This window comes from Plectrocnemia conspersa, unplaced genomic scaffold (assembly GCF_051122295.1).
Source record: "Plectrocnemia conspersa isolate PC_06_02 unplaced genomic scaffold, ASM5112229v1 ptg000002l, whole genome shotgun sequence".
NCBI lineage: Eukaryota > Metazoa > Arthropoda > Insecta > Trichoptera > Polycentropodidae > Plectrocnemia > Plectrocnemia conspersa.
The window spans coordinates 22,669,055-22,957,412 of record NW_028277166.1 but is presented as its reverse complement, the minus strand read 5'-3'; the positions used below and the strand labels follow the sequence as shown (position 1 = coordinate 22,957,412).

At 28.2% G+C, this 288,358-nt stretch overlaps 1 protein-coding gene across 2 annotated transcripts; it reads right to left on the bottom strand.

The window, feature by feature from the left end:
• Positions 1–97,958: 97,958 nt before the first annotated feature.
• Positions 97,959–213,801, bottom strand: LOC148238093 (connectin-like). 2 transcript variants are annotated; one of them, XM_088205095.1, is made up of 3 exons: positions 213,504–213,801; positions 112,910–114,024; positions 97,959–99,792 (listed from the first exon to the last, which is right to left on the bottom strand). In XM_088205095.1, exons 2-3 carry the CDS (start codon positions 113,985–113,987, stop codon positions 99,248–99,250), a joined length of 1,623 nt encoding a protein of 540 aa, XP_088061221.1. In that variant the 5' UTR covers positions 113,988–114,024; positions 213,504–213,801; the 3' UTR covers positions 97,959–99,247. The 2 variants fall into 2 exon arrangements, with proteins under 2 accessions (XP_088061221.1, XP_088061222.1); XM_088205096.1 differs by lacking the exon at positions 213,504–213,801 and adding an exon at positions 150,623–150,709.
• Between the last annotated feature and the right edge of the window lie 74,557 nt (positions 213,802–288,358).

The window sequence follows — 288,358 nt, the reverse complement described above, 5'->3', positions numbered from 1 at the left end:
ATAATATAATTTTATAGATATGTTACAAAGAGATGAAAAATAAGCGGTCTTACAGTAATTAAAGGTTAATACTGCGCAATATTCAATTATTTTCTTTGTCGGTTTTCTTTTAAGTATTCAAAAGCACCATAGAAAAAACCCCAAGTGGAGCTGACGAGGCCGATTTGGGGCAATTTTTTTTATTTTAAATTAACACAGAGCTTTTGACGGCGGCCTTTGAGAGCATGTTTCGCTGAATCGAACGTGAGAGCCTTTTCCGTCGATTTATGTTGAATTATAATGAACTTGCGGGAAACGGTAGATTTCCAGATCAATTTGCAATGAAAGAGCTTTGATTGCTTAAATGCTGATATTATTCTAGGAATTTAGGTATGGGATGTTTATATATTATCGAAATAAAAATAAATCTTATTTTAATAGCAAATTTGATTTTAAAAAAATTAGTATATACTGTATAAATAGATTTATGTTAAAATTGCTTAATTGTCTGCATTGAGTTGGCTACAACAGTTCGTTAGCATAAAAATACACAGGATTTACGTTACGGTTTTAATGTTAAAATTAAAAACGCCGTGTTCGTTTATGATTCGTTCAAAATTTTTCAGGGATAATATTTAAAATATGTAGGCTTATTTTTTTAGGATTAACCCAAACATGTATACTAATACAATACAAACAAGCTGCTGTTATAAGAAAAATAAAAGTGGTGTGATGAGTTTATTTTTAATTACGAAAAAATAAACGTGCTTCTTGAATAAATATTTTATAAGATAAACAATAAATCATATGTTATGTAACAAATATTTTTTTAATCAAATCAAAAATATATTTTAATATATTCAGTTCTTTATGACTATTAAGAGCAGTACGCAACACCATAGCATATATATGATTCACCAGCTGATAAGAATTGTAACAAACAACCTGTTTGTTACAATTCTGTGGGTTTGCCACTCCTAATTTAAAGATTTTTTTAAATAAGATTTAGTGAAAATAATAAATCATATCAACAAAATAAATTTTATAAAATATATATATTTGTATTAAATATTGACTTATATGTGTATATACAATATATACATACCATGCACGGATAATGTTAAGTGACGAAAGTGAGTCAGAGATAAGGGCATGCGGTCCGCATGCCCTTATCTCTCACTCACTTTCGTCACATAGCACGCGAGCGAGCGTGAGGGAAAGTATTTTACCGCCCGCGCCTGATACATACGTACAGTACGCTCTGGATAAGGATGCTGGTTTGTATTGTGTGGGTGTACATGTATATAAGAGGGAGAAGCGATGTAGCGTGTACTTCGTTGTCTCGCTTTCTCTTTAAAGGACAGTCGCTGATTCCTCAACGCCGGTATTCGTCATTAAAGTGCAGTGTGGCACAGAAGTTCGATATTCTCTAGTTATTTATTTTAAATAATTTTGTGTTGATATTGCTTTAACCTAGATATGCCCACTGTCCTATGGGTAGGTCACTAAACTCGTGCCACTGTTTTTTATTTATAAGTGAAATTTTAAGAAAACAAAATTTCTGGGCATATCTGGCTTAATTGATATCAAGGCTTCAAATATACACTGTAAGTTATTCGTTCTCTTACCCGTGGATTAAAATATTTTAATTATTTTTCCATTAATCCGTACGTTGTTGGTTTTTTTACACTATTCTCTGTAAGGCTTAAAAAAGTTATTATTCTTATCGTTGCGCCAATGAAAATTTTTGAATTTATTCAATGGATTTTAATGATTTAATAGAGTCGTCGAGCCATTAAACAATCTGCGAATAATTTTTTTTCCATTTTATATCTTTTTGCTTTTGAAGAATAGCTAAAGACTTCATTATTTTTTTGACTAGTGAAAGATTTAGAATTTTGCAAATATTTAATTAATGACATCAATGTCCAGTTTTTTTGATTATAGAATATATTTTTAATTGTCCGTTGAAATTTCCAACTTAACTCAGATGTATGTATGTTAAATAAACATATATTTTGTTTTAAATTAAAAAACTAAATATTCTGAGCGAAATTGTTTTGAGCCACACAGTTCACGCACACAATAACAAACCGGAATCCTTATCCCGAGCGTACTCTACGTTGTTGATAATAGTTACATAGAAATAGATATTTGATGAGGTAATTAATATTAATACCTTTCTTCCAATTGCAAACAATTTTTCATCAAAAATTTGAAGTTCTATGAAAAATAAAATATTAGTTTCAGAAAAAAATGATAGCAATAATAAATTACTTTTTTAATAAATTTGACTGTGGAATTTAAAAAAAATGTAATGCAATGTATATAAAGCAAAGTACGTAGAAAAATATAAATGTAAAATTTTTTTGCATTAAATATTGTGTGTTTATGAATATTGCGATTAAATTAAATATTACCAAATAAATTTTTAAGTTTTAATTTTCTAATCAAACATTTTTTTTACTTTTTAAATAAATACTATTTAAGCAAAATACGTATATAAAATTTATTAAAACATACGTATATAATATGAATTATACCTCTGTTTCAATATATAATAGTGGAAAAAAATTACCTGGAACCCAACCAGGTACTCGATTAAGTATTGGAAAAATATCCGAGAACCGAGTCATTAATTTGGTCGGGTATTTAGATGCCCTAGGTACAATTACAATAACATGTATGTATATCAGTTTTACTCAAAATCGATATTCAACCTAATAGGAAATAGATTAGTTTATGTAGTACATGTCTCAATTAAGAACGTAAAGAGTTAAAATTACAAACAAATATTGATTTACATATTTATGTATATTAGTTAGGAGTTGAATTAAAATATAAATCATACTAAAGTACTCGAGCTCGAACTCAGGTTTTTCAGAGGCATTTTTGAATACATAAAAAATGAACGGACAGAGCTAATAATGAAGTGTCTCGAATTAAACAAGAGTTAGCCGGCACAATAATTGAAGCCTGCTAAGTGTGTATTGTGTCATTAATCAAGCGGCGAAACAATGACGAAACTGCTATCATTAGCGCGAATGTGGATTTGATTGATGTTAGTCTAATTCACGACATTAGCGTGCGTCTCAAAATGGGTAGAATAGGTACACAAGGATATGGGGGGTATATTACAAAGAGCCAATGCCGAACCGTACCGAACCGGAACTGGAGAACGAATTAGCGATCCGGCGACGGAAAGCGCTCAGGTCGATCGCTCTACGGTCGGAAAACACTTTGAACGCTTCGCATAATTGCCGCGAAGAAATGTACAGCAGATGCGATGAGGTATATTGGATTCAATTCAATTTGATATGAACTAGTCATACTAATTTAATCATTTACTTGTAGAAATAATCAAATAGCATATATCAGTGTTATAATAGAATTATAGAAAAAGCTTTCTTAGATGTTTGTTGAGCTTTCATGACCTCCTTAGATTCTCTTACTTACTTCATTTAGACTAATTTATTCTGGTTCTCCGAATTGTGTCTTAGATGCATCGCTGTTCGTGGGTAACCAAAATGCTTTGCTAGTATACCGCAAACAAACTGACCACTCTTGATCTAAGACATTCCGGCGTATTAAAATGTATGCTTTCACTTTAACCAACGCCCAAAGCATTTGCTTAAGCTTCTCTCACCTTGTATGCCTGTCCCTATTCTCCTTTCGCACGTAATAAAATCTTTCTTTTCGGTGGCAAACAAACATCAAATTATCGCCCGGGGCCACGGCTACGCGCCGCATAAATATTTAACGGCGTTCATTTGGCCGGGCCAGAAATAATATTTCTTGGCCGTAAATTGAATAACGCGGCGAGAACGGACCGAAAATGTCCCTGCGGGCCCGGGCACTTTTACGGCCCCCGGGCCGCAATATTTTACTCGGGGTCCCTGTTTGTCGGCCGCATATTCGTATAAATAAACGCACGCGGGCCAATCGCTTAACCTAATTGGACCCCGTTCGCATATTATTCGCTCAGAGTGATCCTTGATCGGTGCTTTCATGTACACACAAGCATTAGGTATTATTAGATACGATATAGGTACAACAAATGTTTACTCTCGACGAAAGCTCTTCTTTATTCTAGGAATTTATAATGGAACATGTTTTCTATCTCGTTGGATATTGTGTATCCTTGAGGTTGTAATACAAACACGAGATATTTATAAACAAGTTGAAACGTATATGACATAATATGAAAATTGTTGATATATTACAGTACAAAATTATATCTAGTGAAATGTTTAATGATGTGTGTTAAAATAAATCTAGAAACGTCTTGAACGAATCTTATAGTATTTTTGAAGATTAGCCTCGTAAACTTTAAGAAGTAACTTTAAGACCAAATCCCTGATAGGGTTTAGCAGTACTGTCCTAATTATAAAGATCGAGAAGAATTTGAAACAGATATTTACAGACGGAGTTATATATTGAAGCAGTATTATTGTGAAACTGTAGTACGAAAGGCAAGAGCATTAGAACCATCATAAAGAATAAACCTAAAGCCATTGCCCTAAGTTTCTGGCGTCCCTTAAATAAAAGCGATGCGAAGATTTTCCATACTTAAAATGGTTAATATTTAACGAATAGTTATCGGAAATTTTTGAACCATGTTTCAAGCAATAAATGAAGCGACGGCCGAAACAACGATGTAGACGCCGTTTTCATAATTTTATAGGAAGCGAAAAAAACATATTTTAATAGGATTTTAGGCGTTAAGCAAATAATTAAACATTTGATTAGGTTGTTTTTTGTGATATTGTTTAATTTACCAAGATTTTTTTTAGTTTTTGTGTTTATTTAACCCGATAAAATAGCAAATATACTCTCTTCCGTGGAACAACGTTGTACGTCCTACACATACAACGTTGTTGCTTTCATTTGTATGAGGAGTGAGCGCAATACATGACAATAAATAAAAGACAGTATAGACCTTAAAAATGCTATATTTAGTTGTTTATAAAATTCTATATTTAGTTGTATATATACAAGTTGTAATAATAAAATTAAACTAACAAAATCAAAATCAGTAAAAAGACAAAATACCAGACACAAAAATTAAAAAATATAAAACACCAAAAACATAGTTATTAAAATATTATCCATTTCACTCATAATAAATTCATATAAAACGTCCTATCTTCTTTGGGTAAAAACTGACACATATCTAATAAATATTTTTTTTAAGAGGGTTTATTGGCAACGGAGTTGAGTATATTGGTTTTAAACAAATAATATTTTGAATTAATGGTGTTGTATTATAGCATCCTCGTCCTTTATTCTTCTTGGTAAAAGACGTGTTTATCCATGGCTGCATTACATTATGAAATTTTCGTTCTCTTAGTTCTGTGGGATTATCTGCAGTGAGTTAAAACCATAAATAATCTGTAATCTTTAAACAAGTTTTGTTATTTTTACTTTCAGGCAATGAGAAGTCCTTGAAATCTTTTGACTTTCTTGTGTAGGAAATGATTCTATGTGCTTTATTACATCATTTTTAATATGGTCTTGAATACTGTGAGGACGATTTTCATGACGCCCACGCAAATCTTTTGTGTCGACTCCTCTTTGAATTCTGCGACTGGTAACTTTCAAAGTATCACATAAAGTTTTTTGGCATATTTTTACTTTATCTACACCTATTTGTATACTATAAGCTATGCCGACGAGATTCAGAAACCTTTATTCTGCACCGAATAGTTTCTCTTATTTCCATACAATTATTAAGGAATTGAGATTGTTCATCGTAAGTCATTTTTCGAAATTTGTTGAAAAGATCAACCTTGTTGCCGATTAAATTCTCAGCAAAGCATCCATATTGGCATTTACAAATTTTATCCTAAAACAAAAAATACTAGTCACGGGATGTCTTATAGTAATTTCGTTACATACAACGTTGTTCCACCCACCTCATTTGGCGGCAACAATGCCAGTTTTTCTATATTTTTGGAACTTGAATAACTCTCTCCTTTATCACGTTTGACTTTTCAAACAACACATTTTTATTTTTCAATGTTAATTTTGCGTTTTCCCCCACGATTTAGCCTTTTTGATAATAATTGTCTAGAAACACAATCGTCGCGATCGGACATCGTATCGACACTTACAACGTTGTTCCACGGGGAGAAAGAATATACTTGCAAAACATGACAATGGAAATTTTAAACATACCCAAAATATTATTGAAACGATATATTATGTTACAAGGAACATTATTCCATGAAAATATCGCTTTTGAAAAAATTGTCGCTTACAACCTTGTTCCGGCTGTCGCTTCAAATATAAAAAAAATATATTCATATTCATACATATTTTTTTTAAATATCACAAATATATGTGATTTAATATGTATTACAAGATCCTACCATACAACATTTACATGTGAGGTGGGCTCTTTAACCTTTCTAATGCCACAAGCCAGTTACGAAGCTCAGCCGCTTCGCAACCGTATTGTCAAAAGATAAACAACCGATAAACAGTCCATTAACTCAATTTTCTCTACGACTTAAGTCTACGTGATAAATTTCTGCGGTGAAAAAAGGACACGTATATACATTCAATATTGCACAGATTATGAATATTTATTTGTATACAAATTAACGCTTACATTACGTCTTACATTTAAAATTTTAATTGGCTTTTCTCAAACATCTAAACCTAAAATTTAAATTGAAATATCAATTTACTGATTTTCTGTAACTTACCTTGTTAAGTAAGCACAATGCCTTTGATTAGCGTCAATTTCTAAATTTTAATTTTGTTATAAAATAATATTTCATATTTTTTTTTCTGTATGTACAAAATTTATATTCATTAATCAAAATGTTTTTTTGTAATTACGTATAAATTCAAGTAGAGATCCTTCCGTAATCAATAATTTCAAAGAAACATTTCATACATTTTTAATGTATTATTTGCCTCATTAAAGGTGATACGAAAACCTCTCCCGTGAAATCCTGCTTTACTACCTATTCCTAGACAGGATATGGGCGCCGAGTAGAAAGAATTTATTCGAAATGGTGTACTTTTGCCCATTGTTCTAACGCCTCCAATGTACACATCCGGGTGAAGTTTTATTACAAGCCGAGTAATATGACTGTCTGATCACTTGGAATACGTGTGGAATACGTGCAAAACCTATTTACGGGACTTTTCAGACCTACAGTAGGCTTTGCCACAAAGGCTCACGAGCATTGTATGCCTGTATATGTACTCTTTATATCCGTACTACATATACATGCCTAAATTCGGTTTGACACATTTGTATTTCACCCGGATGTTATGTGCCTTCCTTATCTGCACGATGATTTCAGAATGTTATGGGGGCTTTTCTTGTGTGGACAAATTTAAGCGTTCGGAACTTGCGGGTCTTAAGCTCCCGGCGCGTTTCCTGGATCAAATCTCAATTTGCTATTGTCAATATAAATATCTCAAAGGATAATCCGGAGAGGATAGAATGTACACCTAAAGCACGTTAATTAAGCATGATTGATGCTCTTGAGTATTTTAGTTAAATTATTTGTATATTTACTATCAAAATGTTTATTGGTGTCGTATGTCATATGCTATTTAGCAAGTACTAAGTTGGGTAAGACTACCATTAAATATATTTTAAGTTGTATTACAATTTTATTTATATTTAGAAATGCGATTTATATATACAAATTATTTTTAATGAGCTAATAAAATACACATCAAAAATTAAATAAGTGTAGCTCTGAAATATCGTTATATGAGTTTAAATAATTTAAGAGACTTATCCAGAATAAAAAAATCTTTATTTAAAAACTAGTCGATGGCTAAAAATATATTAAAAATATTACGTGAGTTGATATGATAGCCCTAATTTAAGCAATTCAAGTAAGGGTCAACGTAGTGGCATACAAAGGGCATATAACCCCCTAAGGAGTTTAAGGTCACACCGTAGCCTACGCGTAGGCCTGCAAGATCATGCCACAATCTTCTAGGATAATGAGGGTATCCTAATTAAGGATTATAAAGAAAAGGGTGTCGACATAACATGAGAGTATTATGATTATATTTGTAAATTCAATTATGCTTGCATACAATCAGGAAAAGGGGTTTCAGTTAAATTCACAGGAGTAGTTGCTGTTTTTACAATAATTTTAACACTCACAATTATTTTTATAGTTATTATTTTTATTATTTTTTATTTTTGTATCGATTATTTTTATATCGATATAATATATATTATTATTTGTTATTTTTATAGTTAAAACTCGAACATTTCTTGTTGATTGTTTTATATAATCTATAATTTAACTGCTACCAAAATTCATTGCTAACTTAGCTATGAAAATGAGAAATGTTTCGTCAATTCAATATAAAAATATGAGTTTTACTGTCGTCAATTTGCATTTAAAAGTTCTAGAAGTATTTTTTTATTAAAAGATGTCTAGGAATAAAAAAAGTATGTATTTAGTCCAAAAATTCAATCATTATGAAACATTTTTTTGCCTTTAAAAAAAATAGTTAAAATTTATGAATATTTTTCGTTTTATAACAATTTTATTTTTTTAATATCATGTACTATACATATTTATCATTTGTCAAAGTACGTTAATATAAAGACACTCATATAAGTTGCATACAAAAAAAAACAATGTAGAAACTATTTTATTCGTATATAAAAAACACTATTTACATATTCGATTCACGTCATCTAGTTTGCTAACAGCACTTGATTTATATGCCGTTATACAGTTTGAGGTACAGCGTGGAATTCGGATAATTGTTTCTCAGATTTGCGAAATATTTCGGTCTGATCTATTGTTTACCGGTGTATGATTGATGGTCAGACACTACACGTCAGGTAAAACACCTTGCCGAGTGCGCTGACAAATAGAACTTCCTCTATTCGCACCAAAGTGCTTGATGTGTGCCAGAGACAGTAACATACAACCCTGCAAATGGGGTATGGCGACCTCGAATTTCATCATACCTGACAATGGGTTTGTGGCAGAGAAATATACCAAAAAAGAGCATGTACCTAAAACCGAAAGCGAGATATAAATTTAAATGTGCTGTCTTGCCGGTGTTTATGCGAAAAGGAAATGCGGACTTCTTTCTGTGCCTTTTCCTTTTAGGAGTTCCGACGTTTCCTCTAAGACCCTTAATTCTCGTATTTTAACGAAAATAAAAATGCGTTTGAAAATGAAAAACGGTGGCGCAATAATGAGGCAGATCCGCTAATTTGTCTGGTAGTATATTATTTATTGTATCCGAGAGCAATAACTTATTGAGCGGACTGAATAAAATATGCATAATTTATGAGTTAATATATTATTAAGGGAAATACCGCAACAGTTGGAATCGATTTACACATTGTCGTCCAATTCAAAATATACATTGAATGATAATATAAAACCGATTTTTAACACGTATCAGTAACTCCAAATATTTATTTTGCTTAAATAATGTAAAAATATTTTTAATAACGTACTTATTTTAAATTAAAAACTTTTTAAATACATATTATTTAGGTAAAAACAGTAATTTTACTAAGGTGCTATATATATCATAAAGTCGTATCAAATGTTTAGTTTAACACCCAGATTCAGGATGTTTGCTTAGCTGGACCAGATTGAACAATCAAAGTAAAAGCGGCTGCTTCTGATTATCTCGAACGATTTGATCTGGCTCAATTTGAATTTAGACTGAACTCTTGTTATAATTTATAGATGAGGTAAAGAAAGTAGTAAAAGTGATAAAATGATTTGGCAAAAAAACTATGCGATCAGAATAAATTAAATGTATCATTTTCTCTTCATAAAAAAATAAACCATACCGTGTAAAGTCAATGGATGTATCACTTTGATAAATACAGCTTATAAAGTGCTATATAATAATATAAATAGGCGCCTACCACCCAATGAATAAAATATTATTGATAAATTTCAAAGCAGACTTGGAGCCTAAAAGTGAAAAACTGATAAAATATTCTTAAGACGACAAATTCCTGAAAAGACCAAAGAACATAACATCGACATGCATTACCTCTTCATAAATTTAAAGGCTAAAATAAATGCTAAAGAAGCTAATTTCTATAATGGTACTACAATCAGAAATTTCAAATGTCAGCTATGTTCTACAATATATTTAATATTGTATTGTTTTATACTTAAAATAACGAATGTCAGGTTGTTAGGTATGTTTTATATATAATCAAAATGTTCAATATTTTTTATTGCCTTTAATAAAGTCATAAAAGATGCTAAATAAAATATTATTTTGTCAATGCTGATGACATTGACATAGTTGCAAAATCAAATTAGACATTAATGTCATATAATCATTAGCTATAAAAATGTAACTTAAGATTAACAATGGTTAAACCAAATATATGCGGGTTTTTATTTAAGGGTTCTACAATAAAGGCTCCACGGACTTTTCGTTACGACAAAATGTCTACCCGAGAAAAGCTCCACGCGACATTAATGCCCACAAACCATATATTCAGATTTTTTTTTTTTTAAAAATCGATGAATCAAAGGGCAAAAAAATTTCTATATTACTTTTACCCAGATTACTCAATATAAGTAAGCCAATCAAATTAAATCAAACCGCGTGATACAAAGTTTATCGAGTGTCGAATTCCTTAAATTAAAAAATAATGTTAATAATAATAAAAAAAACATATACGCTGCCAAAACATAATACATCTTTATATTATACTTCTTACCATTCAATCATTTAAAAATAATATTGAAATTGATTATTGCTATTATTTTTTTATAAGTGCTTTAGAAAAATAATATAGTTATATTTATATGCGCACCTAATGTTATATATTCATCATCAACAGATTATTTCTTTGCTAATAGTAAAATATGATAACGAGGTTTATGAAATGTTTATTTAACGTTTCTGTCATGTCCAAGGTGTTTTATTTCTTATTATAAATACACAAAAAAAAAAGATTTTTTTGGACTAAATATGAAAATATTTTTGCACTGTGATAATTAATTTTGCAAAATTTGCAATAATTTTAAATTGAATTTTAGAATTTTAAAGCGAGAAAATTAATAAAATGGAAATAAGAACATATAAAAGGTTTTCTGATAATCAGAATTATTTTTAACAATTATTCTTAGAATAAACCGTAATTTATTATTATTGTTTATTAACACTAAAAGTGTTATTAAATTTTTACAAATATCAAACCTTGCGCTATTAATTTATATTATGTTGATAAATTACAGAAAAAATATCAGCTAATCACTAGTACTTTTTATAGTTTAAAATCATTAAGTTTATTTAAATGAATATTTATCTTTACAATATAATAGCATTTCAATATAAAAACTAGCTATTAGAAATATTAGTAATAATAAGTCTTACCTATTAGTAATAATAAATCGTATATTGATTTAATAATTAAGAAATATCAGCATATATAAAAAATATAAAGAAATTCTTCTTAATATTTTTAAATATTGCAGACGATTTTATTGGCACTATTTATTTACTAATACGATATTTTATATAGTCAATATAAACAATAATAATGATATAAAAATATTTTCTGTCTAAATAAGCTATATCGCTTATTGAATAAATTTATATTTGGTTACTAAGCTTGAGAATATTGATTTCAACGTCATAAATATCTCGTGCGCTAGGCGTATTATAAAAGTATTATTTAAACGAATATTTCTATTCTTTAAAAGTATCTTAGACATATATTATGAACTTTCTTAAATATGTAACATAAATTGAGAAAAAAAAAATCGCAAAATTTTGAAAGCATTACTGACGTTTATAAATATGTGTCTGTCACTCATAAAAAACAAAGTAATGGTGTTCAAAATAAAATCCATAATGTATGCCCTATATCGACTGACGTTATATATTTACACTATTACACTTATTTAAAACTTTTTTATTTACAATTTTAATTTTACCAATATAAAAAATACCGCGAAACGTAAAAAAGTTAATTGAGATTCGCGGCACCTCGTTGCGTCTGGTAATATGTAAAGTTAAAGCGTATTTCAAAACAGATGGCACTGTACATCCAGAATTATAATTCCGCGGGCGCCGTGGCCTTAAGGGAGGAAGAAGGGCCAGGGCCGCAGAAACAAATTGGCTCCTTCAAAACTCGAAGAAAGTAAACACAATTGTCATATTTTATGAACTGAGCCACTTTCTCTTTCTCACTCGACAAATAACCGCGAAGCCCTCGAACTACGGCCGACTTATTTATTATTTGAGAATAGCACCAAACAACATTTTTTACCACCAAAGCTAAACTTTTCACGCGACAATACGTTGTTCGTGTGCCCTTTGGGTTGAGAGAACGGGAGCTGAAAAAATACGTTATAAATTTTACTCTTTGCGAGATCCAGACTTGAGATTTCGTTGTAAAGTTTGGCGAGAGTTCGAGTAACTTGAGATTAAGGATTAAATTAGGTAAATTATGTTTGAAATTGACGTTTTATTAAAATCCATAGATTCTTAAAAAATAAACTAAAATAATATTTCTGAAATGCTTTAAACATAATTTTTTTAAGAAAAAAGGTATATTAACGTTTCTAATAAACACATTTTTGCTAAGATACCTGTCTTTCCAAATTATTTCAAGACAAGACATTGCTGTTTTCTTTCCGATTTCAAATTCGCAACTTTCAACTTTACTTGTTAAAAATCTATGATACACACGTTTTTTCATTATACTTTCCACTGCTTGTGATTGCCTTATTTTTTGCGTAGGACATCACTTGAGTCGATAATCATGACTTTGGTCTTAGATCTGTTAATTTTAATGCCTAGGAGGTTGTACTCTTATTCGACTCGCTTTCATAACATTTTCGTTAATATATGGTGTCATCTGCATATTTTCAAGTTCAACCGTTTTTCTCCTTCGACTAATATATTGTCATTAGATCCATCTAGTGCCATTCTTATTATTTATTCTGCGTATATATTGAATATGTCAGGTGATAAAATGCATCCTTGTCTTTCTCCTTTTACAATTTTAAACTATTTAATTTCGAGGAAAATAATCGAAGAAAATGATATAAGCTTTGAAGTATATAAACAATGTGTACTGCGACTCACATATATGACAATACATTACGAAGCATTCTCACTTTACACAATCAAATCTTTTTGTACAGTCTCTAGATTCTTGACATTTTTCAATAATTTTGCAAATATTTACTATTTACTCTAAAGGTATTTTTCTTCCATATGCAATCGTTTTTTTAATGAACATATACATACATAATAATATTTTACTAATGAGGGATATAAGCAAAATTGTTTTGTAAGGGTTTTTTTTTCTTAATAATTTAGTATAAAATTAAAAAAAAAAAATTTGCCTATAATAAAAATACTCATTGCTTTCAATCTAAATAAAGTTTATGTTATTAATACATAAATAGGTCTTTAAACCCACATAGACCTACGGTATCTAGTGTTGAGCTGTATCAAACCGTTAAATCGAGGGATTATACAAAGGTTACAGAATAATAAACTTAGGTTTGCTTCATGATATGTACACAACGATGATCTCCATCGAAACATTGGTAAGAAGACAATACAAGAATTCATCTAGAAATTTCATATATCACATCAACAAAGACTCAAGGATAAAGTCAATGCTGATACAGTTTATCTCTTCACGTAAAAGATCTAATCAGAAGACTGAAAAGTCAAATAGCAAAGAAAACAAGTAATGTAATGCACATATACCTAAGCAATTAACTATAAATAATTAAAATAAACTAATAAAAAAATATATATTTTCTATTATGTGAATTACAATAAAATGTAATTTTTCATTGATTTGGGTGATTTATAGTTATGAAAAACACGTATAGTAAATAATATAAAAATTGCAACTACGTAAAAATGTAATTATTTAATATAAAAAACTTTTTACAACAAATAAAGAATAAAATAAATGACGAATTTCACTAAAATTAATTAGTTTTCTAGCAACAAACTGCTAAATTACGCATTTTATATATTTTTTAAAACACATTTGTAAATATTTAATATTTTTCAATCATCACTATACTATTTTGTATTGTAAATGAGTTAAATAATATATCGATGTTCGTAATAATTTTGAAAATAAAATTGATATCTTAAAAACTAATCCCAATAGACAACCAATGATACTGCATAAAATAAAATTTAATGGTCTGTATAAATCGAGTTATCTTATATTCCTAATAAAAATCTTACAGTACAATTTAATTTTTATTGTTAAAGTGTTTTTACTTAGCATTATCTTTATGCTAAAAGCTAAGATAAGCCATTCTCTCACGAATACTATTATCGTTATTTTAAACTCGCATTAGCGCCGCGAAAAGAATAATAACTTTCATGTTTATTATTATTCAAGATTGGGGTCGAAACAAACAGAGACATTAATGAAGTTTTAACGTTACCTTATAAACCTAAAACTACTTAAAAGAAAAGACGTTCATTGTTAAAGTTTTATAACTCGAGCGGCTAGACAGTCTCTAAAACTGTTTTCGAATAAGCACCTCATACATAGATAATGGCTATATTTATACATGAAATCTAAATAAATACCAAATTTAGGTGTTGTTTCCGTGTTGGGTCGTGCTCTAGCTGTGTTTGCGGAATATTGCGAAATATGGGCGACCGCAAAAGCTTAGATAAAAGCTTCGCATCAACAAAGCTCGCGTTATAATCTCGCATCGCTAGGAAGTGCGAAAAAATAGGGCGTTTTGCCAGCTTTTGTAGATTAAGTCTTCGCCTATTGTTGCTGTTCGAAATTCTACAAAATGAAAATAAATGTTTACACACACTTTTGCGAACCTTGAATAAACAATAAAAATCTTAGAAAAGACTTGGTACATTAAAAACATCGACAATAAGACCTTAAATAAATTAATAAATAATTAATGCATACATGCTTTCATCTTATCATGCATTATTAAGTTACTAAGTGAAGTAAGAACGTTTTCTTATTTAAATCTCACATCGTTCCTTTGATATTTTTCGAAAAACTTACTTATGAATTTGTATAGCGAATTTTGAACTGAAATTTTAATTTTTTAACTAGGGTTATAAGAGTATAAATATACATTTAAAGTTTGTCTTATAAGCAAAATAAAATAAGATGAATCAATAAAACAATAATATATCGATTAAGTGTGTAATTAAATTAACATTTAGTATTTTTTAGTATTTAATCCTAGATTAGTAGATGACTATCAAATAATTGTTAACAAACAATATATTCTGTAAATAGTATTGATGGATGGCCACTGATGCTTGTTTGTGAGTTTGTTTTCGTTGTTTTGATAATTACTTAAAATCACTCGAAACTTTTTGACAGTAGTAATACAATCCAGGTGACAATTTACAAAGCACGTTCGTTTGTGCAATACAACTTTTCCCACAACATAAAACCAACTACGAAACATTCTACAAATACCTAGTTATAAAATCACATAAAACAAAAAACAAACTGTTGTTAATTAAGTTTTTATAATATAAATGTAAAATTATTGAATAATTTTATTAATTAACCGATTTTATTAAAAAATATTGCACTTTTTTATTGAAGCCTATATGGTAGTTTTCTTTACTCGTTTCTCTCAGTTTTATTATCAATTGATATTAAAAACATGCACTATATGACATAGGTAATCACAACCTTAAAATATTTTATTGAAAAAAGAGATATGTAATATTGTATTATATTTCAATATTTACGTATTTATATATATGTACATGGTACATATTAAGCCCTAATATTTTTTTTACCGTTATTTTTCATATGTTAATTACGGTTGTGTAATGTATACTTTACGCAATGATAGTACAGTTTTCATTACACCGTTCTCCTGTCTACTTTAATTAGGGGATGCACCGTCGCAAGCGAAAATTCATTATATCTCCGTCTACCATCGCAAATAGCTCGCCGGCTAAAAAAGATAACCGTATGTAAACTTTAAAAAGTTTTCGCCTGTTCTGAAATTGTTTCCATGAGGCTTTGTGAGCTTTCATGATCCGCGCGCAACGAAAGCGTGTAATTTCCATATAAGATAGACGCGGTGTATGACACTAAGCCTAGGGTAATACCTACCGTGGGCAAAGCGAGCGCCTTTGACAACGTGTTTTAGCTTTGTTCATTTTTATATTACATACATATATGATGACGGATGAGTGACATTTTCCTGATAGGTTTATTCATAATAGGTCCGTATTGACTGTAAACATGGCTGTTTAATTCGCTTTAATGTTTTTTATTTATATTTTTCGTGTAAGGTGAAGTGAATCTATTGAACTTTCGAGCCGTATATACATTTTTATTTATTAGGCTTTATGTTGAGTAACTGGTTTTCATTTTGACAACTGTTTTAAATTAATACAATATGCTTAACGAAAAAAGAACACGTAATGGGTTCAAATTTATCAGAATAACTAAAAACCATTTACAATTTAAATGTGAAAAAATAATAAATTAAACAATGGATTATATGCTTACTTAGGTAAATTTGATTTAAGACTTAGAGCTATTAAAATGTGTTTATCTGCTTCTAAAGCAATATGATTTAGTATTTTGTGATTATATATATATTCGCAAGCACTGCGATCGCGCAAACCAAAACGGAAATACTTTGCTAGATATTTTAGGAAAACGCGATATACATGTAGAATTTCCAAACTCGCACACCTTTTATCGCAATGGTAGGCCGTCAACGCTTGACATAGCGATTTGCAAAAACTTCCCAGGCATGGTGCTTGAAACCTTGCAACAATTATCGTCAGATCACTTACCGGTTAAATTTACAATTGGTATCAATGCTGAGAAAATAGATAGAAGTTATTATGTTTTTTCAGAAGCCGACTGGCCCGGTTTTAAAGAGCATGTAAATAACAGCTTACACGTCAACGCGTCCTTGTTCTTTCGTAACAAAATCCAAATAGATGCCGGGATAAAACAATTTACCGAATCGATATGTGACGCTGTAGCTGCTCATACTCCGCGTCGGCCCTTAGACACGTTTAAATTAAAATTAACGTCAGAAATTAAGGAATTAATCGCGACAAAAAATCGTCTTCGAAAGCGCTGGCAAAAGAGCAGAGACAAGGAGTTGAAATCCCAGGTAAATTCTCTCACAGCAGCGATCGCGCGTCAAATCTCAAGTTTAAAAAATCATTCGTGGTCGCGTAAACTCGAAACCGCAAATACGCAGGATAATAGCATTTGGCGTTTATCAAAAGCCGTCCGTCGGAAAAATTGCAACATTCCACCGCTAGTTACCGCTAATGGCGATAAAGCTACGACCGACGTAGAAAAAGCCGAAATCCTCGCGAACAATTTCGAAAAATCACACGGTTTGACTAAAAACATGAAACATGCAGAAACGGATCGCTACGTCATGCAGTCCGTAGAAAATTTTCGCGAACTTGAAATTTTAGAAGAAATTCCTCTTAAGGATCTACTGATTAAACCTTATGAAATCTGCCAAGCAGCTCATAGGTGTAAGATTAGGAAAGCCCCGGGAGCTGATAAAATAGAAAATATCGTATTAAGGTACTTGCCTCAGAAGGCGCAGATTTATCTTTGCAAAATTTTAAACGGCTGTCTTAAAATTGGTTACTTTCCCGTGGCTTGGAAATCTGCCACCATTTTTCCAATTTCAAAAGCCGGGAAGGACCCCACGCAAGCTTCTAGCTACAGACCAATTAGTCTGTTATCAACTCTCAGTAAAATCTTCGAGCGTCTCATTTTAAAAAGGATTTTACCTACGATAAATAAAACAATACCAAATTTCCAATTCGGTTTTAGATCCGGCCATTCGACCGCACACCAACTCACTCGAGTTGTCGAATTTATTTCGAAAAAATTTAATATCCGTAAGGATACAGGCATGGCTCTTTTGGACATCGAGAAGGCTTTTGACACAGTTTGGCACGATGGATTAATATATAAACTTCTTAAAGCTGAAACACCACTTCCACTCGTCCGTATAATCGATGACTATCTACGTGATAGAACATTTACGGTCACCATAAAAGGTGAAAATTCAAACCCAAGAAAAGTCCCGATGGGAGTTCCGCAAGGCAGTATTCTCGGACCTCATCTATTCTCCGTATATATTCATGACGTTCCCGTGCCACAAAATTGTCAACTTGCGCTATATGCGGATGACCTAGCGATCTATACCTGCTCATCAAGCAGAAAAATAATTGCCAGAAGACTGGAATTTGGCTTGCAAAAACTGCGAAATTTTTACAGTAAGTGGAAAATTAAAATAAATGATTCAAAAACAGAAACCATCATGTTCTCTCGCAGATCAAAAGCGGCCATGCCATCACGTATTGTAATGAATGGTGAGGCGATTCCTTGGGCAAGATCAGTAAAATACCTAGGTCTCCACTTAGATTCCCGTCTTAACTGGAAAAGACAATTAGAGAACATCAGACAAAAAGGTCTTTCAGCAATTTCAGCTCTAGCTCCCATATTTAGAAGAAGAAGTGGTCTCAGTAGTAAAAACAAACTCTTGTTGTATAAAACTATGATACGACCACTACTTACTTATGGCGCTCCCGTGTGGTCCAGTTTATCTAATAGCTCCTACAGAAAAATAGGCGTAATTCAAAATAAGTGTTTGAGAATTTCAGTAAATGCCCACCCCAGGATTAGCCTCAACCAACTTCACTTCAGAAGTGAACGTATGGAGAACATAAAGGACTTTTGCCATAGACAGACATTTAACTTCTATAGGAATTTAAAAAACAATAAGAGCACCAACACCTGTCTCACTGATATTGGCAAATACAACCTTAATGACCTACCGTTTAGGTATAAACATAAACTACCTAAACATATCTTAAGAGATGAACCGTCCGAGAAGTTCAACCATCTGCGTCCAGGTGATTACTGCTGTGATACCTGTAAGTCCCCGGAGAGTGTAGGGGCGCCAACTGTTCGATTTCGAATTCGTGCCGGAGGCGCTCGCCGCTAACTTCGGCACTCACGATTAAACCTTTATTATATGTAAACCTCTTAAGGCGAGTACATCAATTTTCCATTATTGAATATATTTTTGTTATTGTTAATTAGTTGTAAGCTGTTAATTTGTTAGATTGCTCGTCTAAGATTGGTGTGAAAGTTAGTTTTAAATTTTTTAATTTATAATATAAAAATAAAATTCGCAAAGAGGTTTTTGTCAACTTTTCCTCTATAAATAAATGTAATAACATTGTAAAGTTAAACATAGATTATCTTGATTTTGTAGACTTGATTTCGTAATTAAGGAAATAACTAAGGTTAGGTATTTAATATTGTGTAATTGGATTATTTGTTTTTGAAAACATGTATACGAATTTGAAAATAAAGACCTTGTAAAATTTAAAAAAAAATTTTTTTTTTTATATATTCGCAATGGTTTTTATCGTATATTCGATACGTCAAATCAATGTGTAGTGTGATTACCAGAAATATTTCTTAAGTATTTTCTGGTATGAAAATGACAATGTTCTTTAATTGTTGGTATTTGTGTGCTGTTCTAAAAGTTGTAAAAATATGTTATAAATATTATTTATATAGCTTTATTTTTATTTACTTAAAAAGAGTATATTCCAATATTATATCTTTAGTATTTGTAGATAAAATAAATGGGTTAATGTTGTAACGTTAAATATCATTATAGTAATTTTTGCTGTGTAAATGACAATGCACATTAAGAGTTTATTAGTATTATAAAATGTATAATATTATTATTTATTTTTGATGACTTGCAATTTATAAAAAAAAAGTTATTACTAGTGTTACTCCACACCAGAAAATCATATTTATAATTTTTTTATTTTTTTTTATAAAAGTTATTGTGTTGGCAAAAATTTTTTTGATAAAACATACAGTTTAATAATAATTTTACTCCCCAGATATTCTTCTAAAAGCAATGATAATAAAATTTATAATATTAATATATGTTTAGCTTTTGATTAAAATTATTTAATGTTTGAGACGTAGCCAGTAAGACGCAGGTTTACTAGATTAAATTACAGTTGCGTCAGACGATGAATGGTGAGATATTTTCTCAGAGTGATGGTGAATAAACTGGCGCAGAGATAATGTCCGTAAGAGGTCCTCAAAGGTCTTGTAGAAGCCTTTAGCGAGAGTGTCTTGAGGCAGTTTCTCTTTCTGCGATTATCGTGTTCGGGAGTCTTAGGTCGTATCTTTGCATCTATCGGTGAAGGCGTGTCTGCCAGGCGGGGTGAATCTACTAGTCTCTTCGAATGTCTGCCTTCTCCTCATCGAATTCCAGACTTCAGTATCCAGGGCTGCAAAGCTTGACGACCAATTGCAATTATCGTCGTTTAATTAATTACAGGCGTTTCTTAGAACGGCAAAATAGATATATGCCTTTAAAAAGCGACGTTCGCTTGATGGACATTGTCCAAGGCCATATTACATTATAACAGGAAGCTTGCGGATCCAGTGATTTTTTATATTTGCGACTGTTTTGCAACAAATAAATATTTTTTCATTAATGGAGAAAATTTGCAGTAAGAACAAAACTCTACTTTATTTATTAAATTTTTTTTGGTCGTAACGAGGGCTGTGTGGTTTAAAATATTTTATTTTAAATGCTATTGTCTTGTTTCTATGGTAATAAATGATAAATGAACCCAAGTTTTGAGTATAAGACCCTTTTAAACGTGGAATCTGTGTGTGTTAGCCACAATTTAATATATGTATATTAAAATAATAGTAAATGCATTTAAATATAATTTGTGCGCGTAACATTTTTAGGTCTTTTTTTTCGACATGCAATAAGAAAGGCATGTATAAAATACATTTTTTGCCTAAGAGTTACTTAAACACAAACACAATAGTTTTATAAACTGTGGGAGCTCGACAATGTAGGCCAAATGAATCTTAGGGGATTAAGGCACAAAACTACAAGAAATAAATCTGGAGGCCGTACGGTTATTTACTTTTTGGTGTCTTTGAAAAGTAGAATAAGCTAAATATTATTATTATTAACATACAAAACGTTTTCCAGTATCAAAAGGTATTTAAATTTATAGCGTATACTACCTCATTTTGCATAAATAAATTGCTTACTATTTTTTTAAATTTTCTACAACAATTAAAAAGAAGGTGCAGTATCTAAACTTTTAATAAGCAAAAATATATTGTACTGAAATTTCTTAAAATAATTTAGGATACATTTTTACTGGTAGATGTATATTTCTACTAGTGAAAATAAAACGTAAACAAATTAACTTAACCCAAATTGACATTATTAAAGTTCTAAAATTAAATATAGTTGGCTTTTGTTTATGTTAGGTTTGGGTTTGGTTGGTCTATCAGTAAAATAAGGTTTTCACTGATAATGATATATGTATCTACCAATAAAAATATGATCGAATATATTACGGAAACAGTTAGTAAAAGTAACTGTAACACACATATATATTGAAAATATCATAATCGAAGATTTCGTTACAGCGAGCTTGACATAATCTGATGTATATATGTATACATATGTAGATCACAACTAACCGTCTAGAGATTTTAAAAGACGACTTAAGAAAAAGAAAAACAAAGAGTTGTACGATATAGAATTGCTACAACCTAGCGAATCGTAACAACGCTACTGACAAGAAAAGATTCCGCAAGCAAAAAATGACATCTTATATCAAGTAACATAAAGAGAAGTACATTCGTAAACAAATAAAATATATATATATATATATATATATATATATATATATATATATATATACAATGTACTATTTTCAATGATACAAAGTATTTGCAAACATAACACGATAAATTCAAGATACACATAACACTAAAAATGAACACATTTTAAAAGATAAAACATTAAGAATTGTTATCAACAAAAATTATAATAAGTTTTGTTGAATTCAGTCAGAAAATCTGAATTTAAAATTTAGGGCAGGAAATGTAACCTAATTTTATAAGAGTGAGAATCGAGACTAAATAAAATATTATTATAATTCATATTCTTACTAAATGATGATGTAATATATGTACACTGGAGACAGTTTCAATATAATTGTTGAAGTAGATATTTATTTCATTGCCAGAAAAACCCAACGCAGAGAAATAGAATAATGATTACCTTATTAGTATAATTCGCTATGTTCTACAGCTACTATTAAACATAATTGTACATCAAAGTATATATACCAAATGTGAAGCAATTATCAGTCAACAATTTGGGTTTACTTGCGGTCTACGAATAAGAGTAATCAGATGCGAGTTATATTACAGATAGTTTATTTATATGTGTAATTTTAAAATTATATTATAATATATACGCAAAAAAGTGGTTTATAATATGTAAGTAAATTAATTTAATAAAAAGATTTATAAATTAAAAATATTAAATAGAATATATTCGATTAAAAAAATTAATATAAATCGATGTCTGATTAAAAAGTTGTAAATTATTAAAAATATTTAGTGACACATAAGATGTTTTATTCAGGAATTTTATTGAAAACTTTTATTAAGAGCGTGCTCTATAACAAAAATTACTTGAAAGAAGTTTCGAAACATTAACAACCGAATTTTATCTACTATGATCCTGATAAAAGCTGATCTTTAATAAAGTTGTGACTGCTTTTTAAAAATCTTGCTCGAACCCACGGCCTCTGGGTTTCCAGTCTAGACCTTACTAACTACGCCCTTCGATATCAAGATTTTATTTTCATGTTAAAAATTCAAGATTTTAATTCCATGCAATTTATTCATTACAGTAAAGAAACTGTAGCATTTGAAATAAAATAATAGATGTTAAATATTCAACAGATTTTTATTTAAAAACTTAAATATTAATATGAATCAAACTTGAGAAAATTAAGCTAAAAGTTGTACAAGTATAAGGAAACAATCAAGTTTAAACATACATATTTTATTAGACTTGCTTGGTTTGTCTTAAGACTTGTTACAATAATATTACGACATTTTAAATATGGCTTTTATCTAAAATTTGTTAATTTTAATATGGATTATATTTTTATTTTAATACTTTTGTAAGCATTTTGGAAGAGAACAATTAGTTTGTGCATTAAAAAACGTGTTTTGATTTATTTTAAAAATAACTAATCTAAATTTTTATTCATAATATTAATTTAAGGGTCATATTAATGTATTTTAGGTACGAGCCATATATTTTTTTAATTTACTCTTTCGTATAAATATTTTGTGAAATCTCGCTTCATATTTTTAAACAGTGATTTATGTATTGAATGCATTTTGATGACTACACGCTAAAATTATTTATGCCACAAAAAGCTTCCAAATTTATTTGAAATTTTACAATACCAGCGAAATCACATTATTGAAATGAACCACTTTATAAATTGTAATAAAGCAAAGTTAATACAATCACCAGCGATACGCGTTCATTAATAACGTTATGTTGTATGATTGATAACAGTTTTAATTGGGACAGTAACAATGCGGCACAATTAACAAATTCGCTTTGAAATAAATTTCCGTTATAATTTAATACTATCACAACACAATAGTGAACCTATGATGGATTATATAATAAAGATGAGCAATCGAACCTCTGTCAAGTTAAGTTTTCATATTTTGCTAATATATAATCAATAATTCAACTCTAACTTTCAAGTTTAGCACATAACATTTTTTCTATACTAAACTTTTCGGTAATGGTGCGTTTTATTTTCTACCTGGGAAAAATGTAAAATATTTGCAAGTGGATCCGACGCTGAAAAAAAAATGTATACATAAATATAAAATTATATAAGGGGCCGATATTACGTTGGCACCTTTCCCTTGAGGGGGATGATTGCTTTTGATACTTCTCCCTTGTGTCGATACCGCAAAATTCCAACAAATTCTTTTCAGCTTCCGATATATACTGAAGAGTGTACACACACATACACATACACACAAACACACGGTCGATCCAAAATGAAAATGCTAGATAAACAATGAAACTGTTATCTTATATATTAAATACACACAGCGTGTGTGGATCGTATGAAATAATATTTATAAATATATATTTGGGTAGCTCTGATCGAAAGAGGATAAAGTGAAAATTTCAGGTGAGTTTATGTGAGTGTATATTTTCAAAACAGTTGGAAGGATGGTTTTATTTATATTTATGAATGTATATATGCGCTTAAAGAAAAATATTTTATCCATACGCTATAATAGATTTACTTGAACGGGTTTTTGATATTAAAAACGTTTTCAAAAGCGATAAATACTATTAAATAGAACTTTGCACATAAATGTGTATTAAAATGCATTTCAAACGTTCAGCCTACTCCGTTCATTTAGTTGGATTAAATCCAAAACATCTATCTGTAGATTTTTATTACCCCCATAAATATTTCTCCAAAGTAGAACATAAGTAAAATTGATATCAAGCTTTATATAAATTATAAAGTAATATTGTTTTTTTATAATTTATCTTTTCTTGTCAAGGGTAATTTATTACCTTTGCTTGTTTAATAATAATGTATAAACTAAATTGTATTAATATTAACAGATGTGTACTCTTACAAATAAAGTAATTTGAAACAATAAAATATTATTAAAAATATGTTTTAAATAACAGATACAAAATTAAATTTCTTTAATAAAAATATACAATGAATTAGAACAGAAAACAAATATGATTTTTCATTTAATTATTATAAACTTTCCAGTTAAAACCTGCATGACGTGACACAGTTTACCAATACTCAGTCGTAGTTAAATTATGCTTGCAGTGTGTTTTAAAAATACCGTGTAAATATTCGTAAAGATACAGATATCGTTCTGTTAGACATAGAGAAGGCTTCTGACACCATCTAGCGTTATGGTTTATTATTTAACTTTCAAAAGTACTACTTTTATTAATTCGGATTATTCACAACCATCTGAATTACAGAAATTTACATAAAAAAAATAGGTGTAATCCAAAATAAGTGCTTAAGAATTGTCAATTATCGCTCACATCAATAACGCTTATTTAACTGACACACAAGTGTTCACATGATCTTAAATCAAGAGAACACACAAGATCAAAAAATCGGCCGCTTCCCTTTTCACGTCAAATATAAACAAATATAAATAAATGTACAAAAAAAAAATAAAAACATATATAGAATCAATGACACAACATAAATTTAAATAATAAATTTATTTATGATTAATTACTATTCTTTTTTAAATAGAGTCAATATAAATATAATTATTATCTATTATTATTATTTATTATTATTTTAAATACTTTGGAGTGCTTAAACTTGTACCATTACATATGTAGAGTGTTACTTATATAAAATAATCATTAGAATAGTCCGCGGGATACAAAATTTTAAGCTATAAAAAATAGCTACTTCAACTCATTTTCTTTGAAAATCCAAAACCATTTGTATAAAAACCACTGAAATCGTACAAATAATTGTTTATTAAGTTTAATATTTAAAAGTAAATTATAATAGTATTTTTATAAAATAATAATAATACTTATGAGTAATAAATTAATAACAAAACTGGAAACAACAGCATAGATTAAATACACAGATTATCTGAGAAAGTGTACAAAGAAAATTTCTAATTTATTTAATATATTCCGAATGAAAGGAAGCGTTCCAAGTAAATTAATAGTATCAACAATAGAACATATACCAAAGGTAAAGGGCATAATAAAGTCCAGTGAGATGAGACTTATTATTATGTTGCTTTTGATAAAAAATTAATTGTTTGCATGTAATTGAGAGGTTTCTGAATAAAGATGACATTTTAATCTAAAAAATCAGTGTTTTACAAAATACAATATACAAAAACAGGTCTGTATTTAATTACAACTAATCAGAAGTTTTTGAAATCAAAAATATATTATTTAAAAATATTATAATAATTAATTTTTCTCTGTATATAAAAAAAAAAATATACATTTTTCTCTATTGATCCAAAAATATAAAAATGCTTTATACATAAAAAAATACTAAATAAACATCCCATTTTAAACTAATAAAAGTGTATGTAGACAGAATAAAAATAGTACAATAGAGCAATTAAAAACATTTTTTTAAGAATGCTGTAAAAAATAGTGTTACTTAAATAAACAAAACAACAAAATAAAAAGCTTGACAAACTGAAAGGTTCAAAAGATAAAGTTATTTTTTACCGAGATATTCTGTGTATTAAATCTAATTACCCAAGTGACAAAATATATACAAACATTATTTTTAGCAATTCAACACATTATGTATGTATATGAGAATATATATGATTTTTTTATATTTAATATAACTTAGCTTGTAGCTTAACCATGTTACATTGATAAGCAAACTGCACTAAAATTTATATGTACATGTAATACATAAAAAATGTTTAAATTAACTTTTTCCCCATTCAAAAATTCTCGGAAATCTTATTTGCTCATCCATTCATATAATTCGTTTTTTCACTGTATCAAAGTTAATTTTGAAGCTCAAAAGATATAAAAAAAACAGTGCAGCCGTACCGTCAGCATCTAATCTGAATAATCAGAGTCCGAGCGCATTTTAATAAATACTCGCATTTCTTCACGTACTTTGGAAAATCTCGCAGACTCATAACTGCGCGGTATTTCCATTCATTAATCTTTCTTTATTTTTCCAGCTTGGCACACCGTCTTTTAACTCTTCTCTCTGTCTTCTTAATAAAGGGTTGGCGTGATATTCTAGACTGAATATTAACCCTGCACCGTATATGCAGGCACGTTCTTGTTACCACCCCTACACGGTCGTGTGGAAGTCTTCATTTACCGCCTTCATGATTTATAAGTGTCGCTCCAGCACGTGAGACTAAAATTATAATTTTTCTCACGAGGAAAATTTAACCCCGATTCATAATACGTGGGACAAATTAGAAGTCATAATTCAAACCACAGTAATTGAATTTTTTATTACTAATGTAAATAAATCCATATTATAGGTTCTTGAATATATATTATAAAATTATTTATATACAGCTAGTAAATATCATTCAATTAAAAAAAAGTATTTTTATACACAACATAGGGGGAAATTTAGGTTATTAAAATAAAATTATAATATAAACTTGTAGGGCTTAGAATTTTCAAATCGGTATTTCATGGGCACATCAACCCAACAAATATAATAAAGTGTAAAAGAAGTATATTATTTTTAATTTAAATTTTATATAAAAGGCGAGGCTGAGCTTTATTCGCAGTACGGTGATTTTTTTACTTTAAAGCAAAAATAAAATTCTACATTTTTTTTACCCGAACGATTCATTTAAATATTCTAGGGTACGAAATAATTGAATTTGCCTGATTGTTTGTATTGTGATCGACCCTATTGCCGATTCTAGCGCCGACCCTGCCAACGAACATTATCGATCCCATCAGTCCATTGTGGGAATTATTCATTACTGTTTCATTATTTGGTGTGGGGGAGAGAGAGCGAAAAAAATGGGTCGAATCCGGGAATGTTTGATCGAATTCAATCGGCCCCCGAACGTGTTCGAACAAGAAAATCTTATTATATAAGGGGAACTTATTAATTTTCAATTTGATGAACGCCGCTCGCGCCTAATGGAGCGAAGCAAAATTCGCCAAAATCGGACAGAATGGCAGAACTTAACCTTGGCTTATGGGGAGAAAATAGGTAATTGATTTACTTCAATACTAAAATAATTTACATCAGTAATCAAATAATAATTTATTTTATTTTTTATATTTTATATAATATAACATAAGAGACGTAATAAATCTACAGCTGTAACATAACAAGTGTTAGTCCGAGGAAGTAACGGCAATAAAATACAATCGTTTTTTTAACTTAATTTTAATTTAATTTATTTGACATGTATGGTATATAATGGTATGCTTATAAAATTATGAATATGTAAATAAGCGATTAAAAAAAATTATATTGCAACTAAGATTTAATCGTTGGAATAAAAGCACAATAAAGAGCCAAGACCATAAAGTACGTCAAGTTCGATTATATATTATTATTTTTTAAAAGTTTTTCTTTAATTAAAAAGGTAAAGTTAACAATCCAATCGCAAGTTGCTTGTAGTTTTATATAGTTTGTCTCAGACAATAAGAGAAAACACTCAAAATTATATTAAAACAACTTTTGTATTTTTTAGCCTCAAAAAATATATGACTACCTGTAAACTTTTCATTTTCCCACAGATAATTTAATATTAAATGGACAACTTTACACTATCATAAAATAAATAAAGGCAAAATCGATGTAAGCGAAATACTTTAACATATAGTTTTTATCACAAATATTATTATAATAAATGTTGACATAAAAAAATGAAAATATTTAGGAAAAATATTTTTTTTTTTTTATATATTTTTTAAAATTTTTATTAGCATATTAAGTTTCGATACTAAAATTTTTAAGCTTTTATTATATTTACATAAAAGCATTGATATATAAATATAATTAATCATAATTATAAAAATATAAATGTATAACAAAAAATGTACAGTAATAAGAAAAAAAACATTAAAAAAAACAAAACCTATCTTACCTTCATTATCAGCGTTTGTTAGAAATTCTGAGGTTTCATTAGTCGCAATCAATAGTTCTGCGAAAAATATATATTAACGGCTTCACGCCCACAAAAATATATTTTGTCTCTCTTTGATTTCCGAAGATATTATTACTAAATAATTTTCGTTTCGCATCTTGATGTCTTTAATGTTTTGTTAAATTAATTTTTTGTTGCTTGATAGATATATGTTTGTATTGAAAGTTCTATTTAAAGCATTGTTTTACTATATCTTTAAAAAACGCGTCAAAAAATCTTTAAAAAACTAGTTAAAAAATTATTATGGAAGATTAGAAAAAAAATATTGAAAATAAAACAATATACAAGTCTACTTTAGGTAGACATAGTCTGCACGACAGATGTAACAATAACATAACAAGGGCTATAGATTTTTGAGCAGTAAATAATTTTATTAAGTAGCTCACAATTAATCATTTTATACCTAATTGAAGACTAAAATCTAACTTTGTTGATGTTAAAACGTACAGAGAAGCAAGAAAAAGAGATGGTTTCTCGAGTCACCGTAGCAAGCCAACATAATAGCGGTCCTCCAGCGTCAGGGCTTTGCCCTTGGCTAGTCAGACTTACACAGAAAATTTTTCATGTTCATCAAACTGCAGCCTATACAGCTTTTAAAAATCATAATTGTTTGGATTGATTTAGTCAGACTTAAGCGCCTAATTATTATTTGCGATTAAATAGAGCATTCAATAAATATACCTGTCAAATAACATTTATAGTTAAAAAAAAATAAAAATGATATAAGTCGAAATCAAACGTAGTCTTATTTCATAAGCTCACCTTTTCCGTTCAAGTAAGGTCCTAGATTTTTACGAATTAGGGACGATTAACTGAACTTAGACTAATTCAAAATGGTATTTAATTTATGATTTATGAAATATTAAATTATTCAAATATGCCCTACAGGCGGAATTAAATGTATTATATGAATATATATAATATAACAAATAAAACTATTTTAGTAATATTAGCTTTATATCTAATATAAGATTAGGAGTTTTCATTTAAAAAAAACTTCTAGATTAAGTATTTAATATTAATAAATGTGGTACATTTATAAAGTATTAATACAAAAATATGCTTATATTTAGAAAAAAATATGTATTTATATCGTGTAAATATTAATTAATTTTATATGCAAGATAATTTATGCCAGCCTAAAATCAACTCCAATTTCGTTAGGCTTTGACCCTTTGTACGTTCTTTGTATCTCAACTAAGATACAACACATTTATTAGGGTGCCTTGGTATCTTAACCAAGGTTGTATTTATGTATTAAATTAAATAGTTTAAGTAGACATTTATGACCTGTTTAAAAAAAACTATGTATACACACTCTAAATTTATTATTGAGTTGACTCAAGACTTTAAAACTTTAAGATACAAATTAAAAAACAAGAAGGCGTTAGAATATTTTTCTAATCATAAAACAATTTTATAATACAGATTCGTATTTTAAAATAATTTTTAATTGTGTATTAAAGCTATATATAAATATTTTCGAGACTTTTAAGTTTTTAAACCATTTAAACATAACATTGACACTCAAATAAACATTGGATTTATTGTAATATGACATAGTGCAAAAATACGACATAAAAAAATATTTTTTATTACAATTAGGTTCAATTATAAATTTTCATTAAGTAAGATATAAAATGAGACGTATTTTATCAAATCGTTATTATCGTTTTACAATAAAAGTTGTAAATTAACGAGTTATAAGCAATTTAAAATATTTTATACAATAGAAAAGGGAGAAAACAAGATTTATTGCTTTTGTGAATAATATTGCACAATAATTATACACTTTTATTGTAGCAACAATAAAATTTGTTTTATATTGAATAGCCACTATTGTTCAATTTTTACTATTAAATCTATTGCTTTATACACGTATAGATTATATTACATTTTCAGAAAATTTAGTGAAATTCGCCGCTTTTCACGCGTTTCCTTTTACATGTTATTTGCAACTAGTAATCAAATATATCAATTGTGCTGTTTTAATGCAAAAATATAATATTTTGCTTATTGATTAAAATTTTCAAATATAATCTAGATTTTAATAATGGATTTTCAAAATTCAATAATTTACATATTCCGTAGAAATAAATGCCATTTTTTGTATTAAATTATAGTTTATGATATCTATGTATGTCAAGTATTAAATATACATATAATCTTTGGCTGTGATTAGTATCTTATTCGCGAATAAAAGTTCTTTGTCTTAGTAGAATTTATTATTCATTACATTAGTATGTGCATTATTTTTCAGGGATCACACATCATAATTTTTTTATAATAAAATCAAACTTATGTGTTAAATAAATTTGATGTATGATTTTTTCTAGCACGTGTTGTTATTTTTAAACAATGATACTATAAAAGAGCATAATTACGTATTATATACAATACAATAATAGTGCTACAAAAACTTAATTTTAACATTAAAAGTAATATGTAGTATAAAAATAACAGTCCCTAGAACTTTACTACACTTTTATAGCACTAACTCTAATTTTAAAATAATTATTCACATATTTTTTATTTAGCCGAATTATAGATGGTCAAAAATAATAAATGCTTATAATAAACAATAATAAACAATACATCACTACATTACTAAATAAGATCATTGTGTAATAGATACAAGATATTGAGAAGAAATAATTCTCATATATCCTAAAGTAATGTAAAAAAAGTTCTGTTGCAGGTCATTCGCTTTTAATATACAAATAGGTCAGCATAAATATAAAGGATAAAAATATATTTGCCATAAATTGCCTAATGAAGTCTCTAAAATATAATACAAGAAGAGATTTAATAATGGCTGCTATATGGTAACAAATATTAAAAGTTAAAAAAAAATATTACAAAATACTGTAAGTAAATTTTATCATAATATTTGATAAAGAATACTATTAGGTCTGTTACTGAGAATAATAATTATTATTCACAATTTTTTAAGTTGAATTATTATTAAAAAAAACAATTACTAGGTTTTATAGACCATTAACCCTTTGAGCGGTATCGCCGTACATGTACGGCGGTCGATCTTTCCCCGTTAATAGGCATCCGAGATAGTTAAATATTTACATCATTAATAAAATAAATAATAAATAAAGAGCATTAAATGCATATACAATATTATGTTTTAATTTGATTTAATGTAAATAATTTCCATAAAAAATAATATCGATAAATTAAAGAGTACAGAATAAGTAAACTTTACAAAAAATATTGAGAGCTTCTGAAATGATATCAAAAAATCTACAAAAGCCGAATAATATATATAAAATAAATTAACTAAATTTAACTATATAAAAGTGTCACTAAAACATACTGACACAAAAATGTAGTAAAATAAATCAAAGCAATAAAACGATCAAAATCGATAATTTACTATAATTGCAATATAAAAAAATAATAAATAAATAACAACAAAAATATATATGTAAAAATACGTAAAATTAAATCACTCCCTGATATATTCTAACAAATGTATATAAATTAACTTAGTACTCAAAAGGTTAAGACAATATTGGGGCCATTTTTAAAAGAATGGATAAAGAAAATTTGTCATACAATAGAAGAGACCGAAGGGCAGATAAAAAAATACCGCAGGATCAAAAGAGCTGGAGATCTAAATGTAGTACATCAAAAGTTAGTTTTTAATCATTTTTTAATGCACCAAGAGGCACAGTTTATGAATTAATCATTAAAATGTGAATTATTTATTAGTGCAGAAATACTCTATTTAAAAATCAAGTTAATATTTAGAAGGAAATAAAATCTACATGATTCATTAAGGGTTCTGTAAATTTGAACACCCACAGTACCAGCTTAACCTCACTTCAATTTATTTTGAAGCTTTCGCCAAACACTCGATGAGCAGTTCGGACTCTTTTTTTTCATCCGCACCGTAATTACGGATCGAGGTGTATTTTTTTTGGCACCCGAATTAAATATTTACGATATTATTATAAAACGTCCGGAAGACGGAACGCGTAAATAAGGGGGTGTCAAATATTAAAGAGCACCAAATTTTCCATAGAAGAAATGCACAAGGCGTGCCGAATAAAGTTGGGTCTAAGAAGTTAGCTCAACCCGTCAAGGTGTTTGAGCGACGTCTAACAACTTGTACCTGTCACTCAATTCAACTAGCAGTGCACGCAATTATTCACGTCTTTTGTTAAAGTTTTTACATGTCTTTGATACTTTAACTTAATATTTAAATTAATAAATAAATCTGCGAAATTTTAGTTATGTGTTTAAGTGATTTTGTTAGGATTTTTTAATTAACTTCATTGCAGCATTTTTAAAACTTTTCTTAAACCATTCAACATAAAACGGTATATTATTAAAGTTAAATATAAGCAGTGCTAGGTATAAAATTATAAGGCTAATATAGATGAATAAATATATTTCAATTAATATATATTTTATTTTATTTTAGGATATAAAACTAACTTAACACGCATTTTTTAAAGGCCTAACGTTTGAAATAGTTAGCTACTGATTAACGTGCTAACTAACGCCAGACAAACGTCGAGACCTGAGGGCATCATTAGAGGAGAGGTCCGAAATAAGCCGCGATGCTTTTTGCATCGTTTTTAGACCTCAGACGAACCGGACTTACCGTAAGCCTCTTCCGCGAGCTTAAAGCTCGCTCCGCCAACGTGAATATTTCATGAGGCGCCGAACGTACTTTTCTAGATAGACATGACGATAATACAGAGCGAAATTGAAAAGTACCCCTAGCGTCTCTTTAATGCTATTTCGCTAATTTGTTCATGGATATCTCCTGGTTCTACTTTTTGTGTGTTGAAATTAAAATATGAAAATATGTAATACGAAACCGCTTCATTCAGTCGCGCTTATCGTGGCGTGACTCTGTGGTCTTTGTTTGGCTTTGTATAGGGGGAAATGAGGGATAACCGACCTAATATGTTCATTTATCAATTTTATAAAAAGATAAAATAGCAATTTATTTTTGGATTGTCCCAATGAATAGTCCACAGCTTTTGAAACACAGTATGTTCAAAGTACTATTTAATAACTGTTAAAGTAATTTTTAACAAAGAGAAAAAAGTTGGTTTTGGTAAATTAAATAAATGCTCACATTAAAGTCGTTTTTTATAAGAAGCAATTTCTTAACTATCTTTTTGTTACATGATCTTTCTTTTTTCAAATATGCATGTAAAATGTTAAATTTTCATGTGGATTCTTTTATTAAAATTAAAAGTTATTTATAGATATTTTGCCACAATTTTAATTTTTTTCGATCTTATCTGCATTTGAAATGAATGTTACATATTCGGTTTAATCGGATAAGACTGAGCCATTAGTAAGATAATGCTAAGAAGCTCATACCCTTATTCATAGTATTCGGTAAAACTTCAGCACAATATTAAATAAGTAACCAATTAGCATATCCACCATATAACTAAGCGGGTACAACAGACATAAGGTGCCCTAATATGAAACAATTATAAAATTGTCATGCACTATATTTTTTATTTCTGTCTTAAATATATGTATGTATACTACGTATTGAACACGCAATGTTATTTAACATATAAATTTAATTTCCTAAGTAAAATATTAATATTTAACCTAGCATTTATATCGTTTTTTAATTTATTGTGCTTGTCAATTTAAATCATATTTATGGCTCTTTCAGAATTTACTGATATATAAAAAATCATTAAAAAGTGTAGGAAAGATAGCTAAGTATTACGGCACAGTTTTTTTATACTTTACATTACTACAATAGCTCATTACTAGCTACGTTTTTAATTACCAAATATTTACGTCCTTACTTGATTTAAATTAATTATCACGATATTCTGCTGTGAGATTAGATAAATATAGGAAAACATAATCTGTAATGATCGATCGGAATTATAATTTTCAAATAATCCCTTAATTAAATTTTCCAGACACGATAGAAATAAAGAAACACAAAGGTTTATATGAGATTCAAATATAGGTTTTCTATTATTTTGATTGGTATCTAATTAAAAAAATATTGTTTTGTATAATTGCTATTTAATTACAAAAATTTAAAGAATTATTAAATCATATAAAATAAAAAAAATAAAACCTATTGCATTTAAATCTCGTAAAAAAATCTAGCATGTTAAGATTATTCGTTAAATAAAGACTTTAAACTTAAATTTACCTTAGTGACTGTTGCCATTGCTACCTTTAAACCAGTTTGTTGTTAATGTGCATATTTAATTTTTTTTACAAAATATAAACAGTTAAACTAAGCAAAATATAACATATAGTTGTAACATCTGTAATATGTTATATTAATATAAACTCTAAATTGAAATAGAACGTTAAAAATATTAATATATTACACAATTTCTAATATACCTTAATTTTTTTTAATAATTTAGAAACATGAATTATAGCAAAAAATACTACAACATGTTTTAATTAAAATATTGACATTTAATCCCTAACAAATATTGGCTTGGAAAGATTAATTTAAGTTTAAGTAGGTCCAGGCTTCCAGTTCAGTAAGTTTATGTCTCAAACTCCATAACTAATGGTTTATCTAATTATTATTTTATTTAATATTATTATCTTAAATTTATGAACAAATAATTTTTTTAATAATATTTTATTTAAAATGAAAACGTTCTAAAATATAGCAACAAAAAATACGTACGAGCTCAAATGTGAAACTCCAAAGCTTAAGTTTGAAGCCTCGACACTAATACAAAATACTGAAACAGCAACTTCGCTTGATACTCTACAAGCTCTTTATGACTTAAAATTAATTATTATAGTAATAATACTCTCCAAATAATTTGTACATTCTCTGCTTTTACAGCTTGTTTTATTTTTAAGTTAAAAGCAAAAATATACTAACGGGCAAGATTATTAAAATATAATATTGTCAAAGATAAAAAATGTGATTAATTGATTGATGAATTTTCTCTTTAAAAACTCAAAAAAAATACAAAGATTTGTTATATGTTCTGTGCAAACAAACATTAAATTTTTTTTATAAAAAAATAAATAAATCAATGAATAATTTTATATTTATTTATTATTCATATTTAAATTTAAAAAATATCAACAACTATTTTAATACTTATTTTATAGCATACTTACAATCCACCTAATTTATTGTGTTGCGTTGAAATATTATAGTATTTTCATAAAGCTAGAAAGACAAAATGTTATTTTCATAAATAAATATTTAGATTATTAATCTATTTATTTTCATCAGTAAATAAAAAAAATATTTTTCCCAATATTTATCCAATTATAAAAATATTTATTATTTTTACCAGTGACAAACTACATACATCAAACGTTTATTTAAGAGTTTCTAATATGATATTTTTATTGAAAAGTAATCTCAAAAAAATATTATTCTCGTGGGTATCCATTCTCCTAAGGTCTACCCCATAATATACAAATAAAGAATCTTCCCTCTTGTTATCCGGGGTCAGAGTTTGTGTTTACTTTTGGTCCCGATATTTAAATTGCTGATGAGTTCACATTCGTAATCCTTTTTAGACGATTCTTTCTATGTAACGAAAGCTCGCGGACCATATTTTTTGCGGTCTCAATGCTGTAAATATTTGTTAACCGTGTTTTTATTTTTCGCCTGGTTATAAATCATACAGGCGCATACAAAATGTTAACACAATGAAAACAATTGTATGTTTTTAATGAAGAAGAGGATTTTTGCAAGATTAAAAACGAGTTTGTATTTCATTTAAAGCTATACATAAAATATGGAATAAAATTATTAAAATTCGACGGTGGTTTTTACGTAACTGTAATTAATTCGTAAATCATTTATTCAACTAGATGTTCATTGTTTTAATGAAATATATTATTAATCATCTAATATTTTATCTGACAGTATTTTGGCCCTAGAAATATTTGATTTAAACAAACTTCGTTTCTCATTATGTCAAAAAATATCGTGACATGCGTATTTATGTGAACATACAATATTATAAAATAAATTAAAATTTAAGACATTTAAATTAAAAGTTTTGTAACTTTTAAATCAGAGCAAAAACATAAGTTAGGACAATACTTTATATAATACTTAGTTCATTGTCAAAATATTTTATCACATTAAGCTTTTAATATAAATTTAAATATTTAACAATATTTTTTATTGTCAATTTTTAAGCTCAGATTTGATATTATTGATACATATTTCAATAAACCAAACATGAATTTGTAAGCATCAAGTAAATACTGCATATTGTTAAGTGCCTTGAATTTTATATCATAAATCCTTGAATTGTGTTTGCCTTATTATAAATATTGTAAATGTAAGAGTTGTAACGAAAATTCGCATTTTACAAATGCTATAATCTTTTATAGAATATATGCTTTCAAGTAAAAATATAAGATCGTAGGGAAATCTTGCTATATTTTATTTTATTATATCAAATAATACAACAGAATATTTATCAATATCAAATAATAACTAATTCACAAAAAAATAAATCAATAAAAATTAATTTAAAAAAATTGTCGTTGCATTACAATAAATTTATTGAAATTTTATAATATGCGACTTTAAATAATGAATAATATGTAACGATAAATTAACCTTTGTTGTTCATATGTATGTGCATTAAACTACATCTGGACATACAACCACTTCTAGAAAATATTTTTAGAAACATGGGATTATTAATATGATAATATTTCGGTGTACTTGCGGCTTTTACAACAGACATTTTTGTTGGTCTGACACGTGTTTATATAATTGTGAAAAAGTAATGCGCACTTTTGAGAAAAAAAATTGATTTAAAAATAGTCAGAAACTCTAGCTAAATATACTAATACAAAGTTGCACGTTTTTTGCAAATATTCATGCATAAAATAAATTAAATTTTATAAAAGAAAACTATGAGTAGGAGTAACTCATAATTAGAGAATTTTAAATACCTTATTAGTATGGCCTAGCTTTATATTAATTAATTATTACGGTATTCATCCGTGAGACAAAGAAAATATAAGTCAACCGTATCGGTGATGATCGATCAAAATTAAAATTAAATATTAATTAATAATTTCTATCTCCTAGATACAATATAAATTTATATGTGAATTGAGCTTAGGTCTTTCAGGTACTTAAAGTTTTTAATTAAAATCAAAATTAAACATTTAGAGACGACTTTACTACTGTCTGTATAAACCCAACTGCACTTACACCACACGGTAAAATTTGCATACGACCATTTTCTCAAAAGTGCCGTCAAACTTTCCGATACGCTAAAAGCGCCAAAGTGTCGCACAATCAAAAATCACTTAACAGGCCAAGAGCGCATCTTAGCATCCGAGACCAAGAAGTCCAAGTTACGACGACATATTTTACGAGGGCACCGGGCCCGGAAAAGTTTGCAAAACTGCGGCGATGATATACTATGTAATATTTTACTCTCATTTTCCCTCGAAGGCTCCTTCTACGTCGACGTCCAAAGCCGCGTGTCACGGCATTAGATGTCTTGCCACAGGATGAATATTAAATACGGCAAAGAATAGCGAATCGATGGTACCTCCGTCACACACCTGGAAGGTTCGTCGTGCTCTCGCGTGACTGGACACCCTTCATGGAAGAGATGAATTCATAATACGGCGGGGATTCCGCCGTTCAACCAGTCGAACGGAAAGTGATAAATGGTTGAAACGTTGGGTTTGACCGCCTTTTCAAACCCAAAATGGGCTACTGAAAGAGTGAGCTAATAAAATCATATTTGAAAATCTTATCGTTTGAAATAGTTTATCATAATTTTCCATACAAGCATTTTTCATATATAAATGATTTTTACATTTAAACTTCACAATTATTTTTAAGCCATCCACAAGTAATTTAGTTAACCATAATATAAAAATATTAATAAATAAATAAATCTACCGTTGTTAAATTTATTAAACTGCATTTAATAGATACGATTATGTCTTTAATGCCATATGTACGATTGTGTTTTGGAACTCTGGTTATTTGGCGCCCTTCCTCCAAAGAGGCGCTATATTTAGCGGAAATCAGGAAACGGTTAGGCGGATGCTCAAGAAATAATACGACAGTAGTTCCAGCGATTCTCTAATTGAGCACTGTCTCTCGACTCTGTTCATATACGTAATTACTCTATATTTATAGTAAATATTTAATTTGATACTCGTGTGAATAATGATATTAATATATTAATGCGCAACACGTGTTAATAATTATTTATATCGAATTTAATTTATTTGTAACATGTGTTCCTAATAATTGATTCGTTATTATGAATTGATTTTTAATAAATTAATATTATAATATTGAACACGACTATTAACGTGATTTAATATGTTGGTTCAAACAGTTAATTAATTCTTTTAAGTTAGATTTAAGTAAGGTACATATGATAAAACAAGTAATAATCTTAAAACTTTTATTAGTTATTTCTGGTTAGATTTGGGTTTAGCTTAATTAATTTTAAATATTAAAATATTGTGTTACACTTAGCAATATTTTGTGAATCTCTGATCATTTATATAAATAACAATTTAAATAAACAATATATAAAATAAAAAAAGCGCATTTATTAAATCACTATTAAAATATCAAATGCGTACATACAATTATTTATTTCAACCCAGAAAAAAATATTATGTCACCTAAAACGAATATTATGTGCATTAAAAAAAAGCTATGCATAAACGATAGTGTGGATTTTAGAAAATGAAAGTTTTGCCAGTGAAGTAATATTTTCAATGGTAGAAATTTTTTTTTTTTGTTAAACGAAGATATATTTATTTAATATATAATATAAAAATCATTAGTTTTAGTGCACCCTATTATTTAAATGTTACTCAATCTCATATATTTTTTATTAAACATAAATATATTTATTTAACACATATTTTGTATTATTGTAATGCATAAACAATTCGTTTTATGAAACAAAGTATTTATTTTAATGTACATATTTCTTAAAATAATTTCTTGCTAAATAGAATCTATTTTTTAAAATTAATTTAACAGGTTCTTTATTGATTGATTAGTTGACATGCTTTTTGGGTGTTTAACATTTTTATAATAATAAGTACCGAACCTTAATTTACAAAATTTTCCGATTCTTATTATTTTTATTAAAGTCTAGATTATCAGTTTAATTATTTATAGTAATAAAGTTGACATAAACCTCTTTGCGTATCTGTTAATTTAAATTTTAAGATTTTTTAAAGTAAACAATTTTCACACGAATTTCGGCGAGTCATCGAGAAAGATTTTAACTTACAACTAATCAACTGTTTTTACAATTATACTGATGGATGTAACCGCACAGAAAAATTTACATACTATTTTTGGTTCAATGTGAGCGTCTGAGCTAGCAGCGGACGACTCTTATGCGGATTTCTTAGGAAGCTTGCAGGTATCACAGCAGTAAACACCTGAATGCAAATCATTACACTTCTCGGATGGAGCGTTTCTTGATATATGCTTAGGTTGCTTATGCTTGTACAATAACAATAAGTTAATAAGGTTTTGTTTGCTAAGATCAGTGAGATCATTGATATTTTTTTTACAATTTAAACTTTTGTTGAAGTTTAAAATGTAAAAAAAGTGTCTGTTTATGTTGAAACCCTTTTTGACTTTAAACTAATATTTGGCAAGTGAATTTCTTTGACGTTAATTTTAGGGTGCGCATTTAAAGTGTCTTAAGCACTTGTTTTGCGAAATACATATTTTGTGTATGTGATATGCTGGGCAATACAGGAGCTCTATCTGTCCTCAGCATAAATTTATGCTCGTTTTAAGGTTGTCTGTGTCACATCCGGCTATAAAAATTAATTTTTCAATCCATTTCACACAGAATAAATATATATATGTATATAATATATGATATATAACAGTAACTGTTTGTCTACTCCTAGCGTATGATTGTGTTAGTTCTAGCGTCTGTGTGCATTAGATAAAAAGTGGAAGTTGTGACGTTCACTGTACGTCTTAAATTACGCCAATATCTTTTTTTTTAGCATATTAAAAAATATTATAAATTTGTATTTATGCCTTATGTGAATATTTTTGTATTATATTTTCATATATATTTTTCATGTTAATATAAAATTTGTGTGTACATTCATATGTATAAAATAAAATTTTGTGTTTTAATAAAGTAAATATTCAATTATACATTTTTAATATATTTATTTTTATTTTCATTTTCTGCTTTACCTTTCATCATGTTTTTGCAAAAGCATTTATTACTACATAAATATCGAAATTTATGCTTTAGTATGTACTTGATCTTAGAATCACAATAAACGGGTTTAGAATTACATTCTGGTAAAAAACAGGTATAAATTCTATATATTACATAAAAAATCCAAAATTATAATACTGATTGTAGCATTAAATATTAATTTAAAATATTAACAATAGTAATAAAATATATTTAATAGCAAAAAATGATATTTCAGAGTACTGCATGCGATATAGTAAATATAATATTATTCCTTCATATAAGTATAATTTATATTACAAAACAATATTTTTGGCGTAATTAAATTCAAAAGTGTGAATAGTAAGACTCGTCTTTCTCAAAAACAAAATTGAATCTCCTAAAACGCGTTTCTCATGTTTATTATTTCTTTCGTCATCCTATAAGAAAGTGTCGCGTGTAGCTAAGGGTCTAAACGTATTTTTGCACGTACGGGAAAACTCGGCAGAGTGAAATTCCACCATTGTTATTACGTGAACTGAACACGAACGCGTTCCAGACATGGTTTATTGTTTTCTTTACACACAACATCATGCGCGATCGCAAACACCGAAAAAAATGAGTTAATATTAAAAATGCCAATGAGTTCCTGTCTTCCTCAAATGTTTATTCTTATACAAAGCTTATACAGAGTGGTGAAAAATAAAATTAATAATACAGGTTTTATTTTATTATTAACTTGCACCTGGCGGTTTTATAATATCACATTTATGCCGAAGCTTTCAGTCGTCATTATTTTTATTCAAATTTGTGTAAAAATATACGTGTATCTTCTGGTGAATATTTGGCAAGAGCTCAACCACTTTAAGCACTCATTCAATATGCAAATCGCGTACAAATGGCAAAAGTACACGGCAAGAAAGGCTTTAAGGAAACACGTGCGAGTAAATGAGAAGATTTTTTACTATATGTTTATTTTTTTCATATTTTAATAAATAAATCTTATAAGCAACACAAAATTTTATATTTATATTAAATTTTAAAAAGTATTTTTTTTCTTTTAACACCTGAAATTACAAGTTTATTTCTAATCTTTTTTATTGGCCATTTTAAATTTAATTTAAATAAAACCCTAATTTCGAGGTTAAATATCAATATCAGGTACATAAGAAATTACGAAACAAACCAGATAATGGAGTCAAAATACAAATTCTTTATAAAAATATTTTCTTACAATCAAGCCAACATCAACGGAAAGCGAGTATTCTCAACGGCAGGAATATTTACTTCTGAAAATATCAATACAAATTCACAATAATTTTTACGATGCATCACATTTTAATTAGGAATTTATAATTGATTTACTTGTAAATATTATATAATATTATAATATATACATTTTAATGTTTAATGAATAATGGGGCGTCCTAATTAATACGTTTACTGCTGTTAATTTAAATTACCCGTTGCGAATAAAATGATTTGACCTTTACTTTGCATTTCTGAAATGTTTATACATATTTAAAAAAAATACATAATATAACAGCGAATTTAAACACAAAACACGCAACCGAATAAGACGTTCGCCTTCTCCAGACCAAACAATAGACTGCTATCCTTTTGTTACTTAATCAATTGTTGGCAAAAAACAACGAATTCCTTTTTAATAAATTCTAATTAAAACTACCTACTTACTTACATTAATAATAGTTTAATCAGAATAAACTTTTGTGAGCAAGAATAAAATTTTAGGGCTAAGATGATTAAGCTTCAAATAACATTATTCAGATTATATTTTTTAATAAATAATACAACCTACTTTTTTTGCGTGATGGAGCTCATAACAAATTACTGGTATGTCAAATCAATTTTGTTCATTGTAATGAATTGAAATGTCATTAATACATTTCAATGGGAAAAATTGAAATGGATTTCTGGTAAGTGAAATTGTATATACATACTACCGTAATAAATGATAATGTTTATTTTGAGGTTACCCATACTTTTTTTGCTCTTATGACAAGTTAATAAGAAAAAAATTGCTTGCACCTTGTGAGTCAAGTCATTCGTAAGTTAAGGTTCAACTGTAGTGCTAAACTATTATAAATATTAGTAATATATTTTATTTTTTTTTTTCTTATTTTTGTAAGATGCAAACTCAGTAAGTAATAACGTGCTTTTTTGAATGAGATTATTGAAACTTACTGCTAGTTGAAAGCACTATCCAGGTATCGATGTATACAAGAGCTAAAAATCTGTTTGATGGTGATGGTGCCATTATCAAAAAGCGCTCTGTTGTGCGAAATTAATTTATTTTATAAATTTATCGAGTTAATATAGAATATTTTTACACTACCTAAATTTTAATTAAACATACATTTAGTACACAATATAAATATAAACAGAAAATAAATCACAATTGATATTTTAATTAAATTCTTAATTCACGAAGGTATTTCTTTCTTTCATTTAAGAAACCCGCTACAGTTTTATTTTTGCGGATTGCCCAAGGAAGATTATTAATATACAAATTTCCCTGGCCGTACTCATTTTCTTATGCCTATCTATCCTTAAATTGTCTGTATTTTAAGTATTATATCTATGTATATCTTTATTTCTTAGTAAATACTTAATTAAATACTCTGGTAACGTATTATTTTCTAACTTAAATACATTTATTTTTATTATTACTTAAACGTTTAAACATTTAATCTATCAATCATACTTGTATACACCTAGAAAATATATTTTTATTTTAAACTACTTTCATTGGTCTATTTTGTAACTTTTGCAACATTAATTTAACTAATTTATTAAACATTGTTTCACAGTAGAGAAGTTTAACAATAAAATGTAACTCGTGTATGATTGACTAAAAAATTTAATAAATTTTTTTTATCAAAGACAATCACCAAATCAAAGATTTTATGGAACTGACAGGTGTCTATGCTCACTCAATCATAGCTACCAGGGTTTTTCACACATATTAACGCCCGTCTTGACACAGTGAATAAGGTCAAAGATACGCTAGCGAAATAATATATAAAGAACCTTAAACTCAGCGTTATAGGACAGAGTACTGAGACGAAATTCAGCCATTTTAAAAATAAAAAAAATCATAACTTTAATTAAATGATGTGGATTGTAATAAAAAAATAGCATATGTTGCAGATATTTTTGCGTATTTTACTGAATTTATCACTTTCCTGTAAGCGACAAATATCAATATTTTCAAAGTATATAATAGAATAGATTTTACTATTTTTAAATAAAGTTTTATACAGATTGTATTTTAAAAGGTAATAGAGAAATCTTTATTTACACAATATTTTGACAATAAAAATATCAAATATAATTTGTTGCAGCATCTTTCAGATTTACAATAAATATTTTCATGCCTAATTTAAAAAATCATATTTGAATAATAATCGTTAAAAATGAAAGCAAAATATAAACAAATAACTGTCTAAATGAATAGACACTACTTTAAAATAAATATATGAAGCAGACGCCTTTCATGACACACACATCTGAACCAAACAAAGAAAACTAGGCTTAAAACTTATATTGGCTCCATGGCTAAGGATCCAAACTATCACTAAATAATAAACTTCTGATCTATAAAACAATACTTAAACTGACCTGGACCAATGGGATTAAACTTTAGGGCACAGCTAAATATTCAACTTAGAGATAATTCAACGATTTTATAAAATATGCTTATATGCTAATAAAATATTTTTAAATATACATATAAAAAAATTAGTAAACACGGAAATAAATTTTTTATATATTTTATGAGTATTACCTCACTACTTATTGGTCAAGGAAGGTAGTTAAACTAAAGAAGTAGTTGATAATATTTCCAATAAGTTGCAATTACTAAAAAACTAGAGCAAAATCTATGAAAAATATAAATAATATTATAATTGAAAAAATATATATATATATAATTAAAATTAATTAAAAAATAAATTATAGTATATTTTACTATTATACTTTTGTATTTTCTATGTCCTCGTCGTATAATTGTAAATTTCCCATTTCCTTTCGGCTTTCATTTTGTTGGGATCAATCGCATAATCCGAGGGTTACGGCAATAGTGAACATCAAATAGATTTAAAGATCCCGAAAACGGTCGTAAAAACTACCAAAATGGCGTCGCATCACACAAACGACCCGGATATTGCTTACTGATGTGTACCTACTGTGCGGCCGTAAAAAGTATTATTTGCTCCGTGGTGAGTATGTAAAACAAAGTAACCAAAGTATTTTGTTTCGAAAGCTTTATACTGTTTGAGTACTTACTATTTAGTTAGTCTGAAGGGTTAGGCTTGATCATAATATGTATATGGATTATAAATTTAAATTAAATTAATCTTTACATATCTTATTTTAATCAGCGATATTTAATAAACAATTTAATTCTAGATTTAGTTTTATTTATATAATATAACCATTAAACATCTAGTGCATAGTTAAGATTTAATAGCTAATGAACTTATTTTAATTAAATGTTTGTTTTACTTATGTGTAACTATTATTTGTTTGACAATGGGACAGAAGTATAAAATATAATGTTTTAATCCTACTTATTTTAACAAATATTTGCGCTTAAACAGCCGGGCTACACACCTAGTCTTATATAAATTTATTTATTTAACCCAATTTAAAGAATTGGCAGTTCTCCATACATGCATGGCGCTGCTTGTTTTATATGGAAAGCTTAATACCTTCCTGCCTTCACATTCGAAATTATCTCTTTCATCTCTGACCGGAAATCGATAGAAACGGAGCTTTCAGCATTCGATCAGATAATACGAGTGAAAGAATCTTGGCAATGGACATGAAGCTTTTTCTGATATGCGTTTCTATATTGGATTTTAATTTTGTCAGGAAACTGAAATGTGTATCAGAGATTTTGAGGTGTTTGACCATGCTTAGTATACTAAAGTATATATAGCACTGATTAACGTACATATACGTGATATTCTGTTTATAGCACTGAAACGTATATGCCAATTTCCATTAGTATAAATTGTAATAAGATACTGTATTATCAATAGCTTAATTTTAGCCCTTTGTCAACGTTTACAAAACTTTTCTATTATTATCTTTTGTCAGTGATTTTACTTAGTCAGAATTCACTAAAAGCATTACAGGTAGCGTAATAGCAATATATAGTTTTAATTAAACTAAGCCTGTTAATTAAATATAATAATCTTGGTATAATAATATGTTGTAGTATTAAAATATCTTGCAATTGAAATTAAAGCATATTTTTTTGACAATAACAAAGTAAATTTATTATTTTTTAAGCATTTAACATTAAATAATCTTTTTTAAAACACAATCTTAGCACAAAAATTTATTTTTTGTTTTTAAATGAATCTCAAATCTATTTAAATTAAATCGGTTTGGCTAAAAAGACTTTCACTAAAGAACTCAGAATTATTTTGAGGTGAAAGTAGAGATTCTCTCTACATGTAAACGATGTGCGCAAAAAATCTTTCAAGTCTTTGAGGCTCCATCAGTTATTCGTGTGTTCTATGACACTTTAGTTCGCAGCATTCTTAAATCATCGGTTAACCAAATGCTCAAATGCTCCTTCTTACACTTAAAGGTTCAGACAAGCTTGTTGAGATACCTTTAAAAGAGGATATTTGGTTATTATCCGTTCTTGTATCCCACCGCCTTTCTTCTAGGAGTGTTAGGCTACGATTTACTGAGTTATTGCAGAAAGTTATATGTCGATAAGCATTTCTTTAAGCTGCTTAAGGATGCTGGATATAGCTTTGCGTGCGTCACTGCCGTTACCAGTACTTGAACCCTACGAATCCACCCCTATGGGCGGGCACCCAGCTTTTGACGGCCGGAGGAGCGGGACCCACCCCCCGTAGTACTACATATTTTATAGAGTTTCATTAATATTTCTCCCGAGATGCTATCGACAATCAAACTATTCTCGAACAATTCTAGTTTAGGGTGCAAAAACGCTTTCGAAAATTACAATCGCATCCTCTTCTGGTGCCCGTTAAGCCAGGACGTCCTTCGGCCGACTCACCTATGGCTTTCGCCACCCGGCTTCTTAATGTGCTGGCATTGCATATTGAGTAATTTTATGTTAGTTATGAGGAGCTGGTGCAGTATATGTCATTTATTTTTAATATTTTATAAAAAAAATATAATTTTTATTATGCATTACTTTTTTTATATTGTTTTTATATTTTTTTGTATTGTAATGTATTTGTATTTTTTTACCATTGTAAATAAAAAAAATATATTATAATTAAATTAGCTAAACTATTAAACAATCAGTCGAACTGTATTTATTAAAAATAATATAGATCTGCTCCTTTACTGACATTCAAGCATAATAATTACTAAAAATCAACTTAAATGCCTTAATGCATTTTCAATGAATTATGAGCAGTTTGCTTTAGTTCAAACTGACTTTGTCATAATATTTTAGAGATGAAATGGTTCAATGAGAATTGTAGTAAGTTCTGTACTTAATAAAAAATAAGTAGATTGATGAATTATCTTTTTAATAAGTCAATTGAATTATTCTACTACGGAACCCTTGAAGTGATATCACTCCCACTTAAGGGTTAAAACAGTAGTCGCGTTTAGTTTTTGAAGCCGCTCAAGCAGTAGGGTTATCGCTCGCCCTACTTGGCTAAAAGTTGACCGTTAACAAAATTAACCGAAACGTATCCCAGTGACCCAAAACAGCTTACAAGCCAAAGCATAAAAATTAATATCGGCCATCCGGAGGCGCTGTTATAGACACACTTTTACAATTAGGGCCAGTCCCCTGAGGGCGCTCGTTATCATTGCGCGGGCGACGCCTTTAACAATCTACTTAATGGCTAGTAATAACGAGAATGAAGTTTCGCTCCTTACATTCCTGCGAGACGTTAGATAGCCGCAAAATTGCCTGGACGAAAACCAGGTCCGAATATTCTATCGGATCCCGCAGGACCGACGTTCGAAATGATATTTTCGAGTGTCGAGACCCAGAAATTGTGCTTTTCTTTTGAACGTTAAACGCAGCAGTCTCTTATGCTCCCCGTTGACCTACATTTGAAGAGAATATACAACATATTGTCAGCACTAGAAAATTTTGGCACCTTTTCAATATCATCAACAACTATTTATTAGATACCTATCTTTTACTAGTATTTAAACATTTTAGTAACAATTATTATATTGAGCTGTATTAAATTATTTATAATCTAAAAAAATCAACTTATTTTAATACACTTCTTAGACCTTAATATACCCCGTAATAATAGTCAAAGTTTTGTCATTAAAGTAAACAAAAACAGCAGCCTCATTATTACTTCTAAATTTAATCTAACGATCAGCGTTTAAATATAATAACAGGAAGTATTTCTTAGGTGCTATGCTAGAACCAATTTCCTTAATCATCAAAGAAATATTTATTTTTTTAATTATTTTTATTCAGTAATAAGATTGTGTATTCTGTATTTTATATAATTTAGGATCTTTTTTAATATTTAAGCTTTTAATTACATACATATATTCGATAACGCTTTACCAATAATAAAGGAAAAACTGATTTATTGAAAATAAAAATATTTTTTCTACGTTTTAAAATAATTGTACAACAATGGAAAGATGTGAGTCATATGGATGTAAACAACTATGCTTAGACATAAATGTTAAATAATTTTATAAGTTCAAATAAATTTATTTTGCTTTACTGTAATATAAAATAATTTAATAAGATTTACTTTGGCGATAAAATATTAACGACAAACGTCTACATATATTTAATAAAACTTTTTAATGAGAATTGGTGGTTATTAAGTTAATATTACAGTATGACCCTGTGATTTTAATAGGTTTTTTTTACCATAGAATATGGAAATCTTGATGTTATTTGTTGTGCATAATAACTACATTTGATTATACAAATTATATGCATGCGTCTGATCTCTTGGATTTTTTTATTTTGTTTGATGCCTTGAATGTGAATCGGTTATACGACTTGAAGATAATGTCGGATAGGAATTTCACCACCCTGTCAATCCTGCAAAGAGCCTGACAGCCAATGAATGAAATGTTTCTCTGGATTCATTGCATCGTAAAACTGATTCAACCTTTCCGGGACATACATACATATGTCATCTGAAAACTATCTACAATTGTTCACACGGCATCTGCTCGACGAAATAAGGATCTTAGGATTTTTTTGATGTGCAAATTATATAGCTGTGACTTATTTATAAATGTTTATAAAATTACTTTTTTTCAACTTTCATTAGAATTTGGATAAAGCAAAAATTGTAAAAAAAATGTAATAGATATTTTTATTGTGAATACGCATTAGAAGAAAAAACATAATAATTAAATAAACATAATACTATTTTTTTAGTATATTATAATAAATTAATTAAGCTTAAAACCTGTGGATAAGATTATAAATCAGTTTAATGATTATTCAATTTAGTGAACATGAAACTGGTATATTAAACGGATTTATTATTTTATACAAATAAATAATATTAGACATGTGCAATAAATAAATAAGCCTTATTTTCTATGCCAATTTAAGAATTCTTGTTTACTTGTAAAAACACATACAACAATTTTTCTTAAGGAAATATTTTAGTATTTGATTTGTAAACCTAAGAATTGAATAAACATGGTATGCAAATAGCTGCTTTTTAAGCCCTTTTTAGTAATTTACAATCTTAAGGCCATAAAATCTTTGTAATGTGCTTGCTACTTTTGAGATATTTCGTGATAAAAAAACACATTTCAAGCCCCTTACGTGTCCCTAAAGTGCATTTTCACCCCTATCAACGTCTATTATACATCTCTTAAAAGTCGTCATTCATCATTTCGGTTAGAGTAGGGGTTGGCAAACTTTTTCAAAGCCTAATTTATTATCTTGGAAAGCTTAGGCCGCAAATAAAAACAAGAACAATGAACAAGTCTTTTCAATAACAATAATTTGATAAGATGAATTATTTTTTTCGCTAACGAAATCTATTGTGTATCTGGTGAAAAATATGTACTTCTAATTACAAAATATATGAGATTGTTCAAGGATTGCGGCCTAAGGGATGTGACTGTGAATTATGTATGAATAAACTACAACAGAGAAAGAGTGTCGATTTATATTCCGTAGACTGAGACTGGTGGAGAAGCTGGGATTATTATTAAAACTTTATAAATCGTTAACGCGATGACAATAACGGTTTTTACGCATGTTAGACGCATTGTATATCACGCATTTTATGCACAAAAAAGTAAATTTACAAGTAGTTAACGAGACATATGTGCTAGCAGGTAGGTGGTTTTTGAAATCTCCAAATATTACGCAATTGTAGAATTGAGTATTTTTTTCTATTGTTAGGTCTTTTCTCTGGCGAATTGGTTATTTCCTTTTCATAATATTTTATTTGGTCGTTTGATATACCGCAACTGGTTATACCTTCATATAAATCCATACACAGACTTATATATATATATATATGTACTTTAAAAATTTCTTACATATAATGAAACACTTTTCATGTATCAACACATTTGCTTTGGAAAATATACCTCAATTATAGTAATTATCTTTGTATGACTCTAATACATATTTGTTTTGAATATATTTTAATTTAAATTGCAGGCTTTACATTATCTGTTTAATTTACAAGCAAAAGCACAATAAAAACAGCAAAATTGATTCATGCTTAAATTTTCTAGTTCTTGTAAAATTTCTGAACATTTTCACTTATCGTATTACTATTATTTAAAACCGATGACAGAAATGATTACTTATCTTTTATTCTAATAATTCATATAAAAATGTAAAACACTTGTAAATCTTGGTTTATTTATACAAATATAAGAATTGAGAAATTAATTTTCTTTTTTGTCATCCGTGTATGTTTGCCCATTTCCACTTCAACAACTTTAATAGTTTAACCACAATAATTTTTCGACTCGTTGATTTTTCATCATCCTAAAACAGTAACCCCAAATAATATTCATTGAATATTTTCATAATATCTGATATTGTTTAGATGGAAATCTAATTTTCCGTGTCATATAATTATCATGAATGGTTGCATAAACATTTTTTCAGGTTTAATATTATTTTATCAAATAAGAAATATTCATGGCAATAAGCTAATTTTTTTTATAAAAAATCACACAAACACAAAAATTCTTATATTAATAATGTCATAAATTTTTATGAATATATTAATATTTAAGTGTTCATGGTTAGAAGTATTTAAGTAAAATTTACAATACAGTTTTGTGCCAACAAAATAATTATTGTAAGCACAAATCTATACACATGGAACACATACAAAAATCTCGCTATTAAATATAGCAGAAAAACTATGAAATTACTAGATTTTAGACAATACATTATTACAAAACAAAAAATCTATAAAGGTTCAATGTTGCATTTTAAAGTTTTATTTTATTTTTACTGTTTGATAAGAAAAATATTTAAAAGAACGAAAAAAAAATTAAATTGATGATTGGACAAAAATATTTATTTATTATTTTTTATTATTATTTATCATAATGTTTTTAAAGACACAAAAAAATCAAAATAAAAATTAAAAAAAAATATTTGTGTGCATAAAACTTTTGTTATAAGCTATGAAATTGTTTATTCAGTTTGTAATAATACATAAATTGTAAAAATTATACAAATTAAAGACTTCTTATTCCTTTTCGCGATGGCTTTGTTCAGATTCTTAAGATATTTTGAAAAAAATTTAAAACGGGAATTTTTTAGCTAAATCCAAGTTGCCGTAGAAGTAGACTGACAGTACTGTGACGTCCTCCTCTGACATAAAACAATGTAACATTAATCCCAAGGCCAGGATCGTCCATTGGCGTCGAGGTATCAACTCAAAGGCTGACTCTCGAGGTCCGTCAACGAGAAGGTTATTCTCCCGTCGACCAGACAGTCGTGGCTCTTCATACATATCTTTATTAAGTAATAGATAAATATTTCGTAGCCTGTAGATTGAGAGTAAAATTAACCCTACAGTTTTTTAGCCCCAGATTAAACGATTTTGTACAAAAAATAAAAAACATATAATAGATTTCCGATTTGCGCAATGTAGTATTTTTTTACGATTTTTATTTATAAGTAAGTATCAAATGCACACTTTAATTTTTATAGTGTTTATACGATTTTGGTTTTCTTGCAAAATGAAAGATTTTAGATTCAGAATTTAACGAAAAATTAAAAGTAATTGCCTTTGTCAAACACATTTGCAAAATCTGTGTATATGTATAACGTCCACTAAAACACCAGAGTTTAATGATTAAGAAACAAGGTAAAAAAAGTATAAGGTTATTGGTTTATGATTGAAATTCTGTTATGTAATACATACATACACATACTACAATATAAAAGTATTGTTTGTATAATAATCTATAGTAAAAGTGTCAACATGTATAAATTTCACGCTATACTGTTTGAATTGTATTAAATATTTTTATAAAAAAAAATAAGTTACCTATGCAATAAACAATTTTTCAACCAGGTTGTATACGTAAAGTCGGCAAACCGCAGCCGTTTGACTTTACGAGTATAACCGAAAATATAATATTTGTTTTTGCGTCGCACACAACTCTTGCAAAATCCCCCAGACTTTGCAACTTCGTGGGAAATGTTTCACGTGAAATATCTAGGTGTTTACTACAATTAACTTGTACCAACTAACGATAGAGACATTTGCATACAGACGAAGGGTATAAAATTAAATTGCTCCTGTAAAACAACGCGCAACTTATTCTCTATATAGCTCTTCTTGTTAACCTTGGACGAGTTCCTTAAAATTCTAACTTTGGAGCACAAATACACAATGTAGTACACGTATTTATACAACATTGTAATTTGTGAATATTATATTACATGATTTGTAAAGTGTGATTTATTTCAAATATAGTAATGTTGTATTAATTTATAAAAATACTATAAATATATGTGGCGTTAATAATATTAGGGAACATTAGATGTTGTTTTGTGTTACAATTAAGGACCAATCAAATGTTTAGTATAGGATCGTATTAGGAATTGCGAGTTAGGTTTGGTCAATTTTCAACCACCTAGTATTAATTATTTTATAAACCTTTATAGGCTAATTCCTGAATTGCCATTGTACTATCATATTCTATGGTATTTGAAAAATATTTAAAAGAAATTTGGTAAAAAAATATAATGTCGGTTATATCATAGGCCACTATGTTATTTTACATATTTGAGAAACGCGATCTTCTGGCTTCTGGTTTGATGTACATACTTTAATGACGTCTATAAATATTAATATTTATTACATGTTTATATTAAAGTCCTAATTTAAATTTTCACCACATGTTAATATTATACAGCCCTTAAAATGATAGACGTGCCTCCAATTGGATACCATAATTGCGCTCGCCATAAAGGCGTCGCCGTTTTCACTCGGGGGTCAATTGGACGTCGTCTATAAATTTTAATTATTGACCCACGGTTTGGTTTACGTCGATGCAACCCTCGTAAAAACGGCCCACTGGAGTTTTACGACGTAGTTTTATGACGGCCGATGAAGTATCTTCCGTTTCAGGCCCCGGGAGTGTTTCGTTTCGTTTCCCAGAAGAAAAAAAATGAAATTTTCAAATAAAAAAAAGATGGAAAAAATAAAATAGAGCCTGGAGAGTCCGGAAAACTCATTAAGTCCCGACTCGATCACTAGCCGTCCATAAAAATAATGTACATTTATGACCCGCGGACGGGTCACGTCTTTACGGTGTCGCACTCGGAAAAGATGGTGAGGGGATAATTTGGTGTCAACGGTTGGGATGCAGTGCGAAGAAAAAAAGCGTAAAGTTATGTCGTCGTAAAAAAAAGTCGATTCGATATATTTTGCGACGGCCAATTGGATTAACGGTGCGAAATTCTTTATTTACAGACCTTAAAATTGAAAGCTGTAAAAAACGTCTGAGCGCGAGTGTGTTAAGAGTTGTTGTACGACCATAATAAATTATTATATTTTTTTAGACAATTTAACTTTAACCCCGAGCCGCCCAAATTGTTCATTCAACCCCCGCCAATCACACTAAAAATAAATGGAAAATATATTTAATCGGACATATAATCATACTTTAACTATAACATATTATATACGTAATAGGTAAAGTATGTTGATTAGATTTAAACTGTGGTTGTATTTTTCCAGTAGCCCTAATTATTCTGTTGTATTAACTTGCATAATTGTGCTATTATATATTAAACCGATGTTGTGGAAAATTTTACATATAGAAAGCGGTTTCCGAGATTTAGAGAGATGAGCCCTGTCACCACAGACGAGAATGAAATCAAGACCATGATTGATAGTGACCGACATTTGACAACAAGTGAGATTGGTCGAGCACTAAATATAACTACCACTACCGATAACAGATATCTATAAAAGCTTGTAATTGTCACAATACTGTAGTGTTTCATCAATTAGACGAATTAAATTTAGTGAACTTGCGATGGGTTTTTACACAAACAACTAGCAATAAAAAATTGATTCAATACAGTATGTTAGTCAAAAAAGATCTTAGTCATGGTATAGAATAGAGATGATACCAACGTATAGTCTGATGTGAACTTAAGAACTCAAACAAGATAATGAATTTAAAAAAATACTGCAAGCAATAAGAAAATCTATACTTTGTACTAATAGAAAATATCATTTATTAAATGAATAATTTTCACCACGACAACACCAAACCATTTATGGCATTTATCACACAAAAAAATCAATCATATGCCTTAGACATAATACCAAGCAAAGGCTTTATATCCCGATCTCTGTACAATTACTATAATAGCAAAAATTTATTATTTTGGAAGGGAATCCTTAAATAAGATTTTTTTCCTTAAACCTAAAGATCTTATAAAAATAATAATAGATACTTTGTGCTATTATTTTTCAATGGGTACGATACAACAATTAAAATAAAAGTAAATATATGATATGTAAACCTATACATATATTCTTTGAAGATTATTTAATTAAATTGAAAATGTCATGTATTTCTTAATGTTTTATATAATAATATTTTTAATTAAATCAAGCATAATTTAAAATATTTTTAAAGATATCATGGTAATTATTTAAGAAGATACTTTAAGGATTAGTCAAGTTAAAATAAACTGTGGTACTAAAAATATGTTTTCAAATAAAACTAATCAAAGAAAAATAACAATTTATTCCATCGAAGGTAGAACATCACATCTGTTTTACATGAATGGACTTAACGTATATCCATATACATATATATAATATGTATTTTTGTATATACGATTAGATTCAACCAAAATATATATCTCTTTGTGTGAATATTAAATCCTAGACGCTTAAAAAATCAAACAAACCCTTAAACACATTCGCATTCAATAACAAAACTCATAAATTCACTTTAACATTTTTTTATTTGTTGTTCAAATATAGCGATCTTTGTGTCTGACTAGATTTGAACCTTAATAGACTAGAACGCCTGTGACCTTTCACTAAACCCACGTCGTATCTCCTAAACCCGATTTGTATCTCCATTGTTGGTGCGTTAAAACTGATGATATTTATAAGGACGACGCGCAAGGAGCATAAATCGGTTTTTGTTGTTGGGTGAAACAAAACGGCGTGCCGCAAACCACGCCAGAGTTCATTAGTTCAATGGGCAATAAAAGTTTCTTTCAATGAACGTCACGTTTCAGCAATGGCCAACAATTGGCCGGCGGGCGAGACTCTTGTTAAAATGCAAGACGAACGCCGGCCGTTATGATTTTCCGCCAGTATTGGCGGCAAGATTCATATTAGTCCGAAGACGACTTTTATAATTGGCGAACGTGATTCAACTAGGTTCAGCAATTGTTTTAAATCAGTTATTTCAATTTTTGTTATAATAGTTGAAATTTCAGATAATTTTACAATAAATTAAAACAAATGTTCATAGAGGGTAAAACATATAAGTAAATAAATTTTAACAGTAAATTATTTTGCCATGCGGGTGTGAGAGGTGGCACCAGCGACTTTCAGCAGCTACAGGCTTTGAGAAAAAATCTGAGAAAAATAACAAAAACCTGGCTTCGTCAAAACAACAATGACCTATGCGAGCTGTATCAAAAGCCTGACGCTGTCAAGTATATAAAAATAGAATTAGGTGATTCGAACAGCTGCTTCTTATGGATGACTCAAAATATGCGAAACGTTTAACGTTTCCTAAGCCTGAGGTAGACAGCAACTGTGTTGACTAGACTTAATCTAAAAATATCTTTGAATATTCGGCATCAGTGATTGGCGCTGTGTACCCCATATAGAGCAAAAAAATTTAATAAAATTATATTATACTTTTTTCTTTAAAAAATCAATTTTAATGTGTATTAAATGTTTTTCAATCAAATTTGAAATAGTTTTAGAAGTTCTAAGGCATAAGTATTTTTTTTCATTAAGGTAGTGTTCTTTTAAATTTAAAATCGAGTAGGTACTTTTGTCCTACTTTATTGTACGTGTAAATCAATAAGCTTAGACACTGGCTCCTAATTGTCATTCAATATTGTATTTGTCATTGTACAATAGTTCAGTCCACGGTACCAAAACTTTGCAAGCCCGTATTAGATGGTTCTCCTCTATCATTATATTGATTGACCTATTGGAATTCAATTGTGTATTGAGTCACTGTTGTTAGGTCGCTTTTCTTATAAACATTTATTAAGAATGTGTGATTTATGAAGACTTTATAACCATAAAAAAGTAGCAAAATAGCTTAGTAAATTTTTAGCAGAAATAAATGCAGTTGATGAGCAAAAAAGGAGCAAATTGCCATATATTAAAAAAACATGTCGGTAGAATGAATATTCGTTCCCTTGCACAGCAAATACAATAAAGTCAATGATTAAATTAAAAAATAAATCAAAAATGTTTTTTAATATCATTCGTATATTTGTACGTACATATTAATTAAAACACTGGTTCAGATATCATAGCACCAGTTTTTTTAAGATAACTTTAAATTATATTTTATATAGTAAAAAACTGAAAATTCTGCATAAAAGTACTAAAATAAAATATAAATATATTTCCTGGAATTCAGTATTATCATATGTGAGTATTCAAAATATTGAACACACATTTTTAAAAATACAATGAGTTGTTTTGTATCTAAAAAAAATATGCCATGTGCTGTACATATGCCATAATCATTTGTCATATTTTTTTATAATAAAAATTATTTTCCTATATTTTAAATATAAAGCCGGAATAATAGTGATTTTTATTTGCCAAAGTTTAATTTTTTTTTTAAATCTACGGATTTTACCAATAATAAATCATTACTTTCTCAGAGCTCATCGCTTAGCTAATAAAAAAGCCACCTCAAAAAATATTTACCCCGAAACTCCCCCAATTTATTCTTGAGACCCGGAGTTCTCGGAAGAGACACAGCTCCTTGCGCGGCGTGTATGTAGGTCTAAGGTTATTCATTGACCAAGTTTGGCACATCGAAAATAAGTAACAAGGTATTGTGAGCAAAGTTTCAACGAGAGGCTTGAATACATTTTCCTTTGTTACACCGTCCCACACTCACCCATACGTATTATGCTTATGGAGGCATAGCCAAAGGCACGGGAGCGAGAGGGCGAAAGAGTATGAGAAGGCCTCTGCGGACTCACATTTGTGACTTCTGAACCAAGTTTGCCATCTTGGGACACCTCCGAGCTTAAACGAGTTAACTCTGATTCAATCTGCATAAAGTTTCTGGTGGAGAGACGCAAACACAACTCGTCAACATACATTTTTTAAACACACGGTACGTAGCGCGTCAGTAGCTTTAACGAAAGCTTTGTGTCATAAATACAAGGTGTTTAAAGAATAAATAATTTAAATTACCACAAATATAAATTAATGTATTAAGTAGCATAATCTTTGATTTATATTACGAGCATCTAAATATTATTTTTGTTAGCAAATAAATAATATTAAATTCAAGATAAATTTTTTTGTAAATTATTTAGTCAATTCTAGGATTTATTTTTAAAGCTTTTAATGCTAAATAAAATTTCAAATAAGCTAATTTTACGAATTTTATCTCTATAAACCACAGATACTTTTCAATCTATTTACTTTGTTTTCAATCTTGAAAATTTTAATGAGTTCGTACGATACTAAAATCTCTAGCTTGCCCTGTTTCGAATCAGCTATAATATACTTAATTTTTAAGTGTTTTAATGACAAGCATTATAGTTCCTTTTATTAAGGAATTATCTGGTAGCTATAACCTTTTAAGTTTACACTGCTACTTTTTTTTCACACTATTTTATTTATTTTTGCCACTAATTTTACAATCCATAAATAAGTTAAATATAATAATGTATATTTTACGCATTGATAATAATGATATTTTAGCGTGTTTGATTATGGTTTATAAATAATAAATATCATCGTCGATCGTTTGGTATCTGTTGGGGTATAGTTTTAACGCTCAACCACTAGACGGGATTCAACAATAGCTTCAAAACTTTCTTATCAGCATTGTTATAGTCAAAGACAATTTTATAGACAGCTTTAACCTCACACTACAGTGTCTGTATTGCATATCTTTGATCTAAGCATTTTAAAAATAAATTATATACATTTCCAATATGTGAGATAAACCGTTACGATCCTAAACTACCCCACTATTAAAAGTTGACGGTGTCATGCGGTTAGTAGAGTAATGCGTATGTGTTTGCGTAAGCTTAAAATCGTATCCATGTCGTGTAAATAATTAAAAAGCACTGTCTTAGATAAATTACCGCTGAAACAATTCCAATGCACGTGTCTAGCGTTGAAATCTTCATTTAAAAATTTCATCGAATTTTCAAGTCCAAGCACAGCATCGAGATCGCAACGTTTTATCTTACATATTGGAAATGTATATCATTTATTTTTATGTATGTTATTTTTGATAGTGTTTTATTGATTTATTTACTGATCTAGAGAGTCAGTCCCTACAGTTTTGCTGACTACAATAATATAAATGTTGTACTTACTAATCGGTAGTTCTAGTTCTTTATTTTACATCGGATTCCACGGGAATTACATGGCAATATTTTGCCCTCTAATTATTTAACCATCATCAGGGTGTTTTATATTTTGCTGGTGAATTTATCAGCATTGACTTGAATCTCCTGGAGCACGATCAGCATCCTACCGAGATCTGCAATTGACATAGCATCTGAAGAGGGTTTTTCAGACTGTCTGATTTTCGGACGCTGAGGCGTCTTCGTCGGAACGGCAGATGGGGCGACATGGGTTTTTTTTAACAATGGGTTTGATGTGACGACACAATTCTGTGAGTCTCTGATCATGTGGAAATATTCGTATTACGTCTTTCGTTTGTGAGCCCAGACAGTTTTACTGATACTGAGCAGAGAAATTGTAAATAATTTTCTTGCTACATTTTTACTAGCTTAATCAGTTAAAGTATAATTTTACTATAAAAATATGGCATGGTAATAGGCATATAATTTATAATTTATATATTTATTTAAAAAAATTATTTAGCTAATTTTATTATATAAACTAAACACAATAAAAACAGAACATACATAATAAATATAACACAAACATAAAATAAGACTTGAATATTATAATTTATTTTTTAATGCAATAGGATGTTTCTTTATTTCATTGTGGAAACTTGCTACATTTTTATTATGTTTATTTCTGGTAATAAATATCTGTACATTTTTATTTTCTGATATATAATATATTATAATCTATTAAAATAATCTAATAATATATAATTATCCAACTTATATATAAATAATAAAACATTTATCACATATTTCTTTATTATCCAACCATTCCAATCTTTCAATCATACTTTTACAACTAGTAAATCTATTTTCATTTAAGACTACTCTCATTAATACATTTTGTAATTTTTGCAACATTGTTGTATTTAATTCATTAGGCATATATAATATTAAATTAATAAATTAGGGCGATATAATAATACTGATGTTTTTTTTGTTTCTGTACTTAACATATTTTTCGTCTCGGATAATATACCTATTTTGTATGTGTATCGTGTTTCTAATCCTAATTGCATTATTTATGTTAATGTGAAACTTGTATTGACGTTTTACTGGTTGGTTCACGTCATATTATTAAAAAATATTTTAAATAAATACTTGCAAACTTCTTTATCATAAATAGCCGATACGAAAAATTCACGGAAAATATGTGTACATGATTTAAACGCTATTTCTTACGACTCTCCTCCATGACACCTTGCAGACTCTCAGTTGTTCTTCTACCATTTATAAAAAAATTATATATGTATTAATTACTGTATAATATATATTATATTATTATATAATAACAAAAATATTCTTATATCATACAAAAACAAATTCACGCAATACGGGAAAAATCGCAAAAAAATAATAAAACAAAACAGACCCATAACAATAAAAACAAATGTGTATATTATTATAACATTCCGCCGTCTAACATCAGAGTCAATGTTTATCCGATGACGTAAAATAACGCCGTTGCGAATCGTTATAACGGCTCGTTGGGGGCGAAATCGTCGAATAAAATATTTAAGGCCGAAGAAAAATAAACATGAAATTTCGCGTGACATTAGATAATTCAGGTAAAAGAAATCTGTTATTTCTAACCCAAAAAAATTGATAACTTTTTCTTGGAATGATTGTATAAATATTTAATATATTTGTTTTTATATGTTTATGTTATATATATATATATATATATATAAAGCAAATATATATTCGTATCAGAGACGCAAAACGTATACGTTTCTAAATCTATGTGTGTTTATCGCCTTCTTTGTTTTGTCTTATCAACGTTTTTTTCTTTTGCTTTCCACAGCACTGGAAAAAGTTTTTCGGTAAAATCAGTTGTGTATTTTTATTGAGGTCCGCCAAAACTCAATATTATATATTTTATTGAGGTCAATAATGTATTTTTACGCAAATATGTAAATACGCCCGTATAAATCGCTTCCAAAATCGACAATAACTGTAGTATATTCATTCGTTATAATATAACATTGAAAAAATATACATTTTTTCTACATACACATGAATTGCTTAAGGATTTAAAAAATAGCTCAGCTTATGATGATAATATTTTAGAATGTGACAAACTCACATAAATATATGATATATTAGCATAATTTTTGTACTCAACTGTATCTTGAATTACATTATATATTTAATAGAATAAGTGGTTTATATATTTAAGCGCTTAGATAAATATTTAGGTTTTTTTAATTAATAATGGCGTTAGAGCAATTTAAACTTATAAAAAGTTATAACAGCTATTATTTTTATATTTCACGAATAATTTTAAGCTTGCTTTTTAATTTTTTATTCTGATTTTGTACATATTTTGTGTTATTTCAAAAAAATAGTATTTTGTTATTAAATATGTCCGTGATTATTTTAGGAATATTTTGACTAATTTAAACGCAGCTCTATGGAAGTAAATAATTATAACTTATTACTTTACATTATATTATATATGAAAATATAATAATTTAATAAAAAAAAACATCGTTAATTAACAAAGTGTACATGTCATATATTTAAAAAATTATAATCAGAATGTAGTTTTTATGGTTGCTTTAAAATTTTATTTTATTTTTGTATATTTTAAAATACACATCATTTTGCAAGCTATTAGTGTATTGACAAATGGAGATTAATTCAAGGTTTTCTCGATCATAAATACCTTTTAAATGTCGTCAACTTTAAAAAAATAACCTTTTACCAATTTTAATAGGATAATTTGCGCATAGTCCAATGGATTAAAAAAAAATTGCATAGAATTCTGTATAATGAAAAAACTATATATTCCAGAGCAAGACAATGCCCTAATCTTTTATTTGATTTTTCATTAATAATTGTTACAATAGATAGAACAGTTATCAAAAAACGAAAAAACAACTATATAGAACAGCAAAAATCGACTGAGATGACTTAAGAAAAACATTAAGCAAAATAATAAGCTGTAGTCTATCACTAAAAATCTTAAGAGATACAAATTGCAATTTTTTATCATAATAAAAATGTTTAAAATGCAACATAAGGAGAGTCTCTTATTTTCGAATATCTGAATAAAATTCTAAAATAGCTAAAATTATGGAGAATCAAGGCAAACGAGCAAAAATCTGTCTGTAACATTTACCATGAAAAAGGACACATCAGTCCAGTTAAATAATATTATAATACCATATGCAAATAGTAGCAAATATATAGGGATACACATGGACTGAATCAGGATGTACCCTAAGAAAATTTATTAGAGAAACTTTCAGTTTGTTTTAAATTCATCACAATTGCTACATTTGCTGACGACACTACAATAATCTGCTACTGACCAAAACCAACAACAAAAAGACTTGAAGAGCATCTTTCAAAAATCCAAGCTTGGCTTTTTAAATTGCAGATAGCTATTAAAACTAAAAATAATTTTAAGTCTGTTTTACAAATAATTTATAGTTTTTTTTTCTAATTAGAGTATTTTATTTATTTATTATTATTGAGATGAAAAAAAATAGTATATGTATTATATTATAAAATACATATACAGATAATAGGATTTTCTTTCAGCGAGTAATAATCACGTTCTTCCTTTTTATAAAGGTATGTTAAATATTTGAGTTTTGCGTTATAACGAAACTCAATATGCAAGAACCGATTTCAAAGGGGTGGGTGCTTTGTTGAATTTCGAAAATCAGATTCATTTTGCGAAAATAGATGAGCACACTCGGAACGTACTGCGAAAACAAACCGAAAAGGCCCTCATTTAAGAGACGGAATGTTTTACTTTGAAAAATGCAGATAATATACAAACATATTTAAAATATATACAAAAAATAATATTTTACTTCAAGAATACAAAATTTGCATTGAATTCGTCAAAATTGTGATGCAATCGCATTTTTTAATTAAAAAAAAACGAAATTGTAAAGTTGAAAAATATTAACTTTGTCAACATAAATTGCAAATTATCGTATCCATCATACGCACACCATCGATCGAATCGAAATATGCAAACTCGGCTAGACGTTGCATAATATTGTTTCACATAAAGTAAATTGAAACTGTCACAAAGCATTTTATCAACGGAGTTATGTCAAACATGTTTGAATTCTGAAAAATGCATGTTTGTGTTCAGAACAGAGAAACAAAGGGAATTTTTTTCTTTTTGTAATTCAACTGGCAGTGAAAATTTATATTGCTTTATCAATAAAAATATATATTATTAGTTGTATAAATATTTTAAGGTACACGTTTTAGATATCTTAAGCATCAAGTTTGAGCATTAAAGCGAAAATCACTAGACACGATATATAATAATACAAGCTGGAGCGCTTCAAGCCTTCCAAAATTCTTAGAAATTGTTCTAGTACTACAAGGCAGGTATTAAAAGACAATTTATCGTTTCCACAAATATATATTTTTATCGCAACTTGACACCTTACGTTAAAAAATATTATTAGACACACTTTTACTTGCTCGTTTTTTTTTACCAAATAATTATATTAACCGACTATTATTTCTAACAACAAAGAATTACAAGCAATTATTAATTTTATAAATTACAAAATAATACCGAATAATATGATAAAAAGTCTCTTAATAAATTATAGAATATATATTATTAGAGTTAAAGTCTTTACTTATTCAAATATGTATGTCATTGTTTAAAGCTATATAAAATAAAAGAGTTGGTAATAAAAACGTATATTTGTAAGTAAAAAGTAATGGTAAAATCATTATATTTTCTAACACCATATCTTTAACATTACTACAGAAGAACATAATATACCTATTAGTTGATTGATCGAATTCGTGATCCAGATGTGGACTACTATTTTTATACATATGTATGTGATATCTTCTATAAGATTATTATTAAATATCTTACATTAAATATATGCAAAACTTTGATTTAATGAAATCATATTAAAGCAGTTATATTAGAAGAATATAGGAAAATCTAGTGATATATGAATCAGTGATAATCGATAAAAAATGTAAATAAATATATAGTTACTAATTATTTTAATCTCACAGATTTGTTAAAATTCATAAGATATTAGGACAATCACACGCATTTTAAAAATTACAAAAATATGAATTTTTCAATATTTTCTATATAAAAAAATTGATCAAAATATCTAAAAAAGCATTTTATTGGAATTCTCAAAAAGCTCTGAAGTTTTGCATCTATTCCGATACATTATTTTGCAATTTTTCTGAGAAATACTATAATTATGTATGTTTATTAGCAATAAAAATTTATAGCAGAAAAATGCAATAAAAATTAAAACTTGATTCTACGGTACACTAACTGACCGAAAAAGCCAAGTAGCTTTTATTTTGGCTTAATATATTAAATAAAAATCATAATGTTGATCAAGCATTTTACTTATACTTACAGGTCTGCGTTTTTTTATATGAAATACTACACTATTTTTTTAAGAATATATTTATACTTTTTATATCAATATATGTATTATTATTAAAATATTTGATGTGCTTTAGAATCAAAAAATCCACTAATATAATCTTTATTATTATTTTTTTGAACCATTTTTAATTTTCAAGAAGCTGGTTGAAATATTTTAATTTATTTTTTGCAGTGTTTTACTTACATATTAAAAAAATTAAATTTAAATTCAGTATGAAAAAATACTAGTTTATAAAATTAACTGCTTATATTATCTCTAAAAAAGATATTAGAACATTGATTATCTGTCAGTTAAGAATATTTTGTTGAGTGATAAATCGATTCAGTGGCATTTAATTATCATTTAAGTAAACATCACTTTTTGTTACACTCACATATATCATTTCTTTGAACATTATGTTATAAAACTCCACAATTACTCATACCGATCGCCGCCAAGATAAGTAATCAATAACGTTCGTTTATTAATCATCGCACAATACATAATAATTGCACTCGTGATAAATTACTGGATGTGATCACATGCATCATATATAACAAAAAATATATTTTTCCACCCTTTTTCGCGTACACAGGGGTGAATAATAAATTATCCCTTGATACGAAACCCGCTGCGGGAATTGGATGGAAATTGCACCCCCGCTTTTCATTACGATATCACTTATGTGATATTTACGCGATAGCGATCTTATTATGCCCGAGGAATGGTAAATGAAAAATACGAATTTAAACAAACGAAACATTAGGCTCCAGTGGCATAATTAGGTTATAAAGTGTATTAAAGATTTAATATTGTGATAGCTTGGTGTTATCGAAAGCTCGTTATTGAATAATGTACAAATGTATGTTCTTTTATATATAATTCATTAGAGTGATTGCTAATTTCTTATTAGTGTTTTAAGTGATTGTTATTAATTTATAACACATTTTTTCAGCAGATAAAAGAGAACTTATTTAAATGGAATACCTATGCATACATTCATAATTAATTTGCTCATTAATCATCGTTAGTAAAACTGTTTTAATATGTATTTTTTATATGTTATAAACTGAAAAAAAATGATCGATCACTTTCTAACGTAAGTTATAAATACTAAATCATATTTTTAATAATAATATACAACAGTATCCGGTATTTTATATATTTATTGGCTAATTACTAGTATTATTTTTTTCAAAATGATTATTTAAATTAATAACTATAGAAAAATACGTAAAATTATTACGAAAAATATAAAAATATTTTTTATTAAACAATATAAAACTTTCATCATTTCTAACACAATCTAATAATAATATAGCATTTATATTTTTTTAAAAACGTGTTTTTTATTATGTTTTGGTAAAACTAAACTTAAGAAATATTTGTAAATATTTAACTGAAAGCAGTTAAGTGAGGCTTGTTTAGGAGATATATTTTAATTAATATTTTCCTTATTATATATACTTAACTACAAAACGTAAAATAAAATATCATTTAAAAACAACAATAAAAATGAAGTATGGCTATTTTATAGAACATTTAACTATCGTTAGATAAAACATATGTTATTTATATGTAATAGGCATGATAATTATTTTGCAACAAATATAAAACTATATGCTTAGAATGCTATATATTTCACAATAAATTAGGTCAACCTACATATAAATAGTTACGCACATACAACTAGACATCATAAAACAATCTCGAATAGTGAATGGCTCCCATATTGTCCTAACGTTTACAATTTGTAGTTAAACATGAATAACCACGCTTGTGTTTACATTCAACAAACCTAATAAGCTATTATGTCGTAATTCACTATACTGCCTGACTTTCTTGATTATACTATTCATTCGTTCCCTATCTATTATATTTTACCCACATTAATAATACTATTTTTATAATAAATTTAAGCAATGTTTAAATGTAACTCTGGTAGTAAAATATATATTATGAAATGTAAACTTTAAAATCACGATAAAAATCCTGTGTGTCATTATCCTGTGAGTGGACAGTTTTGTTATAAATTACTCGAAAGTGACATAAAGCTGAGGATTCACTGGATATTAAATCAGCGATATAAAGATTTTTTAAATATTTATTTTTATATCATATAAAATTTCCTTCCGTTTCTTTTTCTTTCTTACCCCTCTCTCTTTAATTTGATGTTTTCAGTAAAAAAACAAGTTTTTTTTTAAATACATATATATTAATTTATTATTATTTAGAATTGCTCTCGCGATTTTTCTCTGCGATAGTTAAATATTTTTATTATTAGCTAAAAATATAATAATCGCACAATAAAATAAACGCAAAAACACTATATTTATTTTTACATATATGTATTGGGGGTTTGTAGCACCTACGCCATTAGCTGCAATTTAGTCATCATAACAACCACTTGAACCACAAAAATAAAAATATGTCACATTACAGTAGCATCAAATTCGTTATGAAAGCTTAGAACATACATCAAACAACGAAAGAGATATCTCCTTACTACAAAAATACCAGCGTCAACCCTACCTACAACCCTATTTATGAGGAAACATGAGCCAGAGAAAATATATTTGACCATTCGTCTATTACCATTGTTCTTCGCACTCATTAGTTACTGAGATGTTAACCACACATTATTACCGCCAATTTTTAAATTTTATCTAGTGTCTATTTATCTGCAACGTCATGTTTTTTTCTTACATGTTGTTGCTTTTTTATTTGACTTTAATACACTTTTAAGTAACATAGATTTTTTTAATAAATTAACAGTCCCTTTGAGGGGCTTGTGAAATTTTTCTTTAGGATGAAATAAAACTACTAGAACATTGCTGATTAAAGTGTATGATGAATAATTTTAAAATAAAATATATTCAAACATATTTTTTGGCTATTTACATCTCGAAGTTCTTACGTCACTTGTTCTATGAGTCTCCATCGTGGAGAATGTTTGAACTTCATCCCGACGGGTCTATGAGGGATGTGTACATGAATCACTTTGTCACATGGTGGCCCCTAAGCCCATAGTGGGCCTGATTTGCCTTTGACGATTGTACTAGGTACACTTAATTACCATGCATTGGCCAGTACCGCCCCTGGTTTATCCTATTAACGCTAACCGAGCGTCCGATACGGGTAGAACTGTATTATATTATCACTAAAAGCCAATTAATATTTTTTTCTCAGTGGGAAATAACCAATAGAAAAAAATATTAATATTGAAAAGCCAAATAACTTATTTTAAAAAATCTAAACTAGTCTAAATTTATCTTTTATATAAAAAAAAAAGCTTTGAATTTTTTTCATGATAATTATTAAAACTAGTCTGATCACAAGTTATTTTATTTTATATAAATAAGTTAAATATGTTTAATGTTGTACACAATTTTTTTAACATACAAATATTGTAAAGCATCTGCTAAAATTTATCTTTTTTTATACGTTAAAGATTAATTGTATTTAAAATTCATGAGCATAAATTGTTTAGTAAAGTCTGCGCTGAAAATTTTTCGCTTCTCAGCATAGTGATTATACTGGTAATTTAATCAGCAAAAAAACAATAATATATTTTAACTAAAAACATGCTGGAGAAAATCAAAATTAAATAAAAAAACACACGATCTCATCCGCTGCCTTGTTGCCTAAAATCGTATTTATTATTTTTAGTTATGTTAAAAATTGATTTTAAAATTGCTTAATTACTGGTAAAAGAAAATTAATTAACTATTAATTCAGTAGTGAAATTTAGCCGTTTTTATATACAATACTGATTTTTCAAACTACAGTAATGCATACCTCAATCAAAAAACAATTCCCAATAATTATGTAATATTTTGTAAATATTAATATTAAATTCCGATCTTATCTAATTGTTATATACATGATTATTTATAATGACTATTTAAGGAAATTATGCAGCATGATTTATTTATTTTTAAGCCGTGATTGTGGTTGTTTACATGGTTAATTTCGTTATACAGTAATTATTTAAAAGAGAAAAATCGTTAGTTATGGTTACGAACCGATCCTGTAATACTTTATATTATTTTTAATCTTGTTTTTCTTATTTGTGCAATAATCAAATATATATTCATCATAATTTGTTTATAACATATTAAACATACTTTAATGAATTGGAGTACCTTATATAAAAACATAATCAATGTATACAAGCTTTTACTCTAAATTTATATAGTTTACTTTTTATAGTTGTACTATCCTACATAAGGTTGATTTGTGAATTTCTATATAAAAAGCAAAGTACCCTTTTTTGAATTCTATCTTATTTTTTTCAGCATAGAGACGTCTGACCCCACCTGACGCCCAATATACATACGTTGTGTAAAGCTTCAGGTACTTACCTAATAGAATCCAGTCGCAAAATGTAAAATAAAATAAAATAAAAGGGTACTTATATACATATGTATGCGAAACATTCGAAAAGTATTCGATAAAGCCCTCCCCCATGAAGCCATAGGCCGTTTGCATCGTTTTTAATACCGTCTACTTTTCGAGGCCACCCCAAGGGTTATCACGCGACATCGATTCCACGGGATCATAATTCATGTTCTGATCCCAGGTCTCATGGGTCCCCAGGCAATGGCATAAAACGCTGACGGCGAGATGAGATGGACCGTCGTGGCACCCCTCAGGAATGTACTGATAGACTTAACGACCCTGCAGTGACACGTCCTCAACCCCATAGTGCGTGCGGCTTGGCCGTTATTTACCTTAGAGCTGCCGCAGCCGCATTTTTTTACAAAAACCTAATGGAGCATATGGTAAAATAATGGATTGAAATAAAACTTATATAAAATATCTGCATTTAAGTATCATTTAGAATAAAAAATGCCTTTGTATAATAAATAAATAATTCTGTTACCAAAATATTCAATGTATTTATTAACCACTAAATTTGATCCTTTTAATATTTAAACATGCAAGAGGCTAATTTTAGCTAGATGCTTATAACATCGCAATTTAATTTTAGATTATATGAGCAAAAAAATATATTAACTTCTTGATAATAAGCCACGCTACCCTGATGATCGATAAACCTTTGTGCGTACCGCCGCTGATACATTCATGTTTATAAAAGTCTACATACTACATGTTAAAATAATAGTAGATTTTGAAAAAATAATATATCTAATTAAAATATCAAAAACATGCAAACTTTTAAAAATTGCGACCTACTTTATAGTCAAAGTCGCGGAATTACAAATTATTCTCTGTAAAAGAAAAATATTAAATTTATTTAAAATTATGGTAAATGTAAACTTAATTTCTACATGGTTTTATTTTATTAAAATAATCAACACAACATTAGTTAAGCATTTACATTATTACACAAACTAATTACAACGCATATATCAAAAGTACGAATAGTTACTAGCAAACTTAGTTAAGAGAAAAAATGGTTCACTCTTCTGAGTATTTAATTTTGAATCAGTAATTGTAGATAAGTATTTACACATGAGTCGTAAAATTCAGAGGATTTTACTCAAATACTGGCCTTATATTAAAATAATTAAAAAAAAATTTTATAAGCAATTTGTAAGCTAAAATATTTCACTAACACTCTTTTATTTTTTAAATATATTTACTTATACATTTTCATTTGTAAAATACATATAATGATCTTTTTATTAATTTTACCTAATAAATACAATTTTAATGTAACGGCTGTTAGGCTTTTTAAATATATTGTCACAATACGTATAATGGTTAATTAATATGTGAAAGGCGTGACGACCGTTCGAAAAACATAACGACGTTTTTCGGAACTTAATTTTAAATTGCTTTATAATGTTTGTCGAAATTAATTTAAAGTGTTTTTTAGTTACCTATTTATAAGTGCTTCCAAGTGAAAAAACAATTTTGAGTCATGCTAGACAGTTGGTTTTTGGTCGTCAGCAATGCACTAACGCCAGGGTTTATCAACTTTTATCTTGTCACGCTCCCACTGCCATTAAAAGCCTCTTAGCAGTCCAACGCCACAGCAGGTTACCATTAAAAAGCTCTAGTTCTTGTCCAGCCTTCCTCAATAAAGACTCGCAAATGACATAGCCTCACACAGACAATGTTCCATACAGAAATTTGTATTATTTGAGCAAATTTAATATACAATACGATATGCACTGGATGAAATATTTATCCGATTCAATATGTGAAATATTTCATGTTAATACATGTAGTGCCATGGAATTTTCAAATATTCACATCGAAAAGCATAGTCAGAGCTCTTAAAGTTTTACTAGAACTTTTGCCGACCTGTATCTTTTCCATCATATTATATTATAATGTACGAACACATGCACATACACTTTAGATCCAATATCCTGGCGCTCTTATAAGTATTGTATAAAATATTTGGAACAAGCTATAGGGGCACGGGCAATCGAGTCTTTTTCAATAGCTATCGAAAGTCATTGCCGTTAAAGGATATTGGATATGTCCCCGCGAAAGGCAAAAAAAGGAGAAATGATCTCACAAATCGTTGGGGGAACTTTTCGAAATTGATTGAATTTAAATTTTAAATTGTTATTAAGCAGAAACTTGGGTTATGTCCTTTCGGAAAGGAGTCGTTATTGTCTCTTTCCTCCCTCGTTGGCAATTGACAGTATTGGATTTAATTTAAAACTTTGACGCGTAATATAGCACATGCGAAATCCCTACTTGTGATATACTGATATTGAACCTTTGAATTATTTATATTTTCGATCGTGCTTTCAGATTGTAGTGTAGGAATTAATTTTATTTATTATGGTGATTTTTTTTGAAGCGTAATGCAAAATATTTTATTGAATATTTTTACCTAATATTTTATAACCGTCAAATCTTTTTATAAAAATGTACAGCCACAACAATCTTGGTATTAAATCTTAATATAATTAAGAGAGTCTTTAACAACTTTTTGTTTATTACTCTCAATATACACTTGTAAATGGCGCTTAATATTTTTTAAAATCAATATAGATTTAATACTGTGTTTTATAAACGACATAAACTGTTATATATATTTCAACTATTAACAGTGTATAAAAAATTAAATTAAATTAAACGTCGTAAAAAATATTTGTCAAGAATTGTTGCTATGTTTTAGTGTAAATCTCATGTTAAAAATGTATTTTTTAGTAAACGCCCTACATGTATCCATCACATACATTTATAAAATAAATAAAGTGCCTATATATCAGCGCCATTAAAAAAAATGCTCACAAATATTATTTATTTATATTTTCCACACAAATTAATTATAAATGCGGTCATTGTTCCAATTCGTGTCACCTTTTCACCCAATGTATTTAAAAATATTCCACATTTGCACAAATGTCAAACGACTTTCGTTAGCATTTATTTACATTCGAGTCTTTAGTGCTCCGAAAGAGCTTTAAGCGTGTCCCGCTACATGTACTTACTTACCTGTCGCACCTGCTACATTTGCGTATTAGAAAAACCATACGAAACGTTAAGTAAAAGGTTTTTTTTAGAAAATCTTGTATATTTTTAGAATGTGTGTATGACATACGAAAAAATGCGATATATATCTCAATACGACAGCTCTACTTTTATTAAAATAAACGATAAGCAAAATATCTATGATATAGTAAAAAATATAATAAATAATCACAGGGTAAGGATGTAATGTCAATGACCTCTAGTGTAAATTGGCGACTATATTTTTAAGTAAAAATTACTTAAAAATGCAACTTTCCTTCCACCATTCTTATACATATATGAAGTGATCTAAGACATCAATGAAAAATTACAATTATACTTTTACAAATACTTATCTAAGATTTTTAGAAAGGTAATCTGTCACCAGAGCTAATTATAAGCTCTAAAAATATCAGCTATAACTGGATGTGTCTCAACAGCAACTATACCATATTTGCATTAACACAGTCAGTTCAAGGGCTATCCAATTCATCACTTTTCATTATTGAAAAGGTTAAAATCTATTTTTAACTTATATATTTTTTGTGTTGCCATGACAGCTTAGAGATTTTGAAATCATTAATACAATAAAAAACAAATACATTTGCAGAAGGTCCTGAACCATGTTTGTGAACCATTTATCATAATTCCCTCAAACTTTCATCTCTAATGTCACAATAGTATATGACAGATAAAGGCCTTACAAATTTTAGCGACATAATTAAAACTAAAAACATTATTTTGTGTCGCTTTTAACGAGTTTAATGTTTTACGGCGAATTTCAATAAAGCTTTGAACCCGCTGACAGTATTATTGCTGGGTTTCAAAAAGCAGCTATATATTTATATATTGTTAATTTTTGGTTGCATTTTATCAGGCGTTAACCTAATGCGTTACAATGCGGTAAACACAATTAGTAACTCATTAAAATTAGTAAAATCACAAACAGTTTTATATAATTTGATTTTTAAATTAATTTTTTATATATATTTAATGATTAATAAATTATTTAGTTGAATATATTAATTTAATTTTTGTTAAAAATAAATAGTTTTAAAATAAATTTATGTTTTTTAAATAATTTAAATAAAAATTATTTTACAATCAATAAAAGTCACTATGCACGACCTAGCTCAAGTGTATTTTTTTTTCGAGTGAAGTTAGAAAAAAATAAATTAACATAACCTATGATAATCGATTCAAATTACAATTATATAATAATTACTTTAAGAAGAACATTGATCTTGATAGTATTAGTCACCGACTTTTACTACTAATATATCGAGCTAGTATATGTTGTTCAATACTTAAAATTTAAGTATTAATTGTAATTAGCGCATTATTTTCTAAATAAATTAAGTAATTGTTTAAATAAAAGGTAATGGGTGCCAATTAGAGACATTATACCACTGCAGTAGAAGTGATTAAATGTTATTGATATGATTAGCGGACGAGGCATCTTCGGTCGTCGTCTTCTTGTCGTGGTTAAACAAATAATGTATTGCTCTTGCCGCCCACACGTCAGTGTTGCCAATTTTTTGTGAACAATAAAAATATAAGCTAATATTTTGGATTATATCGTCATAATTGCGTTTAAAATTATATAAAAAATATGGCGAACATGTCAGTGGAAAAATTTTTTACGGCAATAGATAATATTTTTTGTGAATAATCAATTTCATTTTTAGGTAATGATTTTGCTACTAAAATTGTATTTTTATACATTAAAATAAATTTAAATAATATAAGTGTAATCCTTTAGGTAGATTTTATATGCGTTTTACCAAGCTACAACAATATTCTTACAGTCCATTAATATAAACAGTTAATATAATACCTTCATGTACTTTTTGTTAATTTATTTAATAGTCACGACACTAGTATATAGATTTAATTAGTCGTTACAACAACTTGCAGGTACAACATAATCGTGTTTATGAGATAAATGCCTCAAATTGGCAAGACTTTTGACTTTAATTTTGCTATATATATTGAAATAAAGCAAAAATACGAAATTTTATTTCGTATTTTTATACTTATATAAACCGTAGAGTATCTGATTTACCCCCAGAGTAGATTTATAAGCACCCATGGCATCTGTATCCCTAGTTTTCATTCCAGTAAAAAGAACCGGATCCGCGTTACTCAATTATTTCAGATTAGACCCGCGTGTTCGGCGACGCGCGAACTAAAGTGATAAATTTCGTCATTTTTTCCGCGGAATTGGTTTCAGAGCGACAAAAAAAGTATAACTGAAAAAAAGTGCACAAATAATAAAATCGGGGGGGTCCATTTTGCTCGTCGTTTCAAAGCTGCGCGACAAAAAGCCATTGTGACAGTACCGCCCCGGGGATGAGGCGAAGAGGACCTTTTCGGTTCAAGCAAGCGGACAAATTGAAACGTACTTTGGTTTATATACCCGGGTATGTCATGCGTGGAAATGATATTAGCACGCTACGCTGCGTGCAACTGCACTAAGTGTACACAAATGTGACCCGGAGCGGTCGTTCGACCCCCGTGAGACACCCTTTTTAATTAATTCACTGCATGACGATCAATTTTGATTTAATAAAGAATTTTGTTTTAAAAAAGGGCGTGCAAACAAATTATACAACAAAACAAACGGGAGCTAATCTATAACTATGTGTGTACTTATATAAAGCAATATAAATACCAATATACACACGAGCTTTTGTTGTACCTAAAGCAGAGGTCACCAAAAATTAATTTTCGCTGAAATAAAAAGTACCGCTTTTCATCACACGCGTTTTTAAAAAATCAGCAGAAACTCAACTTACTTACATATGTTGACATCTTTTCCTGGTATGTTATATTAGTTATAAGATAAACAATAATTTAAAAAAATATAGTGCTTACCTAAAATAGAGATCTTCATCTATCGCCAAAAATATCCTTATGTCTGTCAAGTTTGTTAAGAAGAAAAATTACTCGTGTTAAAAATCGTTGAACATTAACGGATTGTCGACACCGCCCCTCAGAAATTTTAAGTCTCCTATTACATAGACGATACTCTTAAACACAATAATTGTGTCTCATAGTTAAAAAAATACTATTATTTTGATGAATTTAATACCACTTGGAATACAGGTACCTTAATTAAAATATATATTTAATCAATAAATAAAAACAATATAAAGATGTATGGTATTATACAGATAATTACCCAATAAAGTAAAACATAATAAACATATAAATATGTAGCAGCCACATGTGTCACACAAGAGTAAAATAACAGCATTTCCACGGTGAAGTCAGCCGATAAGAAGACTCATCAATAAAACATCTGAAAAAGTGTTTGAATTATGTTTTTATATATCAGATAAAAAAACACGTAAAGGGAAATCAGTCGCAGCTTAGTTGCACATAAGAAGCAATCCAAGTTCAAGGACCTAGAGAGCCTGTGATCGACGCTATTCCTAGATGTCGATCGCCATCGCTTTTTAGTGCGTTTTTGATTGTTGTAATTTTTTAATACGTACTTAAAAAAATAATGTAACGTATCCTAACAAAAGTTTTTTTTACCTGTAATTATGTTTATTTTTTTCAATTTCATAATCATCTTTGTTATTGCAAATATATGTAGATACAATTCCATACATATTCACTATCCCAATTTTCTCTCTCAAAACTTTTTTTGTTAATTGAGCTTTGCATTAGTGATTTTATATGCGTAGCCGTGCCTACATACACATACCTAATGACAAATTATTGATTTGGAATGTGTGTAATTGGATTCCTGCTAAATTTGTGGACCCCCGACCCACTTGATGTAATTATCTCGGCATTTTACTCTGGACGATAATGGAGTAAGGTAAATTTGGTTAAAATATAATCGATCATGTCACTGAAGTGTCACGGAATTCGCAAAATCCTAAATAAAGTTGTAAGTGTTTATTTAATTTATTTTAACCCAAAAGTTATTTACCGTGAGATTACCATATACTAAAGTTGTTTTAAATTATGCTAATAACTTCTAAGTATTATTATTAAATTGAAGCATGAAGATTTTTTTCAATTAACAAAGTGCCATGACAACTACTCAAAAACAATATTCATGACAAATAACTTATGGATCAGCTTTACCAAAATTATGTAATATCATATACTGCATAGGTATATGTAATTATATAAATTACAATCTGAACTTAATGTCACTTTGTTGAATTTATAAATACAGAATTTACGTTGAAAGTTTGACAATTACACATAATAGGTTTTGAATGTTCGCTGGCCTTTTGTTATTATTAATTTAACATTAAATCTTATTTCATTGGAAGTTTGAACTTGATTCTGATATTTATGATTTCCCAGAGGGTTAAACAAATACATGTTACCCTTAATCCAATCTATGTTCAATATATTTCCTTACACTTACAAATATATTTATAATAAATACAATATAATTATGTTTTAATATATAATCTCTATGTATTTATCTTTATCATTATTGTGCCAAATTCTTATAAAATCAGAACATTGAAATATTTCTCTTAAAAAGTTAAAAATATTTGATATTAATGCTAAATAGTGACGTCAAATTTTTCGAAAACAATTAAATCATTATAAATCCTAACCTAACAAAGAAGAATTAATTAATTTTCTGATAACTTATTTTTCTAAAGATATAATCTTATTTTTTTATTTTTATAGTCAATTTTTAAATTACATTTGCATAAAATATGAAAGCTTTGATTCAAAATATTCCAATAGCCCTTTTCTCACATGGTCTGCATTTTTTAATATTTTTTTTTTCTAGGAAGTGTATATATAGTAGTCGAAAGGAGCAAGGTCTAGATAATAAAGTGGATGAGATAAAACCTCCCAGCCAAACTTCTTCATTTTATCGAGATTCAATTTTGCTACATAAAGACGCGCATTCTTTGATTTCTTTTGATATGTGCTGGCTTTTCCTCCTCGTGCAAACGATTCAGCTAATTACATAAAAACATTTCTGTTTTTGTTTTGCCAAGTTTTAGATTTATAGTTATGCACTATTCCATTGCAATTTTATCATACACACAAAAAATTTTTTTTTTGTGAAAAAACTTATTTATGAATTTTCATTAAAATATCTGGTTATATCAAAACCTTGGTTTACTATCAAGGAATTCTCGTATAAGCTCTCATCTCCACGGTTCATTGTACAGTTAAATTTTAAGCGAATCAGCAAATCAAATAGAATGGGTACTTATTTAGATAACAACGGCAAGCGGAGTAACACGTGCAATTATTTACTGTCAAGACAAAGAATTCGTTTTTTTTTTATATTCAATTTCAACTTGGAATGTGTAGTAAGTTCTTAACGATAATGTACGTCGAAAAAAATATTGACTTTTTTTTAATCAAATACCTATTCCAACGTTATTGCTTCGAACAGTAATTTTGTGGATGTACTTATTATTTTTTATAAACAATTACTGCAAAGGTCTATTGAGAAGATTAAACCAGAAACTAAAAGAGGTACTTCTAAATGTATTTAATAGATATGAGATGATTAAAAATCATGACAATACACACCCCAAAAATCAGAAATGATCAGTGAAAAAGTTTTAAGGTAAAGTGAGATATTCTACTACGCTCTTTATATTATATTAACCAGACATTTCTCTATCAAATTAATACATTTTAGTTCCATAAAACACATATTAAAAAAAAAAAATTGAAAATGTGGTCAGGGTGAAAAATTATTCGAACAAGTATTTTGCTTTTAAGTAAGATTTTTATTAAATTAATAAGACTGAAGTGCTCCAAGAGAGATAGGAAGTATAATAGTTGTAAAACATTATTTTATAGTTATGTGTACAGAATTATGATTTTTTTATATTGCTTACAAAATACGCGATTTCCTACTTATACACTTATATAATAAAATGGTATGAATTTTGATGAATTTAACTTCTTAAATTCAATATAAAATATTAAATCGATAAGTTAATTTTATTTTAATGTATTGTCTTATGTTACGTACTCAATATTATTTAATAAATACTTACCTTGATATCTGTATAATAAACTACATACATAAATAAAATAATAAGGTTGTGATAAGATCATTAAGACTTTAGGTATATGGGTAATTTAGTTGAAAAAAAAAACACAAAAATGTAAGAAATAACAAATAAATTTGATTTAATTAAAAAAAAATTTTTTAATGATATCAATTCAATCTTATAACGCTTTGTAAACGGTTTTAAATTATACATATAATAAGATAAACATAAATATATACATATATATTCAAAATTGTTTATAAAACATTCTTTCCCATCCGAAAGGAGATTTAAGAGGATTTTCGCTCAATCGTTCTCCACACATCTAAAGAACTTTTTCACCCTAATATTTTATTTCGTCCCTTTTGTATAAATGTCGATTAAAAATGGACACATACGTCCATGTAAAACCAGTCAACCTTAATTCTGTCTTCTATTGAGTCGTATACACACTCTTACTTCCCCGAGGGAATTCGGATCCGATTCAAAAGGGAATTTAATTTATATGTATGTACCCCTTCAGTGCCACTTTCGAATTTTATTAGTATTATACATTATTTGTTCGTCATGCGCCTAAAAGGAATGCTCAGCCTTTATTTTCGAAGAGGTTTTTATAAGCTTTGAAAGTATTTGTGTGTGTATTAAAGCCGGATTAAGATGTGGATTTGATCTGGCGCGGTTATAAATTGGTTCGCGGACCGCTGCGCTGAGTTGGCCGGCCCTGGCGGCCTGTGGAGGCAAATATATTAATTCTGTGAACTCGGAAGGGACGGGTTCTAAATTACTCGCAAATCGAATAAATCTAAAAATCACTGGATCCGTATCATCTGGTTGGTAGTGTGATAAAAAAATGCCAGAGGCTGTATTCGGTTTCGTTTGAAATGGCCAATTTTTATATATATATATATGGTTATTTGATAATATTTTTGGATGAATGATTTAAGGTATTTATATATACGTCATGTTTATATTCAAGTATTGCAAATATTATATTATATGATGAAGCATGTTAATAAGTAAAATATCAAAAAAAAAAATTTAATAAATAATTAAAAAAAGTTATATCAAATCATTCCAACATTTAATTTATAAATCGTTTTAGTTTTTTCAAGAACTTTTTTAATTATTTTTTTAAATCTGAGAAAATTTAACATCTAATTTTACATTCACACTCGTGTGTAAAATTTCGCATTGCACACATATATAAATATGGCAACAAATTGGCGCGGTATAGCCTCTCACGGGTGCTGGGTGATATATTTTGCGTGAATTTCATTAGTAAGAGAAAATTGCCAAATTCGCCCGAAGGCTAAGGGGTCGACTAGACCTCGAGGGGGGAAAACCGAAATTGCAAACTCCGAATTACATTCTTGGTGTTTGGCGAGTGAATAATTTATCCGAACTTATTTAAAACGCCGGTCTCATTGCCGGCCTCTCCTGTTTAATTTTCAAAAGAGGGAATCCTTTTCCGTTCCTTGAGGCGGAGACTAAAACGGACCAATGACCATCGAGGATTAACATTAAACAGGCAAATCATTTATGGATCTTTATTAAAATGAAGAAACCTGAAGATGTTAGAAAGGATAGACGAAAGAAATGGATAAGTAATTACAAAATATCTTTATGTAGTATCATCACTATAAAAAGCTTTGGTTCAAATAGTGAACGACCCTAAGAAATATATTATACTTTAATAATCTATCAAATATTTAAAAATAATTTTATTTGTATTAAAATACTATTAAACACTAATTATTAAAAATACAGTTTTTGTACTACTATATTATAATATATTTTACCTGTTGCTCAGCTTGTAATTTGCAGTTAAATTTTTTTTTATTAATATTTTACAAATTCCGGGCTGGCAAAAACACGGCTGCAATGAAACGTAATAGAAGTCCTTAAACTTTATTTAATAGATAAAATCAGATAACTGAAATAAATACTAGTTTGAATCGATTATTTTACTTTAAGGACTTAAGGATTTTCAATTTTTTAAATATTAGGCTAAATTGTATTGGCCTTTTATTATCAGTTTTCATTTCATAATTTTGTAATTTTCTCTCGTTTTAGTTTAGTATCATTTAGGTAGGTCGTATAGTTCAATAATAGTTATTTCTTTAATAAATATTTTTAATCAAAATATATTTACATTTTATGTAAATTATCCATTCATTATAGAGATTTTAATATCACATTTTAAACTTAGTTTTTGTTGATATGTTTAAATAATTTGCATTCAAGTAAAAAAACCGGTAAATATTAATAAAACCTATTAATATTAGCAATTGTGATAATTATAAAAAAATATTACTTTTCTAGTTTCTTTAGAAAGTTCGTCGTTACGTGGAAAGCAATATTTTTTTTAATAGTACAATACTAATTACAATTTAGCTATTACTATTCAATATCTTTTATAGTCGCAATATGCAGAAATAAATTAATTTAATATCATAATAACGATAAATAAGATGGATATAGTAATATTTTTATATCAAATTCCTCAGATATTTTTGATATTATATGTTAATATGTATATACACCTTTTAAATTTATTACTTAAATTTTATAATATTTATAATTAATTTACTTTTAATTATTATTATATTTATAAATATATTTAGTTATTTATTTAATTGTACTCTGATGTAATTTAATTTTTATTATTTATAATATACCTTTACATTTTTGTCTTAACGAAATCTTGAAACGTTTGTTTTGTTGTTGATTTATTTATTTATTTATAAATTTAGGAAAATAAATTATTTACTAACGTAACATACAAATTAATTGCTTACATTTGTAGCTTATGAATGAAAATATATGTAAATAGTTTCAAATTTCTATTTTCCTTAACAGTTTGTGAATATGAAAACATTCTTATTATCTGAAATAACAATACATGTAATTTCGTACAAAAGAAATATTTTTATAAATTTTCTCTCATCTAATTTAAATATAATATACATTTATAACCTTTACTAAAATAAATTTTGAAAGATGAATTTTCCTGGGGAATAATTGTCAGGGGGGTCAATTGTCTGGGGATCGACTTTCTGAGGGATCAATCGTCACCGTAGCAATAAAACTAAACTCAAGATTTAATATAAATTGGACAACAACCGTTGTTATTATTTGCTAGTTGCAAAAAATATTTGGGTATATGAATTTATTGCCCAAAATAATAAATAAAAATGTTTTTTTTTACTTTAATAACAATTTAGTTTTATATTACAATTTGTCTAGCATATAGTTTCACATACTTTAATTTACAAAATATTGCTATTTGCTAATGGACAAATATTTACAGCTGATAAGTACTTTAGCGTTACCTTAAAAACATGTAAGACAGAAAAATTAAATTTTATTATTACACTATATCGTCACTACATATTGCAAAACAAACCAGAGAAAAAAAATTGTGCATTGTGAAAAATTCTATTTCACTTTATATATTTGCCCAGCATTACTCCATTCAACTATTGTAGTTTTTAGAACTGTAAAATCTATAGAAGTTTTTTTGCCTTTAAAAACATAAACTTGTATCTCGTTGATTAAGAGTTACAAAATAAAAAAATATGAGCTTTATTAGTATTTATATTTTGCTATAAACAATTTATGCCTTAATTTACCTTAAAGTTTGATACGCTGTATTAATTATCTTACATCTAAGTTTTGGAATTGCAAGTTTATTTCAGTTACAATTTATGTTGAGCTTTACAATCTCCTAGTCCGACTTCCTTGACCTCTCACTTGCAGACTTTACACCAACTTTGAATAAGTCTTTCAACGGCTTCTAAAGAACTCGTGATGCAACATCTCATCTTCCTAAACCGTTGTCAATTATTTTATTACAGTTACAGGTGCAGATTAGTATGTATTATATTTTATATTAATGTATTTTGAGGACCATGAAGTAAACAATAATTTCGTGTATTATTGTTGCGCTGATTCAGCCTTTAGGAAATAATAAAATAATATCAATGTTTTTTTATTACTAAAAATTAATTAATAATATATATATTTAAAAAATCAGCTAATAAAATACAAAACACACAATTTTTTAAGCTTCTGAGCAATTAGTGAATAAAATTAAGACAATTTTGTATAATAATATAATATTAACCTTGCATGTATATTATGTAAGTTTTTCAAAATTAAGCTGTGTATCTTTTTAAAAATAGTTGTTTCTTATTTCTTAATTCGTCTGATTGTATATCTCATTTTTTTGCCATACAGAGAATGTCCACAATTTGCTCCGACCAGTATTTAAGGGATCTTTATATCTATAAACTCATTAATGTGTAAAATAAAATAGTGTAAAATTGTGCTTCTACTTCACTGGTGTATATTTAATTGTATTACTTTTTTACGGTACATTTTCAGCCATAATATGCATTTAGTCTAGCAACATAAAATATTTCAAATTAATTCCGGTGAAAATATCGTCCTCAGGAAAAAATCTGGGTCATTTATCGAGTCGGAGTGCAACTTCATTATACACTTTTACGTTCTACTTTTTATTTTCGATTACTTCGATGGAAGCACTCGTTTAATTTTTTAGATAAACTTAGATATATTTTTTAATATTAAATAAGAATTTAAAAAATTTAAAACGAGTTAATTTTGTCTCAAATCTCATTTATTTTTACTTTTAATGTTGTTATGATGGACAATATGTTTTTTTATGCCTTGAATTGCATACATTTGCAATAATATTATGAACCTATTCTATTCAAGTCTCCAAATGCATATTAATTTATTGAAAGCACTGGCTAATTTATTCTTAACTTTTTTATGTTATTAATTAATTCCTCGTTGATTATTAACATCAATTTTAAAATAATTTGACTTTCGTATTTCTATAGATTTGTTTTTATATACATTAATTGAATATTGTATTTTTAATTGAATTATTTATGTGTATTATTATATTCACATACATATTTATCGGCTTATACAATTGTACTTTAATATAATTAAATTTTTATTTATAATAATATATCTTGGCAAACTATTTTTCATTAAGATATCTTTTAGCGTTTACTTTATTGTTTATTTATTTATAAATTTGCAAAACCTTATTATTTAATTACATTGAATAAAAATTAATTATTTTAATGGTAAATATTAAATAGCTTTGCATTAAAACATATTACATTTAATTGTATATTTCAAAACAGCCGATAATGCACATAATATGTATTAATCCTTTTTGATAAAGCACTTCATTAGTTTTAAGTATATCAACATTTAAAATACTATCAAAATTATGTTATTCAATTATCAAAATAATTATTTTGTTTCTATATGTAATTAAATAAATAATTTTTGGAACAAATTCCTAAAGCTATTTTAAAAAAATATGTTGTAAATATACTTTAAAATATCAAACGAAAATTCAATTAAATTAATTAAACGAACAACTAAATATAGGTTATGTAGCAATACTTATAAGCAAATGTATTTAAAATAAGATACATAATAAATTATTAGAGTTAAAAACATATTTATAGATCCATTATATCCATTATTAAATCCAAAATATCCTAAATGCTCGTAAACATATATAACTATATCACCATCTTATTTATTATTATTATGATTAATATGTATTATTTGATTCTACAGCTTGCAATTTAAGAAGATATATAATTTTATTAATAATAATAAAACTGTTATTTGAGTGAAAATATACATGTTTTTAAAGTATTATAGATAATTATGAATTTTATGAAGATACTAGAAAATGAACATTATTTTTTTATAATCCTTACAATTTTTATTTTTGTAACTTTTAATAATATTGTCTTTCAATACTTTGTTACATTCAAGATTATATTTTACTATTTAAAAATATAAGTTTAGAATGTAATATCGAGATTCATATTATATTGTCAGTAGAGAATTTTAATGCTTAGGCTCTACCAATGGCTCAAAAAATAGATGATTTACAGCACTGGCATAGTTGTGCATATTTCTGTCGATTTTTTCTCTTGAATTCTTTAGATCAAAAAAAGTGCTTTTGAAAAAGGGATTAATGTACATTTATTACAACTTGGGAATGCGTGGAATTAAAAAAATATTTCCTATATAATTATGAAATACATTGCATTAATTTGCAATATAAAAATGTGTGGAAATAATTAAATTTTATCTATACGTTATATAATATTTGATTTTCTTAAATTTATAAATAAATAAACAATGAAGCAGACTTATCACAATTAATAAAAATTAAAATGAATTAAAGTATATTTAAATTAACAACTAAATATATATGTGAATTTAATAATAAAAACAAAAAAAATAATGCAACTTAAAATAAATATCAAAAAAATGTATAAGAAACGTATTTATAGATGTATTAGATCTAAAATATCTCAAATAGCTGATAATATATGTATAAAACTATTAAACCATCATTTTTATTATTTAATATATAAAGTTAAATATTTTATTAAAATAAGTATCGTAAGCATTTTTGCATGGAGTGAAAAAATAAAATACCTTGCATTTTTTTGCATTGTATTATATTTAATTAAATTCAAGTAAAAAAAAACATATTGGTGTAAATAATTATTTTGAATAAGCAAATCATTGGCGATCACTTATAAAATCAGTGAATTTTCCGTTTGACAAATTGCGGGGTTGGTGAATTTTCTTCCCGGGAATTGTGATGGCGAACTTTCCATGAGCCATAAAGCAATTTGTTTTTTGGTATATTGTGCTTATATATAAATTTAAGGTTTTTTTATCGTAGTCTCTGAAACATGAGATGAGTAGGTTAGTGTGGTTACGCGAAATATTTTAATAGTAGTTTCTGGTATGAAAATGACAATTTTCTTTGCTTGTTTTTATGTCAAGGTTATTATATTTTTTATAGTTTTATTTTACATGACTCTTAACTTATAAAAATAGTATTATTACTGAACAGGCATATGCTAACATGGGTCTTATTATTTGTTTGTGTGTATATTGTATAATAAGATTTCTATTTATAATGGTTTATGAGTCGCAGTAGCAGCAAACTCGGTAGAATTAATTTCCACTGTATAATTATTAAAGTTAACTTTATTTACGGATGCGAGCTCAAGTATTTAATGCAAGATTTCCATTTTACATTTTTGACCTTTTCGCTTTGAAGAGGCGGTAGAAAAATTTATCTACATTTCATACATATAAATGATTTTATCTTATTCTGGTTGATTTATAAATATTTTAAATACGGCGCTCGTTAAAATAGCAGTATTGTAAGCAACAAGCAATTTTTTAATTTGTGAAAGAGAAACGGGCGAGAAAACGTCCTCGAAGAACTCAACTTTAATAACTTTTAAAATCACTATCACAAAATATGCACTTGTTGTGTTAATCACTGTACTATGACATCAATCACCTGGATGCAGATCATTAAACTTTTCTAAAGATTGATCCCCAAAGATATACTTATATAAATTATATTTATATTTAAGTGGAAAGTCATCAAAATGTTTGCCAATATCAGTAAAATATGCATATTTTTTTATAGGGTGTCTTTACCAAAAAAATTTGGTTTCTAAGCCCTTTGATTTTTCGGAAAAAATTACTAGCCTAAACATTAATCCAATTCATGCTACATTTGCATGCTTTATCACGATAACAACTTCTCGTCTCGCCGGAAGACTTTTTTTCATTCCGGGCGCATAATTTACATCAAAATGAGCGGATCCCCTTTAACGCACCCGCTCAAATTTAATCGAGTCCATTATTATCTTTTTCTCCATACCCTCGTTTCAAAAGGAACAATGCCCGTTCGCGTTGCACATTCATTACCATCCGTGCAGGTCCAACAAGCGCTCTCTGGGACTAACAACCTGGAACGGGCAGAATACGGAAAACCGGAAAAGCGGCGACACAACGCAAAAAAGGAGCAACACAATAATAGACAGTTCATATATCATAGCCAACGAGCATTTAAAAACCAACACTAAAACGATAATACATTGTGGCGGTCGTATAAGTGAGTTACGGCCGAGCCGCGAGCCATTGTCGCCCCAGTAAAAGTCGCGCTCGTAATCGTCATAACAGCGAAACTGGGAAACATTACCGAAACAACAACCGACCAAAGGCCGAATACACATTGCTAACTTAACGGCTGACATGAGCTATGCTCATATACTGCGCTGTTGGTCGTGCCAAGGCGGTCATTTCGTACGCTAATCTATAACATTTCTGGGGGGTATTCATTTAGACCGAGCGATGTAGTGGGTTAACTTGAAAAGGGTTATGAAATAAAGCAAATAATAAAACTGAAGCTCAAAAACATGTGGAACTGCAGTTTAAATTTAAATGTACTTCTTAGTATAAAAATATAAATAATAAACATCGCTATGAGTGATGATAATTTGTTGTGTTAAGTGCAAGGTACTGCATTGTCATTTAGTTTGAAAATAATGTTATTTAAAATGTACACTTTCAGAAGCAATCAGGCACTTGAGATTTGTTCAATATGTAGTGAAGTGGTGAATATAACTTTAACTGGTTTATTTTACCTTACATGAATAGTTTCTGTCGTTATTATTAGTTATATTGCACCATACAAAGCAACCGCACGTAACTCTATATGTTACATTATCCATCCAGTATATTTTCATGTCATTGTTAGTAGTGGTTATTGAGTCATCGATTGATTTTCTATAAGCGAAAATTATTGATACAAAAGTAATTAATAAAGACCTCTCGAATATTGAGTCTCAAGAGGTGTGACTTTGTAGCATAATAGACGCTAGAAAAGATGATTATTTAATAGTTGCAATTTACTTAATATTGGAATAGTATTGTATCAGAGTGCGACTCTTAAAAATCAAAAACTCTTCACTAGTGTGTCAAGTACTCGTGAAACAGCTGGAATAATCGTTTGCTCATCTTATGCCGCTCTGGTTCTACCCGTCTGGCCAAGGAAAGCCTTAAAGAAATACACAGTCCAGATGGTTTCTTCGGTAATCGGTAATCAGGTAATGTGTGGTCATACCTGGTTGATTATTTTTTAGTGTGAGAGATTTTACTTTTTGTTGTTCAAGTGGTCGTTATGAGATTTTCTTGAGAGGCGCTAACATATTTTGTGTCAATGAGATATCCTTTTTATTAGAACTATGATTTTATAACTTAAGCTAGATAAAAGACGGCAGTTATATTTGGTAATAATTTAAGGTTTGGTAACCCTAAGGGGTGTGTCTTCACAGCCAGTAAGACGCGGGTGGAAACAAGTGAGAGTTGTATTAAAATATATTACATATTGCGACAGTCTATGATAGGCGAGATGTTTTCTCCAAGCAGTAATGAAGAAGCTGGTGGAGGGATGAAGTCGGTGGAGAGGTGGCGTGGCAGCGACAGTATAGTGGAGGTTGATACCTCTCAGTTGCAGTGCTCGAACTATGGGGTTGATGTTTACAGTATGTTGTCCGCGGGTGGGCGGGCGTCTGCCATAGTCTTTCAAGTGACTGCCGGTAACTGCCTTCTTCTCATTGGAGTCCATGTAGTCCAGGGATCATCTAGCCAATTGATGCACTCGCTTCTTAGAACAACGAAATAATTATACGCCTTTATAAAGTGACATTTGCTTGATGGATATCTCTAAGGTTGAATTGTGTTACTGGAATATTTTGCCCTTACGGTGCTATTTGTCTTCCAGTGATATATTATTTCCCGTGACCGTTTCGTCACAACGATATATTCATTCAATTCTTGCGTGTTCTTCATGTGAAACGCTTTGTTGTAACAAGGGCTTTATCTAATTTATCATTATTGATGAATGATTATTTTTAGTCACAGATTTTAACGCGAGTTTCAAGAATAGTATCCCCAACAAAAGAGGGCTCTGTGTGGTCCCCTAATAAGTTGTTTATAAAAACTTTAAGCCTACTTAAATGTAGCTCGAATCAAATAAATTAATCATCAGTTAGCAATCGTCTAATCAGTTGTTACTGTTTCTCAATTTTAAATTAAAAACTCTGATGATTATTACCACGAACTTATCGACCCAGAAAGATCACAGTCATAATCTACATGCACAGCTTCACCTTTACATATATTTTGAACAATAATAAATATGTCGATATTGTAAAACGTTTTAATTTGGGGTCAAAATAAATATGTAAATCCAAACAAACAAATTACCTGTCTCCGTTCATTAAAAATCAGAGAACTGAACGGTACGTTGGGTATCTTAATTTTTAAGAAATAACCAGAACACGGAAGTACTAAATCACTTCCTATTTACTTTATTCTTAAAATTCGTATTGACACTGCAATTAAGATTTTTATCAAAAAGCACCACTTTATTTCTAGATTTAATTTAATTTATTGCGAGATTTAAGCCAAAGTTACACCAGATCGATTCAACTAACTCTTAGAAACCTAAGAGAGAAGCCGCTTTTCAGTCCAGCGGTCAAACCGGTTTCAGCTAGGCAGCCACCTGAATCCCAAGAGTGCAACTCAATCTTTGGGATGACTTAATAAATACTGCGCGTTAGTTAAAAATTCAGTGAAAAGTTAAGTATCCAGAATTTTATATTCTAGTTTTAATTAAGGCTAAAAACTAAAATTATTTATAAAAAAAATATTTATAAGATTTTTTTTTAAATTATTATTAAAAAATTAAAACCACGTGCAGCTTCGTTTTAAAAGTGTCGTATCTTCATATTCTACTATTCAATATTCTCTTTACTATATATAATATAAAGAGTAAGAATATCAGTGTTATCTAGATCTACAATATGTTTTTTAGATTATTACGCGCTTCTATGTTAAATGGATTATTGCTAACGGGTTAGAAAAATACATTAGAGAGGCATATTAATAATCTCAACTCAAAGTCTCTACACATGATGGAACTAGACTTGATTAATCGTGAAATGTGTTAACATACTTTCCACCCATAGTGGTGTTTTCCATTAATTTTTCCTTTCAGCAATGAAGGGGCGATTTGTTCGCACCATTCATCGCTTATTGCGATATTAATTCGCAACAATGACGCAGTGCGAACCGATGCCACCAGTTGGCCACCGCCAAAATATATTATTACGTCGGCCGTAAGATTCACGAGCTTAGCAGTTAACAATCCAATTTAGTGCCGGTTTAATGCGCCGTATAACCGGACATTATCATTAAATGCGCATAAAAGAACCGGATAATAAACGATCTTGGTTTATGTCTTACCTTTTCGGGTGACGACAAAAGATTTTTATCTGCCGCAGCATCCCATCGACACATCCAGACTCATCCAGGCAAATTGCGATTGATGGTGATCGTAATTTTTGTATGTTGGCCAGCCTGAAGCAGTTTTATGCGACACGTTTATGGCTCGACCATAATCAATGACACTTGAGTGATTAAAAATGATATAGACGGTGGTAATAGACAAGATTGCCAATTTTATTAACATAAATCCATTGAAGCTCAGAATTATCCTAATTTTATAGCGTGTATAAAATTAGCTCAGTCGTTTTCACAGATTCTATAAAAATAATGTCTTTGCAATATTTTCTTTTTTTAAGCTTTGTTTTATTTGCAGATTGTTTCTATAGCTAATTAAGAATATGGAGTCCTGGCATGCCGAATCAGTCTACAGACAGTTTATTTTATAATTATTGTTTTATATACGTGAAAGAATCCAGTGGTCTCCGAAGATCGGGTTGAACTTCGCATTTCAAACATTGCAGCTGGACTAGAGTTGACGTGAAGAGGGAAGCGGCTGCTTTCTTTATCTTCTTTTCCTTGATGACCGATAATCTTGCGTACTACAAAATCATCAAAGCATTTACGAAAGGTAAAACCTTACACATCACACAAAGGAAGAGAGATCTTGGTACATCAAAAGACCCGCGTCATCAATAATAAATATTTCACAGAACACAAAAAACAACATTTTGTATAAAAAGACACGCACCAGAAGCAATACGTTTTACCACATTTTTTTTAATTCAATAAGAAATAAACATTATTTGCAATAAAAAAAAATGATATCTTTATAATCTAAAGATCTAATAATTCTAAGTTCATACTATTTAAAAAAATCTTAATATATGCAGAAGAACGAGAGGGTCGAAGTGATGTAAAGAAAATTAACCAAGCAGTGATTGAAAATCTGGTTTTAAAGGAACAATTAATAAAAATTTGTATGCATCGTCTTAATTTATTTTTGTATATATTTGTATAGGTCAAGGTGATGACCTTTAACGTTTGCTTAAAATGCTAGAAAGGTGCATTTGCTATTTAAATATGATTGTACATATGTTGCTATTAGGACCAGATCATCGTCTCCTTAAAAATCAAGGTGGTTCACCCATTTCTTTCTATATAATAAAAATATATTAATTTTATATTATGTAGAATAAAATATTTTATTATACATTATACAAAAATAGTACACAGGATATGCTTTATACTTTCAACTGAAACATCAATTATAATTATCTTACATGTTTCAATTTCGTACCAAAAATTAACTAAAAAGGTTTGATAAAAGTTACAATTAATCATTCGCTTTTGTTAATCGCAGCGTCTGGAGATTTTACTCGAAGTCATTGTGTTACTTACACGAATTACTTGCTACGGTTAAACGTATGAAAAAATACATACTTATATAATATATGTATAAAGAATACATAAAAGACTTAACCGAGTGTCGCTCCGGACTTTCAGCTGAACAGAATATCTCCGAATTAATCTTTAGCCAAGATACGTACAATGGCACTGTACAATTGGGAACAGCGTTTTTATCTTTCTTTATGCCTAGATTAGATTTATTATTTTCTTCGCTGAAAGATTCGATTCGGAGAATATAAGTTTGCAGCATTAATGTATAGTAATATAACAAGCACATAGTGCAGAGTAAAAGTATTCCTATTGTGCCATACATCAAGGAAGATTTATTATTGTATCGCATGGTAATTTTTCATTTTTGATAACTAATTATTTATTGTGTCCTAAAATTGTGTATGTTTGGTATAAATATTATTATTTTGATATTATATGTTTATTTAACTATCGAATATATATTTAATATTGAAAAATAAAAAAATTATAAATGGCGTTTTACTGACCATTTTTGATAAATAAGGTGAACCTTTTTTTACTAATACCTAGCCTCATATAATAAATTCATTGCAAAAAAAGCTTAAATATAAATAAAATAAAAAAAAACCTAACACAGCACATTGACAGCAAGAAAAATTGTCTAAGAAAATTAAGTGAAATAACATCGAAATGCGTTTATTTTGCTTTTAAGTTCTGTCAAAAATTGTATCTCTTAATTATAAATACATTTTATTTTATTTATTTGTAAAAGGTATATTTAAAAACCATTATTAATTTTACACGCATTTAATATTTAACTATTTTAAAAACGATAATCCGATGTATGAGATTAGTGAAAAAGTAATATTACGCAAAATGTTTCTATAGTATTACTGGAATAAAAATGACAATGTTATTTTATTGTTAGTATTTATCGAAAATTATGATTTTTTAGGATTATGTGATATAAAAAGTTGATACATATTTTTTTATAGACTTACTTAAAATAATTTTCAGCTTAGAATAAAAAATATTAATAGTGTTTTTCTACACTAGACAAATTTATTTTTATGAGTCTATTTATTTTTTTTGTATATTAAGATTTTAATATTTTTATTAAATATTAGTCTAAGGGGCGCATTTGCAGAAAACTATTCAAAGCAAAGTTCTAAAGTAAATTATGATTTTTATTTTTATTTAAATTTATTTTTATTTTTCTTCAGGCCTTCAACGCTATATTTTTATTTAAAATTACTGCCGTGTTATCTTTGGAAAGGGGTTGGCAAAATTTATTTACGTTCCTTCAATACAATTGACTGTATTTTCTTATTTGAAAATCACATTATGAAGAATGAATAATCAAGCAATCGAGAGGTTATTAATTGAATTTATCAAAATTTAATTAATTAAAACAAATACTGATGATTTTTTTATTATTATTTTGTTATTGGCATAGCCATTTAAATTGCACATAAAAATCCACGAGCGTCTCAAATAAATCCACAATATTAAATTTATCTATTTATTTTCAGAGGCACTTAACCAAAATCCATTCGTTTTTGGTAAATGCTGAGTTCATTGGATTGCGCATTGAAATTATTCATAGTCAGAGAATTTATTACGAGCATAAGCGGTGCCGACACACAATCCGGTAATAAAATCACTTTTAATAAACGCTGAGGTGCACGCGAGAATAACACATAAAATCAGCTCTGTTTATAGCCTGGAAGATGTCCATCCAAATACTTCCGCGTCCTGCCTGTAGACGCTTTTGTACACCGATAATTTATGACGTCAGTAAAATGTCTGCAAGGAAAAGCGGAAAAATCGACCGGTTCGCATTTTTCGCAAACGCGTTTACCCCATAGTAGAAGCAGCAGCTTACGTGAATTTATATATGCGAATATCGTTTGCATGCATTATCCGAGATTAAACTATTATGCGAATACGGGGGTTGTATTCGCTATCGTACTTAGTTTGGGTTCCTCTGAAACTATTAATGATGGGAAATATGTATATTTCTGCATTCAAAACAGATGCTTTGTATCGCTTGAAGTATTTTATGCTAGTTAAATAAAAATATATACGCTTCGTTCTGCCTACAAAAATATTAAAGTTGAAATATAAAGACAAGCCGAGTTTTAGCTTAGAATATTTTGTATATAAATTATTTGAAGTAGTAACATTATGTCATCAACAAAAGTATTTCTTACCAAAACACCTTCGCTTGTAGTGTAATAGAATTCAGCTAAAATGTAGATGCTTGTCAATCAAACACCTCCACATGCATAATTAAAATTTTAGCCCTAACTTATATAACAATATGAACAAATATATCGTATACTTTACTTTCTTATCTCAGTTAATAATACATGATAATTTGTCAAAGAATTAATGTAATGTTTTTTTAATAAAAAATGCAATACTAAATTCAATTTTTATTTTTTTTATAAATAATTGCACGTTGTTGACCGCTCCTCGTTTATTTTAAAACATAATGACATAATTGCCAATGCTACAGTACAAATTTTAATTGAACAACATTTATTTTCATTCCCGATAAAATTAAATGTCTGGCATTATTTATATTGAACAGATATTGGACAAATATCGTTAATTTTAATGGTCCCTCGACGGTATTCTCAACGATTATGTGGCTACAATACGTTTGTAGTTATTGTTTTATTTACTTTTATCACAAGCATCCGCAATACAATATTGGATATCTATTTTTACTATTGTACGTGATAATATTTTTAATAAATTTTATGAATTTATTACTGTAAGCTTAGGTCTTTACCAGTTCTATACATATCTTAACAAGGCTATTTCTGTTGATCTTAAGCTTAATTTGCTGCCATTTTTCGATCTTCATCATTTCGTGATCTTTATAAATGTACATTAAAGAAAAAAACAAATTATATATCAAGCTTTAGAGCCCCTGCTTAATTAATTTAAATATACATAAATGTAAATTTTCAATCACTAACAACGTTGTCTTCGTTGCGTCTGTTCCACTCTTGATAACATTTTTCTATCAACATAAATGTAACATTATAACATCTTTCGTTGCTGGAGTACAAGTAGACGTATATATGAATTTTGAGAAAGCCTTTGACAAGATATATAACAGGTTATTAGTACAAACATGTCGAATCTTGGTTGCTCAAATGATTTAATTTGGTTATTCTCAAGTCATTTAAGCGATCGTTTGTAACCTAGGGCAACTGATTGTCAAATGAAAATTAAACCCTATCAGGGGTTGCTCCAAAGTACCTGGGCCCTTTGATCTTTACGTTATTTATTATTGACATAAATACGGCAGTTAAAAACCTTAAGTTTATTCTATATGCAGATGATTTAACTCCTCTATACAAAGGGATTAAGATTCTCTGTGGAGATGGACTTCAACTGTCAAATTTGTTCATAAAGAGTTTTTCTCTATCTTCCAAGATGCTCTGCTTTTATGAGATACGGATTTCACTTTGAAAATCCGTCAGTTATTAGCGTTCTCTATTGCACTTTAACTTACAGCATTTTTAAATCATGATCTATGTTTTGGAAACCACAAATAACCAAATATTGTCTATTGAGATTATTTAGTTTTAATTTTTTTTTTTAATCCCAATACCTTTCTTCTGCGTGTCGGGATACAATTTGCAAAAAATTAGATCTGACTTGATGCTGTTGACATTAAACTATTATAGTCAATTTTAGTTTTGTATTTTGGTCACGATCGCTTCCTCATCTAATCTTCACTAAAGCAAAGACGTCTGCTCTAGGCAACTCTCCTGTGGTTATCGCAATTTAGCTCCTTAATACAGTGAAATTGCACAATGATATATTTATTATTAGCTACATTTAGTTAGTCCTTTTTTTATATTATTAGTTAATTATTTTCAATTTTTTTTATAAAAAACGTAATATTTTTGATCACCGTAAGCAAAGATTGAAAATATATCTTACACTTTTTATAATAATATTTCTCATTAAAATTGACATATTCTTTTTTTAGTACTTTTTCTTGATTTAATCAATTTTAATAAAAAAAAAATTTATTAGATTTATTTTACTGAAAATAAGTTTTGCTATTGATTGCAAATCAGTGTTTTAGGTATACCTGGTATTATAGCGATATTTATGTTTATTTGGTACTAATTTTTTTTATTAAATATTGTTTTTTGCTAGTTTTCTCTTATTTTTCTAATTTTTTTTGATATATACAAAATATTTTCAATTTACTTTAAAATATTTTTTTATTATGTTGTCATAAATATTTTTATTTATGCGGAATTAATTGACAATCTCTTCATCATTTTTTATGTAAGATTAATTTAATGATATACTTTTATTTAACTAATGACTTTTAACCCTTAGCACTTCTATATTGCTTAGTTTAAATTTATCGAACTGTGTCAAAAACCACTGCCCCAGATCCTCTTACAATACTTATATTCATATCTGTCTATCTTTATTATATCATAAATACATTTATATAACCAATAAATAGTATACAAACGTAAATTGATAACAATGGAAAACCATCTCGTTCATTCACTTAAACTCAGACTTTAATTACCAATCCCTAATAATACTTATACAATAAGTAATAAAAAATACGAAGCTGCATTCGAACTCCTTTCGAACAAAGTCAAATTCGAAAACTGATCGTTTGATGTCCCATTGTTATTTTCCTCGGATTGAAATGCATTCGGACAGAATTATAAAACTAACTTTGCTTTTGTTATAACTTACGTACGAACTTTATAACGAGAGCTCAGCGTTAACGACCCATTCTATACGTTTCCTATTAATGCTTCGACTTCGACTTTTTCCTTTCATATATTCTTCGTATATGCCTAATATTATTTTATTCGAGTGATTTAAGAGCAGCTATCTACGAGTATTAATTAATAAAATAAATATTTATTATATTGAACGATTGTATGTATTCTAAACCATCCATTCATATATCCTTTGTTAAATGGCGGCTATTTGGATACGTGTATAATTATCGTTGAAATTGTTTAGATGATTAAAAGCACTGAACCGAGATGGGCTTATCAAATATCGTTATCTTAATCAAATAACTGATATACAATAATATAATATATTGATATTAATATATATTATACACACGTATAATATTATTAAAATTAATTAAATCCGACATGCATCCCTGTTTTCAATCAATCTCCATGAATAACATTTAATACTAAGAACAATTATACGCTTTATATAACATATTATGCACGCTATTTAAATATTTTTATCATGTTTTGAATTTAATTACAATTACCTAATATTAAAACATAAAATATTTAAGAAATAAATACATTATCAATTTATTTTATATATAATACATATACATTTTAAAATTAAATTGCGTATGAGTATATAGAATTACAGCTCTTTGAACCTAATTCATTTCATTAAGCACTATTCATAGATGTAATCTAAAATGAATATGACTGACTTTAAATTGATTTATTGATAATATATGATTCCTAAGATAAATATACTTGAAATATAAATAACTTGGATTTATTTCAAAATATACAGCGTCATACAAAAATCTTGGTTAAAAGTATACAATAAAAAAATATTTAAACCATACAATTTTAACTACAGCTTTCTATAATAATTTATGATTATTTAAAGTACGCATTGTATTATTAAATCAAAACTTTCACAGTAGTACTAAACAAAAGTTTAGGAGTTTTATAGTAGAACATAAAGGCTTAAAAACAACTTATTGTTCTGTATTGCTATTTCGTTTTATATTATAATATTTAGTCTTTGAAAAGGTTTTAAATATATTTTTTTTATTAAAATGTTACTGTGGTATTATAAATTTGATATACTTTCTATAATTAACTAATAAATTATTTTAATTAAAATAAAAATATTTTTTGAAAATGGCTTAAAAGTGACTCAAATCAAATTCTATAACATGTATGTTTTAATGATTTTATTTCATAAGTTAAAAAAACACCTTAAAACCAAAAATTTTGCTATGAACATGACTCATTACTACTACACAATTAATTAACATTCACGAGTCACAATTTATTATTATAAAATTTTGTATGTTTATTATATAAATTTTAAAAACCATAAAATATTGCCGCTGCTTCTCTCTTCGCATACCCTAGTCCAGCTCATTTTCCAGAATCAAGAAATACATCCACTATAGAGATGTTTGCAGCCTTCAAACGGACCCATGAAATAAATATTTTACGTATATACAAATTGCAAATGACGGTCTAAATTTTTTGCACAAAAAAAAACATTAGGGAAAATATTGAAAAAATAAAATAAACACTATTTACTCGAAGGTCAGAAACACATGTTTATAATTTACCTGCTGATAATTCAGCGTAAAAAAATAACGTAGTGGTAATTAATCAATGTTTTTATTAGAAATATAAATTTCATTAAAATTAAATTATATTATTATATCAATATTTAATAAAAAATCAAATTTACTAAAGGTGATTTTAATGCGATAAACAATTATTACTTATGATTTTCTGGTCAAAGTATGTAAGAAACATAAATAGAATTCCCTAAAGTCTATTTATAATAAATTAACGCACAAAAAAGAGTATTTTTATTTCTTATGAGATTTAATTATATATTAGTATTATATTTGGATAATAAATATTACTACTATTACGTCATAAGAATTTAATAATTATCTACAACATTAAGAAAAGAAAAAAATCCGTAATATTATATATTATATTATATCCAACATGAAATACTTAGCTGCTGAATTATCTTAATATAAATATGTTTATATTAAAATTAAAGCTTAGGCTTAATAGTAAATTTTATTATTTTATGATATTTATTTAATTTTTCACAAAGTATTACTTTTTTTGTGTATTATTTTAAAGTTTACTTGTATTAAATTAAGTTTGTCTGTTTCAATAATACTATGTATTGTTTTTTAACAATCGTGCCGCATTGGAGTAACCTGTTAGGTTATGGCGGTTTTCAATTTATTTATTTAAATAAAAAAGTGTGTTATTATTTGCTTAAATTTGATTCATTAATCTGTTTTTACTTACATCAATTTAATTTTATACAAGCAAAAAGCAACAAAAATAGTATAGTAATTTGAAGTTGGAAGTAGCTAGCAATAAATAAAAAAATGATATAAGGCCATTCTTTGTCACTGATAAACTCGTTAAAAAAATCAAGAGAAAAAATATTCTGCTAGATATTATTTTTAATAAACAACGTGCATTAGGTGTTAAATAAAAAATCTGTCGCGAGACTTTAATGACAGAAATCGAGTTGCTCGTTCTAAGTATAGTCAAATGCACATACGTCAAAAATTATTAATGACTTATTAATTAATAAAAGTATTGTAAATCTATAATATAAAGGTATTGTAAAAATATTTACTGACTTTTTTAATAAACTTTATGTATTTTAAATAAGTTAAACTTAAATCACAGATAAAACAAATATAATGGCTTGTTTGATACAATTGAAATTGTACGTATTTGCTTTATTTATTTGTTCTTCCTATTTTTTTCGCTTTCGTGTTCTTTATCTTCTTTGTAACCCAATGCTGACTTACCTTAAATTTGATTTACCAATTGTCTAAACATAGTATTTTATATACATGTATATTTAAAATTAATAAAGATGAGCCTTCAAATCAAAAAAGAATTTACAAATACTGAAAATTTTATTCGGATTCAAATACAAACACAATATTATGAGTATACAATCAACAAATAGAAACAAATATACACAAAATATAACCTTTTATTATTGACATTTAAGTGCATGTGAAGACATTTTCTTATTTTGCAATAAACACGTGTGTATTCGCCGTAGGATAAAAGCATTTTTTATATAGAAAATTATCTTTATTGTAAGAATTCATCGTCGTTTAATGCGAAAACTTTTACAATACACATCCTTAAACTATTAAATGTTATCCCTAAATATATGATAAATAATATTTACATCTTTAAAAATACGTTACAATAATCAATTAATGTTTGCAGTAATTACCCTTATGATTCACGACATTAAAATTATATATTATGGTTAAAGAACTGGATTGTGTACATCATATCTATATATTTGTGCTAAATACAATAAACAATACAATAACATATTAAGCGTAGAACAGTTCTGGAAATAAATTGGAATTTGTTTAAATTTACAATGGACATTTTCATCATTTAACTAAGACTAATAAAATCGATCTTTAGCTAATTTATTATTTAAATGTCCAAAGAAAATTTAAAAGTTTTAATTGATAATATAGTTACGAATCACATCAACAATATTACTATGCGAGTAAACATTAACTGAACTAGCAAACTATAGTTTAACTAATGCGTACGTATTATTTTGCTTAATCGAATACTTAATAACACTTAATTGAATATGTACCACATGTGCAATAAAAAATACGTGGAATTGTTGTTTATTCACATTCTATCAATTAGGCTTATTTAGTTTATTTACAAGTTATTTTATAATTATGTTATTAATAATAATGATGTATAACGCTTGGAATAATATTTGAAGCATAATAAATATACACGAGTAAAATAATAAAATAAAATATTTTCATAATATATATATATTATTTATATTCTTATTATAAAATCACTATCAGTCATTGTTTATAATAATAATCATATTAAGAGAAATTATATATATATTTAAATGAAAGGGTAATGTAATTGAATCACAGTGTTAACTACTAGAATGATTCTAAACATACTTTATTTTTTTAGTTCGCAATGGAAACATTGACTCGTTCTCAATAACAATAAAAATACAAAGTATGAAATTTTGACTCAAAATATATATGTTATATAATTTTATATATATATATATATTTCACAATAATATCACTTTTTTCTCTAATATCATATCCAACAAGATCCATCTCTTTCCGAAAAAAATATTATCTGACATTTTTTTAATATTATAAATTAAACTAATAAGAGTATAAATAAACACAGTGTAGTGAAAGGTGATGTATTGGCATAAGCTTTATTAGTTGGTGGACTTAGTCCTCTGAAGTCCTTGACCTCTCCTCGACTTGGCCTCAGTAATGGAGCGTCTGTCGAGTCCTTCAACTCTTCAGGACACGGAAGGTGCTCAACGGGTATTTGGAACAAGTGCTTTTGGTTGCCTTTCTTAGTATGATTGTTAGTAACTGCGTTGGAATTGACAGAATCCTTTTGAGCTTCGTCTTCGATTTCATCGTCTAGATTTGCTTTGTAATTCTCAGGATCTACGTATTCGATTGTTGATTTTTGGCTCAACACTTTATGTACCACCTTATCTTGCAGCTGGTTGTCCAGGTGAATGTTGTAATGCACATCCATTGACTTTTGTTTGATGCTGTTCTCCAAATGGACCGGTTCCATCGAACAAGTTATCTGCTCTAAAGAACTCTTTGTCTTTTCATTTTTGGTATCGTTGCGCAGCTGGTGCATCCAAGTAAGGCGACAATCGCAAACGAAGTTGTTACCTGCGAATGAAAAAAAATATTAATAACTAGAAAAAGAATCTTCAAAAGCATGACGTATATGCTACAAAAAATTCTAATGAAAAAACACTCTCTCATCTTCTGATCTGATAAAAAATTCATTTACCGCAGACGGCACTTTGAAAATGAAATAATGGCGCCTATAAAAATATTTACTTGAAAAGCTAAAAATGTATTATTTATTAAAGGTAAGAAGAGAGGCCGGGTAAATTAGGCCACATATGCTTTTCAAGGAAAACACAAACAAAATGTTGATTAACATCTAAGAACAATAATGAAAACAATAACAAAATTTTTATTATTAAAGGTAAAAAATACAATTCAAAGCGAGATAAATAAACTTGGAATTGTATCAGATTTACAATAGTTTATTAAATTGTCTTATGTTTATGACAAAATTAAATAAATAAATCTAATTATTACTCCAACGCAATTTCAGAGGTTTGTCTGACTTTTGAACTAAAACTTTTTTTGCGTCTGAATGTCAAAACCGAATGATAGAAATATTCATAACACTTACAAATATTATAATAATATTTTAATAAATTAAACGAAAAATCAATACATAAATATTTTTGGCAATTTAAATAATATGTATAAATAAAAAACAGCGATTTTTTAAAAACATGTAATACCTAAATTATTGAAAAAAATGCATTTAATGTACTTTTTACATAGATTATAAATCGTTAGTATTAATGATTACTGTAAAAAAAACATGAACAGCTTTATTTGCTTTTGTCATAAAAAGTCAATGGTAACTTTTTAAACATTACACATCAGCTTTAACTTAAGAATATCAATGAAAAATATGTATTCATAAAGTTCAAAATATATCATGTAAAAAAACATTGCTGGCTTATAGAAAAAAATGTTTGCAATTAAAATCATTAAATTTTAATTATATAAATAAATAGTATGTATGAGCCAATAAAATCTTAAAAAATATATAATAAATAATAGTAATGATTTTACTTAAGATTATGTATATTGCTAAGGAAACAACTTGAAATAATTCGAGCGTAAAAGGTTAAGGAATAAATTCAGCATTCGCTCTTTCTTAATCTGTTCTTAAAATCACAGCGGAAAGACAAAAAAGGCTTCATTTATAATTGTCGATCTGACTTAAGTACAAATTCCCGCAATATAAATTGAAATATATTTTATTCAACGAAATATGATTTTCATTTAATATTAAGTAAATGTAAATATTTAGTGGATATATTTACATATATTTTTCTCAAAGTAAAATAGCAATATTAATATTACTTTATATTGTTTAAATTTTATTACATATTATATTTTATAAATATTAGTATAGATCTCATCATTTCCCAGGCGTTCAGTATGGTGGTTAACACATGTAGGTATTAATTATGTAAGTTTTATCCCGTTATAACGTATTGGGCATACGCATGTTAGCTTGTAACGAAAGGTTATAAAAAATAGTTTTATTTTAAGATTAGAAACATCTGATTTTTTATAGTCTTATTACAAAATAACGATTTGTAAATTTTATTTTCAATGTAAAATATAAATGTATATTGCTTTTTTATATATTGTGTGTACATGAATATTTCGGTTAAATTAAATATTAACAATTATACGTAAGTTCTATTTTTGTCCACTATTATAAGAAAAATATCCGTGAACTGGGTCTTGAATTTGATGCCCTAGATCAGGGGTCGGCAAAGTGCGGCTCCGGAGCCGCATGCGGCTCTTTGGCTCCTTGAGTGCGGCTCTGGCACAAATATCCACGGGCCCGGGCGCTAATTCTGGTCGAGTGTCCTTTCCATGCAACGTTGAATGTGTACGTGAGCGTTGACGTAGTATCTGTTTCGTCCGATAGGGGCGCAGCGCAGCGTAGTAGTATGACAGCTGTCAATCTGCGTACTTGGCGGTTACAGACGGGGCCAAAAGTATGACTGGCGTCAGAAAAGGGTTTGTTGCCATTTTGAAAGAAAAAAATAATTACGAGATATTGGTTTATCGTTGCATTATTCACCAAGAAGCGCTTTGTGCGCAGATATTTCCGGAAGAAATTAGTAAAGTTATGGGATTAGTGATCACGATCATCAACTCCATTGTAGCTAAAGCTCTTAATCATCGTCAATTCAGAGAATTTTTAGTTGAAATGAAGAGTGAGTACGCTGATTTTCTGCTTCATAACAAGGTTCGATGGTTATCAAGAGGGAACGTTTTAAAACGCTTTTGCTCAAGATTTTGAAAGGGAAACATTGTTTCACTTTCCGATCCTGCTGAAGCATCGCCAAGAAAATAATTCCTCTATTGACAAACACCATTTCAAAACAACAATTTTAAATATGAGGAAAGCATTTCTCAGCAGGTTTCAAAGCGACCTTAGCATTCGTCAAAAATCTTCTTAATGCTACAATAAACTGAGTTGAAATTTTCTCCTTTTGGCATTGACATTAGTAACTTTGAAATAGAATTGCAGGATTTAAAAAACAAGAAAATACGGAGCTCCAAATTTGAACGTCTTTGTATTGATTTGGAAATATCGGAGAAGAACGAATGTGATCTTAGTTCACAACACAAGTGATCTGCTTTGAAAGACCTGGAGAATGAAGTCATGATCATTTTCAACGTTTGGAATAGTATTCCTGACTCTTAAGATCCGCTGAAAAAACTTGCGTTTGCTGTTCTTTCCCTTTTTGGTTCTACATATTAATGCGAACAAACCTTTTCAAGCATGAACTTTATTAAGAGTAAACTGAAAAGTTGTCTTATTGATGAGAACCTGGAATCATGCCTAAAATCAAAAACAACAATATATAAACCTGACTTACTTAAACTTTCCAAGGAGATGCAAGGACATTGTTTGCATTAAGTGTTTGTCAGTCATTGTCATGATTTAAATTTATGGATACCTTACTTTCATATTATTGTTTATCAACTAATAAATCTTTATTAAGTGTGAAATCAAGTTTTATTCAGTGTACCTGTAATTTAATGAAGGTTTAAAATTATAATAAAGGTTTACTAAATTAAAAAACAGATTTGGCTCTCAGAACTATTTTGAATCGTTGTAATGTACATATTTGGCTCTTCGGCCAATAAGTTTGCCGACCACTGCCCTAGATCTATTCATTAAGAATATTTAAATAATGTTTTTAGCTTAATATATTTATATGTATATGTTTGTGTGAAAAAACATATTAATATATTTGTGTAATACATTTCTACATCAATATGGTCAAACCAGATGAAAATAAAAACTTACTATTATTTAATTTATTTTTGCATGGTTCACACATAAATTAAAAAAAATAACTAGAACAACACGCAGACAAATCAGCTACGAAAGATAGCATGTATATATACATAGATGAATAACTAAGTCACTCATATTAATATTTAAGTTAACTTCACTTCTCTTACGTGAATATTACAATCTACGATCAAAATGTCATATCATCTGTCCAATTGTGACATATAGACCACACACGGTCAAAATCAATGCAATCGCCGAGCATAAATCAAGCCCTGTAATGGCTTTATTTGCACCACCCTTATCCTCATGTAAGTAACGGGAAGGTAAATCACGGACGACAGGCTTGCATTAATAATTCATGGTCGAAGATGTTATGGTAACAATTTGTATAACAAAAGCAAAATGTAAACACACCGACGTGATACGTAGCGTGTATTCCTAAACGGTTGGCGTGTGCGGTCTGGGTGCAGAATGTGGGCTTAGGAAACGTTGGTAATATAAACCGAGAACCAAATCCAAAAGGGAAGTCGAATGGTGCGAGTGGCTTAAGGGTTTCCAACGAGTACCAACACTAGTTTATGCATGGTGGAAGTTAGCTTCAAAGCCGTCGTCGCAGATTCCCTCCCGCTCTATCTCCACCTGGAAAGCATTCCAGACTTTGGATGGTATGAATTGAGATTCAGGGACCACAAATATCGAATCGATATTCACACCGGGTATATAAGTACAAAGCCAAGTGTATTCGAAATCCGTTCGTATTATATAATAGAACGATGAATAATTATATACAGATAAATCTACAAACACCGTCCAGTTTTGAATTATATCACATTTATTTTCATACAATAAAAACAATACAATAGATTTTTGCACAATAATTTAAATGAAAATTATTGTTTATGATTTTAACCGTATATAAATTTGTAAACAATATTTTTTTCACAACTATCAGTTGAAAGATATTTTTATATCTTTCATGCCTGTTTCAGATTAAAACAGCATATACTTTTACTCGTACCTGCCGAACTATTTGTATTTTTACTAGTAGAAATATATGTCTTTTAGTGAAAATTAATTTAATTGATTTATTTTTACTGATAATACATATATATTTATTTTTAATAAGTATTTTTTTATTATTAATAGGCAAAATATTATAGGTTACCATTATTATAAAAATTTCATTAAACAGAAGCATTTAATTTTACCTGTATTCTTGGGAAAAAAATCTATTTTTACTAGTAGAAATATAAATATCCACTAGTAAAAATGTATTCTGGTTTGATTTTCTTAAAATACCAATGAAAATATATTTTCACTGAAAAAATAAGTTACAGTTTTATGTTTAAAAAATTTAAAGATTTAGTAGTAAAAAGTTCTTTAAAAGTAGCATAATATTTAAAAATTGTAATTTGTTGGCCAAAATTTTTTATTAAAAAAGTAATTTTTTGAAAACACGTGCAGCTGTAAAATGTACATTTTTAATTTTTTTAATTATTGTTTTTTAAAGCTAAAAATCGTAATTGTCGAGCTTTGTTTGCTGCTTTTTTTGTTACTGCAGGTATTTTACTTAATTTATTTTTAAATTTCAAGTTCATTAAAACATAAATAAAATTTTAAGTTTATTTTAAAATTTAAATCCATATTTTTTATTGATAAATTTTTCATAAATAATAAATTAATATTTGTTGTAAATATTATTGAAAATAATAATAAATAATATTTATAATAAAATTGGTACAAATATTTTCATTTTTTATTATTTTTAATGGTATTTTAAAATATTATGTTTTAATTTTTTCTTCTATTTAAATGGTGAATTAAAATAGAACTAAAACAACAGCATTTTTTTAAATATTATCAAATTTAAAGAAAGCTAAACAGGATGTTGCTATTGAATAATTCTATTTTTCTTTCTTAATATAAGCAAAAAAATAGACTGCAGATCATTATAAATTGCAAGACATGATAATGTTTTATTGTTTTATGCTGATACAATGATTTATTTAAAATATCAAAATAAGTTTTTTTAATTGTTAATTTTATATTTAGTTAAAGCATACAGTTAAATAAAGTCTGGTAATAGGTTCTAATTTAATTTTTATTTTTTTAGTGTTTTTTTTTATCATAAAACATTATGAAATATCAAGTATGTTTATATTTTTCTTGAAAAATATATAAAAATACATCTAAATTCAACACATAACGAAATTCACATCACATGAACCGGAGGCATAAAAACACAATGTTTCCGAAACAGCACACCTACCACACAGATACCATCAGTTCAGACTACCACGATATTCAAACCACCGCCGCCAGCAACGTCCGCATAGTGTAACATCTACGTTATATTTATCCAATATTCGATAGTATACAAATTGAATTTCAAATATATGTAAATTTGTAGAATAATCAACGTGTAGCGATGCATGGTAAAGGAGTGAAGGAAAGCCACCGCAATAGACATGATGAAAAAGTTCATGGACTAACCGGAGCAAATAAGGTTAGTTCGTATAATGTGAAACGAATTGTTTAGTTAAACTAAAAAAAATGTATTTTAATAAAATATATTTTATAATATTTGGATATATTTTAAAAATCGTTTAGTAAAATTTTGCTTTGATAAAATTATGTTGTTGGTGTAATTTTGTTTATGAAACTGTATTGCCTTAAAAAATAAATTTTATATTTAATAATAATATTTATACACTATTTAATTCATTAACTTAGTTCTTAAGGCATAGAAATGAGGTTAACGGCCAACAAGCGCACGGTCGGGATCGGCAATTTTCTTTTCCTACCGCCTGATATATGTTTAAATGACACACTTAATTTTAACTTTGCTGCTTTTAAAAATTAATTCGATAAATATTACATATATTATATGATTATATGTTGTCGAAGTCTATTCATTTAAAATATTTAGCTTATTATCAAAGTAAATTCGTAAGAATAAACAATATTTAAGTATTTTTATCTATTACGTTACATTATTATATTATCAAACTATTAAGGGAAAAAATATCAATTTAAACCGCTATTTTTATTATTTTTATTTTTTTCTCCACTTAAAACGTCTTTATATAATATTTTAAAGACAAAGGATTAGATGATAATAAGTAAAATAATGACACATATCATATTAATAATAGTTTATCTTGTGAGGATTTATGATCCTACCACATAAAAAAAAAAATTTGGAACACTATATTTTTTATTTATTTTTGCAAAAATTGTAATCTAAAGGTTTTAAAAATTCTTAGAACTATATATCTGCTCTTTCAAATCTATACATTTTATTTACTCTAATACAATAAGGAGTTAAGTTGAAAAATAAAAAGGTATTTATTTATAGACAACTTATCTCAAGATGCTTTTAAATGTTTATTTTCATGTCAGATTATTTAACGTTATGAATCAGAAAAGTGAGAAAAAATCCTAATTTCACTTAAAGTGTTATCATAGTTGAAATACATATAAACCATATAATATTTTACTGAATAAAAAACTTTTTATTTTATAGATGTACTATTTAAGCGGTATTTTTATCGTACCCCAACTACTCGCACCCATCATTAAAATACGCCATCCATTTCCCGGCCGACGATTTCATCTCCACATTTTTCAGCTCTCGCAAACAGAATGAATCAATTTTATATCCTATCCACCTATGGGTGTGTCGCCCCAAATGCATTCTAAACGGAACATTCTCGCAAAAATAAGGCGTGAATTATTTTTATATGACACCTCGGGTAGCAAACAGGGCGAGGTACCCTATTATTAGTGGACCATTTGCACCGCCATTAGCTACGGCGCGTTGTGCCAGAGATGGTTTGGGGTTGTGGTGGTGGGTGATACCTACACCCAGCCGTGGGTATTATCTTTCAAAATATTGGCATTAAGTGTGGCTCGGATCGGAAGCTTGCCTGCATTACCGGGAAAAATGATAGCTGTCTCGAGCTCCGATTACGGCGGCGGAGAACGAGAAGCGGCACGAAAGTTCGCGGACTGGCAATGTAACTTTTTTTAATTTACAAAGGCAAAATAATTTAAAAAACCTTGAAAGTAATTAATATTTAATCTGGTAATCCAAGAGATCGTAAATAAAAATTACTCTATACTTTATCATCTATTAATGTATTTTTTTCATTAGATTCTTTAAAATATTTTCAATATTAATCATTGAGATTTTAATGCAATTAGTGATACAGTTAATGTTTTAATAACAGAAAAAAATGACATTGCATTCTTAATAAATTTACAATAATTCAACTGAATCACCATCAGCTTAGGCAGCATTATTTTACATTCTTCGTGACAAATCAAGTTGATAATATAGGAGTCAACATTATTTATGTATTTTTTTAAAAGGTTTTATGAATATTTTAAATTGGCTTTATATTTTTACTTAATGTCCTAGTTTTTTTAAATGAAACTATTAACTTACATTTGTGCGCATGAATCATTCTAAGCTTACAAATCAACCGGCAGATCACTCTAATTGGTTCCCCGGCACAAATATGTGCTTCACTGCGAGATATAATGTCATATACGTCACGTACACGTATTATAGTACGCGCCTTTTTTCAGCAACATTGCCGTGAAAATCATAGCTTATTTATAATGCCTGAATCCTAAAGGGATAATATCGGGGAAAACTATATACTTTTACGTATAGTGGCTGTGAATAGAAATAAATTAAAAATGCATGAGCCGTATTTCGTTATTAACACCATTTAGTATGAGTAATTCAAAACCGCCAGTTGATTTGATACCTCGAAACGATTCACACGCGCGAACCTGAGATGTCGTTGATTATAGTACGCAAACTTTGGTCGCGTCATTTCATTTAATAATATAGATTTACTAGTTTTAGTATACTTTGAGATAAATGTAGGGCAACAAATGGTAATTTTCATCATTATTTATTTTCATTTTGTTTATAAGTTACGAAATGTTACTAACTGCTATGTGCTGATTTTAACGAAAACACCCAATCGCAATCTGCCTACGTTTGAATGAGGTTTTTTCTTGAATTGAAGATTAGCCTACTGAATCTTTTAAACCTGAGATATGCTTTTCGGCCCATACTTAAATTTTATTAGGAACTGGTGCCCTGAAGTAAGATTTTTTCGCACAACTCGTTTATAATGCATATGCAAAAAGTCAATTTTTTGTTTTCAGGAGTATGTTTAAAAAGTTTTTTACAAAAAACTTTACGATGTTAGTTTAATACAAGTTAAATGTGTTGCTTGAAGTGGGTGCTCATTGATTCACTCTAAAGACGATTTATCTTTTCCATACAAAAAATTGATCCCAAGCCACATCCAAAAGCGTTTTTCAAGATTACAACTTTGCCAAAACATTGTAGGCAGCTTAAAAAATGTGTGTTCTCACGGTGGAGAAGGCTGGATGGAGGAGAAAGAAAAAATGGAAAGAATAAACACACACAAAGGCGACGCTCGTATCTCTGGGAAAATTCTTTACGCGAAAATTTTCACTGAAAGCGCAAAATGTATTCGCGTATAATTTTCACAATTTACCAAACAACAAAAGATGCGCTCCCTCCGAGCGCGAGCTAACGAAAATATCAATTGTCAGTTGATTTACGGCCTACGTGCTCGTCCAAAATTTATTATCTAGTTGAGGGAAAAAATATATACAGTACAATATTTACTGACAGTTTGTACCATATTGAATCTGCTTCGTTTTGTGTTTCTAAGCGCTTTGGATAAATTTCCGTTATAAGAAAACTCAATTATAGGTATAATTAATTTCACCCTCTCCAATTTTAATTTATTCATGCTTTAATATCCATTTTTTTATACTTCAATTAGCATATTAAATTTACAAACAAACTATTTTTTTCTACTAAGTCTACCAATTTAATTTGTCTGTTACGTATATTTATTACCCCTAGTATTTTTTTTGTTAAAATAACATATTAAGTATTTATATTAAAATTAAAGTAGGTTAAATATTTAATTGTAAATGTCTTCACCTGCCGCATTGTAGATAGCAGACTATTCTATTTTAAAATATACTGAATAAAGAGTGTTGGAGAATAATATATTTTACATTTATTGAAAATGCAAAACCATTATTGACTTTCGCTGATTATTACATAGTTACCTAATATTTAAAAAAAAACAACGGAATAAACAAACAAATGTTTTTTATTTATTTTAATGCGCATTGTTTTATTTTTTTAGTGTCTGTCCACATTTGAATCGTAACCGCAAAATTAAATATAAAGGCTTTCTTTTGAATAAGGTTAAGGTATGGATGTAAAATTCAGTTAAATCTATCGATTCTGAAGACATTTTACCAGTTTCTACCACATCTTGCCGTGCCCGTGCTGTCAATCTACCAGAAAGGCTTTCGTACAAACTGAAAAACCATCAGCCGATAAAAATAAAAAGTGTTATTATAAAAATAAATGTGTTCGTGACAAGTGTACGCAGAAAATGGACGCCGAAGAATTTGGTGAGTGCAGATTATATTATGTTATAAATAGATGTTTTAAATATATGCAAATTATAATATGTTATAAATAGTGTATGCCACTGCCGTTATTAGTACTAGGGCCCTACGAGTCCAACCCTCATGGGCGGGCACCCAGCTTTTGACGGTCAAGTTAGCGGGTTCCCGTAGTGCTAAATATTTTATTGGAGTTGCATTAGTATTTCTCATGAGCGTTGGAGCTGACTATTTAGTGCTCTTGCTCTCGTTAGCTGACCTGCATGCATTGCGTTTCAACCCAGTAATTAGCATTAGTCAGTAGTATTTTCTCAGATTGAGTCCTAGTTGCTTCACTTTATCCAATATCAGTCAAGGTGCATCTCCAAATACTTTGCACTATCTGGTGTGGAATTATTGCGTTATTTAATCAGACAGGTACACATGTTTTCATTCTCATGGTAAACGTAACATGGACAGACTTTAGCTAGTTTGCCTTTAATCTTTAAATACGCAGCCATTCTAGTATTTTGTTAAGCTTTTATTAAAGATAACTATACTCTATGCCAGGGTTCTTATAATAAATTATAATAAATGTATCGCCAGAAAAGTACAGTACTGACCCTAGTACACAACCTAGAGGTAGAAAAGATTTTATTAGACAGACGGAGGATGTTTCGTTTTGATATTTTACTATGAAATATCTTGCGCTCAAATATGACTTTATAATATAATATATACGCTGAAGTAGTACTTTTCTGACTTTATATTTTTATCCAATATGACATATTTTGTCAAAAGCTTGACTTATATCCAGGAAAGTAGCTGATCAATATTTACTCTCCTGTACAGTTTTATTTATCACATTTACCACTCGGAGAACCTGTTTAATTTTGCCGTGTTCTTGAGGTTAGATTAATTGGTACCTAATGATTATTTTTTCTTTCTGTGTTATTGGATTTATTTTACGTGGCAATAACTTATTAAACATTTTTGATATTATAGATATAAGACTAATTGGACTGTGAAATTTCATGTCCCTTGTGTCCTTTTCCGGTTTTAAAATAATGATTACTTGTGCCATCTTTAACTATATTAAAAAATATGAAGTCTTATTATTGCGTTGAAACTATTTATAATTATTTTTACACTCCGTTGGTTTTTTAAACACCTGTTCTGTATTTAAATCATTGTCATGAGCTTTTTTAATTATGGAATTACCTTATTTTTTTGAAAATGAAATTGTTGCGGTGCTTTCAGAATTGACTTTATATTTTATATTCTGGAAAGGATGCTAAAAATAGTTTGTAAAACTTTTGTTGGGTTATCAGAGAGTGCAATAGTTTTTTTTTTATTATACCTTGCCCATTAAATATTTTCTTGTTTATTGAGTGATAGATACATTGGTAAATGTTGGATTTTTTATGCTTTCCAATAAAATAACTTGTATTAATCGATTATTTATATCACTAAGAATTTGTTTTAGCTCATTCGTTGCTTGGTTTTTGTAAGCTTACATAGTTTTTTTTCTCTGCAATCTTTTATTTAACTAATAAAGGTAGGCCATCTGATTTTGTTCATTTTTGTTTGAGTTTTGTATGACTTCCGTTAAGTGAAGTTGATCATTTTTTTTTTGTTTAAAGGGAAACCTCCAGTTTGTTTATTTTTTTAATATGATTGTTGACAAAGGTCATGTTAAAACTTGTATTTCCAAATTTATTATTATCAGAGAATGGTCTGATGAGAGGTACAAAGAGGAGTCCTAGTTTTTATAAAAAACATTTATCGTATACAGTGGCTTTACAAAAAATGTGTATAAAGACTACTTCTGTAATTAGTCGATTTTTTTAACTTTTACATATAAGAGTTACGTATAAATGTTTATATTATTGCACTTGTGATAATCTTAATTACAAAATTACGCCAAAAAAAAATTTTTAAGCAATATTTTTAAATATAAATATTTGAGTATATTTATTAAATTTTTTAAATTATGGTTTCGAAAAAGATAACTTTCTAGTAATCCAATTTAATAATCTTGATTATAGATTTTTGTCGAAAATATTAAAAACTCCTAATCTTTTTACAAGAAAATCGTAATCATTTTCCAGTATTTTTTTGTATATTTTTTGAATATGGTGTATATAATTTGATTATAGTTGTATTTTATGTATAATTGTTCTAAGCCTTTTTATAATTTGAGTACATATATTTAAAAATTTGAGTATAGTTTGTAGTATATATAATTTGAGTATTATTCATTAATTCTGAACCATATTACTTCAAGAAAAAAAATATTTATTAATAATTAAATCCTATTTAATTATTATTAAATATTTTTAGTATAATTTCATATTATGCATTAAAAAAATATTAATATACTTACAAATTTAAATATGCAATTAGTTATAGTTGTTATAATTTTTGACATATTATATGCCATTTGTAACTTATTTAACCCATAAATTCGTTTATAAGTAAAATAAGTAAGAAATTATAATTTATTTTAATAAATAAACAAATTAAGAAATTATTGCTTCCTGTATACCGGAAGTTTTTTTTCTCAAAGCACTGTGTATTAAATAATTTATTACTCCATAATAATAAATAATATTCAACGTTTATATTCGCTTCAGTTATTACGAAACGTTGTTGAAAATAACAAACTGGCAAAGTTGCATTTTGGATGCGATAAATATTTGGGGCTTCCTGACGTAATAAATAAAGCACACCTTACACGTTCACCTCTCTTTCAAGGAATTAACTTCTTTTACTTCTTCCGTTCTATAGCCCTGCACTGAAAATATGAACAGAAAAAAGCACTCAAAGTGCGCAAACTCGCGTTGAAAAGTTTCGCGACTTCCTACTTACTCTTCAGCTGCTGAATTAGTAAGGAAACTGTAAACACCGCGTGTCGTTAAAGAATAACCTATTCGGTTAAAAATTCATGAAGTGTACCAAAATAAATTTTTGCCGAGCCTCGAGAGAGTAATGTCTTTGGGCCGACCGAGGAATTCCACTTTGCTGCCGGGAAAAATGCGAAATGTGGAGATTCGTACGAGGCAGGAGAATTAATGGCCTCTGGAGTATGTTTTTAAGTGTGTTTACATTTGCATGTATCAGAAGGAAAATCAAATTTCATCATGTTTTATGTTTCTGTATTCATAATAAATGTTTTACCGCATTATTCAAAAGCATATATTAAATTATTCAATATGAATCATAATACAATGATTTTTAACTTTATTTTTTTAGAATGCTTATTTAAAATTAGTAGTAATGTAACTAATTTTTTTATTGTAGGAAACAAATTAAGCTATTCATTATGACTTAAAATAAGTAGCCAAATATTAATGGATTACTTATCATTAGCGCGCAAGTTTGTCAGATTGAATAACTCACCGTCTAGCAGCAGTTCGCTCGTCGTGTTTTTCAAATTGTCCAAAATCGGTCTGATGTCGTCCAAGGTAAAAGTTGTCAGCTTATTATCCTTCATATTGACGACCGACAGTCCTCTGACACCCTCGAACAATCCGCCAGTCAGAGCCGTCAACATGTTCGAGCTTAATGAAAGTTTCTTCAACTGTGACAAACCATCAAAAGCACGCTCCGATATAAACTTTAGCTCATTATCGTCCAAAAACAACTCTTGCAGATTCCACAGTTCCGCAAAAGTAAAATCAGCCAGCACTCTTAATCGATTCGTCCTCAAATCCAACTTCTTTAAATTGGCTAAGCCATCGAATGAATCCTTATTGAGACTAGCTATCGAATTTTTATCTAGCTCTAACTCCAATAGCTGCACCAAGTGTTTGAAAGCTCCATCGTGAATAATGCTTATATTGTTACTAGTCAAGAAGAGCTTTTGCAGAATTGGCAGATCAACAAACGTGTTCTTTCCAATCTCGCCTATCCTGTTTTCGTCCAAAGTGAGTGTAGTGAGATTCCACATGTGAGCGAAAGCGTTGGATTCTAATGTAACGACTTTATTCCTAGACATTACTATTTCTTTTAAAGACGTTAGATTAGCGAACGCAAATGAATAAACTTCGTCGATGTTGGCGTACTTGATGGTCAGGTTTCTAAGTCTCCTCAAGTATCTTAAGGCTCTGGTTGGAACGTAGGAGAGCCCTCCGTCAGCTCTGACGTTGAACGACAGCTCTTGGAGCTTGCTCTGTGTCTGGAATGCGTCCCATATCGGGTCGTCTATTGGAATTCCGCCATTAAAAACCCAGCATTCTGCCTTACTAACGTTTTTGGCCGCACTGACTTGTCCGCAATAGCAATGCACCTTTGAATCCCTGTCGGCAATGTCGCAAACGTTAGGCGTCTGCGGTCTTTCCGACGTGCTACTTTTATCTTTGCGTCGCTTTTCGCTTTGCCTCGCCTCTGACCTTTGTGATTGGAACATCAGGACGACGCATATTGAAATAAGAATAATCTTTGCCGTCTTCATTTTGGGTGGTTTTCTCTCAGGCATTTGAATCAGATCGTTGCTGTGTCGTTTTACCGGATATCTGTAACAAATAAATAAAATTGATTAAAAATATGAATAAAAAGTTATTTTCAATATTAAACATTTATGTAAAAAAGTGATTAAATTATACTAAAAATTTCTGTATAAAATGATGGAAAATTTAAAATCTTAAACATAGCCACTGCAAACATAAAGTAAGTTGATGTTAATTTTTAATATTATTTTTTCGAGAATTTATCGAAAAAAATGCTAAATTAGGGATATTTATTTCTTGCCCAATTCGCTTTCTCAAAAATATTCAAATGCCATTTTTGTTTAAAATTATTTTTTTACGAATATTTTTTAATGTTTTACAAACGTTTTATTTTATATACTACTCCATAAGAAAGGGTCTGTCTGTACCAGGTTCCTGAAAATATGCATGCTTGCTTAAATACTTTCAATAAAGGTTAGAAGTATTTGAATGGCAAAAAAATTCACGCTTTTCTTTACTTTTCTATTCTTGGCATTGATTTTCTAAGAATTATATTATTAATAATATAATAAAAAACGCTTCTTGCAAAAATCGGCAAAATACGAAAATGTATAGGGACTTTCCACGACGTTACGCTATAAAATTAGCCTGTCGGTGAACATAAGTATTGTGTTTCATTAATTCAAAAAGGTTTATTTATCTTTATTTTGTTCGAAATATAAAAAACCGATTATTATTAAAATTAAAAGTGTATTTCGACAATCAGAGGGTTAAATATTTTATAGTTGTAGTTTATATTGTACTGGTGAAAATATTACTGTACTAAAAATAAACGTTGACTGTAAGGTTAAAAAACGTTTAATTTTTGTTCAAACCCAAACTTTAAATAATTGAATTCGTAGATAATTTATTTAGGTTACCCTTAACGAATTAACCTTACCTTATTTGAACTTATAAAAGTTTTAAAACTAACTATAAATGTTGAACTTTTTCAAGGCCTATTGAAATATGGTTAATCATTTGGATTTAATGGATGCAACTTTTAAATAAATAATTTAGAGCAGAATATAATTTCTCTAGTAAAATTAATTATCTACCAGTGAAAATGTTTTCGAATATGAATAAACTAAACAATGTATAAATTAAATTAATAGTAGTAATATAACAATTAAAAATACACATTGCCAGTGTAATTCTTATTATTATTGCTGTTGTAAGTCTACTGTATTAATTTAATTTAATACTTATAATTTACAAAACTATTTTAATTAGGTATAATTATTTTTAACAGGATTTCAAATAATATTAAATAATAATAAGTTCGGTTCCCACAATACTCTCCATAAATTCCCAAAGTTTTTCAGGATCGTGGATTATGGAATTTACACATTTCTTAAAGTAATCTCGATTGCAGGCATAGCTCAATTTTACAAGGGTTAAGGTGATTTTTATATTACCTAAAAGCTTTTATTCTGAATCTAAGACTTATCCAAATTATCGTGATCAGTGTGTATTACATAAGTTTATAGCTGTTTCTAAAATTATTTGTACGTCAGTGTTTTAAGAATATGTACACTAATTTATATGCTACGCTTGCTTTATACATTAAAGTATTTTAATATTTTTGTAGTAGTTATATAAACGGAGTACAACAATAATTTCTCCAACATTAAAAATAAATACCTCCCTTATAAAAAAATAATATAAAATTAACGTAAATTGTTTCCGATTTCGGGATTACCCATTAAGCCCTCCTCGCCCTACTAAGGGTTGTATAAAATATCAAATTATACCAAATCCTCAGCTGAAATCAGATTTTATTGTTGGCAAGCATTACCCGAAAGGTCTTCTCAGCCAAATCCGATCGGCGAAAGCTTATTATTGTGTATTTTTTATGTGTATAAACGTTGCTGTGAAGGTACGTTACACAAAATACAAACACAACGTCAAGTATCCAAAGCCAATAAATCGTTAGGTAAATGTTAAAGACGACCCCTTGGTATAATTTCGACGACAAAATAATGAAATTCCCGAAGGACCGGGCCGCGTGGGAGGTCAGGAGAAGGAAGGAAACTTCCAAAGACGATGCCTCACAGCCATCCCCTAAATTGGGGTGGTGGTCTTCCTGAGGAAGTCGGTGGTCAGAACCACCCCACACCTTCGAATTTTAATTTGGTGAGGGCTGTTTAATAAGTTTTAAAAAAGTGCTTTCAGAATTATATTGTCTACTTATCTTTTATAAATATCATATAAGATAAATTTTACGTTTATTGCAATTTTATTTTAGTACATTCAAGTGATTCAATGACTCATTCAAAATAAAATACGATGCAAAAATAAGTCTCTTATTGCAATTTTAAAACCATAAAAAATATTAAATTACAAAAACATGTCTTATTTAATTTAGGCAATTTGTTACATTGTTTCATATTACATTTTCCGCAAAAAAAATTGCACACTTTAGAAAATTGGTTTAATAAATAGCCAAAAAAAAACATTTGATATCACCTTTAGCAATTGTGTATAATTTGCGAGCAATCACATAAAATTATAAAGTAGTTATAAACTCGTATATATTTGCGTTAGGGTATCATTATAACTTTGTCGAGTGTTAAATTAAATTTCGAATTCACATTTCGATAATGCGAATGAACTCTAATCATGCGAGGCTAAACTCGGCCATATATCAACACATTAACAATTTCACAAAAGTAGCTTTACTTCACTAGCTTATTAAATTATAAATGTATATCCATGTAAGTACATATATGTATATATAATTTAATATAACGTGTAAACTTTTGATAGTCATCCTAAAGTGAAGTTTAAATTAAATAAGTTTTAAGTACTCATTAAACGCATTAAGCGTAATTTTTATCGTTTCGAAAAATCATCCCTAAATAACATAAATGTATTTATAATATTTACCATTTGAGTTTTTTTTTTTGAAGTTGAAATGTTTTTTTATATGACCTTTTGTTTATGAAGTGACAGACATCTTCAAGTGATATTTTAATTTTATGTAACTGTATGACAGCAGCATGTGTACTTATTTCTTTTTAATATAAAATTAACCGAAGCTGAAGCTTTTAAGTTATTATTTAATTTTGCTAATTGAAATAAGTTTTTAAATTCTATAAATATTTAAATATATTTTTATAATAAGCACAGTTAGTTGTGTATAATTCATTAAAATATATAGTTATTAATATTATATCATAACTAAATGTATTCACTCATTTTTTTTGTTTCTAGAATTTTACATTTTTGTAATTTAAAAATATTAAAATAATAATTTTAATATTATTAGTCAATTCTAATTATAAATTGTACTGTTAACATAATACACATTATGATATTTATTCAATATAATAATGTGTATTATAAAACACATTATTATATTTATTCATAACAGCACATAAAACAGATTTAAAACAGATAATATTTTTTCTCTCTGTTTATAGTTTCCATTGAATTTAAAAAAAAATCGAAACTAATAATATTTTATTAAAATAACCTAACAAGAGTAATAAACCATTGATTGGTATTAGTATGTTTAAAAAAATTTCTCTAAATTAAACATAACTTAAATCTTTCATTTAAAACTTTATATGTCACTGTTTTGAATTTTGTCGTTTTAATTGCAAATGGATTAATTTATTTACTTAAATAATTCGTTAATTTTTTTTGTATCTTATTTTATTATAAGTAGACAATTTAATTATTTTATTTTCATTTGCCATACTCAAATTCATCACCGCTAGAAGAAGTTTTCTCGTTAGACTTTTCGTCGAAATTGCGAACCATCTTTATTATCAACGGGAGCTTCTTGAAAAGAAATGCTATTAAGATCTTAGCCTGGCAGTTTAGATTTTTTTATCTATATTATTTCCTCGCATAATATGTTAAATAAATATGTGTCATTGTATAATGCTTATATCCCACATATTAATAATAAAAAAATATATTTTATTGTATGTTTAATTAAAGCTATGTTTTGAAAATAGTTATATGTATTATAAAAGTTTAATTTGATATAATCACAGCGACACATACTTTTCGAACCCCATTCGATAAATAACAAACACCCTACCTTCTGGTAACGAGTGTAAAACGTGGAAAACCCCCGAATTTATTACACTTTTAGTTAAAACGGACCTCTAGGCTCATTTTTTTATTGTTTTCAATTACAACCATTATTCGTTTTAATGGACGTTGTATGGCCGCGGGCCTTAAATATTGGCAAACACCGCGTCGGAACACTCCCACCTGATCCCACTGGATAAATTACGGAAAATGCTGGAAATTGATTTAGAAATAGGTGTACAATAAATAATTCGTTACGATGTATAAATTGAATATTAATTCCAAGCACTGCCAGAAAGCTAAAACTCTTGACTTACATATTAATAAAAAAACAGATTGTTTTTATTCATACCATAATTCATTAATACATTATCAAAATCATAGGTACATAAAAAAATATTTATTAAATAGTATATTAATGACTTTATTTATTAGAATTTTCTATCACGTTTTACAGCTCAAAGCTATGTATTAGGATTAAGTCCACAGTTAATGCATATCAAACTCATTAAAAAAAAAATTACTGAGAAAATTAATATTACAATAGAATTTTATTTTGTACTTTATCACTATTTTCCAGAAAAATTCTAAACATATATACATATAATTAGGCAATATCGTAATGTCTTAAACGTCATGATATAATTATCACAATTAGGAAATTAAATTTTATAAGACGCAACATAAATTCATCTGTCATAAAAGTCATAAAAACTAATAAATATTTTTATCAATTAGAAATATGACGCTCAAGTTTTTGATTTGGCGCGATTCCCGCTTTTAATATATATTGTGGACCTGGTCCGTCTTTATATAAAAATTTAGCAATAAATAGGTATTTTTTTTAAAATTTATTTGTTCAACAGACACAAAAAAAATATTGCTTGAATAACTATTTTTTCCAAGCAGGTAGCATAACCGACAAAAATTACCATTACAAGTCTTGAAATATATTTGTAAAGTAATAAATTCGTAAGATAAAGTATTAATATTATTAGCAGTGGGTCTTTCGTTATCTCAAAAATCACATATGAATAATTAAAGAAAACAGCTAGATAGGAAAATTACTGTTTTTTTTTATTTTTCTGACAAAATATAAGTCGAAACGTAATCGCAAAAAATACTTATCTCATTTTCTAGAAGCAACTGCGCCACTACAAACTGCATCCCAAATATTGCAAATAACAACAGACGCGCTTTCCAGAGAACCTGCGCCCTCCGGAGGTGTCGCGCAGCCATTGAGTTTCCTTAGCAGCTTTTTAAAGCGACACTAATTGAAACTTGGCAAAATAGCAATGTGTCAAATTAAATTTAAAATTGCGCCTGTTAGTAATTATAAATATAAGGAGAAGCATTAAATCATGAATCATACACAATTAAGTAATAAATTCAATGGAACTGTTGAAACTCAAAAGTGAAACAGTAAACTCAACTCTAGGATTATTCATTACATATATTTATAGCTTTCCTTCTGCGCTAGATTTGCTTGTAACTATTATAACTTAATAGTTTATTGGTTTTAAATACTTTGTAATATTTATTTAGTGTTTGTTTTATGTTCATGGTAATTTATTGATGAAGTCAGCATTTTACAGGTAAATATTTATCTGTATGAAATGTTTCACCATATCTTTTTGTATGATTTTCTTTAAAAACATTTACTATGTTGTGACAAACCAAAAATATCATTTAACTAATACTTTTTTATAAATTTCGGAAAAACAACGTTCTATTTAAATAAAAATTTGCGACTCTTACATGTGTCGTTTAATTTTATTTTCTTTACAAACATGATGGGGAAATAATATATTTTCCATTCAATGAAACTCTACAGATTTCATGAAAGATATATAAGAATAATGACACTTTATATAGACAAGAAAATTATTCTTTTTACTTTTTTTAATTGTGGAAATGAAAAAAATATGCAAAGTAGTTTATTACGTCTCTCATTACAAAATCTTCTCAATTCTTTAAATTAATTCATGTTATTTTAGCTTAAACATAATGTTACAAAAAAAATTTAAATTGAGTATCCATAACATCAATGGTTATTTTAAATTAAAGTTTAATAAATAAACTACTATTTTTTTTCAAATATGACTGCAGATTTAAATAAAAAATGTTTTGTTAATAGACTAATTATCTTCAAAGATGCTGCCTATTTTCTTATTATTAATTAAAACGCTTTGAAGTTTAATCTAAAATAAATATGAAAATCATAAATTTTACTATAATAATTAAATGCAAAATAGTATTTAAAAAAATTAATGAAAACTCGATAGAGAACCTATAAAACTATTTAGAAAAAACATTTTCTTAGTTTATAAATTATGTTGTTTATTGTGGGAAAAATTATATTTTAGTTATTATATTAAAAAAAATATTTGCATACTATCTTTTTTAATAAATATTGATTTATTTTACATACTTTGTTTTAAAATTCAGAAGTATACTTTTGATGTTACAATATAAAATCATGTAGAATAGTATAAAATATTCTTGGTATTTAAAAAAAAAGTGTACAGATCTACCTAGTTCTGAAATTTATCAAGAGCTTGAATGTAGACTTTTTAGACAATCGTTTGCCACCAAAAGATAATAACAATGCTTTTCAAAACAATTTTATATATAAAATGTACGATAAAACCCTTCTGATATATTTAAAAACTGTTGGGTTATCATACGTTTCTAAACGGTTTTTAGAAACTGTAAATATATATATATACAGATTTTAAGTCGTATATAAAACAGTTTTTGGATCATCAATCAGAGCAGAAAGGACAGTGCACCACTCTTTGGAGCCTGATGCCGAGTTTTTATCTTTGGCTTTTTAGGCTTTTCATTAAAAATATTTATCTTACAGCAGATATACATCGTTACTATTTGCTCTGGTTTTGTTCTTGGTCTGTGTTCCCATGGAAGACTCATTTCGTCATTTCGGTCCTATTTAAATCAAAATCTTTTAAATAGTTATAACAACTATTGGGTTATCACACGTTTCTGAAGGGTTCTAAAAAATATTCTTTATCCCCAAGACGCCATAGTCGAATAGAGCAAAGAGGACAGCGCACCAAACATGTTTATCTGTGCCAGGGTTCTTACCCTTTGGCTTGTTGGACTATTAAAAGACTAAGCAGGGAAAAACTGCAGCAAGTCACCATTTGCTTAGCTTTTCTCTTTGGCCGGTTGCCTCCATTTAAGACCCCACCTTAAATGGTCTGACGCTAAGCTTTTTACTTTAAATGATCGGACCCTATTTAAGAAAAGACCCCATTAAGAAAAATCTTTTAAAATTGTAATCTCTACAGCTGCATCTACAGAGCTACATCTCTTTTAAGGATTAGTACCACATTTAATGCATCCTCTTTAGAGGGGGTTTTCATTATAGATGGCAGCTAGTAGAGATACCTAATATAGAATGTAAGGGAATGCATTTTAATGTGATCAAACCAGTCAGTATATATAAAAAATTCAAAAAAAATGTTTTGTAAATTTTTAAAATAACAAAAAATAGGCTTAAAAAATAAGTGAAACGCCATCCGATGCCTCAAAAAATTGTAAAACTAAATGTTTTTGAATGCGTTTAACAATAAATTCATTTTTTGTTAAGAATCGTTCTTTAAAATAAAACATAAGACCATTGTAAACTCACAATGGAGTTTGCTGGCAAAAATAGAGTGAATTATGAAACATCAAAATAAATAAAATGGTTTCCATAAAAATATTTGGTTATAAATGTTTGTATGTCAATTATTTTACATAGTTGTAATATAATAATATATTCATGTATATTGGATGACAATTTCATTTTACATATAGTATTTTTCTTTAAGTATTTATATACTTGCTAAGCCGCAAATAAATAATGAAAAAAAATCATATACTGATGCTTCACAAACATATTTAATTTCATATGGCTTTAATTCAATATATGTATAACAAATACATATCTAAAAACAAGCGTATTATATAAGATTAAAATTGTTACAAATTATATACACCAGCTTAATGATAAATAATTCATGCTACAAATAGTCAAAACATAAATGCTAAATAATATCATATTTTTAATATACTCTATCACTGTATTAAAATCGATACACCTTGTGTATGAACTATATAAAGTAACATTGTAATAAATGAAATTTTATACGAGAATTTTGCCGTAAAATTTATTACATACTATGGCATAAAATAGTTCAATAAACAGATTTGCTACTTTTACGTTAAAAAAATCCTAATTTAGATTTTAATGCTTTATTATTATTTATTATATTAAAGGAATATTTCAAACGTGAGAGATTAAATTTCTTAGAATTGTAATTTTATCCTTTCCGCTTAAACATTATATATTTTATGATGTTTCGTACATTGCATTCGTGAATCGTACTTATGTGATTAATTATTTCTATTACATAAATCGAAATATGCGCAACTCTATAGAATTACTTATAAATGTATTATTATTTTCGGAAAATTATGGAACAAAATTTATTCTTAAATTAATATATTGCCCTTTTAAAAGTACATAAATAAATTTAGTCGAATAATATATTACATTTAATTTAAACATGCGTAAATTCCAAGCGATTTGTTTTATCCTCCAATGTGAATTAATAGGGGTCGCTTTTACTTCAATCCCTAGTAAAAAGAAACAATTAATAGTGTAACAGGCAAATATATTTCAGTATGTACTTTTTTCGTACATATGTTATAAATAAATAAATGATTTATACATATCAACTTTTTTAATATGATACTAAAAATAATGTATTACATTAATATTATATATCTCAGATTGACAATAACATGCCAATAGCTTTGATCTCATCACCTGCAAAATTATTTGAAATTGTTTTGCATAAATACATTTTTAATCATTGCAGGTGTATGCTTTTCGACCAACAACATGGTTTCCGTAAATCTCGATCCACTGTCACTAATCTAATGGTTTTGTCTAACTATGTTTCAAAATCATTGGACTCTGGTGTACAAGTGGACGACGTATACACAGATTTTGAAAAAGCATTTGATAAAGTAACCATGCTTTACTTGTAAAAAAGGTATCTAATTTCGGGTTTTCTGAAGATCTCATAAATCTATTCTCAAATTACTTGACCAATAGATATCAATTCGTCAAGTATAATAACTCCTTTTCAGAACGATATAAGACCCCTACTGGAGTACCTCAAGGATCCAATTTGGGTCCATTGTTGTTTTTATTGTTCATTAATGACATAGAAACAGCAATAGAGCATTCAGATTTTTTATTATATGCAGATCACTTAAAAATTTACAAGAAAATGCATTCGATTTCTGATTCCCTCGACCTACAGGAGGATCTCAACTCTATATGGAAATGAGCTTGCTATAACCAATTGCCTTTCAGTGTAAAGAAATGTCACACAATTTCATTTTCAAGGTCATTAGCGCCGGCAAAATATTCATACCAGCTAGGCGGATATTTTCTGGAAAGATTTTCTTTAACTAAGGATTTAGGAGTGACTTTCGAAGAACGTTGGAAATTTAGCCAGCACATTGCAGAGACTCATAGCAAATCCTTAAAAATGCTCGGTTTTATCTTGAGAAATGCGCGCTACTTCAGGAATACTTTAGTATTGCGCACTCTTTATGATACTCTAGTCCGCAGCATACTAAAAACTAGCTCCATCATTTGGATCCCAGGCGTAATGAATCAATGTAATGAATTGAAGCTGGAAAAAGTACAACGTAAATTTCTTCGATATTTATACTTGAAGGAATACGGGTATTATCCGTTCTTGTTTCCCAGTGCTTTTATTTTGCGAGCCCTGGGATACGTTTTTTTGTCGACTCGCAGAAGTGTTTATGTAATTAAACACTTCTGGAAATTGCTCAAGGGCATCGTAGACAATCCTTCAGTGCTCGAGCAGCTTCAAATGTGGGCTCCTGAAGGTGGTTATAGTTCTCGGTCGCGTCCACTATTCTTGCCTGTTAAGTGTAGAACTGGAGCACTTGCCAACTCTTCTCTGGCCAAGGCTATTTATCTGCTCAATTCTGTCCATAGTAATATTGACATTTTCTCTTGCACATATGGAGTTTTGGTTCAGTTCGTATGGGACAATGCACACCTGTTGAGGTGATTTGTGTCTGTTGTTTTGTCTTGTTTATATTTGTATGTATTATGATGTATTAGTATTTTTGACTATCGTGACACATTAGGTTTGCCTGTCAGGTCACGATGGTTATAATTTTAATAAATAAATATCGAAAAAAAAAAAATTTTGTAGTTATTTCATTTTATTTTTTACTATTTTTTGGCAAAATATTTTTAAAGAGAGCTATTTAAAGAACAACTTATTTGATTGGTGTGCTGGTTTAAATTTTTAACCAAAGCGCGAATGTCATTTGCGACCTTTGTTGATAATAAAAATTAGATTCTCTACTATAATATTATGTTTTACTTATATAATGTTTATGAGTTACTCAAAATTCCTTTCTTAATGTTGTAATACACAGGCAATATGTTATACAATACCGTAATTTGTCAAGAATTTCCTTTTATATTCTATGCAATTTTAAATAAATTATCAAATTCTCTATAATCCATTAGCTCATTCTGTTTTATTTTCTAAAACAAGAATAGAATGTCATTTAGCATCAATGGAAAAACTTAGTATAAAGAAGCGTCTTTCGTGTTTTTTTGTATTTCTTATTTATCTTTTCTTTTCCATTTTCCGCTCCTGTTTCACATTTCAATTTGTAATTAAATAGGCGCGCCGACATTAGACGGATCTTATTCTCAAGTAATCCTGCAAATTGTTTATTGAACGACAATCCGGGACGTTTGTTTCCGGGACAGTTTCATCGTAAGCCTCTCGAAATCGGACACAGTCGTAAATTCAACGGCAAGGTGAAGATAAGCTCGAATTGAATGTTAGAAACAGACGTTGCTGAAAACAAAATAATTTTAAATTGTATTATATACACTTTCTAGTGCGGACCTGCAAAAATAAAAAAGGGGAATGAGGCACATTCTCTAAATTTATGTATTATATATGTATTTACATATGTATATGAATAAAAATAGGATCGCCCATTTTTTTAAGGCGGATGCTTTTTGGTACTTACTGCTAGAATTGTAATAAAGCAAACGAAGAATTAACGCAAGTTTAATCACTGCTAGTACAAAAAATATCCGGTTCTAAGAAAAAAAATCCACCACCAGACCCTTACTTATGAATATTTTTACGTCGTTACCCAATTAGGTGTAGTGGTTTCTGGTTGTCTTATACACAATATTTGTTTTATTCACAGGCATCTTTTGTACGTATTTGTAAAAAATATTATTTTATTTGCCAACAATTAGAGTCAAAAATATTATTTGTTGGTAGAATATGTATCCAAATTGATTTTTAAATATATAAATACAATAATGTTTTGGCAAATGGATACCTACATATTTTATATATTATATATACACTTTGAATTTTTCTTCTGACAATGATTGTTTGGGTATTAACACACTTATTTTTTAAGACTTTAAGGACTAGGTTTTGTTTTGTCTTATTTAAGAACATTAAGAAAAATCTATTTTAAGTTTAAACTGTGTGTATAAAATGATTAATGAGTTATGATTCTACGATTAAATCTAGGAATATGTTTTAATTCACTTCTGCGAGAACACACGTTTTTTTAAATGTTTTATAGTAATACATATTTTTTTATGGGGACCAAAAAACTTAAAAACATATTACTTTTGTGACAACTTCTTGAGCGCAAGAATAAATTGTATCAATATATGGTCAAAAACATATTAAAAACTAATATATTTGCAATTTGAAGATCACGAGCCGTTCGGCTATTTTGGCGGATTAGGTATACTCATAAGTGTTCAGATAATGCATTTTTTCAAAAAGCACTAATACAATGCCAAATAAAAGTAATTATGGAATGTGCTGTAGGTGCTAGATTCCGAAAACTCAGTATCATTAATTTTAGCCGTTATTTAAAATTAAATTCGTTTTAGATAGTTCACAGACAAAGACAAATAGTCTGTTTTTGCTCCGAATTCTCAAATTAGTCAAATAATTAGGAGTAAAAAAAAGCGAAAAACAATATTTAGCTCTATGAAAGTATATGAGAGCAAACACAGCGTACATATAACCACATATTTTCCACTTAATTAATATTCTCAATAATATGAATTTAATTTTTGAATAAAATTTTACCGGTGGATATATATTTTTACTAGAAGAAATTTAAGTCATAATCACTGAAAAAAAATATATTAGATTCAAAAATGTATATTAAACTACATTTAACAGTTGCGAAACGTTCATTCACTGTTCAAACCCAAACCAAACTCAACATGACCTGATGAAATTTTGTAGTTTTTGAACCTTCATTAGGTCAAGTTTGGTAAAACTTAAATTAATTTATAAAATGAACTCGATTTTCTAATAACATTTAAACCCTTGCATTTATTTTTATAATTTTAAAAATTCAATGAACATGTGTGTACTTGTATGTTCATCAATGACCGAAAAAAAATTAAATTGGCAAATATTCGAAGCAGTATAAAAATATTTATTGTTGAAGAAAATTAGCATAAGTAGAGCTGTGATTTGAACTCTTGACAGATTAAATTCCATAAATAATAAATTACAGTGACAGTAATAATTAGGCATATGAAAATTAAAAATATAATATTTATATCTGCAGAAAGATCCATAATAGTTAAAAACAATACACGCTGGATGTGTTTATGCAATCGTATTTACAAATGTCCGATGCATTATAGTTGATATTTTTAGTATAACAAATATCACTTTCTTTAATGAGATAGTGATCAATATAAACTTCCTGACGTTCTATAAAGAATTTCTAGCACAGAAGTATAGCAAATTGACTTCTACTGAGCCAATTCTTTAAACGAAAGTAACAGCTGATCTGTAGTCTTTTAGCGCAGTCTTTGAAATTTGTCTTGGATGGCAAATAACAACTACACACAGCTAATAAACCTAAATAAATAGCAGAAGTTTTTTTGTATATTCTGGAACAAAATATTTTTATAATATATTAAACTAAAAATTTATTATAGTATGTCATGTTAATGTGAAAATTTATTTTGGTATTTTATCTTAAAACAAAAAAAATGTCAAAATATTGCTCACTTACTAGTCCGAGTAAAAGAAAAGTTTACTACACTTAAGTAAGGCTAGAAATTATTTGACATAAAAACTGTAGCTATACCTATTTTTACTATATTTTTATTTCCTGCCATATCCGATTAAGACGAACACCTCTTTAAAATGCGTAAAAAGCTCCCAAAGTGTTTCTCTTTACTCGCAAGAGCTTCTTAATTATTTTAATCTTAGACCTTAAACTACAAAAAATCCCTTATGAGTATATTTTCAAATGTATAGGATCTTTTACTATTAACTGCACACAAAGTGTAGAAAACTGTATAGGTCATTATAATTATGCATGATATTCGTAAAGATCCAACGACTATACTACAAACGCTTTGATTATTTTTGTATCTGTATCTTACAACTGTACAAATTAAACGTAGTAATGGAAGATTTTTAATTTTGTCTTAATCAACATATATAATATTTTAATTCATATGCCAATTAATATATAATTCTACTAATTAAAATATATGTCTTCTGCTTAACGAGCTTTAACTTTGTACTAGAAACTTAATCTCAATGATTATTATTTTATTTTATAATTTATAGGTAACAAAGCTCTCATTTAATTAAAACTGTCTTTGGTATTGTCAGCAGATCTTTTATATTTTTTTCTTAAAAAGCTGTGTCGTCCGCCTGTCTTAAACTATTGATTCTATGACCTCTATTCGCTAATGAAATTTTCATTGCATTATAACTTCAGAATACAAGAGCATAAGTTTATGTAGAATTTGTATTTGTTTGGTCTTTCTCTTATATGAATACACCAACTTAGGTTTTTAATTGTTATCAAAGTTTGTGTTCAATATTTTTTCGAAGCTGTTCGAAATAGTCGTAAATCCAACGGAAGGTGACGATAACAGCGAATTGATCGTACAAAAAAGGGGCCACACAAAACAATAAGACTTTAAATTATAGGTACACACCCCCAGTGCGGACCTGTTTCAGGTAAAATGCGGAATAAAACTGGGCCACGGCGAAGCACATTCGCCGAATTGATAGCGCAGTTAAATTGAAAAATGGCGAGCGCAGATACATTTTCGCCGTCGTCACGCTCAGCCGTCGGATAATTCCAAAACGGCCGATCACGATTGATTGATAGTGTTTTTTTTCTGTAATGGAAGTTCTAAAGAAAAATATTTAAAAAAAAAAATTAGAATAAAACGACCGAGTATAACCCTTATTCAATAGCAATAAAAAATATTTTTGTAGAATCATATTGAAGGTCATGAAAAATTGAGGCATTTCTAATAATATGTTACTAGGAAAATAATTGCGGTTTATAAACATTAGATTTAGATATACTTATCTTTAACTAATTCATAATAGCGATGTCTTAATTTTTATTCTGTTTCTCCAGCTTTATTATTTTACTAGCCGTTTTAAGTGGTCCAGAACTAATGGAATACCAATGCATAACTTTTGTGCAAGCTCTGGAATTGTAATGCATAATTCTAATATAACTAAATATCTATTCAGTTGTTCGTTATCAACTAAAAAACAACGATTTTTTTAATATTTAAGGATCGCAAACTTTTTTTAAAACAATCATTGCACCGAACGTTTTTTACCAGAACCCGCACTAAAACATTGTATATTATACAAACAATTTATGCTACTTTACAACTCAATTTTAACTGATATATAAATGCATTAATTTGCTTATCTTATTATTTATTGACTAGTTAAATATTAAACTACATTAATATTTTTTTCAAAGACTAGAAAATATGGAAAAAATAAAAGCCTACTTAAAAATCAGTATTAATTATATTTTCATCGCTATTAAATTATCTAGAAAGCATAATAAAAATACATACTATATATTCCTAGTTTTTACGTTTAAACATAATTGTAGAGCATTCTTTGAAATTCTCGAAAGTAGAAAATAAAAACAAAAATGAACTGAAAAGTGCTTAATGAAATTGCACTCCGACTTGGCAAATGACCTGGTTTTTTTCATGAACACATTTTTCATTGAAATCAATTTAAAAATATAGCGCTTGACGTATTGCATGTTAAAATATAACATACTTTCTAAAAAACAAGTTTAAATATACAACGGAAATGTGATGTAAGATCCTTAATGAAAGGTGTATACTCTCCAAATGTTTTAGATGTGATGAGACATAATCAGAGGCAGAACTAAACAAACAGTGAATATTTTTCGAAAAGATATACCTCTCTATGAATTTAATAAACTGGTTTGAGAATATGAACTGTAAATGTTATATAGCCTTAAATGTTATATGCTTAAATATGTTGCATAATTTGACTTAATTATATTTTGCAGAATATCTTATTGCATTTTTTTTATTTATTTTCTTATCTTGACTATCCCACGTATTTAAGATTATTTAAAAATAAAAATATTATGTCATATTTAATCACAAAAATTAATTTTTGTAATAAAATATGACAGTAATTTTATAAATTTATTCACGTATACTAAATGTATTTAATTAAAATATTTAATAATATAATCGCTTAGGGTTACAATAACAAAAATATGTTACAAACTTTCATAAATAATGTTATACGGTATTATCTAATAATTCGGAATGAATAACCCTCGTCTGTCAGAATCTATTATAACGTCACAACAAATCTCGTCACAATCCGCATGTATAAATATTCTTGCCCTGTCATAATATTGACTGTTCGTTCAAACAGAAACAACGGTTTATATCTTTGCTATGCCAGCGACAGACGATACACTACGAATACATATAGTAACGATTGAGATCTAATTGAGCCCCCGAGATAACCCGGATAATCGTCAGAGTCTCTAGATTTATTCTGTATTATTTTGTAACAAGTCCATATTACATTCGCGTTTCATTGTGCAAAAGAACAATATAACAATATCAAAGAAAGTGTACTCTTCAAGGATGTTTGACTTTTAACCTTTATATTAATTGCTTTAACGTTAAGTTATTACGTAACGTATATTTTACGTTTGCTTAAATCACGTTGACATTTTTCACGTGACGGTGACTTTAAACGCTTATTAATTCTTGTAACTTTTTTAAGAAAGTAGGCGTATATAAAAGCTATTAATTGAAAGCTTAATGAAAAAAATCTTCATCTCAATTTAGCTTTAATTATTAAAAATGATGTTTTTATCTAATGATTACTAAAAATATAATGATCATTTTTATAAAATAATAACTTTATTAAAAATTTTATTAGAATATATTATAAAAAATATATTATTAAGTTGCATTAGTAGATAACATTATAATCAAAAAAATATCTTTAATACAATTATTAAAATAAAACATTATTTAAAAAATGTGATGTTGTATTACGATCCACTTTTTTATTGTTTCCTAATTTATGTCCTTTCTTTAAAAAGCGGTATTTAAATTTAATATTACTTACAAAAAACATTAAACTGTTATAATGTATAAACTTAAAATACATAAAATATTATCGATGTCTATTTTTGTTAAAAAAAATTCTGGTCCAATGTTTTTTTTATTCTTTCAACTTATTTTTATTGACTTTAAAAGACCATTTAATTTCTGCTTTATTATTAAAATATGCCAAATAAAAAAATACATGTGGGTATTTTAAACTTTAGTTACTTTCCTACCGTACTCTACTGTTTTAGATATGTTTATGGCTACTGTGTTATTGCCCCTAAGATGTTTGTGACGTAAATAACATCAATGTACATTTTTTACAGTTTCAACCCATATACTTTTAATCAAAAGCTATATAAATAAAAATAATATATGTCATTTAAGCAAAAATATAGTTAAATAAAATATATAATTTATGTAATTATTATACATACAATTTAGTTTTTTCATGTAAGAAGTCTTCCACTGAAGATTTTCTTTTAATAATTACCATAAAATTATAGTATGTTGAATTAAAATAAATAAGTCTTATCTACACATAACTTACATAGGCTAGTTGGCAGTTTTAAAATTAGTCATGATAATGTTTATGTTTATTTAATATTTTTTTATTTTAAACCTACATATATTTTTGATTAAATCTGCATTATTTATAAGTTTAATTTTTTCACACTGCCATAATTGCAGTCATGTAATATATAATTGTGAGTCATACACCAAGGTGCACCGATCTTCAACCTGATGAATTTATTGTAGAATCTCTCAAGAATTTTGATATTTAATATAAAGATCACACCCCTAATCCAAGCCCCATAAAACCACGCCAGTTTCATAGTAGAGTTATATATGCATTTTTCATTTTATTTTGCAATGATAAGCCTGAATTTAGTCATATGAGTAAGAACAGCCTCAGAAGTTGCAGTCCCAGATGTTTCCTTTTGTTCCAAATATGAGTTTTCCAGATCAATCTTCTTTCGAGATACTTAGCAAAGTTTTCTTGTGGTTTCCATATTCTGTTAAGGGATACCAGAGAACAAGTATCTTCGTATAACTATAATGTAGCTCTGATTCGTCATTTAAAGAGCCAAGCTTGAACTTTAAGTGATCTTTCAGTCACTTAAATGTTATTTTTGTGTCAGCATTAAACGCCATTAATATCAAATGTAGTAGTTCTTATCAAGTTCGTCTGAGATTGATCTATTGTACATAACAAGTATAGCATAGGTCCAAGAATGCCACTCTGAGGCACACCCGATGAATATTGTTACATTGCATATGCAATTTAATAATCATAAATTTAATTACCAATATTCTGATCATCATTGGAAAAAAAAGAAAGGCGTTAATGTGATGCATCGTTTTAATAACTTGTGTAGAATATATTTTTTAGCACTGCATATTTTTTATCACTGCATACAAAAGCTTAGCTTATATTTATATAATATCAACTTTGTGTATTTGTATTTAATCCTGTATATCTAAATAACTACTGTATAATTTAACAATTGTTTAAAACTTTACTTTAACATAACTTAAACAATATAAAATCACTACACATGTAATACATTATATATAATATCATACTTCGAATACACAAAAAATATTTCCAATACGCGAACCGCATTATTCTTTTTGGCTCGCTAATATATCCTCAAACTTGTCAGAGTCACACACACATACACAGTCAAAGAAGAAGAAGAAAAAAACGATTTCAAGAAAAGGGGGATATTTATTACAAATGTGCCAAAAATACCTTCGCACACCGCCACGAAGCTCTAACGAACGCTATCCCTTTACTTCGGCAAACTGAAGGGGGCTTTTTTGTATAAGAAAATCGATCGATTGACACACATATACAGGATGTATCTTTAAATACAATACATATATCTAGAATGCTTCATGAGCAACTCAATCAATTGATATATTGAATTCATCGAGAGGTAGAAGAATCGTAGATAATTGGACTAGTTTGACTCTTGATTTTTTCATAATTTTCCTATTAGGTCTATAATTAGCCAATTCATTAGAAGAAAAATAGTAATTATTACATTGAAACAAAACTCTAAATAACAGTAAAAATAAAAAATACCTTATATATTTATTGCATTCCTGAATAAAAAAAATGTGTATGGAGCTTTTGGAGAAATAACTGAGAGAAAATATATTGGGAAATTATTATAAGTTTTTTAAGCACAATCAATATCAGTAAAATTATCTCGTAGTTTATTTGCTCGTCTCGTATTTAATTTGCGTTTTTTTTTGCTTGTCATATAATATATACAAGTTTCTCAGATAGGTTGTGTGATACTTTCCTGTTGCTTTTGCCACCATATTTATAAATAATAGTACACATTAAAATATAAGATCGGTAATTTTTATTTTTTATGTTCCATACGTTGATTTTTTAACGTTTTTGTGCCCAGCAAAAAAATACTTGAATGTTTACTATAAGAAAAAAGTTTTCGTGGCTATAAAATCGTGGTTTCTCTTTGATTTAATTTACCTACATTTGAGATTTCTAGGAGTTAAAAGCTTACCAACCCCAGTATTTTAATTAACATGTGGAAGCAAGTGCTTTGAATAGCTCCTTTACCACATTTTTGACTCCTTTTTAGCATTTCAAAATATTTTTTCTATATTTTAATAAAGGAAAGACTCTTACATATTTTATGATTGCAGCATCTATTCGCACTAGTTATGAATTTTAGCATAAATCATAAATGGATTAAAATACGTTTTATTTTTATTATATTTAGAATACGTTTTATTTTTATTATAGTACTAGTATATCATCAGTTAAAATATTTTTTTTTTTTTTTATGTTTTATTACAAACTTTCTAAAACATCTCAAAGAAATAATTATTTTACTATTTAGGCCTTAGATATTTTTTTGTAAGTTTATTTGAAAAAGTGAGTATCAACAAGTCTTAGTTTTCTTAAGCTTAAAAGCACTGTGAAGATTTAAACAACTTATTGAAATTTATCGGTCATTTTAAAGATCATTTTGAATAAACAAAAATAAAAATTCAACCGTATCGAAAGTGAACTAAACAATTGCATAAATAATTGTTAATATTTCACGAAACACTTATTAACACATTAGTCCTGTAACGTTCGACCCTCTTAGGCACCTATAAATACAAAAAACTACTCTTTTTGTAGTAAAGTTGCGCGATAGACTATGCGTTCTACCACGCGCAAGTGACTATCGTTTTTTTAACTCATTGTTGACAATCGCCGGTGTTCCTATCTTTTTAGGCGTAAACACACTTTGTGGATGTTTCCAAGAAGCAATGTAATTGCCCCGCAAACATTCTCTTAAGCATTTCGCCAATTGCACGTAATTGGGAAGACTTGTCATTAAAAAAGTTTGTTTTCGTAAAAATAAACTTTACGAAATTATTGACTCTTGAGTTCACTTAGAAAATTATTTTGCCTCACCTTTATAATATATATAGTACATATTAAAATATATAGTGATTTCGATTCGCATTCGGTTTCATCATATCCATTCTCACAGTATCATCGAAAAACTTTTATCATTCGAACCTTCCCCTCCCCGCGGATTTATTACCTCACCTCCCTCTCCGTCCACCTCGAATCGGATCTGTGGCGATTAATCGCACTAAATCACGATCGTAAATTTATCTGGCGAGATTTGCCCGATGCGATTCCTCATCACCCGCCGCGGAACAAACGTGATAATTTATAAAATTCCCTTTGGAAAATGTGCCGCCTGTGTAACCCTTTGATATATAGCCCCGGTTCGGAATGAAACCCCACACCTTGCAGATTACTACTCCCGACTTCTGAATCGGAAGCCGATGCTTGTGTGTGTGTGTATGTGTTTTGACGTGTGAATATCTGAAACGTGTGCGGTTTAATGTGAGTAAGGATAAGGTGGAAAGATTTAAGTGGAGATGTACTATTTGAGTATGTGTGCGTGAAGGTTTAATCAAATATTTTAATGTATCAAGGCTTTGTTGGTTGGGTGTATGTGAAGATTGATGGTTACGGCTAAACATTGTAATGAAAGATTGGATAAATTTAGGGCAAATGGATAGCCTTTTATCATTTTTCTTTACCGGCAAATATTTTTGGTTAAATCTTTTTAAAAGGTGACCTATTAAAAAGTTTTTGTAAACAACATTTTCTTCTAAAAAAAAAATCATGAGCGTTAAATGGCTTGATTAAATTTTTGTTAAATATGAATGAAAAATAATATTGTACATATATAATCACTTCGTAAGAGTTTAATCTGGGATTTGCACTTTGCCTTAAACAGCAAAATATATATTAATTCGTTGGTTAACCTTTTTAATTATTAATTAATAATCTCACACAATGGCAAATCTTTGGTACCGTTAATTAACGCCCGGGCCGAAAACCTCCGTCGCCACCGTTGCATCAGTAATTATTCTGACTGGGAAAACGTTAAGCTTTGACCGTAGAGTCAAAAGGTGTGGTCAGCCAGGGACGAACCTGGCCAAAGTCATTAATGCTGAGCCCTGCCCTGGGCCCAGAACAAGCGTTTCATTAAAATACCCGCAGCCGGCCCAGAATTATTGTCTTGTTTGCAAATAGATGGCTCATGGCCAGCGCTCCCATTGTACTTTGAGACCGAGACTTCCACACAACCTTCAACAATGTAGCCTTAATTGTGTTCAAGGCAAAATCTCACGTGCTTGCCTGTAAAGTTTTAGAAAATTAACCACCTAAATGAGCTGCTGTGGGAGTATCTTAATGATGGATGATAAGATTTGTGCAAATGAATGATCGAGTCAAGTTGTAAATATTATAAGATAAATAAAAATAGCTTTTAGATAACGTATATATATTGTTATATTTTTGGTAATAATATATTCAAGAGTCCTTTGCTAAGTAGACTATACAAAAGCGTTTAATTGTGTAAAATGTACTTTAAAGTTTATACCACATCAGTACACCAGTGATACGAATTAAGTAAAAAATTGGAAAAAGAGTAAGACAAGGGTGCATTTATTACCTGACCTATTTAAAATTTCTACGAAAAATATGTATTGGAAAAGGCACTGAATGGATGAAATGGCAGCATATCAATTGGAAAAAAAAATCTGTCTAACCTTAGATACCAGATTATTATATGACACCGTATTTATAACGAGAACTTGATAAGTATTACCACCGATGAAGGGCTAAGCATGAATGGTAAAAATCTGAAGTATAGAAAAAAAATATAATTAAATTACGTAGCACCACTGTATTATTTAACAATATATTTTATGTAATAAAAAATGAAACAATTTATGGATGTTATTGTACCAATAATAAATTTAATCAAAAGACAGTTTTAAGTATTTCTAATCGAGATTAATTCACAATATGAAGATGTTATTCATAACACGTATGTCAGGTGGCTCAGTATAGGAAATATGATAAAACTTTTAATTTATATGTATTTATGATAAAAAAACGGAAAAAAATACTAGAACTGGTACATTTAGAATAGCTTTTTCAACTAGCGTTTTTTGTTAATTAGATTCACTCTCTTAGAAATAAAATCACTCTCATTAAAACTCAAATTATAAAAAAGCAACTTGCTGAATTTTTTTACCATTTTATATATTGTATATTATTTAAAAAAGAAAGGTACACAGTTTTGCTATTTAATACATTTTCACAGTGCACTGAATCTTTTGATCACAAAACAAATTTTCAAGTCGTTTTCCATGAATTAGGCTTTCCCAAGATCCCCTTGCCTGTTTTGAAGATGTTCCAAAAATTTGTATTGAATTATAGCAGCAAGCAAACATTTTTAAATGCACTTCAATTTATACGTCATACACACTTTATTAAGTGCCATTCCTCAATAAGAAAGTAACTATCTATATATAGACGACCAATAAATCCTCATCAATTAGCAAAATTGTCGACCAATTGAAACCAAGCAGCGAATGTTCCGTTTAAATGCTTTGCGCATTTTTGCAGCATGAATAACAAACGATTTAAAAGTGTAAGATTCACGAAAAGTATCAGATGTAAACGATTTTTATAAATATAAATTTATATTTCATAATACAACTTATAATAGCAATACCTTAATTTTTTTATTACATTGTAATAAAATCATGCTAATATACTCCTATATAATATAATAAAATTTTCTTATTATATTGAACACGATTTGTTATATTTTTTAACAAATAACATTTTTGTGGTACAAACGATGTTAATTAAAAAATGAGATTATAAATAAAATACAATATCAGTTTTAATAAATTGAAATTTATTAATACTATTATAATTTAGATAATTATATTAATAATTAAACACGATCCTTAGAAATTTAATAACAATGCTTATGATCATTAATTCTATTTTAAAAATTTTTATTGTTTTAATATTTTAATTATTTAATAAAAAAAATAGATATTTTATGAACGCTTAATATTACTTATATAATAATAATAAATTAAAACTATTTGCAGAAACGAGTAATTTTGTATTTTTCAAAACAATATATATTGTGTATTGTAGTACTAGCTCAATTTTAATGTTTGCATTTTATTAAAAAGATATCAAGGCTTAAAAACGTAAATTAAATAATCCCACTTTTAAATTAAAATACTATTGAGTTTGAGGCCGAAAAGGTGTGTTTTTGTAGCCAAATTGACTACTACTAAAATCTAAACTACTACATATATACATAAATGTAGATGCTACTTTTAGACTGTGAATTTAAAATGGCAGATCTTGAAAGTAAGAGAATTTTTGCTGGTATGTTGAGTTGTATTATTGTCGGCTGTGATATCTGTGTGTGATGCTTTGTGTACGATCCGCTGGTGTCTCTAGTGTAGACGTAGTCTCCTGGCTCGTCTCTGCTGCTGTGACTCGCAAATAAGGATGCTTGTGAGGCAATTGCAGCGCTTCTTGGACGAAATAAATTCACGCATTAAAAGTGAAATTGTATAGATGACTCCGGAAATTGATTATCAAATGGTGAAAAACATCAGTGTTGTCTAACGCGCGTCCTTTCCAAACAAAGATCTAGTATTTATGAGTAATTTACGTCTCAGAAAAGTTGTGTTATTATCTGTGCAACATATTCAATTAACAGTGCAGTTGTTTGGTCACGAGATCTCTCGTCTATTTTTTCATTAAATAATGTATGGGTTTACTTTCGAGCGGTGATAATTGATAATTTTGTTTTAATGAATTGATCATTAGAATGACATTTATTACATATTATACAGATGGTTGAAATTCCCACAATAATATTTTAATACATATGCTAAAAATAAATAAAGAAGTCATTTTTTTTCCTAAAGCAACACTGCAATATAAAAAATTCATGTTTGTTTTACTGATAAATAAGAAAATAAAGTATACGTAAATAGACTAATAAGTATGTTTGCTAAAAGAACGGTGTATAAATATGATCCAGATAGATAAATACCTTTGATGTTTTTGGTCCTTTTTGTAACGTTGACATATATGATCATTCAAAACCATCGATTATATATTGATGAAAGGGGCTTAAAATTTAAGTTTAAATTAAGTAAAAATAACAATACAAGAGGTCTGAATATAAGTGTTATTTTAATATAAACCAACTATCAAAATTAACGCTTTTTTAAAAGCAAAATATAAACATATGTTTTAAATATTGCCGGTAACAACGTTACTATTATCATATCAATATACGTAAATTGGGTAATTTTGTTTAGTTAAATCGCATCAACTAATTTTTGACTAACATTTCAGTGGATTTATTCTCACCGTGTAGTTTTCAATTGAATTGACCCAAAAGCCAAACGTTTCGCTCGCACCACATGCACATGTATTTTATATACACACACGCGTCGGACGATTTCAATAAAGCAAATATGCATATTCCGCGAAAGCTTAGACGTTAAATTTTGCAGATAGCATAACTTTGACTGGCATATAACCCTTTGACGGCAGCTGTTATATTGGTATTGGCGACGAGCGCCCATTCGTCGACGGTTATGGCCTTTTGCTTGGACTTGTTTTCGCTGATTAAACCTTATGTACATATATACATACATATATATAATGGCTTGTGTATATAGTATAGTATCTTGTGCTGTTTAATTCATTCGCTAGATGAAACCTCAGGACCGAATCAAAGGGATCGATTTAATCGGTTCAAAAGGATATGACGTAAATATAATACATATAAGAGGACGCGCGTTACCCGCATTAAACGTTACGGGGTTTAATGTAATAATAGTAATAACGGTTCAGGTGCTTGGGTGAATCGGTTCTAGGAAAGGAATCCTCTGAACTGATTTATTAATAATTCATTTTATTATATGGAGGGTGAATTTAGATTAACCCTAACACAAATAGCCTCTAATACCTCTTTGTTCATAACTAAAAAATTACATATAAAACCAGGCACATACATAATATTTGACCATATAAAATATGGTTTCACAAATTGTGATTATTTAAAATATAGGTCGTTTTTATTTAATTTAAAGCATAATTTAAATGATAATAGTATGCTAATGGTTATTATTATTTATTTGCTTATTGTTATTATACAATGAATAAATTTAAAATTTAATTTGCCATAGAAAATACAGTCTTCATTGAATCATATTGTGGTTTTCGCTGGCGTATAATACAAATACGTATTTAATTTATTTTTTATTCTTTGAAGCAGGGGTCAGCAACCTACGGCCAAATTCCGCCCGCGAGCTACGATTAGATTATATTTTTAAGCTCGTTAAAATTTCAAAGGGCTGCTATTTATCACAGTTTTTTTTTAAGATATATAAATGCATTAAAATAAATACTTTGCTTAATAAAACAAATTGTTTGTGCATTTATGTAAAATAAATCTTCGGAAAAAGATTCGTTCTAGAGATTTATTCATAGAGTGTTTACTGTTTAGTATAACAGTTATGCACAAACAATTCATTTTATATAACAATTATTATATTTATATATTGCTCATTTAAAGGGACATCTGCCAAGCTAAGAAGTTGCGAGATATGAACGTATGAGGTGTTTCTATTACTTTGCATTTAACTGTGTAGTTTTAGAGCTATAACTTTACAGTGTCTTCAGTGACCTGTATAAAACTGTACATAAAATTACCTGGCTAACAGCTTTACATGGTATAAAAAACTCGCAGAATTGCAACGAATGAGAAAGTTGAAATGCTTAAAACAGAAAATATTTTTTTTCGCAAAAAATAAAAATAAATCGTTTTACAGCACGTAAAATGATTCAATAATTTTAGAAATTCATAAATAAAATTTATTTTTAATATTTAATTGTATTATTAAAAAAATTATATTTATTTCAATAAATCAGACTTTTGACAAATTCAGTCGCAGGTTGAGCACATTGTGAGTAACATCAATAGCCAATAAAATAGAACAGCATTTTTTTGAGTATTTGTTTGCCTTGCCCAGTTTTTTCCAAACTTTTTCAACTTTAGTTTGCATACAAGAACTACAGAAGAAAATATTTGTATTAACTAAAATTGTTAAAAAATAGTTTTTCTGACGTAAAATCTACTAAAATGTGTCACATTTATTACTATTAAAAATATTTGTGGAACAGGTTTAAGATTTTAGTAATAAATATGAGGTTTGCTAAAATATAGGGGTTTAAAGCCTCTGATTATTTATTGTATTATTCACCACAAGTGCTTTGTAGGAAACATCTCAATCTGTTATATGGTATTGAACCAGTTATCAGTTCCGTTACTCTTTATTGATAAAAAATGCAACAGAATATCCTGACTTGCTATTTTATACAACAATTTAATAGCTTAGTCGCTATAAACTTTCATTAGAACTTTTTTAACTCAGAGGAGCAAATGAATTTTATCTTAACCAAGAAACCTTCCTTCAGCTAATATTATCGAATACTAAATATGTTTGAAAATATTATTTTGCTGCATATATATATTTTTTAATAAATTAAACTTCAAACTATAAATAAAAACAGTGTTTATATATGAAACTTACACTGCATTTCAAAATTTAGAAGAAATGTTATTTTTCATAAGCTTGTTTTAATTTTTGCTTTATGACTCACTGAGCCTGAAATATTTACAATCTGGCCCTTTACTGGAAAAGTTTGCTAACCTTTTCTTGAAATTATTAAAAATTAATAATAATATTTAAGCTTTATATTAAAAATAAATTAGTTGTAGCAAATATAAAACAAATCGTTTATTAATATTTATAGATATTTTATAAATAAGGGGAATAATTTTTCATTTATCTATTTGATACTTCTTGAATTATTGCATTGTTCAACAGTTTATAAATATGTATTTGATTATTAATCACATGTAAAAAAATTATCTTAGAGGGTACTTTACAACGCAAACAAAGTCAAAATGTCAAAATATATATCATAATTATAAATTAAATTCCAATTTGACTCCTTCATAAAATAACAACCACATTACTTCTGCGACAAACTCGCAAAAGGTCGAATACAGTATCTTCTAAACTATTAATAATATCGTATTAAATTCACGTCTCTTTACACGTACATTTATACCCTCGAGGACTACGCCTTGTGTTAAAGGACCTTATTGCCTTACGAGCGCAAATTAAATATTAATCATTATTAAAATTCAGAATTCAAAAATGGCACGCTTTATATATTATTCTCATAAAGACATTTAATTAATTTGTTGTAAAAGACATCAGAAGTGTTTTGAGCGAAATTTTGCAATAAAACCCTTTTGGGCGCCGATCTAAAATTTCTGATTTATGTATGATAATCCCTTCATAAGCGCTAACAAAATATTCAAATTGTACATATTTGACAAACGTTTATTATTCATAAGCCGGAATTAATTTTACGTTGTTCGCCTCGACACTTTTGGCAATTTTAGATGATAAATTCTTGTATTATCTTCATAAGAAAATTTTGCTTAAAACTGATTTGTATGTTAAATAGATTATGCAATTCAAAATAATCACTTGTCGCATTATATTGTTTTAATGTCTCTTATTGACAATCTTGCCACTAAAGGGCGGAAGGTATAATCGCTGAAGGGTGTAAAATAGAGCAAGTTTTCTGAGCCTCTGGCTGACAGTCCTATCTCGAGTAATAACTCTAAAGCTAATCGTTGTCTGTTCTAGTCAAGCGAATAAGCATTTCCTTTTAAAGTTGATATTTCATGCTTGCAAATGGGGCGAAGGGATGAGAACATTAGCAAAGTGGGTTGCCTTCAAGCGAAATTTGAACTTGGATGTATATGTACGGATAATTTAATTTTCCCAATTCCAATCTTCAAAAAAGTATTTAAATATTCTTCTTTGTATAAAAGTAAAATAAATTGTGAATAAAAAAAAGTGTTTATTAAAAATATATTATTTAATAATATCTAGACGTGACGAACTACGCAAGATAATCCTAAATTTATTTCAAAAATTTTTAAATTAGCAAAAGGTCCCATATTTTTCTTGGATTCCATATATAGACATCGTTTATTTTAATAAAAAAATATTTATTAAAATATAAGTTAAAGTTGTATAGTCTTACATTTTATTTTATTGTAATTAAAAATTCCGAAATATATTTTTAAAAACTCCCGGGAATCGAGATATAATTTTTTAAAGTCCTGGAAATTCCCATTACTAAAGATTGATTATTTTTTATTTAAATCATAAAAAAATTATTGATAAAAAAAATCTGCAGACTAGAAAAATACATTTTTTCTTTTCGATTTACTTTTAAAAAAGGCCCTAAATATAAGGTTTTGATATATTAAAATGTATGCAAAAAGCTTTAGTTTTTTAATTTTTTTCTTTAAAACTATGCTAAATTATTATAAAAAAAAAATATCAAAAAGGGTGTAAATTTAAGGAAAGGCTTGATGGTGTAAATTTTATATATCCTTTCTTAAATTTTCAATAATTAACTTATATTTACTTTAACATCGGACAGCGAAATCTGCATTAAATTTAATTGACTGCTTTTTGAGATTGACATTTAATTATTATTAGATAAAAAAATCAAAAAGAAAATATTTTAATGATAAAAATTAAACTCAACGTATTGTAAATGATAGTTGTAAAAATCGTAAATAAACAGTGACCTTTAAAACTGTAGCCCGAATCTGTGTTCACAATTATACATCAAAGACTGTAAAGAGCAGAACGAATTTAGCTGAAGGCAGACAACAAACTTATACTTTCAAAAAACAAAATTATTTTTCTAGAAAATCTTTTTTTTTAATTGTTTTAGGAATCCCACTTTTGCATCGCACCCACGTGCATCGTATTTTTATTACTCGCCGAAAGGTATCGTGGGAGTCAAAATATTCCCTTTTTTGCAATTTATCTCGATTTAAATGATACTCGTACTTTATAAATAACATAATAATACGAAATAATATGTTTCTTTGAAGTAGTTTTTGTCTATCGCTAAACATAAACGTAAAAGAATTGTCTCTTTATCATTGCAGACATGACGAGTTATCTTGGCGTTTTTGGCTTTACAGATTTTAATAAAAACATTAAACGTATATTTAGTGTTACAGATAAAAATTATTTATTTAAAATTTCCGTGACTAGAGAGCGAAGAATCAAAAAATTCTTGGGTTGCTTCGACACTGAATTTCTAAGAGGCACATCTCTTGAAGCTTACCAAGTCGAGCTAAGGCTGAGATTAGGGCTTTGGATGAGTATGAATCTATGATTAACGATTAGTCCTAATATAAACTTACATTAATTAATATGAAGAATATAATAATAAGCATCTTGCTTTGCTGGTGAATGGCCCAGATTTTTTAAATTAAAATGGCGAGTTAAAATTTTTTTTTTTGCTTCGTCACTAAAACAAATAAGAAATTCTGCTGTGTCGCCAAATAACGCGTGTCATTTTCCTTAAGCTGAATATTATCTTTTCTATATCTCTATGTAAACATTAAGAAATAATAGTAGTTTTTTTCATAAAAATGACACAAACAAAGCCTTACTGCATATACGTAAAACATGTGACCTCCGACGTCTTAGTTCTAAACGGTTCTGACTAGGGATTCCAATCCCGGGCCAAAATTTTAATCCCGGGATTTCGGTATTGCAATTAGTCGATCCCGGGATCCCGGGACCAGTCCCGGGATAATTTTCATGTTATTTTATCGATAAAAATAATTTAAAATGAATAATACAATATTTTTTTACATCCGTTTTTTATAACGTACAATGTATAAAGTACGTATAATTTTAGTCTTGGACTTAAAATAGAAAATAATATAATAAAAATAAAAAAGGGAAGGTCTTATTTATTTATTTGAGAAGATAAAAAATGAACTTTTGACAATGTATGTACATATGTACATTCATAGACACAATTAATGGAAAACATTATTTTGGAAAAAACTCACGAAGTAACATCAAAGCATCAAGCGTTTCATCATTTAGCCTTGATCTGATTTTGGTTCCTAAGCAGCCTGCAGCTGAAAAAGCACGTTCAGACTCACAGCCTCAAAGATTCACAGATGACACGTGCAACTCGCGCAAGTTTGTATACGAAATATAACGATTTTGTCAATAATAATTCGATTGTGCTTGATAAATCAATCAATCCAAAAAATTCGGGATTATGTTTTATAATCCCGGGACTCATCGGGTATTGAAAATCGTTCGGGATCCCGGGATTGGAATCCCTAGTTCTGACTAATCAGAAAAAAATAATATTTTAATATGCCATGGAAACGTACGATTGTAAAAAAATAGTAGCTATATAAAAACATAAGCAAAAACCCAAAGATCACTATCTAATGCATTTAAAATTATTACTTCTGAGTTGCAATCATAAAAAAAAAATTGTACGTGAAATGTTATATATGTACATAATAATTTAAAAATGAAAAATATGTAGTTGTACATAATTTATTTAATTTAATTAAATTACCGTATATTGTAAAATGTGTTTCACCCTAGTTTTAACATTAAAATATTTTTAATGCCAATACAAGGACCAAGTAGCGAAAACTTTATGAAAGTAATTTAATCTTAAGAATATTTACTAAAATAATATATATTAGTTTCTAGTAAAAAAGGCACTTGCCCTGAAATAAAAATTATTTTAAAAGCACATAATAGGTAAAATATTGTAGTGTACAGAAAAAATTTAACATCATTTGCTTGTGGTTCTTTTGATGTTTATAAGATAAATATTTTTTTTGCTGTCCAGCGTTCTTTATTAAAAACAAATAGTTAAATACCATTTTAACGAATTCTCCCGATACTCTTATTAACTGAAAGACCTGGGTTCAAATTTTATACGGATCTTAGTTTTTTTTCAATTTCTATAGTATCTGTAAAGTCGAAATTAGTGATTATTGTATAATTATATATCTGATTAGTTATGACAGATTGATTTTCATAATCTTACATATAAATATCATGACGATCAATTTAAATCGAGTTGGGTTTTATGTATTAGGTAATAAAAAAATTCCAATGATAAGCTACTTCAACATAGAGAATATCTTATATGTAATGAAAAACAATTCGCTAAAACCCACGCAAATCAGCTAAATATTACATTTTGTATCAATATTTGTAGTACCAATATATTGTCAACAATCAAAGAAATGAGATTTTCAATTTTATGTCTAAATAATATGTCTACAATATAACATATTGAAAAAAATAATATTTATAATGTTGATTTAATTTATATATATATATAAAAAATAATTTCGAGCAAGTTAACATTCAGGAACATTTAATGACCAAAAGTTGATCATATTGAAATATCAGTGAAATAAAAAAAACTGTTGAAAAATATGTTGTATAACATATGCTTTAATTATGTTGATTCTACCACAAAAATAATACGTAGTTTGTTAGCAAATATATTGAGTATTATTGAAACGTAGAAGTGCAAAAATGATCGTTTTCGTTGTAAAATTAAGAATATAGTAATTATTTAAATGAAAATTAAAGCATAAAAATATAATTAAAAAATCAGAACAAATTGAAAATAAAATTTAAAACGCAAATAGTTGAACACTCGTTAGCTACGGTACCTCACGGTAGTGATGGACCGACAGCTAGTTTTATTTACATATAATATCAGTATGGTAAGCAGCTTTATTAAATACGTGCTCTATTGTCAATTATGTTAGGTTTTCGTTAATGTTTTATTAAGATCCTTACTAAATCTCTAATAAAAACATGAATTTATTATCAGTTAATTTTAGCGACCATCCGTAATTCTTACGGAACAATTGACTGAAAAATTCTTATGAAGTGAAATATTTAAAATAATGAATTTTAATTATTGTAAAAATACAGCGTTTTTCAAAAATAATTATAAATAATAATAATTACAGTTCTAGTTAAAATCACTAAGAAGTAGTCAAAAAGTCAAAAAAAAAAAAGAGTCGGTAATATCCTTCCACTTTTCCATTTGTATATACACTGCCTATATTTTACTTTAACTTTCGTTTATAACTACAACTTTTACTTTCACAAGTCGTATTCAGGTGAACTTACGCCCAGCTTAGCACAGACGACATGACATTTATTTTAAATCAATGAGCTTAACTATACCTTAAAAATAAAAATGTATCTGGCCACAATAGATTTCTAATATCTTATTTAATATTAACTAATTGTGGTTAAGGTAACTAAAATTACTACAACTATTTTATTAAGATTCATATGTATAAGAATTTGACTTATTGCCAAGATAACATTTTTTTCTACTTTTGCTTAATAAATTAAAGATAAATATTTTTGATTGACTTCTATTGGTATAAAAATATAAGTTTAAATTATTTTGGGAATATTACTTTATTATGCCACATTTCTTCATAAAATCAAATGATGATAAAAAAATTAAAACGTCACTATTTTTCGACAAAAGTATTAAGTATTAATAATTGTTCTTAAGCAAAGAAAATAATAAAATATAAAAAGTACACAAAAAATAAATTTCAAAGAATTTTTTTTTTTTTTTAATTTACTTTCTATTGTGTTTTACAAACATTAGTGGCTATTTTACTATATTTTACTTTAAAATTTGCTTAATATTACTATCAGTTATGTCACACATCGTTGCTTCTGTCTCTTATTTTATCCCTACAATATATATAATTTAATTCAATTAGGTATAACTTATTGTTCAATGCCATATTTAATTAAGCGTTCAAACGTAACAGGTTAACTTAAATACTTGAACGAACTTTCCTATGTTTTGCGGAATCTATTTATATATTTTACATGACGCAATTTGTTTCTTTACTTAAATTCAATTTACTGTATGAATATTCACATAGAAGACCAGCGATAATTTAATAACATCAACGTTTTTATCGCCGAGGACCGATTCTGCGAAAATTAATATATGCAAATCCCTCAAGTTAAATTAATTATTTTATTAAACCGCCAGCAGCGTGAGAAACTTTGTTTTATGTACACACCCGGGCGGTACTTGCGGAATTATAGAGGCGGTAAAGCAAAAAGCGATTTGGGACTTCCCGGGGTCGGGCGCGGGAATTGAGGGAACCCTCGGTCTACGCTGGTGCCTTTGATTCATTTCGGATAATAAGAGACGTTCTTAGGAGTTTTCCCCGATATTTTTTCTCCTTTTATTCGAAGAAAAAATGTCGGATTAATGGGAGCGAGACGTTCGAGACAATGGATGCTGCGGGATAATCTCTGAAATCGTTTCGACTTGACAAAGAATTAACTGTGGCTTTAGTTGCGTCGGTTACCAACACTAAACAGACGTATAATTGCCTGGTTTAGGATAGACATCTCGTAAATATAAAATAAATATACATCAACTAGATACAAGGGTTATTTCGCTTGAATAGTAATCTTGACAGATTACAATGATATACATACATATACATAAACGTTGTTTTTTTTAAATTAAAAATTATTTACATTACAGTAACGTATTTTAACAGATAAATCTTATCGTTTAATAAAATGTAATCAAAAATCAAAATTTATTAGTACTAATAATATTTATAATTGATTACTAAAATGTCTTAATTCTTCATTTTTCACTATAATTAAGAATAAAAATAAATTTTAAAACAGACTTACTGATAAAGATATATATAATTGTTTTCGAATGTGATTGATAATTATTATTATTATTTGCATGAAAATTTAATTTATTAAAAATAAATCATATATACGGTTTTATTGATGTATAGCTTAATCGGAATATTATTTAAAATTTTAATTAAAAATGTTATAGGACTTTCCGAAAAGTGCTGTAATGAATTACTGCCAAATATGTAATACACTAAAATAATTTCAATTAAAAATGTAAAACATATACGTATACATAAAGTTCACTTTGACTGCGCACACAAAATTTCATATTCGTTTTAAATTGAATTTAAAGCTTAATTCTGTGTATTCGCGCAGATAACTTGGCAACTGTTTCGTATTTAGTTTTGTGTGTTTTATTCCCCAAATTTTTATTTTTAAACAACGCACTTGTTAATCAGCAAATTGTTTTAACAGATTTGGTTACTTTTTCAAAAGCGAAATTTTGAAAATACTATTTGTCTTTATAAAATGAAATAAATTACAGTTATTAAAAATACACAATTTTATATTACGTTTTAAAATAACGTAATGATTATAAAAATAATTGGTTTAAAATTTGATTTTGAATTTAAATTTATCACATAGCATACAATAAAAAGCATAAATTAAAAAAATTTAAAGCAAAAATATAAAAATTCATTTTATTTTGCTTTAAAGATAGCGGTTTATTTTTATAAAAAAATTAAAAAAAAATATTAAAAATAAAATAATTATTAAAAACCAATTTTATCAGGTTAGTTTTTCGCTTCTTTTAGTAGTTCAAACGGCGAAAAAATTAGTCAGTCATCCAATTCTAAAAAATAACTACTTATATATTAAGTTAAAACTAATAGTGTAACAATTATACATATTTTAAACAACTTTTACAAATCAAACTTTTAATTATTATTTTGTAATAACTTTAAATGTTTTAGTCCAAATTTTTTAATGTTTTTAAGTCATTTATTAAAATTATTAACTAAAAAAATATTTAATATCAGAAAAAATTAAATATTAGTAAAAAATAAATGTTAAAATTTTTAAAGCAGTGAATGTCTTATTGAAAATTAACTGAATCTTTTTTACTTAAAATAGTTTTTCTTTTAATAACTAACATACATGCTAATTTATGTCTTACGTTAAACTATATTAGGTTTTTGTTAAAAATAGTATAATATATAAAACTAAACTTTGGAATACTTATACATAAATAAAATATCTTTTTAATGTCACAGTTAGTTACCCATTTTTGATTTACATAAAAAAATGTGAAGATATAAATGACATAACCCATCAAAGTCATTAATGTATTAGTGTTTATATACTTAATAATTTATTTTGCATATAATATTATTCATGTATAAACAGTTTATTATAAATATTTAGTCGTTGCAAATGTATCCTAAGCCCACAGTTTTATTATTTTTTTTAATTTTAAAATGTGCGTCTATATAATAGTTTTCTTGCGTTTATTTCCCAAGTTCTAATTTATCGTTCTGAATAAATTATCTGCGTCCCCGCCAAACAATTACATCTAATCTGTCTGTGCTCACTGTGTCCAAAGAATTTGCGGAGATTTTATGGTGCAGAAACTAGCGGACCATTAATTTGTAAGCCCACCCCGTGAGACGAACGGCCGTGGTCAAATGAGATACGGCAATAAAGAGACCTTAAGGTATAATTCGTGTCTTCTTGATCCGGCACAAAGCCGCTTGATTAATGCTTTTTACCTATGCAAAGAAAATTATTCCCGTTCCGGATGCCTATTCGTCCCCAGCTTGCTTGCTTAATTATTTTTAATCAACTTAATCGGGTGGAAACGCGTTTCATTAAAAAAGGTTATGTCTTAGAACTTGAACTCTAAAATCTACTTAAATAACTAAAAAGCAGGATAGACAGATGATAACTGAGATTATGAACTAAATTTGTTGTATATATTGCTTCAATTAATAAATAGTTTTTTTGACAAGATTATATTTCTGAATTCACTTCGTGATTTTTTAATCGGCTTACACATTTACTGTTAATACATTTTATAAATAAAATGCCTTTTTATTATAATTTAAAAAATAATGTTACTAAACAGATCCTTAACTAAGGTATAGGTCTAATGAATAATGTCAAAAACGGTTGAATCTGTAAACACCAAAAGGAGCTAACTATTTTTTTAAAATAACACGTACTACGGTGCCCCGTTATTTTTGGAAAAGCATTGTATTCAAGAAAAATGTACAAAAAAAACAATACATATTGTATTGTGACATTTACTTTACTCTTTGTACGCTTATATACGTATTGTAATATGAGGCCTTATAAAAATATAGCTTTTTATTTTAAAGGTTAAAAATAAATTATTTTAAATTAAAATAAATTGCATTATTTTTTATATATTTACATGACAGCAATATTAAATTTATATAAATTGTTTCTATAAAAAAATATTGAAAAATATATTCGGAAGATATGATAATTTTTTTGCATAGCAAATAACTTAAAGATTATCAGTGTGGTTAATTTTTAATTTGAATGTGTTGCAACTCGTTCGAAGGGTTCACGCCGTTCACAATTTAGAACTCGTATAGTGCTATAAAAGGTCGCAAACAAAAAGGAAATAACGCGCTAAGCGAGTCAAGAGTACCCCGGGGAGTGGGCGCTTTGCCAGCCCACTGCCCCTCATTCTGACCTGGTAAATTTGCCCTATTCCCCTTGGCGAAAAATTTGTATTTTTATACACATTTTTTCATATTGAATTATTAGCAAATTTGCGCATTTTTATTTTTTCAAAGAATGTCCAAATCAATTTTCAATTTGTATAGAAAATTATCAATATTTTCTTTCATCGTCGTAACACCCTTTGTTATGAAGTTGATTTAAAGGAAAAGTAAAAAATACGACGACTCCAATACCTCGCTTGTACTCGCTAAACGAAAAGAGAAGGAAATACGGATGTAACATAATATTAAATAAGTTACTTCTTACTGAACGCACGAGAGTTCTGAATGAGTACTGTTGACTTCTGAAACATAAAAAAGTTTTTTTATTACAAAACGATAATTAATTTAAAAATATTATTTAATAAACTTATGACGATTTTTAGTTTATTTAAAATAAAAAAACTTTTACAATTCAATGCGAAAAAAAAGTGGGAATTTAAACATATATAGCTAAAGATCCGAAACCATTGAAAAGTGTTTCTTAGCCTCTAAAGCAGTGGTTCTTAACCGGTGCACCGCGGTGCACCAGTGCACCGCGAGCTTATTGCAAGTGCACCGCGAGAAAATTAAAATCTTAATGTTTCAATCAATTTATATTTTATTATAGTCGTGATACCCCACAATTAGGGATTCCAATCCCGGGCCAAAATTTTGATCCCGGGATTTCGGTATTGCAATTAGTCGATCCCGGGATCCCGGGACCAGTCCCGGGATAATTTTCACGTTATTTTATCGATAAAAATAATTTAAAATGAATAATACAATATATTTTTACATCTGTTTTTTATAACGTACAATGTATAAGGGTACGTATAATTTTAGTCTTGGACTTAAAATAAAAAAAAATTATAATAAAAAAAAAAAGGGAAGGTCTTATATATTTATTTGAGAAGAAAAAAATGAACTTTTGACAATGTATGTACATACCTATGTACATTCATAGACAATTAATTGAAAACATTATTTTGAATAAAACTCACGAAGTAACATCAAAGCATCAAGTGTTTTATCATTTAGACTTGATCTGATTTTGGTTCCTAAGCAGCCTGCTGCTGAAAAAGCACGTTTAGACTCACAGCCTCAAAGATTCACAGATGACACATGCAACTCGCGCAAGTTTGTACACGAAATATAACGATGTTGTCAATGATAATTCGATTGTGCTTGATAAATCAACCAATCCGAAAAATTCGGGATTATGTTTTATAATCCCGGGACTCATCGGGTATTGAAAATCGTTCGGGAACCCGGGATCCCGAATCCCGGGATCCCGGGTTAAGTTAAGTTAAGTCAAGTTAAATCGCCAATTCACTACGAAGCACGCCGATCTTGCATCAAAAAGTAAAGATTACTTCAAAAGATTGTTAAGCATGCAAAATAAAAAAGCGAAATATTTTGAAAAAACTTAAAATTTCTGATAAGGCACAACTGGCGTCATACAAGAATGCTGAATTGATTGCTGTACAATTAAAACCACATACTTTAGCAGAGTCTCTAATTTTACTTGCATATTGTGAAATAGGAAAAATTATGTTTGGTGATAAAGCAAAAAGGAAATTACGAAAATTCCTCTTTCAAACGATACAATAAAAAAAATAATTAAATATGTCGGATGATACTGAGAAAACAGTTAACGATAAACTTTCCAAGCGATATTTTGTTTTACAAGTCGACGAATCTACTGACATTAGCGGTAAGGCACAAATACTAGGATTCGTTCGTTTCATAAATGAAAACAAAATAGTGAATTAATATCTATGCTGCAAAGAACTTACCGAGCATACGACAGGACAAGATGTTTTTGATCTTATTTATTCATATTTAGAACAATTTAAAATATCATGGGAGCTATGTGTAGGAATTGTATGGATGGTGCTCCTTCAATGGTAGACTCATTTAAAGGATTTGTAACCCTTGCAAAGACAAGAAAACCTAATATTATATCTACGCACTGTTTTTTACATAGAGAATCTTTAGTTTCGAAAATATTACCAGCAACACTAAAACCTGTACTAAATCATGTTGTAAATATAGTGAATTTCATAAAATCAAGACCTTTAAAAACACGCATGTTTAAAAAACTTTGCATTTCTATGGAAGCTATGTACGACTGTTTGCTTTTTCACACTGAAGTCAGGTGGTTATCTAAGGGTAAAGTTTTATGCCGATTCATAGAACTTAAGAATGAATTGTTAATCTTTTTTTGAAATGAAGGTATGGATGATTTTGTAAAATGTCTTCAGAAGAATGATTGGTATGCTTAAGTGGCATATTTAGCAGATATTTTTAATTACTTAAATAACGTTAACACAAGCATTCAAGGAAAAAACGAAAAATTCATGACATCCATTGACAAATTGACAGGATTTCGGAAAAAAATAACTCTTTCGAAAAATCAAATAATAGAAAAAAAGTAGATATGTTCACTTAACGAAAACATTCCCAAGGAAGTTATTTCCGCAATAATAGAACATTTAACTTTATTGGAAGATAAAATTGCACATTATTTTCCATTCTTAAATATAAAAAAGTATGACCGGATACGAAATCATTAAATTAGTCTCATTGTCGACTGATCGTACTCTAAAAATTAAATTTTCCGAAATAACTATGAAGAATTTTTGGATTACTGTCCAAGAGGAATATTCACTTCTTTACATCAAGGCACTGAACATTTTGTTACAGTTTTCAACATCATATTTGTGTGAGCTTGGTTTCTCAACAACAACTAATATGAAAACTAAAAAACGAGAAAGACAGAAAAAAATTTAAACGAAGAATTCAGGGTAACTACATAAAATATTCGACGTAATATTTCTGATATCTGCAAAAGCCAACAAGCTCAGGTATCACATTAATTCATTTTTGATTGATTATATAAATTCCATTATGTTAAGCAGGAACGTCATTTTGGGTAAACAAAAGGGGGAAAATGCACCACTTAGATTTGCCACCCAAAGAGCACCTTTAAATAATAATACAAATATTTTTAATAAAACACGTAATTAAAAATTGGTTCTAGGGCAAAATTAACCACCTAAATTTATTTTCAATACTAAGCTTTTTTATATAATTTAATTTAAAAAAAGATGTAAAAAGTTTGTATGTAATTTTGTATGTAACTATTATTTTTTTTAAATATGTAATAAAAATTATGTCCACATATTTTTTTCGACCTCTTAATTCTGGTGCACCGCCACTTTTTCCCATGATCAAAAGTGCACCGTGACTTTGAAAAGGTTAAGAACCGCTGCTCTAAAGCAATACGTGCTTTGGTATCAAGTGTTATATTTAAATTAAAGTTGTTTCTATCGTAGTTTTCGATACGTGAGATTAATGGATTGGTGTGTTTTCATAGTATTTAGGTTTAAAAATGACAATGTTAATATTTAAAGTTTATTTTCTGAAACACATTATTTTTTTTAGGTAATAAAAATGAAATCATAATAACGCTAAAAACGAATAACGCAGTTATTAGATTTAATTCAATAAATAAGAGAATTATTCACTTAAAAGTAAATACTCATCCTTGCAAAATCAATTTTCTTCAAGCGTATGTACTTACGGCAGAATCCGAAGACTCGGTTTTATAAATCTCTTGAACGTACATTCGCTTTAATTTCTACAAGGAAAATAACAATATTTCAGTGAACTTTAATGCAAAGATAGAAAGCAGTTCTCACGTAGATAAAATTCTTTTACAAACTGTGGTTTAATAAACTGGTGTTTTTAAGCCTAGAAAATAAATTCTCTAATAATAATACAAAAATTTTAAACGTTTATTTATTTTAATTTCGAATTTAAATAAATGATTTAATGATTGATGAAAAAAAAACATAAAGTTGAAACTCAAAAAAATAATGAAAAATTTAAATTGACCCTGCAGAAGATTAAATACATCTAAAAAAGACACAAACACATCTTGAAAACAGAAAAAATAAATATCCTGATGAACAGATTTATCCAAAAAATTTATTTGATTTGAACCAGATATCTCACCTGCAGATACTTATAAATCTATAACGAAACTGATAATGAAGAAATACCCGGGTAGCGATGAAGTTTCAGTGGAAATAATAAATGAAATTGGAGACAAGGGTTGCCATTTTGTGTGATATTTGCAATTAAATATGGAAAAGCTGTATATGAAGAGACTATGTGGAATCCATAATTAATTTCTTACAGAAAACATATTCCACCAAAAATTGCCTAAATCATAGCTCGATTTCGTTTATATCTAACACTAGTAAAATACTGTTGTATAGAAAAAAATAACGATTATAATTTATGAATTGAAAAATACTTAAAGAACAAGCTATATTTGTTTAAAAGAACAAGAAAGCAATTACTCAATATTCGCTAATATTAACTATTGAAAAATTTCGTATTTAATATTTTAGCAGTTTTGTTCTTGCTAGAAGTAATTCTTTAGGGATGTATTTAAAATATGGTAGTACAAACATACTTTCAATTAAATTTTGTGCGCCTTAAAATAATTTTTGGTCTAGTGACAATAAGCTTGGTATGTTGTCGATTGATTTACGCGGAAGCCGAACGTTTTTTTTGTAGTTTAATTTTTAGAAAACTCAAATCTATCAAAAAAATATATTCCTAAGGTACATAAACTTTTAATTGAAGATTTACTTCTCAAAGCATATTTTATTTTTAGCCTATATGGTTATATTTAAAATAAGTTGATATACATATATACTTTAATTGTATAAAATTCTATTGACAACATAATAAAGTTATAGATTTAGTCAGTATATTATATATATAACACATTATTATTATTTTTTTTTAATTTAAGCAAATTTTCCCCCTGAACTCAAATTTCACTTTTCAAATTTATCTGAAGTCAGTATCACACTACCAAACAGGCAATATCACGAGAGCCCGTTTTGCCCCGTTCGCACTTACATCTCTGTGATAAAAAGCCAATTTATTGAAAGTCGACAGCCCACTCCCGCTGCGGTTCCAAAACACTTTCTTCGAAAAGCTTATCCTAAAAGAAAACTACTATCTCCCGGAGGGATCTCTTTGTCTCAATCCAACAATTGCCTTTTTACTTTATATTCTTACGTCGATTTTTTTTTTGAAATCTTATTCATAATAAATTTATAACCGCGTCGTAAAACTCTCAAGCCGAGTTTGGTTATGTGATATTTTTTCCAGGTTGTTAAGCTCGCCTGCCACTTGATTTCACTCTCGACGTTGCTTAATACAGCGTTTCTCAAGCAATAGTTCGCTGAAATATATGGTCTTGCTAAAAAATATAATAATTGTTACTTAGACTTTCTGAAATAATACGTATTCCTAGATATTGTGAAGGCTGATTTATCTAATTTTATTAAACCAGAATTGAGCATGATTCTGAAATTTTATTACTTTGCACTCAACAACTAATTTGTAATATATACAAATGTTGGCATGCCATTAAGAGTGTGACTTTTTTATTATATTTGATAACTACTACTGCCTCATGATTATTATTTTAATCGAAACAATTGCCCTAACAACAACCTAAATATTTAGACAGACAGATTTATGCTTATAAAAAATAATTGAAAAAATATTTGCAGCAAATAAATATTAAAAATAAAAAAAACAAGGATCGTTCTATAGAAAGTTTTAAAAACACTGACGTTTTGTAGAGCCACAGGGTGGCAAAATTTTATGTTTCTTTTTTAATCCGTAAATAAGTTATTTTTTCACTCTTAACGCCGCAAAACTTATTCGGCACGTGCATTACGCTGTACCGTCCGGGGAGCTTTCGAAATTGCGGTCTCGCGATCCCTGACGGCTTTTTCGAAAAAGGTGTTTGTGACCGACCAAAAAGAGAAGGAGAGAAAGAGAAAGAAAAACTTGAGCTTGTAGAAATTCGCAAATGGAAAAATTGCGTCGGCGGAAAATTTAGTTAGGGCCGCGAAAAGTTATCGTACCACTTTTTAATTGGCTGTCGGATCAACAAGCCAACTTTGTATGTGATTAGGATAATCGCTTCAGAGCTTACGACTGTGGCCGTATTTGTTGAGTTTAAGTTTTAATATAATAAACGCTAAAAATGTCATTATGTGGACAAAAGATATATTTAAAAAAAATGTCAATTTAATATCAAAAATTAATATGAACCTGATCTTAAGTCTAGTCAATATTACATTAAAATAAATATGTTCAATTATATAACATATATTAAATTTATATTAAAAATATATTTTTATTCTTAATCCTTTCCTTTATTCACTAAGAATGGAGACTTAAACATCGAAGCTTTTCTTGGAAAACGGTAAGGATAGGTTTTCCATTGCTTTTATCTCGGATTTGCTAAAAATATATGTGATATGGGAATATATGAAAAATATAAAATAAATTTTATTGTGACACTTTTTACAAACAAACTTGCTATTATTACTATTAATAAATTTATTAAAAAATATTTTTATAAATTATTCCTGCCAACAATTATTGAACTGAAAATTTGAGGCACTTAAATACCTTATAACGTTTTAGTTATCCGGAAGTTAATATCGTATTAAAAAAAAAAAATCAATGCATTTTTCTTAAATAAAAATTGCAATATAGAAAATTATTTATTTAAAATATTAAATAAATCATAACCTGACATTTTTTAAGCTCAAATGTAATTGAATATTTCGCAATTAATCATCAACATTTTCTACCTAAAATAAGAAAATCTACGTAGCTGTTTATTATAAAATCTCATAACATATAAAGGGTTAAAGTTTAAAGGCAAAAACTAAATTATACGCAGAGTTGAACATATTTTAAGTAAACTCAACAAACATGTTTTGGGATAATGACATAGAAAATGATTTGTGATAAAATGTAAAGTATGGTTTATACTTTCCTATATTTTAGAGGCCTCATATGTTACATTTTTTAAATATTTATAATAACTAAAATAAAGTTAACATACAAATAATAACTATTGTGTATTTTTTTACGTTGCGCTTATAAAAAACTTGTTATATAATTCCGGCAAAGATTGAATGTATGTTTAAGTTGAATAAATAAACATAGCCCTGTCATTTTATCCGTAATATAAATATGGTTTTATCGCCAGCATATAAGGTATTTAGGAGCTCGTACGACAATAAAATTTCATCGTAAACCTAGATTTTACATCTATGAACCACTAAAACTTTGACATAAGACAATATTTTAATACGAATAAAGGACAAGTGCTGGCCAAAAAATATTTTCCCATTGTTTATGTTCTTACAGATAGGCATTTTCTTTTATTTCAGCCATAGCGAAAAATTGTGTTTTATTCACAGAATAAGAATTACTATATTAATAATTTTTATGGCCCTTGAGATAAAAAGAGCGGGCGCAGCTTGAATACCATTACGTTTAATATATTTTATTTTTCACTTTTATTCGAATATGTTGGATTTATTTTATCACGTTTTTTATATATACGTTTTGCGAGGACAAAAAAGAACAAGAGACTACGTGTCGTCACGTCGGCGCTTTCAAGGGTACAATTCATTTTCACGTACTTGAACAATTCGCGCAAAATCACACTCGCACATAAAACTGCTATGACAAATTGACGACAAATGCTATACGAGATATTTAAAATCATTTGCACAGCAAGTCTTCCTATTATCATAAAATTGAAAAATTGAGCAAGTATTTTATTAACAATGTAGATAAAATCGTAGGAAAAAAATATAAAAAGCAAAATCCTATTAGAAAAAAATATTTCTAAATTTATATACATACTAACCTTAATTTAATATGATATATAACTTAAGGTAATAAATGATATGAATTATTCAAGTGATAATACACATAGGGTAAATCGTTATGACATCTGTATATAGCGGATTTTTTTGCTTTTGACAAATATTTTATTTTAATTTTAATAAAAATAGCTCTTTAGTCGCACATAAATTAAGAGCGTGTCGTAAAAATAATAAACAATTAATCGACAGTAGTTATGTTTCTATCGTAAATAGCTTATATAAAACATATTATAAAAAGCAAAAATACAAATGGCGAAACTAACAATGAGTATGTATCACAGCAGAAATCACCTGGATACAGATCATCTAACATTTTATGCTTAGTTTTTCAATATTAATAAATTTATTCTTAAATTGTTTTTAAACCAACTTTTCGCGTAAGCATTTATGCCATTTAGTGTGAAGAAACATGAGATATACTAGAACTAGATCATACAAGAATATGTCAGCAGTAGCCATATTAGTAATTTATACCACGAAATTATATTTTTGCTACTGAAGCCCTAGCTAAAAAATGGTTATGAGTTATTTTTGCCATATAACTTCCATCTGTCTCTTTCAATTTAGGTGGGAGTCTGAATTGGATGACCGAAGTATTCGCCATAGTTTGCCCAAGGGATTGTCTCACTATTCATCTTAATACGAGAAAACATGATAGTCTCGATCTTTTTTTATCACTTGTGTATATACCTACTACAAGTAGAGCTATTAAATATTTGATATTTTTTACTTATCGAATATCAAATAGTTTACTAAAAAATATTCAAATATTTATATATATTCGTCATATTAAAAGGATTTGAAAATTACAATTTGAATGATAGATACAGGTTCTTACATATATATATTTAATTATATAGTATTTATTTTAATTAAATGTAATTTAAACATGATTTATATTGATGTATAAAAATTAAAATAAAATAAAATAAGCCATTAAGAAACTCTATAGCTGCAACACCACAAAAATATAGGTTATTTCTGAAATTTCTGAAATTGAAAAACACAATGGGCATATATATTGCAATGGTACTCGTACATCAGTGAAAATATTGTCCATTTTTTAATAGTTGGTATAATTTATAGTCTTGTAATATTTCACTGCAATATTTAAATTTCAGATGATTAGAAAATAGGCTTATATATTTAGTGTCATAAGAATTATTTTTATTACCTTATAAGAAAAAAAATAAGTGCTTAAACGTTGTGATTTAAAATGTTAAAAAATAAAACTTGTAGTAATTAAGTTAAAGCAATAGTATCATGTTAAAATTTATTTCTATGAAAAATTAATAATGCAAACATTTTATTCTGATTTTATATTTGTAGTAAAGAAATACAACATTGTTATACTAATTATTCTACCTAGTTGTTACCAGTTCAAGTTACATAACAATACATCAAATTTAGTATAATATGCTTGCCACCATTGCGGACTTAAGACAAATATGTAAAACAAAACTTATTACTTTTTAAATGAAGCAGCAACTTATGTACCACTCGTAGACGGAATAGCTACATACACTGGGAACGAAAAGTAATTACTGCTATAATATCGTACTTTGCACGTATCGTTACTCATCTGCCAATTTAGCGATGTTGAATAATAGCGACCGGATCCGAGCGCAAACCCCTTTCATTCGTACATAAATCAAACGAAAGCGTAAACAGCGATTCGTTTCCAAAACCCACGGCCGTTCTGCCGGATTGGCGTTACATCCATATTCTTGGCGCTTCCTTGTACGTAATCTGAGAATATCTTAAGATACCGAAATGGTCGGTTATACCTACTATATGAGATATAGGATACCTATCCGTCGGAAAGTCCGATAATGAAGAGGACGTGCCGGGAATCGAGCAATTTGGTTGAGCTCATGGTGAAAGTATATGAATGGGATACTATTATAGAAAGCGTGGATATTACAGTCAGTGTAATGAAAACGGAAGGGTTTTTACGTACATTGTAAATCAAGATAGTTCCATTTTAAGCTTGAATTAATTAGTTATTTTGTTAGGTGCATATTTTTAATAAATGTTTTTTACGTGTGTCTTTAATTGTTACATATACTGTAGAAAAAAAAGTGTCTTTCTGTCTCCTCTAGTATGAACAGTAGCGAAATTACATTTGCACATATCATTTTACCGGACATTTATAGGTCAACTTTTAAATTAAAAGTTATTTAGCTGAACGTGCTAACGATCAATAACATGCTACTTCAATACGTGGAAATAAGAGATCAAAATATTTTATATAGCGAAATTTTGAAATATATCTGTAAATACAGGATAAATACAATTTAATATAGTGAATAAATATTGACTTTAAATATATCTTGGACAAAGTTGGACGCTATGAATAAATGCTAAAATTTTTTCGGTTTCTAGAAAAAAAAAAAAAAAAGCAGTAGTGTTCAATATGAGAAACCACCTTTTGGTATTTTTATTTGCCGTCATTTATTTTATTAATTAATAAACTATTCGTTGTTTACTTTATTAACATTTTATAAATATTAAAAATACACAATTTTAGAGAAGGAAAAATTAAATATAATATTACTGGATTAACAAGATGAATCATCAGACCAACATCAAATTAATTGTTAAAACGGTTCAGTGAATATGATACACATCAGGAATTCAATTCTTGTTACTTTTTGGAATTCTGAGATTCGAATTTTTATTATATATAAATTCCAGTTATTTGTACGGAATTCATTGTAATTGTATTTTAGAATTTAATTTTATAAAAAAAAAATACATTTATTAAATTGATTAATATTAATGTATTTTTAGTACTACGTGTTCTATATTATTGTTTATGTAATTTAAATACATTCTATGTCTATATTTATTTTATTTCTATTTATATTTGTATTTATAGGTACAGGAGCAAAAATACAACCGTTAATAATTCGTTAAAGGGTTATAAATCTAAATTAAGTAAATAAGTGTATTGCAATTTACTAAGAAAATTTATTTATTACGCTGACGTACGTGACGTTCGGAATTTTGGGCAGATTAATTAATACATTTTAAAAATGAAATGGTAAAAATAAAAATACAAATAAATGCAATATTATATTTCCATTAAATAGCATTATCCGGTGAAAAATAGCACAGTAACAGAACACAAGTGCCCAAATCTTTAGTTGTTTAAACTAAGAACGTTACGCAAAAATGTTCGTATAAGAAAAAAAATCGATTCAGAAAAATCATATTCGAATTTATTTTTGATACATATTTTTACTAGTCTATAAAGTCAGTTGAAGATTAGCATTTTTTTAAACGTTTCACGTCTAGCCATTCTCCATACATTCTATGTCTATATTTATTTTATTTCTATTTATATTTGTATTTATAGGTACAGGAGCAAAAATACAACCGTTAATAATTCGTTAAAGGGTTATAAATCTAAATTAAGTAAATAAGTGTATTGCAATTTACTAAGAAAATTTATTTATTACGCTGACGTACGTGACGTTCGGAATTTTGGGCAGATTAATTAATACATTTTAAAAATGAAATGGTAAAAATAAAAATACAAATAAATGCAATATTATATTTCCATTAAATAGCATTATCCGGTGAAAAATAACACAGTAACAGAACACAAGTGCCCAAATCTTTAGTTGTTTAAACTAAGAACGTTACGCAAAAATGTTCGTATAAGAAAAAAAATCGATTCAGAAAAATCATATTCGAATTTATTTTTGATACATATTTTTACTAGTCTATAAAGTCAGTTGAAGATTAGCATTTTTTTAAACGTTTCACGTCTAGCAAATAAAAGTCAAAAGCAGCATATAAGAAACTACTAGATAAATTATATTTTCACTTGTAAAAATATATTTTCACTTGTAAAAATATATTTTCACTGATACACATTCACTAGTAGCATATACATATTTAAAACTATAATATAGCGTATTATAAAAATAAAGTATTTTTAAATGTTATATTTAAATATGTATTGTTTATTGTTTTAAAATAAAAAATAAGCTTTCTAATAATAATAATAATAATAATACTAATATTAATAAAAATATTAAATAATAATAATCATTTCTAAAATTTAGTCACCCAATAATATGATTATATTAAGTGAAAACATCTTAAATGTTTAGCAATAATAATAATATATTTTTATTTGACTAAAAATCTCAGATTGTGAGAGTTTTTAGATTACTTTTAAATTAATTGTATTCCCAGTGTAGCGTGTACTTAATAAAGCAATTTTTAAAAATGCTTGAGGCGGTTTCTTTAATTATTCATTTTTTGGCGATTTTTGGTTTAAATTAAATTAATTGTGTGCCTTTTTGCTAGTAGTGTTATGATACAATTCATTGAATTGTATCACAACGCTAAAAGCAATAAAGAAACTCGTCGTAGCATCTAGTCAATGAAACACTTTTTGCAGTAGTTAAGGATCAGTGACTTTAGAGTGCCATATAGAGTTGTGACCGCGTCCTTTATTCTTTCCCGTCGCGCCAGGAGGTCAGAGCTTGAAAACGCACCTATCGCACGCGTCATCTAGCTTTATAACGAGCTAGCTAAGCACAAGGATGTATTCTGTGATATAAGGAGCTAAACAAAATTTTTGGTTGGTATTTATCCATTTAAGTGTGCCCTTTATTTATATTTAATTTATGTTATAACTATTTTGTGTACAATGGCCATCATAGAGCATTGAAAAAACATTAAAAAAATATTTTGATTAATTAACTTACATATGTACATTAAATGATAAAATTTCTTTTAATATTAGTACTACATAACTATCGTATATAACGCATAGATTTTTTTATAAATTTATTGTTTTACTTTAAAATATATTAAGGTTTATTAATAAACAATGACTTTTTAATAAAACAGTAAACAAATAAATCTGAAGACATGCTATCAGAGTAAAGTAATTCAATTAATCTAATGAATATGGAAATTTTCTAAAAAAATATTTTGAGCATCCTGCTGCAACCAAAGCCATGCTATATATAATATTGGTTCTTCATCTGTGGTATGCTGTATACGTTAAATATTTTTCTATATATTACTTTAGCGAAGATTTCTATTTCGTGAGATATTTAAACAGATCGTTGCTCTGCAAAAATAACGCATGTACGCTCTTTAGATAAAATAAATCGGGCGCTGATTGTCAAAGTAAAATTCAATAAGTTTTACGCGTTGTTTCGCTGTAAAAGTTTGTATTATATCTTTTATTTTTTGAACGTTAAAAAATATATATTCAATAAAGTGTTAATTTTTAAATTAAAATTATAATAATGGCTTTTTTGTACAAATAAAACTAAAAACTGTAAAATAAATAAATAACACAAAGACCATTAGAAGTCCAAAGTAATACATTGTGTGAAGTTAGATCTGGTTTATGGCGCTTTTAACACAGACATTGTACTTGGCGACGGTCTAGTCTATGGACTCAACAAACAAATTAGTTAGATACAGCACATTTATTGAGGCACCCCGCTTTATGTACGTTAAAAATTATTTAATAATGTTTTTTTTTTAAATTAACACCCATACATTAGAATGAATAAATAGTAAGGCTCTTCATAAAATAATTAGTGAAAGCCTGCGACGATTTTATCTGCAGAAGCCGCTTGGGGCGCAGTAACACGAACGCAAATTTTCCAACAGCCTTGGTCATACTAAATAATAAATTATTACGCTCGGCTCGAACAATAATTTACAAATGAACACATGCGATAAATACATAATAATGGCGGGGCAGTTACAGTTTTAAGTTTGCAAACAATGTCCTTTTCTTATCGATAGTTTACTATGTATACTATGTATCGATAGGTATACTATGTATAAATAAATTATGTAGAAGATATAATTTAAAAGCAATGATATAGAACACATAAATATTTTTATTGTATTTAATTTTTAGATAAACTTATAAAATCTTTGCATCGAAAAAAGTTATTGCTTCCAATACCAAAGTCTTACGCCTTCTCTATTTTTTACCGTCTAACTTATACATAGCTTCCGATAGTTAAATCTTTTAGTAACCGTTACATAAAAAAATAGTTTTGAGTACTTCACAAATTTGTTTATAAAGATAATTGATCGTTAAACGCTAGTTAAAACTAATTTATAATACGATGATGTAATCATTTTTTAATAATATATATATTACCGTAACTTTTTGTAACGCTTATAATAACAAGTAAGAGTAAATTTTGATCTCTTATTAAAATTAAAAATGAATATAACTAAGCGATATATTCAGTATCTTATGAGAAGAAAACGATTGTTTGAGAAGTTACTTCAAAAATTAAGTCTTGAATTTTTTTAAAGAACTGTTGCAGACATGACGGTTAAATTTATTATCATCTAATGTCATAAAAAGTATTTTTTTTATAATTTCAACGCGCACATGTGTAAACATGACATTAGATAAGCAAAATATTGTGCTTTCCACCATATTCCCCCGACATTACCCCATCAGATACTAACTGTTCCAAAGTGTATGAATTCAGAAAAGGGAAGATTTTTCCGCCTAATGGCAAATAAGCTTTTCGAGATGGGAATTGAAGTTTGGGACAAACATGGTAGAAGGTTGAAAAAAATATAGGAAATATATTCTTTATTAAAAATATCTAAAAGTGTGTTTTTGTATGTTCAAATACATGTAAATAAAAGGCGCATAACTTATGGGATAACCAATAAAACCGACCCTTGAAACATACCCTTATAATTTATTATATGTATGGAAAATTATGACTGTAAACAACTAATTCATGCTAACGATTAAAATATATTTTACTATATAGAAAAGTCACAGCTTGTTGCTTAGCATGTCAAACCTTATTTTTTAGCTGATTTAATGTTTAAAAAATAGGCTTTTAAAATAAGACATAGTTCGATATTAATTTATTATAATATAATTATATGTTTGAATAAAACATATTCTAAAAATTTAATCTGGTTATATTCAAGAGTACAATCTCTTGTATAAATCCGTCGGTACTGTAATCAAAAAGTTTCGATTAAGTACATTCTAAAGTTTACTCCTTGCCTGATTGAAAGTTCTTACCTGTTTGCTCAGCGAAAATCGTTTATGTAATAATTATTTTAAGTCCCTGATTACTTTTTCCCGGCGAATTATTAAAGCCGGGATTTGCTCTTGGAGCTTTCCGCGTTAGCATATCCAACTTGGACGTGTGTGGATTTGGATTGGCTTTGGCACCAGGTCGAACATTTGGCCAAAGGCCACGAGGGGTCTTTGGCACTACGTGTGAAATATGTTATCCTTGCCGAATTTATACTCTGTCCGTATCCGGGTCGTCGTTGAACCATGACCTGGGCAAATTGTGCGATTCTTGGCACGTCCCCTTCATTATCGGACCAGAAGCCGACAGACATATCCTGCAAAGGACCATTTTGATATCATGAAATGTTTGCCCGTCACGATCGCCAAATGGTTGAATCGAATCAATAGGTTACGGGCTCAAGTTTCGCCGATTTTGAGAAATTGCTACCTAAACCCCCAATCCGATTCGTCGTCTCACAGGAAGACTTTGGTAAATCTATTACCGTTTAAAATTGCCAATATAACCATGCCAACGTTGGTTCGTATCTAATACTTTTGCTTCACAACTTAGATAAGCCCTTAATATCTTGATCAAAACAATTAAGATAAGAGAATCACGAAATCATTTTTTCAACAAAAACATACTAGATGAAAATTAAAACAACCGCAGATATTTTTAAAAAATCCCAAGAAGTCTTACCTACTTACACAATTTAATAGGACTCAAAAGTAACTCGATTTAGAAGAAACAAAAAGGAGAATAACATATCTTAAAAATGAGGTCACACACAATATATTCCCAACACAGTAAAAGATGGATTGGAGAGATCTTATGACCAAATAATTGCGATAATAATTTAAAATATTGCACGGTCTACCTAACATCCATTTCGAGACATTTTTCACTCATTAGTACTGCCGAAAAACTACTATTTGTTTGGAAAGGATGCGCACATAATTATTGATTTTCGACTTTTCAATTACCGATTGTCTTTGTGCTCATCTGAACCGTTTCCATTTATGCTAAAACACTTTTTAAGGATGTGTTTCATAAAATATGTGACACTGAGTCACTGAGGCACGAAGTTGTTTCAGTGTCACAATAGCAGAGACAAGTCAGAAGACTGCATCAACTCGAGACATTTTTTTTATCTTGCTTTGTAGCCTGACAGACGTAAGCCCAATGCGTTACAACGGGATAAAACTGTACTAGCCGGTTATTTAATAATCAATAAACTTATTTTGCACTTAGGGTATATTTTTAAATATAAGTGCATATTTTTAATAAATAAAAATTTGAATCTGCTGTCTTGGCTCAAACCCGCAATATCTAAGTTACCAGTCTAGATCATACAGACCTTAACTGATCATTAGCGGATCGTCCAGAGAGCAATCACGACGAATCTCAGCTACAGGAAAAATACAACTCGACATGCAACATTATTATATCACATATTAGCCGCTTCTTTGATGTCTCAAAAATATTTTTTCGAACCATTATCCATATTTTATAATAGGTAATAATGTTGATAATTAATGAGATTAAGAGCAAATATAGATTATTGAAAATTTGTCTACTTTGAAAGAAAGACAATAATTAGTCTAAGATCTATAAAAATATCATTACGGTTATCTTATTAGATTAAATTATGCTAATTAAAGCTCTAGTGGATCTGACCTTATAATAACAACCACAATTCAGGTTAACAATATTTATTCGCTCCTCGATATTGCCTGGTTCACCATTAGTGCCCAGAATACTTAATATTATATTTTGGATAACTTTGCGACTCCCACACAATTCGTAGAATTTGTGTTTGAGCTGTACCACGGTTATACGTAGCATTATTCTTCATCCCATTGCTAATAATGTGATCTCGTATTGTACAAATAATCGATGTTCTTCCTACGTCGTTCCAAATTAAATTTAAAGAATTTCAATCATTGAATATTTTCAGGACGTTAAATCAGATTCGTTTTTACATTTAGGCATGAGTGAGATTCTATTTTCGGAATGTTTTCGAATACACATATTGTGTGTGTGTTCAAATTTTGCCTTTGTACGAATGTCTTTGTATAATTGTGTTTGAGTTTGAACGATATATTGTGTTCTGAATATATAGAGGTACTTTTTCCGTACCAAGAAAATCAAACAATATTTTACCGTGAACAAATAATTAAAATTAATGAATAAATCTATAGTATAATTAAGAGTCAACAGTTTGTGAAGTTTCTCAGTGATAGGGGTACACTTGTGAGAGAAGAATAATTAAATAATATATTTAGCTATCCTGTCTTATATAATAAATGTGTTTTTATATGTGTAGATATTTATTGTATTTTTTTTAAAGAAATATACTAAAGTTAAAAAAAGCTCAACTTAAATTACTTAACTTGACAATGAGATTTGTTTTGTAACAGAAACAAATTATATGAAAAAAGTTTAAAGATTGAATTATACGGTTTTTATATATAGATAATATTAAAATATATTATTTATTTTAAAATAATAATATTTACTAATTTAAATCAAAATTAATAATTAAATCAAATTCAATGTTACCAAAAAATTATCAATACTAATTACTTATTATCATCTTAGAATGTACTGATAAATGTAAAAAAACTTTTTTTCCTAAAATGTTTTCATGCATGTAATCACCACATATGTATATATATAATCTGATATTTATCAAGTACTATGTATTATACTAAAAATTATATAATATATAGAACTATACACATGAATACACTTTATTCTATATAATATGTACTAAAATTTTAGAGACACTAAAGCAAAAAAGAGGGCCTAAAACTTTTCCCATAGTTTTTTGGCAACTCGCGATCTCTCACGCCGCCGAGTAACACAATGCCGAAATCACGTCATATTCAAGAACAAACAAATCTCTTTTACGGCCACAAAGTCAACGAACCTTTTACCCCGAAAACTTCAGACCCTTTTCCCTTTTTTGGCCCACCGGGGACGTGCAGCACGTAGTGACGTCACATCACTAACGTCCATCTACATCCCGTCACGTACCTCGGAAAATTGGCCCGCGGTGGCCCGGGAACTTTTCCCTCCCCGCGCACCAAATACAGGCTTAACTTTCGAGCTTTCGCATTGTGAAAATTTCACATGTAGTAATTTGTGATTCAACGAGACGCCGCGCTGAGTAATGGCTTTCGCGTTAATTGGCAGCGGAAAACCGACGCCCTTTGACGACGAGTCCCTGCGGGTGTATTGTCTTTGCGAGTGTATTGCGTGCGACCAAACCCAGAGTATGTCAGTATGGGTATAGAAACACCTACTCTCGTACTATTCTAGACGATAAATTACAAATGAACAATTAGCGCGCATCATTTGAAAGCGCAATTCGCGAATACGTGAATAGGCAAACAATTATTCAAATGGGAAAACATCAAACACACCGTTCATACTTCCTACGCGTATTCCCACGTGTGATGTATTACACGCAAAATGTGTTTAAAAAATAGCTGCAAATAAATAATACTGTACAATATGTTTTCTCAATGCTAATATCTTATACGTAATATCCTTGTTCTCATTTATTAAAAATAGTGACTTGAAGTTTTTGGAGAAACGAATTGCTGTAGTTTATTTTTAAACCTGATTCGTTGAATAAAAATATAACGAATACGTTTCCAGATTCCTTAAATACAATTACTTGTCTTTTGAAGCGGAAATTTTTAAACCTATTGTGGAAATATTTTCAAGCCATCTGATTTGTTCTCATCAGACGCTTTGAGACAACATTATCAACCGGAGTACAAGTCACATCAGTTGCTTAGCTCATAACTGGTTCAAGACTCAACAAAGGCCTTCATTGCAGGCCACCATCATAAAATGCAGCCATTTGTCAACTGAGTCTTTTGACCAGACGCCTACTATTATGGCATCCATCGTAAAGGGACCTCTGTCGAGTTTTCCTTTATATTCATCAAATTATATTGGCAGATGCGAGATCCTCACAAGAGGGTCAGACTGAAGCTTCATGCCACACCCTTTTCTTGTTAGTAAGGCACCGTCTGGAGAGGAGTCCACAGACATCCGTAACCGAGACAGCAGATCTTCGAGCTATCTCCACAGATGGAGAACCAACCAAACATCTACACTGTCCTGTTCGCATCATAAGATTCCCTATCGAGCTCGACGGTTTACCGTTACATTCTAATTAGAATCCACTACTATTTGCCTCTCAGCCATACACCGTGTAGTCCAGTCAAATAAGGGTTTAACCTCGGAATGAAAGATAACAAGCTAAAATTTTGCACAGACCTTTGTTTTGGCATTCTAAAGATAGGGTAAAAAGTCTCATAAGATATCGTGTCTGCTAATCAAGATATTAAAGGTCAAAGGTCATAAAAATCGTTTTTTTTTTGCAAATATCTCGCCTCCTTTGCGTCGCATGTCATTAAATGTTTCACAAAACTTATAGAAAATAAAATTTTCTACAAATTTGTTCTAATTTATTTCTTCGTATGGTTAATGGTTTTCGAGATATAGCGCGGGGAGTGGGAAGCGCGCATCCGTTTATAGGATAACGCTATGTAAACTACGGAGCCAGAATTACCTGCACATTCTTCCACAGTTTCATAGGAAACATCGCAAATTGTTATCTGCTGAATGAACCTATCTAAAGCATTATAACTTTTAATCTCCATATCTTCAAAATAATAGCGTATGGCCTCTGATACTTCTTGCAAAAGCGTGACCATCCAACATTTTGTCGACAGAATTCAAAGCATAAATTGTACTAAGATCTTCCTCGATTCCGCTTCCATTCATTATATACCCTATGCATCCAATAAAAGACATAAGCACATGAAAGCTTCCTAGTTTCACAACTACTCTGGACAAGTCTGAGTTAGCATCTGAAGCTGCTACGATTTTACGTGCTTTTATGTACAACGGCTGATCAAAAGTTATTAAGCATGTTCTTTGTTCATGTTTCTTGGCAGTGTTTATAGTTCACTGTAATGTGGTGTAAATTGTGTCCATATTACTCGCAGGATGATGAATAAAAGTAAGAAACAGAATCCGAGAAGTTACAAAGTTCTCATAATTTTTTGTAAGTTGTTCAATAAATCCATTCCACCCTGGCAACGGTGAGATATTTTTCCACTTTCCGTACATCCACAACAAATCAACTACATTAAATATTTGTTCGGTTAGTTTTTCTACATCATTAAAATTTTGAATTTGAATCTCTTGCTCAATCCGGGTACGACATGATTTTCATACACTAGAAGGGGTATATGTGATAGTGCTGCTAACTCCTTTGCACTTGGTTTTGTTGTAAATTTATTTATGCGGTCATCGTATATAACTTCAGATTTTGAAGTTATTATTTTTATCATTCCCATTATATGAACAGTATTATAGCCATCAAGAGTATAAATATTTTTCTGCATTATCCGCTGCATACTGTACTAAGGCACTTAACTCTGATGATTGATTACGAGGCTGTGGGTGATAAACAGCTCAAATTTAACATTTTACAGTATCACTATATGAAGCGAAAGAACCTAAACTTGACAAAAAATTCAAAAGTCTTTTTAGATGTTTGGCCTATCTGTATTTCTTCTATGAAGAAATACAGATAGGCCTATTAATAACTGCGAAGAAAAGGACCGTCTTCGTATGGAAGTCATTATAGCATGACTTATAGCTGTGTATTTCGTTTTAAAATGCCCCGTCTTTCCTTTTCTGTTCTTTATAATAACTTCTTGCAGAAAATGTAATAAAGTTTTCGGAATTTCTTTATTAATATTTTACTCGGGGGCGGATAGGACTTGGTCTCAACAACAGAAGATCGAATATCTTCTCTAATAATCGTCGCAGCAGCTTCCACTATGCGCAAGTGTTCTTCTTCCGAAGTGCCTTTTTTATTTTCATACCAAGCTATGGATAAAATTTAAGCTTGAGCATCGCGGAATGATCCAATCTTCGTTGTAATTATAATATCAGTTAAATATTTTTCTCTTAATTTGGAAATGATCTTCTTATCATTTGGTACATACTTCGTAAGGACATCTCTCAACTCTTTCAATCCTGCGCTTCTAAAGAAATATTCACCATTTTATTTTTATTATATAATAATTCTCTTTTCTTATAATAAATAAAAATATTTTATTGCTTTTGGAAACAACAATAGTAGGAACACATTTAATAATGACTATAATAATTTATTTATTTAAAAAACTTTGAAATTCTGCGCAAAATTAAAAAAATCAGATACATAAGTAGCAAAATTATACAATAGAATGAAGTTAGTGGTATTGTAGGTTAATCAAATTTATTCATTTAACAATCCAGAACTGACGCCGATACCCTAGAAATAAAAGTAGGAGGGGTGTCGCACGCAACGAAGAAAGAGATAAAGCATGCTATTTCGTGTAACGGTACTTCGTCCAGACGACATGGGAATCTTATGAAGCGTCCCGTTCTCCAGCTGCACCTCGTGAGTCGTGACTGCAGCCCCTAAGCAGTACATAGTCAAAAGCATGTTCTATATTAGTCGGGTATTTGGATGCTCTAGTCGCATAACATAGAGACCACCATCAAAATGTAAGATTTTACTACAGGGATATTTTTCAAATGGAGCTAAACACTAACGCGATTGTTTACAGCTAGACGTTCTCTCATTCATTTAGCTTCCTCGAAATCATTCATCATCACCACTCGATATAAATTCTTAATTTTTAGACTGATCCATACCCGACACGATCTCCCGTTACTGACTATTTTGTATATATTATAGTTGAGTAAATTTTACTGTTACAATAGCTTTTTGCCGTCTGATTGCAAAAATCACACTCGGTCACTTATCCAGAAACAATCATCGTAAATGTACTATACATTATATTTCATTATGATCGCCTAAAAAATAGTTTAGTAAAATATATAAAACAATCTTGATTAAATCTAATTATTAAACAAAAATCTATACAAAATATAAAATTGTCAAACATTTACCAGTAAATCTCTGATCACACAGGTGTGCCAGGCGACGTGGCCCGGCTGCAAATATCCCATAATCACACCGATGCTCAAAGTTTAATCGTTAGGAAATCCCTAAGTATTTTCTTGTTTCACCATTATTGTGGATCCAAGATAGAAAAAAATAGAAACTGGCCAAGAAAATTTGTACTATATATCAAAATATAATTTAATTTATTTTGTATTTATAAAAATTAAAGATTAAAATATTACGTGATTAAAATATATTTTTAGGAATCGCATATATAAACCAAACAATAATAATATATTTTAATAGTAATAAAGAGACTTTTAAAGTTTAGAAAATAAGTACCTTTAAAACACATCTATATTAATTTTTAAACATTGTGTAGATGTACTTTAATTTATTTGCGACTTAATCGCAACACATTTTATAATAATATTATTGAGAACTTATGGTTAATCATTAAATCAAAATGTTAGTCATTCAAACAAAAACTTTTCAGATAAAAATTATAAATAACCAGAATTTTTTCCATGAAGGGTCAGTATATTTTTTGACAAACGTTCAATCATTTTTGTATACAGACATTTTATATTTTATTTTTATGAAGCTCTTTCATTACATGTCTATTTCCCGTATATCATTTTTATATTTTTATAAAATAAAATTTTATAAAAATATAATAATTAATTCAATAAATAAAAGTTTTAATAAGCTAATATTTTGGTAAGCATTTTATAAATCGTGACACTTATTAATCTAAAATAAATGTTAGTGCAAAATAAATATTTGCCTAATTTTTTATATAAATTTATCAATGACATTTTTATTGCTCCAAACATGAAAAAATGAAACAGTATCTTTTACGAAAATAAATTCTGTTTGTTTACTATACAGTTACTAATATATTAGCTAAACGCAGTAATGTACACCTATGTAATTATTATAATATTAATTTACCTAATCCTACACACAGTAATATGTACTATAATGAAACGGGTCAATGATCTATTGTTGTATTGTTAAAACGTATCATGTTTACATGTACCTATAAATAAATTCTAGACAGATATGTTCAACTGAAAAAAAATGCAATAATAAAATAGTATTTAAATAGTTATTAGCTAATAAACAGATCCTTTATTCTATACTTACTCATATTATATGAGCAATTAATTATTTAAATAATCGGATATTCCTGCGTTATGATTCTCTCATGTTACATTTCCTTTAATATAATAAGCTTCATTAGTACTGCGTCCTTGCGAATATTAAAGCACCCCAAATACGCAATATATTGTTTTCAAAGTTATATTATATAATATTTCTCACACCAAGTGAAAATAATTATAATAAATCAAGCGACGACACAGTCAGCGCAAAAAGTTAACGTCTGCGAGGCGTCAAAGTCAACTTTTCTTTAATGACGGATCCAAAATTAAATGAGTGAATCGGTGACATTGTGGCACACCATTTATCATCCTTAAACTCGGCGCATATTACGACCTGAATTCATATTAAAATTTCGCCCCAAACTAAATACCGAAGCGAAAAAGTGTGAGTTAGCAAAAAATAACACTCCATTACGGCAGCACCTGGGTGAGAAAAATTCAATTTTCCCTTTGTGCGTTCCAGTAATTTATTAAATGTGTGTTTTTAACGTATCATTATTGGTGTGTTAACTGACAAGTTTCGACTATTTAATGCATGGTTAATATTACAGCACGCACAACAGTCGTTTGTCATCATAGGCGTTGTAACGACTCCCCTTCACAATTTCCGAACTGTACAAATACTAAAAACGTGATATAACCCTTTCAATACTATTTTCCCGCATAATTTATTACTACCACTGACAAATATACAACAGTAAAATTTCAGCTCATCTGCTTTTGCAAATGTTACTCTTCAAATAAATAATAATTCATGGTAAATATACCAAAATTATTTTTTTAACATTTTGCTTTTCTTATTCATATAAATATTATATATAAATTTAAAATTAATAAAATTTAAACTACAATCATTTTTTTATTATTTTTAGTTTTAGCTTACTTAATAAATGATCTTAATTTACACAAACAAATTTGCACTACATTTTTTATAAGAATACTACGGACAATTCTAGATCTTACCGATGTTATTAAAATTGGTTAAACGCCTTTGTTAAAATAAAAAAATTAATAACAAAATCAAATTAAAAAAGCATTCGTCGATTCAAAATTCATATTTTTAATTTTTAATAAGTCACCGGCGAAACAGAACATTTAGCTTCATAAGATTCCCATGTCGTCTGGACGAAGTACCGTTACACAAAATAGCATGCTTTATCTCTTTCTTCGTTGCGACACCCCTCCCACTTTTATTTCTAGGGGATCGGCGTCAGTTCTGGATTGTTAAATGAATAAATTTGATTAACCTACAATACTACTAACTTCATTCAGAATTTCAACGATCTTTTAAATAAATATAATTATTATAGTCATTATTAAAAGTGTTTTAACTATTGTTGCTTCCATTAGCATTATTATATATTAAAAATAAAATGGTAAATATTTCTTTAGAAGCACAGGGTAACACCCCCACGGTGTATGGCTGAGAGGCAAATAGTTGTGGATTCTAATTAGAATGTAACTGTAAACCGTCGAGCGCGATAGGGAATCTTATGATGCGAACAGTTGGGATCTAACGGTATGACTTGTATAACTATAAAAAAATAAAATCATTATAATGTAATGTTAATCAGTGTCGACCCGTAAAAAATTTTAGTGGAGGAACTACAGCAATAAAAGTTTAAGAAGAATGAACCAAATATATTTAATAAAACTGAAATATGTACCATATAAGATAATATATTAGACAAAACAATTATTAAGCTAAGTTGATTAAGTTAAATAGATTAAAAAAATCAAAACAAGAACATTTTAATTTTATACTGTAAGGGCTACAGCCCGCAGCCCATATGGTTGTAATACATATCTTTTTAATTATCGAAATATTATTTAATCTCGAAATATATGTCGTTGTTTTTAAGATGTAACTTTTAACTGTCATTTGTGCTTTAGATGCTATTACCAAAATACGTATTTTGTTATATATATTTATTCTGATATTAAAAAAAAATTAAACCCCAAAATTTACGATGAAAGAATTTTTACAAAACTACATGTAATATTTTTTTTTTAAATTGCAACTTGTGTCACTAAGAACATTTATGAAGTATTAGATCATGGTTTACTAAACTATGCCTAAATAGATATTTCACAAAAATTTAGAGTAGATTAAAAAAATGGTTAGTCTTGCTAATATATAAAAATTGTTCATAAATCTGATAAAAAAACTTGAAAATATGTGTTAAATATTCAACATTGATGTGTATAAAATCTGGAGGGAAAAGTTTCATAAGTCAGTGTTGTTTTTTTTAACTTTAAAATTTGATCGTATCTAAACAATATTTTTATTGTTAATTAATCACACGATATTAGTGCTTGTTATACGAATTTTATTTATGTGACTACATATGCTACTAGCAGTCACTGTTTTTTGCATAGGCATGCACTGTTGACTAAAAAAATTTCCACAAATTTAAAAAATGTTATGAAGTAGCCGTGAAAATGATTAACTATGTAAAATCTAGGCTACTTCAATCCAGATTATTTAAAATTTTGTGCGATGAAATGGGATGGCTATCCAGAGGAATAGTACTATTAAGACTTTATGAACTTCGAAATGAATTATTAGTCTTCTTGAAAGCACAAAATAATTTGCAACATCATTTTATAAAATTTTTAACAAATCCTTCCTGGTTGATACATCTGCATATCTAGCGGATATTTTTACAAAGTGAAATGATGTTAACTTATAATTACAAGAAAAAAGTATTACAATTTTTAATATGAGAGATAAAATTGAATCTTTTGATAAAAAATTACAATTTCAGATTTTATCGGTTGAATCTAATAATTCTGATTGTTTTCCTGTCTTGGATATGAATGCTTAAATGAATTGAATTTTCAAGTAGATAAAAAAGTTTCACAAGTATTTTTAGAACACCTATATTACTTGAAAATAACTCTTTCGGAATATTTTCCGAAAACTAGTAAGGACGATTCCTGGGTTCGGAATCCATTTTCCGTAACAGTAAAACCAGTGGGCTTAAGGGATTATGAGAATTTAGTTAATGACTCTGATTTGAAACAAAAATATCAGTCATTAAATAATTTCTGGGCGAGTCTGACTGAAGAGTTCCCCAAGGTGTCAAAACAAGTTCTGGTTTATTTATGCGAAGTGGGATTTTTTAAGTATATTGCAACAAAAAAAAATACAGAAATAGACTCCACGCCACGGCAGATATGAAAATACAACTAACCAAAATTGTGCCTGATATAAAAAAATTGTTATTTAAAAACCCAAAATCATCAGAAAATTAGGAGTTTTATTTATTTGTATTTTTATGTTTATTAAATAAATTTAATAACATTTCTTATTAACATGTTTTATTTTATTATAAATTACCCAGCCTAAAAAATAAGCTAAGTGTTTCGCCAAAATTTTCGGATTTGCCAAGTGTTCCGTCGCTGAAAAAGTTTGGGAAACCCAGATCATTAATTAATATCTGAAAATGGCATAAATGATTTTAAGAAATTCGAAGAATAAATAACAGCACAGATAGATGATAATGCCCTGGGTGCAGAGATAGAACCAAATCCTACTTAAACTATCTATGAGTTTGCTAAAAAACTAGTTCAATTCAACAGTGCATGGAAACATTAAGAAGAGTAAGAAAGCTTGGAGACAAGATGTATGGATTTCACACAAAGTGAGCGAAGAATATATTCTTCGCTCACTTTTCATTTATAGTCTCAAGAGTTTTTAGATCTTGAATCTAGTAGCATTTTCTTGATTATTTGATAACTGAAGATGATAAATGGGTGCTGTAAGACAACAATTGTCGTAGAAGGTAGTGGTTATCCTATTAATTGCAAAGAGAATATACATAATGAAACTCTAAAACACATGCTAGTCATATATTTATTACGTGACTACTTGAATAATATCAACATATCTTTTAAGTAGAAAGTAAAGGGGTTAAGCTAATATATACCATATTTATATTTAAAAGCAATTAACTACGTATTAATAAACATATACATATTTTTAAATTAAAAACTTATTAAACGCGAAGCTCACTTTTACTTTTAGACGTTGCAAGAAAAAAGAAACTTTTGGAAATATCAGTAATAATCGAAAGTTTTATAACATTGCTACAAAAGATATAATATTTTATACAATCCTAGATAATGTATGATTTGCCTTCACTTTACTATATATATATTTACTTAAAATATTGCTAGAAGAAGTATCACAGAAAAATATTTTTTTATGCGAAAAACATTTTTTCATAGTTGTGAATTTAATATATTGCTTGAAACGTGTAAACATTAGAATAATGATAACATATTATGACGTAATAGCTAGATTTTTAGAATTACTATAATCCTAAATATTTATGCATTAATAGTAAGTAATAACTATAAAATAACGTCAACCACTCAAAAGAATAATAAAGTTACCTGTTCTTCCCATATCTTAATAAATTATTCAAAATACTCATAAAAAAAGTATTTAAAACTCAAAAGAGACTTATGGAACCACCTATATAGGAATAGGTATTATCATTTTAATAATTCTTAATGGAGTGACAATGTTTATAGCGAATATACGCATCATTGATCGAAAATTACCATTACACGTTTATATACCATTATACGTTTGGGATTAAATTTCAACCGACCCTTAGGGCTAGTTGGCTATTAGCAAAAATTACTAGCCAAACGTAAAATATGGCAAAAACAGTAAAGGTCCGCTAAAAGCCCTTGGGGAGAGTTCGGGGCCCGGGCAATTGATTGAGGTCCGAAAATTTCCGACCATTGTGAAACATTAAGTCTTTATTTGTTCAATTAACCCTCAAGCTCATCATGTGGGCCCGAGTGGGTTCTATGGGTAGAAAGTATTCTCAGATGTAAACACGCAACCTAGAGGATGTATCTATTTACTATCGGAGCACTAGTACCTCTAGTGCCACTACGGAAGGTTAGATTAATCTGGAAAGGGCTACGGCGTAATTTATCATGTTTTATTCATGCTAAAGTGCCTATAAAACTGGGTTCACTTTGTACGGGCTCTACTACAACTTGCGGCCTGGGTAGATATTGAAATATAATATTTTCCTGGCGTATGACAGCCGACGAACAAGTTTGCCCATAAATCTCGCGTGTGTACAGAAGAAATTGATACATAAATAAATATTCAGGAGGAGATCCCAAAATGTCGCTTTGTAAATAATATCTATTCTAATTTAAACTGGGCCAATTGTCTTTTACTGCCTTAATATGAATAATGTAATTTATAAATTTATAAACATTATTAAACCTTCGTTACAAAATGGTCCTTCTAGTGAAATATAGACGGATTAAATCAAATAATATATTGAAACTAGACAGTTACTATAAAAAGTAAACCTTTTCTCAACTTACTTTATTTAATAGGTTTTACCTGTTTCCTTGAAATTTATATTTTAGCCTATTTTAGGGTTTTGAGAAGATATAAATGTTCAGAACAAATGTAGGTGCTCATATAAAGATATTCTATTTTTGTTCAGTATCTTTACAACATATATAAAAAATTGTAGGTATTTAATAATAATTTAATATATATTTTATTTGAATTAAATTTACAAAATACGTTATAAATTTTAACAAATTATATTACTACTTTATAATAAAATCAACGTTTAGTACTTTTCATACGATTTTTATTTTTTTAATTAAAATAAAAAGCCATAATTATTAATAAAATCTCTAAACAATATTAAATCATATGTTAATATAAATTATTATTGGTATCAATAATTTTATTTTTTAGAATTTACAATTAATTTAAATAAGCATATTTAATAATAATAATAGAAGACTAACATACAAAGTATCAAGAACTTTTAAACTAATAAAACAAATATTCGCACTTTTAATACTTTATTGTATTGACGCATGAAGGGAACTTATGTAAATATGATAACTTATTTTACTATTTAATTATTAATAACAGAAATAATTAAAGTCCTTGTAATTAAATTTTATTTATACTGAACTTATTTAATAATTTTATTTGTTAATATGTAATAAGCAAATTGTCTAAAAATATTATATTTTTCAGTAGCAAGAAGTCAATTTAAATAAATATAAAACCTTACTTTACTATTTATATTAATTCAATTTAAATAAAGTACATCAAATAAAACTATATCACGTTCTATAATATAATCTTTGATGTGTAGATCCGCTAACGTCTCTCAATATGTTTCGGGGCCACTTTCAAATGCGTCATCTAGAATTTCTATTTAGGTTAGCCCAAAAAATGATACATTCCACGTATTCAATATAAAAAATGATAAGCGTGCCTCACGTGGAGGTGAAGAGAGAAAAATACGCAACACAATACCGATCGAAATCATCCATATAGAAAATATCAAAAAACGTGAATCGGTCGCCATTGTGGCGGCGTAGATGAAAAATTGAGATGGCAAAGTTAGATGGCGTCTCGATCAGTCACACGGCGGGATACGATCACGTGTGACGTGTCCTGAAAGCGTGTCACGAACCCGCTTGCCAAACATTACTTTGCAAACCGATACGAATGTTTTCGGATCGGATGGCAAATGGCCCGAAAAACCTTAAATTATTATTGATCGAAATCCGACATTTCAAACGGAGCGCTTTCGCTTTCGTAATTTAGAAATTTGTCTCAGAAAAAGCTGTCCTACTTGTCTTCATTGAAAGTGAGTTGAAAGTCAAAGGGCTATATCAATTCCAGGAATGGTACCTTAATCTTACCGTTTTAGATTATGTATATCTGACATTATAATTTGATATGAAATAAATTTAGGATGATATACATCCAATTTTGGGGGTAGGTATTTATATTAATATTTCATATATTTATGTATATCTTGTGAAATCTCTAATACGCAATGGAGAAAGCCGCATGAAAATCTCGTTATTTGCGGTGAAAGACAAATATACATAATTTAAATTTTCCTTTTATGTATACAATACATATATGAATATATATAATATATATTTATATATATCTTAGTTCGATTTACAAAGAATATAAAAATATATAGCTCCCCGCTAATACGCCAATATGTAAAAAGTAAATAATTAATACTTGATATCACGTAAAATCTGAGCTAGAATTTTTTAGGAAAGTGTGCTTGGAGCAATTTTAATAATGATATAATAAAAATTAAAAATCACAAAGACATTGGAACGATTATTTACAGTCTTAAATTAATTTCCTTGTAATTATTAAACTATTTAAATTTTAAATAAATATTATATTGCAAAGAAAACGGATTACAACGTTTCTGCAAAGTGAACAGGGTAATAATATATATTGAAAATCGAACGTTAAATCTAAGCTAATACTTAATAAATAACTTTGTTTTATTTTAAAGAAAGTGCGCGTTAAATGTTGACACATTTCAATATATGCATTTGGTATAAAATAACGTTATTCATGATATTTTTTTCACGATTTCAAGTGTAAAATATAGGTAAAAAATGATCATAACTTACCTTCATATAATAATTTAAAAATACTTTTAAAGTTACAAATACAAAGTAATAAATAATATTGTCATTTTGCTCTAGAAAATAATATACTAATATTTAATATAGCTACACTAATCTCATGTATCAGAGACAACGATAGAGCAACCTTAAATTTACATAATATTTAGCACATTAGGCATATATTGCTTTAAAAGTAGAATCATATATTTCAATGGCTCTAGATCTTTAGCTTAATGAGTTATAACAAGATTTTCTATTACCTTAATTGGTAAAGGTTTTATTTTTTTTACTTAAATGTAACCAAAATTTTGTGTGCGGTTTTTTGTTATGAAATACCACAATAGTATTATTTTGTACAGTTTTTTTTTCAGTATATTAATATATTATAAAATAAATATTTCAATTATAAATTTGTCATTATACAATTATATTATAAAATTAATAATATGTATAATAATATTTGCAATATATCAGTACGGTTATTAATTGGGTTGAAAAGGATTTTGTTTTAATTTCTGTATTTCAAAACAACAAAAAAAAACATAGTAGAATATCAGTTATAAAAAAAATGTAAACATTAGCGTGCCCCAAATATGCATAGTTTAAAAATATATTTTATGCAAAGTAATATTGAAATATTTTGTACAATATTTATATAGGCAATATACCTGTAGATTTATTTTTGTAAAATACAAAAATGACATTATAAAAGACTACTTTATTCTGAAATTAACAAATTTAATTGTAAAAAATAGCAAACTTCTAATTTTATTTAATTTACATAAATTTAAAAATTATGATATAATTTAAATAAATTAAAATTACAAAAACCCATATTTTATATTTAATGTTTTTTAAATATATAATAAAAATTATTAGGAATAAGGATAATATTAACTTTAGTTAATAATTAATATTATTAAGTTTCAACTCACACTTGCAAACATTTTTAATGTTTAATATAAGATTGAACCATTTTTACTACAATGAAAAAAATATCCTATTTTACTTATTTTCAAGAAAAAAGCATAGTTATTCACTATTTTTATTCCGATGAAATACCCACAAATAAGTTAAAATTATTAAAAATTAAATATACAGTAAGCATGGAGATCTAAACTATCAAATTTGGGAAAACTATAAAACTTAAAACTTTAAATTAACATCTAATTGGCAGCCAAAAAAACGAATGCATAAATAAAGCGCAAATTTATTGACGATTATATTATTGTGTTATATGATAATATATTTAATTATATTATAAGGGCTTCGTTCACTACGATGTTTACTCATTTAGGGGCTCATTTTTTAGTTGACCGACCTCAGTCAGCCTATCTAGCCTCAACAAGATAGTCTATAGCACAGCTTTTATGGAAAGCTGACATACGCTGCGCACCAAAACTAAATATTATATATTGAAATAAATTGTTTTTTGTACTGTATTCTTTTTCTAATACATGCTCATGTTTTCCTTGATTTTTTTTTACAGTGTAACATTGATTTTTTTACGAATATATTACTAATATTATTATTTTTTCTCAATAAATCTGATTTTTAATTTTTTAATAATCATTTATTGATTAAAAATAATTGTAGTTATAATTTTGCTTAGAATATTTAAAACATTACAAGACATCCCAAATACAAAAAATAATTTTACATATTAATCTTTGTGCAAAATATGTAAGTACGTAACTTCATAGCGTTATAATTTAACTACATTATTGTTAAAATTAGCATATTAAATCATAAAGACTTAAATATAAAACAGTAGTCTGGAGTAATGCACACTGGCAGAAAATAATAATGAAACTATAATCGCAAAGACTATAATTATAAAATAATGTAGTAAATTATAATTATATATAAACATAGTTGCAAATACTATGCAACGTTGTCAAATACGATGTTTAATATAGCTTATTATAAAAGCATGCTTAATGATCACACGTCACATTTATAAAGGTAGATAATAATATAAATAGACAAGAAAGTCTAAAAATTGTGAACCATACCCTTAGCCTCATACATCAATGCGCAATTTTAGATATAGGTGTAAATCATGTTAACATATATTTGTAGTAAAAATATGTATTACAATATATACAAGGTTTAAATGTGCATAGAAAATGGTCGGTTATCTGACTTCCGTCTAAGAGGTGAAAAAAGAAATATTTACTTTTTCGCACTTCTTACATATACTTTTCTTTCTGCTTCCGACAAAAAAGTATTCTTTCGCGCCTCCCAATTAAATTTTCGCACGCGAAAAAAACAACCCCGTCTAAAAGTGAAAGGAATCCTATTTGCACGCTCGTATCTATTGAATACAAAAATAAATTTCTGAAAGTTTATACGATTTGATACGCAGTGAATTCGAAAACGATAAATCTTTGGCGCGGCCATTATTTATTTTCCACGTGAGATTTTCATGTTTATAAATCACCCCCGGGTACGCGAATAATATACATACGGCCAACGTTGTAGGTACAGTCAATTTTATATACATACACACATTTTTTGCTTTCTCTCGCTTATTGTATTTATCGCGAATATATTTCGAGTCTGATTTATCGCCGTGAGAGCGATCGCGTACCGCGATTCTAAACCTCTGATCTATACGATCCGACCGAGCAGAACAAATGCGAGCCGTCGCCGAATTGTCGGAAAAAAACCTTTTACCCAAAACTCGCCGGTTTTACGACCGGTTTTTACTTTTGGTAACAAAACCAAGACTTTCGGTTTCTCCCCCTCTCACGGTTAAGCGACTCGTGTTATTCATTTCGCTGTTGTTTACGAACAGCGGTTTATTATATAAGAATGTAATCTTTCAGGATATGAGGTTGTGTCGTTAATTTGGAAAATTCGTCTAACTTCTAATAAAGAAAAGACATTCCAACCGATATTGTGAAAATGCTAATATGTAGGTCACAACAATTTGATATATAAACACAAATAAAACAAGATATTTTTTAATAATTGTATTAGTAAAAATCCTATTAAAAGCTCTAGAATATGTTTTGTTACCCAAATATATGTCTTATAAAACCTAAGATTACTTATCCACATAATTAATTTTTTTTTAATACTTCAGCATTATGTTTAATTTTCAGCATGATTTTTTTTAATAAAAAGTGAAAAAAAAACATTTATTTATTATAATTCCTAATAAAATTTAATATTATATTAAAAAGAACAATTTATATTTTACAATAAAAAAATCTCTAACAGAAATAATTTGCGTTGATTTTTTACGGTTACGATATTAATAAGAATGTTAATTTTTAAATGCAAGCATTTTTGTAAAGCAAATATTAGATGTTTTTAGTAAAAGTATTTTTAAAAGCTCTAGCCTGTGTGTCGTTAACCTAAATACATATATAATTATTAACCTAAGCTTTTTTGAGGAATTTATAATATGTTTCAGTAAAAGATTGTTTCTTGATTAATATTACAACTTAAGCAAATACATTCATTGACTTTTCAACTGTGAGATACTTATTTATGTTTATATTTTTAGTGAAGAATTTTGTAGCTAAGCAAATACTTAGCCTCACTAAATATTGTTAATAAAAGTTCAAGCTTTTGTATTGACCCAAATATATTATTATAAAACTTCAATAAATTTTTATTAAATTGTGTAATAATATTTCGACAGATTCATGATTAATATTAGTCATTCTTATAATATATTAAACTCCTAAATCCACGCATTTTATTTGTAAATACAACAGTATTATCCATACGGAGAAATTTTAAGTCTGTTCTTCCTTTAAAATAAATAAACATTCCAGCTATTTATTAATTAACATTTCTATTAACGTTCAGTATTATACAAAATACGAATAAATTATTTTTTTCATCAAAAACAAATCTTATACAAGAATAATATTCGTTGATTTTTTAACTGTGTAATACTTAATTATATGTTTATATTTTTAGTGAAAAATTGAAAGCAAAGCAAATTTAGCTTTACGTAATAAAAAAATTCGGTAGCTTCAATATTTTTCAGGAATATTTAATGCCCATAATGATATATATTATGCACTAGAAAATTGGATAAATAAAAAAATCTGTAATTAATTATCTTATAAGATGCCTTTATATGAAACACTAAATTTGAGCTTTAAAGATATTCACACAACTAAAAATGAATTTAAATAAAAAAATATATCTAAAGTGGCAAAATCTAGCGAAACTTTAATTTTGCAAAAAAATCTTATTATTACACAACAAAAAGAGTCAAATAGTCTTTTTGAAAGTAATACAATAAATAAAGTTGATAAATTACTTAAATTAGTTTCAAACAGCTGCCGTATTTAATATAAAAATACTATGACTCAAAATAATCTAACGGCTTAAAATGTCTTTCTATTTATATAATGTATTTGTATATAAATATTTTATATACTATAATTCAAGAAAACACTTGTGTTCTTACCCAAAAATGTATAACCCGTATATATATTTTCGTTTACACAATATTAAGCAATAGACCAATTGCTTAATTGAAGTTAATCGTTTATTATGCAATATTTGTAATGATAGATAGTTAATTTAGATGAAGACCTATTCTTTAAATTATGAACATCAATCTTAATAAACATATTTTACATTTCAATACTGGACGTGTAATAAGTCAAAATAAAATATGTATATGTTTAGTACGATTTGATATTTATTTAGTACCATTCAAAAATCAACAGATTGTTTACTAAAAGAAACAGATTTAAAATCAGTATATTCGCGTGGGAATAATAATGTTAGCCAAGAGAAATATGTTTGTGTTAATAATTATTTTGTGATCTACGTTTGCTTAAAAGATAATTACAGAACAACGAATTATTATAACTTTAAACTAGACGCAATATAAAAATTATGAAATATAATTAATTGTTATAAATCATAAGACAAGATATAGAAAAATAAAAAAAAATTAAAATTACAATAAAACTTTATACAGTATTTGCTATAAATGAATGAAAATAGAGAAAATAATTATTTTTAGGATTGATTTTTTAAGTAGTTATCTTATAAGTTATTTTTCAAGACAGTTACACTAGATTTCATACTGAGCCTCCCAACATCTTTATATATTTTAAGGTCATAGTATAAGGCGCTAAAATATTTTTTCCTCATAACAAAATCCTTCAAAAACAGTTCAGTATTAGTTTGTAAATTCATTGATCGATTAACTCTTGTTTGCTTAAATATTTTTAATAAATTCATTTAATATTCGCGACAGTTTAAAATATATTTTTTACTCTCTTAAGTGCTATGTATTTTATGATCTCTCGTTTATTTTTTTTAATAACAATATACATAGAGTAACACTCCAGCGTCTAAAACTAATCTTTATAGTATTACATATACAACGAATATCACTCATAAATATTTACAAAAAATATATTTTAACGTTAAAGTTACATAACACCTTACATAAACGAAAAAGTTCAGATTTTTATTTAATAAATAAAAGAAAAAAAATCTAATAAAAAATAGAAAGTGCTGATAAAACGTTCGCTGACTATACGAAATTTATATACTGTTTTAAAGTTGCTCCGGTTGGCAACAACCCATATCGCTGACCCAAGATTCTCACACCCTTAAAAATACTGTTCTTTGATAATAAATTTCTCCATTTTCCAATACCACTTTTAAATATTATATTATATAACGCATACGATATTTTCGATAGCATTCTCTCACCATTCCTTGCGAGAGTAATCTAAAAATTCCATATCCATCAGCATGCACATGTGCGTATCCTATCTAAGAATTCGATTATTAGATGATGATAGAATGCTTCGGTTATAATTGAAGCCCGTAGAAAGCGGTGACCTATTAACCGTTATTATTAAAGAGTAGTGTGTCCCTCAGTTGCGAGTCCCAGCGCGGGACGCTTTCTATGAATAAATTAGAAACGCTGAAACTTTAACGACCTATAACACTTATTAGAATTTATAATGCTGTGTGTCCCGTCGGTATAAATCAAAATGTGAATATTATGGCTAGAAATTTTCCAAGTAATTGTGAGTTATCGCCTGTTTTGGCTGTTGCTAAAAATACCTTGATTCTAAAATATAATAAGAGTTAAGCTATAAACAATATTTCATTACGTTATTGCATTAGCATTACGAGTATATTAAAAAATATATTAAAAAACACAGCATTATTTTTTTGAGAAAAATGATATTTTCATATCAAGGTACATTTTATTCGTTATTTTCTTTAATAAAATATTTAAGAACAATTTTTAGTTGAGTTTTTTTCTTTGATTAAAATATAATACAAAATTATTTTGACAGTTTATTTAAAGCTCGTGTCATTTAATTTTTCGTTTAGCCCAAATTTCAATGAGGTAATGATTTTCAAACATGTTATATATTTTTTTATTAAAAAAATATATTATTTTTTAAGATCAGATTTTTTATAAATATGTATCGTTATATTAAAATATTGTACAATCGAAAAATATGTTTTTATAATACTATTTGTTTCATATAACAACTGCTTATTCCACATAATTAATATTGACGTATCAGAATTAAAAATCATACCTTTAAAAACGTCACAGAGACTTTTAAAAACATTTTTAGGGATTCTCTATGTGTTGATGTCAAAAAATAATTAGGTTTGGCAGTTGTATGGATACTTGGTAATAAATGGAGCAAGATGTGTATCGCGCTTTTGAGCGGAATTTTAATTTATTTTTATTCAACGCTTTTGGTAAGTTCAACAAAAGTTTTGTTTGACTAATTGTCAGTTTGACGGCGGGTCGGGACGAGTCGTTAATTACTAAAAGTTTGGAAAATAATCTCGACTACCATTTCGCGCAGTCAATAAATTATATAACGCGTTAAACAAATGTTTGAGATTTTTAAAACGTTTATTTAGCGCTTTTATATCAGACATTATAGAGTTTATCCTCTTCTTAAACGTACCCTTAATCTGTCACCAGATGGTAGGTGACCTACTTTTTAACATTAGCCAACCATTAAATATATTACTGATCTACGCGCTTATAAAATATTTTTAGTAGCAACAATTGTAACTTTGACTGTACAAATTTATACCCAGAATGAATGGGTTATTTGCGCTGTAAAAATATAAATATTTAATTAAATCTTAATAATTTAATGTTACTGCTAAGCTTAAAATAAGAAATGTTTTCTTTTAATTTTAATGGTTTCCTGTGTCGATTTTACCAGGTCAAAACTAAACTTTGATTCTGAAGTTCAGAAAACAGCTAGAATCGTGTAGTAATGCTGTGTTCAAGATTATGAAATAAAAATAATAAAGTCCACAATATGTAGGACTTTCTTTATAATAAATTGACTGGCGAAATAAAACATTTTGAACATTGCAAGCAACAGTTTGCATGTTTATTTGTTTAAAAATTTAAATTTGTGTTAACCCATTGTGACTCAACGGGTTAATATAATGCATCACAATGGCCATAAAAATAAACTATAAAATCTTTCCGATTATCTGGACGCATTGAGAAATGTGTACTCAAATGTACAAAAAACACAATAAAATGAAACAAACCAGACCAGCTCTACGTAGCTTACATTAAATATATAAATGTGCAATGCCAATATATTAATGAGATGGACGGCGACAGCCATAGACGAGCCGGCTGGCTCTAATAAGCAACAAAAGAGGACGCGATCGCGATTCTCGAAGACGTTCCGTAATCCAAAACTGGATTTTTTTTGATAATAGATATTTGACACAAACCTCAATAGTTTCAATAAATGCTTAGCGTCATGCGACTTTCTGCAAGAACACGACGAAACGTTTCCCAATGCTTATAAAAGATAGGTGCTGGGATACAGGAACGGATAATAAACAAATATTATAAAGGAAACGACCTGTCCTGACATTTTTAGATTAAGAGGAAGCATTTTATAATGCTACGAATTAAGTGTCATAGAACACACGAATTACAAGATTTTTCGCAGACGTCATTTATTTGTAAGAAAACTCTCTACTTTCCATTAAATTTAATTCTTTATTAAAAATGTTTTTTAGACAAAACGTTTTCACTGACATAATAATTTGATGGCAAACTAGATCCAAAAAATGACACAATATGGCATCATCAAACACTAAAAGGCAAACGGTTCACAAAAGCCAATCTCCATAGAGAATCCAAATAAAATCCTAGAGAAAAAGATTATTACGAAAATTAAATATCCAGGGCTTGCTGGCCAATCGCAATCGCTGCAGTCGCTTCGTAAAACGGCGAAATAAGTCTACGCCTTTAGAAAGCAACGTTTTCTCGTCCAAGGTCGTATTACATTATCGGAAATGTCACGGATGTGGTGACTTATGACATCCGTGACCGTTTCGCCACAAAGGAATTCTCTTAATAACGAAGAATATTTACTGTAAGCTCGTGTTATTTATGGCACATTGCCTATTCCCATAGGGAATGCAAGTCATTTTGTAGAGAAAAGAAATCCACAACAAATCAAATGCATTTAAACAATTTTAAATCATCTGCATACAGAAGAAAACTTAAATTTGTAACTGCCATATTTATGACATTAATAAATAACGTGAAGAGCAAAAGGCAGAGGTTGAATTCTTGAAAAACCTCAAATAAAAAACTTTAAGGGATAATACAATTCCAAATATAATCTTCTTGAGACACAAAGTAGCATCACTTTCAGCCATCGATTTTGTTTTTTTTTATATTAAATTTAATTATTTTATTTTAATGGTATCAACTTTAACGCTATTCAATATAAGTTTAATGGTCAAACCGCTATCTGCGTCACTTAACGCAGAATAACAACCGTCGGATCGAACACAATAAAATCTAACTTCATATAATATATTGGGTTTGAATTGCCATCGGAGCAGTTACGAGGCCCGTACCCGGGGCAATCCAAAGGGCGTGTTAATTGAAGTTATTTAGGAGTGTCATAAAATCCCTTCGTGATGATCGTACGGATAAGCGCCGTGGAATTGTTCCCGGTTGCTCGAGTGTCTTCTGCAATAACTTCAAATAACACGCATCGTTGGTTACGTCACCGTCGCAAATAATCCCGCAATCCACTGCCGTTGTTTCTACAGAGTGTCTAGAAACATTTGGATGATATAACAGTTTAATTATAATTAATATTAATGTATGTCGTACTTTCTTATTAACATTCATGAGTGTCTGAGAACAAGATTTGCATTATTCTGTATGCGAAATATAATGTACTGTAAATAGTTAAATAAAACGGACGTGCCTCATGTTTATTAACCTTTTCCACTCTATGCACATCATATGACGGACAGCCGAGTCAGGATATCAGCGCGAAGCCCATTATTTATTTATTTTATTTTTATTACAAGTCTGAATAAACATCATAACATGACAGGTTTTCCCAATACGTCATGGGACAAACAATAATTGAACAATTGAACATTAAAAAAAGGTTTCAAATTCTTAAAAAATAATTGTGTTTAGTTCCTCAGAGCTATTGCCGAAAACATCTCTGTGCTTAGCAAGCTCATTTAGGAGCTATATGACTAAGGGACGCGATCTCTCTAGGTTATTAAAACTAGCATATAAAAGTCACTGAGCATTGATGGGTTGTCGACACCGCCATTAGCACATTTAAAAAGTGCTTCATTACGTATACGCTACCCCAATAATGTAATTAATTGTATCCTAATGCTCCTAGCAAAAGTGCACTAAAATACAAATACAGATACCACCCGTACTCCCTACTGTAGAGATATTTCAAAAATTTACTCCACCAACAAGGAGTACTTTGCTTTACTTGGATTCCAGACAATTTAGTCATACTAGATAGTGAAATATGTTAGATAAACATATTTCAAATGTCAAATAATGCAAGAGTTAAATATAACGGTCTTTTTCTGTTGCCTGATGGCGTATTATTTGCGCAATCCTAATTCACAAAAAGCTATGGATTCTCTGTATTAACGATGGTGATAATGACGTGCTTCGACACATTTTTTATAAAATTCTTTATGTCTAATGCCTGCACTACATTCTCTGGAAGTTATCCAAGGTTGCCCAAGGATGAAGAATATAGTAGGTTACTTCGGTCGAGTTCGATTCTGCCCACTCTAAAATCTCTCGGAATTTGTCCGAGGTTACCGAGAACGGAAGGTAAAGTGGGGGTAATTCAGTCGACTTGGGTAGCTTCGAGCGCTTTCGAACATTGTCGGCAAAGGAATCGAAGTCGGAGCGGCTCTTTCGAGCGCGAGCAGTGAGATACTTCCCCTTTCACTCTCTCGCATGTTGAGTGACGAGAGTGAGAGAGATTATGATATGGTTTTTCGCCAACTGAGATAGAACGAGTAGCTCGGTTCAATTTCAGTATGCGCGTAGGCTTCTTATGGTCAACACGCATGACGAGCGCTGCATCGTGGTCACGTGGTCAAGTTATAATACCACATGCTTATCGGGGACTTCAACAGACTCTTACTGACATCTTTGAATATTTTAGGGCACCAAAAGGGATTACTTATATTTTTAATAGTATATTCTTCTAACAGATATCGTTATTATATTTTTTTTACAAAAATTAAATAATTAAAAAATAATTAGTAGTACTTAATTTTGTTAAAAAAAATCGTTTCGAATATCCCCACGTATTTTCCTAGATCGGTTTATATAAACGTCACACCATAACGAATTATTATTTAGAATCGATGGTGACAAATTCTAGGATAGTCACAGATGTAGTGTTCGTATTCTGAAGTATCATTTTTATGCCTTATGGCATTTTGCAAAACCCGATAAAGATTTTGCGTAAACTGAATATTTACGACCGAAAAGTTTTCACTGATATTGTATTGGTGAGTGCCCACACAAACTTTTTAATTATTAGTAGCGTAATTTTAATAATATGACAATTTAAAAATGGCGATTATTTGGCACATTTTTCGAACGTGCCCAAATATGCTAGCTGTACGTGACAGCAGCCGCCGTGCGGACGGCATATGAAATTTGTGGCAGTGTGGCTGCTACACGGAAGTCGGCGACCTCGGCCGACTTCAGTTGAAATTCGGTTCGGACAACTTCCAGAGAGTGTAGTGCAAGCATAAATGGATTTGGACTTTTCAGAACGATTTTACTGTGGTAATCCGTTCAATATCAGTCTATTGTGTTATCATTTTTGCGGGTTACCCTTTGTTTATATTACAAAATTGTCAAATTTCATTTTTGTAGTTATCATTTGGTTATGGTACTTTCCACGTAAGTGTATGAAGATCCCCCACAGCTTAAAACAACTTTGCCTAAACTGTAAAATATTTTCTTTGAGCAAAGGGATCTGTAAAATGTGACAACGTGACACTTGGAGATGCTGAAAGATAGTAAATTTTCGGTTGACTAACCTACAAAGTCTCCAGGTATATATATGAAAAGAGTGAATACGAATTTGTGCAAATACTTTACAAATTTTAATTATTTTTTTATAAATGAATTTTTGATTTTGCCAGATGGCTTATAAGAGTTAAAAACAAATACTTCAGATCTACTTTTCAAAATAGTTTGATGGTGATCTGATTTTAACTAAGACAGTTATTGTGACGAAAACCGTTATATTCTAAACTTAGTTTTGTTATTTTATATGATAAAATAAATTATTAGTATAAATTGTCTTAGAAAAACAATAGAGTTTTTATTCGCGATGTTGTTCTTTATTTGTTAAATTTATACACAATGAACAATAATCATACAAAAAAAATGTGAGTTGAGCATAATTTTACTTAATAAAACAATCTATGCGAAAGAATGCAGAAAGAGTTGCCAACGACAAAGCGCCTTTGTAGAGAAAACTATGTTTGTTTATATTCTACAAAAACCCTAAAAGAAGGCTTACGTCTGTATATATGTATATAATAAATATACCGTGAGATAGTGTTTAGGTTTCTGTTAACAAAGAGTACTAATTTTTACTAAAATTTTGATTTTTAATAATACATTTATAAAATTTGATGAATAATAGACTGTAAAATATCACAACGAGAAAATTTTATAATTGTGAAAAGTTTATTTTATCCATACAAACAAAATTAGTTTAAACTTCATCAATACGTGTCACTCATCTGACTAATGCTGCTTTTAAGGTACTTCCTAGGAGTTTCAAAACATATTAGACACTGTTTTAATATGTATCAGCCTTTTGTAATAAGTTGGTCGGTATTATGATTACTTTTGCACAAAAAACTCAGTTTCTTTTAAAACCATCGACATTATTTATACAGTTCAGATACACTATCTTAAATACGAAGAGTTTGTTCACAAATTTATTTAGAATATATATCAAAACTTCATTGTTTTTAAACAGTAAAAATATGTATTTTAATTGTAATGAGCATTTAAACAGATTTTTCCTAAGATCTTAAAGAAAATAAAATAGTCCTTGCGTTACGGGACTAAAATCAGAAATTGCGTGCCGCGTGAAGAGGTTAATGATAATCGTTTAATATAAGTTAACGATTTATAAATTTGTAAATCCTTATTAACGGGTACTAATTCTTTATATCTACAATATAATACTGATTAGTTAAGAGATGGAGTTTATAAGATCGATTATTTAGTATATTGTTATCTGATATTTTATCTCTTATATTGTCAATATTTGAATTATTGCATTTAAAATTATTTATTTTAATATTTCAAAATGCTAAGCAGCTTAATTATCTAGTGAGATATTGAAATTTAAATAAAATAAAATATATTTAATAGTATAAGATACAAAAATACTCCTACGCTATTTTTACCTGAAGTACTATTGTGATTTTATACAAAGCTAGAGCGATTCGAGTCCTGAAACTAATATCTATAGAAATTCATATATATTATATTTCATATTGTGATGATATGATTGACTGAGTTCTCGTATTAATATTTATGTTATATCAGAAGTTATTGACTATTTATTAAAAAGTTGAAAATATATTATAATAATTGTATACAGTATATATTGTAAAATATAACTATTTATTCACTATATTTTTATATGCGTATTATATATATTTTCACATAACTACACATTATTACAAGGAAATTAAAACAAAGTTAATTTATTTATTAAATAAAGCTCTTGACTTATATTTTTTTATGTTGTAAAAATGCTCAAAATTACTAGATTTGTTATATAACCAACAAAATTATTATAAATGTGAAAACTGTACGATTTTTCATATCATTATCGTAACGTAAATTTAGTCATAAAATCACAAACTCAATTTTGTATATTACATAAAAGCTCCGTTTAGATGAAATCGTTACATTATCTGCAAATCTAATATTGGATGGCTTTCCACTTACTAACGTTCTTATCCATCTAGCGTTTTTCTTAATGGAATTTGAAATAGACATAAATATTATAAGATAAATTATTACAAAATCTACCTTTCGAGATAATTATATATTATAATATATTATATTCTGAACATGACTACTATGCACAAACGCTAGCAAGATAACATCCGTCCTTTGATACATATTTAAGATATGCTACATATTCTCATATTAGAATACCCAGTGTCGCGCTTTGGGCTTTGGTATTAAAAGATAAATGTCGGAATAACTTTTTATCTTCGCAGGGAAAAAAAATCACGTAAACTTACGAACGTAACTTTACGTTAAAATATTGTAAAATTTCACTAGGCACATGTGCAAATCTATGGCACTTTTTTGTGTAAAGGTCAAATTTCCAAAAAAAATTCTACTTCAGTGTAAGTTTGGAAACTGAAAAATGGATTGAACGAACGTTATGGATGCCGAAACGGAAGCTCTAAATCTTTTGCGAAGGCTTCCCGGACGCTGCTCTTCGCTCCTCGAGCTTATCCCTAATAAAAGCTTTTCGATGTGAAATGACACGAAAATATTTACTGTAGTTCTGAAAAGCTATATATACGCCTTACGGTCAAATCGCTCATTGAGTTCTTGCTTTATAAAAAAATAATATTGAGAGACAGTTCTTTACCTATGAATTTCTATGTAAAAACACCGCTACGTTTTAATGTTAGTTCCATATTATAAATTTTATTTAAATTTTAATTCTTTTAAATTAAATCAGCAAATAAGCAATGTTTTAGTCATGAGCTTGAAATGAACGAGAGCTCTAATTCTATATATATTTAAAAAAAATGTTATCATATGTTACATATAAAAAAACCGTTCAGTAAAATCTTATTTACAATAAATACAAATTCATAAGTAAATATATATTTCTACTAGTGAATATGTAATACATTTAATAGGCGCTAATGAAATTACATATTGCTTTAAAATGTGCTTCAACTTAATGAGTTTTTAAACTTTTATTGAAATATGTTAGATTGGGTTATTTTTTTTTAATGTTGGTTTTGAACAGCAAATGAACATTTTAAAACTGTTACAGTTAAGTTTTCTTCTGACTAAAATAAATACAATTAACTAATTTTTATATTTTAGTAAAATCATATTTGAATACATTTTTACTGGTAGATACATATATATTTCTGTATCATGGTCAATCAATTATACTTGATGACTTATGACTATTAAAAGTCGAGCACAATGAACTTTTATTTAAAAAAAAATTGCTGATGACAAATATAATATATATTACACCATGTTTTTGATTTTACTTTACTGCTATTATTTTACATTATATTTGATTAAAAAAAAAGCTGATGGCAAATAACAGTTGAGACAGTAAATTATTTTTATGCATTATTTACATAAGTAAGAAATTAATTGTTATGCCATCTTATTGTTTTAAAATCTCGGTCAAGAATAAATAACATTTTTTTACTTAAATTAACTCGCAGCTAAATAATGCTATCTATATTGTATAATACTAATAATAAAAGTCATAGACTTAAAAGTAATCAGTCATACTAATTACTTCATGATTTTATATCTATAGGTTTTGCTTCTTAATATTATTACTAAAAATATAATTAATAAACTGAGGTTCAATAAAAAAGTTCAAGTTTAATTTTTACAAATCAATACTTAAATACATATTCATTATAACTAGTTACTTGAATTAAAATAAACTTAGTAACAATATATTCGTATTTTTGAACTTAAATTCATCCACTGTTTAATCAATAAATCATTACCAACTATTGTAATATTTTTATATTTATCATCTAAAAGTAAAATCAGATTTGATAAAAATAATTATAATAATAATAATAATAAATCAATAACGATGGTACAATAAGATGCGATAACAACTGTAAACTAAATTGTTTTTTTCAGTAAAATATTATATAGAATTAATATTTACGTAAAATAGTATTAATTATTGATAAATTCATGTTGAAGATTTGTTTAAACTAGTTTGAACTTTTTAACAGTATATTATCACTTTCATAAATAGTAACAGAACAACAGTATCAGTACACTACAAGTGTTAATTTAAAAATGCTTGACACATTGACCTGTTATTTACTCATTTGACTAAAAGGACAATGACATCATACGGTATTCATCAGCCGAAATCAACCGTCGCAATAAGAATTTTGTAATATTACAATTTAACATTAGATAATTTTAAGCTTTAAGCTTGAATATTTTACTGACCTTAAAATATATATTTTACAATATAATACACATAACTTATACTTATCGTTGTTATTTGACAACTAATCTAGTAATTACCTAAATATCTTATACATTTAAATAAAAGTATTTAAAATAATGTAAAATAGGAGTATCAGATGTAATGAAGCAATTTGAAAGACCTTGATTTCTCAATATTCTAAATGCTCTCTTTATTCACAAAGCAATTGTGAACGAAATGGAAACCCAGATTCGGATAATCGTATTGCTTTTATTACACATTTGGCAAAATTGAAATAAAATCGACCCGCATTTTTAAGCATTCTATAAGAAAAAATCTAGTCAAACGGGCATTCTACAAATGCTTACAATTGAAAACAGGTTTAATTTTAATTTAACACAATTGAAATGCTTTGAATAGTAAGTTTAAAGAATAGTTTTAGTGGTGTATTTAATTATTTGTTTCAGTACTTAATGTCCAGAAAGAAAACTTGTAAGAAGTTTTTAAAATTTTACTTTATCAGCTCACAATTGTCGCGAAGGTATTCAGCATTGTTGACAACTTTATTATTAGCACAACTAAGAAGTAAGGTTCAACGTTTGCAGAAAAATGGGGGAGAAAGCGTGTCGCTATGCACGATTTAATAATGAGTAAAATTTTATATAAAAGGCACAATGTTTCTATTAAGATAACATTTATAAGTATAATTCAATTTATGCGCTGACTTTTTTTTTCAATATTGTCAAATGATTTTATTAACGAAAAGGTACAAACAATGTAGTTATACCGCATTATATATTAGTTATATTAATATTAATATTATTGTAAAATTTTATACAAGAATATGTATATGATTTATCGACTCATTTGTAAAAGATTCACTTTACTTATATATTTTCAACAATTCAGCTTCACCTCTAAATGTAATATTTGCATGTTTCGTATTTATTTGATAATAAAGTGTATTTTGTGGCGGCTGATGTGTGTCACACAGAAACAAAAATAAGTAAATTCCAATGACCAATGATCATAATTCAAATAGAACTTACTTATGAAAATTGTGATTAGTAGATAAAAACAGCCGAATTGTGTCGCCTAAAACCCCTGCCAGAAAATGCAAGCCAGAAAAAATAAAGTCTAATCAGCACATGTCACTCTTGATAACGTACGTAAGAGTTGAGTTTGACAGCAAGGCTCTACAGAGAGCGTGTCAATAAATAAATTACTGAATATTTACAATTAGCATACAGTATCATTGCTAGATAAAATATACGTTTGAATCAATACATATTTTTATATATAAATCTAGTTAACCGATCATTGTGACAAAAGGTTTGCTGTAGTTATTAGAGGCGTCACTTGAACACAAGCAGAAACACTCTTCAAACATACCCACATATGTTTGCATCACGTAAATCACAGTGAAAAGTTTTTCCGCAAACACAAACGGAAATAAAACCGGAAGCGTCACGCCGGATGCGGCCCTGGCGAATCTGAAAGGCGATCGTTCGAATATAAATTTCACGACGGGCCCGTGAGTGCGTGACGAATCCGGGCATAAATCCGTGAAAAGGTGCCTTTACCCATCCCGTAAGACGATGGCCACAGTGTGGCGGTGTGGCGAAGGATCCCGTTGTTTATTCCGGGTTCCGGGTTCGGTTTCCGCGTCGGCTGCCCGAGAAATCCGCAATTCCACGGTTACGTCACGTAAAAGCTCTCTCTTTCTCTCTCTCTCTCTCTCTCTCGCTTACGTTCACGTGGTTGCCAGTAAAGTGGGTCACTGTTGTGGATGATATTTAAACGCGTATATATATATGTATATGTGTGTAGAAAATACATAATAATATCAATGAATGTGCCAAGGAATCCCTGGTCCTTTGTGTAAATAAGTGTGTTATGTTGTATATATGTATTTGCATATATATTACAATATATTGAACGTATAATACATATTATATACAAGCTGTGTCACCCCATTTCGTCCAGAGCCAACTAAGTTCGTTTAATATTCGTTAAAATAAATTAAATGTGTGTCAAAATGCACATTTGTAACACAGTGTAATTCCACTGACACATATGCGCTCATAATCTCGCGCTACTTGCTTGTAACCACAATAAACATATTTTCAACATTTATAAATCTATGACACGTTCGCTCTAAACTGCACTAGAAAACCGCTGAAAATTTACGACTTTAAAATCCGGTATAAATTTCTAGGAATGACTCAAACTAGCTATTCATTATAATAAAGATGATAAATAAAGTTGAAGTACTATTTACATTCATAAATATAGACAATTTATAGCAAACGCTTAATATATAATGAATACACACTAAAAACGTTTTCTTTAAATAATAAAAAAGCTCATAAGTAAAATAAAAAAAAATAAAATATTTCGTTGCGCAGCTCAACTTGTTTTTAATATTTAAATTTAACGCACTGCGTGACTAATAAGTTTACTAAAAAATACAGCGTTTTCTTAACGAAAAATTATTTTAACCATATTATTTTAAGTTATTAGTGAAACATTTTTATTAAATCTCAGCATCGTTTTTCAGTGAAATGTTTATTCTTTCACGTTGCGTTGGTAATTGTATCTCGACATTTTCTTTACGGAAAATAAATATCGTGTTTTTATACAAATTAACGTCTTACTATATTTTTAGATATGTATATTATTATATAAATTTATATAAAAAATACATAAATGTAACTAAAAAATAAAGTATACAGAATACAGACAAACATACATAAATTTTAATACAATACTATCGATAAAATTTGACAAATACTTGATAAAATCGTGATAATTGAGTATTTAAAACTTCATAGACAAATATATACACTGAAGCACATGACGATCGGAGTTTTGAACGGTTTAGGACCACTTGCAAATGCACCTCTTAAATAAATTTTTGTAGCCCTGAGGAGTGTGACTTCGCAGTAAGTGAGGCGCAAGTGGAAACTTGTGAGAATTTTATTAGATTATAACAGATATTGTGACAGGCTATGATGAGCGTGATTTTTTTCCAAGCAGATTCTCAGTAAATTAACGCAAATGACCATATAAATACAAAGAGACCGATACAAGTGCCGGCAACGTTAGTGGGGTCTTACGGCAAAAGCTTCACGGACATTTGGTTTAACGACTAAACGTCCACGACAAAAGCTCCACGCGACAAATGCTTTACACGATAAACGATCCACATGCCATTTGGTCTAACGAAATAACATCAACAAATAAAATTTTCAAAATTATTATTTTAATAAATCGATGAATCGATGGGTAACGGAAATTTACATGAGTAAGCCAAATAAATCAAATCCGATTGCGTAATAAAAAGTTAATCAAATGTCGAATATATTCAGTGCGTTAGTTGAAAGTGCTTTAGAAAGTCGATAGAGTTATATATGCAGGACCAATCTGATCAATTTATAATTTAATTTATTTACCCCCAATTCATATGCAGGACCAATCTGATCAATTTTTAATTAAAAAACCCCCCAATTCAAAGATTTAACAAAAAAAATCATTTTGAATATTTTTTTTGTGGACCAAATTGGCTATAGACCATTTGTCGGGTGAAGTATTTGTCGCGTGGAGCTTTTGTCATAGACGTTTAGTGGTTAGAGCAAAAGCCTATGGAGCTTTTGTCGTGGAACTAGTGGTGTAGCTATGGTGGGGCGGAGGGGGCGGGCCGCCCCGGGCGGCACTTGCTTGGGGGTAGCATATTCGCGATGGAATCGTCTAATGTGGTTTTTACCCATGAATAAACTAAAATTTATGTAAATCTACTAATAGCAAGAGCTTAACAATAATCAATTTATTATTCTAAGAAATGCTGATTTTATGACCCTGCAAAAAAATGTATGGGGGCGGCAGTAATTTTAAGGATTGCCCCGGGCGGCACAATATCCTAGCTACACCACTGCGTGAAACTTATTGCTGGTATGTGCTTATGTAGAATTATTAAAAATTTTAATAATAATAATAGTAAATAAAAATTACGAGAAATTTTAAATGTTACAAGAAATTTTTAAAATTAAAAAGTTCTAGAATTGATTGATAAGATAACAAGTTGATTTAACACATTCCTTAAATTTTCATTCATAACTTAACAAACATTTTCATCCTTCGCCTGCCTATTTTTTAAGTATTTCCAAAGCATCTGGAAAACCGCTAAAACTCAACCAATAAAAAAACCTGAAAAATAAGGATCGTACAAATTAACTAATTAATATCATTTAATAAAATATTTAAAAAAATAATTTGTATGCACTTAAAAAAATCTTTGGGTAATAAAATTATCAACGAACAGATTGGTTTCCGCGAAAATCACTCGACAACACATCAAGTTAATAGTTTAACCAAATACATATGCGCTAATTTTAATATAAAAAAAGTACTTTTAATGTGAGATATAGTAAAAGCGTTCGACACAGTAAGGCTTGATTCATAAATTATACAAAAACAAAACTACTGACTATCTGCTACACTTAATAGGCTCATATCTAACAAGTAATAGCTATGTTGTTTCATTAAATAATGAATGTTCGATCCTGCGTAAAATTCCAGCTGGAGTTTTTCAGGGAAGTTTACTCGGGCCGTTCCTCTTTATCTTTATACGAACAATAGCTTTGCATTACATCCAATAATTCAACACAATCTTTATCATTAATTGGAGACTACGATATCAATATGTATTATATTATTTCACAAATCATACATAATTACTAATATTTTCGACTAGAGATTTCTGAATTCCTTGACCCTAAATGGTTTGCCTTAGCAAAAACTGACCTGTAAGATTGATAGTTTCGTTAGGCTACTGAAGAATTTGATTCGACAAAAACTGGTGATCCTAAAGTAATTAAACACGTGAATGTAAATGAATGTGATTAAGGCAACGATCCGTGTTTATTATGAGAATCCCTTTGATTACTAACGCTTAGGCTTTTTGCTTCAAGCCAATTTAATTTCTAGTATGCCGTGCTTGAGCTATAGACAATAAGTCTTGCTAAATGAGACAAGAATTCAAAGATACGCTTCTAAGGTACTCGCAAAGAAAGTGTTTTTTGCTAGCATACAATTGATTCTTAGTGATTCGCCTTTATGCTTCAAGCAGTTTTAAATCTTAATTTGTCTTGACAGTAAATAAGTGATAAAGATAGTCGCTGAATGAGAAAATAATGGTTTTAACAGATTAACGCTTCTCTTAAGGTCAATATAAAATTATATTTTGATAAGTATGCAAAACCCCTATATGTATTGCCAGATAAAAATATGTTATTATAGGTTAAATTTTTATTTTTAATTTATTAAAGTGAAAAAGTATTACTTTTTTATGTATAAATGTAAGTGTATGGTTTAAGTATGTATTTTCACTTCACTTGCTCTTGCCAGCGCCAAATTTAACTCTGAGTAATCCGTTTGTTTCCGTCGAAAGTTTGGTTAAAGTAAACTCAGGCCCGGTAACCATTTGCATAACGGTGCAATTGTAATGTGCGTAAACTTTCGCACGGGGCGAGTATTAAAAGTTAAATAACGGCGCTTGGTTCGCTTGCGAGACGTATCATTGTCGAAATTAAATTGTAACTTTAAAATGTTGCAGCTACTTTGTAGCCCTCGAGTAAAGTAAAAATAATTTATTAAACTTTTTGGGTCGACTTAATCAAAGTGCGCCCGCATGCAAATAAACTGAATACTGAACGACCTACATACTATTTGGTCCATTCGGTTAAAGTATCGCTCACTTTTTTGTTCATGACGTCCATAAATCACGAAGTTGGAAAAAAGTTTTTTATTGCAAGAATTATTCTTATACATTTTCGAAAACAACAGTATATCAAAGAGACAATGTATGAGTTGTTGATATTGCGATTGTAATTTAAATATATCTTATATAAAAATATGGCATTGGCCGTAAAATTTCAACACCCTTAAAAATATTGGACTGAAAAATAATTTCAACGACTGGTATTTTAATATGCTACAAACAAATTTGTTTCGATTAATTAATAAATATGTTTGGTATAATCATTTCCAGAAATTTACTTTTTAATTGCTATTTATTTGATTTATACTATAAATGAGAAAGAAAAAATACTTAAATTTAAGGTCAAAGAGCAAATTTAATTTTAAAGAAATCACAGAATTTAAATTATACTTTCATTACAACAGTAAGTAAAATAATTTTCCTCGATAAGTTAAAATACCTTAGTGAATATGATACATAAGAGCTCAAGTAATTGCAAAAAAACAAATGTAAACTGTCCAGGATGACCATTAAAAAGATTACTGGGAAAATGTCTTTAAACGGACGACCAACCATATTTATTTATTTATTAAAATTATAACCATCGTGACCTGACAGGCAAACCTAATGCGTCACGATAGTCAAAAGTACTAATACATCATAATACATACAAATATAAACAAGATAAAACAACAGACACAAATCACCTCAACAGGTGTGCATTGTCCCATACGAATTGAACCAAAACTCCATAAGTGCAAGAGAAAATGTCAATATTACTATGGACAGAATTGAGCAGATAAATGGCCTTGGCCAGAGAAGAGTTGGCAAGTGCTCCAGTTCTACACTTAACAGGCAAGAATAGTGGACGCGACCGAGAACTATATCCACCTTCAGGAGCCCACATTTGAAGCTGCTCGAGCACTGAAGGATTGTCTACGATGCCCTTGAGCAATTTCCAGAAGTGTTTAATTACATAAACACTTCTGCGAGTCGACAAAGAAACGTATCCCAGGGCTCCCAAAATAAAAGCACTGGGAAACAAGAACGGATAATACCCGTATTCCTTTAAGTATAAATATCGAAGAAATTTACGTTGTACTTTTTCCAGCTTCAATTCATTACATTGATTCATTACGCCTGGGATCCAAATGATGGAGCTAGTTTCTAGTATGCTGCGGACTAGAGTATCATAAAGAGTGCGCAATACTAAAGTATTCCTGAAGTAACGCGCATTTCTCAAGATAAAACCGAGCATTTTTAAGGATTTGCTATGAGTCTCTGCAATGTGCTGGCTAAATTTCCAACGTTCTTCGAAAGTCACTCCTAAATCCTTAGTTGAAGAAAACCTTTCCAGAAAATATCCGCCTAGGTGGTATGAATATTTTGCCGGCGTTAACGACCTTGAAAATGAAATTGTGTGACATTTCTTTACACTGAAAGGCAATTGGTTATAGCAAGCCCATTTCCATATAGAGTTGAGATCCTCCTGTAGGTCGAGGGAATCAGAAATCGAATGCATTTTCTTGTAAATTTTCAAGTCATCTGCATATAATAAAAAATCTGAATGCTCTATTGCTGTTTCTATGTCATTAATGAACAATAAAAACCACAATGGACCCAAATTGGATCCTTGAGGTACTCCAGTAGGGGTCTTATATCGTTCTGAAAAAGAGTTATTATACTTGACGAATTGATATCTATTGGTCAAGTAATTTGAGAATAGATTTATGAGATCTTCAGAAAACCCAAAATTAGATAACTTTTTTACAAGTAAAGCATGGTTAACTTTATCAAATGCTTTTTCAAAGTCTGTGTATATGACGTCCACTTGTACATATAATAATGATGGTCCCAGAAGTTGGACATTTCGCTGCAAAGCGGTTTTAATTTTTAAAAATAAAAAACTGAGACAAGACATATATAGCTATATAATTTAAAAACGTAAACTATGAAATAAGTTTGAATTTATCTTTGCTAGTAATTAAATTAAATTAAAATGGCAAAAGCGTTTTTAAAGTATAAAACCTTCTTAGAAATTTGAAATATTTGGATCAGATAAGTAAAATGTAATGTAGACGCAATTAGAGCCATTTGAAAGTAATGGTTAAACGCAGATTAAAAATCGACACTGGTAAGACGGTTTACGGAGCACATTATTGGGGAGTACAGACCATCAACGATGCGTCATCTACGTTGAAATAATTCCGCGGACTCCCAGCTAAACCTTTAACCCTTTAGCGTGCAAAGGCCGAAATCGGTCGATATATCGACCGACGACATTACGGTCTATAATTCAATACCTATAATAAAATCATCCTTAGCATTAAAATTTGTCGTCGAAGAAGCTCTTTTGTTGATACATCGACCATATGAAATATAGTTGTCGCTATCGGCCAAAAAACGATTAAATCAAAAATCAAATTAAAACATTAAAACAATCTCAAAATTTTTTTTTTTTTAATATTTCTTTATATGTTTTTATGTAATATATGTATAATATTTCAAACAAATAAAATATATTTTTAAACTACTATTTAATAATTTATTATAAAAATAAAATATTCTTAAAATATGACCCTAAGTGGTCAATGGTCGATATATCAACCGACAGAAATTTCGAAATTTCCAAAAAAAAAAATTTTTTAATTTTTTTTATCAAAATTATTTTTTTATAAATAAGTAGAGTTTAAGAAAGTAATTTTTTAACTAATAATTCCAAACTAATTAATTTTCACGCTAAAGGGTTAAAGGCTGCAATCTTGGTAAATGGCACCATGGTATTAAATTGCAGCTTAGTGAAAAGTTAGTAAATAAAGGCGTTCTTTAAAGGACATATTTTCTCTCTGCACTGGTCGACAAATTAAAACAATATTATCTCCGATGCTTGGCAAAGTAAGAAGGTTTCTCAGAAGCACTTAAAAACGTACATTTAAATGCGATTTTAAAGTAGTTTGAATAAACATAAGCACATTCTTTATCGTGGCAAACGGATCTTATGGGTAAAAAGCAGCAAAAGAAGTAGAAATCATGTTTATATGCAAGAATTGCAAGTATAGAATTGCAAGAATTATAAGGTTTAAGTTTTAAACCATTATAAAAAATATTTGCAAAAAAAATAATAATTTATTTGTAACGTATAACATTTATGGTATGATTTATAAATAAAAATAAATAAATATGTATCTGTAAAAATCTGTAAAGGCTATAGAAAAAATTGATTTTGCCCATCTTAAGATTGTAATATCTGATAATTTTGCTCAAATGATTAAATATAATCACACAATTTGAGCATATAACTTTTATATTAATTTTTAAGGTCTTGATTGACTTGAAAAATAACATATAACTCTTAGATTTTCAAAGATGTGTTGTCTTAATATTTTGCATTTTTTATTAAAAAAGTTTTTCTACTTATTGTGATCTAACATTCACGGACGTAAATCATTTGCAGGTTTTAAATTAAGCAGCGAAAAAAAATCTAAAACGTTATGACACGCTCTTTTTTTAGTAACGATTTTTTATAAGGTCATATTTTATTTTTTGTTCCTAATAAAATATTGAACGGAAATTCTATGGGTCTACCTCATATGATTGTATTTTACTATCACACATATTAGTTAAGGTAAATATATCAGTTGTTATCGTATAAATTGTGTACGTGACGTTCAAAGCAACACTCGAAAAAAAAATATTTTCGAGGAATCGTTATATATAGCCGGTAGATGATTTGTAACCTACAAACGATTCACGCGCGCAATCGCGAAACGTCTACTCTACATGTTATGGTAAATCAAAATTATGTAATTATATATTATTTTTTATATAATATTACATCAACTTTAGCATTTCCATCGCTTCCCCACAATAAATATAAAACACACCCCTTGTTAAAAACATGCCCTTTTCATAATTCAAGCTTATTTTTTTATAACATGTCGCAAAACATACGTATCGTTCTTTTAAAACGAATTTTTAAAAATCGTATCACGTTTCGCAATAATTATACTCGAGATTTGCTTATTAAATATTCCGTTTTACGGTATGGTTTACATATTCTCGTTCCCGAGACATAATATCAAAAAAGATCAACATCATCGAATGTCGTGTACTACATCCACATATTATTATATCCAAAGCGGCGTATTAAACAGCACTTTTCTCCGTTCCATATTGTGTATTATGAACGTAATATATATCCTATCATACATTCGGAAAATCTCAGCGGGCTTTTGTCAGATCAAACAAATCCCTTTCATATACTTTGGAACATTCGTTTAATCCCATGTCATTTTTATATATCTATATATGTACAGAATGGTCCGATACTACTTTACTTGTAAAAAATATTTATAATATAATACTTATTTTTACCTTTAAATTGAGTAGTTTGTATGGTAAATGTTTTAGCGATTTTTATATATTTTATCAGTTGTATATAAATAAATAATTTTGGGATGATCTATAAATGTATTTTTATAATAGATATTTTAGACAAAAGCAACGGGTGAATATAACATGACAGGGTGTATTTATATATATATTGGTTTATTTATCATTATTAGCAAAGAACATGAAACTTCACTATTTGGCTTATCGTTGGAGAATTAAGCCCCCAAGGTGGGCGGGCACGCAAAAACAACGGGCCTTGTTCACGCCAATTTGCACGATGACTTAATCAGCAAATTGTCTTAATGTGTATCGCATTGTATTGTTGAATTATTATTACAGAAAAAGATAGAGAGAGAGGCATAAATAAACGTTAACGTTTCGGTTAAAACGAACGGCGCCTCGAGGTTAACCGGACATTGATATGGGCCGGCTAAATTAACGTTGGAGGAGCAAAAAATAATAATTTAGTATCGATTATGAATTATTTAATGTATTATATTACGCAATTGTGGTATTTATTATAATTATTATACTCGAAAAGTAAACAAGCAAGCAAGTAAATAAAATATTTATATTATAATATAAGATTTGCTGAGAATTGTTGGATAAGTATATTTAGAATATTAAATTTAGAATAGTCAAAGAAGAAATATAAAAAGGTTTCAAGAATTGAAGCAATTTGTATTTATTTGGTTAGAAACACTAGAAGCAAAATAAACCAGACTTTATTCACGACACGTTGTGCTTCAAGTATGTATTTAAAATGGCCGTGACAATTCTTAATCCTACCTAGTGTGAAGTTCCTTCAAAGATTCTGTGTCATTTTGTTTATAAAAAAATATGAAAAGGTTAAATCTTGGTAAATATTTTTATGAATTTTCAACAGAAAGTGACGATCATAACAAAGAAATTTTGTCAGTGACCCACTCATAGATTACTATGAAACAATAACAGTAAAAATTGAGCTATCAATTTTTTTTTTGTTTCTAAAATAAAGTAGGCGTAAAGCCTAGAACTAAGACGTTAAAAAAGTGATAAAGCGTATTCTTAATAGTATAATAGTTAAATAAATGTCGGAATCATCTGTGATCGTTACTACGAAATTGATCGCAAGAGGTTGTTAAAAACTTATAAGATTAATTTTTATTATAGACTATATCTAAAAACATTTTTTCTCTTCGGCGTTATCTGAGCGCATATCTATTAAAAATCATTTTTTTGAAAAAAGTTTTATTACTACCCGAACAAAGCAAAAGGGTCAGTGCTTAATGCTATGGAATGCGCCGATAGGTACCAAGTATCACCTGGAGCCGCATTCCATATAATTTAACCACTTAAAATTTAGATACTTTTAATAAGATACTCCTACCGCATATTTATCAAAACTAGCATGATATATGAGTGATTATAAACTCAATTTATTTTTTATCTGTTTAAGAGATCAAAATTAGTAATTGTTATTAAATTATAGCTCTGATCGATTATCACAGATGTTTTCTCAGATTTTCTCGATGATTAATTTAAATTGATATAGGTCGTTTATAAAATGTATTAAAAAGTCTTTAATAATTAGCTACTTTACCTCATAGAGAATATAGATTATGTAATATATTATTATAATTTTGCACCACATATACGATTGCTCACCATAATGACCACTTAAACAACGAAAATATAAATCTCACACGTTACATATATTATTTATCAATCCTTTTACGAAACCTCACATATTAAATTATAGTAGCATAAACAATTGGAAATATTGTACGGATCACTGAATTGCACAATCCGTTCCAAAAACGTTAATTACTCATTATTACCATCTATAAAAATTAAAATTTGTATAGGAAGACGCTCGTCATTTAATCCTGCATCTAAAATCATTGATTTCTTAACTCCCTGATAACCAAAATGTTACTAAGTCATTATTAACGACAATAAAAACAATTATTTTTATGAGATGATGCGCACTAGAGAAAATATGTCAGACCCTGCATATAAAACAATTGCTCTTTAAGCTCTCTGGTTACTGATTACCAGAGTAGATATCTAGACCGATTTTTTTTAAGACGTGAAAAGTGAAACATAAAAAAACAGTAACAAATATTCTGTTTCCGCCTCAAATATTTTCATTATACAGACTGTCGAGTATTAAAAGGGACATTAAACTCCTTCCCAAATTCTTAAGGATATATACGACCGAACACGATCTTACTATTCTTTTACCAGGAATATGCTTTTTTGAAAATCACTAATGAAGTAGTGATTGCTGCTGCTCCAATGACAATAATCCCTAGAGTAGAACACAATCTTTAAGACGGCTCGGAGACTGCGGGACACATACACAACCTATTAAAGCACATACTTATGTGTATACATATATTTGCACAAACTATAAGGCTATCTTTAAAAAAATTTATTGCATTATAAAATCAATGCTTTTAATATGCAATAATATATTATTGAAAATACATGGACGATTATTGACTTATAAAGTTTTGTAAAAATATAATAGAATAAGTAATTTAAGCCAATTGCGAAAATTAGTTTTTATAGAATTACCTATACTTTTCCATTAGCAAGCATAATAATTCAAATAACTAAACAATTTTCTAGAGAAAAGATCGTAGATTTCAACTATTCGAAGTTATTGCCAAAGAAACAACAGCATTGAATAATATTGCATACTGTTAAAACCTATTTTTTATATACTAATAAAAACCATAGAGCTTTTTAGAGAGAATAAATTAGAGTCCTATTTGCAAGATTATTTTAGAACTGACTATTAGCAATATAAATTAATAATTATATAGCATTTATTAGTGCTAGTTTTTATTGTCACACATTTTATTTCGTGATATGTTTAATATTGTTATGAAAATAATAAAATTTTATTAAAAAAGTACTTTATTTTTATAGTAATAATTTTTAACATTATTTATAAGATTTACATCTGTACGAAGTGTAACATTAAAAATTACCAATTTTAACTTTGAGCTCAGAAATTTGTTCATACATATTTAAAAGTGTTACTTTAATGAACTTTTTTACTAGCCAAAGAATTATAAAAAGGTGAGGTAGCAATACCATGAATACGACAAAAATAATGAATAATAAAATAAAACACTTTGAAGGACGGCCTAAAGCAATGAATAATTTATCTACAAAAAGGTAGGATAGTCCTTTATACGATTCGGGGGTCTTTTATTAAAATTAAATTAAATAACAATCATCACCAAAGGGGTGACTCAAATATATAGTAACAACACTTTACATTAAATCTGCATAAGTTTCATCGCAAAAATATGATAAATATATGTATATATCTTATAATTTTTGAGGCTCTAAAATTTTTCGTTGTATTAGTTGAGAAATAAATTAGCTTATTTTTTATCCTAGGAAGTATGTATTTGGCACCTTAATCAATAGAAATTAATAATATATATTAATCCCTAATTTTGATCTCACAGGAACAATATTAATTTAAATAAACTAAAGTTTATATAAGATTTAAATCGAGGTCCTCAAAATTTATTTGGAAAAAATATTTTTTTGACAAAAAAGCAAAAAATATTTTACAAATAATTTAACAGTGAACTTATTAAATGTTAGTATATATATATTAAAATAATTAACTAACAACAAACAATGAAATAAATGTTTTCATTAGAACAAAGCAATATTCTTAAGTAATTATACATAAATTAATTTGCTCGCGTAGCTCGATCAATTAATTTGCTCCTTAATCGTCATTCAATTTTCTGTTTTAGTGCCATGGGATCCTGCGGTTTGGACCTCTCCCTGATGGCGTCCCCGAGGATATTGTATTAGCAATTTGCCTTAAAGGTTTATGTTACAGCCTCGAATCCAATTCAAATAATACGTATGTATGTGCGTAAGTATAAACGTATCTCGCGCTCGTATTTGGATAATTTACAATATTATTTTTCATTTCCCGGAAAATTACTTTAGCTTTCACAATTCCCATCTGCACTTCATCCCATTTTAATCTGAATTGTTTGCGCTGCAGCCGAATAGCGTTTTTTTTTGCTCTCGGCACTCACGGGACTAAAAGTTCTGGCGTTTTGATACATTGAACAACTTCTTGCCGAAAACTGTTGATTGCAAACCGTTTTTCATTTTTTCGAAATTAAAATTGTATATTTTTATACGGTGACATAAAAACCAACGGTATTATAAAGATTTATTGCAAGAAGAAATAGAAGGGACAGTAAAAATAGTCTAGTATCATCTGATTCACCAGATGTCTCAAAAATACATATATATTTCAAATAGCTGCCATGTCCATTAAATTGAGTATATTGTAAATTAATATGTATTGATCGAAACCACTTTGATTATTTACATTATTAAAATGTAACACTTCTATATTTTTTTTTAAATTAATTAAAACAATTATATACAATATTAATTAACATCAAAACTAAAAAGCTGTCTTTATATATGTATAATATAAGACATCATTTTAAAATATTTATTTTCAGTAGTGGTAGTTATATGATTCCATTGAAAAAATGATATGATGTTCTTGTTTGTTATTTTGTATATAATTGAGCATTTAATGCTTTAATTAAAATGAAAATGTTATATTATTGCAATAGTACTAAAAACATTTTTTCATTATATTCAAACAAAAAATATAGATAAAAACTTAGAAAACACTATGTAATAATTAAATTAGCATATTTATGCATAAACCTATTTTAGCTAAAATACATCTTAAATTTTGACTATATCTAAAAAAATAATCTTTATCCATGAAATTTAATATTAAAATAATATCTTAGAAAAAGAGTTTATTTTAAGCTTTTTCAATAGTATATAAAATAAGGAAGGCTCAAATTATTTTTCAGTACAGAGCAGCTTTTAACATTTTTCTGCACAATTTTGTAAGCGTGAATTTGTTTGCTTATTTGTATTTTGTTAGCAATTTAAAGAACATTGTAAATTGCTAATAAAATAAAAAAAATTCTTAAAGATACATTTTACAAATTAAAATATTAAAATATGGAGTATAAGAGTGGTATTCAGTTTTTTTTTAATATAAGTTTATAATTTAAAATTACCTAAAAAAGCCATGCTATTGAAAGTGAATAATATTTTTCTATAAATACATAACACGTGTTACATTTATACAAAACTATAGTATGAACATACAGTTATATTAACATACATATGTATATTCATGATTATATTTAATAAGCTCTCGAAATAAATACACTTTGTGGGTGTGCTTCCACAAAACCAACCCTTATTGTACGCACATACCTAGAACCATAATGACATAATATAGTTCGTGTCACATACACGAACCATAGGGAATTAGGTACTAGGCATGCTAATAATTACCCAAATTAAATTAAATGCTATATTATTAGAAAGAGAAAACACAACTTTTGTAAAACTAACTGAAGATAATTATATAATAAATATTTTATCACTATTATTATTTAATATATTGTTATTCTACTGCTTTTTTCCTTCATATACATATATTTAATTTATAGTTTAACTAAATAAATTTATTTGTGACATTTAAAACTAAATAGAAAATGTAATTGAGTTTAGCATTCATTAATATATTTTTTTTAATATATGTAAATAATAAAGAATAACTTTTAAGATTTACACCAACTAAATTTAATATATTTTTAATATTTGCATGAATCTACTAATACATAAAATATTTTTTAGTAATTTTTTGAACACAAATATAATAAAAAAAAATACTATTGGGCTATAATTAAATGCGCCGTCAGCATATTAACAGCATTTTCCATTTTTTAAATACTTTAAATCACAGAATTAAGATTAAAATTCAATAAATAATTTATTTTAAATATAAACTGATTTTATAAAATCTGTTTTCTTAAAAAAACTCTCAAATGATAATTTATTTTTTAAAAAACAAATCATGATTCTACATTTACAACAATATCCAAGAACGTATATTTTTTTTATTATATTTAAAAGCAATTTTTTTATTCATATATATATGTCCAAAAGTGAAAAAAAAAAAAATATGTATAGAGACTACTTTTAAGTGCAGGATCTGTATTTTTAAGTGTTTAAACGAGAGGTCTCAAATCGATAAAATATTTTTTCTTGAATCGTAAAAACAATTCTTTTCAAATAGATTTTATAGAAACAATTTTACTAATACTATTAATATTGACTTGAAAATATGTAAGCTTAAAATATATAGTATAAAATTTGATATTAGGGCTACTTTTGACTGCGCCATTTGTATTTTTAAGTGTTCTTCAAATAAAAGGTAAAGAGGTGAACAAATATATTTTTTTTTAATCATAAATTAATTATTTTTAAATATAAATGAACACATTTGAACCATTGCAATGGTCTTAAAAATATGTTAGTTCAAATTTTTTGTAATAATTATGTATAGGGGCTACTTTTAAGTGTGCCAAAATTTAAAGACATACGCGCAAATCGTACTTTTTATAATACAATTTAAATATACGATACTAATAGAAACGCTAAAAATTAATTTTATTATCAAAATTTAGGTGATGGTTTTTAAAAATATGTATTATAATTTAAAGCTTGAATAAACTTGGAATGCTAGAATGAATATTTTCTTATATTATAATTCTACCACCTTCCATTTTTATATTTTTTTCGTGATATGGGTATGGAATGTGGTAGAAAATATTTAAGCGGAATTTTCCGTTCTCTATATATTTTTATGAACCTCTTCTTATACGAGGTAAACTTATATTACGAGAGCCGAAAAAAGCCAAATGTCAATAACGTCCAATGATTGGCCGCACTTTAGACCACCACTACACCACTGTATATAAGTGTAGCATAATGACGAAGGTCGACATTCGGACCACGTACCGGTTAAGACTTAAAAACTTCGATAAGGGTCGACATCTTCAATTCCCGAAATCGACAGCGAAACCTATAAATTTCACCGGCAAACTAATTGTATACACGTAATATAAAAAAATATACTCACACGTTGGCGATATTTTAAGTTTATTCGTCCGCCTCTACAACATATCTTTTTCCCTTCATTTTACATTCAGTCAACACAATTTTTAACACTGCACTCAGTATGTTTTCTTATATAAATATATATATATATATAGAAAAAGTTCACAAAAGTTTTTTTTATGGATAAACACTTAAAGTATTACGAAATACACTTGTTTAGTTTATGTGTGATTTGATGTGTTCATATGTAGTTTTTCTTTTAGTTTTCGAAGTTCATTTTTGTTAGGGCTCGATACTTCGATACGACCGCGCCACGGGAAAGAATCGCTCCAACTGAGCACTAAAAGGATCGACCGCTAGCGCCACATAGCGGCGCTAAAATGAAGCTCCAGGTTTGCGCAATGTGGCGCTGGCGTAGTGAGAGGAAGTAGCCTATGGCAACGGGCCGGGATGGGGAAAAACTTTTTCCTAAATGTGCAGGTATTCAATTTTCATCTATTTATTCCGCCAACTTTGACCCGTGAAGGGTCCTTATCGGAGAAAATAAAATCTCTCCCTTTCAATATTATGAAATCTGAGGATAGAGTAGCGCTATATTTCTACCTCTATAGAGAATTAGAAAGGTATTGAAATCGACGAAACTCAGCCAAAATCAGATTTCAATCAAAATGCTCATGCCTATATGATATTCTATTAGATTTTATGGTTTGAGTTTTTGATTCAGGATCAGATTGAAAGATCTTATATTTTGTAATTATAATAACTCAGTTTTAAACCTTGTTTCAGAATATCATATGTTCTTTATTAGTTAAATGTAATCAATTTTTTCCAGCTTTAAATTTTAATACATATTTTTAAAAACTATCACTTAAATTTTGATGAGAAAAGTATTTTTTAGCTTTTCTATTAGTATTGTGCTACAATAATAAACTAAAATTAAAGTATGCTATTTAAATATATATATAAATAAAAAAAATATTCAATAATATTTCAATTGTATTAATAAAAGTATGATTTGCGTGTATGTCTTTAAATTATGGCACACTTAAAAGCAGCCCCTATATATAATTAATATAAAAAAATTAAACTACCATATTTTTAAGACCATTGCAATTGTTCAAATATGTTCATTTATATTTAAAAATAAATAATTTATGATTAAAAAAAAATATATTTGTTCAACTCTAAACCTTTAATTTGAAGAACACTTAAAAATACAATTGGCGCACTTAAAAGTAGCCTACAGATCAAATTTAATACTATATATTTTAAACTTACTTATTTAAAAGTCAATATTTATGGTATTATTGGAATTGTTTCTACAAAATCTATTTCAAAAGAGTGGTTTTCACGACTCAAGAAAAAATATTTTACCGATTTTAACACTTATAAATACAGATCCTTAAAAGTAGTCCCTATACATATTTTTTTATTTTTTTTTACTATTGGTCATATATAAATGAATAAATAGAATTGATTTTAAAATTTAATAAAAAAAATATACGTTCTCATTTTAGAACGTATATTTTTGCACTTAAAGTAGCGTACATTTTTAATTAATTTGATATTTAAGACTACTATTTTTTTCCGAGACAATAAATTGCATTATTAATAATAATTTGTTTTTCCAGACATAGATGCATACCTAAAATTTGATATTTAATTTTAAAAATACCTGTATATAACTGCATTTCGGAAAAACATAAAAAAACATTAGGTGATCGACAAAATCCAATATATAACACGGATATCATTAGAATACGGTCAATTGGGCGATGGACAAATAGGCGATGGTCTGTTGGACGAATGGGTAATGCATTACAAATAAATATGTAATGCAAATCTTGCTTTATTTAATTAAATTACCCGATTATTAGTTATGTAATTAACATGATTTACTACATATTAAAATATATACATACATATAGGTACATATATCAGTAATATTTTTTAGAAACGATTTAAAAGATAAAAACATTCTACAGTCAAAGCAAAATATATACCATATTAACTTATCATAAGATATCCCTTAAACCGTTTGATTTTTTTATTCAAGAACTTGTAGGAGTTACTCGATATTACAAAACATTTTAACTTAAGCTAGTAATTTAAATATAGATACCTAACACTACCAATAAATGCTTATCGTGGATTTTGCCGTTTTCGCGAATTTTTTTATGTTTTGAACCTTGGAAATTACTATGAGAACAAACTTTCGGAAGTTCTAAAAATATCATATTTTACAGTTATCTATTTTGAACTACATATAGTATTTCTAATAACCTTGAGCTTAGTATACTTCTGAATTTTGACTGGAAAAGTTCGCAAACCGCTTCGTTGCGTCATTGAAAACTATTTCTGTCGTGGTTTTAAAATACTTTGTCACAGTGTCATTGTATTTTTGGTGAAAAAAATTCAGTACAGCACGAAAACAAACATTTTCTATACATCATCGTTGAGAAAGAATAGTTTGAGTTACCCTAGTTTATATTCTCCATAAATTAATAATTCAGAGATATTAAGTAAAAAATACAAAGAAAAATGTGCTTGATATGGATATTTTTATGTTTAAGGGTTGATTCAATTAAAAACAAAGGCTGTAAAATTTGCTTGATCTGGACGGCTTTACTTTAACACAGGTAAAAACAAAAGGTTGCTCTATAAAACTGATAATTATATGAATCACAATCAACGAATCCTACCCCCCCTGCATAAAACGTTAGCGCCCTCATGTAAGTCATCCCTTCGAGTACACGCATCGTTTCTCGGCATCTATTGCATACTTGTACATTGGACAGGTATTTTTATTTTATTTGAATACAGTATAAAATGCAAACCTGGTAAGTGTTTACTTTACACAGCTCTTTGTTTCTATAGCTGTCATAATAAATACAAAAGGTGCTTTTTTTTACATTTTCCATAGATTTTTAGTATTGATTTTAGATATAATATAAAGCTCAGGTCTTTTAAATAATTTTTAGATGGATCACAAATTTATAAAAATCACCAAATACGATTAAAAACATTATTTTACCATTCAGTAAAAAAGTTAGTGAGAGAAGGATTAGGGTTTTAATAGATAGACATCAGTAAGAAACCGTCGTTATTTTAATATAAATTTGTATTGTAATAAACATTTTTGGAAACTGAAGTTTGCTCGATTGTACGGTTCAAATACATGCAAAAAAATGCGTGGAAGTCATAGAAAAATAATTACATAAGAACAGAATATTGTTGAAAAATCACATTATTTGTGTCACGACTAGAGTTATAAAATGGATAGATGCTAAACAACAATTATGTTTAGCTTACAAAATTTAATTGGCAGTCTTTAATATTGTTTATCGCGGAATAATAGACAAATATTAATTATACCAAATAAGATCGATAATATTAATGAATCTAATTGAAATAATATTGAAGAATAAAAAAAATACTTAATATAAAGTTAATAGCAGTGAATAAATTTAATAAAACATTTATTAATAATAATAGCTTAAAAAAAATATATAAGCAAATAGCGAACGATCAAATTCGTAAAATAATATTAGGAATTATAAAAACTGAAATAAATTCGTCACTCACGGTATAAAAATGGTGAGATACATCAAGGAAGCATTAGTAAGATTGAAAAACTGAATGAAATGGTTTTTCTTTTCAATAAATGAATGGTTTTATAAGCTGAACAACTATGCTTAGAAATTTTTAATTGATATCTATTCAACGTACACCTTTTCAGAAGACAAATTCAATATCATTGCATCTATTTTGTATACTTCATTGCCAATCAAATTTAGTGTAAAATCTTTATGTTGCCAAGTAGCAATTTTTTTGACTGCAGACGCTAAATTGCATTTTTTATTCAAAGAGTTAAAAAAACTTAATGATTCAAGAAAAGCGAACTGTCATTTCAAATGTCTTAAAATATTTACGCATTTCAAAAACATCCACGGACTTTTATCATATCTCATACATATTTCAACCTATCACAAAATCAAAATTAAGATGAAGATTAAGAAGTTGAAGATAAAGAAATAGAAATTTTACTATCCAAACAAAATAGCTTTCTTTTATTAGAATATACATTACAAAACACTTCAATATGACAATGAAAAAAATTTAAAAAATCCACTACATATTTTAAAAAAATTAGGCGCGATGAGGTAGCTTATTTTAAATCTCAAAAAAAAGAAAGCAAATTCTTACAATAATGTAAAATTATTTAATAACCATTTGTTTTGAAAGCTTTTTGTGCAGCTGGATTTAATTGCACCAATATATTATAAAAATTGAGCGATTCCAGCATTGATGAACCGGCCATTTCCAGGTGATATTTTAATTTAAAGAATCAAACAATTTCCAGTATTTATGATCATTTACATTTAAAAGTGAAACCTCAAGTTACGAGTAACTTGACTTACGACTATTTTAAGATACGAGCATTTTTTTCCCTTATAATTATTTTAGGTACTATGTATTTCAATTAAAATTAATCCATTTTTATTTTCGATAGCATTTTAATTAATTTCAATGAGTGAGGGATTTGAGTTACGAGCTCCGTAACTGAATGAATTAAACTCGTAAGTCAGGGAACCGCTGTATTTTTTTTCTATTTTTAACTGGCTCTGCAACCTGGATAAGTTATGGTCACCTCAAAGTGAGGTCTTCCTGACATTATTTTATTACTTGTTAGGATTGTTAATCCTTAGCCAAATCTCCAAAGTAATAATAATTTAGATATACATATTTTTATTCTATAATTATCACTATTTTTTTGTTATATCGGTTATAATGTTTAAAACACCTTGCTTCATTTATAATGATGTCAAATATAAGTCTATTACAAATTAAAATTAAAGCAACTAGGTTGTAAATTTGCGGTTTATGATATTTTAATTTAAAAACATTTTAAGCTAAAATAAGCTATGAAAACCAAAATGAGCACCATTAAAATCGACACATTTTGATAAACTAATTACAAGCTTGTTTAATTCTGTGGTGTTACATTTTGTTGTTCTAGAGAATATAAAACTCAATTTTAATGTTGTCGAAAAACATAAACAAGTAAAAAACTGTTTTCGAGATGTCTGGTAAAGTAGTGGACGAGGCAATCGGTAATGGTCCGAACTTGTTTATCTTTAAGAGGGTCGAGCATTGTCGTGCAAGAGAATTGGACCTTTTCAATTGACCAGACGTGCATTTTATTGATTTTTTGATAATATTTTTCAACTCTTATGGTTTCGCCAGGGATTTAAAAAAAATGTATTGATTTACTGAGCTATCAAGCAGTCACAATTATTTATTTTGGTAATAATTTTTTTTTAGCAAAATGCTATGAGGCTCTAAATTTATTCAGACCTATGCAGTGTTCATTATACTTTACAATACGATCAAGAAATGAATCGTATCTATTGCGTATATGAGTCTTAGAGCAAATATCGTAATAATACAAAAAATGTGTATTATAAGTTTTTACATATTTTACTTGCATATTAGTGAAATGATATTAGAATATATTTTAGCTGTTAAATATATTTTTATATATAAAAAATATATTTAAACAAACTTTCATCTAAAATATAAGATCAACAACAAGAAAATGAAAATGTATTTGGATAAAATTTACTAAAATACAAGTAAAATTATATTTTTACTAGTGAAAATAAAACTTTGCTAAAAAATATACATTCACTGTAACACTAAACGTTGTATCCAAACCTAACTTTTTATACATTAAAAGAATGTTTTTAAACTGTCAATTTTAGAGCATCATATAAATTCAATAGTGCCAATCAGTTAAATTATATTTTTGCTAGTAAAATATACATTTAACGGAAAAAATTTACCTAGATAGTTTTTCACTAAAACAGTTAATTAATAATTATAATAGTAAAAATAAAATCTAACTGAAAAATACACATCTACTGTGAAATATTTATTTAGTTCGTAAGCTACGTGTAAATAAAAATGGATGATAACGCCCTTGTGTTTTTTAATAGTATATGATAATAAAATTTACCAACAGCAGTGGTATAACTTTGAAAACTAGTTAGACGATGAAAGATCTGTTTGATATAAGTTTACTGTATAAAATATATAATTTAGCGAAATGTGTATTAGAAATGCAAGTTGCAGTATTAGATAGCAGTATCAAATAGAAAAGGGTAGTAGAGTCTCGCAGTTGTGGAAATCGAGTAGCTTTGGTCTTTAGTTTTGTATGTTAGCTGAGACGACTTGGCAAGTCTGTTTAATAAGGAACAGTCCGAAAGTAATTGTGGAGCAAACTCAAGATAATTAGTGATTGGTCTTTCGAAGAAGCATGTACAAAAGAAAGATAAGACAAATTAATTGGCAATCGGGCGAGTGTTTAACTCCAACAAATCTAACCCTTTATGAAAGTTAAAATTTATTTATTGGGCCATCAACCGATAAGGATAGTTCAAACAATGCTTATTTTACCGTCTTGAAAAAAATTAAAAGTTAGTGAAGTTTATAAATATAATTGGTTAAAACAGTTTGCCATAAAAATAATTATAAAAACACAAGTATTTCTAGATGAGGCTTATGACTTTTTGATACATAACCATTAATTAACTAAATAATTCTTCGATTAAAGACAGATGTATTCTAAGTTTGTAATAAAATATATATTTTTATTCAAATACATCAAAGAATACTTTTTAATATTAAGATGTTTACTGACATAAACATAATTTTGAGATATTTGTATATTTTAAAGTTAATCAGTATTTTTATGTGATTTAAGAAAAACATAATAATGATTGAAATGTTCAATAAAACATTGAAATAAAAACAGTTAAAATGTAAAAGAACATACTTTTTGGTAAAATAATATATATTATAAATATGTATAAATATGTTTTTTTCTGATTTTAACACAGATTAATCAAGCATAACAGTTTAACTGTTGTCTGCGCTCTTTTGTCAAGCGGGCTTAAGCCGGTTCGCGATTATGTCTGTGCGCTTTATTCGGCCTAGTTTTGTTTTGCGTGCTTTGAGGACAAAACCTTAATTAATTTTATTGTTTACTATATTATTAACGTATATGTCATATTTGTTTCCAAATTTTTTTTTGTATAAAAATGAACAAAACATTAGTGTAATAAAAAATGAATTACCATTTTAATATTTGGGTCATGATTATAAGTATTTTTTTTATATTTATAATTTATATAAATATTTAAATTCATAAATTTAAATATTATTTTAGTAAATTATTTATTACAAAGAAATAAACACAGAAAGGGTGGGAATCAATTAGAATACAGCAACTGTTCTGGGATTCGCTAAAGATTCCGTAGAATAAATAACAAGCAGTGTTGCAGTTTTGATGTTTCTGTATTAGCATAGAGGCTTTAAACTTAATGCTCTGAATTTCATATTTGGCACGAACGCATTTCAGTCTCCACTATTATTATTAGGATATATGAAGAGTGAGCTATCTATTTTTGATTCCACGATAATACCGGTGCTTGGGTTTTTAAGTATGTTTCAAAATATCGTTTGCCAAAAAGTTAACAGAAGTAATATAAATCTTTGATAAAAATATTTAAACCAACTATCACATATTTATGTTGTAATTACGATTAATAAATAAATTATGGTCTAACCTTATATGACTGTCTCAGATTAAATATTGCTGTCCCACATCATAAAATCATCCGAAGATCTACTAGTAGTTAGTGACAGACGGAAACTGATGATCTATTCCAATTTACCTGTAAATAATGAATTAGATTTATTCTCTATCTACATTTACATAAGAATAAAAGGCCATTTTTTTACAGAGATGCAGGGAACGTAGATAGAAATAAATGAGAACTGATATCTTTTTGTATGAGACCATACTGAGACGTTTTTCTAATACAATTATTGCTATGGTAATTGATATTTTTTTGTTTTTAATATGTGAAAAAAAAATTAAACAAAAAACATTATTAAATGTTTATAAAGAGACATTAAATTAAATACAGTAAATAGTATTTTATAATAAGAATATAAAAAAAATTGCAAATTTGTTTAGTAACAAACAATTTAAAATAAAATGTTATACACTAATTAGAGCTTTTAAAGTAATTTCATATAAGCGTAATAATAACAAAGCGAAAAAATGTAAACCTACAAAGGTACATTACGGCAAAAAAATAAAATTTTAATCTGGCCGCATATCATATCATAAAAACTTTTTAATGTACTTTTATGCTCTCGGGAGAGTAATGCATTTCGTAAATACACTGTAGAAGTTTCAAAAAAATAAATCCAAACACTCTCCACGAATGCTCTGCTGAGGCAACAAACAACGCAAACCTCTAGACTTATTTTATAAAATAATATTTTTAATGTATATATTTATTTTATGCAAAATTTACTTGTATAGAGAAAAAATACACTCTTATTATTCACGTCCGCATCATGAATTAACGCTCGGAAATTAAATTTAATTTGCGTTGTTTCAACGAATATTATGCTCGGTAATAAAGATTATCCTTCTTGAGAAAAATTAAAAAGAGACGATATTTATTAAACATTAAAAAAGGAAATTCTGTAGAGCTTTTAGCTCTTCGTTTGACGAAAATAAACGAATTGACGCACTTTAGGCTTAGCGTCCGTTGGATTGTAATTAATGAAAAATGTTGAATTGTAAATGGAATAATTCTTTGGAAAAAGACTTTATATAAAATTAAGTAATTTAATTCGCATAATGTTAACCTATACAATCGAGTTCATCTTAGAATTTTTAACTTATATTCATACTCAAATAAATTAATTCTAAAACATAGTTATTTATTAAAAATTATTCTTATACAAAAACCAACTTGAATCTTTACAAAAATTTTTTGAACTAACTACAATAATAGATTTAGGTAATAAACTGTAAATTGAAAATTTTCTATTGTTTTATTAATAGTGTATTTTGATTGATGTAGTGAAAATATGGTAAAGAACCGTGTAGCTGAAAAAACTCTTACTGCTATAAAATATTCAGTTATTAGAAATTGTACTTTCTTAACCCCTATAACTATCATTGAAATTTAACACAGTTAAAGATTTAAAATTGCGATAAATATAGACAAATCAATTATTAATTGAACATTATGTCCGATGTTCAAAAAAGCACTAATATATTTTTTGAGATAATCGACTGTAATTAAATTTATAATTTAGCTTATGATTATTTATCAATTTTATTTCCTATTAATATTATTTAAAATGGTAATATACAAACATCAAAATTATACACAAACATAAATGAAAACACCTAAAGCTTGAAAAGCACATTCCATTGGCGTAACTGTAATTTGTGGCTCAGAGAAAGGGATTAAGTGCACGTTTTTCTTTCGTAAAGGCTAAAGTACGTTTTCATGTTGTCTTTCCGACAAGTGCATAACGCCTACGAAGCAAAAACAATGTCTCAACTTAACTGCATCCTGCCATCTTCTAGGGTAGACCTTAAATATATTTACTTAGCTCAGATGTACTCGTAGTATATACACTTAAGAATAACGAAAGTTTTCTCGATTTAATTATTATATTATATTATTTTTTTTGCAAAATAATATGTAACATATTTTATTTTTAATAACTGACATTAAATACTATTTTAGATTTTAAGAAATTTGTCGTTTTTTTTAATTTTTATACAGAGAATATTATTTTTATTTGCGATATTGCTAAGCTATGATATTTTTTTAATTTTTGCTCCTTCAATACAACAATATTAACCCATAAAGAGTCGAGCTAAAAATGTCACTAAAAAGTAGTTAATTAAAAAAGAAATTTAATTAAAAATTGAGTAGACTATTATAAAATATTACCAGGTATGATAATATTTATGAAACAACAAATATAGTTGATTATATGTATTTATACTATTCTAATAAGTATTTTTATCATAATATTTATTAAATAATACACAAATAATTATTTGCTTTTTTTACTCACAGATTAAATCAAAATTTTAAATTGCTTTCCTGATACATCTTTAAATACACTTACAAATATAAAGCTCAGTGTAAAAACGATACAGGTGCTTAAAAAAATATTTCTTGAATAGTTATTTTTATTTTTGTAAATTAAAAATACTAATTATCTATTGCTTATTTATGTACACGTTCTTAAATAGAGCTTTTATTTTTTGCCGTTTTTATTACAGCTACTTAACAATTATGTCAGTGCTTATATGGTTTACTTAAGTCTTTATATATTAAAAATATATATCATATGTGCAGTAGTATCATAACTTCTAATAAATTATTTAATATCATAGAGCTTAGTTTTCATTGTAGCAATACACCACAGCAAGCTACGTTTAAAGTTCACAGCGATAAGAACTGCCGCAAATTCAGCCTCCCATTCTAAACAACAATACTACAACTTTTAGCTATAGTCACACAGCTTTTGCAAATCAAGCGTAAACTTTAGTTCGCAACACATTAAATTATCAAACTTATATCATTAAATGTAATATAAAATATCGACTTTTAATAAACGGCGCCGAGACATATGACCTGTCATAAATAAATAACTCGTGCCCATTCGCAGTCGAACCATTAAACGTCGCCGGTACATAGTTACGAGTAAAGAGAAAGCGAGCGCTTTCAAATTAAGGCTTTGACGCAAACTTACGTGTTTCAGTTTCGTAAAATTCAATTTATTTTAATTTTCATAATCTCTCGTTTGCAAGCGTCGCATTGAGCGAGCCGGCTTTAACGTTTTATGCTTACGTCTAAATTATTTACCTGGCGGAAATTTCCAACAGAATTCTCCACTATTCACAATCAGCAGGAATTCAGTACAAAAGTTGCTTTTTTTATATATGATCATTGTAAAGCTTAGGTGTGTTTATTATGTATTACTACAAAGATCTTACATTATTAAATTGATAAATTTAATATATTAATAGATCTGAAACTACAATACGTATGTCATCACGAATTTAATCGATTATTAATTTATAATAGGAGTGATTAATTAAATTTCTGCGAAGTGATAAACAAATTAAATGCTGTGTTCCTGACATTCTTTAATATTTACATGGTAAAATATATACCCATGCCAAATTGCGGATTTGACTTTTCAATTTGCGACCGTACTCGAGTTTCCAAAGTCACTTCAATATAGCTTTGTGACATATTCATCCGACGTTGATTTCATATCGAATTTCGCTTCGGTTATGTTTACGTCACGCATTATACTTCCTCTTGCTCCTTCTTATCAACGTTGTTAATAAATAATAATCATAAATAATACTTGATGTCTTTGTTGAAACTCTCAACAACATTATTTTATTTTAGGATCATTTATAATACATTTAATAAAAATATGTTTTAATATCAATTATTATATATTTCACAATAAATATGCTAAAAATACAGAAATTCATATTTTTATCTCATTGTTTATTAAATGTAATATATATTTATATAGATTACTGTATTCCTAGTTTTATTATTTAAATTTTAATAAATAATTAAGCATATGTATACGATTTAGACATTATTATACATCATTTAGTTTTCAACCTTATTTTATCCAAACAACCGAAGTCTCTCATTGTTTGTTTGCAATATTCAAGTAATAAGCTATTTATAAACTTGTTGAAACAAATTTATTTTTGGCAATATATAAACTTATAACAAAGCTTATATATTTTAATAAATTTAAAAAAATATCATAAAGTAAATCTGTAAGTAAAATATAATAATACCTATTTCAATAATGGTTTAAAACTTATCTTTATTTTTTTTATATGCTTTTAAAAATTTACTTATACCTATGTAAAAATAGAAAAAAATATTAATTTTATATAAAACAGTATATATGTAATACAAAATACTGCCTAATTTAAATTAATGCATCTAAACCAGTGTTTCTTAACCTTTTAAGTGAGCCGCACCCCTTTGAATCTGAAAATTGGTCTCCGCACCCCATTGAAAAATGTGCTTCGATTTTTTAATTTAGAAAAATACATTTTTTGCGAAATTTATTGTTTATTTAAAAAAATTTAATTTTATATATCAAATACAAATCAATATTATTTTTATCAATAGATAGGCCGATGTTGCTTGTTCATTATAATATTTGTGAAGCGAGTATTTTTTTTAAAGAGACACGCGTAAATCATCACTTGCATTTAAGCGATTTCTCGCTTTAGTTTTTATATTCAAAAGCGATGAAAATCCACAGATAGTGGTGGCAAATGGTAGAAGTGACTGCAATGCTTCTTTCGCCAACTGTGTACACCAACATTGTTGTAATTCTAATTGTTCAAATTACATTTGAATATGTCCATTGTCTCGCATTTCAAAAAGATCGTCTTTTTTTAAATCACTATCATCCATCGAATTTAGGTTAAATAGAAATGGATCCAGATCCATCTCTGAGTTTTGATAATATTTCTAGTAGAAAAATATCCATTGAATGATTCGCTCAATCGTTTCAAATGTATTGCAGTGTCAGGTATAATTGTATTTTTTTCATTTTCCACAACAATTTAATCAAGCAAGGGAAAGTTTGCAAAATTCCCGTTTTCGACTCGACGTATCCAAATTTCTAGTTTTCCAATAAATAAAAATAATTTTTCACTAGCTATTATCATATTCTTTTTATCAAATCCTTGGATTGATATGTTCAATTCATTAAATTAACTAAATATATATGCTAAGTAGGCTAGTCTCAGAACTGTATCCTTACTCTCAAAATCTTTTACTAAATCACAGTTTTGACTAGTCAGGAACTGAATAATTTCTTCACGCAATTCAAAAACTCTGTTAAGCATGCGGCCTTTAGAGAGCCATCGTATTTCGGTGTGATAGAGAAGCACGGTATGAGCAGCACCGATTTCTTCACAGAAGGCATGAAAATTGTGATGATTTCACGGATATATTTTACTATATTATTCACGGATATATTTTACTATATTATTTTCAGTATTTATGTGTTGATTTAAACTTTCTGGCAAAGCTTTTGACGCAAGTGCATGATGATGCAACATGCAATACGTTATTGTAACTTGCGGTAATTCTCTTTTCATGTGTGAAAAAAATCTGAAATTTTTGCCTAACATTGCTGGGGCCCCATCAGTGCATATTGAGGTAATAATATTCATTGGTAATTGATATTATAGAAAAAAATCTTTGATATAATTGAAAACATCAATTCTTCTCGAAGTCAACTCCAGTGGCTCACAAAATAAAAAATTCTTATATCATTTCTTTTACATATCGCACAAATACCAAAAGCTGGCTGCAATTATCAACATCAGTTGACTTATCAAGTTGTATGCTTACTTTTAGTTGACTGACTTTTATGTCTTATTATTTACAGTAAAATATCTTCACTCAGATATTGAATTCGTGATCGAATTATATCAGAATCTAATACAGTTTTAGCTATTAATGCACAGGGTTTTATTAATTCCTCAGCGATCGTGTGAGGTTTTCTTTTCTTTGCACACAGATATGCCACTTGATAGGACGCTTCTAACAAGGGCTTTTGAATTTCTGGCTCGCATAATTTTAAAATAGTACCACTGGTATCAAATCGAGCCTTTTTTGACTTCAAACTGTTTAAATGCTCTAATAACTTTGATGGTTTGAGATTGCAGTTTGAAAATATTATGGAACATAAAATGCATTAAGGTTGTTACGTACCATCTTTTTCTGTTTTACAAGTGAATCCATAAGCAGCATACTTGTCGTTCTATTGGCATTTTTTTACATAGTAGGGTTCACTATAATCAATAAAATTATTTAGAAATAACGTTTAAAAAAAATTAACAAAATATTATTTCAAATTAGTGAGAAAAATTCTTACGTTTGTATTATTAATGTATCCTATTCAGCTTGAGTCACTGACCAATTAATAATGTATTAAATAGGTAGTAATGTTCATAATCGGATGTTTAAATGCGTAAACGTGTTTGTTTCAAGAGGTTTCTCGACAAACTGCCGATGATACAGAAACAATAGTAGACTTAGGTAGAGAGTAAGAAAGGAGGACGACAGTCCCCGGGTGCTCTCACCCGCTTCCTCAGGTCGTGTGTAAGTCAAATTCGGCTCATTAGCGACCCTAGCACTTGAGCACATGTTTCCCATCGACAGGGCCGATGGTCCGCTTCCAGTATCAACCTGGGTCGCCCCGATGGACGACCGCGGTTGGTTTCCCGGTCTGGGGCTACTGATGGTCCCCCAGCATCACTATCTTTTGTTGGAGAGATCTACTTAACTCGTTCGCACTTATTATGTCCTCGTGTGTGCTAGTGATCGGCACATTTTGCCAATACGCGCCCGATGTAACAATGATCAACGACTGCCTATGTATGTGTCGGTGATCGCATGCATAGCAACGAAATATTTCATTCACGTATTTTTTTTTTGCGAAAAACCCATAACCCCAGTTTTTGTACGAGCTTCAATACCCCAATAACGCGGTCCCGACTTTCGCGTTATTGTGGTGAGTACTGTAGTTTTCAAATATTTTATTATCAAAAAAAATATATTTAATAATTTATATTGTTACGGGCTTCTCCCGCACCTCCAATATACCTTCCCGCACCCCCAAGGGTGCGGGCACCCCCGGTTAAGAACCACTGATCTAAACCGATTGGACAGTATTGGAACTCTTTATTTTAATAAAATATAACAAATATTAAATAGTATATAAATATTTTAGATACGTAATATTTAATTATGTCGCATAAAAAACACTTGAAAATACATGTTAAAAGCGTAATAAACTAAATTAATATTTGTATTTTCAAAAAGCTAAATAAATTCCTTTATTACGCCAAAGACAGCAGAATAATAAATCTAATTTCAGAAAGCCAATAAACCTAATTCTAATTCTATCAGCGTATATAATCGTATATATATATATTAGATACTTCCATTCAGAATACCCTTCACCATACAAACAAGTATTCATCCGAACTAGTACCAAGCAAGACTTAAAAGACCATTAAAGCTGCCGCTTCCCCCTTCACGTCTATCAGGTTTATCTATTAAGTTCAGAGATTATTGAGAGGCGACTATTAGTAATTACACAAATAATATGTGACTTGTAATAAAAATTACGAATATAAATAATAATAAATAATATAATGACTTTTATTTCTATAAAAATAAACACGCGACTCTGATAAAGACATAATGACAATGACGTGTGAATATGAAGCAAATCTGGACTAAAGAACCATTTACATATCAACTTAGTATGTTACATTTACCCAGTTTACCACTACAAATGCGATTCTCAGTACTAAATTTAACTACTTCATAAAAAGGTTAATTAGTGGGACTTATCTAAATAAATTTGGCCGTATCTTGAGAAACTTTTTAATTCAAGAAAATTCTTTCATCTTTCAAACGCCATCGTATACGCCTCAGAATGATAGATTTTGACCTGACAACAAGAGTTTATAATGCATTGAGGCAGCTTTTATGGCCTTTGGTCTTTTGGTCTTTTGGTCTTTTAGGTCATACACAGTTGCCTGTTTTTATACTTATCACTTGAAAACTTCATCTAAAAACGGTCCGATGCCGAGCTTTTAGCTATGGCTGGCTAACCAGCCATAGCTAAAAGCTCGCCATAGCTAAAAGCCATTTTATAAATGATCCTTAAATAAAGGTCTAAACCTATATTTAAGGATCATTTCTAAAATGGCTCAATTGGTTCGATTTTCAGAACTGCATTATTTAAGGCTATCCTTAGAAAAGCAGCCAAGTTACTTCGTCTTCTGAGGATGACGACACAAGAGTGAGCCAAGCACAACCCACAGATGGCGCGTCGCCAAGGGTCTGCACCCTCGAATACAATTCTTCTTAAAACGTGTCTTCACTAGTAACAATAAATATTGTTTTATTTTATGTACTCATCATTCGTATATGTTTATTAGGATAATGTAATTTTTAATCTTATTAAAGTGTTATTGCAAGTATATAATTTATTGAAACTGCAATGTATTGAAAGATCAAGAACCTAAAAATCATTTGTATATTATATTTTGCAATTTTTTGGTTAGTTTAAACGTATTTTTTTATAATTCAAGGCAAGTTATATAGTAGAAAATTGAGCTTCTAAACAAAACAAATCCGCTTACTGACGATAAATTCATTAAAGTATGTTTTGAAAGCGTTACATAAATAATTTGTCTTAAAAGTTACAGATAATAAGCTTTATTCAATAGCTTTGGATAAAAGCACCGATGTTACAGATACTTAAATTATTTTAAGAAATTTTCAACGAATTAAATATAACGATAGAACTAACTTTTCTAATCAGTGTAAACGGGAAGTTTTTTTTACAGATTTGTATAAAGCAGAAAAAGTAACATTAGCAAGATTTCGCCTGATAGTCACATGCTTGATAGAATAACTGATGATAGGATAAATAAAAGACTAGCAAATCTGTTTCACGAGGATGAAAAAAAAATATAATTTTCTTTTCAGAAGAAACATTACAATCTATAGCAAAAAAGCGACCTTAAAATAGACTTATTAACTTGGTCTTTAAAATAATAAATTTAATAAGAATTACAAGGATAAAAAAAAAGTTGATTTTAAGTTTCTAAATACTCTAGAAACCAACTTTGTACCTACTGTAGTAAAGTGGTTTAGACATGAATTAAAAAGGAAACCTGCACTTAAATTTTTAAATTATTGATTTACAATTTCTAGTACATATCACCACATATTTTAATGAACTGAATATACTTCTTCAAGATATAAATCAGTTAATGAATTGAATGTTTTAAACTGCATTAGAAATTCAACCAAAATTGTTTACAATAAAAAATAAAAAGAGTAAATTAATTCATATAAAAAACTAGAAAATAAATATTGAATTCTGTATGCGGCCCTTGACAATTTCTAGTCGGGCAATGCGGCTTAGAAGATCTAAAAGGTTAGATACCCCTGATTTAACACACAGCCTGCTAAATCTTGCCTACTTTCCATGTTTATTCAAAAACTAATGTGGTACGCATGTCGTGCATCATTCGGTTTGGGAGTGCTAGTGGAAGTTGGTCGCTTAAAACCACTCTGACCGAAAATCATGATTAAGTATTTATACACATTTTTCCAACTGAGATAAGTTAAAATCGATAGATATGCAACATTTTTTCCCCATATATGCAAGCGATCGCGCCCTTTCGCGTTTAATCCCTTGCAAAAACAATTTCGCAATCCCTAAAACGCACGCGTATCGCACATACGAGGAAAAAACTATAACATGTTTCAATAGCAAAACGGCCCCCTATAAAGGGAGCCCTTTACCGCGGCATTAGAGACGTAGCTTTGATTTAATATGATCAAAGGCAACCATGGCGAGGCGCTCTCCCTTAAACTATGGAAAAGCACATTTTCCGGCAAGTGTGTTTTGCAATAAGACCATTAGAAAACGGGGCACTCGAGATGTGCTTAAATTTGAAATATTCTCGCATTGACAGGGGTTGGGGTGGGCGGATGGGTGGCCCACCCGACTGGATTAAACGTGATTAGTTCAATTCATCAAAGTCATGTTTGAACGTCAATTAAGGGGAGCAAGCTTCGGATGCCTTTTGGTATACTTTTTAATATTTTGATCGATGTTCAAAGGAGACCCTCTGGATAAGGTTGGGAGCGTTTTACAATTAAACAATTAACTAATCCTTTTTTCGATTACGTTTTACGTGGTTTGAATTAATTTCTTAAAACATAAAAAAACGTGATTGAAACCAAAGCAAGTGTCTAATGTATATTTATTATATAGCCAAAGACTAAAAATATTTATCACGGTTAGTATTTAATTAAAATTTAAGTTATAGCACGAAACTGTATAATTATACACAATATTCTCTGAGCCGTACTCATGATCTTATAGTATAACTGATATTAAATCTATGTACATTTTTATTTAATATTATTGAATACTGTCTTTCATCTGCCCATTCTGTAACTTTTGCAATATTGTTATATCTGCTTCATTGAGCATGTGTATTAGTCTTGCACAATAGTTAAATGGGGCAATATTGATTCTTACTCTAGACAGCAAATATATTTATTTTAATATGATATTAAATACACTTAATTTAATATATGTGACACCTGTATACAAATATCTGAATATTTTAACTAGCGAAAATATAATTTAACTGATACGCTTCTTTAAAATGGGTATAAATCCTAATTTGACAGTTAAATTAGGAATTAATTGTTTTACATGTATTTACTTGGACTTGTTACTGAAATTATAGTCATATTCTAACAAATAAAAAACGTGAATTTGCTATTCCAAAATAAATCTAACCTAAATGACCATAATTAAAATTGTACAAATAACTCTACCGCTTGTTTTTTTATTAGGTTAATTCGTTTATGTTAGGTTTGAGTTTCGCTTAATATAGTTTTAATATTCTAGTATTTTTTAAGCAATATGCCATCAGTCATAGCATATAGTTTGCCATCTAATAATAAATAGTGAACCTTTAACTAAATTTTAATTTTTGTGAGTTTACACATTCTTATTATTCTTAACCCTTTCCAGTCCTATGTCATATTTTTTTTATTTTTATTAAAAATAAAAATGTTGTTATCATACATAAGAAAAATATTTTTTGGATAAAATAAAATAGTTTTGTCAACACAATAATATTTTTATAATCATTAAAATGACAACACCCAGAGTTGCACAATAGCCGCGCAGATTTTCAAACGCCATAAAATGTTTTAATTTATACATACGCTTTGAATCTCGCTTAAAAAATACTAATGGCTTTGCATCTGATAAGCATTTAATTATCGTTTGACCATTGATTAGTGTGGTTAAGCCATAACGCGATTGGCTCTCATTTAGTTTCGTCTTGGCTTTTTCAAAGAAATATTTTTAAAAATATGTTATTTGGTTACATTAGAAATTTCTGGCAAACAACGACGATCATAAGCACGAATCGTCATTTAGAAATTTATTCAATAAAGACTATAAAGAAGACCATGGAATCATGCGAATACAAAATTTCGCCAAAATAAAAATATATTTTCTGTAGAGTAGTTTTGACTTAGTATATGTGCTAAATACATTATTTTATAATCCTGACAAAATTATTAAGGCTGAGAGTTTTAAGACCATACGCGATTATACTTTTGCACATTTTTTCTCAAAAAGTTAAATAAGTTTCGCTATGAACTATTGCTTTATACATGCTACAGATCTCAACTTTATTAGGCACTTAAACAGCTTTTGACTAGCTGCTGGCAAAAGAGGATTTTAAGATAATGTTTATTTTGATGAATGAAATAAAAAGTTTAATATGTAAAAAATGTTTTTAAATATAAAGATTAAATGTTGTTATTTAAATAAATAAATTATCATCTAGCTCAAGATTTTGGATTTACTAAGCAATAGTATTTTTAGATCATATTTGATAACAAGCGCAATCACACTAAATAAAATCAAAGTATAATAGTTATCTAAGACAATACCACAAGGTGATAAATAAGAGTTATTTAAATAATAATATAAATACAAATTAAGTAACTAATAGATGGTTTAAATTTTGATGTTTATGTACCTTACATATATTTTTAATTATTTGTACTAAAAATTATAATATATACATCTACATATTTTATATTTTAACCGGCACTGGTGTGTTATTTTTATTAAAATTATTTTTTTAAATGATGTACAAATAAACAAGCGTGCTTGTAATGTTTTTTATTTTTATTATCCAAGATTTTTTTACCCTACGCAGCGTATTTGTTCGTACCAGTTTGTTTGCCGTACAAATAGTCGGAAATTGAAGTAAAGCGAATCGAGTTATTTGATTTTCAATTAAGATGTTAATGCTTGTGCTTTCGTAGAGCAAAGTACGTCTGTCGCTTTCAAAGAATCAAGAGGAGTACCTAGACGCATTTTCCGGTTCTTCCCGCTTTTCTTGTCCGGAAGGGTAATTCGCGCAGCAGGCAGCCATTTTCCGTATCCTGATTGAATTCAGGAAGGAAGACTAGGGTAGCTACTTTGCCATACCCCTAAATATAGAAACGTCCCATTGTTTAAGCGTCCATCCGACTACACTCCCCGCTGATATCCGTCTGGTGTCTAGCCCGGCTATCATTAGTAACTAATATAATCAATTCATAAGTTTTCTGCCATGCAGTTGTGTTTATGCAGTGAATTCAAATTACCCGTTCCGAGTTCCGAACTATTATGGATAATGTGAGGGTAATTCAGTTTCGAATTCGAACTTCCTATCGGTAATCGATTGCAATGCTAAACACAAAAGCAAAATTTCTATATCTAAATCATTTTAATATATTTTTATTTTTAATATAAATAGTTTGTTTCATCATAATATTTGTATTAATGTAATAGTAATTTAATAACATGACAATTAAATTTAATAAAAGTATTTTTTTCAATAAATATTACAAAAAAATCACTTATAGTGCATAGATAAAATAGTTAAGCACCATCCCACATATTTGTTCCTAATATTAATAAGCAACGCGATTGCAACTCTCAAAGGCACTTTATAGCTCGCAGCTGAAAATCGCTGCGCATTGATAGATTGTCGACACCACCCCTTAGTAACTTCCAAAAGTGCTTCTTTGAGTAGATGCTACGCTGATAATGCATCGAATTGTATAGACAAGAATATATATTATATAGAATTGTAGACAAAATCGACACAAAACAAAAAAAAACAGAATGTCTATTATGGATCTCAGATCCACATATGGTAATCCAAGAAATGATAAATACCTAAAAGAAAATGTTTATTTTAAATAAAAAATATATATCATTCACTACCGCTTTCTTTCTTTTGACACGTCTCTATTTGAAGTAAGATGTATATGACAAATATTGATTTTATATTTCAGAAATATCCCTTCATATACAATACATACATATATGCAAGTATAAATGCATGTAAAATATCACTTTGATTTTGAATTCTTTGTGCAGCTTAGATTTACAATGTTACTCGATTTATAGATATGGTGCATTGTCACTAAATAATAAATAGCCTGCTAGAATACATAGGCACTAGATAGTAGTCCCTGTACTTTTTCGCTCTCTTCCGCTCGGTACGCGAAATCTCCCTTTTCGGTGCACATCCGTACTACCCTTACACTCGCACTCCCCATCCATCTGTCTACAACTTGTATAGTTCACGGTGGATGTCACCGTTCATTCCCGGATTTATCTCCATGGAGACATATGCCTAAAGGAAATTGCTACGTCAAAGCATTTGAACGTCAAAGGACAGCGGTCCTTAGAATATGCCAGACGTCCTTAAAAAAGTAATCACTACCTACTTTGGTAATCACAGCGCTCTGTGTGCATCGTACGATGCGAGATGGCGAAAAACATATAGATAAAATTTAAGTATCGATTCGGAGCTTTACAATTTTATTTACACGCGAAGCGTGGTAATTTAATTTATCTTGGGATTAAAAGCTTCTATGTATTAAATAGTTTGAAATAATTAAAATATATTTACCCGATACTCAAACAACTAATTTAATCTGATATTGTTAAAATACATAAACATGGTTGTTTATTGGTAACTAATTTAAAAACAAATTATGCTATACAATTCGTGTTACTCATTTAAAACCATTTCCATATTGACATATTTAGTTATAATTTAATAAAATAATAATATAAAATAAAACGTTGATAATTACAGTTTAACGAATAATAATTAGAGCATATTTTACAATATAAGAGGTAGAAAAAAGGATTTAAACAATGGATCTATTATTAATTTAAATAGATTATGCAAAAAACTAAATGATTGAAATCTTTTATTTATTTAACCTCTGAAACGATATGCTTACATAGTATATTTAAATTAAGGGTTGTTTCTATCGTAGTCTCCGATACATTAGCTTAGTGGGTTAAAGTGGTTACGCAAAATATTTTTATTGTATTTTTTGGTATGAATAATGGTTATGTTTATATTATATATTTGTTTACTAAATTAGTTGTAGCAAGTAACTAAATTTATTTTAAAGATTTTCTTGCCATTGTACTAGTAAATATTTATGCAAAAAATTATAACAGTAAGATAAAAGGACGTAATACACATGTAATTATTTTTTAAATGTTAATTTTCAAGGTGTCCTTATGAGTGATAGCTAATCGCTATGATAATATTAAACATATTAAAATTTAAGCTTAAGACTATGAGATAATATGTATTACCATCTTAGTGGTATAAAAATATATACTTGAATTTTAGTCCATAATTTTTTATATTTATATTTAAACTACATCTAGTTAAGTACCTAATTTACTAAATTATCTCAGTTTAAAATGCATAATTTTAATTTATTTATTTTAGTTTAAATATATGTATAATATATAAGTCTTAATAGTAAATAAAAAAACACTGAACTGTGTAGTACAAAAATCTTGCGTTAATTCGTTGTTATTGAAAATTACAAGTAACTGATATTATATTTATGCAAGCGGTTAAAATCAATTATGCCATTGTGCTTCCCAACCCCCTTTTCGTTCAACTTCAGCAGATGAACTTTAAGGTAATTATTCGCACGTGACATCGTCTAAAGCGAGAGCTTAATATCTGACTGTTTCAGAGTACGTCAAAAATGAATTCCGGCCGTCAATTACCCGCTCGGTTGTCCCGCGGGTGGTTTAGTTCCCTAGCAACCCCTCGCAGATGCATTAGGGGTGGATGACGGCACTAGACACTAAAAACAAATTAATTATGCAAAAGGCCCAAATAGAAGGCGGTCCCTCGCTTGTCTGCCCCTTGTCTGCCAACTCTCCAACGTGCAGGCGTTCCTTACGGATGGATTTCAAATAAAAGGGAAAGGTATCGCTTACAACCAGATGGGAACGGACCTTTTAGCTGGAAAAGTGTGGATACTGTGTAAAAGCCTTAGCACCCAATACGCAAACATATGATATGGTTTTTTTATCTGAAGGTTTTTCGCGAGTGATTTCTTTCACCAGATATCGGTAATAGTCATCAATCAAAATATATTAGTAACCACAAATTTGCATAGATAAGGTATAAATAAAAATTACAAAGCTTCTAAAAGTTTAATATTTTATTCAAAAATGTGTGAAACGGCACTAATAAAGCAGAACATATTATCAACCATCAGAAATGTCAGAGAACTAAAGAAATTAGGTAGAATTAAAATTTAGAAATGCATACCGTTGTAAACCTTTATTGGTTGTCATTTAAATAAATATCATAAGATTTGACTAAACCAACAACGACACTATTAATAAATTATTGTCCTGATTTTACCCCTACACATTATCAGTTTCATAATTATAAAATTATAAAGTTTTATTTAATTTAAAATACATTAAAAAAAATTGCTTATGAAAATGATGTGAAATAATAAATGTTATTATATCTGATTTGAACCAAGTGGCTTATTTTCATATTGTATAACGCATATCTATTTTAAGCTACAAGGTTAAGTGAGCTGCATCTGAAATTACTTGCAACACCCCACTAGGCAAAAGTTAGATACATGAGAGGTTCCTGCAGAGCCTTTATAAGTGTGACATTTCCTTGGCCTTTAAGTAACCTAATCAATCCGCCTATATGTTTGACGCAGTTCTGCCCTTACCGCTTCAATATTTGTCTGAACGCCCGTTCATGCGTATCAGCGGATGCAGGATCTTAGCCAGCTTACCTCTGAAGATTTCTATTGTTTAATCTGATGCAAATTTAATGTTAACACGTATTTATAAATATTTGTAAATGCAGGTACTTTTTTCGATATCGTATTTATATTAAATTTTCGTTTCACAGCAGTAGTCCAAGGATGGCACCTTAAGATCAACTGATTGTAGTAAGAACTCGCAATTATTGAAGCATATTTTTTAAGTTTTTTTGTGTAAAATATAATAAGCTTTTACATATATATTTACAAAATAAATAAAAATCTCTCTCAGAGCAATCAATATTGAACACGTATCTCAAAATGCTAATTTTATATAATATAAACAATAAAATAGCTACGAAAATAATATTATACAAACAACCCGCATCGCACAAAAATCACTTAATATATTTTTTTTAATTTCAAAGATTATCCTCAGACGACACTTGAGACATCTCAAAGTTCTCACAGATTTCATTATTTTTTTTATACATTAAAGCCGCCGCCAACCCTACCACTCGCGATTTATTTAATATGCTTCCAAGTATCAGATTTGGGGTCTCAAGATCCTATGTAAAAATTCCCAACGCTTATTATTCTAGTCGCGTGTCAGTTGCGAATTACATAGATTGAGTATATACGTATGTGTTGGTGTACGTATCGGTATATCTTTTGTTGGGGACGCGAGTTTATCATTGGGACTCTATCCTTTGGGATAAGTCCCACGGGGACTCGAAGCATATTTATTTTGGCTCACTCGCCCCGTTGCGTGAGATGTCTCAAACAAATAATGTCTTGGATATCGTAAAATAAACACCAGTGCATCTCCGGGGGTCCGGTGGGATCGATTTGTGAACTTATTTATACAATTGTAACGAGAATGCTCAACATCATGCGAGATCACATATCTTATGTGTGTACAGCACGATGCTCATGGTAAAGAAATTGGCAATACTTGGGGAGAATCTGCGCTTTGTTTTCTTATCTCTTGAATAGCAATTTCCATACTTTTATGTAGCACATATTTTTTTATATAAATATATTCATCGTAAAAAAATTTAAAATATACATTTAATTTTATTAGCTTAAATATTTTTATAATATAAGTTTAACAGACAACATAATTATTAGAGCTGCGCACAGTGGTCCGGCCATTAAAATATATACGATATAAACAGGGGTGGCTGACTTGTTTGTTGCCGAGATCGACTTTTTACATGAAAAGATATATACTTCGTTTCATTTAAAAGTCACTTTAAGGCTTATCTTGTATTTCACAAAGGTATTTCATTGGTCCGCTTGCGCTAAGAAAAATTTTCATATACATGTCAAATAATTCAAAGACCATTTTAATAAAAACTAAAAATTGAGGTATATCAACGACATTCGTTTAGAAGAGGACTTTTATCTGTTTATTAACTTAAAAAAAATCAATTGCTGCAGCCTTAGATTGCTCTGCCGGCTTTGAAAATATTTAAGTTATTACATTTTCTTTTTTCTTATTTCACTATTATTAGGAAAATTAGAATAAAATTGATCATATTCCAAATTTCTTTTCTTAGGTGTGATCACGGAAATGCCACAGATTAAATAGAAAGTCTGAAAATGGTCCAAGTCTTATTCCTCGTGGAAATAATACGTTTTTGTCTTGTTTGGATTAGTCATAATCTACAACATATTAATAATAATAATAAAGTCTTTTAAGATAAAAGTCACTAATAATATCAAGCTATATATCTTGTACACTTATGCAAATTTATCCGCGATATCATAACACAAATAAACACGAGCACTAGCTCATATCAGGCAAAGCGAACTGGCAACAGGGTGATTTTCTTTCCGTTTCCCACACATACACTTTTTCTCAAACATCCTGATACATTCACTTATTATATATAGTTTCACGTAACTACACCAATTCTATTACAGCAATTATATATAGTTTTATGTAACTTTTGTTGTGGATGTTCTTTGTCAGAGCTTTTGTCTAGACTAATTGAATTAGAGAGCTGCTCGATAAAGTTCAATACTAATTGAGAGGCACCGCCATAATAGCAATTGAGAGGCACCAAACAACTGATTCTTTGCTTTTTTTAAGCCTCATTTATTTTGATGGTATTTTCAGCTAAATTTTTTATTTTATCATATTTTTTAAAAATATCTAAAAAAATGTATTTGAAATACGATCTGGTTTTGAAAGCGCTAGTCACGATCCTTATTAATTAAGGAATGCCTAGGAAAAATAATTAATACAGAATATTAAATGAAAAATCCCACGCAATACCCATGTACGTTTATAAGAGGGGAGTGCTTAAAAATAAAACGAAAATTTACCGCTCCTGTATATATTTGTGTATGCTTACAGGTATATTGTGTAAATATGAAAATCTACGCTTGTGTATGGGTCGCCAGGTGATTTGCGTAGCAACGTAGTTAGCATCGCCGGCGCCGGCGTAGAGGCGTAGCAGACGATGTCGCTTCAATTTAGAAGGGGCGTAGCGCTGCCGGAACTAGGAGGCAGGCTGTATCTGCAAATCAACTAAATTACCTGCTGTTTATGTTGCTTTATTACCTCTCCCTTTGCACACAAATTTATTTGTAACGTTCACCTTTGCTTTTGAGTGTTTTGATTCAATTCACTTCTGTGAGTGTCGTACATTCTGATGTTCATTCATACGTGTGTTAGTATACGAATTGAATTTAGTAAGATTTACTTGCGGGGAATATATTGACTTCCGAATTTCATCTACCGAATTCAACAGTTTTTTGGTCTTTAATGGAATTTGTCCAACTCTATATTTTATAAATTATTTTATATTGCTAAAGTTTTTTTTTTATTTTTTTCTGACAAGACCGCAAAAAAATGGTGATATCTATCGATTATGAATTATAATGCATATAATACTATATAATAAATTGTATAGATGTCATTGATTCCTAGACTTTCAATGTGATGTTTAATACTTACTTGTAGGTATTGATAATGTCTGAATAATTTACCCAGCTGTTTACAATAAGAAATAAAACAAACAAAAAAGTCGCTATTAATAACAGTGATTTGCGACTCTGTAAAATTTATTTTTGCAGGTGTAAAACTTTTATATGTAGACACAAATAGTAACTTTTACCTTGAATGGAACTAATCTAAATTTAAAGCAATTTAATTATAATTTAGTGATTTCATAGACAATCTTTGATTGATTTTTGGTATGATGACTTGCATTCTCTAATTAAATCTAAATACAAATATACATGGTAACTTGATAACTCCACTTTTACGTGAAAATTTACAATGTCATCTTGTACATTTAATCGAAATACTCATGCTCAAACAAAATTTCCGCCTCTTTAAAATCTGCAATTAAACACTACAAACTTATAATATTGTTTGATTTTTTTATTTCAAAGTTGTATGTTTAGTAAATTGCTTCTGCTGTAAAGTTGTCAAACATAAAGTTGCAATTTTACACTTTTTTTATTATTATTTAATTAGTATATTATTAGTACTTAAATATATAATATGATTACTAGAATGTGTCTGTTGAGCAATATCAAATTTACAATAAAACAAGATAGAGAAAAGGCGTCAAGAACTCATTGAACCAACAAACATCATTTGATTGGAATAAAATTTGCTAAAAAACATCCAACATAATATTAAGCGCATATCAGCTTTTGCTCGCTCGCGTGTTAAGTGACAAGAGTGAGTGAAAAAAATTAGGGGGTAAAAACTAACATGGCTAACAAACTGAGCAAAAACAAAAACAAAATTTCTTTTTGAAAAAAAAATTGAATTGTTAAAACAGCAGCAGTTCTTAAAAACAAATAATTCACAAAAATAAAAAAAAAGATTTTTCTAATTTTTGTATTGTTTTTATTTTTATTTCAAAACACTTTTACGCTTAGTAATTTTTTCTATAAAATATTTTTTACCAAAGATATCATTTTTTTATTTTTTTAATAGCCACTATTTTGAAACAAAATGATAAATATACCTGGCTAACAAATATATCTGAAATGTTGACAAGGTCTTTATTTTGTCTCAAAAATTATGCTGATATAATTAAAGCAGTGAAAGTTATTGTGTTCTTAATTTTGAGTAAATTTTATATTTAAACCGATTATTTTTAGGCAAAGTGTGTTTTTTTAAGGAATTGAGTTAGGTTGAGTTAGGCTATGCTACGATTTATCGTAGCAAAACCTAACTATCGTAGCATAACCTAACATAGCCTAACTCAAAAGATTATTGTTAAAGAGAAAATATAAATGTATGTCCACGTGTTCTTAATTTTATAGCTTCAGGTACACAAGGAGGCGATCTCCAATGCAATGCAATGCAACGGGTCCAAGGTTTCCAAGTTGCATATTATGAGAAAGTTAAATTGAAAAAAACAAATTTTGGAACCATTTATAAAAATTAATAATCTAAATTGTTTTTCTTTTTAAATTGCCTTTCTATCTATGAATTTATCTACATATAGGAGCAGTAACAAGGGCGGTAAAACGAGATCCAAGGTACTAAAGTTCTACAGTATTATAAGTTGCAATTTAAGAAAAAATGCAATTCAAATTATTGATTTTTATAAAATGTTAAAAAAAATAAGGTTTTAATTTTTTTTTATTTAAAAAAAATTAAGATAGTTTTTTAATTTTTTTAAAAAAAATAATAAAACAATTTTTTTTTTAAAAACTTTTTTTTTTTCAATTATTTTTTTTTAATTTTTCAAAAGAATTAAAAATATTTTTTTTTTTCATAAAACTTTTTATATTGTAAAACCTAGGTACCTTACACTTGTTGTACTGCTCTTGTAACTGCCCCTATATGTAAATAATATAAATTCATAAAAAAATTTGCAAAAAAAAAAAAATTAAATTAATTAATTAATATTTAAGTTTCGAAATTTTTTAATTGGACCCCTTATATAATGCAGCCTGGGTACCTTGCACCCGTTGCACCGCCCTGGTGACCGCATTAATGTGTACCTGAAGGTATAAATTAAGAACACGTATAAATAAATTTTTATTTTCCCTCAAACAATAATCTTTCAAGTTAGGCTCTGTTAGGCTATGCTACGATAGTTAGGTTATGCTACCATAAATCATAGCATAACCTAACTCAACCTAACTCAATTCCTTAAAAAAAAACACATTTTGCATGTAAATAATAGGTTTATATGAAATTTACTCAAAATTACGGACACGATAACTTCCGGTAATTTTATTACATCAGCATAATTTTTTGACCAAAAAATATAACTTTGCAACATCTCAGATATATTTGTTAGCCAGCTGTATTTATAATTTTTATTTAAAATAGTGGCTATTTAAAAAATAAAAAACATCGTATTTTTGATAAAAAACGTTTTAAAGAAAAAAGTAAACAAAATAAAAATGTGTTATATTAAAAATAAAAGCAAAATATAAAAAAAAACTCTTTCTACATTTTTTTGTAATATTTGTGTTAAAGACACGATCACTGCTGCAGTTTTAACATTTCAAAATTTTTTTAAATACAAATTTTGTATTTATTTTGGCTTACTTTGTTTAGCATGATGGTGTTTTTAATTTTTTAAATAAAAATTATGACATATCTTATAATATAGAACCTGGGTGCCTTGCCTTAATAACGGAGCACCCCTTAAAATAGTATAACTCTTTACAAGTTGTAAGTCAGACCAAAATATTTTAGTAGGTAGTTTTAGTCGTAATTTTAAAAACGAAACAAAATATTTCTTCAATTTTTATAGCTTACTTGAGTTTTAAAATGGGATTGCAAAAAATCTAGTCGCTTGATTAAAAGCCGATAAAAACAGTATGAACTATTTTATCGTAAATTGTTTTAATGTCAAAAATATAATATTATATATGTATATGTTCATGTGCTCACTCAAGGAGACCATTTATGCTGACCAAAATAATCACCCACCTCAAGGATTAAGCGCCCACGCATAAATTATCGAATATCATGATTAATTCTAATTAAAAACCACAAAACAACCGAGGAACGTTGTTCGGTTGCGTATCGAGTATCCAAAATTCCTGCCAGACGTCGAATCAGCGGTGTGAGAAATCGTCAATTACGCGCCGCACATGCCTCCTCCGCGGCGGGCACCCATCGGCGCTCAATCCCAGACGGCGGGCCCCAAAAAGCGAAACGCCCACCGCAATTTGAAACGGGGTGTGGGCGAAATGGAAATATCGCTTTTGGCTCGCACGTACCGCGTTGGCCGCCCCATCCCGATGCGCCGAATCAATCAAAATACATTTCACCGCCGGAGTGCTCGTCCGTGTTAACATTTGCGAATTGGAAACGTAAGAGGCCCTCTCGCTCTCTGTGTGATCAGGGGACCCCTGTCATAGGCATTATGGGTCTGTGGGAGAAATTCGTCAGATCTAATTTTTCACGGTAACGAATTCATTTTTGATGTGAGATTTTTTAAATAATTAAAAATATCATATTATTATTATTAAAAATCAATATTTAAAATATTATTGATAGCAATAAAAAATTAGAAAATATATATTATACAGCATGCTCGGCTAAATCGCGAAATAACGTATTAAATTTTTTACATATGGAAATCGTGTTTGTTATCAATCAAAATTATTAACGAAGCACGTTATAGGTATTTTGTCACGGTTGGATTTAACGCATCTCAACAATATATTACTAGATATTCACAGTTTTTTTTTCTAAATATATCTATTTAATTAAAACAATTTGTTATAGTTCATAATTAATCCAAAACAAATAATTTATATATAAAATGAATATGAGCTTATTTTTACATCTAAGCTGTATGATAGGTAGCGTTTCCGTAATCACATCTTAAAAATTAAATTAGGATCATGTAAATTTTTTTATTTAATTTTCTTATTAATTGAACAATATGCAATTTATAAGATTTTAATTTATTACACAACAAAACATACTTTCAAAGCCAATTGAGCAATCTAAGGTTGCAGCAATTCCTTCGTTTTGAGCTATCAAATAGCTAAAAAAATGCAAAACTTTTTCTGATGGAAAATTGTTTAAGGCAAATTTTAATAAAGTTGTAAATTTACTATTCGAAAAATAAAAGCAACGACAGTGTAATGGCGCCGACACGATTTTATTACTTTTGACGTGAATTTTTGACTTCTGAGAAGTGATAATTGTGCCCTTCTATTTAACAAAATTTAGTTTGAATACACTTCGACCAATACTCAGGAGTTAAGTTCGTTAAGTTTGTATGTTAGACTTGACCTAACAAAAGTTCTAAAAGTGTAATTAGTATTAAAACTTTCATTAGAGCAAATTGGGTTTGGTTAGTTCAGTTAGGTTATGTTTGGTTAGGGTTTGAACGGCAACTGTCAAATTTTATTTTAGAGACATTTTAGAACAGCATATAATTTTGCTAGAGTCTATCTGTAAAATACTTTTTCGCTAGTGGCAATATAATATATACATATCTATTGATAAAAATATATTTGTATTTCACTGTAAAATGTTAATAAATAATGATAAATATATAAATTTATAAGTATATACATATGAAAAAGTTTTAATTATAAAAATACTATTTTAACTGGTAAAAATATATTTAATATTTACTAGTAAAAATATATTCCGATATGATTTTACTAAATTAACATATTTTTTAAAACATTTTTAGGATAGCTTAGAGATTGTTTTTTTAATATTTTCTGTAGGGAAAAATTCATGAAATGCTGATTTGGCCAGTCAGTGATCATTTTTGTTAATATATTGATTTCATTAAAATTCATAGTATTTAAAAAAATTATATTTCAAGGGAAAGCAAGTGCCCTCATTTATCTTCTTTCCCCCTCGCCACAAATAACATCTCTGATTTTTAAGCCCTAATAAAAATGTGCTGCAGCTGCTGTACATTTCACATCACGAATATTTTTTATAAAATATCCTCATAAAGACTCGAAATTTTATTCCAAGTTGAAAGAGACAATATAATAAAGGATGCTAAGTAGAAAAAAATGTTGAGTTTGCACTTTGTGCTCGCGTACTTGACTAAAAATATTGCCTCAAGATATTAATGTTTAGTTGACATTTGGAGAGATGAAATTTAAGAACACGTCAATCAAACTACTATAAACGAAAAATAAATGATTTACGAATATATTTTCGAAAAGACACCCTTAAAAAATATTTTATTTAATATATCCTTTGAATTTTATTCCCGTTTTTTAAAGTAAACATGAACGCGGGTTTTCGCAAAAGAGCTACGTTCAAGATCAAAACAGTTTCGGTACTTTTTTTCATTAAACTCGTCAGACCAACTGTGCTACTTTTCGTTCCTATAAAATTCGTTGATCTGTGGTTTCTCAGATTTCATTCGTCCATAGACACCAACACTAAAAAAATAAATCGGGTTAATTTTTCAGACGAGAATTGGAACATACTTTGAAAATCACTATAAGCTTTTATTTAAATATATGGTGTTTTACAATTTAATTTTACATTTAGTCTTTACTTGTATATTTGTATTTGTTTATTTAACCTTAGATTAGTAAAGAAAATTTTTTGATAAACTTGTTTAATTTTTTATGCGCTTCGTGGCATAGTTAAAGCTGCTTTAAATTTTATTTAAATGGTATTTGAATATAATTTTCTTCTGTAAAAAGCTTGACAGGAAATGAGTTCCAGTACCTTTTTCTTTAAAAAAAACCTTGGGTGCCGGAAAAGAGAGCTCAGAAATTCTATGGCGCTATATTAATAAAACTCATTATATGGCTCACTAAATACTTTAAGGTTACATTGTCGTAATTCCCCATAATTATTTTTTTATTTTAGGTTTAAGTGTAATATTATCATGGTTTAAATGTTTTGACATTTTTTGGTAAAATAATTTATTATTTATTAAACATTAAACCACCTAGTGACAAAGTCTATGCAAATTTGTTAGAAGTTATATTTATTTTATTTTACATATGTAAGAGTAAATAACTGAACTGATTATTTCAATAATATAAATAATTTCAAAAACATATTTTTTACATATAATATACATGTTACTGATTTATAACCATTTTCATGTTTACAATTTGATTTTAGATACAATTTGATAAAAAATAAAAATATAATAACTTTTATGATTATAATTTAAGGAAAAAATAAAAAAACATTTTTTACAATGTAAGCATTAAAAAAGTTATACTCATTATCTATTACGAAAGCTCCTTTCTTAAAGCAAATAAATTCAAAGAGAATACAATTAAACAAAAAGTTTACAATTCATTAATACCGAGGAATGAAAACCAGTGTTATTTAATTAATAATGTGAGTACTTGCCAGAAATATATATCTAATAATTAACAAGTACAACGACATTGTTATATTTACTTATTATAAAATATTATTTATAATTATTTTTAACTATTACATTGAAAAACTATAACAATCACTTAATACCCATTTAATACGTCTATATTTAGTACGTATGTTGTGTCAGAGATTTTTTATTAGATCACGACTGGAATTTGAGTGTCGGCGCAGCAGCCGAGTAATTTAGGTTTCAAATTTTTCCGTTTCCTCTTGGCACACCTCCGATTGGTTTTTTTTTGTAACCTTTTAAGCGTTGGAACGCCCAATTGGAATTACTTCCTAATTATCGTCAAAAATTCAAATACATAGATATAGGTTCATAAACTTAATAATATTTTTATATAGAAAATTTAATTTTACATATTTAGTTAGATTTATATCTAAATTAACAAGCCCAAATAAATCTCTATTATTTAATAATCTGCTTAAACCTAACATTTGATAGCATTTTAAAAATTATCAAGAATTTGTTTAAATAATTTAGCGAAAAAATAAAAATACACAATTAAATCTTTAATAATAGAAACTAAAAAAAATGTATTTAAAAAGCTTATCTAAAATATTATAATATTCGCTCTAATCAGTTGCAAGTTTGTCTTATGTTACTTTTTCACGATACTTTGGAAAGTGACTTAATGCTTATATTTTAATTCATCTACCTTTCTATGTTGTGAATTTATATGCCCTACGCAGTTTCAATTGATTCTACTGGATATATGTATGCAATGTGATCATAATATGGCTCTTTAAAACGGAGTTTTTCTCAAACCACTGGGCTGTCTAAAAAGTGTGTTTTTATGTATTAGCGAAGTACTCCTTGTTGTTGTGTGAATTCAAATAAAATTTGTGAGATAAGGAGTACGTGTCGTATCCGTATTTTTATCCTAGTTTTATTTTCTAAGAACGTTGAAATACAATGCATTGCATTATCGGCGTAGCGTCTACTAAATGCAGCACAAGTTGTTAAGGGGCGGTGTCGACAACCCGTCAAATCTCGATGACTTTCAGCTGCCCTAGAGAGTGGCGATCGCGTTCCTTTTTTTTCAAATAAATTTATTTTAATATTATTACTAATTTTACAGACTTATTGTATGTATAATATATGTACATGTTACTATTGTAGTTTATAACTATTTTTATGTATATTATATAAATTTAAATTATTAGCTAAATTTAATAAAAATTAAGAATATAAAATAGAAAGTTCGTGGCTATAATTTAAAGAAAAAATAAAAAAAAACTTTTATGATACAAATATAATATAAATAATTTTTTTAATTGGTAGATATATAAGATAATTATTTTCTAGAGGTAAAATATTATAAAACAACCTTTTATAATGAGTTTTTTACCACTAATGAAATATCATCCTTAACTTTAATTATAATTAGAAATTATTCAAATACTTTACAATTACGATACTTTAATAACATCTTAATAATAATTTATTGGTTTTAAATAAAACGATTTTATAGAGGTGAAATTGTGTTTTGTGTTGAAATATGTGTTAATGATAAGGCAGCAATAGCAATAATTAATAATAATTTATAACATTATATTTTAGGAGTTTAGTTGTCAGTGTATTAAGGTGAGTTTAAAATCTGTGCAAATATGGTAAATACATGTTTTTAATTGTTTATTTTACATTAACACAGTTGCAGTCATTTAATATATTAATATTAACTACAAACCATAGAGCACCGGTCATCTACCTAAAGAATTTATTCTGGAACACAAGAGTTATATATTATTATTTTGCTTTCCAATGATAAACTTGAATTTGGTCCTGTGAGCCAGTACAGCGTGTGAAGTTCATGTCCCAAATGTTAACTTTTGTTCCAAATATAAGTTTTACAAGTCAGGCTTCAGTCGAGATAAATTCCAAGATATTTAGCAGAGCTCCCTTGTGGTATCCATTTTCTGTTAAGGGATACCGGAGGATAAGTATCTTTGTTATGCGAAAATGTAACATGAATTAATTAAGTTTTATAAGCTCTGATTTGCCATTTAGAGAGCCAAGCTTGGACTTCTGAGAGATCATGTTTCGGTCTCTTCTAATTTTTTCTTTACATTTAATTCTCTAATAGTATTCCTGATATCTATATATTTATTTTTTATAAATATTTTTTGTGAAATCTATACTAAAAAGCTGGCAGAAAATTATTTAAAATCAAAAGGATGATATATTATATTACTTAATTGGTAAGAAATAATATTTTACATACGAGCCTTTTGAACAACCAAATAGTATAATATATGAAGTATACCTATATTCTAAAAATATACATATATTTTAATAGCGTACTTTTCTAAAACGTAATATTATTTCGAAAGCGCACCAAAATGACTTGAAGCGTTACACTTTCAGTTCATTCAGCTTACAGTGTATGAGGCAATTGAATTTATGAGGTTTTTGTGTGGCGTGGTCTAGGTCTAGCTAGCTATGGAAAACCGAGGCCAACGCTAAAACTGGAAGTTGGATACTTATACTGCGGCTTTCCTCCGCTGACGGTTTTCCCTCACGAAATTTGGTGTTTTCTCCCGGAAACCGCTAATTCAAAGTCAAGCGGTTGCCAGACTGTGCTGTATAGTATTGGAGGAACTTTTTTAACGACCATACTTAGATATGGTAGATATACATCGTACCCTTTTCGTAACACACCCCTTTGTGACACATTAAAATGACGCATTGAGACGTTTATCAAACAAAAACAAAGGTACACGTCGGAAACAAAGAAAAGCTTTATCTGTAAGTTATTAGCGTTGTAATATTAACACGCAACTTTTTAGTTGAGTTATGATGTTGGAAAAAAATAATAAGATTTTTTTAATTTTTTTCTTAGTACACCTATTGCATTTTTTAATAATATTCATCATATCAATATACTAAAATTGTTTATTTGCGCAATAAATATACATAAATGCATAGTGTATATTATATATAAATATATATATACTAATAAAATAAAATATATATATTAGAAAAAATGGTGTCAAGTATACAGCACCTACGCCCTACTTTAAAATGGCTGCACAAAGGGCAAAGCTTTCATGCAATCATTTTTATTAAAATTCTTATCAATGATGCGAGATGAGTACACTTATCAAATAAAAGAAAAAGAGTATTTTTTTATACATACTAGTATCGTGTTTGTTAAAAAAGAGTACAGTATATAAATATATTAAAGTTTTTTTCATTGAAATATATAAAATAATTTTTTAATGATAAAATATTTTGGTAATATACTTGTATTTAAATCTATCATAATTATGAAATGCAATTTTTGTATTACTTGTAAACTTCAATAAAAAGGTGTAATACCCTAAATAAAATAAGTTATATGTAGATATATAAAAATATAATTTGTTAGCATGTCAATAAATTTCCATCAACTGTACGAAACACTTTGAGGAAAACAGATAAGTTCTTCATTTACTTTGTCTTACTTATATATAGTAATATAATAGCTCTTTTATGTTGTAATACACTTAAAGCATAAGTTATTAATACTTATATAGATTAATTGGCCAATTATTACTTTTTCAGACAATTTTTATTCATAACGTGCTTATTCTTAGTATATTTACCGTTACGTGACTCAACGACACACAACGGAGAGTCGCCAAATCATTGTCGTGCATTATGTTAACAGTATGAAATTAGTTACCGGACATTATCGAAACGTGTGCCAAAGCGATTGTTTTGTCAAACACCACGAAACAGAGTTTGCATGCAAAACTTTAGGTTGGTAGAAAAACGTTCGATATTACCGTTTGGTCAATCGCGAGAGCTTTTGCTGCTTGCACTTCATTTGAATATCGCCGCCCGGAGCTTTTGCATGCAAATCGGGGTCGCAAATTGTGTGTGGGGTTAAATAATTTTTCACACTTGCTTTAGTGCAAATTAAATAACTTATGCTCCCGTGACCGAGCTCATTAAGAAGCAAAAAAAGTGGTGAGCCTTTGAGGCTGACGAGTTTGAGTGTTCAACTTTTTTCTCTCCTTATCCCCGTAGCTAGGTGGCGAGCTTTTGCATGAAAATGCAAATTTCATCAAAAGTGAATGTTTCCCGTTATTGAAGTGCCCTTTTGGGAGAAATCACATTTTAAGTGCAAAGTAAGATTACTGCACCATGTCTCTTTGGTGTAAATGTGGGTGTGGATATTCTAATATTAATGTGTTAACAAATTAGTTTATAGGGATACTAAAATATTATATAATACATATGTATAAGTATAATATGTCACAAGAGCTACTTATAATATAATATTAAAATATGTTTAAGTATATGTTGATAGAAACACTACTTATTAAGTCAAAACTTTATGGAACAGTTTTTTATCAAACTAATCTAAAAAATTGTTCTTGTAAATATGTTTTGCTTTAAAATATAGGCAATTTAAACTTGTGTTGATACTTGAATAATCTGATGTTTTTAATATTAAAAATCGTAAAACACAAATAAAAATAATCGCTTATTTTCGATTGCAAATAAATATTAAACACATTATTTTGTTATAATATATCATTTTTGTGTTTGTCAACAGTGATTGTATCGATGCTTTATAGTAACGGAATATTTTTTTCTAATATTTTTAACTCTAAATCGACAATTGCAATAGAGATCAAATAATCATAGTTAAGCTAAATTATGCATTATTAGTTTCAACTCGATCATAATGCAACAATAGCAGGTAAAAACGTACGTGATTCAATGCGCATAAATGCCATTATATTAGGAATGTGTCAAATATATTTTAAAAAATCTTTGAGAGAATTTTTACAATTAAGATCGATATAAGAACGGGTAGTCCTTAGGGTTTGTTAGTGAGGATATTAGGGCTGCCATCAAAGTATGTAATTATTATTTGGCTTAACATACTACTTACTTACTTTTTTTGCTTTACAATAAAAATAAAATAAGCATTATCATAATTTTATTTTTTATTTTAGAAATGCATCATTATTTTAATTTCTACACATATTACTATAAAAATAATTGGTCAACAACAAAATATACATTAAAAAGATGAAACATGGTCAACTATGATTTTTTTAAACATGTTTTTTTATTGTTTATAATAATAAATTTATGTATATAAATAATTATTACTATTTACTATTTAGTTATTAAATGATTTTTTTTATAAAAATAGCAATTATTTTTTAATAAGCGAATCAGTATCGTATAGCAAAACTCAATAACTTTTAATATATATTTTTACAAATAAGCAATAAAATATGACTTCCTAAAATTATATTTTTGGCAATTTTTTATCGAACATTAAAGCTGTAAAGTACTATAGAAGAAATTTAAGCAATCTGCTATTAGAATCAAGTTAACTTAGTTAAGTTTATTTTATAACTTTTCAAATAAATTGGTACTAAAAATGACATCATAAAAAATACATTAGAAGCTAATTTTATATCGAATATATAAGCTGTTTTAAGTGACAAAGAAAAAAAATGTACTCTAAAGTACATGGTTTTTAAATGTAATACATATTTTTATATAATACTTTAAAAGCCTTTAATTGTTGTAAAACGTTAATAATAAAATAAAAAATACATAAAAACATACTAAAAAATATAAACATTTATATACATATAATTAAATGTTAAGTAATAGTAATAATAAGATAAATTAAAATACAAAAACCTTTAATATGGTAGCCTCCCTATAAAGTATCATCAAAAGTCCAATAGTAATGGATTTTATTAAGGATAGAGACGAGTGGTATAAGTATCTGAATAATAACCTGAAAGACCTAGATTCAAATCCCGTTTTATAATTTGTATTGTGTTTGGGAGATCAGAATTATTTAAATTGATAATTATATAATCATAATTCCAGATTATTGTTACAGATTATATTTTTCTAGACTTTCCACACAACAAAAAATATAATTAGGTTTTATTATATATACATATATAAGATACTGAAAATTCTCTAATAATGAGCTACTTAAGCTCATAGAAAATATTGTATATGTAATAAATTATTTTATTATTAAAAAAAATTTTAATCACATGCACCATTGGTTACAATAAAAAAGTCACCATTACAATCACTTGAACAATAAAGAAGTCACCATTTAAATCACTAATTTATTTCATACATTAAACAACAGAAAATAGATAGTATTAAGTAGCACTTAATATCTTACTACAATAGTAAATATTTCACAGATCGCCAAATAGCAAAATTTGCCTCAATGACGGTAACTATCCATTATCACCGGCATTAAAAATAAGCATTGGTATTAGAAAAAGCGTGCCAGACAATACTTTCAACCCTGCATCTCTTACCACTCATCCAACTCCCTAGTTACCGAATGCCAAAGTAGCCATTAGAGCCATGTTTTCTCTTAAGGCGTAAACACATTTTTGAGGTGTGTGCAAAAAACGATGCAATCGTATATTATATGTATTATATACTAAATGTATTTAACAAAAAAATTACGCTCGACTTTTTGTGCTAACCTGACTCTTAAACTTCAAAATTTTAAACAGTAAGTTTTAAGGAACTGTTTGATACGTTGTTGACAAAATTGATGCAATTTATCATTTAATTATAAGCAACTTTTTTCAGTGGTAGCTCAATTATTTTTCAAGACTCTTTCAAAGTAAATAAACAATATATTTAAGAGATTAAGTTATTTTATCAATTTTGTATGTATTTATTTTATAATTTTGTATGTTAATGGGTTTTATTTTATAATTTTTTTTTTAATGTTATTTTATTTATGTAATATAATAATTAAAATATATGTAAATGTAAATAAATAATAATTGTTTACTTAAAAATATATTTATATATATATTTATAAAAGTGTAATATATTACTATCTTTTTTTTAATTAATGATGCCTTAAGGAGAAATAAAAATAAACTTTGAAAATTAAAAGTACTAATAATGAAATATTTTTTATTAAACTTATTGCATATATTTATTTTAATAAATATTTTTTTTTAATTTATTATTATTCATATTTTATAAGATTGGAGTATCATCCCACTCCACCTCATTTTAAATGTATTGATTATGAAGACCTATCAGTTATAAAATAAAATATTAGTATCATACTTTACCTTTTGTTAAAAATTGTCAAAACGTGACCTTTTAAATTCAACCATCATTTCTCTCGAACAGGCGGAGGCCCACAATTCGCTGAAATATCTTGATAATAATTCACACTTTAATTATTTAATACGCGAATCGCTATTTTTGTCATTCGTACGCGCCTTTTCGCAACAATATTTTAATTAAGTCCATTCGTTACAGTTAACACGTTGCTGGATAGAAATAAATCACTTTTTACATACAGTGACAAATTGCTAGCCGCCTCAAATATGTTATTATGTTAATGTTTTGCGTTTCGTCCATGTATTTAATTACTAAAGTGATGATATATTAAAGCTCACACTACTCGAAAGTCAAATGTCACTGCGGTGGCTTTGTAGCTAAACTGACAATTTCATTATGTAATGGAATAAAAAATAGATATTATACGAAAGTGGTTTAAATGTAAACTTTTATTATTATATTTGATAATAATTAAACATACAAAAATGGCACACTTTGCATTTTCAGCGTTTATGCTGGTAACTGAGTTTGCATCAACAGTATTTAAAAGCGCACTTCAAATGTAAATTTGTGTTTGTTAACGAATATGCACTTGTTAAATCAATAATGTAAACTGAAATACCACCTTTATATTCTAATATATGTATAATACATTGAAATATATTTAAGGTGTAATAATGTAGTTCCATTCTTTGGAAAGTTAAATGTAAATTTATTGTTCCTTATACTTGTGCGTCTTTTGAAAATGTTAAAAACCTAAAAGTTTTAATTGATAATAAGTTTATTTTCCGTAACCTTAAAATTTAATAATTTATTGTGCGTTACATAAATATACCAATCTTGACTAATTTTTACGCCACGCTCATTTGCAACTTTTTGATATTTTGTATGAATTTCGCTAGAATTTAATTTTCTTAATCAAAGCGTTAAAAGCGTTTATTGTTTATTGTGACTGCTTGGAAAATAACGACTTGCGCCAACAAAATAAATACATTATATGGGCATTTATCAAAGGGGAAAAAATTGTATACTGCGTAAATGAAAACTTTTGTCAAAGACGAAAAAGTTGCCAAACTCAATTGTCGTTTCTTCCGTGGCGTGTTTTCAGAATGATATTAAATAAAATCTTGCAAATAGAAAAAAAATAAAAAACCGCGATCAACTAAACGATCGAGCTCGTTGAAAAAGTTCAAAAGCTATTGCGAAAGCTTGCATGTCGAGAATACGAGTGACCAGCAATTACGACTAAATTGCCGTAACGTTTTTATTCCAGCATTCTATGTAAACCAAAGGGCTGTAGTTAATAGGGGTGTCTTGCAATACTAATTATTTTCTAAACGTATTAATAAAGCTTTGCATGTTTTATTTCAAAGCAGTCAGTTAAATTTCAATAAACAATTTATTGATTAAATAATTCTTATATAAATGATTTATTAATATTCAGCAATAAAATATATTATAACTTGAAATTTAGTCTAGATAATAAAAATGTATGATTTTTACCTATATAATTTTTTTAACCATCCAAAAGAATTTTTAAAATAATTGCAACGAATGCCATAATTAAAAAATTAAAAATATTCGTAAATAACAACGAATATTTCAAGCTATTAATATATTTATCAGAAAGTGCTTTTAAGTCTTAAATTAGACCCACTATTATTTATTTTTAATATATATAATATTAACCAGCACCATAAACCATTATAGACAGTGCCTAATTCCTTCAAAACCTGGATTTAAATATTTTTTAATTTTAATTGTGTCTAGATAATATAAATTAGTGTTTTTTTATATAAAAAAAATGCTAATTAATTATCATAAATTATGTTTTAAAAAATTTTAAAATCACATTTAACTATTTTAATTGCAATGTATAGCACAAAAAACCTACATTTTGAATATTGATACTTCGTGATCCCTTAATGCTCAAATAAAAATAGTATTACCGTTAAGCTTTTATTCATTATCAACTTGTCCATATAAATATGTAATTAAGAAATATATATGTATACTATTTAAATACACTTTTTAGTTTTATATACAATGTATATACAATATATTAATAAATAAAATAACTTAGCATAGTAATCGAAATAGCTGCCATTTGAAAAATACATGATTCATGAAAAAATTCGTAAACCATTTACGTACGTAACATTTATTTGCATTAAAAATAGTAACGTGAGCTAAAGGGTCTTATTTTTTATTTTAAACTAAAATTTGTTTTATATAAACATACCAAGAAATATTAAAACAGATATATCATAAACAATTATTACTACAAAAAAAAAGCTTATTCAAGGCTAGACATGTCGTGTTGCAACAGTGAAACTCGTAACAAAGGACTTTATTTTGCTTATGACACCGTTTATTGTAACACTAATGATAAAGCGATGATTTTTCTCCGAGAGAGAATAACCGCCGCCGCGTGTAACCACAATATTGGATACACCACATTATTTCCATCTCTTCCAACACCGATAACACACGCCCATCGTCACTTACCATGCCATAATTACAAACAGTAACCCTTACCGCATAAGTAAGCAATTAATTATATTTATATGAATTAAAAAAACATAAAAGATATGTATAATTAAATAAATATTAAGAGTATATGTCGTCAATGTTATCTCTCATCACTCGAGATCAAGGCGTTTGTTTTTAGTGTGGGTATAGCGGCCGGAGTGAAATTATTTTGTACACCGGCTGAACCAAATCTAACGATGCACAAATGATATTCGCGTATGTACGAGGCAGTATATTTTTAATATTTTTTCATAATTTTTCTGGAATAAGTTAAGATGAAATCTTTAGGCTTTGAAAAAAGAATATCTTAAATATAAATACTATATTCCCATCAAACCAGATAAATACAAAATTTATTCTTGGACGATTTAAAATGTTTTACACCAGTAATGTAGTAAAGCAATAATCAAATGGTCGTAACAAATTAAAGAATGATAATGATAAGTAATAGTAAGTGAAATTATATCACTTGTAAAATAATGAATAAAACGTACCTTTTAGAATAAAATATTATTGATTTGAGTGATTCGCTTATTAGCATTTTTTTAGGATAACTTAACATCAATTATTAGAGTTAAAATCTACATAATCAATTTTTGGCCAATTTGTTGGGATGTCTCTTCAGTCCTTTCTTTTATTTCCGTCTTGCATTTTTTCTTATTTCTTAATTCTTGCATCCTGTATATGTTCGCTAGTAAAATCCAATGTGGCAATTTTTTGCAAAATGGCAACAAGTCTAAAAACTTAAACACTCGTAACTTATTAGGTTTAAATTTTAACGAAAAGATCACTATATATGAAACGTTTAAAAGCCTAAACTTCATATAAATAAAATATAAAAAAAATAGTTTTTTGCTTCCAAACAAGCGATGTATCAGTTCGATCGGACCCCCATACGAGCCATTTTGACACTTGCAGAAGAGTTAGCGCTCTTAATTGCTTGGTTTTGAAGATTTAAAATTAAATTTTTAGTATCGTATAAAACTACTGAGCACCCCCTATACGTTCTATATGAAAAAAAAAAATTTTTTTTTACAAAATTGCGGCTAATGTAAAAATCAAAAGTGTCATAACTTTGCAAAATAAAATCCTTCTGAAAAATATCGTAAACAAAAAGTGTTTAGAAGCTTAATTTGCATTTAAAAAAAAATAAAAAAATATTTTTTTTTCTAAAAACAAGTCTTATGGTAAATTGACTGGGCCCCCGTGCTAGCTTTTATGCGACTTGGCATATAGTTAACGCTAGTATTTGGTTTCTTTTAAAGATATAGAATTGAATTTTTGATACAAAATAGATCTTTTGAATATCCTTATGATCGACCTACCATACGCTTATAAGACTTGCAATATAGTTAAGTTATAGTTAAAAATTCTACACTGTCTCTAAATTATTTATAGACTTTAGCTCGTTTGCCGTTTATATACCAAATAAACAGCCATTCTTATATTTTACTGTCATATACACTATGTTGTCAGCAAAGGTTGCGCAAGTAGTCTTGTTTGTAATTGGCAAGTTTAATGTATATATTTAGTACGGTACTGTCCCTAATAGACTGCACTGAGGTACTCTTAATTTTATTAGACAGACGGACGATTTTTTAATTTTAATACTTTACTATAAAATATCTATATGTATTTAAATATATGGTAAAGTAGTGCCTTTTTGATTTTATATTAATATGTGCCAAAATACTTTGCATAGAATGTCACATTATTGCTACATATTCTTAGAATTAAAAAAATATATGTCAAGTGTTAAATTTTCATTAAACTTGTCACGGGCTTTTATAACCCAAAAAGAAGTTTTCGCTCATTTGAACACTACTTGCAGCAATTAAAAGGTTGTCACAATTAAATTAATTTTGCATATTAGCAAACTAACATTTTTATACAGAGTAAAATGTATAATACTATTGTTTTATCTAAATATCCTTTATAAACATCTGATATAATTATAGTTATTTTACACGTTTCTCCATAGATGACTCAATAATTCATATAAATATTGTTTTCTGCGATTCAGCGTTAAAAAGGTTAATCCCATATGTCACACTTTGTCGAAAGCTAAACTAATATCCAGGAAAGCAGCTGAGCAATATTTTCTTTCTTGTAGATTTTTATTAATCTCGTTTGCGACTTAATGCATTTTTTAAATTGTGCCGTAACCTTGCAGAAAGCGAAATAGCTAACTTTGGATTATCTCTCGTTTCTGTAGCTTTGGATTTATTTTAGACAGCAGTAGTATTTATGATAAAATTGGTAAAAGATGGCCGAAAAGATTTAATTGCCTGTTCTTTTAAATACGGATGTACAGGTTATCCATATTTGAAAAAAACAATAAATGAAATCAATAAAAATATTATATTTACACTCATTATCGATAGTTCATTATCTGTAATTAGTTATCCCCAAAAACTTTTTTAAGGCTTTAATATTAATTAAAGAAATAAAAATGAAGCTCGCTGATTATCAATATTATAAGAAAATTATGTACAGATGGTAAAAAAAATACTATTAAAACTGTTTTATTTTTTGATGTTTAGACTTTAGAGTATGCTGAAATTGTTTGTGGTAATAGAGAAATCTCTAATTTCGACATAATTTTTTTTTTATTTTTTTGCTTAATTTTTATATAAAAAAAAAGGTTGAATACCTAGACTAGTATATATATTGTGATTTAGGTGTCATAAAATTTATCATATTTTTATTTTCAAAAATCTCATTTATTGAATTAAACATAAAGTAATAATTGCTTAACAGGAATGTCATGTTATAAATAACATTAAGTTCTCTTTTAAATTTGTTTACAAATGTTTTTAGGGCCTGAATCGCAGAGTTAAAGATACTAGTACAAAAATAGTTATTTTTTAACGGTTACATTGTTGCTTTAAGTCGTTTGAAACCCAGAGTTGCTTTACCGTATTATAACGTAAATATTCATGTAAAAAAATCTGAAGCTCGTTGAAGAATTAGCATAAAAAATTTAAATATTTTCCAGCTGGTCTTAGGTCAATAAATCGATATTATTCTTACAGTTTTAAGTGAAAAAACATATCAGAATTTCACGCTAGTTACTCTTGATTTTTGCACCACGATAACGCACAATCTTAATAATTCCAAATCGCCGAGAAAGATGTAGACTTTTCACAAATATTTATCATTTAAAAACAATGCTATAATTGGTTATATATCATCATCATTCTAAAAATGCAAATATCGAAACCAGTTTTGTTTATCATAAACAATATACGGTTATAAATATATTCATCGGCGCGCATGCATGCGCTCAGAAATATCGCAGTGGGAAAATTCATAGTGCACATTTATGGCAATTTACGCTTTCCACGTAAGCGCTGTTTACACGGACCGTATTGTTCGTATTGCGATTTTTTCCATTTTATTTTACGTTCTGTGTCGGTATTTTGCATTGTTGGATTTAGTGCTGAACGCGAGGCGTATTATTGCGTGGTGGGCTCTTTTCATAAATAAAAGTATTTATACAGCCGCAACGCCAGGTGAATTGCAGCGAGTGCACTACTAACTGACCCACACTTCATGTGCATAGTCACAACAATGTATATGTGTATGTGTGTGCAGGACCTGACAAAATCGCTGGCTAAGCAAACGCCCAGTGTGAACTAGTGCAGAGCCGTTTTTTGTCATAAAAGTTGGCAAACCGCTCTGATAAGACATTGGATTAGAGGCTTTTTTTTTGAAGACATTAATGTATAACTGTTGTGCTCAATTAAAAAATATTTTTCTTCAGCAATTATGCATAAGAAAGAGATTTAATTTAGGAAATCCAATAGCCAAAATTATAGATTTGCGATTTGACGATCAATAACAATACTTTTACATAAAATATTCACCATTTTCGAGCTTGAATAGTTTCAAAAATTTCAGAAAATACCTTACATTTTTTATTTGTTTTTCTGGTACCATTCTCTATGGAATGTAAATTATTTGATACCTTGACAATAACACAGAACGTTAAAATGGCTCTGGCATAGTATCCCAAAAGCAAACGCAAAAATGAAAGGGGTCGTTTTCTTTTCACCTAGCGGATCAATAGCAAGAGGACCAACTATAACTAAAACAAATCAAACCGATGTGCAAAAACTGGCGCGACGAAAATGGGTTATGCATTGGCAAACTGTGCGGTGGAATTTTTCCAATTCAAAGTGCACAATGAGAAATTTTTATCTGGAGGAAAAATCACAACCATATTGTACCCGCCGGATATATATACGTTTCGGGATTACACGACGTTGCTCGAAAATTACAATTCCAGCAACGACCGGTTTAATTTTTGACATTATTGAACGACCACTGCCGCTGGTTATCGAAATAGTATTTTTTCTTCCTGTCTGGAAACAAATATAAAAGTTGAAAACTAATTTCACTCAGAAATATATTTTTCTCTTAAAGGTAAATCTCAAACAATGTATATTTATATCAAAAATGGATATAAATATAGTGATGAAAAAAGTCAATATGTAGAATCAACCAAATTTAATTATAAAATACCATTTTGTTTAATCAAAGCTTTTAATACCAGTATCCATATGTTCCAACATTTTTTATAACGTAAATAATAGTGCTTCGTAATAGTCATTCCACGTATTTTTAATTTATTACAAAAATATAAGGGCATTTGTTACATTTGCACATTGAAAAAAAAAAAAATTTTAGGGTTTTTCGGCACACCAAAGTGTACAAAGTAAAATAGATCTTTTATAGAATTAATTTTGTTTCACCATCTCATCAAAATGTGTATCGTAATTTATAGACAATAATGTATCTTTAACGCTTAAGTAAAATTACTTTTATTTAAAAAAAATATATTTTACATATTATATAATATTTTAAGAAAATAATAAATACAGTTATTTATACAGCAGTGTAATTTTTTAATAATAAACAAATACATAGCCATTTTTATAGACTTTTATACATCTGCATTTTCTAATACAGATGTATGAAAGTCTCTGGCATTTTTTATCTTTGTAATATGTAAAAACGAAGTGAGATTTGTTTTGTTAAATGCATATATTATTTTAGTTGCAATTATGTATGAGTTCACAGTTTATTGCTTTACCAATACTCTAGGTCTTAAAATATAGCTAGAGAGACTATATCAATATTATAGAAATACTTGACTAGTTTGTTTATTATGTGGTTAATTTGTTTAAAACTATAGCTAATTGTCTTTTTAAATACACATTTATCATTTAACCTTCATCCGTCCCTCGGGTCTTTTTCGACCCGAAGCGATTTTGTTTTGCAAATATATCTTAAAATATTAATACTACATATCTGTAATTTCGTGACTTTGATTTTGTTGAGATAATAAACTAATTTTTGAAAAGAAAAAATAAATATGTTACCTGGATTATCTCTTGTAAAAAAAGTAACACTCAAGTCCCTCGGGTCGAAAATGACCCAAGTCTATTTTAGGTCAAATTATTGGAATTTCTGGCGCAAACAGATGTTTATTGTTTATCACCTTCTAAGAAATACTCTTTTGAAGTGATTATAATAGAAGATAATTTACTTGAATTTTCATCGGGAAATGATACCTGCTCAGAGACGTCAGATCATATTGAAGAATTGACTGAAACTTCTGATAGTGACATAGATGATGTACCTCCTGGATCTACATCATATATTTCTAAAGAAAAAGGTATTAAATGGCGATCAAAGCCTTCAACATAGCCGTCAATCATCATCAAACATGATTAGAACTACCCCTGGAATCACAAGGTATGCTGTTTCTCGCATATCAACAGAACTCTGCATTTCAATTATTGTTTACAAATTCTATAAAAACTATTATTATTCAAAATACCATTTTGGAAGGAAATCGTGTATAAAGAGGATTGCAAAATATTGATATTGTCAAATTGGATGCATATATTGGACTTTTGTTGTTAGCTGGTATATATAAATTGAATAATGAGGATTTGGAAAATTTATGGCACGAAACAAAGGGTCGACATATATTCAGGGCTACTATGTCACTAAAACGATTCAAAATTATATCGAGTCATTCGATTTGATGATCGTAGTACACGAGCTGCTAGAAGAAATACTGACAAATTAGCCCCAATTCGAGAACTTTAGAATAAATGTGTTGAAATACTACCATACCTTTATAATCTGGGCGAAAATGTAATAATCAATGAGCAATTGATTTCATACAATTCCGTTTCGACAATACATGCCAAAAAAGCCGGCTAAATATGGGATTACATTTTGGGTGCTAGCAAAAATAGTTATGTTTGGAATATAGATATATACACTGGAAAAGTAGCTGGTGAAGCACCTGAAAGGAATCAAGGAAGGCGAGCGGTTTTAGATTTGTGTCAACAACTTGATGGGAGAAATGTAACAGTTGACAACTTTTTCACTTCTTATGAACAAGGTCAAATGTTACTTATAAAAAAAAAATACTATGATTGGCACTATTCAAAAAAATAAAACGTCAATTCCACCCGTATTGCTCGAAGTAAAAGGCAAAGCAATTTTTACTACAAAATTTGCATTTACAAAGAATACATCTTTAGTGTCATACATTCCTAAAAAAAAGAAATGTGTTGTTCTTCAGAGCACTCTTCACATAAGGAAGGAATTGTCAGGTGGTTCTGAAAATAAACCAAACATTATATTAGATTATAATGCAACGAAAGGAGGAGTTGATACCTTAGGCAAAAATAGCCAATTACAGTACTCGAAGAAAAACAAATAGACAACCAATTACTTTTTTTGCCAATATATTAGATATATCTATATCAAATGCATTTATTATATTTACATGAGTTTATCCAGATTGGAATATAAAAAAAAATTATCAAAGGAGAATTTTCATTGAAACCGTGGGCAAATTATTGATAAAAGACAACAATTTATATTAGAACAAAAATGCACAACTACATCTCCTTTATAAGTACCAACAGCAAGGATACGTGTTCAAAAAAAAGGTAGATGACACATTTGCCCAAAATCGGACAATAAACATGCATTAGAATGTAAATATTGTAAAAGATTTATTTGTAAGGCACTTTCCTATAATGTATGTAATAAATGTAATAAACAAATAATTAACCCATAAATCGCTCTTTATTATTCGTAAACAGTCAATATTACCGTTACTAATAACATTAATTTAATTAATTTGCATTTTGTTTCTTTTAAGTCAAAAATTTCTACCTGGGTCGAAAAAGACCCGAGGGACTTTAGTGTACAGTCGATTTGAGGGACGGATGAAGGTTAAATACCTATGTATCTGTATTTAAATAATTAATTTAAAAACAAATTTAATTTAATAAAAAAAATGTTTAGTGCCTCAGATTTTAAATTGTGAAGTACAAATAAGATTTCAATTTTTTGCATTTTATTTTATTTTTTTTACAGTTAAGGCTGATACGAGATAATCTTAATAAAAAATATTACCTTAAGTTAAATGCTGAATTTAGTAATAAAAATTGTGTTTTTTGGTAATTTGATTAAATAATTTATTTATAAGCTTGATAAATAGAAAATTATTTTTAGATTTTCTGATCTAACAGAGTATTAAATAAAATAAATAATGCTTATTCGTGACATATATTGGTTGTGCGTTATAATAATAGCTATTCGTTTGTAAAATATATGACAGATTTACAGATTTAGGTGAGGTGTCATACTATTTAGTTGTTGGGTTTACTCCGTTGTAACGCATTAGGCTTACGCCTATCATGTTACAGTGGAAGATTAACAACAAATAAATTATAAAAGATGTAACTTTGCCATTGAAACCCTACTCTTACTACAACAATATATCCATTTAATGTTTTACTGAAACCTTTTACATTGTTTTCAAATAAAAATGAACAAGAATGTATCCTTTAACTCGAATCCAGTGAAGCTTACGCCGAATTGACACAAACAACACAGAAGACAGTAGATAAATATAGAAACTTTTACTTCAATCGTCAGTTCTGATCTAGTCAAGCAGTTACCTTGAATCTCTTTTTAATTTAAAATATATTGTATATTCAAAATAATTATTTAGAATTCATTGCAGTATACATCTAAGTTAATTATTCATATTTGTATCAAAGTGCTTTTAATTTACATCAATAAATATATGTGTTTTACTATATTTTTATGAGTAAAATTACCGTTAACTATACATTTTATGGAGCTATAATCAACATGAATCATTATTATTAACAATGGTATGAAGTTTTATACGGTGTACATTTTTAAACAATATAAAACATAGCTTATGAATATGTTAAAATATAACTCACTACTTTAAATAATTTAACGGAATATGGTAGTTATTATATAAAAATAATATTAAGGTAAATTATATATATATATTCAACCAAGTGCCCTAATACACAATAGTGTTAGCAAACATAAAGTTGTTAATAAGCAAAGGTTAAGTACATTAGTTAAGTATACAGCACGCGCACAATGCAACAATTGATTTAAAAAATTGAGATACCACTACATTATACCTTTCTCTCTCTCTCAAAGGGTTAATTTTATTGCTCCTAGTACCGATGGTGCATTCTAAAATATATTTTTTTTAAGAAATAATTCTATAAGCCCATTTGAATAGCGGTGTGCAATTATGTACTTTTTTGTCATTTGTGACCAATTGATCGGGCATGCAGTTGACATGTCGCCGTTAACAAAGCCCAATGTCAATTGCCTTCTATCACGGCACAAAATCACTACAGCGCAACCCTTTAATATGTGCATTTTAATAATAGTACCGCCACTAGCACTCTACCGTGTACGTAATCTAGGAATTACGCGCAAAGTTGCACGATTCGTAATGTTAATGCCGATAAGAGTTATACACAAAGTGTAAGAGGTTTATATCGTGGCCATAATGTGCGCGCTCGTTAATGGCGTAATCCTCACGACCGCCGTTAATAATTTTGTCTATTCAAACATAACTTTTGTTTTTGTTTTGTCTAGAGTCTAGACCAGGTATGTCAAACTCAATTTTCACCACAGGTCATATTAATAATTATTGAAAATTTACAGTTGTAATCTAGCCTGCCGCAAACGCAAACCCGATGCTTTACAACTAGGTTTTTTTTTTAATAAAGGTATCCTTGTTATGAAAATACCAATATACATGTAATAATTATTTAGCATCTTCTTTGTGTAGCTCAAAAATATTACGAACATATATATTGTTACTTAACTACCTACACGAAGTAAATATGTTTAGCTTTCTAGCTTTCCCTAGTTAATTACTTTACATTATAATAAGTTATAAATGTGAAATTTGTATATATTTACTTATTGGCTTATTTAAAAAAACTTACCACGAGGCGACTACTACGACTAGTAAAAATATTTATTTTTGCTCGTTGTCAGATCTTGTGTACTCTTGATTAAAGACGTCTCTGTCAATTCAAAAATGCGGATATTGGTTGGCCAATTGCATCGCTTACATAATTGACAACGAAATATTTTCACACCTTCAAGTGAAACTGCAAGGTGAAAAGATTTTAAAGATGATTAATGTAGGTAAACGACGGTAAAACGCATTATCTATTACATTCTTTAGGAGCAAAAGAATAGATTTTCTAGTGATAACGAGTGGTTTAACGGATAAATGTGCAAATAGAGTATGTTAGCATTATTGTTGCAATTGTGAGTAATCTAATTTTCGTATTGAATATTCTCTCATTGTCATAATCCTTTTTGCCTAAACACGTTGCTATTTTCTTTTCAAACATTTAAAATTGCCGTTTAAATAGGTTCGGTGATTATTGCGCAAACGACAATTGGGTACAGCAAAAATTTTTATTATAGATTAATAATATACACCTGTATGTATATTTAAAAATACTTTAATATATAAAAATATAATGCAACTATATATAACAGATGTTAATACAATTTAAATTTAAGAATATCACATTAAAAATATATTATACAATAATATTAGTGATTTACGTTGGTATTATAAACTAACATTTCCTTTAAATACATATTTTTTTACCTTAAAATTAAATTAAAAGTAAAATATATTTTACAATAAAAAAAACACCTATGTTCAGAATTTCAGAAGTAATTTTTGTTTGCGCAATAATTTAAATAACCTTAGTGTTAATTGCGCAGCTGAGAGGACTTTTAGCAGCGCTACCCATAAATACATGTGAATATAGACTCACATGCGCACACGTACCCATACCTGACTACGGCTGGCACAAAATTATAAACGTATCAATAAAATTACTAAATATATTTTTTACGTTTAAAACACAATCAATGTTACACGTCTGGATTATTTTCTGCTTCTTAAAGTTTGTGGTTCAATTTTTATATGAAAATTAAATATATTAAAACAAGGTCCGTGGTTTTAAATGCAACTAAATTTAGTGTGAAAAATGAATAATCATTCTGACTAACGTATTACACAGGGCTGACATATTTCTATATTGTGAATATCAAAACGTGAAATTTAGAAGGGTAATTTAAAAAAAAGGGTTTATTAAATACTTATTAAAGCTACGGCAATTGCAGCGCCCTCAAAAACCGTTATAAACCATATATAATTTGTTGAAACAAACAAACTAACTATATTTTATAGAACTATGGTCGTATTATTTTTCTTCTTAGAGTTCGGACGCTAAAGTGGTGACGCACCGACGTGATCTGGACACGAAAATCTAATTTTTACACAACTGTTTCTTGGCTTTCGTTACCATAGCGCTGAAAAAATTATTAAAAATATTTTATGCTTTAAAAAATAACATTTAAAATGTTTTTGGCATCACTAATTTTTATTTAGTAGATTTATATTTTTAACGTTTGTTTTTAAAGCTGCTATTTTAAAACAGTATGGTGGATCAAGCTGGCTGGTAAACTTATCTAAGATATTTAAAATAATATTTATATTTGATATCAATATCACTCATATTTTATTTTTATTTTTCACTAATAAAGCACTAAGTTAAAAATGTGTAACGATTATGTTGAAAATGTAGCTCCTTTTTTTAAATAATAATTTATAAATATACATATATAAATAAAGAGAAAAAATTAGAAAAAAATAAAATACAATATGATAAAAACCAATAGACATACACTTTAAGCAAAAATTTAAAAAATGTATTTTTATTACAAAGGAGTAACGATTACTAAGGAGTTTTAAAATAATATTTAAAAAAAGATTTCATATTTTACATATATTATACATAATTTTTAATACAAATACATGCAAATAAAATATAACTTGTTTTATTGATATAACATATTAATATGTAAATAACAAATTTGGGAATTCCTGGGATCTATCCATGTGAAAGTCTTGCTTCTCGGTATTCGAAAAAGCGCTTAGAGTCAGTATGAATATATCATATATATAACATATATTAATAAAACATATTTGACGTGAATTTATTAAAAGACGTATTTATGTACATATATTAAAAATATGTAGTATTTTAAATGTAAAAAAACCTTTCTAACCAATGTAGTTTATTTGCTTAAATTTAAAACCAAGAATTTTTTTTCAATTATGTTTCGCTAGAATCAGACTGCGAATAAAATAAAAAAATCACATAAAACATTGTGGTTTTATAAAGAAATATTTTTAGTAAAGCTTTTTAGTTATAATGTACATTAGTAGTGATATTGTTTTCTTATATATACTAAAACAATTTGTTGTTTAAATGTAATTTTAAAAATAATAATACTCACAAGTTTTAGAAACAGTAATGTTCAGTTGATTAATTGTATATTTTTGCTTAATATCTATTTTAACTAATAGATACTATGTTAGCTTATATACTATCATGTATTTTTAATCTATACCATTCACCCTAAAGTTTATATTAAGTATTACACTAATATGTTATCGTACTGAGATTTTATAATTTTATGAATATTTTAGTTAAAAATATTATTTTGCGATTTTATAATTATAAAAATATTAAGTCTCATCGGGTCGCACGTTAAATATCAATGGGCCGCATATTTGAGTGCCTGGTCTAGACATACAATTTGCCAGCAGGTGTTTTAACGTGTTATTGTACAGTACACCTAAAATTCGAATTGAATAGTCGTATTCTGGCGCATTAGCTTCGTTGTTTTCGCTAAAATTAATTATAAAATTAAGGATGGGTACTCGGGTTCAATAAAGCGCGGTTTAGATATGAAAGCTTGGAAAAGCTCTTTGCTATTTACAAATGCGTAAAGTGGGCATTAACATTTCCATTGGCATATGTATAATTGTTAGCGTTGTGATTTATTATAATACCATTAATTAATAACCAATTCAATATTACTTAATAAATTTAAATCAAAAGTCAACCTTATTTAATTAATACACATTTATTTTATACACCAAAAAAATTAAATTAAATAAAACAGAATATAAAATTAATTACATTTTGATAAAATGTTATTTATTTTTTTGCACCTTTTGCACCAAAAAACGATCAATTACATGCCAATAAAACCGCTAAAGAAACTGAACAGCGACGTCCTGACGACCGATTACTTGCTACTGCAATACGTAGATACAAGATACTAAAAGTTTTCAATTGGCAATTCTTGTTACAAATAGATTCTATATCACCATCAGTTTACACTGCAGTTAGGTGGTTTTTCAACACAGTAATTGTAGCATAATTAACGGTAGAATACGAGCCCCCGGCAATTAGAAAAGTGCGCATAGTGAACCGCGGTTTGTTGCGATTTCTGCGGTCTCGTTGTTAACGGCAGTCCGCGGATAGGCCACGCCGGTGTTGCCATATTAATGTGTACTGTCGTTTTGCTGGCAACATTATACATATACACACAAACACCAGCGGCGGCAATTATCAAAAGTAGCCATTTGCATTTTAGGTGCGCTCCTCGGCCGTTATTATAATTACGGTCGCTATGAAACTATTAACTTTCCGTCGTTGCTCTTCTGCGTTTTGCTGTTGTTGTGAATGTGAAATTGTATATAGATGCAAATGAGGCAAAGTTGTTTTTAAAATATGTTGCAAAATGCTTTTGTTAAAATATTATAATTTACAAATACATAGTTTTTAGTAATTAAATACATACATAATATTTGATTTTTAAATATGTGTATTAATATATCGGAATTGAGCCACAAGTTTAAGCAGAATCATTTTTTTATTTTAAAGAGCAGTTGATGTCTTGATAATCATATCAAAAATATGTTTTAGAGAAGCAGCGAGGCTGACTTCGCAACCGAAAAAATGATATTGGGAACCAAATAAGACTCAGATATAGAATCACCAACTTCCAGACATAATAGAAATTCAAAGGATTAAATATAATATTGAAACCCATACTTATTGTTCTAAAAAATTTTTTTTGCAAAGCACGTTTTAAATATAAATATAATATATTTTAAATATGATTAAATTCTAGTTATTATTTTATAGACTATTTAACGTAAAAGTATATAACTTTAATTAAGGCTTAATGTTTAATTGTATATACTCGATTTTTATTATTAATGATTATTAATAAGTAGATATTCAATGTATTTTAATTTAATAAAATCAATCTGCTAAAGGCAATTAGATTCCCTCTTTTATAAACATCGTTTGACGTTTATTTGACATGTAACGTATTTTTTAATCACTAAAAGGAAGATGAATTAGGAGTAGCGGGACGGAAAATTGTTTCCGAAATTCTCTCCTCAAATGAATTTTTAATGCTCTTCCAATATACATTATGTAGGTTATGTTGCGTTTTTCTTTTTCGCGCGCAAAATACACGTAACGAAAATTAATTTCTATTCCGCAATGGCTCAATCGAATTAAACGCAAAAGAGCACCTGAATCTGTAATGGGGATTTGATTAAAAAAACACATACACACAGACAAAACGAGGCCGCAAGATCCGGCCAGATTTGCGGCCTCGCGCAAACTCAATTCTCTCAATTTTGCGATAAAAAATAAAAACACACATTCGTGGCTCGGGATGAAATAAAAAGATGATGCGGCATTCGAGTCACGTAATTAATGAATATCGCGCAATATTGATATTCAATCTGCCCGAAACGAATTTCGGACGTGCGAAATTTTCGCAGAGCAATTGGTCCATTGAAAAAATCTGACCTCGTCACGTGGCATTGATGGCTTGCGTGGAAATTATAAAAATCTACTGGCAAATTAGACCTAATGAGGGTGTGTTTAATTGTTTATTTTAGAAACATTTAAAAATAATTATTGTAATAAATCTAATACTTAATCGTAACAATTAAATAGCTATTCGAAGTTAAATGAGTTTAACACAATGATAACTAAAATTGTAAATATAATTCAATTAATAATAAACAACGTATATATATCAGTCAACTTTTAGCAAAAGGTTATAGTAAACATTTTAATTTATTTATAATTATATATAATAAGTTATTGCTTTACTGATACGTATACAATATTTGTCTTTTCATTGCAATAAAATTATATTTTCTTAGAATTCATAGCTATTTCAATATTAAAATAAATAATAATAATATGCATCGGATATGTTCGGAAAAAAAAGTAAAAATAAAAGTAAATCAGAATCTAAAACTGCTTATTTTTCTAACTTATCCAGGCATCAATTGCAGCAAAATTATTAAAAATATACGTGCTTTTTTATAATCAAGCATGTGCATAAATCATAAGATGTAATAACTATACATGCGGCAATTAAGAACTAAAAATTGCCATAATTGGTTTTGCTACATTTCCCTATGAGCTACCCATAGGCTTTGCCCTATAAAAACAGCGTATGACATGACTCTGTTTCCTCGACAACTGCTTATATTCTATTACAATCACATAGCATACCAAGTTGAGCCTTTGAGCTTAGCAAACATTGGTATATAAACATTTCCATGCATATTAATAATGTTACGTTTAAATGTTTCCAACGTGGTTTTAACACTTTCAGATATAAATTTTAACGAAAACACTGCCATAAAAAGTCATGACTAACAAACTTGTGTGGCTTAAAAAAAGAATACTACCTAATAATAATTTTAAACTATTTATTTTGTATAAACTAGTATTAGTCTTAACTTTTTTACTATTTAGAAAAGTAGCAGGGTATTTCCTCATTTTTTGGCGCCACATTTGGGTCCTCTGCTCTTTCTCTGACGTATAACGTTAGAAGCATATATGCTACAGGAAAATTAAAAAATGTTTTACAAGGAACAAATAATTAAGATCAATATAATTAAAATAAGCTAAATAAGAAGGGCAATTATTTATAGGTCGTTCATTATCGTGAGGTACCGCAGCTAGTGAGTGTATGTTACCGGACCCTCGACATTTTTTTTAAATGTATTTTCTATTATTTTATTGTTGATATTATATATATAAACTATTTTGTAGCAATTTGAAATATGGTGAATTATAAATGAGATACATAAGAGGCATTTCTACATATTTTCTTTATATTATAATTGCAATTTAATTTAATTTTAATTATAATTTAATCTAAACTTTTATGTACCTTAGCATTGTTAATAAAAATTACAAAAACACAAGTTGCTTGTGATAACTGGCGATCTTAAAAATTAGCATTTAATTTTAGTCATTATATAAATGCTGTGGAGTGGTAATACTTTTAAACGTTTCTCCATAGATTGCTCTATATACTTGAAGTCTTGTAAAATAATTTCAAAACATGAATGGGAATTTTTTTGAGAACTTCGTAGGAAGGCCGTGGCAATACGATCGCGACTCGACAGAGCTTCGTACGGCGGCCGTGGCACACAAACGGTTAAAATCTTTAATTCCGACACAATTTTTTTTACAACGAAAACCATATTTTTTAAATACTCATGAGAGCATTGCAACTTTATGCCAATGTAGCATATAAGATGAAAAAAAAATATTAGGAAAATACATAAAAAAAAATTTTTTTAACAAAAAAAATTAAACGGCTGGTCCATATAAATGAACGGCTTGGAATAAATTATTTAAAAATACTATAACCTTTATAATTTTTTATTTAATAATTTTAAAGTAAACATTAAGGAAAATCGTATCTAAAAAATAACATTATCTAGGTTGAAAACATTGTTTATATCTAGACTTAAAGTTAGTGAAAACTTGCTGGCACACGCGTGGAATAGCAGCTATTTTTTCTCAAATATTCCCTTTCAATTGGACTGTCGTAGCTGGTCTGTTGTTGTAAACCTGGCTCTTTAAGTATCCCTAGAGAAAAAAAGTCAGGAAGAGTCAAGTTAGGACTCCTGGGAGACCATGAAATATCACCTCGACGCCAAATGAGTTTTCTTTCAAACATGCCATTTACAACAACCAAAGATTCGTTAGACGTGTGGCATGTAGCATCATCTTCTTGAAACCATGTCTTGTTGTTGTAGGCTTCAAATTATTACAATTCTATGAAGAAAAAAATCATGTAACATTGTTGTTTACTGGTTGGAATTCACGATTACAACCTCGTCTCGTTGGTTTCCGAAGAATCTTGTAACAAAAAAACTTGTCTGACCCACGACCTAATCTCACAATCACTGGCACACTGATTTTTCTGAACTCAGCTCAAAATAAACGTCCGACTAACGTGCAAAAATATCATTTAAACATTTGGTTATATATGTTTAATATGAATTTTAAATAAATAGTTTTTTTTATATTGACTTATTTTTAAAAAAATATTTTCTAAATATTAAAAAATTATCTTAAAAATAAAAATCTTGGTAAAATCACTTGTGAGTGAGGAAATTAGGTGCTTTAAAATTATTTGTAATTTTAGAGCTTTATTAGGAAATATTATCTTTAAAAAGTTTTCGTTGTGTGGCTTAATGTGCCATATATATTTTTAAATAAAATGTAGCATAAAACACGAATAATAAAAAACACACATTAAATTATATTTTAATAAATGATTAAATTTAAAATATATCATTTATATAAATTATAAAATATATCTAGAAAATTTAATAAATTTGTTATTTTATATTATATCTCTACTTTTTGTAGAGCATTGTAATTTTTGTAGAAAAATTTATCTTATAATACAACTTTATAATTTGTTTTATTTACATGTTTAGCAATTAACCAGATGAAAATAAGCAGATAATGTAATGCATATATCGAAAAATTAATCAGTAATTGTGCATTTATACCCCTTTACTACACCTTATTTTTCGCGTGACATTATCTCACGATTTTTTTCTGCACAGCACAGAAAGTGGTTATCGCCGGATGCATTTATGCAGAGTGCATCGGAGTCTAGGCGTGGAAGTGTTGTTTGGAGGCGCGGTGGCATCCATACTTCCTGCGAGACTACCCTCCTTCCTATTTCCGATGGGCATCCTTAATGGTTATGAGGCGATGCCTTCGCCTCTGCAGATGGCGTCGAATCGAATCTTAAGCGTCGTCACTGGACCGTATAAATGGAAAAGGACGAGTGATTCTGCTCCACCAGTGCATGTGATCAATATGCAAAGGCAATATGGGTAACGTTGATATAATATATAGGTCAATGATAGGCGTAGAATTCTATCTTATACTAATATAAGGTATATTACCTAATTATACATAATGACATTACTTATATATAAAGCAAGATATTCAGAGCAAATATTGTGACTCTAATAATAGACAATTACGTGATCTCTGGTATAATATATAACAATTCGATTTACAATTTATCCTTAACTTATCAATTTCAATTTCACTCGATTGCTTAACGCTAGAGTACCACTGTTTAATATGGACGTATGTGATTAAATATTCCATTGTAACACTTTGCATGCTTATGAACAAACGCTTACTGCTGAAAACCGCAATAAAGCATATAATCCGGAACCAAAGCTAAGATTACGTAAGTTTTTGAAGATTAATGAGAATATGTAGCTCTTATTATACTAACATGTCTGCTATCATTTATCTACATTATTTTTAATAGTATTAAAAATAAAAATTATGTGTTAAAATATCACCTATTATTGGGAAAGATATACAAATTTTGTGCAATACAATATTCACCTGCAATCGGTGACACATTTTAAAACAGCTTAACTACCAGTTCAGACACTAAGGCCATTAACGGGGTTACATCTTGCATTCTATGCAGCGGAGGAACATAATATTATTACGAAATTCGTTGCGCCAAAGTAAATTACCAGTTTCGGATACTTGGATTCGGGGCTATGTAAATTTGGGTTTGGCTAAAGCACGCATATATTTACATCCTAATATGGCTCCATTAATTTTATGTTGATATTAACTATCGCAAGCTTTTACTGCATTCACGATCGGATTTACCATTGGAAATGCAAATAAAGCCCCGGACGATTTACGACCAGGGGCAAAAGTTACCTAAGGGTAATTGCGCTGTTGTGCGAAACGCCATTATTATTTTTTCTTCTAAAACGTAATCGTTGCTCCGAAACCTCGACATTTCTGGGCAACGCTTTATTAAGCGACGCTCTCGCTCAGTCACGGCTTAGTAAATGGTTTAGGGTCAGAAAGGTAAAAAAAAAGTAATACAAAAAAGCTTTGTTCCGATGAAAAAGAAGCTCAAATACAGGTTTTATGTACACCAATTTAACAACGGGGTAACAATCGACATGTTAATTTATTTTAATATGCTTGCCACATATTTTCCATCTTTAAATTGATTTAGATCAGAGATCGGCAAACTTTTTTTAAAGAGTCAGATCGTGAATACTTTAGGGGTTAAACTGAGCTTTAATAAAAATAATTTCTTAAAAATTCTAAATTTTTAAACACACCGTAAGTTTCATATATAAGCACAGTTTTTAATGTAGTTATGTTAAATTCATAATAAATTTTATTTAATCTGCTGCAATAGCTAATTTATAAAGCCATTTAATATGTGATAATAATAGCAGAGGATGGGGTTTTTCATTAGGAAAAATATCGATTGCTTCTTCGAGTTCAAAGAATAGTATTATAAGATTACAGCGACTAAGGTATTAAGCTTATGTATAGTAGAGAAACTCAGGATATTTGATTTATATTTATAATAATAAAAAAAAGTAATTTAATTTACCTGAGCAAATATAGTTCGCCGCTGACACTGGTTCAATAACACATTAAAGATTGAGATGTATCCAAAAAAGTATCAACATGTCAATAATACAATATATAATCAGCGACTTTAAACACCATGCAGTTTCACATGTCTTATAAGGTCGAAAGATGGATTGCAATACTAGTATTTTCAATAACAGAAATACTGGTTTTGGTGCAAAAATTAACTTTCGGTACTTACAAAAATGTTTTTTTATATTTTCTCGCAATCAATACATTTTATTTGGTAATAACAATATCTCCATTGCTTAACACTACAAAAATGACGATACCCATATTGCTAGAAATCAAAAGCAAAGAATATTATATTAATCATTGTAATGGATTAACCTAAATAGTTATATCCCTTTAAGTTCAATGCTCTACCCATATAAAAAATCTCATTGGCCGATATTTCGGCGCAAATTTTTAAAATTTAATTGAACATGTTCAATATTTTTATATATGTGCGACGTGTCAACACAAAAAAAATACATTTGCTTTATCTAAGGCAAATCTAACGGTATCTAGAATTTCCCAAAAAATCTGTTATATAACATAAAAAAACACAGCGCCTTTTTTATGATAGGGATGGCTGGCGAAGTGAAAACAAAATTAAACATATTTTACACAAATAAGTAACAGAATATGATTTTTCATCGCTGAACACTTTTGTTTAATATTAGCAATAAGTAAGTCGCAATAATTATATTTAAATAAAAAATTATATTAAAAAAAATTGCGTGACACATCTCAGCCGCCACACTAATTATAATCTTTTTATTCGTATTTAATTTAATAAATTATTTATTTTGCAATGGTGGGTTGAAATAGTATGCTTATTCGCAACGTACGAGCGTGTTCCAATGCAAAAAAACTGGATTTCGAGAAGAGTAAAAGGTAATGTGATTTACGCGTCTGTACTTTGTATCAATATTTATGTATAATAATATAATACGATACATGTAATAATACTGTAGTAAAGAAATAAACATTTTAAACTAATTAAACATCCAATATGGCTCTCCAATATATAAGTCCAATACATTTTTAACACAGTGAGCCCGACACGAATGCAATTATAATAAGCTCACTATAATTACAAACTAAGTATAGAGTAATATTTTCTAAGAAAACTATTAGGTCCCTGGGCGACTTCCAAGCACTAATGCACATTAGTACCACTTACGCGATCTTAATTGCAAAGCAGACGGTATCAAAAGAAAACTAAAATTCAAGAGGCAGTTCTAACTTACACTTGGCATATTCAGAGACGAATCCAATTATCCAATAACACCGCCTTATCTCTATCCGTAGTAATAATAAACATCAGGCTGGCCGCCTTCCAGCGTCATGCCAGTGTCGTAAAGTATCCCCGGAATGGCTGCGACACATAAATCCGAATGCACCAGTTACCGTGGCACGTTTGCCTTAACAGTCGGTAATAATTCAGCCATTGGTGTATGTGTCCGAAAGCGAACCCGGCCGTGAACGTGTTAAGTTGGACAACGAACGCAGCGCACTGTAAACATACCCTTAACGATGACCGCAAGTCTGGACTAATTGAGATTTCCGAGACCTGGACTTGGTTCAAAGGTACCAATATCTAGGATTATTAATATTGGCATTGACAACTAAGTTGAAGCAATGAGATCATATAAATCGCATTTAGAGTTAGCGTGGGGTATATGTTAATAAGTGATGCGAGTAAATACAGTAGTAAGTTTAAAATTAATTTTGAATGTTCCTAAAATTTAGAATCATCGTTTGTCGCTGTTCTTAATGAAAATGCAAACTAATGTATTATACACATTTATTTATGTATAAGTAGATCTATTAATAAACTGCTAGTTATCAAGCCAAGAATAAAAAAAGAGAGAGAGAGAAAAAGAGAGAGCAACTTTTTGATTATAAATCTTTACAAAACTAACTTTTATTTATTATCACACAGAAAAAAATAAAAAATTACAGACATATTATCTATTTTTACCTAGAGCTTTGCAATCACTGCATCTCACTTGTGACTACTTCTTGGTGTACCTGAATTTATAAAGACATAAAGTATACATGTAAATAAATTTATATTGTTTTCTACATTTTTATTATAATTCTAGCTAGGTTAATGTTACATTATTTTGTAGCTTCACGTAAATTTTATATTAACAAATTTGTTTATTAAAATAAATTTATAGTAAGGCTGAGCTAGATTACGATATTATGTACCTTTACCTAACCTCACTCAAAAACTTTATAGTAAATATATAGAGAAGTGCCAAAATTTAGGTCAACATATTTAACTTTAAAAAATTTAGGCACACACATAGTTAAAATTTATAAAATTTATAAGAAAATTTTGATATATATAAAAATACTGTCAGTAAAAAAATGAAGTTATGGCAAATTAGAAAATGAGTAAGCTAAATATACATAGCCTAACTATATGTCTATATCAATTTTAGACACTCATTTACAAATAAAGGTACAAGTGCACTTGATTTTTATATTAAATATATATGTATAATAATTTTTTTAAATAAAAAACATATTTTAGAGAAAAATTGTTTTTATATAAAATCTAAAGTTAGGCTATGTTATGCTTTGGTAAAAAGTAAACCTAACATAACCTAGCCTAACTAATAAAATGTCATTGTAAATATGTAGAAAAGTATTACTACTCAGGTAAGTATTTATTTAATTTTATTAATTCAAGCATAAACATTGTGTCGACCTACGTAATAATATATATATTAAAATTTTATCACATAAGAAAATATTGTCAGAAAAAAACTTTTACATAAAAATTTAATTAAGACTGCTACGGTTTTGGTATAAAATACACCTAACCTTACCTAGCCTAACTTAAAATATATAATTGTGATTAAGTATTAAACTTTGATACATAATCACAACTATATACTTTAATAATTAAAGTTATGAACCCAATTTAATTTGTACTTTTTTATAAATTAAGGGCACCAACATTTGTATAACATACCTAATAAAATATTTAAACAAATTTTCTTAATTATGAATATTCTGTCAGTTTAAAAATTGAGTTAGGCTAGGTTAGGTTAGGCTAACATACACCTAACCTAACATAGCACAATTATATTTGTATATAAATTTTATACGCCAATTCACAAATTAAGATGAAAATGTACGTTATTTTATAAAATATCGAACATGTAAACAAAATTTTATAGTTCAAAATAAACATTCTTAAAAATAATATGTTAAAAATTATATTTATGAGATTAGATGCACGTGTTATTTTCTTTCATAAATTAAATACACATGTATCTAAATTTATAAATTTAAGTGAAAATGCAAACCTAAACCAATTTAGCCCAACTTAACTTAATTAAAAAATATATTTTGTTATTTTTAGATATGGTAAAATATTGTTTATGCAAAATAAAGGTAAATAATTGTTTGCAATATATTTCATACATATTTTGGCTAATATATCAAAATATAAAAAAAATATTTTTAATAATTGCATGATAACGTAATTTAAACCCATAAACATATTTTGTACCAATTTCACAGTGCAGAGTACATTTTAAATTTTGTTAATCCTAAAACACCATTTTAAAATAATTTACCAAAATGTGCTAATTTTTAAGATGTTTATTCAGAAACAGATAAACTGTAATAAAATTCTTTTAATTGTTTAAAATATATTTTTCATTTAAATATTGTTAAGTTCATTACATTTGATCTTAATTCATAAAAAAAAATTAAAGAACTCTTAAAGACTTATATTAATATGTAAAAAATTTTAAATTAAATTTTAAAATATTTTATGCCTTATATTAAATTCAATTTACATAACCACAGCTTATATAAGATAATTTAAACGTCTTTAAAAAAAAATTAATAAATAAAAAATTAGTTAAAACATATTAATATAAATCGAAAAATGCATGAGCATGTTAAAAATTATCTGTGTCCCATAGTTTTTGCTTTCATATATTTTAAACAAAGGCTGATACATATCTCAAAAATTTGTAGTTTCTTTTAAACCATATCATATTTTTATTTTAGGTGAAATAAGTATAATATTAGCATTTTATAGCTTTAGTAATTTATTTTTTATCGTTATAATATTTTTAATGAAGCTGTATAATACTGGTAAATCCATTTATGTCAATAAAACAGTTTTATTCCATAGTATAATGGTATATCACGCGACGAAACGCTGTTTTTTAATTAAATATTTTAATTTGTTGTAGTTTGATATTTATTTTTAATAAAGACCTGCATAACACATTATAAGATTTATATAATTTTAGATGACTTGTATCCTTATCATCTTAGAAAAAAAATATTTAGCATTACAAGAGGTCTAGTATAACCACATAACAAGCACGTATGTTATATTATTAATACGCTATATAAATAATATCATCCTCGCAAATAACAAACAAATTTATTACGTCCCACTCTCTTAAAAAGCGGAAGAAAAGGAACAGATACAATCCAACAACAGGGGGTTATTAAACAACCTCGCAAAAACAAAGTGTGTCAGATTCATCAACGTCCATCCTGTTTGATGAGGGGAAAAGCCCTCAGGTAATAGTAGCGATAAGACCGATCGGCCAGCTTTCGCACAATTCTTACATTACAATTCAGACAACGATGCAATTGCAATTACTCAGCTAGTATCTGAGCGGCCTCATCTGTTTGTAATCACCCTGTACCTGGGGCCGCCTCCGAGCAAACATCGAACGCGCATAAATCTTATCGAAACTGTGTATTGCGTGAGCTTTGATCTCAGCGAGATAGTGTTTAAGTGCCATTGCTAATAGCTATAAATACCTTTGCTACAGTTAACTATTTGGTTAAGTTTGGCATATCAAATCCAACTATGATAATAATTATTAAGTAAGTAATAATATATTTGAACAAATTTATCGATGCTCGGGTCGTATTGACTCGATTATTGATAATTGATGAGTTGTGATTGTATATCAAAATATGTATGTTTGTAATGATCGAGTTATAAACTAATATCTGTGTCATCTAGCGTTACTATGCGCTAATTAGAGCCTCTAATATTTGCTTGAATCAAAATATATGTTTCAAAAGCAATGAAATTTAGTATATGATTTTTACTAACTAGTACGCGTCACTTTAATTATCTGACAAGCTGACTTATTTTATATTTCAGTTAATAGTTTTAAGCGACATGTTTCAACTAATAAACTTTTAATTGTGAATCTCGCTGCGTGAGAATCTAAATTGTGATGAAAGGTTAAAAGTGAATTTCGCAAGCACACTTATGAAAGTCGGTAAATTACCTGTTGTTTTAAAAAGTTAATGTAAAACCGTGCTATAATGAAATTAATTAAAGTGACATACTGAATATAGGTTTGGTTTAATTCAATGATATTTCGATTCAAATAAATAAAAAAAAAGGTTAGAGCTAGCACATTTGTATTTGTAAAAACACAACTTGTATGTAACATAAACATAAGTAATTCTTAAAAAATAGTTATTAAAAGAAGAAACAAAACTTTTTTATTTTCAATTAATAATATTTTTGTATTAGGTGCTATTTTATTATCCAAAATGATATTTTTTATATATTTAAAATTTATCTAATATCGCTTAAATAAAAATTTTATACATGTTTGATGAATGGTAAACGGGTTTATTTCTTTCATTTTTCTACAGGCTGTAATTGAATACTTTAACAGTCTTTTGACGAATATAAATGAAAACATAAAAAGGTCAAAAAAGCGTATTCCATTAGATCTATACTGATAACCCAGAGGTCGTGAGTTCGAGTCATAGCAGCAAACTTGAATTTCTTTATAAAAATGCGCTAATATTAAATCCAGACCTAGCTGCAAAATGAACATTAATTGAAAATTAAAATACACATATTAATTTATAAATATATATAAATATTTTACTGATTCTCAGACTAAAATATCTAGTGATTATTACTAACTTTTATGTATGTATTATTTCTGATTGACTGACCCAGTTGCTACAGATTGAACCCATTGTAATGTATTAGGCTTCAGGCTGACTGTTTATTAAAGAAAATTTAAAAAAATACGGTATTTTTCTTTATCATGACAATGCCATAGAAGTCATTAATCACTCTGTAGAATAAAAACAATTATATTATTTAGGCTTGACAAACGACTATAAAATTTCTTAAGACAATATATTTTTTTATTAGTTTTGTCAGGACCACTTGACAATCCCATTACCAAAAGATATTGAAAACTACCGACGAACCAGTGGATGCGTTATCTAAAATGACAATATATCATTACAGTGTTGTCAAATCTCCATATGTTTAAACCACGTTGATTACGTACAAGTATTTTTAAAAGAAAAGCAACAAAAAATAAATTTTATTTTACTCTGAAATCATCACAATTCCTCTAGGCATCAAGAGTAAAAAGGTTAAAATTTTATTTTTATATTTTTCACAGCTTAAGATACAAAACGACATAAAAAAAAGGATGCAGCCGCTTCTCATTTCACGTCAATCCTCTACTAGCTATGTAATTATTTTCTCTTCAGACGTAAACATCATTCATTTACGTTTTCTAAAATTGTGATATCTACCTATTGGATTTTGCTTAATTGAGATTTTTTAAGGGTTTGATTTATAAAACTACTTTGTTTTAATGTCATTTTTAAAAATATATTATGTAGGTTTATTTAGAGTGTTCCGTGCATATTATATCAAAAAGATATTAATTTATCAATTTATATTTATATAAGTAAAATACGTTGTTGACAAAGGATATTTTACAAAAGCTAAACTTGCTAATTTAATTATATTTAATCGCAACTAAAAGCATTTGAATAACAGAGTTAAACCCGATAGTGCATTTTAACATTGACCCAAATTACAAAATAAAAAAATGCACTATACTAAAATTTACCCTAAAAGGCAACGATCCCGCATTTCTGATAACTTTAATAGAATAATCAAAAAACATTTAAAAAATATTTAAAAGTTTTACAGTTTTTACTAAAAGGCGATGTCAAAGGGAATTTGCTCAAATTTCCGCTGAAAAAAAAAACGCTGTACTTTTTAACATTTAAACATTACTGTAAAATTTAACAAAACAACGTCCGCATTAAAACGAATACATCATTTAAAAACTAACATTAAAAATAAATATATAACCATTATAAAAATACATTCTTCAGCTTTTTTTGCTTTAAAAAAACATTTTTCTTATTTTTACTGTAAAACAGAAAACACATGTATCTGTCTATAACTAGCAAGAACAGTGGCGAAGTGACATTTACATATAGAATTGTCATTTTTAGCCCAACTGTGCATTTTTAACATTTTTTTACAAGAATATTATATAAGAATATTATATAAGCCAAGTAATAAAATAATTAGTAAAAAAAAATATATATAAAATAATTGTAATAAGAAAAATACTTTAAATACCCCTGGTAAAGCTGTGTAGTATAACTAGTATACATTGATAACAATAAAATTGCTAATAAAAATATAATTAAGATGACCTTAAAATGACTTGTATTGTATTTTTAGTAGTAAACACATATTATTGTGATTTAATCCTTACGTGCAATTAATATATGTAATTTCGATTATTATATATTTAATACATTTGTAAAATTATGCGTTAATCAAATAATTTTTATAATATGTTTTAATAATTAAATTACAATTATACATAGATTGTTTAGGCTTATAATAATAACATATTTATAATAAAAACAGATTGATATAAAATTATTCCTAAAATAATTCGCAAAAATAAAATTTAAACGACTTTCTTTATTGGAATACAAAAACACCTTTGTATATTAAAATGACGATTTTATATACTTTTTTTATTATAAAAATGTAACATTTTATATGTATGTTTATTTAATATTTTAATTGAACATACAATTGTAAGTTAAAGAAACTAAAAAAAGCTTTGTAACCCTGATAAAAAAAATTACATTCATTTTAATTGAAGTGTTATTTAATATTATAATATGCGTATTTAATATATAAAAAAATAGAGTTGCTACACTGAAAGAAACTATAGATACATAACTAAAAAAAAAATACTTTTAATGCCCAACAACAGATGTCAGTAGTACTTGTATGCGTTCTTGAGAAAACATTTTACTAAAATGATATATCTATATAGACTTTTTTCAGTAATATTTTTTTTACAAATAATATTTAAAATTTTAACTCTTTTTATACTATATAAAATTAGATATGCAGTTTTTTTTAATATGTTTGTGTTTAAAATTATTTAATTGAAAAAAAAATGATAATACCACAATGCATACACTTTTGGGAGCTATCCAAGTTTCAGTACAATTTAAGTTGGTTCACTTGACTCAAAAGTAATAATTCTCATAAGCACGACGGAATTATAAACAATTATTTACATATGGTACAAAAAAAATAAAATATTTTATTTACTACTAACCTATATATGTAATTAATATCTAAAACGCATTTTTCTAATAAAAAATAAAAAACTTTAACAAAATACAGTAAACAAAAAATTCTCTATTTTATTTTGTTTTCCTGATAATTTTTAAAGCAAAACAATGCATTTGATCAATGATCAAAGATGTCAAAGAGCATCGTTGCAGTTGCTGCAGCAATTGATAATAATCCTAGTGTGTCAACAAGACAATTGGCGTTGTACTTAACTGTCATCCAAGGAAATAACTGTTAAAATCACAAGCTTTAAAAATACACTGAAATATTTAATCGATTTGACTTGTGTTTATATAACTAAAAGATTAATGAAAATTGAACTGTGTTTATATTAGACTACAATGTAATAATAAGTCTGACTTTAATTAATAAATATTTTATAAGCAATACGTTGAAATTTTGTTTCCAGTATATATATATATATACTATAATATTGTTATAAGAAAATTTTACATTTAAAATTTAATTTTGATTATATTTAAAATTAGGTAATTTCATCTTAATTAAATACGTAAAAAAAATATTATATTAACCAAGGTATGAAAAATTGTTAGGCATTAATTATCACTAATTTCAATATCATTAAATAAAACTATTTTATATCCACAACAATAGATTGATAAAAGTATGATTAAATTCAAGGAGTAACCCTCTTTGTAGCAGTATATACCTGGAAAGCCCATAAAAAGAGGTTATAATGGTTGGGTCCGAGAAAAAGGCTTGCCTGTTAATTTAAGGTATATACTTGTAGAAAATGCGATTCTCAATGATTAAACAATATATTTTTAGTTAATTGTAATTGAATTGTTTAAGATATACTTGAAAATTATTTATTACACTCTTTTGCTCTTGTATTTTCAGTCATTATAAAGGAAAATCTAGAAAAATTTATTTGTAATAAATGTTTATGACTAAATTCGTATGCAGTATAGTTTCTAAGATTGATTTGTAATGTTATTAAAAAATATTTTTAACATTTTATACTTAGCGTCTATTGTTATAATACAAAATATGATAATATCAGTTTAATATTTTTTATCATATCATTTTCACTAAAAGCTGAATTTGAGCATAAGTCAATCTACGATGATATACATACACAAATGTTCTTCAAACACTTAAGTTATGGTATTGTTTTATTAAAAAAAACTAATTATAGCGATTTACAGCTTTCCATTTGTATTTCCTACCAATGGATGGTCGTAAATAAACGTCACCACTGCAGCATCTTAGAAAGCTTTATCATTATTCACAGCCGTTTCCGAGTCCATTGGCGAACAAATACCTTCTCAAGCTTCGTTTACTTTACCTTCTCTTAAGTGTTTCGTATCTAATTCAGGCATATAGTTTGTTTTAAATCGTAAGCTTATTTTTCAAGGGTCAACATATATACATCACTTAAGGGTAGGTAGTATTTTTAACCAAAAAAAAAAACAGTAATATAAAATCGTAAGTTCAGACCAGATAAATATTAATAATAAGTAATAAAATGAAGTTAAGATGATTTCTTCTCATAATAAAAACAATTTACGTAGCATTGATGATGCATGTACAGCGTTTTCAAATTATGAACGTTTCATTACGTGCTCAACACCGCTCTGAACAATTCGCAAATGTCAACCGAACGATACGCGTTTATTATTTCGCGCTCGTTATACGCATTATACTTTATTTCGCCAATTATACGGGTCATTTAGCTCGGCACTGGCGTAAAAAATTGGCCAACTGGCCGTCGGCCAGTTGCTCGCAGCCGGAAAAACATTTTCATACACGTACATACGTTTGCGAATTAAATTAATGCACTTTTTTGACCACCCCTCTTCTCTCGCTCTCTCCATATAGTATATGTAGACCACCGCCAAACTTTCACCGAAAATGCCATGAATAAAAATTAAACGTGGCTCCCGGAAAAGCGGCGAGTTTTGCGTAAATTTCGACGTTGTTCAATGTCCGAATAGATTTTGCATGGGACGTTGACGAGTGTCGGTTTCAACTTCGTTATTTTTTTTCGGTAAAATGCGAGTTTGTAGATAAAAATAATAATAGTGATTGAAAACAAATATTTTTTTATTTATAAATTTTTATTTTATACACAATATATATTTTTATTTTTTGTTATTTTTACTTACTTAGATTCAGTCTATATATAAACAAGGCTTTTAAGACGTAAATATATTTTTGAGTGTGCTTAAGAATCTATGCAATTGGCCCACTAACATCCTTATCTGCCATTCGCCAGAATTGTTTCAAATCAGCAATATAACATATGCGACACTTGGTCACAGTAGCAAAGAGCAAGGACACTGCGTGGATAGGATACAGATTAGCGGATCATCCAGCATCATTATGATCAATTTCAGCTGCTTCACTAAATCACAGCCAGCAACAATACAACTCGACATACCAACGAAGACTCTCTGACTTGCAAAACCAACCATTTTAACTCCACAACCTGATGTATGTGATATTTCATATATGTTTATATACTAAACTAGTACTCGCTTTTCCAGCGGCAATTTTGACTGCAAAGTAACATTCCTTTAACTTTAAATATCGAAAAATAAAATTACATATTATTTATAAAATTTAATATTAACGTTAGCATTCTTAATTGGGATTAATTTAAATCTTATAGACAGTAACAGTTTTAATAGTTATTTTTAAAACATAAAAACACATAAATATGTTACCGATGCTTGTTAACTAGCTTAACTATAAAAAATCTATTTATTTTCGGAAGATACTCTAATAATATAGTAACATTGAAAAATGGTTATGAATATTAAATTAAAGTTAAATGTTCCAAAGAAAAATGTAATAATGATAAACCATAAATGTGTTAATTACGTGTAAATTAAAATAAAGTTATGTAATAAATTTAGTTGAATTCAAAACAGTTTTATGTAATACATTGAAAAAATATTTGTATATTAAATAAGATGCGAAGTATATTAGATAATAATTATAAGAAAATTATACATACATATTATATGATAACACAATGGTGATGCATAATTTCACTTTTTTGCAACTATCTTATCTTATGAGATATGTAAAACAAACAAGAAAAAGTAATAAACTAAGAAATGAAATTTGATAAGATAATTTTACAAACAAGCCTGTTAATATTATCAAGTGTTTAACTATGCAAAATATTATTTGCAAAAATCATATATCGAAGATATCTATTTACTTTTTTAAGCCTTTGTGTTTTTATTGAAATCAGTGAAACAAAGATGTCATATTTTTTTGTTACTATTGTAACATCCAAACTATTTAATGAAGTATATAATTAATACTAAATACTACAATTCTGTTGAATTCAAGGTTTTTATAGATAATTTGTTGAACACAGATGTTTGACCTTCACAAAATTTTTCAGGAAATGCCTTTTCTTATAAGAATGATCATTCTATAATTATCACATTTAGCTTAAATTTATCATTTTATAATAAACTAAAAGCATAATGTCAATATTTAGTCTTCGTCGCTTAGAAATAATAAAAAATTAGAATTATTCGCAGGCATAACATATCGCATGTGAAACTTCCAGGAAAACGGTTAATTTTGTATTAAATTTGACGTTGTCTAATACATGTTTTGAGCCGAAAGAGTCTGTAAATGAAATAATAATAATAACATGGCTTTAAAACAATGAGCTGGAGTATATGTTAATTTTCAGAGCTCCCAGATCATTCTCGCTAATTCTTGAATTAAGCTGCTAATACTAGTTCAGCAGATATTTATTTTGAATATTTAGGTAATACTACTTATTCCTTGTAATGCGATTTGGAGCTCAGTACACTAAAAACTCTTCTCTCTGTAGTTCTCTTCTAGATCAAAATGTCAGTGAGTAAAAATTAAAATTAAATTGCTATTTACAAAAAAGTTCTATCGCAACAATAAATCAGTATGTTAATTTAATTTTATTTCATTTTAATATGGGTTTTTCTTAAATTCACATAATAAAGACGTTCAGAAATAATATGTTAGATTTTTTATATTTTTTTTATATTTCGCGTTTTTAATGAATATTAAATATGCCTCATTATTAAAATTAAAAAATTCAATAACGCCTTCTATTGAAAAAAAGTTCAAAGCTACTATAGGCATATAGCTGTATTGCATTTTATATATGTACGTACATATAATTCTTTCTTCATTGACCAAGAACATGAATCAGACCTATTGTAAGCTATATTTGAAATCTAAACCACCTAAAATAAAAACTGAGATAGATCATAATTTTCCAGCCATCGTTTTTATTTATATAATTAACGACAATTATTCGTTAAAGATTCACAGTGTTAAAAAAAATATCTTCACAGTATATGAAGTGCCACAAAATTTGTATTTTGGTTTTTACTGATTTTTTCTGTTTTTTTTATATGTTGTGATGTGATATTATTAATAGCTATCACACTTATTAATGTGTTGAATCGAAACATTATAACATTGATAGAAATAGTTACATTACCTTACCTACCATACATTACCAGTCCAATATATATCAATATTAAAACTGAATTTTCATATTTTAAACTGAAAATATTTTTAAGAAATAAAATGTATGAGAACAAAGAAACCTCACTTTATATTGCTTACCATTTCCAGATACCAAGAAGCTACAAAACAGTGCTTAATTTAACTAACATCAATGAAAACCATAAGTAAACAGCTTATACCGTCTTTTGACGGTTTCAAATGTTTAGCTTTACTTATCCTTGTATTCATCATCTTGATTTGGTTCACCA

Excerpts from the sequence above, each read along its gene's own strand:
- LOC148238093 (XM_088205095.1), bottom strand. The coding sequence starts at position 113,987 with ATGCCTGAGAGAAAACCACCCAAAATGAAGACGGCAAAGATTATTCTT. Across the intron at positions 99,793-112,909 it reads GAGCGAACTGCTGCTAGACG|GTAACAACTTCGTTTGCGAT; the intron begins GTGAGTTATTCA and ends TTTCATTCGCAG.